The sequence below is a fragment of the Schistocerca americana genome, chromosome 5 (genome assembly GCF_021461395.2).
Source record: "Schistocerca americana isolate TAMUIC-IGC-003095 chromosome 5, iqSchAmer2.1, whole genome shotgun sequence".
Lineage (NCBI taxonomy): Eukaryota > Metazoa > Arthropoda > Insecta > Orthoptera > Acrididae > Schistocerca > Schistocerca americana.
The window spans coordinates 375012836-375256628 of record NC_060123.1 but is presented as its reverse complement, the minus strand read 5'-3'; the positions used below and the strand labels follow the sequence as shown (position 1 = coordinate 375256628).

Genomic DNA, 243793 nt, shown 5'->3' with positions numbered 1-243793 from the left:
TTTAGCTTATCTCAAATATATGTGAGATATACGATACCCATCACAGTTGTAGAGCTGTGCTGCATTACAACTTACACCGACAATATACAGCGCGTGAACCATTCACTGCCCTGCAACTACAACAGTGTTTATTGTATAAACTGTTTTATTTGTTGTGTGTGTTTCAGAGATCAGTTAGCAAATTTAGCATGTCTCATTTATTTTATCAGATCTTAAGACTTTTTTTGAAAGAATGAAATGGGTTATCCATTGCAAAAATAAGTGTGAAAATAGACTGCATTAAAACAATGTTACAATTTTATTGTGTATTATGTAAGAGAATTTGTTGCTATATATCCTGTCCTGGCCCCTAATTCTAGGCAATATACAGAAATTTGTTTCAAAGCAACCAAATGTGAATATTAGGAAGTGCAATCAAAAGGTATGTTTCTTTTGGTTTGTTTAAAACAAATTTTCATTTTCTTTTATGGGTTCATATTTTTGATGAAAAATAAATATAACATGGGTTGTTATCATACACTGCACAGTAACTTCTTTCAAAGTATACAATATATTTAAAACATTTTTACATTTTTCTGAAATGAATCATAACTACAATATATACTTTTTTATAAATACACCAGAACAAACATAAATTAGGCAGACACAGTTTCCACCATAGATTTCTTAATAATTTCACCAAAATTCTCATCACAGTCATCTGTCCCACCACTGGAACCTGTGTTATTAGTAACAAGTTGAGCTTTGCTCACATTGCACGATGACTCCGTGCCAGAAGTCATGCTGTTTTGCGGCAACTGTTCTGCTGTCACGTTACTATTAAAAGTTGCAGATGGACCCTGCACAGAGTTACTAGACTCCTCAAAGGGAACACCATTTGATGGAGTATTCCCACCATTAATATAAGAATATCGTCCTTGCAGCAACTCTGAGAAAGGTTCCAACTTATTGCTAAGTGAACACACTGTATGTAGATTGGTATAATGATTGTTCTGTACAATGTCTGGTGATACTATGTTTTTACCATTCACATCTCTTGAAGAGATGTGGTCTTGAGAATAGCTTTCCCTTGCACTCGGTACAGAGGAAAATCCATGGTAAACACTGTTGTTTGAAGGGTGTGTTGGATGTTGCTCACTATATTGTGCATTAGATGCATTTAAGTCCACTCTCCCTTTGTAACTTTCACTGTCCAGCACTTGAACATCATTTTTTGGACTAAATTCTGAATTGTAAAGTGAACTGTAGTGACCAAAGGAGCCTGTCTGAAGATGGTGGTGTGAAGTGAAAGTGGGAAATGAAGATGAATACGGATGGTACTTTGCTGCCTGGTCATTAGCATAAAGTCCAATAACATCAGATGCTGCAGTCTGTGACTGAGTGTAATTTGTTTGAACAGTTTCGCAAAACCCACTGCCTTGCAAAACTGCAGAACCATTAAATCCTCGATTCACATTTGTACTTTGAGTGATATGAAAATTATTATCAGCTCCATACTCATGATGCACAGGACTCTGCAGTTTTCGTTGCTGGTGGAGAGGAATGTTTGAATGGTGGGAGTTGAACTTACTATGATTAACACCATTGCTCTCCAGTTGATCCACTGATAGTTCTGTACTGTTCTCTTCAGAATAGCATTCATCTCTGAACACATACAGATCTAAAGAATCTTCTCTTGCAGGTAAATCCCCTACTATACCTGAATAACTTGAATTTGTTCCCTGAATGTCTGAACTGCTCGATACACGAGGTTCTGCTTGTGTTCTGTACTGCACATTGTTGAAGCTTCCAGAATGGACACAAGAGTCTGACTCAATATGTGAACCTACTGCAGCTTCACGTAGCAAATTGCCATTGAACTTACGTGGTGACGCACTGTTTGCAGTACTGACATGCACAGATTTCCCAGAACTTTCATATCTGCTTGAGTTGCACCGTACATGGGTATCTTCACTCCAAGTGACTCTTGGTGACAGATGCCTATGCTTGCTCCCAACGCTTTCTTCATCTTCCAATTTCTGTTTTTTCTCCAACTCCAATCTCATCAGAGTGTGAATGAAGTGTGTGCGTACCCTCACTGGATTAAACTCTATACGTCCACTTGAGTTAGCACAGCCATCTCTTGTACAGCCACATGGAAAATTTAATCGATCAACCTGGAAAATCCAACAGCAAATGTAAGCAGGATGTAAATGTATAATTTTCTAAATGAAAGCAATTCCACATGAAAGTTAAGAGTTTACCAGCAGTGGTGGTGGTGGTGGTGGTGGTGGTGGTGGTGATGGTGGTGGTGGTAGTAGTAGTAGTAGTAGTAGTAGTAGTATAAATATACATTCATTTTTACAGCCATAGCATGCATTAATACAATTTTCAATGAATTATTATCTCATGTAAAAAGCAGCCTGAAAATAGTCATGTTTTGGTACTGCACCATACCGCAAAATAGTGGTTAGTATTTACACATGCTCAGACATTTTCAAGGAAATAATTCTATCACATAACCACTGCAACCACTGGCAGCCTAGTTAAGGGGGTGCATAATTGACTCCTGGTAGTGCAACTATTGTATGAAGATTACAAAATTGTGAGTTACAGCAAAGGAGAAACAAAAGGTTGGCAAAAGAACCATTGGTTGCTCTGGTACTACACATAAAGCAGTTTCTTGACAAAATTATAATTCTGATTGAAACATTACCTCTTGTGTGGCAGTTGAAAAAACACTGGTTATAAACAGGTGTTGCATTATCATCTTAAATTATAATAGTGATTAATATTTTGAAGTGAGTGCACACACACTACCACTAATCATATTGCCTTGCAACAACAATGTATTTCTGAAAATGCAAATGATCCCAACAGCTGCTGGTCCCAAACAGTGCTGGGGTTTTGCATCCAAGCATTGACTTAAGCCAACATGACAACTGTATATCAGTCAATATTTTTCTGTAATTCCACAATTTCCAGTAATAAATGTAGAAAGCCATCTACATCACTGTCATTTGGGGCAACAAGTTGTGTTACAAACAGATTTAATGTTTTATTACTGAAAACAAAGTAAAAGTAGAGAGTTGTTCTGATAGAAAATTCCTAGCATTCATATACGTTTTATAACTGCTCCATATAACAGAAGTAAATCTTTAACTTGATGGAAGCTTAAAATGTTCAACACAGACAAGGAACAACACACAGGGAGTTGTCACTGTCTTCAAAATTGTATCTCAATTTTTCCATGCCTTTTTCTTTCAGCTCACTTAATGCACATGGTTATTTATCTTGGAATTACTTGTTAGGATTAGTTTCTCTGTCAGCAGATAGAAAAAGTTATAGTAAATTCTAACCAACAAGCTACCTAGGATTGTTGCTTTATGGCTGACAACATACTGTGATTGAAATGACAGATGCCTACAACTGCATTTCTTTAACAGGACAAATGCAATTGACAATTCATGTTCTTTCAGGTCAAAAATATTCTCTCTTAATGTTTCTGCTCTTCTTTCGTGTAAAGTGCTGTTCTGTTTTATCTTTTCTGACCACTATATTAACTCCAAGACCTGTCTTCTGCATACCACTTTCACTCTAGCACTCTAAAAATACACGTCTTAATCTTATTTCCTTCAAACTTACTTCAAATTTCTAACACTTTCCCCACCAGAATGCAATGATTACCACTCTTTCAGCTTACTATTCTGAGAGTATGGAAGCGTGCTTCCTTTCGATGGCTGCATGTATCAATTCCAAGAGCTACAAATGACATAACACATCAAATGTTATGATAGATTTGCCCAATACCCAAGAAACTGACTAAATGTGGCAAATGTGAATTAACTCATACAAACAATTTCTACATAAAGCCAGGTACAAAAACACTCATTACCAAAATGTATAATTTACAGGTCATGGGAATATTTGGACATGGTGGTACATAATTTTTATTTTAGATTAAATTGTTAAAACTAAATAAACAAGTTCATAGAACTGACAGTTTTCAACATAAGCATTACAGAAGGAAATACAAGATCAGGTTATTTTCATTTATCATAATATTTAAGTATTCTCCTACAAAACATACTTTTTTATGTACCCCTCTTAGAATGATTTATACTGTATCTTCTGTCATGTTCAATGCTACAGCTTCAGTAATAATACTTTTTTCTGAGTGACAGGAGTAGTCTTTACACGATGAAACCTGCCTTCTGTTTTATTTGTTTGTTTTTGTCAGACGTGCCCATATCAAAACTGTAGAACACAAAGACAAAGAGTGGAGTTAGAACACCTACATGTCAATCCAAATCGATGGAAGAGAAGACAGCTAAAAACAGGGATGTGGAGAAAGGTCTATAAAATACGCCATAGAGAAACAGAGGTCCAGAACTAAAAATTAAATGGTCTTTGTCATATTGCTACGATGGATAAAAAGTAAAACGCAGTCGACAGCTCAGCAAACACAAATGGAAATGTAACCTATTAAAAAAGGGCATTATGTCAGGAAATGGCGGACAGTTAAAAGTTGGGCTCAATGTGCACAAAGAGGTGCACATTACACTTAACAAATGACAATGGCTAAAAAGACAGTGCCCAATAAGCACACCCAGTTAAAATGATCTCGCAGTGGGAGGGTCGAGAGGTAGTCGTCCAAGCCGCTGGGATACGCTTAATAACCTGACGCTCAGGACAGAACCCCCGAGGCACACCGCTTTCCTGGATAAAGGTGTCTGACAAGGCAGAGCCCACACAACCTTAAAAACTCAGCCTTTTAAAAATTCCTGAACAAAATGGGGCAGATGGCCACAGAAGCCCCACATGTAGAGAGTACGAAGGATATCAGTCCTCCAGCAGGTGTCTTAGGCTTTCCCCAAATCGAAAAACATGGTCAGTCTGGAATTTCCGCAGAAAACTATTCATGACATAGGTGGACAAAGTGATGAGAAGGTCAACTGCAGAACAGTGCACTCAAAATCCACACTGTGCAATGGTAGTAGACGGCAAGACTCAAGCCACCGTACCAGCCAGGCAAGAATCAGGAGTTCCATCACCTTGCAAACGCAGCTGTTGAGAGAAATGGGGCCAGCAGTTAGAAGGAAGGTGATTGTCCGTACCGGGCTTAGGTTGGGGTATGACAGTGGCTTCATGCTAGCGTCTGGCAAACATGCCCTCTGCCCAGATGCGGTTGTATGTATTAAGCTGAAAGTGCTTGCCCACAGGAGAAAGGTGCTGCAACATCTGAATGTTAACAGCATCTGGCTCTGGAGTGGAGGATCAGGATGAAGTGAGAGCATGATCTAGCTCCCTCGTAGTAAAGGCAGCATTGTAGCACTCACGAGTCTGAGAAGAGAAGGATATTGTCCAAACCACCTCCGCTCATTTCCGAAGTAGGAAGGCAGGGTGACAGTGGGAGGAGCTCAAAATCTCCTCAAAATGGTGGCCCAACATGTTGGAGATAGTAATAGGGTCCACGATGACATTGTCTGCTACCGTCAGGCTGGAAATAGGGGAATTGATCTTGGTGCCAGAGAGAAAAGATGTCAGAGGTTGGCCCACATGACAGAAAAGGGAATGGAACTGTTAAAAGAACTAGTGAACAAAATCCAGCTAGCTTTTTTGCTATCCTGAAGAACACGATGACACTGTGCATGCATCTGTATATAATGAATGCGGTTTTCCATCGTAGGATGACTGTTAAAAACGTGGAGAGCATGTCTCCGCATGTGAACTACGTCACGCCATGCCTCAGTCCACCAAGTGACTGGGACATGGCATGGTAATGAGGATACATGGGAAATGGTCGCAGGAGTATGAGTCAGAGAGAATGGACCACTCAAGATGACGGGCAAGCTGGGCAGTGCTGGACAGGTCCAAATGGAAATAGGTGTGCAAGGAGTCTGAAAGGAACGTGGGTGCTCCTGTGTTAGGTCAGAAGAGGTTAAGTTGATTAAGAGGGTCAGCCAAGAGGGCACCTCTTGGACAGGTTCTGTGAGAACCCCAAAAGGGGATGGTGTGCATTAAAGATACCAAGCAGTTGCCCAATAAGATGGAGGACGTCTGCCCTTGTTACATCAAAAAGACAGAGGAATGTAAACGGTAAAAAGGGAAAAGGTTAAGTGAAGAAGTGAAAGGCAAATTGCAACAGCTTGAAGACGGGTAGTAAGAGAGATGTGTTGACTATGAACATCATTCCATATGAGCAGCACGACTCCCCCATGGAATGGAATACTGACGTCAGGGGGGTGGTCAAAACGAACCAGGAAGAAATGCGAAAGTTCAAACCGATGATGAGGACGCAATTTTGTTTCCTGAAGGCAGAGAACAAGTGGACACTGTGATTCTAAGAGCAGTCGTAAATCCTCTTTGTTGGATTGAAGGCAGAGCTGTAAACATTCAGTTGGAAGAGACTCACGATGAGGAAAAAATGAAAGGGTGTCACATCAGCAGCTGCCGAGTGCCAGCCTGTGAAGACTTGCTGCTACAGGGCACAGAGGCAGGAGTGTCCTGCTCCCTGAGGTCCACAGAAGCGTCGGCTTTCTTCTGCTGTCGGCTGCAGAATCAAACGCACAAACATGGTTGATGGTGCGCACTGGTGACATGGAGGTCGGCTGGGCGAGGGTATCACGTGATGACACTAAGAGGATCTTCGAATCGGCAAAGGAGAAGACCGTTTGCCTTTTTTGGACTTATTCGAGCCTTTCTGGTTACTGGAGGGAGATTCAGGCATTGGTTGGCTAGAGGGGACATAGGAAGTCTTCACAGGAGTGTTCCTTCTGTCCTTTCCAGCCTGCCAGTTGTATAGCTTGTGACTTCACCCCACAAGGTGACAGTCTGATGGCTTGTTGCACAGCCGGACGAGGAGACAGTGATGCTAACATGACATGGGCGATTTCAAAACCTCAGAGCTGAATATGACGTCACATGTCTGTGTGACCATGCCCTTTAAGGAGCTAGGTGTAGCAAGAACAGTACTGTAAGTGCCAGGCTGTCGAACGCAAAGTTTGTGACTAGCCAATAACGAGCAACTGCGTAAGATATTTTTTCCTTTACCCAGATTTCCTGGACATCCCCACTCATCGAGATACAAAGGACAATCTCGAAAGGTGGCGGCGTGGTCATCACTGCAGTTGACAGAGAGGGATGAAGGAGGCGGACAATTGACCTCGTGCGCATCCCTACCGCAAGTTGCGCATATGGCTGGGTGTCGACAAGACAGTTGAGTGTGGTTGAAATGATGACACTGGTACAGTGCATTGGGCTCGGAATGTACAGTTGGACTGTGATAGCTTCATAACCTGAGTGATCTTGGAAAGAAGCACCACTATCAATGGTAAGAAAAAGAGTATATGTGGGCACTAAGGAGGCATCTAACTTTTTCGTCACGCGATGGATGGCAATGACACCCTGATCCGAGACATAAGTTTGGATTTCGGCCTCGGTCAGACTGTTGAGGAGCCTAGTGTAAATAACTCCACGGGAAGAATTCAGAGTTCTATAGCTTGCGGCAAACAGGATAGGTGTGGAGAAGCAATGTGGCAAGTAGTGGTTGTGCTTGAGAATCAGAAGTAGTCTCCAAAAAGCAAAGTGCCATTGCATAAATGAGAGCAGGATTTCATGGGGCTGGTAATTGCATCAACACCTTTCTGAATTAGAAACGAATTTACCATTGCAAAGGACTGACCATCTTCACTTCATGAAACCACGTGCGGTGCAGCTAGGAGGGCATTTGAATTGATAGCTTTGTTGCATTTACATTTGGTGGACATGGACTGCAAAGATGATGACTGGCTCATTGCAAGAAAATCCTCCACGATTGCCCACGTCTCCGATGGCACGCTCCTTCCAACTGGGGATCCCCTTCACAATGAGGCACACCCACCTTTGGTGATTGTTCACACCTCAGGTAACAACTCCCGAACACCTGACAGATGGACGAATCGGCAGTTTGGGAAGGTAGCATCTCAGGCAATAGCCCATCCCTAGGCCTCGCCTATAGCATGGAATACAAGCTAACCCTACCTGTCGACCCGGGGCTGGGAATTACGCATTACCCAGTCACTTGTTACGTGTCAGACACGTGATGGCCTGCAGGATGCACAGGGAGGTAGAAGAAAAGAGAGGAACCTCAAACATCAATGTAGAGAGAGGATAGGAGAAGGTGAATGAAGAAAGGAAAAGGGAACAAAACATGGTGAGACTGTTCTTATGTCAGCTATGGACAGTGCAGAACACTTCCAAAAACACCTGACATGTTCCCCAAGGGAGGTGAAAAAGAATAGCAAGATGATAGACATGCAGCACAGAAGGGAAAAGATGCTGCAAAGGCTGGGGACCCATGGGAGCTAAGCACAAACCAGCTAAAGAGCAGCGAGCCCCCTGGGGGGACATCTGTTTTAGTTTTCTACTGGATGACTAGCATCTTATTCCTATGAATGCTTGAAGAAAGTTTCCTCTAAAAGAAAATATGTTACACCTTCCAGTTATCTGAATGTAAAACAGATCTGTGTTGTTCAGTTACATTTCCACAGTATGTAAAGCAATCTTTTCTGGCCATCTAATAAGATTTAGCACAGCAGAATAATATGAAAGTTTTTGATTGTACTGATCAATGCCCGACTTATCACCTATTTTAGTTTCTGACAATCTTAAATTTCGAAGAAACTTTAACCATTTCAGCATGGTGCATATTAGAAATGGCAAGAACTTCATTTTGACACTACTTGCAAATAAGTACACCGTCATTCAAAAATTATTCTTGGTATACTTATCGCATCAAGTTAGAATGAAAATTCATGCCTTCAGTGATAACCTCCACCTTTCTCAGGAACAACTTTTTACAAGAGATTGTGTTATTTAAATGCAATGTCAGGGGCGCTCATTGAAACATAAATGAGTTGGTGAAGTTCCTTGTAGTCTCCTTATGTCAAGAATCCAGTCCCCTGCAGCACTAAGATTATAGGCAATGTCCCTGACAAAATTGTTGTTGCACCTAAAGAATATTACAGTCTTTTTGGCGACAGCATCCCATGCTGATGTGTGGAACAAGATTGTTGTTACATCAAATATAACTCTATGTTTATTCATGAAGCAGTTTTTTCTTCTTCTTCCTCCTCCTCCTCCGCCTCAATCACAATTATTTAATATGCCACTGATGTTCCACCCAAGGTTTGGAAACTGTATGGATTGACTGATATATTGCTTCCACAAGAGCATCTGTCATTAGGTAATGTTTCACACATAGGTTTTATAAGTAGACACCACTTTTGTCAAGAGCTACAGAATTATAAAGATAATCTAAATAAAATGCATGTCCTTTGTCAAGGTGGTTTCCATCATCAGGTGTACAACTCCAGATGCATGACTTATTTCTGTCTTGTCTGCCGACTTGCTGCAATAGATCTTTTCTTTATTTTGAGAACCAAAGAATTGGATTCATAGAGCTTAATGTTCTACGATGTTTCTAAATTATCCACAAATGGTCTACCATTGTAGAATTAGTAATTGTAGCAATGAGTTTTCTGAAGTGCAGATATCTCAATAACCAGCAAAATCTATTTCGTTCATAACAAATCATCACTATGTGACAGTGTAAAAATGATTTTTATTCTATTAACAAATGAATAAGTCCATCAATTACAAAATTTTGCAATCTGTTTCTAAGGGTACGTTTCTTTTAGAACTGTGATAATAAGAGTGTCAAAGAGAGCAGCAAGTGAAGTGAAGCACGGCTCTTAGCTTTAATAACATGTTTGTGGCAGAGCTTTGATAACAGCAGGGTGCTGAGCAATTAATTAATTAATTAATTAATTAATTTACTTACTTAGGTTTGGTATGGAAGCCAAGGTAGCTCTAAATTCATCACCCAAGTTTTTTCCATTTATATTATACTGAAGTTGCTAAAAAGCTAAATACGCCACTATTGAAAAGCACAATGCATAAACATAAATACACAATAATTTGAAAAAAGAAAACAAAGTATGTTTTACTGAATGCCAATCCCACCCAATGTATGTCTACTGGTCAGGCTTTTATGAGAACAAACTTCTGTAGATGTGGCTAACAATATTATTAAATGAATTTGCTTTCAAACATGGCTCAGACAAATGCCACAATAAAAGAATTGCTATGGGAATGCCATTTATAGTTTTTGCCGCTACACTAGTATCACCACAGCTCCCACAAAATCATATCCTCAACTCACCTTCTCACTGAACACAGATAAAGGTGGCTCTGAGAAATTTCATTCCACACATTACACATCACTGTTTGTAGCACCTACAATGTCATTATCTTCCTTGCATTCACAGACATCTGTGTTTGAATCTTCAGTAGACTGCTAAGCTTAAAACGAATTTTAGACACACTGTTTAGAGTCTGACTATAAATGATCTCATACCAATCTGATTTCTCTACTTTAGATAGCTATTCAAGTTCTGTATCACTCAGCTTCTTATTGTTAGCTGTTTTACATGGTGCAACAACAACAGGTAATGAGAAACATCAGTGAACAACCTAAAATGACGCTTCAATTGGATAGATAAAATCTCTACTCACCTAGTGGTGGTGGGAGAAAATGCACACAATAGATATGGAGATACACAAGCCTTTGGAGCCAGTGGCTCCTCCTCCTGACAGAAGGGTTGAAGGGAAAGGAAGAGGAAGAGGGATGGAGGAAAAGGGCTGGCGAGGTTTAGGAAATGGGGGTAGTTGCAGAAAAGTCACCCAGGATCAGAGGAGACTTACCAAACAGGATGAGAAGGAAAGATTGACTATCAGTGCCTGCACCGTACAAGATCTGAAACCCTGATAACTTAAAGGTGGAAGATATGGTAATATACAAGCCAGAGATTACTGGGGAGAAAATAATTGTCCAAGGGTCAATATGGTGTTATGCACAGTGGACAGGGAGGGGGGAATTAGACAGGTGGAAATTTAGGCCAGGTGAGGAACTAGAATTGAGCTTATGTTGTAGCACCAGTTCCCACCTAGGGAGTTTTGAGAAACTGGATCAGGAAGGATAATCTAGATGGCACGTGTGAAGAAATGCAATGAGGTCATGACAATCCACAGAACTTCTTATCCCACCCAAACCATGCACTCCCACCTTTTTACCTTCTTGCTAAGAAACACAAACCAATTCTTCTTGACCACCATTGATGCCACCTCCTCTATACAAACATTGCCCGTGTAGATGGCTGGTTTGCTGCTGAACATTACCTCAAATAGTGCCCACCTACTTCCAAACCTATGACATGCTTCCTGCTCACCTTAACCAACTTAATACTTATGAAACATTATCTTTGAGGGGCAGACATACATACAGATCAGGTTTATAGTCATGGCTCCTTCCTATGGCAACCTTTTCATGGGTCACTTGGACGGGGCTTTCCTGGGATTCATAAGCCTTCAAACCATTGTTTGGTTTAGATACACTGATGACATCTTTGCCATTATATTATATTTTAAAAGTCATATTTAATTGTAATTACATATTATTAATTTAAATTTCAAAGAGCACTCATAACTATTCATTATGAATGTAACTTTTTATAAATTATGCCCTCCATGTGAGCATCACTCTTGGCAATGCAACATTCAGCATTAGTGTATGCACTCACTATAACATTATGAGGAATGCCACTGTTTATGACCTCCACTTTTGTGCTAATAACTTTGGACAAAACAGCGAAACCAAAAGCATGGAAACAAGTTGCTTTGGAAACACTCTGCACAAGGTTGTCATGGATGTTCATGCTATGTATGGTTGCACCATCCTGTAGGAACCACAGCTCCTGCATACGGCTATTCATATGGTTCATTTTCTCTGCTACAGTTTGATGCAACATAACCATCTGGAATGGGTGTGCAAGTGTCACCTTTCTCATATATACACGATGTAATATGGCCGGTCTTAACAATGGTAAGAATTAGCAGGCGTCCAGTACCCATTTTCTGCCCAATAAATGATAAAGAGCTTTGTCAGACAATGAAACTGTTAAGTAACCATCACCCGAATCTGCATACAAAGATTTCAACGTTTGTCTCCAGGCAATTATTAATGCACTTAACAGGAATGGAACTTGTGAAGATCCTATATCCTTCCATGTCAGAATATTTGTTATATTTTGTTTTAAGCTTATTGATTTGTGTCACTGCAGCTACTACTGGTTCAGCTGTACCCAGCATTAAAAATAATCTGTGCCTGCTTACAACACTTTCTAAAGTAGTGGTTGTTGCTCTGTATGTACAAACAGCATAGCGCTGGGGTAGACAGTAAATAGTATCTCTTGCAGTTGTTTGGCAGCTGTGCTTGCTGATGTGTTCAAGCCAACCATCTATGCAACATTCAGACAAACTTAATGTTCCACTCTGAAGTGATTAATGTTTTATTGTGGTATTCGGTAAGTTACTAAAACTAAGTATATTAAAATTGGTTTCAAATGAGTAATAACTTCAGCAACAAGTTGTATAATCAGTGATGCCCCAGGATCTGTTCTCCATCAAACCACTTCAGTGCCTACTTCCCAAAAATGACTAGTAATAGGAGGTATATAATTAGCTCCTCGAGCTGGAGAGGAGAGATGCAGCATCAATTATTATAGCACCCAAGTAAGTCATTTTATAAAAACTTAATACCCAAATGCAACATATGTTGCACATTTCTGACAGATATATTGAGACTTTAAGAATGCCTGAAAACATTCTTACTGCTGCACGGTTGTCCAGGATGTGAACTATAAATGGCCGATCAGTTGACTTGTTTGAAGCTGCTGTGCTGTTCTGAGCTATCTGATGAACCTTTTGCAAAGTGGCTAGGCCATTGCCCAATGTTGAAGTTTTGTTGAAACAAATAATGTATTTTTGCATTCAACTGACCAGCATTCTATGCTGACTGTCACGTACACTGCTGTGTACCATAAACCAATTCAACCGCCAAGATGGCAATGGTTTCAACTGCTGCTATCAGCAACAAAAATTCAAAGTGTTTCATGCATAAATTTATAGTTTAAAATACTCCAAAGTTTCTGCTGCACACCTCAGTACAGCAGATATCTTCATATCACTACAGAACACAATGGAATCAGTCATTTTATTAATTGCCTATACTTTCACTGACCAATGATTAATGTTACAATGACCATTGATAAACTAAAGTTTTTCTGTAGATAATGTGCATTGGTGTTCTGAATCTTGTTGACTGGAATCTATGTCCTCCTCTCTACAGATGTTCAGTACAATATTATGGCAGGAGACACTGTACTGTACCTGGCATTTTATTCCAGCTTGTGAACAGCTACAAGTATCAGGATCACAGTATCCTTTGCAACTACATCCACAGAACTCACGAGATGAACGAATATCCCTGCATTCATCTTTTTCTAGGGAGTCAATTTTTCTCACTCCAGCAGCACGGAGAAGAGCTCGGCGCTGACGTGTAGGTACGGGCTGCAAAGAAATACTACACTGTACTGAATACAACATTTCGTACATGATGAAATCATAAAAAGCAATTTCAATTCAATAAGACAAAGTTTCACTCTGAGTAGAAATAAGGAAAGCACTTGCTTCAACAAGGAATGACTTCAATCTTTAAATTAAATACATGGGAAATGAAAGGGAAACTTACTTACTAATCAGTTCGCAAGAGAATACAAGTAACTTACAAGTTCTCATTTAACCAATCTTCTTACACAGAAATTGAACAGAAGTGAGAACAAATTCAATCTTTCCACAAGAAAAGCTAACAGCACTTTAATTGATTTTGAATGGGTTATGGATACTTGTGACAAAAGTGTGTCATTCTATGTTCTGCTGAAACATAAATCGGGAACCAACACTCTATTTAAGCTAAAGCATTTGTAATTTTCTCAATGTTCCTTAATTTAAAAAAAAGAAAAAGTTGAACAGGGGAGAGAAGGAGCATAATCATACATTCTGAAGGTCAGGAATATTATGGCAAACACTAGATCAGGGGGGACAACCAAGAATTAAAAATTGACTTGAAAATTGCAAAATCTTAAAAATTCATTCATGTTGTTTGTGTATCTGTTAGTTCTACTGCAGTGTGTGTATATAAATATATATTCCCCACCTCCTCCCTCCTTTAGGGTCCCATGCCTCACTCTGTAAAACTGGAACCCATATAGGATCGCTCTGTGTTCAGACTGTCTAAGAAACTTTTTCCTCAGGTATGAGTAGACCAATCAAGTTAAAATTTATGCTGCATACTGAGGCCAATGGTCCCTTGGCAGTGAAAATGTTTTAAACTTCTAAGCCAGTTCAACCATAAGATATGGCCATTTATGTCACATACTTTCATACTCATGGTACACAAAACACGTCAGAACTGTTGCAGAAGCAACGAAAAAAGCATGCCAAATTCAGAAGAATGCAAAATCCCACGACTGGTTAAGTTTCACGGAAGCTCTAAACTTAGTGCAGACGTCAATGCAAGATGTTTTTAATAGTTTCCACAATGAAACATTGTCTCCAAATATGGTAGAAAACCCAAAGAGATTCTGGTTGCATGTAAAGTACACCAGTGGCAAAAAACAGTCAATACCATCACTGTACGATAGCGATGGAAATGTTACCAATGATGGTGCCACTAATGCGGAGTTACTAAATATAGTTTTCCGTAATTCCTTCACGAAAGAAGAAGAAGTACATATAGGAGAATTCGAAACCAGAACAGCTGTTAGCATGAGTGACATAAAAGAAGATATGTTAGGTGCTGCGAAACAACTCAAATCACTTAAGAAAGGCAAGTCTTTTGGTCCAGATGGTATACCAATCAGGTTCCTTTCAGAGTATGCAGACACAACAGCGCCTTTCTTAGCAATCTTATACAACCTCTCACTTAACGAAAGGTCTATTCCTAGACTGGAAAGTAGCAAAGGTCACACCAATATTCAAGAAAGGAAATAAGAGTAACCCACTGAATTACAGACCCATATCACTGATCTCAATTTGCAGTAGGATTTTGTCAACATGGATTCAGATGATATCGTTCTTGTGCAACACACCTATCTCATTATTCCCATGAAGTAATGAATGCGGTCGACAAGGGATCTCAGATCGATTCCATATTCCTAGATTTCCAGAAGGTTATTGATACCATTCCTCGCAAGCGATTGTTAATCAAATTGCATGCATATGGAGTATCGTCTCAGTTGTGTGACTGGATTCGGATTTCCTCTCAGAGAGGTCACAGTTCGTAGTGATACACATTAAATCATCAAGTAGAACAGAAGTGATATCTCGCATTCCGCAAGGTAGTGTCATAGGCCCTCTGCTGTTCCTGATTTACATAAATGATCTAGGTGATAATCTGAGCAGCCCCCTTAGATTGTTTGCAGATGATGCTGTAATTTACCATCTAGTAAAACCATCAGACAATCAATTCCAATTACGAAAAGATCTATAGAGAATCACTGTATGGTGCGAAAAGTGGCAATTAGCACTAAACAAAGAAAAGTGGGAGGTCATCCACATGGGTACTAAAAGAAATCCGATAAATTTTGGGTATACGATAAATCGCACAAATCTAAAGGATGTAAATTTGACTAAATACCTAGGAATTACAATTACAAGCAACTTAAATTGGAAAGACCACAGAGATAATATTGTGGGGAAGGCAAAACAAAGACTGCGCTTTGTTGGCAGAACACTTAGAAGATGCGACAAATCCACTAAAGAGACAGCCTACATTACACTTGTCCGTCCTCTGCTGGAATATTGCTGCGAGGTGTGGGATCCTTACCAGGTACGACTGATCGAGGACATCGAAAAAATGCAAAGAAGGGCAGCTCATTTCGTGTTATCGCGCAACAGGGGTGAGTGTGTCACTGATATGATACACAAGTTGGGGTGGCAGTAACTGAAACAAAGGTGGTTTTCTTTGCAGCGAGATCTATTTACTAAATTTCAATCACCAACTTTCTCTTCCAAATGCGAGAATATTTTGTTGACACCCACCTACGTCGGGAGAAATGATCATCATAAGAAAATAAGAGAAATCAGAACTCTAACAAAGATTAGGATGTTCCTTTTTCCCATTTGCCATTCGAGAGTGGAATGGTAGAGAAGTAGTATGAAAATGGTTTGAGGAACCCTCTGCCAGGCACTTAAGTGTGAACTGCAGAGTAATGATGTAGCTGTAGACTCAAATACACATTCATCACAACCTATAGGGCACTTTTGTTGACCTAGGGTCACGAAATATGGCAAGAAGCAAGGTCAAGCACAAGTAAAGGGAAAAATATGAAATTGTTAATTTTTGATTACATCACACAAAAAACATTTCTTTTGTAATATGTTACCTAACTTCAAACTTGAAATTAAAACATTCTCAAAAGTCTTGGAATACATAGGACCAGCATCTTGCTAGTATCAATGACGATAACAGGCAAAAATAAACAACATTCAGATTACTGAAATGGATAAACTGTCTACATATATAATTTTGTACAGAATCCTAAGTGTGCGGGTCCTACTCGTACCTGTTTTTTTTTTTTTTTTTTTTTTTTTTTAAGCAGCTTCTTAAAGGACACAATCAGTCAAATACACAATTAACAACATTTAAAGATTTCATTCCTATTGCAGTTAGCTGTTGGTTAGCCTGTCTTGAATGTTAGAATCTGAAACTTATATTAACTACTGTTCTTTTTCACACCACCATCTCACAATCCCGTTTATTTTAATTTTATTCACATTTTCAATTGTGAAGATTGTAACCACACTTTAAGTGGTTGGACATTACTGTGCAGTTTTTACAAACATTTTCTTCGCCATTTTTTTATAATTTTGTACATCTTTAGCAACATTTCAATAATAAGAATAGAGCAATTACCAACTATGATAAAATTCAAAGCAACCGGATATTGAATGTAAAACTCTTTGGTGGACTGTATAAGCCTATGTTAGCGTACTGTTAAGCTACTACCATTACTGTTTCAACTAGGACAAATTACATGCTCGTGTGAGCCATTTATGTCTTATGAAGTGAATTTTGTGAATATATATTACAGGAAAGTATTTCACGGTGTTTTCGTGTTCTGAGTAATTGAAAACTGAAGACAGTGTTTCTGTCAAAGCATTACTTAATTACACAAAAGAAAACTCAATAAAATCCCAGGCTAAGGGACGAAAGCAAACAAAAATGATAGTTTCAAATCAGGAAGGTTTTTTTTTTCCCTAAATAATAATTTGCAATGAAAAGTTAGAGATGTGCAACTTGGTAGTCAACATATAGTTGATTGGAGAGAGCACTGTAGAAAAGTTTGTAGTTCTATGTGTTTACAGAAAAATGGAGAACTTGGTAGGAAAGATGTAATAGTGGAAATTAATGAATCTTTATTTGGGAGAGGCAATAATGCAAAAGAGAGAAGGGTATCTGGCATTACTGAAAGAGGCCATTTTTTCATGTTGTCCAAGATATATCTCAGGTGGCACTTCTAGAGGTAATAAAAGAAATTATGTTACCAGTGGCAACAATAACATCTGATTGTCTCTGTTTGTATAACTGCCTAAGGAATTAAGGATTCAAGCTTTCTGATAAGCTGAATGATTTCCAGTTTCCCTTACAAATTAATAAATGTGCAAGATAAACTGGGAAATGTTGTTTAATATGATAGAAAAAATTGCATTTGTTGACGTGTCAACATGGGCTTGGACAAAAGGAGCAGGGCACTATTGGTGAAGCTCTGTTATCAAAAAAACAATAATGCTGCAGCTGCACTCCAAGAATATCGCCGGCTGAAAGGACTACAGAAGGGTCCTCTTCCTCCACCTGCTGTGCGGAGCGTGATGAAATTGGAGAACTAGGTGACGCTCCAGGAAGAGGCGGACGACCATTTGCACCACACATGGTTGCTGAAATCACGGTTGCTATGGCAGGCAGCGCTGTGCACAATTCCCGACCATCAGACAGAGTGTGTGGTGTATCGCAACAGTTAAACACCCAATAGCCCACTATATGGAAGATGCTTCTAATCATTGTCAAATGGTATCTGTACAAGATCCATATCATACAGCAGCTTGCACCACAGGACGCACAATAGCGCGTTGACTCCACTCTCCACTTTCTTGCAAGGATTGAAGTTGATGAGGTCTGGCTGTGGACCATCCTATGGACAGATGAAGCTCATTTTTCTCAGACGGGCGAGGTGAACACCAGAACTGCCAAGTGAAGTGATCTTCACAGCTACATTCATCGTTGGCCCATTCTTTTTCGAACAGGTTGGCTCTCAAGGAGCAAAGATGTGCAGTGTGACTGGCCAGTGTTACTGTGATATGCTTCACCAGCCTGTCATACTCTCCCAACAGGAGAGACACGCATTGAACTCAACAGTTTTCATGGAAGATGGGATCTCACTGCACACCGCTCGTGAAATTAACCTGTTTCTCCGAAACACATTTGGAAACAACCGAATTATCAGCCAATCATTTCCAAATGCTTGGCCGACACTATCACCTGATCTCACACCCTGTCATTTACGGTTGAGGGGCTACCTGAGGGACAAGATTTGCCAGGAGAAGATTCACTTATGTGCTTCTCTGAAGTGCAACATATCAAGAGAGGTAGCCAGCATACCTATGGACATGCTTCGTTCTGTTGTGCAGAATCCAATTCTGCACTTTCAGACTCTTGTGGACACTGATGGGTGCCATACTGAGCCCCTTTTGTAGCAGTAAGTGGTTCTGGTATGATGTACCATAGCAGCACATTTAAAGTGTTTCAACTGAATTGATTCTGCATTATTTCTCTTTCCCATCTCGTTGACATTAATGCTACCAAGTTTGGTATTTGTACGGTAATTATTTTCTGTGTTAAATAGAGAAAGTTTAATTATAACCATCTGGTACCTACATCTGGATCAGATAATAAAGTAGAGAGTGCCAGGGACGCAGGGATGAATATTAAAAGTGATATAGAACATGTAAAATTTACTGAAAAATGTAATGTTGATTTTTTTTCACAAACACATTAAATAACTTCTCCCATTTATTTATGAAACATTATATCCTCCATGTGACCACCCAAGGCCATGCGGCAACGAGCAATACGTTCACTGATGTTCTCGATGACGCATTCACAAATGTCTGGTGGGCTATCATTAAAAACCATTTTAATTTCACCCTTTAACTGGTGTATTGTTTTTAGTTTGTTCAAGTATGTTTTTGATTTCACAAATCCCTACAAAAAGAAGTCACAAGGCATAAGATCACATTGTCTGGCATGCCATTCCTTGTTGCCACACAAACAGATAATTTTTTTAGAAAACTTTTCATTCAGCACAGCAATCATTTCACCGGATGTGTGACATGTCGCATCATATTGTTGAAACCAAAAATCATTTTCATTAATAAGAGGGAAAAACCAATCACAAAGCATGTTTCGGTAATGGTTGCCGTTCACAGTGACAGCAGCTCCCTTATTTTGAAAAGTATGGGCTGATCACTCCTCCTGCTCAGGACCCACACAGTTGTGCATTGTGGATGCATCTCAACTTCCACAGTCACTCACAGATTTAAATTAACCCAAATTCTGCAGTTCTGCTTACTGATGTACGCACTAAGGTGGAAGTTGCCTCTTCTGAAAAAATTATTTGAGTGAAGTTCTCATTCTCCGTTTGTTGAGCCAAGACCCATTGAGCAAATCAATGTCTTTTTCCATGATCTACAGGCTTCAACTCTTGTGCAAGTTGAATTTTGTATGCAAGCACTTTCATATCTTTTAAAAGGATTTCATGCAGTGAACTTTGTGACAGATTCAATTGCTGAGGTTGGTGAACTGATTTTCTGAGGCCTACAGTCACGTTGCCCTACACGACAGCAATGGTTTCTTGTGTTTGAACAGAACGTTTGAAACAGAACCCGTGGTCTCAAACTTCCAGATCAACTCCCCAACTGAGGATTCAGGTGGAGCAGAATTATGTCCCAGTGTCGCATGCAGTTCACAAATGGTTGCCGTGGGACTTTCACTGTTTCTGTAATAACTTTTTATCACTTGGATAAATTGTTCAGTTATCTGCTCCATGACAAAAATAAATATCAAACAATGATACTTACCACAGAAAAGCTATCAGGCTAATAACAGGAAGGATCACAGATAATAAACATGAAAAAACCATGGCTGTCAACCATCTTCTGACAAAATGGCACAAAATTTTCAAATTTGTCCATACTTCTTTTTGACATTTGAGCATAGAAAAGGGAAATATCGGTTTGCTGTTTTGTGAAAGGGAAATATGGCTTTCGTTCCAAAACAATCAAGTTAAAGACAGCAATTGTCATTCACAGTTGATTGGGAGCTAGCAGCTGAGGTAGCAGAGCTATTTCACAACTGTGGAGATGACAGAAGATGTGACCAAACTCGAGCTTGGATCGGGTGTTATCGTAGCTGTCCTGTAAACAACTAGCTGCCACTCACTTTGTTATTTTAATCAAAGTACAAATTACCAAAAATGGGAGGGGGTCCAATATGTAACATTTACCTACTAGGTCAGCCATTCTATCTCCCTGTAATTCAACTCCTTGTATTTGAAGGAGAAAGAAAACTGCAAAAAGAAGGCAACAGTGGAAAAAAGTAAAGTTTCTGATGAGAATTCATTAACACAGGCAAAGTCTATGTGAAGAGAGGAGTTAACGAAATGGACAGATGATGTTGCAATGCTCCCCTACCAAACTACTGTAACGATGGTATACTAACAAACAACAATGTTTCTTGCTGAGTGAAATGATCTGTTGCCTACAATGAATTTATGAACAATGATCTTGATAGTATAAAAATGTTTCCACAGCTGTAGCCTTACATGAGTGATGATAAAGTTTTGGTGACGTTGTACCCTAATAAAAATAACAATCTCACCTGCAAGAAATAGTAACTGTCGAGATCAAGCTCTGACTCAGAAATATCACTGGGTTCATCATCAGTATCGGAGTCATCACTGGATGAACCATGAGGACGAGAGCTAGGAATGCCCCCTGCTGCTGTACCAGATGCTAGCCTCTCATTGCGAAGCTGTATTAGCATCTGACGATGATGTCTTCGTTGCTCAACAGCATGCTCCAACAGTGAGAACTGTTGCACATGGGCATGCTGTGGTGCCATACCCAAAGTGGATCCTCCCTGTAATGAGTAACCATCAATAATGTTTATGTGCCATAATATGTCATTTTGTAGGGCTACAAATTTGTAAGTCGTACCTTCACAAGCTTAGAACTACACACAAGAATGCAAGAGAAATGCCACACAACAGTATAAACAACATTTTCAGAAAAAATTTTAGTTATTTTAAATGGCATACATGGTTTCTCCAATCACTAAAGACACAACTGCAATTAATTAAGGATAGCAGTCTCAGCAGAAGTAAAACATACCTGCAATAAGCAAATTAATTAGTTATATGTAAGAAACTGTCCAATTGCTGGTGCATATATTGACAACTGTATCATTGCAGACCCTACACATATGGCAAGAATTTATAACAACACTCCATATTAATTTCACCAGCATTCTCTTATGCAATGTACCAGAGATAAGCCTTGTGGCATTCAATGGCAATCACTTAAAGAATGGGAAATTATCTCACAGTTTTAACAGTAGGAAACTACAGTACCTCAATGCAAGCTGCAAAATGAACAGAAAAGTCAGAAGCACAGACATATAGACTAAAGCGCACTTGAGATGTATCAGGCTCTTCTGCTATGTGCTACTGTTGGCAATTTTTTTCAAAAATATGAATTGGGTTATAGTATTCAGTAGTCAATGTGAAACTGAGTCCACTTTCTTTTGGCAGAATATGTGAACTGATTTGTTTGTGATAGAGAGAGAGGAAAGAAAATTGTATGTGCTAACTGACCGTCTGACATGTAGTTTAGATCAAAGCCGAGGTTGAATCAGAATGCCTGAATTTGATTATAAGTTGGAAAAGCCAACAAACTTAAATGGACAAAAAATAACTTGTGCTGACTGACTGACTCGTAGCAAAGCCCCCAGGCCTAGGTTTGGACGGAACGCAATACTTTGGCTGAGAGTTGGTGAATACAATAAAACAACACGAAAGCCATCATAATGTGTTGTGCTGTACAGTCTGATACACACATTCATCACTGCAATCACCTGTTGATATGCCTTAATTCCAATTTTTTTCCAAAAATTCCAACAATGTTGGTAAATTCTGATCTAGCATAACAAAATACCAACTAAATTTATTTACAGACCATAGGAAAATACAAACAGGTATTCAGATTAACTAACTACTATTGACTCACTATTTGTTGCATTTACTTCCCATCACTCGCAGCACCACCCAACAGAAAAGCTGTAATATACTGTTTGACATGTTAGGTTAAAGTTGTGAATGGAGAACAGGCATAGGGAATAGATAATGAGCAGCACAAAGTTTATTAATCTCGACTTCCAAAACCAGATCAATGGCCACATCTTTATACTTAAAACAAGCTAGACCTGGCCATCCATAGGATATCTACGCAGTATCTCAACAATTCACATTTCTCTGTATGTCACTGTATACATTTCTTGCCAAATAAAAATACAGAAGCACTTAAAACCCTACTTCTTACACTAGACAGCAATATTTATAAGGAAACGTCTGAAGGCATTTACCTGTGATGGAACACATGTGAAGCCCTGTGCACGTGGAAAGTAGTAGACTGTAACTTTATCAAAGCTGATTGACTTTCTTTTCTTTGGTGCTGGGCCTTCCGAGTCATCAAAGTCATGGCGGCGTTTCAGGTTGCTTCTTCTCTGTATACAATTACTTGAACTTTCTGCAGCATCAAGAATAAGACCAATGTCTGTCTCTACAGAAGACTGACTTGAAGCACTTTCTGTGGAGCATTTGCCACCCATCTCTGTTTCTGATGCAGATGAAGTAAAATCAAAATAACTGGATGATGCACAACTTGAAGACTGTGGCTCAGTTTTTGAAGAATCAACTGATGTTTCACCACCAGACTGCTGTACAGAATATGAAGCTTCACTTTCAACAGAACAGTTTGCCGAATCTTCAGTGAGCACATCTGGCTCTTGACTGCTTGCAACTGTTTTTATGTCACCAGCCTGTTTTTCAAGATTATTAGAAGATATTTCAAGCTCATCTGGAAGCCTACCTAAAAAGGAAGCAACAGAAATCCTGTCTTTTTCTCCATGCAAGACAGAAGTCTCTTGGCTGTCTACGTTTCCAGCTACTAGAGTGGAATGATCACTGCACTGAACTCTCTCTTCTGTAAGTTCTGACCCCAACCCAGAGTCATTTGAACGATCGGACCTATCATTTGTCTCCAGAAGGGTTTCTTCTTGCCTGACTAAATAACTTACACTAAGTGGTTCCTCAAGTGTCCTATCTGTCTCACATTCCACTTTCAAACATTTATTCGAATCATTACAACTTAAGGTTACAACTGTTTCAGTACTATTCATTTTACTGTCACTATGCTGCTCATCAGCAACTGTTACAATGCTCTCTCTTGCCACTGCACTATCGCAAAACATATCATCACCAAAAATTTCCTTTGAAATATCATCAGATTTTAATTTCAATCGTGTTAACTTGACAGTTGGATTCATTTTACTGTTAGTCTTCTCTTGAGAAGCCAGGTTATTACTTCCCTCCACTAAGTTTTCATCACAGTTCAAGTCACACAACACACTCTCACAAATTCTTTGGGTCACATCATCATTATCGACCACATTAGGATGTTTGCATTCAAATTCTTTAGCAATTTTTTTGAAAAAACAGTTCAGATTCTTTACTGGCACTTTATTGCCGCATTCTCCTTTAAGAGTTTCATCCTCTTTTAGAAATAATATTGCGGTATTCCTTGAAATTTCACACAATGTAGCACATGCATGCAGCCTGCTTGCTGATGTTATCTTGTTGCTTAATAAACTTCTCTGGCTGACACCATCATCACTGGCATTCATCATGCATGCCAGCCACAGTCAGTGCTGTCCATCATGAAGTGCAGCATGGTGAGGCCACAGCTGTAAATAAAATCATCTTGTTAGTTGTTTGTTGGTTCACAAAATTCAAATGTGGGCATTTATATACAATTTTATTTCTACTGGAGATATAGTGCTTTTGAGCAATGAATATGATATAATACAAGACACGTTGGCATTTTACCTCTATCAGACCAATGTGAATAGTTTTAAAAGGGGACACAAAGGCAACTTTTTAAATGCACAGGTAATGTAGTAGACTCCAGTTTTAGTGAAACTTATTTGTCTATGATATAAGCCACTTTAAGAACGACCTACACGAGGCGGAATGGGATCTTCAGATCACCGCTTCAGAAAAGAGATTCCTTCGCTACAAAGGTAATGAATAAAAGAACCAGGGAAGATAAAAAAAACTGAATTAAGAGATCCATAGCTCTATAAATGATATCTATTTCCTTCAAATCTTCTTTTGCAGCTGTGTTTATGGTCATAAAAACCTGCAAATGTTTTGTAAAGTGTGAAGTACACTACTTTCATACAACAAAGCACTCCGGATGTCTAAAACATGATAAACTTTATCTACGTGATTAACATTCAACAACAATGTTTTGATATCTCATAAGTTACATCATCATAAAGCCAGCAAACATTATGCAACATAAGAAGAGTTACTAAAGTGAATTCTGGGATGGTTCCATTAGTAAGGCCATGGCCCTATTCTCAGCTAATCCTACCCTACTTCATATATGTCTATATATGTAGATATATAACACTGCAGTTTGTCTGGCGTGTGCGACAGTACTGTGCTGAATGGTCTAAGGATGCGTAAATAAATAAAACAAACGTTCTTATATCTCCGTAATGACAAGTCTTTGTTTAATAGATCTTCATCAGTCAAGCACATGTTGCATAACTGCATCAACAATGGAAAATAAATGAAACTTTAGAGAATCAATGCCAAGTGTGTGTGTGTGTGTGTGTGTGTGTGTGTGTGTGTGTGTGTACATACTGTTTTGAAAGTGAAAATAATTAGCTAATTAGCATACCATTTTCAGTATATGTTATCACTTTTCAAGGCCAACTACACAGTTATTGATGCAACTTATATTTTTAACTATATCTGTTAGTTCTGTATGCCACAAAAAAATTCTGACAGTGTTCACTGCAGTACAGCAGTTTTGTGTGTTTTCAACTGTGATGTACATCATCTGCATCAATGGTGTGACAGTGAAACATGCTAGATATTCCAGTAAATACACATAATTTATACTTTAAAACCTGAGTTCAGTTTTTAAAACATAAACGATACCAGAATCAATGTACAAGATAAATCAAAATTACACCAAAAGATACGTTGACTAAATTATACTGCAAAAAATATGCTGACACTAGATACATAATGATATACGTCTTAATACTTTAAATCATTTAGTCTAACAAGGATTAGTATCTGGTGTATGCTATACAATTATTATTATTATTAATTGTAAGCAAGGTGTCAGATACAGAAGAAATGGCACTAAATAACTTTCAAAACACAATCACCATATGATGCATTAATTGTTCCATCACACTTGAATTAATTTAAAAGAAAGGAAGAAAGAACTACCTAGTACACCCCTTTTACGATTTTCGAAACTTACTTCCTCCCTTTATACTCGCCCTTTTTAATATACAATGACTATTCGTAAAAGGAACGAATATGAGGAAAATATAACCCACTATAAACTACAAACTGTTGGATCAATTCATCTCGAGAATACAGGAGGGGAGGGCCGGAAGCATGCTAGCTACAATATACGTTTAAGACAGATTACTTGCCGAAAATTTATATGTGAATGCTTTATTGGCCTACTATCATTATTCCACACGTTTACCATGCTTACCTCTGATACTAATAATGACCTGTATTTTCTGAACTTCTCCATTCTGCTTCAAAACATCTCCTTCGACAGCGCGAAATCAAAGCAACCGCCACTTACATCGAGACCAATAACTTTTAGTTTTGGTAAGACTCGTACGTAGCACCAGTGACAGCACTGCAAACGTAATGACAACTAGCCAACCTAAGTTACGCCTTCAAACCATATAAACAACTTCCCACCTCTGCTTGACATTGTACTAACGCTGAACATCGCTGTCACTGAATTGCAGTATTATCTATGGTATCAACCCTGGGCAGCGAAATCGATACAGCATGGGTTTCTCATCTCTGACTGCTGTGTGAAAGGAAATGGATGTGTATCTCCACCAATATTATTAGAAAAAGGCAATAAAGACGTAAAATAAGCGGGAACATATTCGAAAAATCTGCTCTCCCGACCATATCATAACTCATCGCAAGGCGAAGTACTTTATTCGTCTCGGTGCGTAAAAATTCATGTCCGTATATATTATAGAAACAAATATTTCATATCTGTTACTTCCTTGCACGAGTACAGCAATTTCTGTTAGAGTTCAATTTATAAGGTATGGTGTTAGTGCTGTTCAAGCACTGAATATTACACTACATAGGGTCGTGTATCACGTCTATCAGCATTAGATCCGATTCACACTTTACGTCAACGGACCGCCACGCCAAGTCACTGTCACGACAGAATGTATTGATGCTGGACGTCACGTTTGTTCGCCCATTTCCAAACGGTGAAAGTGGGGATAAGAGATAGCCTACCATACGTGATGCAAAAAGTTGGGGTATAATATCGGAAATAAGGAACTAACAATGATAACATTTATTAATGGTCAATTAAAACTTCCTAACGTCTGTTCTTCATCAGTTTTTTGTGGTTAAGTACTGAGAAGTGAAACATTATTTAGAAATATCGACATTTAACAGCGGAAATGTATATTGTACATAAAAATAAATAGAGACTGTTTACCTTATCCATTATGTTTTCCCCCTTATGTAGCTAATAACATAGGTGCTATGCACGATAATGCCGACTTCACAGCAGTTTCTAATCGAATGAAGAAAGTGTTGGTGAAATTAATTGAAGATTATGTTGCAGAGGGTTCTGTCTTATGTAGCTAATAACATCATAAAAACTATTTTTCTCTTTCATTAAGATGATGTTTTTGCTTAAAATATTATTTAATGAAGGTTGTTTTATCAACTAATGTTACTTATACACAGAATGTGTGTCTAATCTGTTCTGTTCTTGTAGAATTAAATCATTTTTCGCTTTCAGACATCTAACCTACCTAAGGAAGAATATTCACTGGAGTAAATATCGAAGTCATCGTTAAACATCTGGAACTTCCCACAAAAGCAAGCCAAATAATAAAATGAAGACTATAAAGAAACAAAGGCTGAAAACCACTACTAACAGGAATGAGCACAGCTAAAGAGGTTAACTTCTGACATCACAAGAAGATGACACAATCAAATCATTCTTCTTGAGAAACCTTGATGGTGATGTGATTTGACGTGACGTGACGGTCTGCTGACAGCTTGTGAGAATGCCACCATTTGAAATGCAATGTGATATATTATTACACGGCGTGACATGGTGTGGCAAGTATGAATTTGACTTTAGTTGTCAATAAGAAGTAGCAAAGCAAGTTCAGCTATAATCTAATATCAGTAACACTGTAATTTTAATGATAATTAGTGTGACAGCAAACACACCTTGGTAGCATAGCAGTTGACCTTTTATGTCACTCTGGTGTCCAGAAAAAATAATCCTACAGTAAAAGAGAGATAAAAGGGTAATAATTTTTGCTTCGATGCACATGAAGTTTTTCTATTAATGAGGTTCTCCAAGTCGTTATATGGTTGAGAATGCGGATCAAGTTATTCCTTCTTGAACCAAATATGGCTTCATTAAGATACATTTCGTGCAATTTTTTACTGTCTAAATATTAGCATTTTCTTCTGACTTTGTATAATGCATAGGACAAGATGTACAGACAGTAGTTTTATTAGAGTATCAGAAAGCCACTTGAGACAACTGAGAGAGCTGCATCATAGAAACCAAGAAAGTAATAGCGACAAACAAATGCTAAATGCAATTACTTGGACTAGAAACACAGGGAAGAGAGAAGTATTACATGTCTATGTCTACATCTATACTCTGCAAATCACCGTTAAGTGCATGGCATTGGGCTCAAAAGTAAAAGACAAAGCCAACTGGCATTAACTATGCTACATGATGTCCGTAATTTTTTTCAGCAGAAAATCATGAAGTGAAATATTTTCAGAGTTAAATAAGACAAATGGTTTTTATTATAAATCAGACATGATATAATAAGAATGATAACCAAAAAATCAAAGACACACGTTTCTTATTTTATTTATTTGGTACATGGCAAAAAAGTACCACACAGCCAATTTGTATTATAAATACACATTACAAATATGATCTTAAACATTCATTTTCAGTGCACAGAAAATCTTACAGTAGATCTATGATGGCTTTTCTTAGGATAAACATACATAAGTACATTCTGACATACATTATGAACAAATATTAAGAACAACGTTATTAACAATAATAACACTCACTACAAGATCATTTTTGACAATACTCACATTCTTGTTTTTTTCATTACAAGATCATTTTTGACAATACTCACATTCTTGTTTTTTTTTTTACTTAACTATTGAGATCATTGAGATTTTTTTCTCTATTTGATACGGATTAATGTCTAGTTAAAGGCTTTGTAAACAAATCTGCCAACTGTATATCAAAAAAGCGATAACTTCGATCTTTTGTTTTCAATATGTAGGTAATGGTATTTAATGTCTATGTCTTTGACATATTTGAGATAGTTTATATTTTTAATCAACTAAACAGCATTCTGATTATCAACTCCATTGAGTCATTACTTTTTATAACTGAAAATCAAGTTCATTGAGAAAATTAAATAACCAAACAGTGTCAGTAGCACCATATGATGCTCCTATCTATTTGGGCTCTCGTTACGCATTTCTGCCGACTTGAACACCATGAGACAGATCCAGCTGCTAAAAAGCTCACATAGCCTGCTGCCGACCAACAAGTCTCGCAGTCACCAGCAGAGTCGCCATCAGAGTAGACCGCATATGTCCATTAGCTTTGTACCTTATGGTCATGTTATTGGTCCCCTGCAGATACTTCATAAGCCGTTTAATAGTATGCTAATGTTCAAGATCTACTCACCATCCTCATGGTGAACATTGTGTTTGGCCACATGACAGTTGATGCAGACATTAAGCTACCAACAGCATGGCAAAAGGGACTGTTGTCCACCCTCCTTTACTATGTGCTGGTTTTCAAGAGATTGTCCACTGCATAATATGGTTCCATGTTCCAAAGGAGTGGAATTTGAATAATCTGTGCTGAACTTCTGAAGTAGACAAATGATGTATTCTTTCCAGCTTCTGTAAATCTTTTCTGCAGAATGGTTATCTTCCATTTCCATCCCACAGAAGTATTTGTCATTGAGCACAGTAATTTCAAATGTTGATGCCAGTGTTATCATAATGTTTTCCAATATTTTTGGAGACTTGCAAATGAACAAGCCATTATCTACATAATGTGTCAGGTATACGTTCAGGTCATATGTTAAATCTTAGAAAACATACTTGCCCATGTCCAGTTTCTCAGATCCAAACACCATCAAATTTTGATTCCAAGAGGGTAGTGATCCTATTAGTCTGTACAGAATCATATTCAGCTTGCAAACTATATTTGAATCCTCTAAAAAAAACAACTTTTCACTGCTCCATAGAAACTACTTCTTTCAAGTCTCAACTGAGGAATGCAGTCTTCACATCAAACAGCCTGATTTCTGCATCACATGAAGTGGCTATGGCTATTAGAAATCTGAATTGTATCGAACCACAGGAGACAAAGTCTCTTCATAATCAATGCCTTCTCACTGTGAGTAGCCTTCTGCATATAATTTAAGTATACGGCAGTCAGATTTTTCCCCTCAGAGCTACACATCACATGATGGACACATTTATAGACAACTGCCTTGCGATTGCATTGTAATACTACCAGGTTCCAAAGCTAGTTCTTCTTCAGAGAGCCATTTCCTTTCCCAACGCTTACTTCCACTTTCATGACTCTCACACCATAGCTTTATCAAAAGTTTGAGGTTCAAAGATAATGGCAGAACAGGCTATATCTTTATTCCAAAACTGAGCAGGTGCTGAAATTAGACTGACCATCAGATTCATTCTTTAATTTTCTTTGACTGGTTCACCATCATCATCCTCTCCAGATACCTCTTCAATGCCTTCTGTAGCACAGTCCCCTAGCATATTTTTATTCCATAACCACCAATTTCCTTTCATTAAAATAGACATTGCAGGAGATTGTTATTTTCTTAGATTCAGGATTGTAGAGGCGATAATTTGTACTCTATCCATCGTAACCAATGATGACCAGTTTACTACCCCCCTATGATATAAGCTGATCAGGAACATGTACATATGCTGCTGATCCGAACTTCCTCATGTGTTTTCCAAACTGTTTTTCATTTTGTTGTTGTTGTGGTCTTCAGTCCTGAGACTGGTTTGATGCAGCTCTCCATGCTACTCTATCCTGTGCAAGCTTCTTCATCTCCCAGTACCTACTGCAACCTACATCCTTCTGAATCTGCTTAGTGTATTCATCTCTTGGTCTCCCCCTATGATTTTTACCCTCCACGCTGCCCTCCAATACTAAATTGGTGATCCCTTGATGCCTCAGAACATGTCCTACCAACCAATCCCTTCTTCTGGTCAAGTTGTGCCACAAACTTCTCTTCTCCCCAATCCTATTCAATACTTCCTCATTAGTTATGTGATCTACCCATCTAATCTTCAGCATTCTTCTGTAGCACCACATTTCAAAAGCTTCTATTCTCTTCTTGTCCAAGCTTTCATACAATGTGATATTATCGTTATTTTTACTTGATTTATGATAGATTCAGCACAATTTACTGCCTATACCACAATTTGTGAGGCAAATCGGTACTGAATAACATAGCACATATATACTCAATAACAGAAACATTTTCTCTCTCAATTCGGCCACTTTGTTGGAGTGTATAAGGACTTTTTTCCTCATGTTTTATTCCATTTTGTTTGAAATAATCTTAAAATTGTTTATTTATGAATTTAGTCTCATTGCCACTTCTCAGAACTCTGATTTTGTTTCCAGTTTGTCTATAAACCAATCTCTGAAATTTCAAAAACACAGGGAAAATATCACATTTAATTTTAAGAAAAAACACAAATCTGTGTAAAAGTTGATCATCGTTGATAATTCTGTACAAATTTCCCAAGAGACTGTTTTCTCATCCATCCACTCACATCTGAGTGAATAAATCGCCAGAAACTTATTATCTTGTTTCCAAATTCGAATTAAACGATTTTCTCTTAATTTTGCCAAACCGACATGATTCACAATGAACATCATCATCTTTCTTCATTTTCAAACCAGAAACGAACTGAATTCACATCAGCCATATTCTTCAGGTATTTGAAGTGACCAAGTCTCCCCAAGAGAGATTACTGTGGAAGTCAACAAAGCAGGGTTTAACTGTACCAGATCTGGACAATTAAACATCATTTGATAACACTGACTGTTCATCTTAATTCCCACTGCAGCTAGACCTGAATTGTGAATTTTCATTATCTTCATACAATGAAGGCTTTCATGACTGGATATCATAGTTTTTGATGAGTCCTCTGGGCTGTATGGCTATGGACAAAGAAACTTTTCAGTTCCTAACATTAAGTTTTCTGAAACCAAAATTTTATCTAATATAACAAAGCGTTAACCACATGAAACTGAATGATATATGGATAGTGGGTCTGCAGTCACGATGGATAAGTTTTCATCCTTGATAGGCGACAGTCTATAGTTAAGTTTCATCTCTGACGAAGATAATCTCTGCTGTTCACTTGTAAACCCGACGTTGCTCACATGACACATTATTTATGTCGCCCTTCAACGTCTTCCCCGTCAGTTGGCAGGACCCAGCATCACCAAAAGCATTTCCAAATATGTCCAGCATGGCTCTGGATGAAACACCATGAACCGAAAAGTTTATTCCACCATGGCCATACAATCCAGAAGACTCATCAGCAACTATTCCATTCTCTTCTTGTCAAAAATGATTTATATATCTCTTTTGTGACTGCTCCCACCAACAATAAATTTTTCCATGGCTTACAAATGTGTAGCATGTTTTCCACAATGTAAGGCTGCGACAGTATGTCAGCGGATCCAACATCTTCTGTTTTCACAATCTAGCTTTCTCCAATTTAAACATAGGAGTCATCAGATTAACTTGGTTTAAAAGTATTAAAATGATATTTGTGTGACATATGTTATCAACTAACCAAATATTTTCGCCACCTGGAGCAGAAACATTCGCTTGTTCTTCATTCAAATACTGGTGCTCAGAATAATCCTTGTGTTGAGCCCTCGCTAAAAGTTTTCTGCACTCAGATTTAAAATGTTCCCTTTTGTGAGAATAATAAACTTCAACATCTTTTCTACTGACATGTTAGACAAGCGGTTATTCTTTGAATTAACAATGTTTGTCTTGTTAACGCTAAAATAAGTTGCTGCAATAGCTATTATCTTCATCACATTCAAAAGTATTTGTTCCTCTTTAAATAATCTTAGAGTCAAATTATCGAACATTTGTGATTGTAAGCAAGCAGTCCAAAAAAATTTAAATTTCGCCGGCAGACTTCTCAAAATTTTAACCATTTTGTCAACTTCCTTAACAGGTTTACCAATGTCAGTTAATGCTTGAACCAAAGACTCAACTTGTTTGACGTGTTGTGCGATTGCGTAAGTTGGCGACATTCTATAATTAAAAAAAAAACGTCTGCTTCAAGTGCATCTCATTAATTGCATATTGTACACTTCATAACACACTCCAACTGCTCAAACTCCATCGCAGTAGATAGAATCAGTGTCGCATTGCACTTAAGTCGTCCCAAGTTATTTGACAACCACCAACCTCATTTGCCTTGGTTGCATGCTCTCCATGATACCAAGAATTTTTTCGGCATGAAAAAAATTTGTAACTGACATTTCCATAACCGAAAATTCCTTTCGTCAATTTTTTGGATACTGCAACTATTCAGTTTATCACCTTCAACGTTTTCCCTTATGGCGAAAAGCAGCAGCACTTAATACACCCAGGAACGTTATCGAACATGATTGTTTTTGTGGTCTGGGTGTAATGGCGTAGGGCGGATCGAACTCCAGATTTTTGAACTCAGTTCTCTCACCAGTCAACATTATAGTGACAGTGTACTCCGTCCCCATATGCATCTTTTCAGGGCGCATTGGGCCCTGACTTCATTTTTATGGATGACAGCATCGAACAGAGCAGATTGAAGATCTTTTGGAATGAGAGGATATTTGGCAAATTGACTGATCTGCCCGTTTCCCTGAATTATACCCCACCACGCACATGTGGGATGCGTTGGAGAGATGTACTGCAGCAAGTCCACATGCTGCAACGATCATCCAGCAATTCTCAGCCGTGTTGTTGGAGGAATGGAATGCACCGCAAGAACTCTTATCAACCTTGCTTCCAGCGCGGGAGCACGCTTCACGGCGTGCATTGCCATCCATGGTGATTACATATCCTATTAAGAACAATGTTCCGTCGTTCATAGTGTCCACGAGACCATCATGAATCACAATGACTTCAGTGCGATTAATGCCTTATTTAAAGTGACATTTCTGCTTGTCTCATCGTGTGTTTCTTTCAGTTACCTTCTGTTCTATACTGTAGCAGTTCTTTTAAGTGTTGTCCAAGTTGCAGAGAGCTATATTAATTCCACTGACTCTTCAAGTATAAGTTATTTTCGTCTTTAATTTTTGCACTCCAGTGTATATATGTACGCGATTGTCTATAATTTCGTTTAGTACGATTTGAAAGATTGAAATAAGATCTTAACTGATTAACACAACTGCCCTTTACTAGAAACCAAGCATGTCACAGTAACAACGATGACACAAAAAAAACAAAGAGACATGTTTTACAACGTCTCAGAATGAACATACACAATGACTATGCTGAACGAATATTAAAAACAAGTTTATTGGCAATAATAACATTCAATATAACACGTTCATTTTTGACAGTACTATGTATCAGAGTCTTCTACAAAGTAGCGTGCTCTTTAAGCAACAGTGCAGCTGCAGCGGTGGGTTCCATGTGATATATGAAGGGCAGACAGTGTGGTTCAAATTCGACGAATGTACTACGACTGGTGCGCAGTCAGTTAGATCAACCTGTTTGGAACACGTTCTATGCTTGTGCATGACAATTTTTCTGCAGACTGAGAAACTCTTTTGTAGGGATCGACACTGATCGTATTAGATTCCATTGAGCGCATTTCAGTTTGCCCTATTCGTTTAGGAGATACCAAAATCTTATTGATGGCAGTGCTCAAGTTGACACGTAAAGAGTTTGCTACAGCGGTACACTGTTGTGTGCTAAAAGAAAAAAAAGTACACAGTCAACGAGTTCAGACATGAAACTGCGCTGAAGTACTCTTACATAATGTTACATTTTGTCCTATATGAAGAGACAATGCGTCGGGTGTACCTCTAAAAAGAGCAAAATGACCTTCGCTATCCGTGATGCATATAGATGATTTATTAAGTAACTTCAGTAGCTGCAAGGAATCGTTCACAATCGACGCTGTTACCTAATTCCCTCATTAGGGAAAGTATTGAGCGAACAGTACAATATAATTAGAATTGTGTGTGGCATACGCACATTATACACTGCCTGACAAAAAAAGTGAAGCATCCGGAAGACATGGTCGAGTGTCATTGTATCGATTAAACCTCGGTTACATGATAAATCGCACAAATCTGAAACCTACAAGCAGAACTCTTGCAGGTGCAACAAATCCACTAAGAGACAACCTCCACTATCCTTCCCTGTCACCTGCTACAACATTTCTGTGCAGTACGGGATCCTTACCAGTATTGACAGAGGCCACGGAAACGTTCAAAGAAAGGCAGCTCGTTTTGTATTAGCGCGACATATAGGAATGTGTGTCATGGGTATGATATGCGAGTTCTGGCGGCAGTCATTAACACAAAGACGTTCTTCGTTGAGGCGAGTTGTTTTCACGTAATTTACGTATCCAACTTTCTCCCCCAAATGCGAAAATATTTTGTTGATGCCCAATCACATAGGGAGCGTAATAAAGTAAGAGAAATCATAGGTCGCACGGAAAGATTTAAGTGTTCATTTTTTTCTCACTCGCTGTTCGAGAGTGGAGCGGTAGAGAAACAGTGTGACGGTGGATCAATTAACGTTCCTTCAGGCACTGTGTGAACTGAGGAGTAGTGATGTAGATGCAGATCCAGATGTCACTTTAACTTCCCACACATGCACACCATTGGCTTGCAAATCTCTGTGACAGGTAGAACAGCCATGAGATTGCATTAAAGTTGTTCTTTTTTAGTGTTCTCACCAAATCTAGTAGAGTGAATAAGGGGGCGTGAACAGCGACAGATGTTGAATGATCTCTGTCAAGAATGCGGACATGTGAGACAGTTATCAGCATCCGACAGAATTTAGAAGGCAGGTCGAACCGCGCTACATCCAGATTTGTGGGGCATTCAGATGTGACAGTGGCCCGATGTTGGAGTGCATGAGAACGCGAGGGCAGCACTTCATTCAGATTTTGTTTGTCAGTTAGGCTTTGACTTCGCTTACATCTCTGATGATGGTGTTGCTTTTATAGCATCTTTGTAAAACGACTATTAAATCAAGGCGCACCTTTCACCGTCCCTGAAAACCTTGCTTGGCTCATAAATGTCTAAGGAGTATTGAACAATTCTTTTGAATTTTATGTATTTGTGCTCCACATCATCATCCTCCAAACTGAATATGTGATGTTGACTACTCAGATACTCTGAAATTCGGATCACGTCATGCCTGTTAAGGAAAAATGTCTTCCTACCTTCCTTACTGTTTCTTGAACACCCGAAGTCAATTATGCTAACACAGCCTTAAGATCACTATTGCCCTCCTGTAGTTAACTGATTCGAAAAGTTAATTGCCTAAGACAAGACTTTAGAATAATTCGACACGAGTACCTGTCCCTGACACAAGGCTTGACCAGATGACTCTTCCACTCTATAGCTGCAAATAGGAATAATCCCGTAACGTAATAGCACGATTTGGAAACGTGATGTTCTAAGTTCTCAGCCACTACAGCTTCAGATGCAAGTGATCTAGGAAAGTATTCAATCACCATGTCTGACCCAACTTTGAAGCCAACTTCACCCAAATTACTCAACATTCGTAGCCTATAATAACGTCACTAGATATTAGTGAATTCTTTACGGCAGTAAGTACGTGCCACTACATTTACAATATAAACTGATGAAGCAAAACATTATGACTACCTGCTTCGAACTGCAATACAGCAGAGATCTAACAAGTCCTTAGTAGGTTTCTGCAGATAAGTGACACCAAATGTCACCGCACATGCAGTTCCGTAAATTATGGGACAGCGGTTTGTAGGTGCAGAGCTGACAGCATCCCAGGTGTGTTCCACCGAGATCAGGTCAGGCGAATTTGGTGGCCAATACACCAACATGAGATTACTATCAACACTGCTCAAATCACTGCCGCATGAGTCTGGACTTGTAACAAAGGATCGTTATCCTGCTGGAATATGCTATTGCTGTTGGAGAAGACATCGAGCCTGAACGGATACAGGTGGCACGCAGACCGTAGTGCCTTCGACTACTACCACAGGTCGAATGGGAGGTGACGTGAATGTTCCCCGTAGTATAATGCTTTCACCATTGGCCTGCGTCCGTGGCGCGCAGCACGCTTAGAGCGCTCGCCTGGATGACGGCATATCCGGAGACAACCACCGACCTAGGGCAGGCCTGGCCAAAATGCGCTCCGCGAGCGTGAGCACTGCGGCCGTGCTCCGAGTGCAGCGGCGCGTTGGAGGAGCAGGAAAAGGCTGCAGCCTATCAGAGCAGGGCAGTCGGCTTGGCACAGTTTGCTAACAGTACCAGCTGTGGTACATTAGATTTATGTCTTGCATTAGGAATACCACGGGGTCTAAGCATTTCTCCCAAACAAGAAAAAGTGGAGAAGCCACATCAGTCAATGCTGAATAGGAATTGCTTTGCTTTTCGTACGGTTTGAGGGCCATGCATGTGCTTAACGGGTCATCGCACTATCATGAGATGGAAAACCATCCACTGGAACATCATTACAACACCAGCCACAAAGATGATATGATGCATTTGTCTTCTGACGAACGAGAGTGAGTGCTGGCTGAGCTTAAGTTGTCCATTAGGGAAAAAATGGACTTAAGGATATATAGAACAGTGACGAAATCTTTCGTGGCCGACATCGCCAATTATTCGAATTCATTAAGACTTTTTTATTTGGGGGGGGGGGGGGGGGTTAGGGTGCGAGCGTAAAAAACCGTTTCGAGATCTAATACAGAAAGGAAGAAAAAACTAATCAAAAACGTCAAGACGTTACGGAAGAGTGTCTAAAAGACGTCGACAAGACACCGGAGTCACCAAGTAGAAATCAAATCTCTTGTCATATTACTGCTTTTTAAAAAACTTAAAATGCGAGCCACGGCTCGCAATTCACCCGCTAAAATGTCCGCCAAGGAGGGCGGCAGCCCAACCCTGAGACGTAAGTGGCTAAAATAGGGGCAGAGGACCAGGAAATGTCGACTGTTACTGGCTGGCTACAGAAAGGACAGCTGGGTGCAGGGTCGCCACTCAACAAGTGGCGGTGACTAAGGCGGCAGTGCCCTATTCGCAACCGAGCTAACATTACTTCCTCACGGCGAGACGGCCGGGAGGAAGTCGACCAGGCTGTTGGGAGAAGTCCGACTTCTCTGAGTTTGTTCCCATGAAGGGAGTACCAATGGTCATGCCAAAGTGACGTGATACGCCAATAGGGAAAAGTACATATATCTTGCGAGGGAACAGTAAGAGGCGGACCGACCGAGATGGACTGCGGCCTTCGCTGCTGCATCGGCAGCGTCATTCCCAGGCACACCAACGTGGTCAGGAACCCACATCAACATCACTTGGGCTCCCCACCCAGGAACACATGGAGGCAGTCATGGATCCGTCGATCGATGGGGTGGACTGAATCTTGATCATCTAGACTCTGAAGGGTACCGAGGGAGTCAGAGCAGAGCAGATCACACAGCGAGTGAGCTGGTGCCTCCGGACGTAGTGAACATCCTAATAGAGGGCAAAATGCTCTGCGGTAAAAACTGTGCACTGGTCGAGAAGCCGGTATCGAAACTTATCATACCCGACGACAAAAGCACAGCCAACACCGTGGGCGAACTTGGAACCATCAGTGTACAAAAATATGCTGTCAGCAAGTTGTGAGCGAAGTTCGAGAAATTTGCAGCGACAGATCAGCTCGGGAAATGAATCCTTCGGGAACGAGCTGAGGTCAAAATGAACACAAACCTGTGCCTGAAGCCAAGGTGGTGTTTTTTTTTTTTTTTTTTTTTTTTTTGTGGTTTTAGGGCGCACAACTTCAATGGTCATTAGCGCCCTGACTACTCTAAGAATGCACCTCGAGCCAGCCAAGGTGGTGAAGGGCTCTCGCCCATTCGGAAGGTGGCAGGAAGTGTGTGAACTGCAGCTGCTGAAGCAGGTGACGCAAGCAGACGCCGGGAGGCCGCAGAGAAGAAACGTACATCTCGTACTGGCGGTCAATAATCATTAACTCTTTTAATGCGAGGGGAGAATCATTTGGTAACGGATACGGTGGACAAGGCTGATGCTATCAAACAAAAATTAATCCTATGGAAACATCAGCTTCAAGTCCATTACATGGAATATTTACTAAAACTCAGGGCAATCTTTTGTGGACCAGACAATAATTCAATCATTTCGTCATGAGTTACGTGCGAGATTCCGAGACTTTGCACTCTGATGACTGATTTCGATTTATTTGTCAGACGATTCTCGAGTTTAGCTGCTGGCGTACCTCATCAGTACCTCGAGCTGATAAACGTACAATGTAGCATCTGACTGAATGAGCTATTTGTCCAATACAGGTATTTACAAGACTCTCATGAAAAGTTACCCCAAGAACAAAATCCTCGACTGCGCAGACAATCCGTTAAAACGGTTCCCGCGTAGACCGTATGGCCAGCTTGCCGGCAAGTTCATTGCCTGGGTTACTGACGTGTCCTGTGGTCCACACAAGCACCACTGAACGACGGGACCGGGCCAGGGCATAGACGGACACCTGGATGGACGCTGCCAAAGGATGGCGAGGGTAGCACTGGTCGATAGCTTGTAGGCTGCTCAAGGAGTCAGTACACGGAAGAAACGATTCCCCAGGGCATGAACGGATATACTGAAGTGCACGAGAGATGGCCACCAGCTCTGCAGTGAATACAGTGCAGCCATCGGGCAAGGAATGCTGTTCATAATGGTCTCTGTGGACGTAGGCGAAGCCAACATGACAATCAGCGATCGAGCCGTTGGTGTAAACCACTTCAGAGCTCGGAACGCGTCAAGAATCGAGAGTTTTCCAAGGAATTCCAACGGCACACAAGGTATCGCAGCTTTCGCCACCGGTGCCCCAATGTCGTTGCTGTTTAGAGCAGTTACCTGAGAACTGTCAACAGTGACTAACGCATATTCTAGTCGTTTGCTGACAGCGGGCAATTCTGCGTGCGTCCGCACACAACAAGCACGCTGCTTATCCATTTCGTACAACGTAAAACCGCATCAAATCGCAACAATGCAGTAAGGAATAACTGAAAAAGAAAAAAAACAAAAAAAAGCAGACAGACCTCTGCAACAGATAAAATTACCCATCTGTGGTGCTACTCAAGTTGCGATGTACACCTAAATATAAACAAGAAAAACAACAAAATATCTAGAGCAAAAGTCTGCTCTACAAAGCAAACCCAAAATAAATAGCACTACTCAAACGGCTAAATAAATCGTTGCTGTTAACTCTAAAGTCTAGTATGGTGTGATCTGTCGATGTCGCAATCAGAGGCCTCTAATCGTCGTGATAGGAAGCAAAGAGGGCCTCCACATGTTCCTGTACCTACACAGCTAGTTTGTTTGTTCAAACAGCATCAACTAACATTGATGGAGGGCCGTGTCGAACATGTTACCGATCAGCCATATGATGTTGTTGTGGCCTTCAGTCCAGAGACTGGTTTGATGCAGCTCCCCATGCTACTCTATCCTGTGCATGCCTCTTCATCTCAGAATAACTACTGTAACCTAATGTCTTCTGAATCTGCTTAGTATATTCATCTCTTGGTCTCCCTCTACGATTTTTACACTACACGCTTACCTCCAATACTAAATTGGTTATCCCTTGACGCCTCAGAATGTGTCCTACCAACCTATCTCTTCTTCTAGTCAAGTTCTCCCCAATTCTACTCAGTGCCGCCTCATTAGTTAAGTGATCTACCCACGTAATCTTCATCATTCTTCTGTAGCACCACATTTCGACAGTTTGTATTCTCTTCCTGTCTAAACTATTTATCGTCCATGATTCATTTCCATACACGGCTACATTCCATACAAATACTTTGAGAAAAGACTCCCTGACACTTAAATCTATACGTGCTGTTTACAAATTTCTCTTCTTCAGGAAAGCTTTCCTTGCCATAGCCAGTCTACATTTTACATCCTCTCTACTTCTACCATCATCAGTTACTTTGCTTCCCAAATAGCAAAACTCATCTCTTACTTTAAGGGTCTCACTTCCTAATCAAATTCCTGCAGCATTATCACCTGATCTAATTCCACTACTCTCGTTTTGCTTTTGTTGATGTTCATCTTATATCCTCCTTTCAAGACATTGTCCATTCCGTTCAGCTGCTCTTCCAGGACCTTTGCTGTTTCTGGCTGAATTACAGTGTCATCGGCAAACCTGGTAGTTTTTATTTCTTTTCCATGAATTGTAATTCCCACTCCAAATTTTTCTTTTGTTCACTTTACTGCTTGCTCGGTATACAGTTTGAATGACATCGGTGATGTCTACAGCCCTGTCTCATTCCCTTCTCTATGCTGCTTCCCTTTCATGCTCTTAGACTCTAATAACTACCATTTAGTTTCCGTACAAATTGTAAATAGCCTTTCCCTCCCTGTATTTTACCCTTCCCACTTTTAGAATTTGAAAGAGAGTATTCCAGTCAACATTGTCAAAAGCTTTCTGTAAGTCTACAAATGCTAGAGAGGTAGGTTTGCCTTTCCTTAACCTATCTTCTAACGTAAGTCGTAAGGTCAGTACTGCCTCGCGTGTTCCTAAATTTCTACGGAATACAAACTGATCTTCCTCGTGGTCGGCTTCTACCAGTTTTTCCATTCGTCTGGAAAGAATTCGTGTTAGTATTTTGCAGCCGTGAGTTATTAAGCTTATAGTTCGATAATTTTCACGCCTGGAATTGGAATTATTATATTCTTCTTGAAGTCTGAGGGTATTTCGCCTGTCTCCTACACGTTGCACACCAGATGACAGAGTTTTGTCAGGACTGGCTCTCCCAAGGCTGTCGGTAGTTCTAATGGAATGTTGTTTACTACCGGGGCTTTGTTTCGACTTAGGTCTTTCAGTGCTCTTTCAAATTCTTCACGCAATATTATATCGCCCATTTCATCTTCATCTACGCCCTCTCCCATTTTCATTATACTGCGCTCAAGTACATCGCCCTTGTTGATATATTATTCCACCTTTCTGCTTTCCCTTCTTTGCTTGGGGCTGGTTTGCCATCTGAGTTCTTGATATTCGTACCGGTGGTTCTCTTTACTCCAATGGTCTTTTTAATATTCCTGTAGGTAGTATCTATCTTACCTCTTCTACCACGTGCCTTCCTCTTTTATTCCTTATCCCCAGTTCATATTCACCTACTACTTTTCCTTCTTTTCCTTTTCGTACTATCTTCCTGTAGATAGTATCTATCTTCCTGTAGATAGTATCTATCTTACCTCTTCTACCACGCGGCTTCCTCTTTTGTTCCTTATCCCCAGTTCATATTCACCTACTACTTTTCCTTCTTTTCCTTTTCGTACTATCTAATTCCAGTCCTCCATGACTATTAAATCTTCGTCTCCCTTAACTATCTGAATAATTTCTTTTATCGCAACATACATTTCTTCAATCTCTTCATCATCTGCGGAGCAAGTTGGCATACGAACTTGTACTACTGTGGTAGGCGTGGACTCCGTGTCTATCTTGGCTACAATAATGCGTTCACTACGCTGGTCGTAGTAGCTTATACGAATTCCTATCTTTTTAGTCATTATTAAACCTACGCATGCATTACCCTTATTTGATTCTGTATTTATAATCCTGTATTCTCCTGACCAGAAGTCTTGTTCCTCCTGCCATCGAACTTCACTAATTCCCACTATATCTAACTTTAACCAATCCATTTCCCTTTTTAAATCTTCTAACTTATCGGCCCGATTAAGGGATCTGAAATTCCACGCTCCTATCCGTAGAACGCCAGTTTTGTTTCTGCTGATAATGACGTCCTCCCGAGTAGTCCCTGCCTGGAGATCCCAATGGGGGACTATTTTACCTCCGGGATATTTTACCCAAGAGGACGTCATCATCATTTAACGATACAGTAAAGCTGCATGCCATCGGGAAAAATTACGGCTGTAGTTCCCCCTTCCTTTCAGCCGTTGGCAGTAGCAGCACAGCAAGGCAGCTTTGGTCGATGTTACAAGGCCAGATCAGTCATTCATCCCGACTGTTGCCCCTGCAACTACTGAAAAGGCTGCTGCCCCTCTTCAGGAACCACATGTTTGTCTGTCCTCCGTTGTGGTTGCACCTACGGGACGGCTATCCGTATCGCTGAGGCATGCAAGCCTCCCCACCAGTGGCAAGGTCCATCGTTCAGAGCATATACACTCCTGGAAATTGAAATAAGAACACCGTGAATTCATTGTCCCAGGAAGGGGAAACTTTATTGACACATTCCTGGGGTCAGATACATCACATGATCACACTGACAGAACCACAGGCACATAGACACAGGCAACAGAGCATGCACAATGTCGGCACTAGTACAGTGTATATCCACCTTTCGCAGCAATGCAGGCTGCTATTCTCCCATGGAGACGATCGTAGAGATGCTGGATGTAGTCCTGTGGAACGGCTTGCCATGCCATTTCCACCTGGCGCCTCAGTTGGACCAGCGTTCGTGCTGGACGTGCAGACCGCGTGAGACGACGCTTCATCCAGTCCCAAACATGCTCAATGGGGGACAGATCCGGAGATCTTGCTGGCCACGGTAGTTGACTTACACCTTCTAGAGCACGTTGGGTGGCACGGGATACATGCGGACGTGCATTGTCCTGTTGGAACAGCAAGTTCCCTTGCCGGTCTAGGAATGGTAGAACGATGGGTTCGATGACGGTTTGGATGTACCGTGCACTATTCAGTGTCCCCTCGACGATCACCAGTGGTGTACGGTCAGTGTAGGAGATCGCTCCCCACACCATGATGCCGGGTGTTGGCCCTGTGTGCCTCGGTCGTATGCAGTCCTGATTGTGGCGCTCACCTGCACGGCGCCAAACACGCATACGACCATCATTGGCACCAAGGCAGAAGCGACTCTCATCGCTGAAGACGACACGTCTCCATTCGTCCCTCCATTCACGCCTGTCGCGACACCACTGGAGGCGGGCTGCACGATGTTGGGGCGTGAGCGGAAGACGGCCTAACGGTGTGCGGGACCGTAGCCCAGCTTCATGGAGACGGTTGCGAATGGTCCTCGCCGATACCCCAGGAGCAACAGTGTCCCTAATTTGCTGGGAAGTGGCGGTGCGGTCCCCTACGGCACTGCGTAGCATCGATGTACTGTGGAGACCTCACGCCCCACGTGTTGAGCAATTCGGCGGTACGTCCACCCGGCCTCCCGCATGCCCACTATACGCCCTCGCTCAAAGTCCGTCAACTGCACATACGGTTCACGTCCACGCTGTCGCGGCATGCTACCAGTGTTAAAGACTGCGATGGAGCTCCGTATGCCACGGCAAACTGGCTGACACTGACGGCGGCGGTGCACAAATGCTGCGCAGCTAGCGCCATTCGACGGCCAACACCGCGGTTCCTGGTGTGTCCGCTGTGCCGTGCGTGTGATCATTGCTTGTACAGCCCTCTCGCAGTGTCCGGAGCAAGTATGGTGGGTCTGACACACCGGTGTCAATGTGTTCTTTTTTCCATTTCCAGGAGTGTATTTTCCATGGACGACTGACAGGCGAACGTGCGGGACAGAGAAAAAAATAATATCCACTGTTCTTCGAAGGCGGTTTGCATGTTCCTCAAAATATGTGGCCCAAGATTGTCCTTCTGAAATATGACGTAAGGACAGAAACCTCGTAGATGCAGCGGTTCCTCTACATCCACATCAATCACTGAAGTGCATGGTAAACGGCACTTTCTATTCTATCATGTATTATGGTTACTTCCTGTTTCATGGGCAAGAAGAATGATTAATTATATGCGTCTGTGTCTGATGTAATTAGTTTAATCTGGAAGGAAAACGTAGGAAGATAAAAGTTTCTTGTGTTTTACTACATTCCTCACTTAACATTGGTTCTTGGAACTTTGTACGTAGGCTTTCACAGGATAGCTAGCGTCTATTTTCATACGTCTTCCAGATCAAGATGTTTAGCAGTTCCGTGGCGGTCTCCCATTGGTCAAACAAACCTGCTTACCATTCGTGCTGACCTTCTTAGCATATATTCAATGCCCTCTGTTTTTCCAGTGTGAGTCTGATACTCTTGAGCAATATTCTAGGTTGGATCACACGAGTGTGTCGTAAGCAATTCCCTTGTAAACTGACCGTATTTTCTCAGTATCCTGTCACTGAACGAACGTCTGCTTTCGCTACTGCTCAGCTTATGACCTCGTCCCATTTCATATTCTCGCAAATTGTTGCACACAGGTTTTGTACGAGTTGTCTGTTTCCAACTGTGACATATTGTGATCACAGGATACTCACTACTTTCTGCGTTTTGTGTCGTGCGCAATTTCACATTTCTGTACATATGAAGAAAAAGTTGCCAACTTTTGCATCAATTTGCAATCTTATCAAGATCTGACTGAATATCTGTATTGTGTTGCTTTGTTTGGGTAGTAGTTCATTAGAGGTAACAGCACCACGTGCAACAATTCTAAGTTTATTACTAATACACGCTATGAACAGCAAAGGTCCCTATAGACTTCCTGAGGCCCGCCTCAAGTTGCTTACATACCTATCGATGACTCTGTAATCTGATTACCAAGAAATTCTTAAGCCAGACACAAATTTCGTTTGATACCCCTTATTACTAGCCTTTCATTAAGAAGCTTTGGTATGTATCTCAGTAAAATGAGTTTTGCAATACAAGAAATTCAACGGCTACCTGACTGCTTTAATTTATGACTTTTAGGATATTGTGTGAGGAAAGCGCAAATTCTGTTTGGCATGACCGATGTTTTTGGAAGCCGTGCAGATTAGCTCGTTACGTTTGAGCTCAGAGTATGGTTCAAATGGCTCTGAGCACTATGGGACTTAACTTCTGAGGTCATCAGTCCCCTAGAACTTAGAACTACTTAAACCTAACTAACCTAAGAACATCACACACATCCATGCCCACGGCAGGATTCGAACCAGCGACCGTAGCGGTCGCGTGGTTGCAGACTGTAGCGCCTAGAACCGCTCGGCCACTCCGGCCGGCAGCTCAGAGTATGTTCCGAAATGTTACAATAGATGGACTTAGAACATTTGGAACGGTTGTTTTTTGGCTCAGTGACGTTGCCTTCTGTTGTATTCTACAAGACAGAAGTAGTGGGAGCTAGTGACAGCTGGACATGCAGAAAAACAGCCGTAACACATGGAAGCTGGTGACATGCTTCAATAATTATATAAGTGCACGTCAGGAGGCATTCCAAACCACAACAGACCAGACAGCATCGGTCATTGTTGAACGGGAAAATGAACATCAGTTCTGATAACGTAACGCTCTGAAGACACACAGAAGAGGCTGACTACCTGGCAGCTCATTTTAACTAGAAGCTAATGGAAATATCCATCTTTTCAATGAACGTCAACAAAACCTGCCGGCTTCGATAATCCGCGCACGGAGAAAATGTTTTGGCGAGAAACAAAAGAGTGGATCCTGAACTTAAGCAACGGCTGCGTCTCACACGGGAAAATGGCGAAGATGTGGGGGAAAGCTAGGGTTGCAGCTTTACTAATAAAGAACCCGTCAAACCCCAAAAAAAGGTTTGAACACTTTCACTCATGAGTAATCTCCGCAAATTATTTCAAAGAATGATATCCCGTCGAACTTCCTTCATCACTGATCATACTCTTATAAAGGAAAATACAGGAGATGGACAAAAATATTGAAACACCACGGGATTGCATGCTTCAACATGGATGCATATGGTAACCAAGCCTGCAGGTCCCGTTGTTGTATCTGACTGCGAACGACACCTGTCCAATGTCCTCAATACGTTGCAAGCTTCAGTCCTGATGAGAATAGTGTTCTGTCTAGTAGTGAGCGCACTATGTCGGAGCGAAGTGCCTTTGAAAATGGGTCGTATAAGGGGTGCCAATGTAGTTGCAGTGTTCGGTGTTTCAAGAGGCGCCATATGGAGCACTCGTATACCACATACAGGTAAGGGGAAAAACATCATTCGCTACGTCAGAATGCGGACAGAGTGCTGGCCACTGTGGCCGAGCGGTTCTAGGCGCTTCAGTCCGGAACCGCACTGCTGCTGCGGTCGCAGGTTCGAATCCTACCTCGGGCATTGATGTGTGTGCTGTCCTTAGGTTAGTTAGGTTTAAGTAGTTCTAAGTCTAGGGGACTGATGACCCCAGATGTTAAGTCTCATAGTGCTTAGAGCCATTTTTGAGCGGACAGACCTGTCCGAAACTTCGACGCACTTTCAGCCTCGCGGATGCTCTGTGGCTCCTGAAGGCAGGAAAACCTCATCTAAGGAGTGTTTCAGGGGCTGTCTAAACCTCAGCGCTAGAGCAGCCGCGATGCTGATGTGTGTCGAAGTTTCTGAAAGGTACACTTGTAACGTGCTCAGTAATGGTTCGCAGTTGGCACCAACTGTTTTGCAAAACTGGGGGGGGGGGGGGGGGGGGGGGGGGAAGGTCTTAGACTCTTTACTGTTTTATTCACGCACATGTTAATGTCTCTCTCTCTCTCTCTCTCTCTCTCTCTGTGTCTATCTGCCCCCTCCCCCCCCCCCCCCTACCTCCCACTCTGATCCGCCACAGGAAGAAGCGAAACAGACTGCTTCGGATCACGTTCAGACCTCGTCGAACAGTTTTCAACAGTCCCCAGTAGTTCCATCCTGTATACCGGAGCAATAAGACGGGTCAGATCACGTTCAAGGGGTTGCAGCCCACGTTGTACTTTTAGTAGGGTTGAAACGCCCAGGGGTTGACAGCACTGTCGTTTTTGACCGTGCGGGAATCAACGCCCCATAGGAAGGGGGTGGTTTCATTGACTCTTTTATGCCACTCTCTGAGGCCTTTTCGTGTAGACTCTGAGCGGCGGTGTGTCCGAAATGTTTTCCTCGCAATCCATAAGAAAACCACGTGACTTCAACGCTGTGTGTCGCGGTTCTGATTTCCATCGCAGAGACGTCAAAAGAAGGGGCGAAATATGGGTAAGAGGAGGCGTAACAGCCTTCTCGTCGTGTGACCCGTCCACGGTGGCGTTGGACAGAATTGTGACGAAATTTGGTGTCGATGTGACGTCATTAACCCAGCTTACAGCTCACATGAACTTCTGAGCTGAAGCCTTCTTTCAGCATCTGTCGACACCTTGCTGTCTGAAGCGTTGCCGAACCAGATGATGACGTTGCAGGGCGCCACGCTTTTGCACTATTACAGAGGAAGACTGTAGGGGCACCTTCGAGACAAATCAAAGTTATGCGTCGGAATGGAGGATAAATATGGGGTTCCGAAAAAGCGATACTTTAATTTTGTTGCGCAATGTACTTTCAAGCGAAGGACTTTCATATCTAAATTCCAAGATGTGAAGACATCGAGCCACAGAAACCGCAACACACTACTGATTCCAGAGGTGGACACCAGATTTTATAATTAGTGATGTGCGTACAGTGTTAATCTCTTGCTCGATTAGTCATTTATGTCCACTGATTCACCCCATAAAATTTACTCGAGTAAAATAGGATTGCCAATTTTTAACATCTCAGCATCTGAGTAAGAAACTTTATCCTTTTGTGCTATTTGGAGTGATAATATGTGATTAAGAAATAGTGAAATCTATCGACAGGTCACAGTTGACATAATAAATGAATATGAAACGGTAAGTACGTCCATGTCAATGTAATTATCTGAATATCTGGATAGGCAGAAGCCAAAAACTAGAATAGAAAAAGGTTGTGACGTCATCTGAGCACTGCTCACGGCTGACTTCGCTGGCATAGGGAATTTTTCCAGACAGATTGAAACATGCAATTGTCAAACCTCTTCATAACAAAGGGGACAGGAGTGACTTAAATAATTATACACCAATCTCATTGCTGACTTCATTTTTTAAAATATTCTAAAAAGTTACGTGTTCAAGACTAGTCTCACATTTAAGTGAAAATAATTTACTCAGCATGTCACAGTTTGGATTCCGGAAGGGTTACTCGACTGAGAATGCTATCTACACATTTACTCATAAAATAGTACAAGCCCCAAATAACAAATTATCGCCAGTTGGTATTTTTTGTGATCTCTCCAAGGTATTTGACTGTGTGGAACATGTCGCACTCTTAGAAAAACTCAGGTTTTATGGAATTTATGGCTATACACACAGCTGGTTTGAATCATACTTAATGAACAGAAAGCAAAAAGTTGTGCTGAATAGCACAAATAATGTTGGGAAGGTGGTAAATTCTAGTGAATGGGGAGTTATCACAAACGGAGTCCCACAGGGTTCAATTTTAGGTCCTCTGCTGTTCCTTATTCACGTTAATGACTTCCCACTTCACGTTCAGCAAGCGGAACTAGTACTTTTTGCAGATGACATGACTGTTATAATAAAAACCATTCCAGAAAAAGCAGCTGAAGATATTTTTAAGGATGACCGCGCGACTGCTACGGTCGCAGGTTCGAATCCTGCCTCGGGCATGGATGTGTGTGATGTCCTTAGGTTAGTTAGGTTTACGTAGTTCTAAGTTCTAGGGGACTGATGACCACAGATGTTTAGCCCCATAGTGCTCAGAGCCATTTGAACCATTTTTTATTGTTAAGGATGTCTTTCAAAGAATTATTAAGTGGTTGTCAGAAAATGGACTGTCCCTTAATTTTGAAAAAGCTCACTATTTCCAGTTATGTACATCGAATAGAGGCCGGCCTGAGTGGCCGTGCGGTTCTAGGTGCTACAGTCTGGAACCGAGCGACAGCTACGGTCGCAGGTTCGAATCCTGCCGCGGGCATGGATGTATGTGATGTCCTTAGGTTAGTTAGGTTTAAGTAGTTCCAAGTGCTAGGGGACTGATGACCTCAGAAGTTAAGTCGCATAGTGCTCAGAGCCAAATAGAGTCATACCGACAATTGATGTAGCATATGAACAGGGCTCAGTTAACAGGGTAGGTTTCTACAAATTTTTGGGTGTTCACATTGATGAGAACTTGAACTGGAAGAAGCATATTACTGAGCTTCTCAAACAACTAAGTTCAGATTCTTTCGCTCTTCGTGTAATCGCTAGTCTTAGTAATAACCAGATCAGCCTCCTAACGCACTTCTCATATTTTCAGTCAATAATGTCTTTTGGAATAGTTTTCTGGGGTAACTCACCGCTTAGACGTAAAGTATTGATTGCACAAAAGAGAGCAGTGAGAATAATTAGTGGTGTTCACCTAAGGACGTCATGTAGGCATATTTTCAATGAGTTAGGTATTTTAACTGCACCATCAGAGTACATATATTCGCTAATGAAATTCGTTACAAATAACCCAACTCAATTCGCGAAGAACAGTGATGTTCATACGTACAACACTAGAGGGAAAAGTGACCTTTCCTATCCGTTATTGAAGCTGTCAGTTGCTTAGAAAGGAGTACATTATTCAGCAACAAAAATCTTTGATCATTTGCCCAAAAACAAAGTGTCTGGCAGCTAGCAAATCAAGTTTTAAACCTAGCTTAAAATCATTTCTTTTGGACAACTCCTCCTACTCCATGGGCGAGTTTCTGTTTGAGAAATGGATAAAAAAAATGTACCTCTAAATGTAGATGCATGTGTAGAACTAAAAATTTCAGTAATATTAATATTAACACTATTCATATATATATATATATATATATATATATATATATATATAACCTTGTAATTTGACTTGCTCCACATCATGTCGATGAAATAATCGGGAAAATGATCTACGGAAGATGGCATAACTAAAACTAAACTAAAACTATCTCTAGTCGGCCGTGCGCACTGCCACAAATCACCTAAACAGACCGACGTTTGCTATGGAGCTTGTACTGCAAAAGAGTTGGTGCTGTTTGCATTTAGCATTACGGCCCACAACTGATCTAATTTCAGTCCTCAAAATTTACCTTTAAAGCTGTTTCTTTATTTTTGAATTTCTACATTAATGTACATCCTCGTATAGTAATGATTGCACCCTGATAAAATTACAGTACAAAAGAATCGAATTTGGCGGTTTCCTGGCCCGTTGCATAATCCGCTACTGCCAATTGATCCGTGTACAAAGGAACTGCTTAAGACAGCATCATCACCCGTATTAAGGAATACAGAAGCTGTCGCGCCTGGGCAACGCGAATATATCCTTTCAGAGCACCAAGTAAGAGATGACGTCATGAATGTGGTACCGACAACAAATAGTCTTCCGAATGTGGAAGTACTCAGAGGTATTCTGGAACAAATTAAGATGTTTTAATAAGTGCATGGCCTTTCCGCGTCAGGATGTCTGTGCCTTCTAAACCACACAATAGAGATAGTGGCACAGTTGCAAGCTTGTCTTACGGTTAGCGTTACGCAGCTCGCTGTTGGCAGGCATCACGGCACATCACACAGACAGCGTACGTACAGTGCTCCAATACGCGACCCTTCGGTAGCCGTCTAATCGACTTAACGTAGACACCTAAAGACACTGGCAACCGTATAGTTCGTAGTGTCTTAAAATACCTTGTTAGCAGCGATGTACGAAGTCTACGGTCTTGCCAGGCTTTTATTAGGCATGAATGGCTCAATTCACTGTCAATTACGCCGATGATGCTGGCAGACGCGAATAACTGTTGACCAGGAAGGTCAGAGTTTAGCGTTTCGCCGTTCACCGACGTAGTAGAACCACTGGGGAGCTCTCTGCCGTGTTCTTATACAATAGCACCTGCTCAGCTATCGCACGAAAGAGGATCGGAAAAACCATGTAACATTTAACATGCAACCCAGGATAGACGCAAGACGATCTAATCCTCGTTAACTTCAGTCTGAGAGTTCTGTGCCCTAAACGCTGCAACACATAGTCCGTGACTGTTTACGAATACTGCCACTGTAACTGTTTCATTTCCATCCTATTTCCATTAAGCCAGTGGTTACCAATCTTCTGAAACCATTGATCGCGAACGAGACCACATATCAGCCAATACTCCCACCGAAGTTCGGCATAACATTAAACTTTGCAAGGAATAAGAACACCAGTTTTCTTCAAAGTGCGAAAGATAAATAAAATTTAAATTTAAATATTTTGTGTGCTGGACAGCTTTGGCAAACCTTAAAAAATATTTATCGCATAATATACAGCTGCATTTCTTATTTTTATTAAAGAAAATCATTTTGATCATGAATCTGACCATCCTCGGGTCACAAAAAAATATTCAGCTCTACATTGCACAATTGCTATACCCAATGAAACTCTTACAACGTATCATTCTTATTAGAGCTGTCCATGTAGGTCACGGGTGCACTACACGAAGGAAGCAGCTGCTCGGGTAACACAGTGCACATGAGGGATTTTTCTTAGGCAAGGCTGTAGTTCAACGTACTCTGATGAACACTCGCCAGTCGATAGGCAGCAAGGGAAAACAGACCGCTTTAAGAGTAAAGACACTTCGACTGTCAAAATTTAATGAATAAACAGTCGAAGTATTCGTAACGAAGTTCCCGAATTTACTGCCCTCCAGGAAAGCACACGTGCTCAGATTATTCTTGGGACCGAGAGTTGGCTGAAACCCGAAGTGGAAAGTTCTGAAACATTTAGCGAGTCGTGGAACATATACCGGAAAGAGAGATAAAAGCGATAGGAGGGGGAGTGTTCATTGCAGTTGACAAATTATTGTCTCTATTTAGGTCGAAGTGGAGAGCGACAGTGAAGTTATCTGGTCGCGTATAGCAGGTTAATTGTTGGATGTTTTTACCTGCCACCTCATTCTGCTGTGGCAGTTCTGGAGTCATTCAAAGAATGCCTACGGTCAGCAGCGCGTGAATCCCCAGATCATGCAATACTAGTTGGAAGCGATATTAACATACCGATTATAGACTGGCGTGTCTATGGATTCATTGCGGGGGTACAGACAGACAGCCGTGTTAAATACTTATGAACAGGTTTTCTGAAAAGTGTCTCGAGCAGCTAGCTCGGCAGCCCACATGCAATTGATATATCTTAGACTTTGTAGTTACAAATATGGACAGTGTCAGTGTAGAAACGGGGATTAACGATCATGATGTCTACGGCAACTAAGGTTACGAAAGTTAATAAATCAGTCAAGAAGGCTAGGAGAGTGTTTCTCCTAGTTACAGCATATAAACAGTTGTTAGCATCTCACTTAGAGAGTGAACTGACGTCACTTAGTTCCAGTAAGATGGACGTAGAGAGATTATGGGCAAAGTTCAAGAAGATTGTAAATCGTGGTGTGGAGAGTTGTGTGTCTAGTAAACGGATAAAGAATGGAAAAGACCCACCATGGCTTAATAACGAAGTTCGGAAGATGCTGAGGAAGCAGTGGCTGTAGCATTCTCGGTTCAAATCTTGGTTCAAAAGAGAACGTACAAATAATGACAACCAAAGGTTAGCAGAGATTCTTGCGTCTGTGAAAATATCTTTGCGCGAAGCATACAACTACCACCGTCATACCTTAGCAAAAGATCTGGCTAACAACCCGAGAAAATTCCGGTTCTACGTAAAAACGCTAAGCGGGTCCAAGGCTTCCGCTCAGTCCCTGTTAACCAGTCTAGTGTGGCAGCTGAAGATTGTAGTAGTTGTTGCTGTGGTCTTCAGTCCTGAGACTGGTTTGACGCAGCTCTCCAAGGTACTCTATCCTGTGCAAGCTTCTTCATCTCCCAGTACTTACTGCAGCCTACATCCTTCTGAATATGCTTAGTGTATTCATCTCTTGGTCTCCCTCTACGATTTTTACCCTCCACGCTGCCCTGCAATACTAAATTGGCCATCCCTTGATGCCTAAAACATGTCCTACCAACCGATCCCTTCTTCTAGTCAAGTTGTGCCACAAACTCCTCTTCTCACCAATTCTATTCAATACCTCCTCATTAGTTATGTGATCTACCCATCTAATCATCAGCATTCTTCTGTAGCACCACATTTCCAAAGCATCTATTCTCTTCTTGTCTAAACTATTTATCGTCCACGTTTCACTTCCATACATGACTACACTCCATACAAATACTTTCAGAAACGACTTCCAGACACTTAAATCAATACTCGATGTTAACAAATTTCTCTTCTTCAAAAACGCTTTCCTTGCCATAGCCAGTCTACATTTTATATCCTCTCTACTTCAACCAGCTGAAGATAGCGAAACGAAAGTCCAAGTTTTGAATTTCGCGTCCAAGAAACTGTTCACGCAGGAGAATCGTGCAAACATACCGTCATTTGACCATCGGATAGACTCCCATATGGACGGCACAGTAATAAGCATCTCTGGCGCAGAGAAAAAACTGAAAAATTCGAAAGCAAATAAGTCACCAGGTCCGGATGGAATCCCAATTCTGTTTTACAAAGAGTACTTAAGGCATTGGCCCTTTATCTAGCTTGCATTTGTCGTTAATCTTTCGCCCAGCACAGAGTCCCAAGTAACTGGAAAAAAGCGGTGACTGTTGTAGACAAGAAGGGTGAAAGAACGGACCCGCAAAACTATAGACCAATATCCCTAACTTCCGTTTGCTGCAGAACCATTGAACATATTCTCAGTTCGAATACATTTTCCTGAGACTGAGAAGCTTATGTCCATGAATCAGCATGGATTTAGACCGCATCGCATCGTGTGAAACTCCAGTTTGCCCTTTTCTCACGTGATATACTGCGAACTAAGGATGAAGGGCAACAGGCAGATTCCATATTACTGGATTTCCGGAAGGCATTTGACACGGTGCCCCATTGCAAGCCGTTAACGAAGGTACGAACATACGGAATAAGTTCACAGATACGTCAGCTGCTCGAAGACTTCTTAAGTGTGATAGTACCGCTGTCGTTCTCTGTATAAATGAATGATTTGGCAGACGGGATGGGCAGCAATCTACGGTTGTTTGCTGATGACGCTGTGGTGTACGTAAGGTGTCGAAGTTGAGTGCCTGTAGGAGGATACAAGTGACTTGGACCAAATTTCTAGTTGGTGTGATGAATGGCAGCTAGTTCTAAATGTGGGAAAATGTAAGTTAATGCGGATGAGTAGGAAAAACAAACCTGTAATGTTCGGCTACAGTATTAGTAGTGTACTTCTTGACAGTCACGTCGCTTAAATATCTGGGCGTAGCGTTGCAAAGCGATATGAAATGGAACCAGCATGTGTCGACCGTGGTAGGGAAGGTGAACGGTCGACTTCGGTTTATTGGGAGAATTTTTAGAAAAGTATGGTTCATCTGTAAAGGAGACCGCATATAGGATGCTTGAGCGTCCTATCCTTGAATGCTGCTCGAGTGTTTGGGATCCGTATTAGATCGGATTGGAGGAGGACATCGAAGCATTTCAGAGGCACACTGCTACATTTGTTACCGTTAGTTGAACACATACGGAAATCCCTGGAGGAAAGGCGACGTTCTTTTCGGAGAACACTATTGAGAAAAATTAGAGAGCCAGCACCTGAAGCTGATTGCCGAATCATTCTACTGCCAACAAATTTTGCGCGTAAGGACCAAGAAGATGAGATGCGAGAAATTAGGGCTCATCCAGAGACATATAGACAGTCTTTTCTCCATTGGTCTATTTGCGAGTGGAACGTAGGTGGCTTGCTAATTATCTATGTAGACGTACATGTTGCTGATGTAATTTGTTTATGTAATATTTCTTATCCTGTACGATTTATTTAATGTAAGAAATAAGTCTTATATTAGGTTTAGAATTGCACTGCATGTCTAATTCACACAGTTATTTAAAGACTTAGTCGAGTAATTCCAATACGTAATGTGACGCACTGATTTGTTCAATACTGCGGCAGACAGTGCTACCGTAGATATGAAATGAGTGAAGTTCCATGCTTCTTGACAGAGCGTAGGGGAAGGTCCTAGGCAAGTCCTAATGGAGGTGGTTTGTCGGTGCCTTCCTCCAACCGTAATGTGGATAAATTACGATGATGATGAAGACGACACAGCTCTAGGCGCTCAGTCCGGAACCGCACGACTGCTACGGTCGCAGGTTAGAATCCTGCCTCGGGCATGGATGTGTGTGATTTCCTTAGGTTGGTTAGGTTTAAGTAGTTCTAAGTTCTAGGGGACTGATTACCACAGATGTTAAGTCCCATAGTGCTCAGAGCCATTTGAACCATTTGAAGACGACACAACACCACCGAGTCATCTCGGGGCAGGTGAAAATCTCTGACCCCGCCGGGAATCGAACCCGGGACCCCGTGCTCGTGATGCGAGAACGCTACCGCGAGACCACGAGCTGCGGACACCGTAGATATAAAGAGCCAAAAATGTTGAACGAGCAATACAGTGAAAGTGTTGTGACGAATGCAAATTTGTGCCAAATTAATATCCTAGCTTGGACCAGCATTTTTTGTCAAAAGAAACATTTTGTTGTGCCACAGTCGAGTCCGGCGTAATGAACTGCCCAGCGTCGATTCAGCAGAACGAGGCCACTGAGGGAGAAGTGCCCGTCAGCCTGAAGGCCAGGCACTACGGAGCAAGAAAGAATATTTAAAGTGCAAGCACACTTATTCAGCACGCTGACGCTGCAGAATATGCCAGCCACCGCCTCTGAAACGGGAGCTGGGGCACCTTACAGCAGTGGCAGGGCATCCAGAAAAGCTGACGTGACGAGACAATAAGGATGAGTGAAGTCACCACTGACTAATGGTCACAGCCGAGCGCTCCACCCTGTTATGATTTCTGGGTTGAAGTACTGCCGTGGGAAAAACATTAGCGAACCTGGCTCACATATATACCACGTAACTTAGATCGTCACTCTCAGATGTGGTGCACTCAGCAGTAATCAGGTGTATAAGGTACGCTGGGCGACGCAGTCTATGCAAGCTCGTGATTTTGAGACTTGCAGTACAAGATGAAGCAGCCGGCCGCCATCCCCGGACATAGCCACCAGTGGGTGCAGGTTCCTCCTCGGCTAAAGTCTGCAAACTTGGGGCCTTCGCACCGCTGGGTCATCGACTGGGTGACTACCTTCTGCTGACGGGTACCTCCGTGGCGCGTAATGAGTTCGATCTTGGGGCAGCTAGATGCCCAGCTACAAGCTGTGGCTGTTTCCGGCCTGTGCGGGCCTACACTGCTGCTCACCATCGCTCCGGGAGGGCGAACCTCATCGTTTCCGGCCATGCCGGACACCACAGCTTAAACTCTATGTATCCCGGCGTGTGTACGCTGCGGCCACGAAGCAGCGAGGGGTTGCCTCTGTCATCTGTCGCTGACGGCACACTGCATGACGTCAGGACTGCATGGCTGCGTTGACGCCAACAATCGCCGCCGTTACCACGCGCTGCCGGTCTGGTAGTAGTAGGGATGGGAAGAGCCGACCGGTTAAAACTGATACAGGTATTTTAATTCCGAATTACTGGTATTTTTCGGTATTTATTTGGCCTCGGTTATAAGAGCTGTTTTTTTATTATTGACTAATAACCTAGAAAGAAAACCGAAATATCAGTTAGCCACAGCAGAAGTACTACAATTTTTCGCTTCTAAATAAAGCTTATTTTAAAAAAGGACTACTTTTAATCGTAAAATGTGCATTGTTTTGAAATATCGAGTTGTTATTTCTCAAGGAGTCAGTGTAATTTTGGCAACAATGCCCACAGAAAATAGCAACAAACACATGGGAAACGAATGGGTACAGCACCTGCTGTGACAATAATGTGTGTGCTGCCATAGCGTCACGGCTTTCGGTATGCAGTGTGCGGGAGTTGGTCTAGACGGCAGTTTCGCGCCGTCGTCGCCGGACATCCGTTGTATTGCAGGTTGGTGCCGACCTGAGTCTGGAAATATTTTTACGAAGTGACGCAGTAATGCAGTACAACAACAACGGTAGCTGGTCTGCTTGTAGCCCTCGAAAACAGACAGTTAACAGACTCTCTTTTCACTCTTTGTCACTGACTACTATTCGTATTGACCAAATGGTGGTATGGTCGCCGATTATAACATCACTTTTGAGCAGAATTTTAAAAACGTAGAATTATTTGGAGAACACTGGCGATTTTTTTTCTAGTATTCCATCACTTATCACTATTCGAGAAAAGCACTTATTCTAAGTATCTCGAAAGTGAGTTAGATTTCTGCATTTATGACAGGAAATAATAGGAATAATAAATCGAAATCGGTTGTTTCAGAAACCGGTTATTTTGAGCGGTTTTAACAGACAGGTTAAATTGGCGTGAAAAAAACCATATATTCTAAAACCGATTGTTTCAGCGAGAAACGCCGCATCTACCCGGCAGGCAAACCGCTGACGCCGGCATGCCGTTCGCCTGTCTCCAGTCAGAGGACAACAACCTTACCTCCAGCTACGATTCCATCCCTATAACTGACATGAATAAAAGACTTTCTTAAGCATGAATTTTTTACCGACTGTCCACCATACGATTCGTCACCACCACCTCCACAGCCCACGCCCCGGTGGGGAAACGGTTTTCCATCCTCGTTTGCCAGCAGCCGATTCACTCGATACCGCAGGGATCAAGTCCCGAGCCCTACAAATTAGCACAATGAGTATTTAAATAATTTGTTTAATCTGGACATAATAACTAGCATTTCATGTTACTTGTAACTGCTCCTTCCAGTCGTCGGTATTCCCCATCGCTGACTGTCATGTTCTTAATCGTGCTGTATTTCCGAAGCAGAAAGTCGGCCAGCGTGGCCGTGCGGTTCTGGGCGCTTCAGTCTGGAACCGCGTGACCGCTACGGTCGCAGGTTCGAATCCTGCCTCGGGCATGGATGTGTGTGATGTCCTTAGGTTAGTTAGGTTTAAGTAGTTCTAAGTGCTAGGGGACCGATGACGACAGATGTTAAGTCCCATAGTGCTCAGAGCCATTTGATTTTCTAAGCAGAAAAAAAGTCTCATCACAACCAAGTGAATACTGTTACCATATCTGCAATAGAAAATTCAAACATATAAACATTAGTGTTTGTGTGCTCCATAGCACTGTGTTGGAGTCAGAAACAAGGTGAAGGTTCTTTCTTTACATAATCCAGTTTGTTTCCTGACTCCAGTGACAGTCGGTAACAATTGTATTGACGGTAGCTGCTCCTGAGTGTTGAAGGTAATCTTCACGGCAACCTCCACGTCAGCGAGGTCCTAGAGCACGAGATACTTTCACTCCTTCAGAGGACTCTGCCGCCACGCGATGTTAACACTGCTTCTGTGTTCCGGAAAAACACCCGACATGTAGCCTATCGAACACAGTGTCACACCTCGAGAAATTCTGTAATTTTACCCATTTGTCACGCACCTAGTCTGTCACATTCCTTCTCCATTTGCGCTGTTATGACGAAAGTTAGTGTACGTCAGAAAGTGGTGTGCACTGTGGAGCACAGTGGAAGAGTCATGCTGAGCGTGAAACGCTGTATGTCTTTAGTGCCTGATCCAATATCGTAACAAACACCACGGCGGGAGTACAATATCATCCGCGGAAATGGATTGCAGTATGCATCCTATATGGTCTGATGCCCCAAAATTCTTCTTATACCGCTGTAGCTGGTAGCCAGCTATCTGGTTGACGCGACCGTGGATGGCTGCAACTGTGGGATGTGATGACAAAATGCACTCGCACTTAACAGACAGAACGGAGAGCAGGCAGCGGCTTGCTAAGCGGCTAGCTCGTAGTGATTTTTATGTACTAACCGTGACTCGACAGTCAAATCGTTGACATGGAATTATTTGAATCAACTGGTATGACCACTGGAAGCAATCAACATACATCAGACAGAATTCGAAACGGATCTTCTGCTTACCTTGAGCTGTCACTCTAACCAATAAGATTTTCTGTGCCAACCGAAACTGTGTTCAAAAATGGTGCAAATGGCTCTGAGCACTATGGGACGCAACGTCTGAGGTCATCAGTCCCCTAGCTTAGAACTACTCAAACCTAACTAACCTAAGGACATCACAAACATCCATGCCCGAAGCAGGATTCGAACCTGCGACCGTAGCGGTCGCGCGGTTCCAGACTGTAGCGCCTAGAACCGCCCGGCCACTCCGGCCGGCCAGAAATTGTGTCAAGCAACTTTTCCTAAAAACCTAAAATTCAGTAAAAGTTTTCTTTTTCATTTCAGTGTGAAAGTCACATTTCCGAATGCTGTTAATATTTTCTTCGTTTCATAATGAAAAATGGAAACCTTATTAAAATGTTCTCAAAAACAGCTCTGAACACCGGCTGTAGACTTGATAGACTAAGAAAAAAATGAACGACGCACCACGAAGCAATTATCCGAAAGGGACAGAAATCAGTAGATGTGACATACGTGGACGGACAAACAAATTATTACAATTTCAGAAAAAATGGATGGTTTCTTCAAGAAAAATGAAAATGAGCGTTTGGCGTCATTGGCCGGGAGGCCCTTTACGGGACAGGTCCGGTGGCCTTGGTGCAGGTCTTAATTACATTCGATGCCACATTGGGCGACCTGCACGCCGGATGGGAATGAAATGATGATGAAGACAACACCCAGTCCCTGAGCGGAGGAAATCCCCGATCCAGCCGGGAATCGAACCCGTGCCTCTTAGGACGGCAGTCCGTCACGCTGACCATTCAGCTATCGGAGCGGCATTTCTTCAAGAGAAAGAGCTTCACAAATTGAGCAAAACAATAACGCAATGGTCCATCTGTGGGGCCTTATGCAAGCAGTTATTCGGCTTGACATTGATTAATAGAGTTGTTGGATACCCTCCTGAGCTGCCCAACTGACGCATTAGAGCGTAAAAATCCCCATATGGTGGAGAGTCTTGACCATAATGCTACAACGTTTGCAATTGGGGAGAGATTCTGCGGCCTTGCTGGGCAACGTAGGGTTTGGCAAGCGCGAAAACAAGCAGTAGAAACCCACGCGTGTGCGGGCGGACATTATCTTGCTGAACCGTAAGCCCAGAATGGCTTCCCGTGAAGGCCAACAAAATATTGTGGACATACCGGCGTGGTGTTAGAGTGCCGCTGATAAAAACCAAAGGGGTCCTTCTATGATAAGAAATGGCCCCCCAGACCATCATTTCTAGCTGTCGGGTTTTATGGTGGGCGACAATCACTTTGGTATCCCAACGCTGTTTGGGGCATTTCCAGGCACATTTTCCGCCTAGAATATCATTGACTGGAATAGAATTTTCTTACGTGATGAGTCTCGCTTCGAACTGGCCAGTGAAGACATGTCTGCAGATGCCCCAGAAAGCGGTAGGACAATGAACTGACTGTCTCCCGCCAACCAGGAGAGGTGTTCTAGGATGCCAATTATTTTCACAGCAGGACCGATTTGTTGGTCGTCATACGCGGCATACTTACAGCACAGCGGTACGTGGACGATATTCTGCGCCCCGTATTGTTACCTTCATGGCAAGCCATCCTGGGCTTACATCTCAGCAAGATAATGCCCGCTAGCAAAAGGCGAGAGTTTCTACTGCTTGTTTTCGTGCTTGCAAAATCCTGCCTTGGCCAACAAGGCCGCCGGATATCTTCCCAATTAATTGAGAACGTTTGAGGCATTATGGTTGGTTGGTTTGTGGGATTGAAGGGACCAGACTACTAGGGCCATCGGTCCCTTTTTCCACGAACTCGAAACACCCACAAAGAATAAGAACAAACAATAGAGATGGCAAGAGATGGCACAGGACGGGAAGGGCACTGGACGGGAAGGGCACTGGACGGGAAGGGCACAGACAGAGACCAGAAGAATGGCCGGCCGTTGTGGCCCAGCGGTTCTAGGCGCTTCAGTCTGGAACCCCACTGCTGCTACGGTCGCAGGTTCGAATTCTGCCTCGGGCATGGATGTGTGCGCTGTCCTTAGGTTAGTCAGGTTTAAGTACTTCTAAGTATACGGGACTGATGCCCTCAGATGTTAAGTCCCTTAGTGCTCAGAGCCATTTGAACCATTTTTGAACCAGAATAAAGGAAATAAAATCACACCGAGTGTGACAGTAGTTGGCCGACCATAGAAACAAAAAAGGAAAAGCCATGAGGCATTATGAGCAGAACTCTCCAAACGGCTCCGAGTTTTGCTGATCTAACGCGTCAATTGGACAGAATATGGCACGATATCTGTCAGCCGGCCAGGGTGGCCGAGCGGTTCTAGTCCCTACAGTGTGGAACCGCACGACCGCTACGATGACCTCAGAAGTTAAGTCCCATAGTGCTCAGAGCCATTTGAACCATTTGATATCCGTCAGAAAAACATCCAACAACCCTGTCCATCAGTGCAAGGTCGAATAACTGCTCGCATAAGTGCCAGATGTCTACCAACGCGTTATTGACTTGCGCAATTTATGAAGCTCTTTCGTTTGAAGAAATCGCGCAGCTTTTCTGAAATTGTAGTCATTTGTTTGTGCACGTACATCACGTCTACCGATTTCCGTCACAGTCGGGTAAGTCCTTCGGAGTGCATCGTTTTTTTGTCTTAGCGTTTATATGAAATCGGCAAGATTTCCCAGCACCGACCGCTGACTGGATGTTTACTTGCGTAACGACGGACCCTGTAGTAGCCTGCACGTTGTCAAACTGTTCTACGAACTTCCAGCATGCTGGAATAACTGCAGGTGAGCGACTTTCGCTAATCAGTACAACGAAAAAAAAAGCCAGAATTGCAAATTTCACTTCTGCACGATTCCGCGCCATCAGAGCCACACTGCGTCCCAACTTTCCTGTTATGCACCGATAGGCGCCGTTATCTCTCTAATGTCGTCGAGGAACAATTCAGAGAAACAATATTTACTTCCTGTTGTGCACCGCAAGATATATTGCTTGCACTGTGCTAATTCGCAGAGTGGTAAATGCAGCCGCCCAGTACCTTGCAGAACTGGGTTTGAACGTCACATAGAACATCCTCACTCGTGTTTCCCCCAAATAAATTAAAAAATCATCAACACAAAAAGACAAACAGTGGAAAATCCGTTCTAGGTTCGAGTCTTCCCTCTGGTATGGGTGTGTTTGTTGTTCTTTCCTTAAGTTAGTTTGCATAGTGTGTAAGTCTAGGGACAGAGGACCTCAGCAGTTCGGTACCTTAGGAATTCACGCACATTTGCGCTGTTGTATCTGTCCAGTGCCCTCAATAGGTTTCAAGTGCTAGGCGTGGTCAGAACGGTGTTAAAAAAAATGCTCAAATGTGTGTGAAATCTTATGGGACTTAACTGCTAAGGTCATCAGTCCCTAAGCTTACACACTACTTAACCTAAATTATCCTAAGGACAAACACACACACCCACGCCCGAGGGAGGACTCGAACCTCCGCCGGGACCAGCCGCAAAGCCCATGACTGCAGCGCCTGAGACCGCTCGGCTAATCCCGCGCGGCTCAGAACTGTGTTCTATGTAGGTGTGAGTGCATTATGTCTGAGCCAAATGACTTAGAACGTGGGGAAATTGTTGGTACTCCTATGGTGGGTGCTTCCACAATCAAGGTACCAGATGTGTCTGGTGTTTCAACAGGCATCGTATCGAATATTTACACCGCATATAAGGAAACCGGGAAAACATCAACCGCTAAGTCACAACGCGGACGAAACTGTGTGCGTCGAGTGATCATGACAGAAACTGATGGTTGTGGCGAAAAACAGGAGACAGCTGCAAAAGTCGCTGAAGAACTGAATGTCGCACTCGCTAACCCTGTCAGCACGAAAGCAACACGAAGGGAGCTCCATAAGGTGGGAGTTAAAGGGCGAGATGGGATTCTAAAGCCCTTAGCAGAAAACGCGGTGCCGAAAGTGCAAAAGCTGGACCACGGAACAAAGGAAGGATGTTATTTGTTCGGATGAGTCTTGTTTCACACGGTTTCCAACTTCTGGCCGAGTTTACGGACCAAGAGCGAAACATGGCGGGGGTTCGGCGATGGTTTGCACATCCATATCGTGGTATTCCATGGGTCCCATGGTTAACCAGCGAGGTCGCTTTATTGTCAAGGATTTTGTGACTAGTTTGGCTTTTTCCCCAGTGGCGATTCTGTGTTCCAAGGCGTCAGGGCCCCTGTTCACTTGGTTCGCATCGTCCAGGACTGCGTTTGTGTCCGCGGCTCGTGGTCTAGAGGCAAGCGTTGAGACTTTGTACAGGCGCTGATGTCCGCGCAGTTGAGCGCACCACAAACCAAACATCACCAAACAAAACGCGTTTGTGAGACGATGATGAACTGTTGCGTCTCCTCTGGCCACCTCAATCATCGAACCTCAATATTATTGAGCCTTTGTGATCCACTTTGGAAAGAAGGGTGCGTGATAGATATCCACTTGCACCGTCGTTACATGACCTTTCCACTATTTTGCAGGAAGGAGAGTATAAGTTTCCACTGAAAATGAAACGCTGCCTGTATTTATCCATTCCCAGACGACTGGGAGCTGTTTTTAATGCCAACGGTTTTTCTACATCGTATTAGGCAAGGTAATGCGTCGTGTCTACATGTTTCTGTCCACCCCCATATATTACATGCATGATAATCCAGATATCACTACCGAAATGTAAACTTTTATTCAATATTCATCTCGTAGACGAATTGACGTAACAGCGAGAGTATCACGGATAGTTAAACATAATTGGTAATAGTGCTTTACGTGAAAAGTCGAGCTAACATAAAAACCACGGCGTCCTGTGTGTTTTATAGGGTGTCTGATAAGTCAGTCCCTATTTTTGACAGTTAGAAAATTGGCTCATAAATAAAGAAATTATGAGAACTACTTTTGTTTGAAACAGCACTTCTTCAGGTAGTGTTTAACATCGAACGGGCCAAAATAGCAGCTCGTTATGAGGTCTATGGATCTGTGGTGTGAGTACAAAGGCTGTGGAGGGCTGAACGAGGGCTCCATGCAACATTGGATGCAAAAACGGTTGGAAATTGCCATTTCAAGTTACTAACAATGGTGAGTGCCGCCGATGCAAAATATCATCAACTTCGAGGACAGCAGAGAACGTTGACGGAGGTCGTGAAACGTTCACGAGGAGCCCTAAGAAATCACTGCGTCAAGGATCTCGTGAAAGTGGTCTTCCAAGTTATGCAGTTGCAACGATTCTTAAGAAAGATCTCACTTTTACGCCGTGGAAGACACATGATGTGCAGCAATTGTTTCCTGAAGACTGTGAAAGAAGAGGGGAGTTTGGAGAAATTTTCTTGGGTTGGAATGATGAATGGCTTGGACTTTTTGAGAACATTCTATGGACTGATCAGGTAGTTTTCCACACTGGAGTATTTGTAAACAGGCATAATTACAACTACTTGGCAGTCGAAAACCCTCACGGAAGTGTTGAAAAAGCAGAGGGGCGTCCGAAAAAGATGTTCAAATGTGTGTGAAATGGGACTTAACTGCTAAGGTCATCAGTACCGAAGCTTACACACTACTTAACCCAAATTATCCTAAGGACAAACACACACACCCATGCCCGAGGGAGGACTCTAACCTCCGCCGGGACAAGCCGCAAAGTCCATGACTGCAGCGCCTCAGACCGCTCGGCTATTCCCGCGCGGCGGAGCGTCTGAAGGTGACAGTACGGTGTGGTATCGTGTCATCCGAAGTTGTTGGTCCTTTTTCTATGCGGAACACAATGAATGGCGAAAGATATCTGGAAGTGCTTCAAGATCGTGTATGACCAGTAATTTCACAATGGAACAACCGCACGTACCAATTCGTTTAAAAAAAATGCGAAGAGAATGCTGTAGCTTATGTGTAAGTCTAAAGTAATTTTAAACACAGCAGCAAGGGGTGCTGTTTCTAACAAAAGGAGTTCCAAGAAAACTGGTTCACAAATAAAGAAATTGTAACTGTTTAAAAATAGGGAGTGACTTATCAGACGCCCTGTAGATCAAGAATAATGTACTGTCGAAGTGCGGCATAAAAATGCTACCAATTTACAGAATGCTGGAGTAACAGCTGGGCAGCAACTAGTGTTAATCAATACAACGAAAAAACAGCGAAAATTGCAATTTTCACTTTTATTTATTTGACGACTAGTTTCGGGTCGGGTCCCATTTTCAAAGCATCTGGGTAGTCAAAATGGTATTGTTCAAAATACACTTAGAGCCAAAGAAGCTGCTCCACCTGCCAGATATCGTGTAGGGCCCCCGCGATCACGCAGAAGTGCCGCAACACGACATGGCATAGACTCGACTAACGTCTGAAGTAGTGCTGGAGAGAACTGACACCGTGAATCTTGCAGGGCTGTCCACAAATCCGAGGGAATGGAGATCTCTTCTGAACAGCACGTTGCAAGGCATTCCATATATGATCAATAATGTTTATGCCTGGAGAGTTTGGTGGCCAGCGGAAGTGTTTAAACTCAGAAGGATGTTCCTAGAGCCACTCTGCACGTGTGGGGTATCGCTTTGTCCTGCTGGGATCGCTGAAGTCCGTCGGAATACACAATGGACATGAACGGATGCAGGTGATCAGACAGGATGCTTAAGGACGTGTCACTTGTCAGAGATGCATCTAGACGCATCTGGGGTCAACATCACTTTTTCGGGCCCCAGCGATGTCTGAGATTTGATGTGTTGCCGGATACCTGATATTCACTGTACACTCGTGAAATGGTAGTACGTGAAAATCCCCACTTCATCGCTAGGTCGGAGATGCTGTGTTCCATCGCTCGTGCGGTGACTATAACACCACGTAGAAACTTACTCAAATCTTGACAACCTGCCACTGTAGCAGCAGTAACCGATCTAACAAGTGCGCCAAACACTTGTTGTCTTATATAAGCGTTGCCGACCGCGGCACCGTATTCCGCCTGTTTGCATGTCTCTGCCCTTAACATAGACAAATGTAATGTATTGCGAATACATAGAAAGAAGGATCCTTTATTGTATGATTATATGATAGCGGAACAAACATTGGTAGCAGTTACTTCTGTAAAATATCTGGGAGTATGCGTGCGTAAGGATTTGAAGTGGAATGATCATATAAAATTAATTGTTGGTAAGGCGGGTCCAGGTTGAGATTCATTGGGAGAGTCCTTAGAAAATGCAGTCCATCAACAAAGGAGGTGGCTTACAAAACACTCGTTCGACCTATACTTGAGTATTGTTCATCAGTGTGGGATCCGTACCAGATCGGGTTGACAGAGGAGATAGAGAAGATCCAAAGAAGAGCGGCGCGTTTCGTCACAGGGTTATTTGGTAAGCGCGATAGCGTTACGGAGATGTTCAGCAAACTCAAGTGGCAGACTCTGCAAGAGAGGCTCTCTGCATCGCGGTGTAGCTTGCTGTCCAGGTTTCGAGAGGGTGCGTTTCTGGATGAGGTATCGAATATATTGCTTCCCCCTACTTATATCTCCAGAGGAGATCACGAATGTAAAATTAGGGAGATTCGAGCGCGCGGAGTCTTTCCGGCAGTCGTTCATCCCGCGAACCATACGCGACTGGAACAGGTCTGGGAGGTAATGACAGTGGTACGTAAAGTGCCCTCCGCCACACACCGTTGGGTGGCTTGCGGAGTATAAATGTAGATGTAGATGTATTTGAATACGCATGCCTATACCAGTTTCTTTGGCGCTTCAGTTTCTAAGAACCTTGCCAAGATAAACATACACGCATTTATTAATAACAAATCATTCTGGTAACTCACAGAGTAGAAAGACAACTCATTTGCAGTTTGTTATATGTTTGTTACAAATAAAAGCGAAATTTCCAGTTCTGGCCGTGTATCCCCTGTATTCTAAATGCTGCGTGGAGGTGCCGCCGGCTCGGGCCAGCAGAAAGGCGGTGATGAGTGGCTGAGTGATGGGGCGTGGAGAGGGCCAGCCGGGCTGGCGACGGAACGCACGTCAGAGCACGGAGCGCCGGGCTGCGCCGCTACGCCGCCCACCTGCACGCCGCCGCAGCCGCCGTGGGCGCCGCATCGACCGGTGACGCGGGCCCGGCCCCAGCCCCAGCCCCAGCCGCGGGCGGCCGCGCGGGGGGCGGTGGGGGCGGCGCGGCCGCCAGGGGCGGCGCATCGACCCGTCGGCCCCACCCCCGCGCCGCCGCCGCCGCCGCCGCCGCCGCCGCCGCCGCCGCGGTATCGGCGCGGACGCGCTCGCGTACGAACAAGTGGCTCGTCTCCGGCGCGGCGCTCGTCCACCGCTGCATTGCACCAAACGTCGCGGAATGCTACACTACTGGCCACTAAAATTCCTACACCACGAAGATGACGTGCAACAGACGCGAAATTTAACCGACAGGAGGAAGGAGTTGTGATATGCAAACGATCAGCTTTTCAGAGCATTCACACAAGGTAGGCGCCGGTAGAGACATCTACAACGTGGAAAGTTTCCAACCGATTTCTCATAAACAAACAGCAGTTGCCGGCGTTGCCTGGTGAAACGTTGTTGTAATGCCTCGTGTAAGGAGGAGAAATGCGTACCATCACGTTTCCGACTGTGACAAAGGTCGGATTGTAACCTATCGCGGTTGTGGTTAATCGTATCGCGAATTTGCTGCTGTTGTTGGTCGGGATCCAATAACTGTTAGCGGAATATGAAATCGGTGGGTTCAGGAGGGTAATACGGAACACCGTGCTGCATCCCAACGGCCTCGTATCACTAGCAGTCGAGATGACAGGCATCTTATCCGCATGGCTGTAACGGATCGTGCAGCCACGTCTCGATCCCTGAGTCAACAGATGGGGACGTTTGCAAGACGACAATCATCTGCACCAACAGTTCGACGACGTTTGCAGCAGCATAGACTAACAGCTCGGAGACCATGGCTGCGGTTACCACTGACGCTGCATCACAGACAGGAGCGCCTGCGATGGTGTACTCAACGACGAACCTGGGTGCACAAATGGCAAAATGTCATTTTTTCGGATGAATCCAGGTTTTGTCTACAGCATCATGATGGTCGAATCCGTGTTTGGCGACATCGCGGTGAACGCACATTGGAAGCGTGTATTCGTCATCGCCATACTGGTGTATCACCCGGCGTGATGGTATGGGGTGCCATTGGATACACGTCTCGGTCACCTCTTGTTCGTATTGACGGTACTTTGAACAGAGGACGTTACATTTCAGATGTGTTACGATCCGTGGCCCTACCCTTCTTTCGATCCCGGCAAAACCCTACATTTCAGCAGGATAATGCACGACCGCATGTTGCGGGTCCGGTACAGGCTTTTCTGGATACAGAAAATGTTGGACTGCTGCCCTGGCCAGCACATTCTCCAGATCTCTCACCAATTGAAAACGTCTGGTCAATGGTGGCCTAGCAACTGGCTCGTCACAATACGCCAGTCACTACTCTTGATGAACTGTGGTATCGTGTTGAAGCTGCATGGGCAGCTGTACCAGTACACCCCATCCAACCTCTGTTTGACTCAATGCCCAGGCGTATCAGGGCCGTTATTACGGCCCGAGGTGGCTGTTCTGGGTACTGATTTCTCAGGATCTATGCCCTCAAATTGCTTGAAAATGTAATCATATGTCAGTTCTAGTATAATATATTTGTTCAATGAATACCCTTTTATCATCTGCATTTCTTCTTCGTGCAGCAGTTTTAATGGCCAGTTGTGTACTAAATCACATACAACTTGGCCGCAAGTGCTGTCCGCCGCCACGCTATGTCTGAGCTTATACGGGGGGGCATTCAATGAGTCATGCAACACTTTCTTACCTGAAAGCAGATTGCTTTTATTCAGCATTTCATTACACCGTGCCATTCTCCACTGTTTTGGGTACAAAACCCCATTTGTCATCTTAATCTCCGTTCAAGTTGCGGGTCGCGAACTCTAGTGTGGCTAAGGAAGAACAGTACGACGAAGTTTTGTGAGCTCCTATAGGGAGTGGTTGGGAAGGGAGTGAGACAGGGTTGCGGCCTCTCCCCGATGCTATTCAATCTGTATATTGAGCAAGCAGTAAAGGAAACAAAAGAAAAGTTCGGAGTAGGCATTAAAATTCATGGAGAAGAAATAAAATCTTTGAGGTTCGCCGATGACATTGTAATTCTGTCAGAGACAGCAAAGGACTTGGAAGAGCAGTTGAACGGAATGCACAATGTCTTGAAAGGAGGGTATAAGATGAAGATCAACAAAAGCAAAACGAGGATAATGGAATGTAGTCGAATTAAGTCGGGTGATGCTGAGGGAATTAGATTAGGAAATGAGACACTTAAAGTAGTAAAGGGGTTTTGCTATTTGGGGAGCAAAATAACTGATAATGGTCGAAGTAGAGAGGATATAAAATGTAGACTGGCTATTGAAAGGAAAGCGTTCCTGAAGAAGAGAAATTTGTTAACATCGAGTATTGATTTAAGTGTCAGGAAGTCGTTTCTGAAAGTATTTGTATGGAGTGTGGCCATATATGGAAGTGAAACATGGACGATAAATAGTTTAGACAAGAAGAGAATAGAAGCTTTCGAAATGTGGTGCTACAGAAGAATGCTGAAGATTAGATGGGTAGATCACGTAAATAATGAGAAAGTGTTGAATAGGATTGGGGAGAAGAGGAGTTTGTGGCACAACTTGACTAGAAGAAGGGATCGGTTGGTAGGGCATATTCTGAGGCATCAAGAGATCACCAATTTAGCATTGGAGTGCAGCGTGGAGGGTAAAAATCGTAGAGGGAGACCAAGAAATGAATACACTAAGCAGATTCAGGAGGATGTAGGCTGCAGTAGGTACTGGGAGATGAAGAAGCTTGCACAGGATAGAGTAGCATGGAGAGCTGCATCAAACCAGTCTCAGGACTGAAGACCACAACAACAACATCGGGAGCGCAGACTTGTGTGAGGCCTTGCGTTGCCATAGAGGAGAATGCCGTTTGCATTTTTGTGGAGACGAACACGCTGAAGCCATGTCTTCAATTTCCTGAATGTAGCACAATACACTTCAGAGTTGATCGTTGCATCAGGAGGGAGGACATCAAACATAATAACCCCTTCAGAGTCCCAGAAGACCGTCGTCACGACCTTACCGGCTGAGGGTGCGGCTTTGAACTTTTCCTTCGGAGGAGAGGTGGTGCGACGCCACCCCATGGATTGCAGTTTTGTCTCCGTTTCGGAGTGATGAACCCATTTTCCATCGCCTGTGACTCGACAGAAAGTTGTCACCATCACCCTAGTAACGATAGCTGGGCACAACACCTTTAATCGGTAGACTCTCTAACTTCGGTTAATTTTTTTGAGTCCGTTAATCGTTAATTAGGTTCCTACTATTTATTACAACAATGATGCCGCGTCGCCTGCGGTAATCATGTTCCGACAAGTTCGGGTCGTGTAGATGCTTGGCTACGCCGGGGTGTGCGCGGTTGATGTATACATTCGAGTACGAAAAGAGAATAACTAGGTGTTGGCTGTTGAAAATGCACGTTAGCAGTCTAGTGGCAGTAGCAGGAAAATGAATGGATGACGATGTAGAAGAGGCTTTGATGGAAGAAGCCACCGAAAGTGCAGCCAGAGATAAGGAAATATGCACCTTTGATGTCGGATACTGATTCTCCTATGTACTTTGACTACCCCCTGATTTAACACTGGTAAGTAAATAGTAGTAAAAGTACATGATTAAATGGATAAACCGGTTTTTTGTTTATCTTCGATGTCATACCCACCCCATCCAAAACATTTTCATTCAAGCAACGGTAATACGTTTGATTCACTTCCTCATTTCACTACACCCACAACGTAACATGTACTATTACGAGTTAAGGATTAACTTCCAATGGATGTCCTGTAAAGCAGTGAAATGAAATGGCTCGGAGCACTATGGGACTTAACTTCTAAGGTCATCAGTCCCCTAGAACTTAGAACTACTTGCACCTAACTAACCTAAGGACATCACACACATCCATACCCGAGGCAGTATTCGAACCTGCGACCGTAGCGGTCGTGCGGTTCCGGACTGTAGCGCCTAGAACCGCATGGCCACACCGGCCGGCTTTTGGGGGTGTCCGAATACTTTTGATCACATAGTGTATCTTCATGGAGTGTACTGAAATGACCGTCGTGAAGTGTTAGCTAAGGGTTACCATGCTGTGCCAGAAAATAAAAACCGCCACAAATCCGTAGCGCGCGCGCGCAGTGTCGGTTCCTGTAGTGGCATCTTCTACACTGTCACTCTGTCATGTTAGCGTGCTATACTAGATGCATTGTGGTTCAAATATAACTGATTAAGGAATTCAGTTAAGAGGTCGGAGCAAGGCAACGGCATGTCACCTCCAACAGGATCACGTGTAGTAAAGCACTATGGTCTGATAAAACTTCACCTTTTAGAATATTGACAACTCGACCTCTCTGCCTTCATCTTACTCTCTTGGTGTAAGGAGCGTGAAAATTGGACGATTGAACAGTTGAAAAATATTTTGTGGGGTGACGAATCACGGTACACAATGTGGCGATCCGATAGCAGGGTGTGGGTATGTGCGAATGCCCGGTGAACGTCATCTGCCAGCGTGTATAGTGCCAACACTAAAATTCGAAGGCGGTGGTATTATAGTGTGGTTGTGTTTTTCATGGAGGGGGCGTTGTTTAGCGTGGCACTATCGCAGCACAGACCTATATTGATGTTTAAAGCACCTTCTTGCTTCCCACTGTTGAGGAGCATTTCGGGGATGGCGACTGCATCTTTCAACACGATCGAGCACCTGTTCATAATGCACGGCATGTGTGGGAGTGGTTACACGACAATAACATCCCTTTAATGGAATGGTCTGCACAGAGTCCAGACCTGAATCCTACAGAACATCCTTGGGATGTTTTTGAACGCCGACTTCGTGCCAGGCGTCACCGACCGACATCGATACCTCTCCTCAGTGCAGCACTCCGTGAAGAATGGGCTGCCATTACCCAAGAAACGTTCCAGCGCCTGATTGAACGTGTGCTTGCGAGAGTTGAAGCTGTGATCAAGGCTAAGGGTGGGCCAACACCATATTGAATTCCAGCATTGGAGGGCGCCACGAACTTTTAAGTCATTTTCAGCCTGGTGTCCTGATACTTTTGATCACATAGTGCACATGCTTCAAATAGGATTCCCCAAAGCAAACCGATAGGTAAAAGACATTCTGCTTCACACTAACGTTAATTTCTGCCAAAGCCCAATCACAACACTGAGGAAGGAGTTTCACGACCAAACATGGCCTGATATTTAGAATCATAATTTTGTTAGATAGTCACCTCACTCCCTAAAAATCGTACCTCGAACTATTTTTCTGTAAGGTAAGCGGTACTTCGGGAACACTGAACAAAGAGTACCTGCGCTCTATTGACCTGTGAGAGATACAGCGTGCAAGCACGCTGTCGTTCCGACGTAGCCTTATCTCTGGACATTTCACAGGGCTGCGTGCGGCTGGGCGTTGTCGCCGCGCTCCTAGCTTCTGAACAATTACGTGCCGGTAGTCGGAGTGAGTTCACGTTTATGTCCTGCGGATGGACGGCCGAGGCGTTATGATTTTGATTTGCTTTAAATTACGTAGAAGCGTGTATCTTGTTTTCGAAAAGTGCTTTCTAATAATAATCAGTGAACAGAAATTGACTGATTATAGGAGCAACTTATACACACTCCGTCAATCCGAAAAGTTTAGAGACTGGATCCGATTTTTTTTTTCTAATTAACTACTCACCCGAAATCGATGAAACTGGCGTTACTTCTCGACGTAATCGCCCTGCAGACGTACACATTTTTCACAACGCTGACGCCATGATTCCATAGCAGCGGCGAAGGCTTCTTTAGGAGTCTGTTTTGACCACTGGAAAATCGCTGAGGCAATAGCAGCACGACTGGTGAATGTGCGGCCACGGAGAGTGTCTTTCATCGTTGGAAAAAGCTAAAAGTCACTAGGAGCCAGGTCAGGTGAGTAGGGAGCATGAGGAATCACTTCAAAGTTGTTATCACGAATAAACTGTTGCGTAACGTTAGCTCGATGTGCGGGTGCGTTGTCTTGGTGAAACAGCACATGCGCAGCTCTTCCCGGACGTTTTTGTTGCAGTGCAGGAAGGAATTTGTTCTTCAAAACATTTTCGTAGGATGCACCTGTTACCGTAGTGCCCTTTGGAACGCAATGGGTAAGGATTACGCCCTCGCTGTCCCAGAACATGGACACCATCATTTTTTCAGCACTGGCGGTTACCCGAAATTTTTTTGGTGGCGGTGAATCTGTGAGCTTCCATTGAGCTGACTGGCGCTTAGTTTCTGGGTTGAAAAATGGCATCCACGTCTCATCCATTGTCACAACCGACGAAAAGAAAGTTCCATTCACGCTGTCGTTGCGCGTCAACATTGCTTGGCAACATGCCACACAGGCAGCCATGTGGTCGTCTGTCAGCATTCGTGGCACCCACCTGGATGACACTTTTCGCATTTTCAGGTCGTCATGTAGGATTGTGTGCACAGAACCCACAGAAATGCCAACTCTGGAGGCGATCTGTTCAACAGTCATTCGGCGATCCCCCAAAACAATTCTCTCCACTTTCTCGATCATGTCGTCAGACCAGCTTGTGCGAGCCCGAGGTTGTTTTGGTTTGTTGTCACAGGATGTTCTGCCTTCATTAAACTGTCGCATCCACGAACGCACTTTCGACACATCCCTAACTCCATCACCACATGTCTCCAACTGTCAATGAATTTCAATTGGTTTCACACCACGCAACTTCAGAAAACGAATGATTGCACGCTGGTCAAGTAAGGAAAACATCGCCATTTTAAGTATTTAAAACAGTTCTCATTCTCGCCGCTGGCGGTAAAATTCCATCTGCCGTACGGTGCTGCCATCTCTGGGACGTATTGACAATGAACGCGGCCTCATTTAAAACAATGCGCATGTTTCTATCTCTTTCCAGTCTGGAGAAAAAAAAATCGGAGGCCTTAGAACTTGAATGCACCTCGTACTTCGCACAGAACGTCCACACAACCATGTTAAACTGTCAGAAAAGTCCTCCTTGGAATGTTATATGAGAACCTGGGCATTCTGGGTGAATCTTGATGGTAAAATCTTCTCGGGTTGACAGCCAAGAAGATTTTACCATCTCCTTGGAATGTTTTTGAGCTTGCGCGTCACATTGACTTGAATGTCTGTTACGTCGTCAGTTTCATGTGAGTTTCTGCTCGCTTTTGTCGTAGATTCGTATTGATAACACTGAGTCTCGTCACCCTTGATGATTTTATTTATTTATGTTCAGAAAAGAACTGTCTGTGTTTTACAATTCGATCAGGTCGCGGCAGGTGCCCACACGTCGTCGTCTTCCTTTGGGAGTCAAAACATTCTAGAGAATGTCTTGAACACTTGTTTTAGTAGTAGAGCAGTGTGTATAGATCTACTAAGATGAAACTGTAACTCAGTACTTCGGATAAGCACTTTCAAGAGTTACGCAAGTGTGTTCGTAACTTGCGGAACGTTATTTGGCACGACCACCAGAGGTGAAGTGTAATGAAATTGCAGGAGCTGCACGAAAGCGGCTTGCTGTCTAGTAAACGTGAGTAATTTTAAAGAACTGTGTTCGAGTGACACTCACGCTCTCCAAATTGTGCAGGCTGACGCAGTGCGTTCCATATGAGACTTAGGCCCACTGTCCACCTATAAGTAAAGATTTTTCTAATTTAGCTCTGAAGAGGGGCGAAGCCTAGTATTGTTTATGGAAGTCATTAAACCACATCAATTCTAATCGAACATTCACCACAAATTTCACGAGAGAAAGTATGTACTACGATGATATAGTTAAATATCTAACTTCTCGAACAGTTATCATAAGACGACTGAGGGCGAGCACAACATATTATTCTTATGCCACGCTGTTGTGAAATTAAGACTTTCTTTCTTACAGAGGAATTACCTCAGAATACAATTCCATATGGCATAACCGAATGAAAATAATCAAACTATGTTAAATTAATTACTTGTTTCTCTTCAAGGCTTGAATAACACGAAATGCAGAAATGGCTGAGGTGGGTTGATCAAGAAGCTATAAAATCTAATTATATTCTCATCAATCAGTACATCGAAAAATCTGAAGATTCTGCCGTTCTTACTAACACCTATTAATGCTTTAAATTTATCACTGGTGTGCCCTTTGGTAGACAGAATTGAATATAGGACCTAATGAGTTTTCTTAAAATTTAAGAATGAGAACGTTCACAGAAAACCAGTCTATAATATGAACATACTATTTATATTTTCCTCTGTTGCTGTATGTATATTGGCGGCTGATTGTAAAGTTTGTGTCTTCTGTAAAAAGAACCGTTTCTGTTTGATCTTTGTTAAGTGGATTAAGTGGAAGATCAGGAATATATATATAACAAACAACAGAAGGCCTAATATTGAATTTCGTGGAACTTTTTTAAAGATCAGCCGCTACCTCTCCTCCCTCCTCCCACCTCCCCCCCCCCCCCCCCCCCCCCCCCCCCCCCGCTTCGCTTCCCGCAAAAATTGACGGAATCAGAAAAAATTCTCCTGTCTAAAGTTGATAAATTATGAACTACAATGTTCTGTATTCTTTTACATACATATAATGCCAGTCTTATGTTAGCTATACCAGCAACTCCATAAAATCTTCCTTTTGTAGCAATACCAACTGATGGTTTCTTTTTTAAAGTAATCCTCGTCAAAAATGTTAAGACGTGAGAGTAGCATTGCTAGGTGAGTAATTCTTCTGAAATCCAAATTGTATTAGTATTAGCAAGACGGAAAACTAGTCGACAGTACATTATTTTCTCAAAAATGTTAGAAAATTGTGTCAAACGAAATATACGGTAATTATTCACAATACACCTGTCACCTTTTTCATTAGGAGTTTAATATTTGTATATATTACACTCCCTGGAAAAATAAAGCTTAGTGATTTCAGAGACAACAGTACTTATTGTATGATAACTACTCCTGAATATTATTGATAACGCTACCAACTCTGTATAAGCTTTTTTTTCACGAGAGTTTATTATTACGGTTCTTTTGTTCAGTAAAATTAACAGAAGAATATAAGTGAACACTCCGAGATGGGAAAGTAAACTGCGTGGAGATTTCTCGAGGTGTATTTGCCATGGATGCTAATGTCGGAATTAAGGCAACAGAATTAAAACGAGTTGTATACGTTATTTTTGTCAAATCTGCAGCCAAACTTAACATTCACGTACATGTGAGACGTGTACATTTCTTGACGTCTCTTTCCTTATTGTGAATTCTAATTCCTGACGAAGCTGAATAAGTTGGCCCCTACGAATGTTTGACACTGTCTTGTGCTTGCAGATAGATTCATTCCGTAAGGCTCGCTTGCATGTCATCGCGTGTATTCATTTCGTGACGACACTGACTCGTCGAGTATTCTGGTGGGATTTCCACAACTACAATCAATAGGCGACATTATTGACCAAGAGTCCTTCATTTGGAGAGGGTGCGGTGATCAAAGGCCTTATTCTATCGGAGAAGTGGCCACTTACATGCGCATTCCCCCTAAATCAATACCTCTACGCCAAGGACATTACCTCACTGCGACAAAACCTCACCCTTTTTCGAACAGTCGACACCGATACCACTATACATAAAAAGAGACAGACTGTGTGAGAAACTGACAACAAACAATCCTATAATTTGCCGTGTCTATCTACAGCTACATTCATACTCTGGAAACCACAGCACAGCGTACTTGCCATTTAGCCAGTTATTAGCGCTTCTTCCCGTTCCATTCACGTATGCTCCGTAAGGATGAGGGTTTAAACGCCTCTGTGTGCGCTGTAATCAATCTAATCTTGTTCTTGCGATACCTACGGCAGCAGTATTTAGGGGATAGTAGTATGTGCCTAGATTCATCATTTAAAGCTGATTCTTTCTCAGGGTAGTTTGCGACTGCCAGTTCAGTTTCTTCGGCATCTCCGTGATACTTCCGCACGGGTCAGACAAAACTGTGATCATTCGCACTGTCATTTTTGTAGACGTTCCAATGTCCCCAGTTAATCACTCATTATAGGATCCCACATACTTGACCAGTATTCTAGGATGTGTCGCACTGTAAACAATCTCCTATGTGGACTGCCTGAATTTCCCTAGTATTGTACCAGTGGACCGAGGTCTCCTACTTACCTTGCCAACGACTCAGCCGATGTGATGGTCTATAACTGTTTTATTGACCTATACATGCCCTATTGAGTTGCTGCTGGCTACTTAATATGTTTAATTCACAATCTATCTAATGTATAGGTAATGTCGCTGTCATTTTTCCTTGATATGAGCTAAATCATTGATTTCATTTGTCCACATTCTGCGTTGCAGCAGCGTTCATGTAGGCTGATCGGAAGTACGACCTGTTGTTCGTTTCTAAATGGTAATGGTCTGACTCAAGAGGACTTTGCTGCTGTTTTTGTCTAAAAAATGTCCAAATGTTTGTGAAGTCTTATGGGACTTAACTGCTAAAGTCATGAGTCCTTAAGCTTACACACTACTTAACCTAAATTATCCCAAGGACAAACACACACACCCATGCCCGAGGGAGGACTCTAACCTCCGCCGGGACCAACCTCACAGTCCATGACTGCAGCGCCCAAGACCGCTCGGCTAATCCCGCGCGGCTGTTTTTGTATCAGCACAGCTAATTTATATACGTGAAATGAATTAAATGAAATGACTGGATCGATCTGGAGCTACTTATACACGATTACTTTGTAATTCACACTTATGTATTTGACATAAGTCATAGGGTCACATTCAGACTATTTCCAGACTGTTCCATCCTCAAATAGCATGTGGGGGAAAATGAACACCTAAGTCTTTCCCCGCAACCTCCAATATCTCTTATTTTATTTCGATGGTGATTTCTCCCTATGCAGGTCGAAGTCAATAAAATATTTAGAAAGAAACCAATGCATAAGCAATAACATTAAATATTATTTCTGCAAACCGTTCATATATGGTGAAATAGCAAAGAAATAAATATCACGACAACTGAAAATTTCTGCCAGACCAGCATTCGAATATGCATTTCCTCCTTTTTTCACACTGTCACCTTAACCACCAGGGTATCTGACCATGTTTCATGAGTGCAAAAAAATCGACTCTTGCTAATTCCAGCCTCGATAAATCGATTTTCTCGACAAACCAAATTGATACTCCTGTTTTGTTGAAAAAACTTCGATAAACCGAAAAATCCTATTTGTTTTGGTTCACTAGATGATTTCAGGATGATATATACCACCAATGAACAGACGATAATTCGAAGTCATCGACTATCTACCACTCGTTAATTCGAATTATTTCGTCAATTGTTTCGACATTTAACTCTTTACGACATTCAGTGAAGTACAAGGGATCTACTTTCGCCGGGCCTTCATCTTGATGTAGAAGAAAGGTGACATTCGATAATTTCGTACATTTTAACGAGTATGTGCAAAGCAAAAGAAGAAGCAGAGCCGATTCTATGTGTGACTCAAAGAGGCAAAGTCGTCATTAGTGGCGTTGCGCATATGCACTTCAAATGGCTCTGAGCACTATGGAACCTAACATCTGAGGTCATCAGTACCCTAGACTTAGAACTACTTAAACCTAACTAACCTAAGGACTTCTTCCAATCCATATGTGGCACACAGCAAACTATTGGTTAAAAACAGTTTTTGTTGCAGTTTCAGTTTTTTACTTTTTAACGACGCGTTTCGCCTTATTTAGGCATCTTCAGGTTATCTTTTGATCTTCCAACTGAAAAATAAAAAGCTAAAATTGCAACCAAGACTGTTTTTAACCTAAGGACATCACACACAACCATGTCCGAGGCAGGATTCGAAACTGCGACCGTAGCAACAGCGCGGTACCAGACTGAAGTGTCTGGAACCGCTCGTCCACAGCGGCCGGCGCATACGCATTATACGATCAAAAGCGGAAGTGGCTATCAGATGGCACGATAGGCCTGACCCGCCAGTAGAAAGAAGACAGTGAGTAATGTGTTGCCACTAGACAAGCAGTAGCAGCAGGCAGCGTCCGTCAGGCGGACACAGTGACTCTGAACGTGTCTTTCAGGGACATTTAAACCCCTCTAAAGCTGCTCAGTTCGATTGTAGGTGATGCGATTGTGAAATGGAAATGCGAAACAACGACCACAGCTAAAGCAAGACCAAGCAGACCCACATGTACTGAAGGACAGGGACCGTCGGGCATTGCGCACAGTAGGTGTACGAAATCGCACAAAATCACCGTAAAAACACACTCGTGTGTTCCCAAGTGCTACCAGCAGTCTAGCTAGTGCATTGACTGTGCGTAGGGAGTCAAAGATAATGGGGTAAAATGACCTACCGGCAAGCCACAGATTTCTGCAGTCAACGTTACGCGGCGCTTGAGGAGATATAAAAAGTGACCCAACTGCACGGTGGACGACTGGAAACGTGTGGTTTGGAGTGACAGATAAATCACGCTACATCCTGTGGCAATTCGATGGAAGGATTTGGCAAATGCTTGGAGAATGTTACCTACCATCACAGCAGTGAGATAAGGAAAAGATGGCGTTAGGTACGGAGATGTTCTTCGTGGTTACGACGTAGTGCCCTCATTGCACTTATGAAAACTGTAAAAGCGGTTGGATATCAACACATTTTACAGCAATGTGAACATTTCGGAGACGACTATTGTATCAGCATGACAATGTGCACTGTCAAAATCAGCATCTGTGAGGGAATGGTTCTGTGGGTAATCACATACCTGATATAGACTGAGCTACTCAGAATAGCGACCTGGACCCAATGGAACACTTTTGGGATGAGTTAAAACGTCGACTTCGCTCCAGATCCCAGCGTGCAACATCTCTACTTTCCTTAATTTCGGCTCCTGAGGAGGAATACGGAGCAACTTCTCTACAGACATCCAGATACCTAGTTGGAAGTGTCTCCCGCTGAGTTAAAGCCGCCATAAAGGAGAAGGGTGGACCTACTTTGTATGAATGTCCACTACTAGGTGTCCGTATACTTTTGATCAGAATGTATGAATCAGTACATCCGTAGAACGCAAGCAGAAGATGATGTATTTCAGATTTTGGACACAACAGAGAATGCGCTTGCTCAATCACACTGGATGTCACTGAAGCAGATACTGAAATATAGCTATCATTTCTGAACCATTCTTGTACCGTATGCCGTTATTTCGACTATTTTTTGAGTCCATCTTCATTAGTCAAACTTTCTTTAATTCTTTAACTGTTAATTATCAAGATACGACGGTAGCGTAATGGTTAAGACGGCTGCTTGCGTAAGGCAAGAAATCTGGGTTCGAGTCCCTCTCTGGTACAAAATTTCAATCGTCGCAAAATGTTCTCTAATTTATACCTTAGCATAACATTATTGATACTTCAAAATATTCAGTTAGCTTATTTTACGGACATGTCCAAATGCAGACTCCTGTTTCACAATTAAGTTTGAGACATCTCACGTCGACCTACAAAACTTGGGAGTCTGAGAGTAGAAGCACAGCACCTGTACATATGATAAGGCGACAGACCTGTTCATATAGCGGTACTGTAGGAGACAGGAAGATGGGCCCGATTCTAAACGGATCCGCGCGTCGAGTTTACCAGTCATTGATGTAGAGCACCGCCAATCTTTTATGTTGTTTTTAGTAGGCTTTCTGTCGCTCCTTTGGCTGGTTCTCCATTTCTGACTTGGAAACATTGTCTGCAAACTATTAGAAACGAAAAAACCCTGAACAAACCCATGAAACTGCGGGAAATCGTCCGTAACCAAACTTTGCCTGCTAGTAATATTTCGGCTCTAAAATCAGTCAGTCATCTTCAGGATTTTTTTTATTATAAGTTATTTACATTCCTAGCCGGAGAGGAGACAGGGTAGCAGCAGTCATGTTGCTGGTCGTATGTCACTTTTTTTTAATTTATAGATTAAAATACAATTTATGAAGCTAAACTACAGATGATTATGTTTATGATAAGATGATGTGATGAACATGTAAAATTCACAATGGGAACAATGTGGTCTGGGCTGCTACTACCCTACTTACTGATAGGGAGAGCCAAGTGCTTAGGAGTAAACGGCAAATCACAGTGGATGAAATACCGCACGGACCGCAGAGATATTTGCTGCCACGCGGTTTTCTAGGGGGATCAACAAGATAACTCTACAGTATTCCTGTCGACCAGAATTTGTGAAACAACATAATTCACAGATGGTAACATAAATCTCTCTCTGGATATTTAATCCACTATGATTTACCATATATTCTTATGCACCTCACTAGCACCACCGGTACAGGGGTGGACGGAAGCACTTTACCGCCAGTCTTTCCGACTCGCCCTGAAGATGGTGAACACTTTACAGGAGAAATATTAGCAAGAGAAAGTTCTGTTATGCCAGAATCCCGGTAATTTGATGGATTAATTAATGCGCTGTACGAACATGAAGGTTAACGCCCAGAACAGAGTTTACGCGAAAGACGCAGTGACATATCTCTGAAAATCAGGGTGACGTGTTTTCCATAGGGCACAATGGCGCAACAACAGAAGTCTCAACGGCTGCCATACGTGCTTTGGGAGTTAATGCCAGGCTAGAAAACCTAAACCTGCCGTGGAAGTGAGCAGCAGGGTAGAAAACCTAAACCTACCTATGAAATTAGGCTGGGAACTGTCAGTAGCTGACTGTGGAATGAGGTAGTACTAAAATGAAGCACAGGCTAGGTTACTACGAATGAACGTCGGAGTGCAGCGTTATGCAAGAAATGTAGAAGACAAACTGTTGTGCATGTCGACAAAAAGCGTTCTTCGAAAACTGCTCGTCTGAGGGCTGTAAATTTCCTGTGGCGATAGCGATTTTTTAGTTGTCTGCCCTTCACGCACCGGCCAATGAAAGACTCGTCTGTTTTCTGCCAGTTCAAACGATAACTGGACGCTCATTTAGAGTCACGTCCCTTTCGCAACCAAGAACAGGATACGATAGCAGCAGCGCGCGGCGTTCGTCACCTGTCATCGCCCCTGCTCAGCACAACAAAAAAAGTCCACATCTCGCCCGCTACTCGAGCCCATTCGACGCGCTGGCAGTGGGTGCGTTAACTGCACCGTGGAAATGTTGGAACTGAGCTGCGCTCTTACGGAATTTTCAATCGATAAAGAAAAAAGCATTCCTGTATCTTCTTTTCACGTGACAGCTGTATCTGGTTAAACTCTTTTTATGAAAATTTGCCCCTACGACTTGTCTAGAGGATGGAATTAAAAAAGGTGAACCTACATTTTTACATTTACAGAAAGCTATTGACAAAGTTCATGGAATATATTCTTTGAAATTCTGAGTGGGCAAAATACAGGGAGCGAAAGATAATATCCAACCTCACCGGAGGTCCGCCCCCGGTAGCTGAGTGGTCAGCGTGACAGACTGTCAATCCTAAAGGCCCGGGGTTCGATTCCCGGCTGGGTCGGAGATTTTCTCCGCTCGGGGACTGGGTGTTGTGTTGTGTTGTCCTAATCATCATCATTTCATCCCCATCGACGCGCAGGTCGCCGAAGTAGCGTCAAATCGAAAGACCTGCACCAGGCGAACGGTCTACCCGGCGGGAGGCCCTAGCCACACGACATTTCATTTCATACCTCAACGGAAGTCAAACTGTAATTGTGAGAGTGGAAGCATATGAAAGAGAAGCAATAATTGAGAAGGGAGTGAGACAGGGTTGCAGCCTTTCCTCAGTGTTACTCGATCAGTAGACTGAGCACACAGTAAGAAAAACCGAGGAGAAATTTAGAAAAATAATTAAAGATCTCAAAGAAGCAAGAGACACTTAACGGTTTTCAATGAAACTGTAATAGTGTCAGACTTGGCAAAGGATTTGGAAGATCAAATGGAATGAGTAGTGTCTTCAAAAGAGATTATATGATAAACATCAACAAAGTAAAACAAGGGTGACTGAATGTAGTCGAATTAAATTAGGTGATTTTAAGGAAAATAGATTAGGAAAGGAGACACTAAACGTAAGAGGGGAAATAAAAGGGATAAAAAATGTAGACCTACAATAGTGGGGAAAAGAGTTTCAGAAACTAGAAATATTTAACATAGACTATAAATTTAAGTGTTATGAAGTCTTTTCTGAGAGTATTAGATACGAGAGTAACTTTGCATGTAAGTAAGATGTGAACGATAAGCAGTACAGAGAAAAACAGAAAAGAAGTTTTTTAAGCTACCAGAAGAATGCTGCAGATTAGACGGATAGACCGAATTCATTCATTAATGAAGCTGTACTGAATCGAATAGCAGAGTAAAGGAATTGTTGGCACAACTTGACAATAGACGATAATAGGTTGACATGACATATCCTAAAGCAACAGGGACTTTTGAATTTGGTAATGGGAAGGAGGGGGAGGGGAAGAGAGATAGAGAGATAGATAGATAGATAGATAGACACACACAGAGAGAGATAGATAGATACACACACACACACACACACACACACCGAGAGAGAGAGAGAGAGAGAGAGAGAGAGAGAGAGAGAGAGAGAGAGAGAGAGAGAGAGAGAGAGAGAAGGGTGGGGGGTGGGGGGGTTGGAGAAGAGGAGATGCAACTGTAGATGAACCCAAGGCTTGCGTACAGTAAGTTTGTTGAGACAGATGTAGACTGTACTAGTTCCGCAGAGACGAAAAGATATGCACAAGACAAACTAGCGTATGAATCCAGTCTTCTAAACGAAGACGACAACAACAACAACCACTATCAGTCAGTGAGAAATAACTAGTTTATTACTGAACTACTACTTTTGGTCTTGCACCGACTACTAAGAGGTACCGTACATACAAGGATTACAATTCATCGAACTTTTAAGTAGGTAAACCACTTTCTGCAAAGCTGTGTGATTTCTCTTGCTCTTTTTTCTTTATTTTTACTAGCTATATGTAGCCCTGTCCCTACCGATTTATTTCCTTTGTAACCGAAGTCTGGGTTCTTTACAAGTTGTAGAGTCAGTCGCTCCATGCTAATTTCAGAATTTCAAAGATCATTTTATAGTCATTACTGTCAAAATTGTACTAGACCTAAAAATGTTGTTAATGTCTAGCTTCTAATATAATTCGTAGGTCAGTAACGCCTCGCCAGTTACTACATTTCTCCCGAAATCTCCGAGGTCGGGTTCTTCAGTGTTATCTTCTGTAAATAATTTGTCTTAGTATTTTCCAAATATGACTCATTAAGACGAGTTTTTGGCAATATTCACTCCTGTCAACATCTGCATTCTTTGCAGCTGAGCACGTTCCAATATGAGTTGGGTCCAAAATACATTCTGCGTGCTAAGGACCACAACTGAAAGATCGAACGCATTCGCGTTAAAAAGGGCGGAGGGTGACAATATTTTTTTTCTGTGGAGTATGAACGAAAGGTTCGTCACACAGTACCGGTGTAAATATCAAAACAATGTGTGTTACTGCGCTGTGTGGAATTATTCTCAAGGCGACTAACTCACACCATATATTCGTCCTTTCAACTGTAGCCGTTCTTTCGTATCTCAGTTGACTGAGCTGTACATTATTTCTTCTGAGTGAAACCCGTCTACAGTTCTTTCATTTTTTGAACAAAAGCAGCGGTGTACAGCTGGAGTACACGTTAACCACGGAGAGTAGCCCTAACCCGGGAGGTAGCTGAAGACATCTCAGGGGGTAGGCCAAAGTTAAGATAAGGATTATACATGCACCTTTAGTCTTACACTTCTTTTCACCATTTAAATCTGTTTAATATATAGCTGGGGATTAACACACAACTAATTAAGCTAATGTATCGTTGGTGGTACAATGTTTAGCATGTTAAGTACCCTTAGGGGTACGTGAAGAAGAAACATTTCCAAATTTTGGCGACTGTTTGCATTTCTTGTTCTGAAAAGGTATATGATTTCCATTAATTAAACATCGTTTGACTGTAGCCCTTAAACAATTATTCAGCCATATATTTGAGTGGTAGATAAATACAGGGCGTATCAAAATGAAACATCCGATTTGGCATGTCTATATTTCTGAAACCAATAAACATATACAATGAATTTTGTTTTTTGATTAAACAGAAACTCAATTTTTTTCCATGCCTTTTCATAGGTGTTCAATATGGGCCCCTAGAGATGCTCGGCATATGTAAATGCGGTATTCAAATTGTTCCCACACTCCAGCGAGTATGTCTAGAGTTACAGTTTCCACAGCTGCTGTTATGCGATGTCTCAGTTCATTCATTGTTGTTGGGAACAGCGCCGCATAAACAGTCTTTTATAGACCCGTACAAGAAATAATCACATACAGTCAGGTCCGGTGACCCTGGAGGCCAGTAATGTAAGGTTGAATCATTTGGTCCAGTGCGACCGATCCATGGTGCAGCAGTCTTCTGATTTAAAAATTCCCGCACTTCCAGGTGCCAATGTGACGGTACCCCACCCTGTTTGAAAATGAAGTCGTTCGAATCACTCTCCAACTGTGGGAAAACAAAGTCCTCAAGCATATCGAGATACGTGCTTCCTGTAACAGTGTTCTCAGCAAAGACAAATGGACCATCCACCTTTTCCCGTAAAACTGCGCAAAACACCTTAAATTTTGGTGAGTCCCCTCATATTGTACAACTTAATGCGGTTATTCAGTACCCCATATTCTCACATTATGACGGTTCACCTTTCCATTTAAATGGGATGTTGCCTCGTCACTACACACTAAGCGTGGAAGAAAACCGTCATCCTCCATCTTGTCAAGAACGAAATTACAGAACTCCACACGTTGTTGTTTGTCACCTTAACGAAGAGCTTGCAGTAGCTGCATTTTGTATGATTTCATGTGTAAAGCCGACGCAATACAAGCCAGACGGCCGTCGGAGGCATGTTGAGCTGTCGAGTGCACGGCGAGCGGGTTTCTGCGGACTCCTTGTAAAACTATGGCGGATGCGTTCGACGCCTGTGTCTAGACATTCGGGGACGGTCCGGTGATTTGCCTTTACACAAACAACCTGTTTCTCGGGAATTGTTCATGCCATCGTCTAATGCTCTGTGCTGTAGGATGATCACGCCATACGTAGTACGAAAAGTAACGCTGAACAGTTATTGACACGCTCTACGCAAAACGTAGATCACAAAACGCTTTCTGTCGTCCCGGCACCATCTCTACTAAAACTGAAGTGAGCGGACACTGCTGCTACCTAGCGGGAACCACGTAAAACTCGAGAGTACGTTGTTTACGCACATATCTCTAATAACATAATAGGTCGGATGATACTTTTGATCACATAGTGTATCTGTTAACTTTTACAGCCTCTGAAAAGTAGAAGGTACAGTATTTCAAGGGTATTTACGCACTGATACTTTGGTTTCACAGTTAAGCCTACCCCTAGCAAGTATTGTAAACAGTCTGTAACCACGTTCCTCTCTCTCTCTGGGCCGTTGGGGGCTACAACTGGAGTCGCCTCATCCGTGCAGCATTTAGTTTTCAGCGGAAAAATCGATCGTTTTGGACTTCAGGCATTGTTAAATCACTATTGTTGACTGACTGTTATCGCTTTATGTCACTGTTTTGTTGTTCCGATGTTTCCTTTTTCCTTTATGCCAATTTAGTAGCTTTTTGTTCAGTTTTTCGTACACATTTACGAATAGGAATTTTACTTAATAATGAACTTCTGTCTGGATAAAATGCTCAGTGGCGTGGCTTTGGGAAAAATTGTATGATTGGACAAAAAGTGATTTTCAAGATAAATTTAATGCGATATACAGTATCTGCAAGGAAGATTCATATTCTGAAACTATATTAAAGAAAGTCAAAGGAAATCAATGAGAGAAGAAATATTTCAAGCGAAAAAAATATTTCCGACAAGTGATAGTATGTGTTTAAACGCAAGCGATTACGTCATTAAGTCACCTACCAACTAAAAACATTGTATCATTTATATTTTCTGCTCATGTCGTCTCAACTTTTACTGAAAGGAAATCGTCGGTAATGCGTGCAAACCAGAGGAAAGAGAAAGACAGAGCTTCGAAAAATTCAAATAAAAAAGTAATTATTTATTTGAATATAAATTTATTATGTAGCACACCTTTTAAAAACAACCAAAAATCCATATTTAATGAAGAAGTATGAAAAATTCTTATTGAAGTAAAGAAATACATAAATACTGAAAATATTTCGTTTTTAGAAATTTAGTCTTTTCACGACTCCGTGAAATAAGATGCTTTATTTGCCCGTAAGTAGTTGTCAACCCTAGCCATGGTTCGTATATAACTGAGAAAGTAAGTAAGAGAAATTATTCAGATTCGGAGAGTGAGTGAGAAATATATATACACTACTAGCCATCAAAATTGCTACTCCAAGAAGAAATGCAGATGATAAACGAGTACTCATTGGACAAATATATTATACTAGAACTGACATGTGATTACATTTTCAAGCAATTTGAGGGCATAGATCCTGAGAAATAAGTACCCAGAACAGCCACCTCGGGCCCTAATAACGGCCCTGATACGCCTGGGCATTGAGTCAAACAGAGCTTGGATGGCTTGTACTGGTACAGCTGCCCATGCAGCTTCAACACGATACCACAGTTCATCAAGAGTAGTGACTGGCGTATTGTGACGAGCCAGTTGCTCGGCCACCATTGACCAGACGTTTTCTATTGGTGAGAGATCTGGAGAATGTGCTGGCCAGGGCAGCAGTCCAACATTTTCTGTATCCAGAAAGGCAACATGCGGTCGTGCATTATCCTTCTGAAATGTAGGGTTTTGCCGGGATCGAATGAAGGGTAGAGCCACGGATCGTAACACATCTGAAATGTAACGTCCACTGTTCAAAGTGCCGTCAATACGAACAAGAGGTTACCGAGACGTGTATCCAATGGCACCCCATACCATCACGCCGGGTATGGCGATGACGAATACACGCTTCCAATGTGCGTTCACCGCGATGTCGCCAAACACGGATTCGACCATCATGATGCTGTAGACAAAACCTGGATTCATCCGAAAAAATGACATTTTGCCATTTGTGCACCCAGGTTCGTCGTTGAGTGCACCATCGCAGGCGCTCCTGTCTGTGATGCAGCGTCAATGGTAACCGCAGCCATGGTCTCCGAGCTGATAGTCCATGCTGCTGCAAACGTCGTCGAACTGTTAGTGCAGATGATTGTCGTCTTGCAAACGTCCCCATCTGTTGACTCAGGGATCGAGACGTGGAGCATGATCCGATATAGTCTCGTCTCGACTGCTAGTGATACGAGGCCGTTGGGATGCAGCACGGTTTTCCGTATTACCCTCCTGAACCCACCGATTTCATATTCCGCTAACAGTTATTGGATCCCGACCAACAAGAGCAGCAATGTCGCGATACGATTAACCACAACCGCGATAGGTTACAATCCGACCTTTGTCAAAGTCGGAAACGTGATGATACGCATTTCTCCGCCGTACACGAGGTATCACAACAACGTTTCACCAGGCAACGCCGGTCAACTGCTGTTTGTGTATGAGAAATCGGTTGGAAACTTTCCTCATGACAGCACGTTGTAGGTGTCGCCACCGGCGCCAACCTTGTGTAAATGCTCTGAAAAGCTGATCGTTTGCATATCACAGCATCTTCTTCCTGTCGGTTAAATTTCGCGGATGTACCACGTCATCTTCGTGGTGCAGCAATTTTAATGGCCAGTAGTGTATATATATAGCTCACATGGTCGCATAGGCGAAGAAAACCGGTTTCGGTAGCCAGCGTGGATTCGTCAGAGCCACGTGCACTGTTACAGATCTTCGGTCGGGGCAAATGAAGTCGATTGTCGAATCACTACCTCTCTGCAAGTTGGATTGTTAAACCGACTCTCGGTTACGACCACAGCTGTAGCGGCTAAGCAGCTCAGTGGCAGCCAGCCCCACCTGCATTAACCGGGAGTAATATTCCGTAAGCGTGTCCGCCTCGGCAGTGGGGTGTGAATGCAGTGCTGATGGCCGGCAGTTATGAGGCCCGCGTTGCTGGGGCGCCGAGCCACAGGTGTGCCATTTCTATGCTGGCCCCTCGCGTGTGCCACGGCCACAGCCTTTCCTAGTTGCGTGAATTTGGGGGGCGCGGAGGGGGGTGGGGAGACGGGTCAGCAAGCCAGCAGCAGCCTTCGGGGTCCGATTAGGTCGCGCTGTTCCCCTCTCCAAGGCTCCACTTCTTCTCTCTCTTTTCCCATTCTCCGCGTCTTTCTTAGGCGGCGTACATCCAAGGTGGCACAGAAAGATACTGCGCAGCGCTGAGGCCTTGAACTTAATTCAACAGGACGTGGATCTGCCCGCCACCACAGTCACTACAATGCTTGCTTTCTCGTACTGTCCAGTTCCCTCTGCGGAAACGCTAATGCTGATTTTTAACACAATTGACAGCCTTTCATTAATTTTTGAGGATATACATTCGCTGATGCATTCACTGGAAAACTGTTCAGGGAATGTTAACGGAAGGAGTTAAGCGCCTCGTCGATGTTTGTGTCATTTGAGAGGGAGCACTAACTTCGTCTGACCGAAAAAAATGGTAGAAGCGACCTGCCGGGACTTTATTAATTAAACATTTAACATTTTTATTTCGTCTATGATGGTGCTTGCATGGAGTCCAATGAATAAAAAAGCTTTTGACTTCGAAATATGCGTTTGGTTCACACTTACAATTCGAAATGCAATGCGCACAATACGCAATTTAAGAAAGTGACTGAAATCGGATTTTTGACCCCCAATAATACATTCCGTGTTTCCCATGTAGTGAGGGAAACCACCGAAATTCTAAAATAGGATAGTTGTACGAGTATTTGAACTCGTTCCCCAATAAATTTCAGTGTCTGTCACTACGTCAGTGAATGTACCTGCCTCTTATCATCATTATACGAATCCATACACTCTAAATTTCGACTTGGAAGGAACTTTGTAAGAATTTTATCACTAACTGTGTCAGGCCACGCGCTACTGCGCCTCAGTCTGACTAAGCGAATAAGAAAACAAGACACCACACGTTTCTAACATGTATGAGAACTCAATATACGTCCTAATCTCCATCACCCGCTCGGACTGTGTCCATCGCCTCCTTTCTGCTCTCTCTGCCCGTCACCTCGTCCCCCTTTCTGTCCACCTTCTCATCCGTCCTCTCTCAACGTCATCTTCTGCCCCGTCAGTCCATCGCCTCCCCCCTTTCCATGTCCATCTTCTCCTTCCACTCTCTCTCCATCTCCTCCTGCTACCTCTCGCTGCCCATCTTCTTCTTTCTGCATTGTATCTCCATTTCCTTTCATCCCTCCGTGGATTTCCTCTCCCCCCCCCCCGACCTCGAGCATTGTTTATTGTTATTGCATATTCATATTCTGTAGTAGTATTCTAATCATAAGTCGGTATGTCATTGATAAAAGTTTCCTGTTTGCTAACAACGCTTAACTATGTGTAAAGCCCGGTATAGTAAATCGATTATGAACATTTCGAGATTTTCGGTGATAATTTTTCCCTTTTACATACCTCATTCACTATGTGATCAAAAGTATCCGGACACCGGGCTGAAAACGACTTACTCGTTCGTGGCGCCCTCCATCGGTAATGCTGGAATTCAATATGGTGTGGACCACTCCCACACATGCCGTGCATTATGAACAGGTGCTCGATCGTGTTGAAAGATGCAATCGCCATCCCCGAATTGCTCTTCAACAGTGGGGAGCAAGAAGGTGCTTAAAACATCAATGTAAGCCTGTGCTGTGATAGTGCCACGCAAAACAAGGGGTGCAAGCCCCCTCCATGAAAAACACGACCACACCATAATACCACCCTCTGACTTTTACTGTGGCACTACACACGCTGGCAGATGACGTTCACCGGGCATCCGCCATGCTCACACCCTGCCATCGGATTGCCACATGGTGTACCGTGATTCGTCACTCCACACAACGCTTTTCCACTTTTCAATCGTCCAATGTTTTCGCTCCTTACGCCAAGCGAAGCGTCGTTTGTCATTTACCGGCGAGATGTGTGGCTTATGAACAGCCGCTCGACCATTAAATCCAAGTTTTCTCACCTCCCGCCTACCTGTTGGTTCAGATGGCTCTGATCACTATGGGACTTAACTTCTGAGGTTATCAGTCCACTAGGACTTAAAACTATTTAAACCTAACTAACCTAAGGACATCACACACATCCATGCCCGAGGCAGGATTCGAACCTGCGACCGTAGCGGTCGCGCGGTTCCAGACTGTAGCGCCTATAACCGCTCGGCCACTCTGGCCGGCGCCTACCTGTCATAGTACTTGCAGTGGATCTTGATGCAGTGTGGAATTCCTGTGTGATGGTCTGGATAGATGTCTGCCATTACACATTACGACCCTTTTCAACTGTCGGCGGTCTCTGTCAGCCAACAGTCGAGGTCGGCCCGTGGATCGAGGCGCCATGTTACGGATTGCGCGGTCCCTCCTGCCGAAGATTCGAGTCATTCCTCGGGGATGAGTGTGTGTGTTGTTCTTAGCCTAAGTTTGTTTAAGTATTGTGTAAGTCTAGGGACCGAAGACCTCAGCAGTTTCGTCCCTTGCCACACATTTGAACATTAGACGAGGTCGGCCTGTACTCTTTTGTGGTGTATGTATCCCTTCACGTTTCCACTTCACTATCACATCGGAAACAGTGGACCTAGGTATGTTTAGGAGTGTGGAAATCTCGCGTACAGACGTATGACAAGTGACACCCAATCACCTGACCAAGTTCGAAGTCCGTCAGTTCCGCGGAGCGCCCCATTCTGCTCTCTCACGATGTCTAATGATCACAGAGGTCGCTGATATGGAGAACCTGGCAGTAGGCGACAGCACAATGCACCTAATATGAAAAACGTGTGTTTTTTTTTGGGGGGGGGGGGGGGGGTGGGGGGGTCCGGATACTTTTCATTGCATAGTGTATTTACTTACATATTATACATATTAAAAGTAGGTATATAAAAACACGCGCGTATCTGAATTTAACGTTGTGTCAAAATTTCAAAGGAATCGGTGACGAGCTTTCGGAGATTTACCATTTTGTACAAACGAACTTTTACACTTTTATTTATTTAGATAATGAGGAGGTTAGCAAGTGGCTCGGAAAGTATGTCAACCAACTGAGCAGTTAAAACCAGATACGCCAAATGCGTTTCAACGAATAATTTAATAAGGCACACTCGCGGAAATATCAGACTTACAGCTACGAGATTAAGTAACGAAAAATTTCATAACTCTTACTACCAATCACTGGAATTAAATAATAATAACACAGATTAAGGTCACGAACTGACTTTACAAACAGTCGTGCGCTTACGAAACGAAAGACAACAGCGCTGAAGGCACAGCAAAATAATACACTACGCAACGAGATCACGACTGAATAGCTATGCCTTAGTCACAACGAAATCCTGTATTGTTTGTAGAATATCTACAGCAAATGATCACTGTAACTGCCACGCCTTACCGGATAACGACTCCACACCGATACGGACAGCGACATACTCGTAAATAAAGAAAAATATAGACAAGTACATAAATTTTACGAAATATGGTAACAGTCTTAGTAGTGCCCTCCACATCATCGCTCAGTGGTTACTAATTTAGCTAGAAGTAATGGCGCTTTCCTTTCGTACGGAAACTTTTAATCACACTGCACTCATGTACGAGGACTGTCTTGCTTCCTGTCTGAAATTTTTGCGGGTCATCACTCCCAAGAGGGCTTTTTAGTGTGTTCAGGTGCACAGCTCCCGGTTTATAAACTGATGAAAACATACAGAACGAAAAGGGGGACACCTGCTGTCGCTATCAAGGTCATCATAGACAAATTCTTGACTTAGCAAACGAATCGTTACGGCATTTTCCTTGAGCGATTAAGGGCAATCACGGAAAATAATTTGGATGGCCGGACGGAGATCTGAACCGACGCCCTTCCGAGTGCGAGTTCGTGCTTCATTTTTCACGACCGAATAACAGTGCACGTGGCTCTGACGAATGCGGTCTGGCTACCGAAACCAGTTTTCTTAACTCGTGCATCAGATACTTGAGGTTTCCAAAGGCAATCGATCCACGACTTTCTCTTTTTTTTTTGTGGCGCCCTTCTAAAATTCTGAGAGGTGAAGGAGCGCGTTGGTTGAACAGGTGCGCAGCCAGACAGCTTGTCACCGGTCTTCTAAAGACAACCGCTTCTTCTCAATCTTTCCACGGGAGTCTCTCTGTCATATACACTTGAGGTGACGACTGAACTGCTGTATAAACAGGCAGAACGGTAGTTTAGCGTTTAACGTTCCGTCGGCGCCGCGGCTTACATCAGTGAATTTACTCTCCAACCTGCTACATAGCCCACAGCGAAGGGGTAGCTATCTTAGTCCCAGAGGGAGAATTACAGCGTGTATGCCCCCAAACACATTTTGAAATCTCTCATTCTGGCATCCACTATGCGATATAATATACGAAGGATGCTGAAGAAATGTTACACACTCTCCATCGAATTTTTTTATTTACTCGTCTTGTTTTCGAAAGGACAGCGTTACCTTTCACCTAGTGACTTCGATTTATGTTGCCTGTCCATCACTGTACGGTCTTATATGGGGTACCAACCTTTTCCATGCAGCTTCGCCCGCATACGCGTGTGTTACGTACAGTAAAGAGCCAAAGAAACTGGTACACCTGCCTAATACCGTGCACGAGCCCCGCGAGCAGGCAGAAGTGCCGCAACGCGACGTGGTATGGACTCCAGTAATGTCTGAAGTAGTGCTGGGGGAAACTGACACCATGAATCCTGCAGAGCTGTCCACAAATCCGTAAGAGAACGAGGGGGGAGGTCTGTTCTTAACAGTACGTTGCAAGGCATTCCAGATAGGCCCAATAATCTTTATGCCTGGCGAGTTTGGTGGCCAGCAGTAGTGTTTGAACTCAGAAGAGCGTTCCTGGAGCCACTCTGTAGCAATTCTGGACGTGTGGTGTGTCGTATAGTCCTGCTGGAATTGCCCAAGTCCGTCGGTCGGAATGCACAATGGACATGAATGGATGCAGGTAACCACACAGAATGCTTACGTACGTGTCACCTGCCAGAGTCGTATCTAGACCTATCAGGGGTCCCATTTCACTCCAACTGCGCACGCCCCACACCACTGCAGAGCCTCCAACAGCTTCAAAAGTTCTCTCTTCACATGCAGGGTCCATGAATTCGTGAGGTTGTCTCCATACCCGTACACGCCCACTTGCTCAATACAATTTGAAACGAGACTCGTCCGACCAGGTAACATGTTTCCAGTCATCAACAGTCCAATGTCGGTTCTGACGGGCCCTGGCGAGGCGTACAGCTTTGTGTCGTCCAATCATCAAGGGTACACGAGTGGGCCTTCGGCTCCGAAAGCCCATATCGATGATTTTTCGTTGAATGGTTCGCACGCTGACACTTTTTGATGGCCCAGCACTAAAATGTGCAGCAATGTGCGGAACGGCTGCACTTCAGTCATCGTTGGTCCCGTTCTTGTAGGATCTTTTTCTGGCCGCAGCGATGTCGGAGATTTGATGTTTTACCAGATTCCTGATATTCACGATACATTCGTGAAATGGTCGTACGGGAAAATCCCCACTTCATCGCTACGTCGGATGCTGTGTCCCATCGCTCGTGCGCCGAGTATATCACCACGTTCAAACTCACTTAAGTCTTAATAACCTGCCATTGTAGCAGCAGTAACCGATCTAACGACAGCGCAAGACACTTTTTGTCTTATACAAGCGTTGCCGACCGCAGCGCCGTATTCTGCCTGCTTACAGGTCTCTACATTGGAATACGCATGCTGCAGTTTCTTTGGCGCTTCAGTGTATATTGTTCACATGTGTACATGTGTGTTTGTATGATTCTCTGCTGTTTTACATAATAGGACTCTCGAGAGGATGTTAAATAGTCTGTGGTATCCATACGCGTGGCATGATATTTGGTGCCGAAACACGTTGACAAAATTACTATCGCTTGGTGCTCATTCTTGCAACCAGTTTGACAAACTGAACAGCTCAAATAATAGAGAAACTGCACTTCAGAATACAATACTCTGACATGTAGTTCCGCAGCTACCTAGATCTGAAGGTGATCCAGGGAGGTCGAAATTAGTCACATTGTCAAAATTATGCAACTGGGATTGACAAATGAATGATAATATACAAAATTTTTAAAATTAAATTTGGGTTTTTTAATTCCACCTTCTGTAAAACACAATGTATACGCACCACAGCAAGCTGCATCAAAAGTTCAAAATTTGCGCCACACTAGAAAAAAACAAAACAAGAAATAAGAGAGCAGTGACAATACCGCAGCGTCTCTCAATGAATATTGCGACGTAAGTTAACTCCCAAATCTCGTTCTGTGTCTGAAAAGTGTGAAAATAAAAATGGCTCTTAAGCACTATGGGACTTAACATATGAGGTCATCAGTCCTCTAGACTTAGAACTACTTAAACCTGACTAATCTAAGGACATCACACACATCCTTGTCCGAGGCAGGATTCGAACCTGCGACCGTAGCAGCAGCGCTGTTCCGGACTGAAGTGCCTACAACCGCTCGGCCACAGAGGCCGGAAGTGTGATAGTAGGTGATGGGGAAGTGTAGAAGGTGTGAGAAACGTGTATGTAATTATAATCAAACAACAAAACACTTTAGTGATGCACAACAGGACGGTAAACGTTAAGTACAGAAGATAGACCCCTAAAAATTACTAACTTTCTAAGCAAATTCTTGTGGCTACTTTGCAGCTGACATGCTGTAAAATCATAAAAAGCCATAAATCCAAGCCATTCCGCACAAATCCACTTTCACAGTAATTGGAGGCAACCAATCAAAACAAAACATAAAATGTATATCTTATAGTTTTTAGCCTAAAAACAGACAAGCAACCGTGAACCCTGTATAATATTTTTACAGAAATACATCGAGGCACACAGAAGACGACACAAAATTTTCCAAACATGTTTGGTTAAACAGAAAAAAGAAATACATTGTGTTTTATAGGAGGTGTTTCACAACATAAATTTAATTTACAGACACAGAAAAAACTTCAGCAGGAGCTGCCAATCGCAGTAAGATGATTGGCGAATTAACTACGAGGAAGTTTTGTGCAAGATACGCCTCGCGTTTGTTCAACTCTGGAAAAAACAATATTCGATACGAATTGTCAGACATGTTTGGACGCCAACTGATTTTTCTGCTTCGCTTTTTTTACGCTGGATGACAGGTGGTTCCACTACTTCCCGACAGAAATTAAACAGAAAATCGAAGTCATGGCTAGACGTTTGTGACTCCACGCCGAAAAAGGCGAAGTCGATTTCATGTGCCCGAAACGCTATGGCCTGTGTTTTCTGGGGTGCAAAAAATATTCTTCTCAGTGAGAACGCTGAAAAGATTGATGGAAGTAATGCGTGAGAAGAGGCTTGTACTATAAAGGAAACTTATCTTTCACCAGGACAATGCACCTGCCAACAAAGGTGTTTTGACAGTTGGGAAACTCGGATAAAGTGGATGTTCCAATACACCGCGCGTCAAATGCCAGATCTGACACCATCCACTTCCGCATCTTGTCGTATCTTATTGAATTCGTGACTGGGAATTACTTGAGTCCAACGCAGATGTTGAGGCAGCAGTAGAACGGTACGTTGCAGATCTTCCAGACACGCACAGAATATACGTGAAAACGTTACACAAAGTGCTCTGCCATAATAGCAGACAATATTTTACCGATTTTCCAACAGTCTTTCGCTATTAGGTCGACAAATTTCTTTTACTCCTCGTGTGCGGATTGTTTCAGTGAGAGTTCGGGACCTCTACACTGCTTTGTGTCACATCCTCTTGTCTCCATCTCTTTCGGTCTAGTTACGTGCAACCAACAAAACAACTTGTGAATGGCACTTTGGATTCTCAAACATGAGTGCACGTGGCTTTAAGATAAGTCCTCGGGGCCTAAATTAGCCTTGGGCGAGTGGCGGCTGTCTATTAATATGCGGTGGACACGGACGGGCTTCCGCCGTCGCACAACCCCGCTTGGCCGTCGCCCTACGCCCACTACAAGCCTCCACACAGTACACACTGCCAACTTCAGCATTTTCTGCGGGAGCGCAGCTGCATCAACACCGGGCGTTTCTTTACTCCATTTTCGAAGCTAATGGCCACTAATACGTACAGTGACATCATGCCGGTTATTGTACTGGGTTGGGGCATACGTCCGTAGTGTTTTTCCGTAAGTTTAATAAACATATATACATATAGTAGAGACTGCATTCATCAATAATATATTCTCCTTAACTATTTACAGCAGTCTGCACAATGCTGGAGTAAACTTTCCGTCCCAAGACTGTAGAAATCACGGGGTTTTGAGGCGAAGGACTCTGTGAGCCACGTTCGGAGCGCTCATTTTCGTTCGGGAAGGAAGCTCTTTGAAGGCTGTTCGATAGTCAGCGGCAACTGTGAAAATCTGAAGGCGCCTGATTAGGTGAATAAGGTGGATGCCGAATGGTTTCCCAACCCAACTCCTGTGTAGTATTTTTTGTCAGTTTAGCAGAATGCGGGCAAACACCATTGTGGAGTAGCACCCCTTGACACTGTCTTCTAGGGAGTTGTACTCTTGAGTGCGTCTGCAAGAAGCCTCAGTTGTTGACAAAAAAAGTCAACATTGATGGTTACACTCCGGGGAAGCAATTCGTAGTACACCACACCGACGGTGTTCCACCAGGTGCGTAATATTATCTTTTGTGGATGCGCGCAGGTGTTTGCACGAGCAGTTGCTGTTTTGATTGGGCTTAATCATTCCTTTCCTTTCGTTATCCTAAAGACACCATATCTCGTCACCAGTAACTATACAGAATACGAATGGTCGGTGATCTCGAGACAACTGTTGAGCAAACAGAGACGCACATCTGGTCACCTGCTGATTGTTGTAATTTTGGCTTAGAGCACGCGGTACCCATAACCCGATTTTTGAACCTTCTCCACCGCGTGCAAATGCCACACGATTCTGGAATGATGACGGTTCGTCACGTTTGCCATTTCTCGAGTACACTGATGTGGATCATTGTCGATTAATGCGTTTAACGGTCTTCGTCAAACCTCGAAGGTCTTACTGAAAGTAGGAAGTTACTAATCTCAAAACGATTCCACATAAAACGAGAAAACCATTTTCTTGCCGTGTGCTGTCCAATAGCATTATCCTCATACACGGCACAAATGTTTCTGGCTGACTCCGCGGCTTTCACCCGTCTACTGAACTCAACAGAAGACTATGTCGGAAATGTTCCGATTTATCTGCTTGGCACTCCATTTTCTAGCGTCCACAGCTCCACTCACCATCTCCAAATGACAAAATGATAAAATTACAATACGTAAACTAAAATAGCAGTAGTGAACTACAAACAAAAATGGCAGTCGATAAATAAATACACAGCAACAGGAATACCAACACGCAAAACAAAAACGCTACGAACTTTTGTACCAACCTAATATATCCTAGTGACGAAGTGGTATAACACTATAGCCAAATACCCAAAAATAACGTATTCATATCTCTGGTTGCATTAATGTTTTATCAAAAATTAAACCACCAAGGAACCACAGAAAGCTGTGTATTGCCCCATACTGCTACAATAACTGCATGTCTAAAGGCACATGCTAAATCGCAACTCATTCTCCTCCCCGTTACTGTCTAAGAAACATTTATTTTTCATCTGTTTTACAGTCTGTTCGACAAGGGTTTTCACGTACGTGAAGTTCCGGCATTACAGTATGGTAACATTCTGTAACATCCGACAGCACAATGCTAACATCAGTTTAGCAGAGGATATTTGGTGTTAAGCAAGTGATCTCTTCAAAAATTTACTGTGCTGTATATGACGGTCACATATCTGAAACATTCGTACGCCCAAGTGAACAGAGAGCTTCTCCAGTGCCAAAACTAGATCGTAACTGGCATGAATAGTAAAATTATATACGAATGGTTCCAAAATCTATGTCTTTGTTCGATAACCAAACAGTGCGTGGACAGTCTTTCCTGTTGCGTATTGAAGCGCCAATATTAACCGCAGAGTTGTACGCCATTCATCAAGCTGTTTTTCACATATTCGAATTACAAGTCGACAAAGTCCTAGTGTAGATTGAGTCGTTGAGTGCCCTACAGACTCTTACCAAGGCAGCCGAAGGAAGAACTGTTAATCCTTTGGTAAACGATGTACTGTGAAGTCTTAATCGAGCGAAGGAGCTACATTAACGGATTCGTCTTCAATACTGGGGCATGTTGGCATTAGAGGCAACTTATGATCAAATCAAGTGGTGAAAATGGCGCAGCATCTACTTCTCATCGACATATCCCAACGAGACAGACATTTTCGTAGTATTAGCTAAATAAAAACGGAATGGACAAAGTTAGCGGACACAGGCCGTAACATCGAAGGAACACGGTATTGGGTGATTCATCAAAAGATTACACGCCACATTTGGTTTCTCAGCTTGGCGTTCATGAGAAGAGAATGTGTTACTCTTAACAGACCACGACGCAATTCACATGAATACCAATAAAAGGAGACATTTCTTAAAGTTAAGTCATTCTGCACAATGTGATTTCTGCTTCACTGACGAGGACATTGTACATATATTCACTGAATGTGATTAGTACCACCAGTCTGGAACAATTACGCTGTACTATATTTTAAAAATTAAGGACTAGTTGTCTCTTCGAGTAGCTCTTAGTTCCACGAATAGGTCCGTTGCCAAATGGGTTAGTATGTTCCATTACTAATGTGTACAATACGACTTTATATTGAAACGTCTTGGCTCTAATCGTAATGATGTAGTGATACTAATGTACTTTGCGACTCCTTCCCTCGTTTAATTATGTTTTATACTTTGTAATGAAATCAGTCCAATGTCGTGTTTACAAGTGACCCTAAAGGTAAATAAACAAAATGTATCGAGCGTAAAAGGGTGAACAATACTATTACTGTTTGATTACCCTATTTGCGATAAATAAGATCAAGCATCTAGAGCAGTGGTAGTCAACCAGGTCTCCATTGTCCACTGGTGAGCGTTCCAGATTTCATGGCAGGCAGTAGGGGTTTTAAGGGCATTTTTATTAAGTTTTCATAAAATTTTGACAAAGTGTTCGATAAGAAGTTGTTATATGCTGTAACTTGTTATAAATTTGCTTTATAAAGTTGCTTCTGTACTTTAAGTCATCACTACTGTGGAACCGGTGGGCGGTTACAGCATTTTACTACTTATAGTGATACGAAAGTTGGCGGGAGGTAGAAAAGGTTGACTACCCCTGATCTACAGCGACCTGTACTGAAAAGTCCACAGACAACTAAGTGAGATTCACTGGAAAATTTAAGTCGTCGACGAAAGTAGTGGCTTACAAAATATTTGTTTGACCGATTCTGTATTGATTAACGGAAGAAGTCGGATTAATCTAAGAGGGAGTCTGGGAGCCTTACCAGGTAGGTTTAATGGGATGGAGGGAGGGAGAGAGAGTTCGGACGAAGTACGTCACGTTCCGTGACTGTACGTGATCATTTAGCAAACGCGAAAACATGACGGTGATGCTGTTCAGCAATCTCCAGACGCAGACTCTACAAAGAGGCGCTTTTGTATAACGGACAGGTTTACTGTTGAAATTCAGAGAGCGTATCGGCACGTTCGAAGAGGCGTCTGGCAACATGTATTGTGCATTGTGTATCGAACCGGGGACCTAGAAACGACGGAGAGGCTTCTTCCCCGCCATAGCCCTCAGTGGTTCATAAACCTACAACAGACTACAGCAGTCCACTCACCCCACCGCCGCCCACACCGAACCCAGGGTTATTGTGCGGTTTGGTCCGACATAGTTTAACTGAGGCGGGATAAGGGGAACCAGCCCGCATTCGCCGAGGCAGATGGAAAACCGCCTTAAAAACCATCCACAGGCTGGCCGGCACACCGCACCTCGACACAAATCCGCCAGGCGGATTTGCGCAGAGGACCGGCACGCCTTCCCGCTCGGTAAGCAACGCGATAGACCGCGCGGCTAACCGGGCGGGCGGCAGCATGTAACTCCATCGCACATACATCTCGCTAAATGACCATGACGAAAACCTCAGAGAAGAGAAAGCTCATATGGGTGCAGGTTATATTGGTACCAGAAATATCCTCACACACACACCGTAAAAAGGCTTGCATAGTAGAGACACAGATAGCCCACAGCTCTGGCTTTTCACTATTGGGTAGTTTTTTTTTATTATTGCGGTTCTCGGAATGAGGTGCAACTCCCCGGAAACACAGCTATTCGGCTTCTCTCACTCCATGCGTTACATCGTGATTCTCGCTCTCGCGAGAAAAACTGTTTCAGATGTACGACTTAATGTACCATTTAGCGTCAAACTGCTTGAGCGTTACAACATCTTGGTAGCCTGGCCCGAAAGAATTAAAAAACGGATGACGTGTTGAAAACAGCATCAGTGATATGAAACCGAGATTGCAGAAAGATTGTGTACACATGAACCCAGCACCTGACTGGAAATTCAGTGAGTACGCTACTTTTATGATGACTGTCATCTAAAGTGGAACCGTGGAAGTAAGTGTCAGTATGCTTGAAGGGGGTTCGAAGGACCCAACGTCCGGAAGGGGCAGAATGATCAGTCTCCTCGAAATGGCTGGGTCATCTCCTGATATTTCGGCTAGCACAGGTCATGCTGCTACAGTAGACCAGAAATTAACGTCCTTTCAACATTTGAGAGATAGCGAGCTGGGGTGAGACAGGAAAGGGGAGCGTGGGTCATTTCGAAAAATCAGTCACGACAAATGCCTGGAGTGTTTTCGGGCAGCCACGGTAAACATAAATCCAGTAGACCGGATCGAAATTTGAACCTCATTCCTCAACGATACAAGTAAAGTCGTATTGCACTGTTTGCTAGGGTACCCCGAAGGGCAGCTTCTGCCGCGTAATTGGAAAGGTTTTTCTGTTCTTCACGCACATCGGCACCTTTCCTCCGTGAAGTGTGCGAGTTGTGTGCGTAAGTGTCTTTGATAAGTGTAAGTGACTGTAATGGATATGAGCAGTATGATGCCATGTTTGAGTTGGATGATGAGGGTGAAACCCAGTCCCAGCTCAGAGCCTGTTCCTCTTGAATAGCACCGACTTTGTCCCCATCCGACGAACAGGTTACCATCAGCAGAGTCATGTGCTCTGAGTTCATGAGGCATTGCGGACAGGTTTGGAATTTAATACAGGACTTCGGCGCACAGATTGGTGTCAGGAACTTCACGCCACCACCCCTTCTCCCCTTTGCTATAAAGGTGAAGGGAAGGCAGCCACCGGCACGTAACGTACCCAGGCGGTTACTCATCCAAGCACTGGCCACACCCGACGTAGCTTAACTTCGGTGACCTGACGAGAACCGGTGTAATCAACGAGTCAAAGTCGTTGGCGAGAATACGAGTGGAATGCCTTAGCTGCAGCGCCTTCTCGGCCCGTCTAACAGAACGGAGGCTCTGAAGCGAACACCAAGAATTGTCGACATGTACCTCAACGTTTCATTTCTGCGACGCTGTCTGATAAAAGATCTAATGAATGATGTGGATATCCTTAGCCATGAGGTAACTGTGTAACAGTATTTGGCCTTATTTCGGGTGTGTCTCCTTAATGGTGTCAGACGCATTTTCTACCGAGTTTCGGCAGATTTTTGTAATTTTGTTTCTGCACAGAGTAGCTGGAGTCTGCCCAAACAATAACAGCTCGTCACGTCTTTCATTCGACGTCCAGTGTCAACAGAAGATGTCGATTTGCTCCCCGTCACAAAGGAAATGATTCTTAAAAGCGGGTGCCCATTCAACACAGCACTCCCAGCTTAGTCTAGTGCGATATTTATTTTATGGGCATGTACTAACGGAAAAAGTTAAACAAGAAGAATAACCAATACTCTAGTAGCGAATGAGCAGCGCTGCATACTTGGCAGCAGCATTCTGCTCGGGGCAGGGCAGTGCAGTCGCTGCTGGAATACTGTTTATTCTTCATGTTTTACAGTTCCTGCTAACACATATTGATAAAACAAATATCGCATGAGATTAATCTGGGACCACTCTACCAAATGGGCACGTAAAATTCCGCTTCGAGAAAATACGCCTGACGACTCTTAGGAGCGACACCCTCTATATTTCTTAGATATATACAACAATATTTATAAAATATTAAGCAAAATATTTATTTGATATTTTAATAATCTTTCCAACCTGTACTTGCAAAATACAAATCTTGTGTCTCACTGACTTCTTATGGCACTTACCTCTTACGATCTTTTTTTACACATATCACAGATAAATGCAAAGGGTCCGAAAACTCTTTTCTTTGTTACAATCTTTATCTTCCTATCTGCTACTATCTAACACGCAAAGGTGAAACTTGTGTCAAAAACGTTGGAAGAATTATTTTTATTTTGATTTAATCAGCGTGGCTGTACTTTTACCGCTACTGTAACCCGCAAATGATTGATTCTTGAGTTTCTCCCGGCGTATTTGATAATGAAAATATCCACGGGTGTACTGCCGGTCTACAGTGTCCAACGGGCACAATATTTCGGCGATCATACACGTCGCCATCATCAGGTGAACTGACAGACTGAGCTCCTGTGAACGTGCCGGCACGTTCACAGGAGCTCAGTCTGTCAGTTCACCTGATGATGGCGACGTGTATGATCGCCGAAATATTTTGCCCGTTGGACACTGTAGACCGGCAGTACACCCGTGGATATTTTCATTAGGAAATGATTGAATTAGCTAGTATAAGTGGAGGGAGTCATGGATATCTTTTCGTTTATGGGCCGGTGTCCACGTACTTACGAAGGTCCATGCAGATTGCATCGTGTGTTTAGACAAAATTAAAACGCAATAGTTAGTAAATGCTTGATATTCTGAAGCCTGTTAATAAGGAAATTTCATTTTATTACGCGAAGAATTCATCAAAAGAATTTTGCGACGGAAGTTTTGTGCTGATAAGATAACTAGTTCCAAGTTTCCCTTTAACTCACTTTTCTGAAATTACTTTTCTGCTTAACTCCAAGAAGAAAGATGCATTTGGATATTTGTTAAACGGTTGCAATTTGTTCAAGTACAATACACAACGGTTTTCCGTAACAAAATGAGACAAGATAATTCCTACTTATTTACTGTACAACAAAGAGAAATTAAATCTGCAAATAGTATTTCCTTTTCTCTGTAATAACGATATCTTTCTGTTGCTTTATCCTGCGTTGCTAAATACGTAAAAAAATTCTATAATTATTTTAAAAAATTACAAATCCAAACCTGTTTATTGGCCTCTTGCTCAATAGCTGCAATTCATGAAATGCATCAGTGATACACCTTCGCATCATATGGATGTCAGTAGATTTTAGAGAACTTATCTGCGAACCGGAAACGTTCTGAACTTGCTGTAACGTAAGGTGAAATAACAAACAATACTGATGAAGGAACTCATTTGTTTCATCAACACACCGTATAAAATGACTTGTTGAGTGAAATAATTTTATACTCACCTTATTGTACCCATTCTGCCTTGTAGTGTCTGGAACCCCACTGATTTTGAAACTGGTTCATCGGCTCATCTCCTACAAAATGGAAAGAAAAGAAATCGTTAGTGTTAATTCTTCAATATTACACAGGAAGATACTTTCGGAGCAGGTCGAGAAGAGTCGTGAATATTTATGAAACTATGGAAGGTATTTACGGAAAAATTGTGGTAAAGTCTTTCGAGTGATTAGCGGGCGACATCCAGCTCCCACTGTCTCGTGCTAAACATTTTGCACTGGTGAGTCAAAACAAGACACCTACTTAAAAGCGTGTTGACGCAGCATCAGAACGTAATACAGTCGCGATTCGGCGTGGTATGGTTTCCACAAGTCTTTGGAAGGTTTCCAGAGGTATGTAGAATTAGATGTCTACGAACAGGTAGCGCAATTACCGTAAATCACATGCCAGTGGGTTTCGGCTGCAGAGGTGGCATTCCAGTAACGTCCCAGGTGTGTTCCATCGGGTTCAAATCGGGCGAATCTGGTGGCCAAGACGTCGACGTAAGTTCACTAGCATGCTCCTTAAACCACTAACACGATTTTGGCCTTTTGAGACAGATTTATCCTGCTGCAAGAGGCCATCGCCGTAGGAGAAGAGATAAAGGATGAAGGAATGCAGATGGTCCGCAGTTATGTTGAGATAGTCCGCAGCTGTCATCTTGCTTTCGATTACTATCTCAGGTTCCATGGAAGTTTAGGTGAATGTCCCCCTTAGCAAAATACAGTCCTCGCTGGCATGCGTCTCTGGCGCAGTGTTTCGAGCGGTGGTTGGGCGTATCCGGACACGTCCATCGTCCCAGTGTACCAAGAAATGCAATTCATCCAATCGGACGACGCGCTTTCATTGATTCAGGGTCCGCTTTACTTGATCCCGCGTCCACTGCAATCATAATTGAAGATGTCGCTGGGTCAATATGGGAACATGTAGGACACCTGCTGAAGAGCCCCTTGTTCAGCACTGCGCGCTGAATGCCGTGCTTTGAAATACTTGTGCCTGCTCCACCATTGTCACAGCTGTCACCTGTACTGATTTACAGAGTACGCAAGCTCTGTGGTGAGGCGCAGATGTCCAACACCTTGTCGCCTACTCGTGGTTCCACCATCCACCAACCACTTTCCATAGACACTAAGACAACAGCACGCGAAAAACCGACCATCTTCGCAGTTTCCGAGATCTTCTTTCCCACTTGCCAGATTATAATAATCTGCCCTTTTCCAAAGTTAATTTTGTTTACGGTTTCCCCACTTGCGGCCCGTATCGTCGCTAGAATGATTTCCCAGCCGTTCCGCAGGGTGTTTAAAAATCTTTGCATCAAACTTATAGCAGTGATAGATCAAGTCATGGGGGAACAACTTTTGTGAGAGGCAAAATGTTCGTTGACGCTTCCCAGCGACGTTAGGCGTCACTTTGTATTGCTTATGCCTGTGAGGCGGCAGGGCATATACACTCTGTGACGTGTGTATGCAACGTGTTTCCTATAATCATCTGCTCTGCATGAAAGTGTGGAGGCCGAATCAAAGTTTCTGAATCGCTTCTAAAATATCTTTATATGCTCACAGATATACATTCTTAAGGTATCCTTGTTGAAAATCACTATCAGTTTACTGGGGTAGATAGTATGCAGCACACCTCGTTAGTAAACCCTGGTAGTTTAGTGAAATGTCGTCGTCCCAGGACCTGCGAGTATTAAAGGACACCTAACGTCACTGGAAATGTCAGTGAAGATATTATCTCTAACTAAAGTAAGTTGTTCCCCACAGGTTTGACGAAAAGACTTTGAAACACACTGTACACTTCCCATGCCATGTCACGCACCTGCAACGGCACCAGGATGCACTCAGTCTCGCCGTAGGCAGTGGTCACAATGTTCTGGTTGAACAATCAAATGCGTATTGCTTACTTCTTAAACTCATTACCCTAAATCATCTGTTCTACGTATTGTCCCGCCAGGTTAGCCGAGAGCGCTAATGCGCTGCTTCCTGGACTCTGGTAAGCGCGCCGGCCCCGTATCGAATCCGCCCGACGGTTTAACGACGACGGCCCGTGTGCCGGCCAGCCTGGATGTGGTTTTTACTAGGTGAATACCGGGCTTGGCCCCACGTCCCGCCTCAGTTACACGACTCGCAGACATCTGAACACGTTCACACTCTTCATGGATTACACTAGACGCAGGCAGCTGCTGTATACTAATTCCGTCCCGGGGGGTACGGGGTGGTGGCGGGACGGCATCCAGCCACTCATTAACATTCACGTTGCCAAATCCGATACTAACAATGCCGACCCTGCGAAACCGCGGGATAAAGGCACAAAAGACAGATCATCTTCTACGTATTCTTTGCCTGACGTTTACGAACTTGCTTTCCCATCGCAAGATAGAAAGCTGTTGTATGAGGTGTGTGCAAAAAGAAGCATAAGTTCTGATCAGACGCGAAATGAAAACCACAGTAAAAATCCGATGAATCTTTGCACAGATGTGTTGTGCAGTGTCTCTAGGCTGCCCGTCGATCGTGTCACATTGCACTCTGCAGTTCTGGGCGCACAGTGAGCTCGTAAAGGTACCTAGAAAATGTCTCCCGCCAAGTATGGATGCCTGTCGAGAGATTTCGTCTGATTTCATGCAACCCCATAAAGTAACTATCACGCAGTTTCTTCTTCACGGCAATCCTCGCTCGAACACTGCAGGGGTAATGAGGATGCTTCTGTAGAGTGTGTCGATGGGAAGTGTTTCATCACCCATCACACAACCCGGAAATGGCTACATACTATTTTCCACCTGTACTCACTTGAACAGCTGACTATGAAGACAGCTTTTTGCCACGGACAACGAGCTACAGGCAAACATAGAGAATGGATAGAAAGGATAGGCGACTACCTTCTATGATAAGGGTGTTGGGAAGTTGGTATAAAGCTGCGACATATGTCTAAGTCGGAGCGGCTAATACGTAGAGAAGTAGCTAGATGGCGTAGCTAATTGTTACAAATGAAATATTTTTCATTTTCACTTTGGTTTCCATTTCACGACCGATAGGAAGATAATTTACGGGCAACCCTCGCACATGTTCCACTAACTTGCCTGTTCCTTTAGAAAGGATTTGCCACAGACTTCTTTACTCGCTTATTCAGTAACGCCTCACAGCGCATTTCACACGTTTTCAGTCCTACTTTTCCGTTTTTCCTATTGTTCGCCTTTCATACAGCGCTGTGCTCTAGACGTTTGATATTTTTCCCTTGCACGCTTGTTCCTATGTTAAATTTCCCTTATCATTCTTTGAGATGCCGAAGTGAAATGAATTGGTCATGCTCTCGTCCTTTGAGAGCGTACGGCAATAACTTAGGGCAGGACTATGAACCAGCTCATATCGTTAGAGGTCTGGAGCATTTAGGTATCCGCGGTAGTAAATACTTTGCAGGTAAAAGCCTGTCCTCTATTTACAAATACCCACAATTATAATTGCTTTGCCGTTTCAAGTTGACAGAGGAAAAGCATGCCCACGTCCTTACCGTTTAGTTTCAACACCTTTACCTGCACCCATTAACTGTTTTGGTATGAAATCTTTAGTGCAATTATCAAAAGCTGCCAAAAACAATGTAGATCATTTCATGACGCTTCATCTTACAGACCTACACTTTAACATGGACTCCGAAACGTATCACATTTCGGAATTTTTCACGTAGCAATTCATTGTCGGAGTCAAGAAAGCGATGCTGAAAAAAAATCTACGAATAATCATGCAAACTAAAATAATTCAGACCTGGCGTAGCCTCCCGTCAGAGTTTTGACGTATCGAACAAATCAAATGATCTAAAAAATTGTAAAATCCACGTACGCGGATGAGGAACTTGCAGACGCGATGAGGATACTATATCAGTTGTTTGTGCATACTGATATCTGTGGTGCACTGGGACTCAAGCATTCACTGTGTTTGTTCCTTGCATACAGCTCCCATAAAACAGGGCCGGAATACGTGTCGAAGCGAATATATCTTTGAGATCTCTTCGAGAGCGTCATCTAGGACATGGAACATGAAAGAAAAACGACTAGGGGCGGATGGCGACCCTATGCTTCGCATAAGTGGAGGTCGCTACCAAACCGCACATTAGGGACCGTCTACACATGTAGTGATAAAACTGAGGCCCTTTTTGCATGCCACTATCTACGTTATGACAGAGCTATTCGTGATTTTCGGAACGTGCCCAGAAGACTCAACTTATATAAACTTACTGTCTGTTAATGTTAGTTGTGCCAGCCTGTGTGGCCGAGCGGTTCTAGGCGCTTCGGTCTGGAACCGCGCGACCGCTACGGCCGCAGGTTCGAATCCTGTTTCGGGCATGGATGTGTGTGTGATATCCTTAGGTTAGTTAGGTTTAAGTAGTTCTAAATTCTAGGGGACTGATGACCTCAGAAGTTAAGTGCTCAGAGCCATTTGAACCATTTTTTGAATGTAGAAGCCGACCTCGGGGAAGATCAGTTTGCATTTCGTAGAAATATCGGAACACGTGAGGCAATACTGACCCTACGACTTATCTTAGAAGCTAGATTAAGGAAAGGCAAACCTACGTTTCTAGCATTTGTAGACTTAGAGAAAGCTTTTGACAATGTTGACTGGAATACTCTCTTTCAAATTCTGATGGTGGCAGGGGTAAAATATAGGGAGCGAAAAGCTATTTACAATTTGTACAGAAACCAGATGGCAGTTAGAAGAGTCGAGGGACATGAAAGGGAAGCAGTGGTTGGAAAGGGAGTGAGACAGGGTTGTAGCCTCTCCCCTATGTTATTCAATTTGTATATTGAGCAAGCAGTGAAGGAAACAAAAGAAAAATTCGGAGTAGGTATTAAAATCCATGGAGAAGAAATAAAAACTTTGAGGTTCGCCGATGACATTGTAATTCTGTCAGAGACAGCAAAGGACTTGGAAGACAAGTTGAATGGAATGGGCAGTGTCTTGAAAGGAGTATATAAGATGAACATCAACAAAAGCAAAACGAAGATAATGGAATGTAGTCGAATTAAGTCGGGTGATGTTGAGGGTATTAGATTCGGAAATGAGACACTTAAAGTAGTAAAGGAGTTTTGCTATTTGGGGAGCAAAATAACTGATGATGGTCGAAGTAGAGAGGATATAAAATGTAGACTGGCAATGGCAAGGAAAGCATTTCTGAAGAAGAGAAATTTGTTAACATCGAGTATAGATTTAAGTGTCAGGAAGTCGTTTCTGAAAGTATTTGTATGGAGTGTAGCCATGTATGGAAGTGAAACATGGACGATAAATATTTTGGACAAGAAGAGAATAGAAGCTTTCGAAATGTGGTGCTACAGAAGAATGCTGAAGATTAGATGGGTAGATCACGTAACTAATGAGGAAGTGTTGAATAGGATTGGGGAGAAGAGAAGTTTGTGGCACAACTTGACTAGAAGAAGGGATCGGTTGGTAGGACACATTCTGAGGCATCAAGGGATCACAAATTTAGTATTGGAGGCAGTGTGGAGGGTAAAAATCGTAGAGGGAGACCAAGAGACGAATACACTAAGCAGATTCAGAAGGATGTAGGTTGCAGTAGGTGCTGGGAGATGAAGAAGCTTGCACAGGATAGAGTAGCATGGAGAGCTGCATCAAACCAGTCTCAGGACTGAAGACCTCAACAACAACAACAGTTGTGAGAACAACAATAACAGTAACTAGTGATCCTAATACATTGTTATTATTAAAACTGTGTTTCATTACCAAAGAAGTTTCGCCTTATCTGTATTTGTATGAGTCACATCCAGAAGTCATTTGTTATTTAGTTGCAGTCCCATTTCCCACTACCCAGGACAAGCGGAGTCGGTGAAGAATTTTCGAAATTCTCCTCCGGCTACCAGGAAAATAAGACTCAGACAAAGAGAACCCCAACTGGGAAGATGTGGCGGGGAATTTTCCATTTCTACCGTCTGCCTTACTACCACAGCCACGCCTCGGATTCTGAGAAGTATATTTTCATTTCAAGTACATCCGAACTTCACTGTACATGTCTACTGGCAACGTATGAACTTAAGTGTAGGGCAAGGACTGATTAGACATTACCGCAGCAGACCAATCTGACTTTTAGTTCTAAGGTTAACAATAATACGCTGAGGTGACTAGAGTCATGGGACAGCGGTATGCACAAATATAGGTGGCCGTAACATCGCGTATACAAGGCGTAAAAGAGCAGTGGATTGGCGGAGCTGTCATTTGTACTCAGGTTTCCGACGTGATTTTGGTTGCACGACGGGAATCAATGAAATCTGAACGCAGAATGGTAGATGAAGCTAGACGCATGGTACACTCAATTTCGGAAACCACTATTATGAGATGGACCGTGTCAAGAATGTGCCGAAAGTACAGAATTTCAGGCATTACCTCTCACCACGGACAACGCAGGGCCGACTGCATTCACTTATTGACTGAGAGCAGCAGCGTTTTCGTAGTAGCCGGCCGCGGTGGCCGAGCGGTTCTAGGCGCTCAGTCCGGAACCGCGTGACTGCTACGGTCGCAGGTTCGAATCCTGCCTCGGGCATGGATGTGTGTGATGTCCTTAGGTTAGTTAGGTTTAAGTAGTTCTAAGTTCTAGGGGACTGATGACCACAGATGTTAAGTCCCATAGTGCTCAGAGCCATTTTTTATTTTGTTGTCGTAGTCAGTGCGAACAGAAAGGCAACAGTGCGTAAAATAACCGCAGAAATCAATATGGGACATACAATGAACGTATCAGTTAGGAAAGTACGATGAAATTTGACATTAATAGGTTATGACAGCAGACGACCGACGCGAGTGCCTTTGCACGACATCGCCGACAACGCCTCTCCTGGGCTCGTGACCACATCGATTGGACGCTAGACCACTGGAAGGCCGTGGCCTCCTCAGATGAGTCCCGACTGCAGTGGGCAGGGCTGATGGTTCGAGTGTGGGGGCAGACTTCACGAAGCCTCTCACCCAAACTGTCAACAAGGGACTGTGAAGGTTCGTGGTGGCTCCATAATGTTGTGGGCTGTATCTACATAAGCCGATCATTTACTGGAAATTGTTATGTCCGGGCCATTCATGGACATCATGTTCCCAAACAACGAAGAAATTTTTATAGAGGACAATGCGACTGGTTTGAAGAACATTCTGAACAATTCGAGCGAATGATTTGGCGACCCAGATCGCCCGACATGAATCCTTTCGACCATTTATGGATAGCAATCGAGAGGTGAGTTCGTGCACAAAATCTTACACCGGCAACACTCCCGCAATTATGGACGGCTATAAGTACAACATGGCTTAATATTTCCCCAAGGGACTTCTAACGACTCGGGTTGCTGCACTACGCCGGGCAAAGGAAGGTCCGACACAATATTAGGAGGCATCCCATGATATTTGTCACCTGACTGCAGTTTTAATATGTACGGTCATTTCGTTTTTTATTATTTCATTCGCAACACAAGGTTTGTATGTTTACAGTTGCAAATGACAATGTTCTCGTCTTGTATGTGTTGGGAACACATTCAAATACACGTGATCTCAAAATTTGTGCCTTCCGAATCTATGTACACGTCTTGTCAGTTCTTAAGTAACAATAGCATATTATAGACGTTTTTAATAAGTCTACTGAAGAATCGAAACACCATATTGTCAGCTAGAAGAAGGTGTAATTAAATGAATGACGAACACCAACTTCACTTAACGAAGGTTTATTCAGCACTTGCACATACAAGAGCGCGGAGCGAACTGCCTCCGGCCAGAACACATACGGTATATATACGGCTACAGGACATTCCAGTACAATGATTCTTTACATCTGTGGATACTTCTACAATGTACTCGAACTGAATACAGAAATGAAAATCATGCAGTCCAGGTGAGTTTTGAACTCACGACCTTCCATGCAACAGTTTAGTATTATAACCACTACACCAAAGTGCTGTTCTGGTTTTGCTGCGACAATATAAACGTGTAAACAATATGACTACTTCAGTGATATGACACATCAGGAATTGACCACAACGGAAAACATCAACTACAAAAAGAAGAAAGGCATCTCCACTCAGTGCAATATATGTGATGACGGTGCTGGCTCAAGTGGTTCAAATGGCTCTGAGCACTATGGGACTTAACATCTGTGGTCATCAGTCTCCTAGAACTTAGAACTACTTAAGCCTAACTAACCTAAGGACATCGCACACATCCATGCCCGAGGCAGGATTCGAACCTGCGACCGTAGCGGTCACGCGGTTCCAGACTGAAGCGCCTAGAACCGCACGGCCACAACGGGCCGGGGGCGATGGTGGTGGTGGTGGTGGTGGTGTCGTCATTAACCCGCGGAAGCGAGCAGATGAATAAGGAATAGGCCTTCAGAGGCGCATCATCTGCATTTGTTACACCTGAATAAAGCCGTACAGTAATTCTGAACAAGTCTCAAAAAAAAAAATTCAGGCCGTCGTGACCACTTGTTGACGTATAATCGGTTGGCTTCTGTCTCACTATCTTCGGTCGACATTTGTTCAACGATTTTCCGGACGTTTCGCCAGCACTAGCGGTTGGCATTGTCAAAGGTTTACTCTTCATTGCTGGTAGAGGACAAAACCTTTGACAATGCCGGCCACTCGTGCTGACGAAACGTCTGGAAAATCGGTGAACAAACGTCGGCCGAAGATCCCAAGAGAGAAGCCTACCGGCAATACATCAGCGTTCTCATATCTCCTTCAATGAATTATCAAAGTCCCAAGGGAGATTCATGTAGTGTCTTCATAAAGAATTCTACGCATCCACAGGTCCGGAGAACATAGGGGGCCACTATTTGCGAGATGGTGTCTGTCTGTAGTATCTAGTTTTTCGAGAATGTGCGTTTGAGGATGATATTAAAAGAGCCAACCGTCCCAAGGAACAGATTTCCCTCAAATATACTGTTAGAATACCATTATGCTGCTACCACAGTCGCTGCACAGTAGCAAAACAGTTGCATTTATAATGTAGCGGCACGGACCGTAATTTTTAATAGAGCTTACGATACTTTTTGGACAGATAAACCACTTCCTCTTTGTCTCTAGACCAGTTGGTAACAGGAACGGCTCGCTACAATGAAGAGAGGATTCACCTGGGAACTCTGTCGTGGTCTACTGCGTTCAACAAAATCACCCCACTAAGTCGACAGCACCGAGATAATGTCGACCCGTACACTGAAGTAATTTGGCAGTGCCCTTTCCGGGAGTCAGCAGAATCCACCGAGTGACATTCCGAGCGTACGTGGCACTGGGGAGTCCTCATAAAACAGCTGTTGTGGAACTAGGGTGCCTGAAATAGAGGACTAACGGAATTTTGCAGGAATTTAGGACTTCTGCTATAAAGGCTGTTTACGATCTCTACAATAGACGGACATAGCTATTGTTCTAGTTAACAGCACAGATCTTCAGTCGCAACGTCACACCTTCTTGTCACTGACATCATAGGCACACTGATGCTGACACTTTGACCGCCTGGAGTCAAACTGCTGCCTTTCCACGATCATTAGCCTTCTCGTACAGGATTATTCACTGTATGCCGCAATACTGAGCTACACTAGATCGAAACTTCCTGAGAGGTAACAACTGTATGCCAGGCCCGGACTCGAATCTGAGACCTTTGATTTTCGCGCGTAAGTGCTCAACTGACTGAGCTATGTAGGCAAGACCACGACCTGCCGTCGTAGCTTTACTTCCGCCAGTACCTCGTCTCCTAGCTTTCAGACTTCTTTTCTTCCATGAGTGGTAGTCGCGCACGAAATGCAAGAAAATTACTGCAACTGTGGAAGGTACGAGAAAAATTACATGCGGAAGTAAAGGATGTGGGGGTATAGTGTTGTCCTTGGCCAGCTCAGTCGGTAGAGCACTTGCCCGCGTAACACAAAGGTACCAGAGTCGAGTCCCGGTACAGCACACAGTTTTAATTTACCAGGAAGACGTAAATCAGCTCACACTCTGCTGCAAAGTGAAAATCCATTTTTCATACAAACGATTGCTTCAGATTTCAATATTGACTACAACAGATTTTCCTTAATTGGTCACTTCAGATAGCGCTTATGCGTGGTATACTGAAATGCGTCGTTTGCAGTAACCCCTACGAGGAGCTACATATAGATAGCATCCAGGATATCTAATGTATTATATTGCTGAAACGCAGCTACGATTGTGGAAATTTGGTTTACCTTGACAGTTCTCAAGAAATGTAGATACTAATTTAAGTTTTCCATTTTTCACTTCCAGTCTGGTTTGACACCTGTAGGATCACATCTAGAGTAGGTATAAGCTGAAGCTCTATAATGACATGCACTTCCTGTGGAGGAAGGTGCATCCGGTAATTGACTAGTTGCAGTCCAGGGAACGCTCGATTGCTGTTAGCTCCTGTTATCTGATGCAGCGATCTGCTGATATCGGTAGCTAATACTGTACTCTACAGTGGAGCACAGTACGATACCTGTTTCCTATAATGCAATTGATCAACAAATCTGAAATTTGTGAGAGTGAAGAACTCCAAACAATTTACGCATGATCGAAAGATACGACCCCCATAATCCATTAACCACTGTTAATAGTAAGAATTAAGTAGTAACTGCAAAGAGCTCTCTGACAAAATTAAGCGTTAAGTAGCAACACTTGACAGATTGAACTTTCTGCTGGTGGCTGCTAAATATCTCCCCGACAAAACATTTTTTTAGCTAATGGTACCTTAATTTATAATGGCGTGTAGAATCCCTGAGGTTATCAGCTACTGTTCTGCTCTTTACGTATTGGTGTTATACAGAGTGCCCCTTAAAATGCGTGGCCCTTTATCGGCTGCAAATATGACACATCTAAACAAATACAAAAATATACTTCAAAGTGGGATTTAATCTGCCTGGTTTCCGTATGTGTGCTCTTACGATAGTGATACAGTCGGATACTGTTGTCGAGGATGTTCAAAATGAGCACCTGGTGTTTTAGTGTCAACATTCAGCCTTCAAGAAACAGTATTAATATTACGCTGATAAAGAATTTCACAAACGTTTTCATCTTACCCATGAATTCGGGATCTTGTCTTCATCGTTCAGTGGCAAAATGCTGTTTCGGCCTACAATAAATGTTTTGGAACTTGCTTTCTGTTTTAGGAAACATAGCTAAGGTAAATTACAGTATTACTTCCTTGTAGCCCATTCTTATCGGGTGCGTCCAAGTGAATCGGTGAAAACAAGAGTATCGGATGAGATAGCACTCATTATGTAATGATAAGCATTTCTTTCAGCCTCATATCACGCTTACAGGTATATACTTTCAGATATGGAATAATACAGAGGAATATAATGTGGCAGGTGATTTGTAATACTTATCTCTACGACGCGAGGCATGATACGACATTTCTGCGCCAATAAAATAGCGTAGAAATACGGCACGGTATCACCGCAAACAGACGTTCCTTCGTACTTATTTGACGCGGCACACACCCAGCGAAATTCTCGATGGGCTACGGACAAATTGGCCACTTGGCGTGATGAGCAATAAGGTCAGCAACAGTCGTGGTCGCAGCTCCACTGTCTGCAATACGTCATTCACTGGACTCTCAGATAAAACAAACACCATTCGATTTCGGAAGACACATTGACACAGCAGGTGAGTATATTTTAGCAAGGCGATCAATAACTTAATGTTGACGAGCACTGTCGTCAAAAAAACTGGAAAGCGCATCAGCATACTACAGGAGATACCAAAAGCTCCCTCTGCCACATATCGTAAGATGTCTAGCTGATTAGAGATGTAGGTGTATATCTTGTCCCTAAGTCATCGATCCGTCAGAGAATCGTTTCAGATAATGTGGAAACCCGTCCCTCGTCTGATGCCGATTGCTGTCCTCGGTTCATCAATATACTGGGATGTTTCACACTGACGTGCACACATGGACATCTAATCGGACAGAGTTTATGGATAAGGGAGACCGCGTTCGTCGCCACGGCGAATGGAACAGTTCGTTATGTCACGTGACTGGAAATGCCGTCAGACCTTCCGGTGCCAGTCGGCACGACTGAAGAGCAGAATGAACAAGGTAGATGTTGCTGTTGTTGTCTTCAGTCCAAAGACTCTCTACGCTAGTCTAACCTGAGGAGGCCTCATCAGCTCTGCAAAGCAATTAAAACCAACACTCATTTGAACCTGCTTACTATAGTCGGCCGTGCTCCCCTCGTCCATACACACTCAGTGCCGTTACCATACCGACGATTCCTTGATGCTTTATGGTATGTACACACATCAAAAAAAGGTTTTGCATCACCCCGGTCCCCCAAACTCCTGAAGATAGACGTTGACTGTGGATATCACAGACACAGTCCCTTTGACTGTTCAGAGATGTTAATAAACGCGCCCAATGACGTAAACAACCATGCATTAGCAGCGTCTATTAGACGGAGGGAGTCCGACAGCCGATCAGTTCCAGTCATTCCACCAGGGAGGAGGCACACGGCTTGTGTTGTCTGTAGTTCAACCATGCCCAGTCGGTCAATGGTTCAAATGGTTAAAATGGCTCTGAGCACTATGGGACTTAACATCTGTGGTCATCAGACCCCTAGAACTCAGAACTACTTAAACCTAACTAACCTAATGACATCACACACATCCATGCCCGAGGCAGGATTCGAACCTGCGACCGTAGCAGTCGCGCGGTTCCGGACTGCGCGCCTAGAACCGCTAGACCACCGCGGCCGGCAGTCGGTCAATACCGCGGTTCGCTCGCATCCGCATTGTTACTTTTTGCCAGGAAGGGCTCTCACCAAAGGAAGTGTCCAGGCGTCTCGGATTGAACCAAAGTCATGCTGTTCCGACGTGGAGGAGATACAGAGAGATAGGAACTGTCGATGACATGCGTCGCTCAGGTCGCACAAGATCTACTACTGCAGTGGATAACCGCTACCTACGGACTGTAGCTCGGAGGAACCTTGACAGCAACGCCACCATGTTGAATAATGTTTTTCGTACAGCCACAGGACGTCGTGTTGCGACTCAAACTGTGCGCAATAGGCTGCATGATGCATAACTTCACTCCCGGCATACATGGCGAGGTCCATCTTTGCAACCACGACACCATGCAGCGCGGTACAGGCGGGACCTACAACATGCCGAATGGACCGCTCAGGATTGGCATCACGTTCCCTTCATTGATGTGTGTCGCGTGTTTGGCGACAACCTGGTCAGGCTCAACGAATTACACACACTGTCCAGCGACTGCAGCAAGGTGGAGGTTCCCTACTATTTTGGGGTGGCATTATGTGGGGGCCGACGTACGCCGCTGGTGGCCATGGAAGGCGCCGTAACGGCTGTATGATACGTAAATGCCATCCTCCGACCGATAGTGCAACCATATCGGCAGCATATTGGCGAGGCATTCGTCTTCATGGACGACAGTTCGCACCCCAATCGTGCACATCTTGTGAATGACTTCTTTCAGGATAACGACACTGCTCAACTAGAGTGGCCAGCATGTTCTCCAGACATGAACTTTATCCAACATGCCTTGGATCGATTGAAAAGGGCTGTTTATGGACGACGTGACCCACCAACCACTCTAAGGGATCTACGCCGAATCGCCGCTGAGGAAAGGGACAATCTGGACCAACACTGCCTTGATGAACTTGTGGATAGTATGCCATGACGAATACAGCCATTCATCAATGAAAGAGGATGTGCTACTGGGTAATAGAGGTACTGGTGTGTACAGCGATATGGACCACCACCTCTGAATGTCCTTCTGAATGGTGGTACAACATGCAATGTGTGGTTTTCATGAGCAATAAAAAGGGCGGAAATGATGTTTATGTTTATCTCTATTCCAATTTTCTGCAGAAGGTCTGGCCCTCTCGGAACCGAGGCGATATGAAACTTTTTTTGATGCGTGTACTGCTAATCGATTCATCTTTTAGTGAAGCTGTGCCATAAATTTGCCCCCCCCCCCCCTCCCCAATTCTGTGCAGTACCACACCATTAGTTATTCGATCTATCCATTTATTCTTCAGCATCCTTCTGTAACACCATATTTGAAAACCTTCTACTCTGTTCTGGTCGTATCTGACTATCGTGTGGGTTTCATTTCCGCACAAGGCTACGCTCCATACAAATAACTACGGAAAAGGCTCCTAGCAATTAAATTTATATTCGATATTAGCTAATTTCTATTTCAGACCATTATTTTGTTATGTCTTACAGGCTGAGAGCAAAATTAACTATCGATAGATATTACCTACAGAATCGAGTTGTTAAATTTTTTGTATCGATTAGTGTTACTGGATAGGAATAATTATATTGAAGCCACTCCTGAACTACCATTTAGTCTCTACAAACATGTAACGCGGCAGTTATTATTCAATTCCTAAATTCCTTGACAATATATCTTCGCTCCTTGGTCAAGTAGTCATTCGACAATCTCTAGGGCGACGCCCTCATTGTTAGAGAATCACTAGATGGTTCACCACGATCTGGACTTGCCCATTAGCATCACGCACGTCCTTACGGTCTCGTTCAAATAATTAGTGCCATTTCACGACCGCTGGACGCGACACTGCATTTGGCCCATATGCCGCCAGAAGTCGACGGGGAATTTGTGTGTAGTTTAGACGATTTGCTCCCAAGAATCTTATGTCCCGCCTTTTTCAGCACTATCCTATGTTTCCATTTGCCGCGCCATTCCAATCTCACATTCTCATACACCTGTTTTCTGTACCGCCGCAGAGCTGTTCCTGCAGGAAAGCCGGAACATTTACTCTCTTCTGACAATGCGTCACTCTTGTTGCGTCACGGTCTTAGCCTTGGACGACATGTGTAACCTACATTCTGAAGTCTCTGCGTATTTCATGATTCATATATGGATACAGAAGTAACTCATAATTTGTCACGATTGTGTTCGACATGCAACTTCGGTGGATGAAGCGTCGATAAATATTAGGAGAAGTAAACACTAAAGATAAGCCCAGAAGTTTACCCTGCAATAATTTCATATAAATGACTCTTTCTCTTCCTCATGTCACATTCTTAACTTATTCTACGTATTTCAAAAGTAGAGAAAGCAACAAAAAACTGCAGATTTTCCACGAGCGAAAAGCTGCTTACATTTATTTACTACATTTTGGAAATTTAAGCACAATCATATCGTGCGTCTTGTAACGGGACATACTCCTCTAGCATTACTTTTCCTCAACAGTAGTTGTCGATACCAGCATTAATCTTTTTTCGAATTTTGGACAGGTCAGTATTATCTCAATTGCTTTTCTGAAAACTTTCATATAATTTTATACACAGTATGTTATAATTCAAGCTAAAATTTATGAACAGGAATTACTTTATAAAATAATTTAGTTTCGATGTTACAATTGACAAGTATTAGTTCTGAATGTACATTTAATTTTTTTTTTTTTTAGAAACATGTGAAATTATGAATTATTTGCACACTTAAAATTTCTATTATTAATTACGCAATCCTGTACCGTTTACTATTTTTATTTCTGGATTCATTTATGAAATAATAATCGAAATTTATAATGTAACGAAAACTAGTATGAATGCATTTGCTAAGAAAAATTGTAAACCCTTTGGAATGTTGGTATTTCCGCAGAGTGTGGGAGTCGTAAGCTTGCCTCTGATGTGATCGGTCGTATTTTTGTATAAGAGGTGCGAACAATGTAATTTCGGCTTTGATAATGTGAAAAATCGAAATACTGTATGACGCACCAAAATCAGTGGAAAATATATTTACCTTAAACGAATTCTGCAACAACAATCTTCCAATTTTATTAGTTCAAAGCAACCGTGAGGACCTGACGTTAGATTTTCAGCTTCCAGAATCAGACCCTTAGACAAGAAGAGCTGGAGTCATCTTAACATGACAAACTAACTAAACTTTAAAGTTTATTGTAATCCCCGCTCGTCTCAAATCTTCATAAAAGACTTTTCTTATAAATTACTTGGACTGAGCATTGTTTAATGTGCACAATAGATGGCAGAAGGAAGGAGGGGGAGGGGGGTGGGGGAGATTACAATCTACTCTGGAATACGCCATTGGCTTTCATTTTGTAAATTACAGACGTTAATCTTTCTCTGTCTCCAAGAGTAAAGCATTTTTCTGTACTATTAACTAAACCTAAAGTTTCTAGGCACTGCGTCTCCGGATACTGTTTGTAACCTTTGATGTATATTTCTATATCAAAAGGTTCCAGATAACAAGCAAATCAAATAGCGTGGTGAGCAGTTCTGGTGAAAACTGCTTTGGGGTAAAACTGAATAGCAGCGAAACTATGTGGCTTATGAGTACATTCAGTCACAGATCAGTAACTTCCCACAGCTTCAATTATCTTTCTTTTTTATATTAGTCTACTTGAGTGTTTGGAGTACATAGTGTCAGAAATCGTACAGGTAAGGCGACAACCAGTTTTCACCGGTGTTCAGAGCGGTGAAGCAAACAAGCAGCGCTTGGAGATAAAGCATACGGGGCAGAGTGCTTCGATGTATCGTACCACAGCCAACAGTCGGGAGATGAACTGTGTTATCCCACTAGCGGCGTAGGCACGATGCCTAGGCGGTAGAAAGTAATTCAGTTCATAATCAGGTAAATAGAATATCTAAGTCGACAATGAGAAAGTACATTAAATGAGAAAGTAATTGGAGCTGTTTGCGCACTTTCACATAGGAGTAAATTTACTGTTCATGGCAAAACCAGAAAAAAAGAGATTAAGCATTATTTAGGGGTTCTATTGCTATAAGAGGCATCAAATGAAAACGAGACAGATGGAAAAAAGTAAGTACACCGTTTTTTACTTCAAAAGTAATCTCCATAACGGTTAATGCATTTATCCCACTGTGAGATAAGACGGTCAAACGCTATCATCGGAAAATGCTTGCGGTTGCCTCTGGAACCATGATTGTACCCCGGCGTGTACCTCTTCCTCCGAAGAAAATCGACTCCATGAAGGCACTGACAGTCTCGTCTCCCAGTGGAATAAAAGTTTTAACATTTTTGGCGATTACTTTCGATCTGTCTTGATTTCATCTGATTGCCCCTTATACAGGGCTATTACAAATGATTGAAGCGATTTCATAAATTCACTGTAGCTCCATTCATTGACATATGGTCACGACACACTACAGATACGTAGAAAAACTCAAAGTTTTATTCGGCTGAAGCCGCACTTCAGGTTTCTGCTGTCAGGGCGCTCGAGAGCGCAGTGAGACAAAATGGCGACAGGAGCCGAGAAAGCGTATGTCGTGCTTGAAATGCACTCACATCAGTCAGTCAAAACAGTGCAACGACACTTCAGGACGAAGTTCAACGAAGATCCACCAACTGCTAACTCCATTCGGCGATGGTATGCGCAGTTTAAAGCTTCTGGATGCCTCTGTAAGGGGAAATCAACGGGTCGGCCTGCAGTGAGCGAAGAAACGGTTGAACGCGTGCGGGCAAGTTTCACGCTTAGCCCGCGGAAAATTGGCTCATGCCACAACTGGAGACCGACAGCGCCGACTTCATCTTTCAACAGGATGGTGCTCCACCGCACTTCCATAATGATGTTCGGCATTTCTTAAACAGGAGATTGGAAAACCGATGGATCGGTCGTGGTGGAGATCATGATCAGCAATTCATGTCATGGCCTCCACGCTCTCCCGACTTAACCCCATGTGATTTCTTTCTGTGGGGTTATGTGAAAGATTCAGTGCTTAAACCTCCTCTACCAAGAAACGTGCTAGAACTGCGAGATCGCATCAACGGTGCTTTCGAACTCATTGATGGGGACATGCTGCGCCGAGTGTGGGAGGAACTTTATTATCGGCTTGATGTCTGCCGAATCACTAAATGGGCACATATCGAACATTTGTGAATACCTAAAAAAACTTTTTGAGTTTTTGTATGTGTGTGCAAAGCATTGTGAAAATATCTCAAATAATAAAGTTATTGTAGAGCTGTGAAATCGCTTCAATCATTTGTAATAACCCTGTATAGATACTTCCAACTTCTCCACAACAAATATATACGTGGAACAGCGTGAGATGACTTACTCGAAACAGAATGGAATTACGAAGATTATTGTTCGTTTTCTCGCAGAATGTAGTTTATTTTATTCTCAACCTCTTAATCGCATCAACAATGTAACTCAACAAGAAAGACATACGAACGTTGTCAGAGCGCACGATGCAAACTGAGTTAACTACTGTTCTAGGTGGGAAGTAAATAGAGCATATCCAAGCGCGAAGTCCCCAGATAATAATTTAGAAACCAAGTGTAGAGGGTTATTCTTGTCTGGAAATCATCTTCGCTTAATACACGATGAACAGGTATGTAATATGGATGTAAATAACTGCCGGTTTTAGAATCCTCCAGACGATAATTCTGATAATCGTGCATTCCCACGCTATTCTTCGTGTAGAAAGATGAGGCTCGACATTTATGACAGTCGTCTCTTACACGTCTTCCGACTCGTTTGTTACGATTGCGGGTCGCTTGCATATGGATACTATTTCTAACCCGTGTTTACATTCTATGAAAAAAAAAAAAAACATGTCGTGGCTTCCATGGACGATTTTGTTATCTTGCACGCTTGCAGGTAATTTCGGCGATGTTCCCCGGGTGACTTTAAGCATATGAAGTGCCTCTTCTCCGTTAGAATATGCGGTTACGGAAGGAATAACAAGCTCAAGACCACCACATAAACCTTTCACAATGGCTGCTGGTAGACGCGAGTGGCGAAGCTAGCGGCGAGGAAATTTAAGTAACGCTGCCTAGCGTCAACAGTTTCCACTTGTTTCGATTGGCCGACGTGGAATGCCACGTGGCCTGGAAGAGATTTTTGGAATTTCACCGAAACGCGGGGAATATTATACTTTCTAGACAAACAGTATCCAGTTTTGTGAGGTATTTTCAATGGTTTTAATTTTTCCTTTGTCTCCATTCTAAATTCTGAAATTGAGTTCGCTTTCTCCATTTTACAGCAGTTTACACGAGATGTAAGGTTCGCCGTTCTATTCGCCGTTATCGGTTTGCCTAAAACGCATACTACCCTAAGAAGGGAAGACGGAATGTTTTCGGAGCAAAAGTGTCATTATTTTATATCTAAAGCACCTCGATTAACAGATATGATCTCAGGCCGAGGAACGGACGACAGTTTCACGGCGATCTTCGCCCTTAAAGTGAGACTAAGGTGATATACGGCGGAAGAAAAGGCAGCAATGAAACCTCGTTGTCGTGCCTGGCTCCTGCGTGGGAATCTTTGTTGGACACAGCACCAGTGTAGACACAAAGTAGAACGTCACATGGAGGCGACGTTAGTCTGCAACGCAAAGTGCCGCGATAGGTACAGGCGTTCTCAGGCAAAAGTATCTCCGGCAGCAACTCACTACAAGCATCACACCCAGTCACACTAATTTAGGAATGTTTTATAGAGCAGCGAATTCGTGCCAAACGGTGCTAGTAGTTCAAAGAAAACCCTGCAAAAATTTACATTTGGATCTTATTACGAGCCCAAAATGCAAAGACAGTCCCTTTTCCACATGCCAAATCGAAATTGTTACTACACAAGCACTGAAACAGAACATCTAGTCTCATGTATCCTAACAAGAAGTAAGACGGTAATGTTCTAGCTAGCACAAGCCCATTAGATACTATGTGTGTTTTTTTTTAACAAATGCAGTTCAAAATTTCAGATATATTGTACAGCTCTGGATATTTACAACTAACAAGCCCTATGTGGCGTCACTTTCATTCTTTATGTTTTGCAATTAATGGGTTATCCGACATTATTTATCGCACAAAAATTTGTTGTCTGCGAAGTTAGAAAGCTTTTTGAAATCAGCGCCTTTCCAGTGTCATTAAAGAGACGTATTCCAAATTAACCCTTTTCCATTACTGCGCATTATTAACCAACAATGATCTTTCCACGTACCTCGTCGTCCATATGCTTTATTTGCGACAGGTCGTGCATTGACCAATTCTGTTTCGTTATGAATTAATAGGTTATCGACACCGTGACCATTAAGAGATTGAGAATTGTCTGATTTGGATATGCACAGGGGAATAAAAACCGTGGCTTTGAAGAAACCATCGAAACGTTCCTCTGTAGCAGAGATTTATATCTACAGACTGAAATGGTGGAATACGATCTGAACCTCAGTTTTGTTCAAACATGCGCCAGGGTATTCCCCTCCTACACCCATCAGCTCCGCAACGCTTAGATATTGTGAGAAGATTCCGCAGCAACCAAAAACGCCTTTGTTTTAATGATGTCCCTCCCAAATCCTGTATCATGTCTGTGACACTCGTTTCCGTATTTACCGATACCACGAAACGTGCTGCTCTTCTCTGGACTTTCTCGATATACTCCGTTAATCCTATCTGATAAGGATCCCACACCGCGCAGCAGTACTCCAAAAGAGGACGGACAAGCGAAAAGTAGGCAGTCTCTTTAGTAAATCTCCTAAGTGTTCTGTCAACAAATCGCAGTTTTTGGTTCGGTTTCCCCCACAAGATTCGCAGTGTGTTCTTTCCTATTTAAGTTGTTCGGGATTGTAATTCCTAGGTATTTAGCTGAATTCACGGTCTTTAGATTTGACTGATTTATCATGTAACCGAAGTTTAACGGATTCCTTTTAGCACTCTTGTGGATGACCTCACACTTCATTTTTTAGCGTCACTTGCCAATTTTCGCACCATACAGATATCTTTTCTGAATCGTTTTGCAATTTGTTCTGATCTTCTGATGACTTCACTAGACGATAAACGACAGCATCATCTGCAAACAACCTAAGACGGCAGCTCAGATTGTCTCCTACAGCGTTTATATAGATATGGAAGCAGCAGAGGGCCTATAACACTACCTTGGGAAACACCAGAAATCACTTCTCATTTACTCGATGACTTTCCGTCAATTACTACGAACTGTGACCTCTCTGACAGGATATCACGAATCCAGTCGCATAACTGAAACGATATTCCACAAACAGGCAATTTCATTACAAGCTGCTTGTGAGAGGTACAAGGTCAAAAGCCATCTGGAAACCTAGAAACACAGAATCAGTTTGAAATCTCTTGCCAATAGCACTCAAAACTGCATGTGAGTAAAGAGGTAGTTGTTTCACAAGAACGATATTTTCTACAGCAGGGTTGACTATGTCTGTAGACCGTTCTCTTCAAGATTACTCGAAATCTTCGAACGCAATCCTGCTGCATATCGACGTTAATGTGATGGGCTTGTAATTTAGTGGTTTACGCCTAGTGCCTTTCTTGAATATTGGTGTGACCTGTGCAGCTTTCCAGTCTTTGGGTACGATCTTTCGTCGAGCGAGCGGTCGTATATGATTGTTAAGTATGGAGCTGTTGCATCAGCACACTTTGAAAGGAACCTGATTTGTATACAATCTGGATCGGAAGACTTTCTTTTATTAAGTGATTTAAGTTGCTTTGTTACTCCGAGGATACCTAGTTCCGAGTTACTCATGTTGACAGCTGTACTTGAATCGAATGCTCTGTTTAGTAACTCTGCTTTAGGGCACCGTCATCGATAGTATTTCCATTGTTGTCGCGCAGAAAAGGCATTGATTGTGTGTTGCAGCTAGCATTCTTTACATACGGCCAGAATCTCTTTGTATTTTCTGCCAGGTTTCGAGACAAAGTTTCGTTGTGGAAACTGTTGTAAGGATCACGCACTGAAGTCGGCGCTAAATTTCGAGCTTCTGTAAAAGATAGCCAATTTGGGAGATTTTGAGTTTGTTTGAATGTGGCATGCTTTTTTTGTTGTTCTGCAACAGTGTTCTGACCCGTTTCGTGTACCAAGGGGGATCAGATCCGTCATTTGTTAATTTATTTGGTATAAGTCAATTGCTATTTGTACTATTTCTTTGAATTCAAGCCATATCTAGCCTACACTTACCGCTACATTATTGATTTGGAAGGAGTGAAGATTGTCCCTCAGGAAGACGTAAAGTGAATTTTTATCTGCTTTTTTGAGTAGATGTATTTTTCGTTTATTTTTGGAAGATTTGAGAGTTGCAGTATTCAGCCTCGGTACGACAACCCTGTGTTCACTAATCCCTGTTCTCCCTTAATCGTTCGCAGTCCTATGTTGGTCACACTGAGGCCTGAAAAGTTAAAGAACACGAGGACAAAACATATTCCAATGAAGGCATCGCAGTCACGGCAGCTCAGAGTTTTAAAACATAGCGACCTTTAGAAAAGATCCGTCCACTATACACGCTCAACCAATGCTTTGCAGTCCGTTTTCTGTTTGCTGCAACAGAGCCGAGGCAGCACGTCCTTGCTAGGAGAATAGTAATGCGAGTTTTGCGTTAGCTTGCTGGTTGATCATTCGCAAAGCAGGCAGCCCGCAGCGCACGCTAGCTGTTGTCGCTGCCGCGCCCGGACCCTCGCCTTGCACGGCTGTGTCGTGGGTGGGACGGGTAGGATGCGACTGGTGTGTGTGTGTGTGTGTGTGTGTGTGTGTGTGTGTTGGAGGGGACCGGCGGCGGCTCGAGCGGGGAAGCCGTTGGTATCTCCCCACAGTGGCGCTGCGCGCTAGCTCGCTCGCTCGCTGCGCCTTAAGCGGTCGGCCTTGGTCCTGACGTCAGGCTTAATCTAGCACAGCACGCAATTGGTGACGTCACCGAGTCGCAGCAATGCCAGCCATGTCGAGCTGGGTTCGGTCCCCGCCTTTATTTCCCATCACTGAAACCTACATTATAATACAGTAGGTGCGTCTTGAAAGTAGGAGTCGGACGGATAGAAAACATGACGGTCTACAGTTGTCACCTTGCGCATGCGAATTGTATCTAGGGATCTGTGAACGGCTAGTGAAAGTTCTTCATAGTTTATTGCTATCTACGAGTGTAACGAGACAGTGTTATTACTTTCTTCACATGCAGCACGTCTTTTAAAAGAGTTGTAAAAACAACTTGCGTCAATGATCGAAGTACATCCAATATTTCGATTTCTCATTCCAAAGAGATAACTGACATAGGTGTGAACCTTTATTTGTGTACGCCAATAACGACTACTATAAATCTGCTATACAACAGGTGATAATTACGCTGTATTTGGCCACTTAGCCTCGACGAGCAAATTACATGAAGCTACTGACCCCAGCTTGAGCAAGTGTGCCTCTTCTAAAAGCCATTAATCGTGGATATTTTACTCTCCAACGGTTCCAGTGCCATTTTCTCTACGTAAGCCATAAAATTCCACTGGCCGTCAGATGAATTTCAAGGCAACTAAACTCACTGCAACTCTGAATTCGTGCTTCTGTGACAATTACTGTGTGGTCTAGTAAACACATAACAGAAATACACAGTTATTTTCTTGGCAAAAAAGGAAGCCCGAGACAGGAAATAGGAAACGACCCCTAGGGAAATGTATTCAGATTAGAGCGTAAGAAGCCGACGAAATGGAAGAGTTGTCAGTTGCGAGAGTGAAAAAATTAACACGGCCATCAACAGTTTAGTTTCGATCTGGCCTAAATTGCATCAGGTAGAATTCTAGGCAGTGTGTCAAAAAAATCTTGATTCAAAGGTAGAAAAATGCGCGGAGAGCAATACTGAATGTAGTAAAACAAGGAAAAGAATATGTGTTTCTCATACTTTGTAACCTGTTTCTTTATGAGCTTTTCCGTATAACATCCCTCTCACTGAAATGCGGCTCCAAATTTAAGGATCACCTCAGAGAACTACTCACAATATACACTGATGAGGCAAAACATTGTTACCACTGCCCACCGCGATACTGAATGCCACTTGGTGGCGTTGCTGGCACCTAAAGCGGTAATGAAAGTGTATAACCGGAACAGGGATGAATGGGGACTCATTCAAGCGGCGATCCGAGCCGTGAGTGGGGAAATCTACTGACATAAGCGACTCTGAAAAACAGCACATTGTTCGGTCCCGGAACCTAGGACGAGCATCTGGCAATCGGCGAAGAAGATCGGCTGCTCCGGTGCGGGTGAGCATCTGCGGAAAGTGGTTGAACGACGGTGAAGCCAAGAATAGGCGACAGAGTGCTGGATGTCCACACCTCATCACAGAACCCGAAAGTCGAAGGCCTTCTCAGTCTTTAAAGCCGTATCGGCGGCGGTCTGTGACAGATCTGACGACAGAATACAACTGTTTCGGAGCAACCGTTCAGCGCACATTGTTGAACATAGGGCCCCGCAGTAGATGACCCCCGTGTGTTCCCCTGTTGTCCCAAAGACATCGTCAGTTGCTATGGCAATGGGCACGGGACCGTCGAGACCGGGCCGTGAATTAGTCACGTTTCGTATTACACCAGGTCGACGATCATGCCCAATTACGCCGTTATTCAGCCGAATTTCTGCTCGAAACCCACATCGCTCCACGGACGCAGGCCAGTGGGACCAGTATTATGTTATGGAGGCATTCACTTCCCTCCATGCCTGATGATTCCCTGACGGCGGTGGCATTTTCCAGCAGGATAACTGCTCCTGTCACAAAGCCAGAATAGTGTTAATGTAGTTTCAAGAGCATAACAGCAACGCAAAGTGATGTCTTGGCTACCAAATCGGATTGATCTGAATTCGATGAAACACATCTGGGACGCTACAGATGTCAATTCTGCGCTGACAAACCAAGGGCTCTCTCTCTCTCTCTCTCTCTCTCTCTCTCTCTCTCTCTCTCTCTCTCTCTCTCTCTCTCACACACACACACACACACACACACACATATATATATATATATATATATATATATATAGGAGCGTGTGGTTTTACGTTGCATGTAGCACGTGGTCATGTCGTTTGTTGAAAGAGCCTTTGCCCTACCATCAATGAACTCACTAATGCTTCATATATATTACATACGAAACATTTCTGTTAGTATTTTCCTACCTGTCGCTACCACTTGTTCGTACATACGCGGAATATTTTATCCTGGCCATTGACCATCACCATGACATTCTATCGAGGACCTCGCGGCCCGTGCAAATAAATCGTGCATGAGTAATGTCCTGTAATTAATTGTACAAGGGCTTAAGAATGGACACATTTAAACGCATTTCTATACTGACGTTGAATTTAACTCATCTTTAGGGTATGTGATATTTCAATGATTACAAAATCGATTCAGATTTACAAAGAACTCCCGGGTTCCCGGGTTCGATTCCCGGCGGGGTCAGGGATTTTCTCTGCCTCGTGATGGCTGGGTGTTGTGTGATGTCCTTAGGTTAGTTAGGTTTAAGTAGTTCTAAGTTCTAGGGGACTGATGACCATAGATGTTAAGTCCCATAGTGCTCAGAGCCATTTTTACAAAGAACTGGCAGTATAAGTCCATTTTATTTTTCCGATACACCTTTTCTGGCCTGAATGCATGCACTGGATTGGTTGTGTGTCCTCTACTGGGGCAAGCTGCTACCCGACAACTGTTTTATCTGGTCCTCGATATTCTGGATACTTGTGCCGGGACGGAGTTGACATCAGAACTGGACGCTCGCATGTCCTATAGGGGAGAGATCTGGGGATCTTGCTGACCACGGGGGTACCTTAACATTAGGTAGACAGTTCAGAGAGACACGTGCCCTGTGTGGGCCAGCATTAGCCTGTTGAAAAATCTCACCACGATACTGTCGCATGAGAGGTAACACTTGAGGATGCAGGATGTCTATGACGGCAGAGTTCTCTGAGCCACTGCTAGCCATGACTTGAAATCATCCCCGATGGTTCCCCACACCGTGAAGCCTGCATTAACGTCTCTGTGCCTTTACAGAACACTGGAAGAATCGGGACCTGTCCCCAGGTCACCACCATTCTCTACGATAATCATCCAACGCAGTACATAAAACAAGATTCATTACTGGACACAATACGTCGCCATTCATCAGCAGTTCATGCTCCCCAGTCATGGCACCACTCCAAACACAGCTGTTTATGTTTTAGATTTAACGACAGCCTACGTGTGGGCTGCCAATTCCCTAGTCCGCTGTTGCTAATCTCAGACGAATGACGCAGATTGTTGTAGGGAATCCATAACTTGTTCCGGGGTGACGTGCGCGGGTGTAAAGGGGCTGTGACGTGCTCGGTGCTCGATACGGCGATCCTCCCTCGTGGTGGTCAGACGCGATCGACAGGAGCCTTGACGAGTGTGCCTGACCTCGCGTTCCACCATCGCGCCCCGCAAATCTGGGTGTTGCACGATTCGCCCGGCCAGCAAAATGGACACCCACGACGAGATCCCTTTCAAACTCTTTCAGGTGCTGATAACGCTGTCTCACACAAATACGTGGCATCTCCGTGCCTTTCGCATTGACCGCTCAACATCTGACGCTGTTCGTCCCGCCGGCCGGTGTGGCTGAGCGGTTCTAGGCGCTTCAGTCTGGAACGGCGATACCGCTACGGTTGCAGGTTCGAATCCTGCCGCGGGCATGAATGTGTGCGATGTCGTTAGGTTAGTTAGGTTTAAGTAGTTCTGAGTTCTAGGGTACTGATGACCTCGGACGTTAAGTCCCGTAGTGCTCAGAGCCATTTGAACCATTTGAGCTGTTCGTTCGTGCTCCTCATCACCCCACCAGACCTTGTAACAACCTTAAACACCGACACTCTGGTGTCCGTTCTACCTGTCACAGAGAATTGCATCTCATCATTAACATACCCACCGACAGTGCGTACATGTACGAAGTTACACTGACTTCTGGCCATATCTTCCGGGAGCTAGACTTTTTTTGTCAGGCAGTATACTTAAAACGAGAATGAGAATTTCACTCTGCAGCGGAGTGTGCGCTGATATGAAACTTCGTGGCAGATTAAAAATGTGTGCCGGACCGAGACTCGAACTCGGGATCTTTGCCTTTCGCGGGCAAGTGCTCTACCATCTGGGCTACCCAAGTTCTGCAAGGTTCACAGGAGAGCTTCTGTAAAGTTTGCAAGGTAGGAGACGAGGTACTGGCAGAAGTAAAGCTGTGAGGACGGGGTGTGAGTCGTGCTTGGGTAGCTCAGACGGTAGAGCACTTGCCCGCGAAAGGCAAAGGTCCCGAGTTCGAGTCTCGGTCCGGCACACAGTTTTAATCTACCACGAAGTTTCATATTTAAAACGAACTTTATAATTTTAAGTTTACACCTGAATCTTCCCCTTTAGTTCACATTAACAGTTTGAAATTTCTCCTCTTTATCTACATCTACCTGATACTCCGCAAGCCACCTAATGGTGTATGGCGGAGGGGACTTTCGGTACTACTATGTGATCCCTCCAACCTTGTTCCACTCGCGAATAGTGCGTGGGAAGAATGACTATCGGTAAGCCTCTGTACTGGCTCTAATTTCTCGAATTTTCTCCTAGTGGTCAATACGCGAGATGTATGTGGGGGGAAGTAATATGTTGTCAGACTCCTTCTAAAAAGTGCTGTACCGAAATTTCAATAGTAAATGTCTGCGCGATGCACAAGTCCTCTCTTGTAACGTCCGCCAGTGGAGTTTGTTAAGCATCTCCGTAAAGCTCTCTCGCCAGCTGAATGATCCCGTGACGAAACGCCCCGTTCTTCGTTGGATCTTCTCTATCTCCTTCTCAGGATCCCACATAGATGAACAATACTCAAGAATCAAGTCCGTAGTAATTTGTAAGTTGTTTTGGTATTACGAAATCTTTTTCTTCAGTACTAAAGACGAGCGGGAGATCTCTCGTGGCAATTAAGCTAAACGCTCCTGTTGCTTTTCTGTATTATCTTGCTTCGAACACCTGTTAGTTATGACAGGTCGAACGAACCGCAGTACGTACTTTTTCGTGACATTTCTATTTTACCTACCACCTAGTGGCTAAAGTAGGTCATAATTTCACAGTAGTAAGTTGTACATGTACTTAAAATGAAAGTAATTTGGTTTTTCGGCGTTTTAACAAAACTGCAGATTTATATGCTTAGGAACTTAAAACTAATTAGGAAATGGAAATATCACAAATCAATAATTTATTAAGAAGGTAGCGGAGAATTTAGATCTGTATACTGCGACCATCGATGCTGCCCCGGAGGGGTGCCACATTAAAACATTAATCCTCTCGCTCCCGGACAGTCACCGCCCGATCTTCCACTAAGCGTCATTCCAAGGCGAGGATCTCAGCAATACTTTGAGCCTCTCGCCCTCAGATGGCGTAGAGGCCGCGTCAGGTTAGGTTCTACATTGTCTACTGGGAAGCGTGTGCTGTCCTCTGTTTCCACAGCTGACTTACTGTTTAATATTTAGTCTAATGTACTCTTTTTCGGATGTAATGCACATATTACGTGCTAAACGTCTGGCTCTGGCTATTACTAATCGGGGACTCGCAGGGAGATCGTGCGCTACCAAATTAAGATCACTAGACCGAGCGGGAAACCTGTCAGCGTCTTGGCAGTCGCAGTAGCTTTCTCTGCCCTGCGTTTGAAACAGGCCTCATTGTCAGCCCTGCAGTCTTTACAGGGGTCACGACTCCTTCCTGGCCTGCAGTGTGTCGCAGTGGCGCTGCTACCCGCCGCTCCGACGGCGGCCTCGGACAGCTGCACACGTGTTTCCCGGCAAGGCCGCAAAACATGTCGCGGCGCTGGCGTCAGCGAGCCAGCCGCTGGCCGGCAAACAGGGCGATAGATTCAGCCGTGTCGAAAGAACTGCCACGAGAAACGTCCCTTTGTAATCACTGTTTCTAGCTCCAACCAGCGTGCACTACAGTACGTGTGCTATGGCAAGATACCTCGGCATTTAAGTTAACAAAGCGACGAAACTCATGATTAAACTTGCAAGACTCAACATTATAAGATACAGACTGTCACTACAGACAATGAGGACATATTACACAAAACTCTTTGAGTGAATAGCTTGCTTTGCACGTAGTGTTTGAGCACAGGCATTACGCAAAGGTACACATAAAACCAGTGCGATCAGAAGAGCATTCTACTCGGTTCTCGGGGGCTTTCGGCACGACCTTGATTGAGACAATGTGTGTAGTACAAGGAGTTTTCCCTACAGGTATTACAATTCGCCACACAGCAGCTTCCTACTGGCAGAAGAGGGGAAGACGGGACAAAATAATAACTGGACAAGGCACAGTCGACAAACGAAAATTAAACAAGTGGAGAATTGACAAGCGGTTCTAGGCGCTTCAGTCTGGAACCGCGTGACCGCTACGGTCGCAGGTTCGAATCCTGCCTCGGGCATGGATGTGTGTGATGTCCTTAGGTTAGTTAGGTTTAAGTAGTTCTAAGTTCTAGGGGACTGATGACCTAAGATGTTAAGTCCTATAGTGCTCAGAGCCATTTGAACCATTTTTTCTTCTTCTTTCGCTACATCAAGTTCGAAGTTTTACCGAGCTCTCGCACCTGATGCAGCTTCCGATGACATTTTAAATCAACTCCCAATCTCCACTGTTATCCTAAGTTCGGAAACACATTGTAACCTAATTAATCAACACTTTGTTAATTAAGTATTACCACAGTGATGGCAGCATATGTAACAGATGTAACCATACACATACAAGGTATAAAGGGAATAGCAGTCACATCACATCTAAGTAAAATTGCTGTCTCCTGTTTCTTCCATTAAATACACTTTTAATTTTACTTTAAAATACATCCACAACCTATTGTTTATATCATTTATTATCATTATCTAAGTTAGCAAAACGCTTAAACAAAATTGTTTATATGCGTTACACATATTTAAGTAATTTTTTATTTTACCCACTTGTAAAATTCTCAAAAACAAAATGTGCTAGTACTGAACGTAAATTTGTATGATACAACATATAAAATCACGCAATGTACAACCTGCTATATAACAAAAGGCAGCAGATCTTTACTTAAGAAATAAATAAATACGTTTTTCGCATTTGTATCCTTCAAAAGCATCTACTCCGTAATGTAAAAATGCACAGCCACCAATGGGTTTTGTTACTAGCCTGGCATTTCTCTCTGTTTGGGTTAAAGCTGCAGCTACTATTACATCTTTCTTTATATCCCTTTTCTCTTTGTTACTCGTCTGGCATTTCTCTCTGTTTGGGTTAGAGAAATCCACCACTATCTCTGTAGCTACTATTACATCCTTCTTTACAACCCCCTTCTCTTTAATGGCCAGTGTAGTTACTACTTACAGTTCTACAGAACGCATCGAGGTCTTGCCAGATATGAAATTACATTCTTTTCTGGAAATTTCACTAACAGTTTTTCGTCGTGCTATGTATTCAAACACGAAATGCGGGATATTTCTCTCTCTGTCTGTGTGTGTGTGTGTGTGTGTGTGAAACAAATGCCGCTTTGACAAAGCCGTACTCTGTACCTAGCTTCGGATATCCGTCACGGAAGTTTAAAGCAACTTTGTGTTCACGATCTTCATTCATTATATGCTAAATGTTTGGTAGAACAAAAAAAAAAAAGTTTTTGTAGAATATGCAGTTATAGATGACAGCCTTACTGGAAGGAAACCTTACGAATGTCCATCATTTCGTGTTTGCATAACAGGTGGACTTTATATGCGGTAACTGTGTAAATATCGTCTGTTGAGAAATTTTCAACCAAGTATAGCGCCTGACATCACCCACAAAACTCTGAAAAATGCGAAATCTGTTCTCCGGCAACCACAAAGACGCAACTTCATACTATAGTAACGAGCTGTAAACGCAATATCATCTCATATGCACTATCGCAACACATGAAAATAAAATGTGTGCGAATATGGAACGAAATAGCTAGGCAGGTTTGTAAGAAGTTAAGGAGGTGGCCAAATTTAGTAGGATATCGGGAATTTGAAGTGACTGTATAAATACTGCTTGCAGAAGCCTTGTACGACGTACCGTTGCATATTGTTGAAATCGAGTTAGAAATTGAGATATTTAATAGATAAGGATGGATTGTAAAGAGATTGTTCAACATCCTTGAGTGCTATGCAAGCACTGAACGGTCTTAATTAGCAGCCATTCTCGAAAATATGGAAAATATATTGCGGAAAACTATAAAGAAAAGCTCTGAAAGTGGTTTCACTTGTTCAAATGCTCGTTACCAGTTAACATGTGCATTTTTCGGAAGTAATAAATTTTAGTTAGGTGAGCAAAAGCTACGTTTGTACGGTTTGAGGAAACCAAACGAAGAACCCGTTTGACGACACCGCCTCTGGGAGGCCGCCTTCATTTGCGCGCGCGACGAACTGATTGGCTAACTTCAACGCTAGATAACTCGTAAACGGCAGCGCAAAGTATTGAATTTTTTTCTTAACAATTATTTCTCAGCGCAACCTCCCCTGCACACCATTACGGACTTTAAACACTGTTTCTGACCATCTTGTGTGGTAAAGGCAGATAACATTCAATTATTTTGTTGTAAGCGTTTCTAAAGTTGTTTCGTGCTTGGGAGGCGCGTACTAACATTGCTGCGCTCAGCATTTGGGTGTACGTGTATAATACTCTGAACAATACTATTATTTATATGAACGTGTGATTTACAGTATTTGCTGTTTGCTGTGTTCCTCATGTCTGCTGCCATTTGATAAATAGCTTCCTGTACCACACATCCCCATCTTCTCCTCTTTGTTCTTCTTCGTTGAGGCTGGAAGCACATTATTAATAGCCGCCTCACCTCTTCCCTTCTTCTCAGATGTCCGTAACAGATGAACCTGTCTCTTTCTATCCATGCTATGATTCGTCCATCATCTCTATTTTGTTGCTTTACTATATTGTGAACGCGCCAGTCTGGTACTAGTTCGTTTCCATTTACAGGGATTTAGCTTATTTTTCAATTTTTTACCAACTTACAACCTTGCTGCATTTAATAAAGCTATCGCATCAAAAAGTATTTTACACATTCTTTTTTACTTTGGGTCTTCCCGAACGGATATGTTCAACCTTGGGCAACTGCATTTTATATATATATATATATATATCTTTTTGCCGTTTTTAAGTCAATATTGTATGTCAGTCTCACAATTTGATTGTTTATGAAATAAAGATTCACACTACTTAAATTCCTTGCAGTTCTTAACCATGTTTTTCCTACGTAAAATGGTTCAAATGGCTCTAAGCACTATGGGACTTAACACCTGAGGTCATCAGTCCCCTAGACTTAGAACTGCTTAAACCTAACTGCCCGAGGCAGGATCCGAACCTGCGACCGTAGCAGCAGCGCTGTTCCGGACTGAAGCGCCTAGAACCGCTCGGCCACAACGGCCGGCCAGAAAATAAGGCACCGCATTTTTTTCCCTTCAACAATTCTTTATTGAACGTAGTGAGAATTACACATACGAAAGAATAGTGTTTTATCTACACACCCTATTTTTCCGCGTAATCTCCATCCCTTTCTATGGCCTTCCTCCAGCGCGAAACAAGGGCGCGTACGTCCTGAAGGTACCAATCCCGGTCCTGGTGGCGGAGTCAGTGCTTCACTCTGTGCATAACCTCCTCATCGTCCTCAAAACGTCTTTCACGAATGGCATTCTTTAATGGCCCACGCAAATGGAAGTCCGAGGGGGCTAGGTCAGGGCTGTCAGGTGTGACAGCCGTGGATGGTCTCCCCGAGCGCTGCAAATCGCGGAGCTCCGTCGAACCGCCTTCTGAAGACCTCACCCTCCGTGCCCAGCGACTAACTGTACTTCTGTCGACAGCATATGTTCCATAGACTTTGCACAAGCGTTTGTGAATATTCCCCACAGTTTCTTTCTTTCCAGAGAGAAATTCAATGTTGCCACATTGCTTGTAACATACATCACATACAGACGCCGTTTTGAAACTGCCCTGCAGCTACACTATCTGTTGGAAGTGACGGAAACTTTGCGCGCTCGCTCAGGAGACTTCAAATTATACACACGTAACATTTCGCATTCGTAGCATTGTTTTCGGATGAGAAAAAAAATCCGGTGCATTGCTCTCTGGGCAGCCCTCGTACAATGAGAGCCGTCTAACTTAACGCGGACCATAATCTAGAATGGTAAATACGTTTATTCCACGAAACTATCGAGCTTCTGTATTCAGTTCTGGGTGCTTTCACACGGTCAGACTAAAAAATTAACGCTGGTTCCTCTCCTCCCCATACTGACCGAAAACTAGTGTTGAACGTTTATTCCATTACCGGCTGTTTGATGGCCACGCGCCGTCACACTAACGTGCATTACGGAGACTGGTTTTGTACATGTACGGGGCTAGTTACCAAATTTACATAAATCATGTCGGATTTGTCCAATACTTCAATACTTTTTATTTTTTATTTTTATTTTGTCGCTCGTTTCACTCGGGACTATGAAACCGTGACAAGTTACCAGAATTGTTGCGTTCCACTTCCGTGTATTGTATTTCTTAAGCCCAAATGTTAGTGTAAAACGTACTAGCTTGAAAATAACAATAGAGGTATTTCTCTCGTCGAAACACTCACTACGATTCAGCGTGCAAGCATAGTAAATATTTTAGGAGGTGGTAGTACAAACTGTTTCGTACAAAACTTTCCATGTAACGTGTGTCAATCTCTGATAAGTTTTCATTTCGCGTGTTGATACTTCAGTTGTTATGGACTATTTAGTGTTGTTATTTCTGTTTTGAAGGTCAAGTTGTGAAGCTGCGCTTGAATGTGTGTACTTCCATTTTCCAAAAGTTATTGTGATTGTAATCTGTTGGCAAATTTTAATGTATTCTTTAAGCACACAACGCGTATTTAAAGTGCTGAATATGTTGATACAAAATCTGTGTACGGTTTTGTAACGGAATCACTGACGCTGCTTGTAGAGGATAGGGTAGACGGTTTCCTAACAGCAGTGTAAAAGATTCCAGAGTGCTTACTCGTGTTTTCAGTAAATTCCATGAGACTGGTGTAGTGCCCAGCAGTCATACCTCATCTGAACGTGCAGAGGAACAGTGTGTGAATGAAGTAAAGCCTTCATTCACTTCATAGAAGGCAGCACTTTCTACACGTACCGCTGCTCTAAATACAAAAATGGTTCAAATGGCTCTCAGCACTATGCGAATTAACTTCAGAAGTCATCAGTCGCCTAGAACTTAGAACTAATTAAACCTAACTAACCTAAGGACATCACACACATCCATGGCCGAGGCAGGATTCGAACCTGCGGCCGTAGCGGTCGCTCGGTTCCAGACTGTAGCGCCTAGAACCGCACGGCCACTCCGGCCGGCTCTAAATACACCCCCGAATATGGGCGACATTATGTATCCACAGCCTCTATTCTCATTTACAGCGGATTCAGCACCTCCGAGCAGAGGAAAGTAGACGACTAGAGTTTTGTCGTTGGCTAACTGCAAATAGCCGAGTGATCCAGTCACTGAGTGTGCTGGAGCACGCTTTCGCCAGCACACCGATCGGCACTAGGAAACATTGTATAGAAGGCGCTGAATTAGGTGTGCCTATGACAAGAGGCCAAGACATGTCCCCAGGCTACGTGGCGATAGCACCCCCTGGGCAGGGCGCATACGGGCCGCCGCCGCTGACCGAGCTATCTCAACTTCTCAATCTCAGTGCCTCAGTACGTCACATCCGGACTCAGTTGGCATTGCATCTCAGTACGTCGCAGTGTGCTCTAGTCTTCCACAGTGATAGTCGTCGCCTTGCACCTTTAGCTAGTTGTGAGGGAACATTTAGTCATTGTATATAGTTATGATATGGACACGTACAAGACTGAAGAATTAGTACATGTTATTTGCTTGCTGTTAACCACAGAACTTCAGACTGGATGTCATTGAAGTTAAGTACTCAATTGGTTCCTGTAATAAAATGTATTTTAACGACGTGTACATTGTGTGTTGTGGTGAGAGGAAACCGGCCACCCACCTATTATACCACCCTCTCCTCATCGAGCCAGGAACCCCAAACCACGATAAGAGGGCACAGCCACAACACTGATAAACCACTTATATTCTTGACGGTATCAATAACGCTTGTAACACAACATTGGTGGTCCGAGAGAAACGACATTTTCCGGAATGCTTCTCTGTAAATGTTTGGTGTGGTACACAATCAGTTCATTGGGCACATTGTCTTACCGCGTCGTCTTACAGGGCATCGTTATCATCCAACACTATTCGGCGACGGCTACAAGGATGGGTATGTTTTTCTGACGTAGTGCCCCTGCACATTTCAGCCATCAAGTGAAATCATCTGAACCTAATATTTCCTGAAAGATGATTTGGCAGAAATGGTTACATTTGTTGGCCACTTGTCCCGTTAGAGTTTTTCCCGGGGGTTGTTGAAAGGTGAAGTCTACAAAGAGAAAGTAAACACGAGAACCGAATGTTCAAATGTGTGTGAATTGCTAAGGGACCAAACTGCGTTGGTCATCGGTCCCTAGACTCACACATTACTTAAACTAACGTATGCTAAGAACACACACACACACACACACACACACACACACACACACACACACACACACACACGACAAAAGGAGGACTCGAATCTCCGGCCAGTCATGGACTGTGGGGCTGGTCCCGGCGGAGGTTCGAGTCCTCCCTCGGGCATGGGTGTGTGTGTTTGTCCTTAGGGTAATTTAGGTTAAGTAGTGTGTAAGCTTAGGGTGTGATGACCTTAGCAGTTAAGTCCCATAAGATTTCACATACATTTGATTTTTTTGAATCTCCGGCGGGAAGGGCCGCGCAGTCCGTGACATTACGCCTCAAACCACGCGGCCACTCCGCGCGGCTCACAATTACCGAGCTGACCGTTCGGATTAGAATTGTGCTGGCCTTATTAAAGAATTCCAAGCTCAGAAAAGCTACACATGGTGAAGGAGATAGCCTTTACCGTTCCGTCGACAACCAGGCCATTACAGACGGAGCACAAGCTCGGACTACGGAAGGATGAAGGAAATCGGCTGAGGCCTTTCAAAGGAACCATCCCGGCAGAAGCGATTTGGGAACTCACGGAGCTACACGTGAAGTCGTCAAGTATCTTCAAAAGCTACTCAGATGGAATTCATGAAAATCAGCTTTGTTCTCCTGTGGGCGTTTGTTTAGTTTACATTCTAACAGCTGTGTCTTTCTAACCAATAAAAATGGACAAACGCTACGTGCAATGTTTTATTTGAAACAGTCTATTCTAGCACCTCATAAAGCACTCTATATTGTTACGGCACCGTCCTGAATGCAGCTGTTGCCGACTCTTACATTTTGCTGCTAAACCGAGTGTGGTGACAGACGACACACAGGCTAGTGTCGGCACAAGGGCAGTGTGATCACGGATGTGCCTGTGTTGTTACACGCGCGCAGAGCTCCCCACCGCAACCTATCGCAACGTTGAGTTCCGATCAAGGTTACGCGCGCTGCAAGGCCACCAGTCGTCGCACCGGCGTACCCAGTCACCTGGACACGGCGGGCCGGGCCGGCTGGCGCCCTTGGTATTTGGTCCGCCCCTCCCCCAACTGGGTCATAACTGCCTCGACAAGTTGCGTAAAGTCTGGGGAACTCTCACCACAACCGCTGGAAACCAAAGCGGTAACCGAATCATTATGTATGGCAGTTACATACAAACACGAGGGTAATCCCAAAAGTAAGGTCTCCTATTTTTTTTGTAAGTACCTAGTCCTGTTTATTTCTACAATGGTTTACATCAGTTTACAGCATGAACATTTAGCTATTTTTCGACATAATCGCCATTTCTGTCGATGCATTTTTGTACACGCTGTGGCAGTTTTTGTACGCCCATGTCATACCAACTCGCCGCCATGCTATTCAGAAAGATATGAACCTCTTCTTTCACCTCGTCGTCGGAGCTGAATCGCTTTCCGGCCAAATGTTCTTTTAACCTAGGGAACAGGTGATAGTCACTGGGCGCCAAGTCAGGACTACAGGGTCTGTGGGTGATTACGTTCCACTGAAACTCTTGCAGGAGAGCAACGGTTTGCCGAGTGATGTGTGGGCGAGCGTTGTCATGGAGTATGTGTACGCCCTTGCTCAACATTCCTCTTCTCCGGTTCTGAATTGCCCGTTTGAGTTTTTTCAGTCTCTCAGTACCTGTCAGCGTTAATTGTGGTCCCAGCGATTTAGCTCCTACGACGAGGTAAAAGAAGAGGTTCATAACTTCCTGAACAGCATGGCAGCGAGCTGGTATGACATGGGCATACGAAAACTGCCACAACGTCTACAAAAATGCATCGACAGAAATGATGATTATATCGAAAAATAGCTAAATGTTCAATCTGTGAACTTATGTAAACCATTGTAGAAATAAACAGGTCTACGTACTTATAAAAAAAATAGGAGACCTTACTTTTGGGATTACCCTCGAACTAACCGCAAATCTCTTACCTGTGGATAGCAATCCCAGTTTGTTACCTTATAATACGCAAATGAATATAGTAATCACACTAAAGGCTTTCAGAAAATGAATGGCAACATTTTCAGGAATTATACCGGGTGGCTACAACTAAGGTCCCCGTAAACGATCAAACTTGTTTGACGAAATTGCTCTTATCTTGCCACGGATTTGCCAAGCAAGCCCGCACACGTTGAAACAACGTTTGTCAATTTAGTCTCACTTTGAATCAGACGCTGTTAGTCTTCGTAAATATTTTGACAGTAGTGAGAACGGCCACAAATGCAAACAAACCAGTCCTGGCGTTGACTTTGGCACTGTGTTTAAGGAAGAGGGAGAGGGAAACAAGACTCAGGTCCAAAGAATGGCTTAAAATGAGAGATTCGCCTATGAATACCTGCTAAAAGAAATATTACCCTCAGAACCCGATGATTACATCAACTTTCCTCGAATGTGTCTGTCAAGTTCGCTCTTATCTAGCCACGGATATGTCAAACAAGTCCGTACACGAATCACGAAAGCTTGTCGATTTAACCTTAACATTGAAGCAGAAGGTTTTCATGTATGGTGTGTTTTGACACTAGAGGAAATGGCTACAAATGCACATAAAGCGTTTTTAGTAGCATAGAGATATGCACCAAAACACTCTTCGCACTGAAGACCACAAAAACAACGACACTAACTCTGGCACTGTGTTCAAAGAATAAGAAAACAAGACGCTGGTCCAGGGAATGGTTTAAAATGAAAGAGATATATGCAACTGAAAACTGGTTAATGGAAATGTTACATTCGGAACCTGATGATTACATCAGCTTTCTGCGGATGGACAGTGAAACATACCTTTTTTAGCGTTACTTCGCCCTCACACTGACAAAGAAGACACAAGGATGCGAAAATTTATTCTCTTCTACTTATTGCTCTAATGAGAGCTCATTAAGTTACCAAAACGTAGGAACATATAGCCTACATCGTCCGTGAAAGAACCAAAGAAGTTCAATTTCTTTTATTTCACTCCACTTCTGCTTGTATGCGACGGTGTTCGGAGTGCTGCAGGGCGGGCTGTATACACCACAGGACGTTGAAACATTGTAGGTCTGCTCATTAATCTGTGCGCTCGCGGACTATGCTGAAAAAAAAAGTGTTTCTTTTTCTGGCACTAGGTGAAAATATGGCGCTGTAAGCAGTCAGAATTTGGTGTGGCTGCAGGAAAAGGAGAGAGACAATCAAACACGTGATAACGGTGGTTTTGGCACTTTTGTCAGTATAGGGTCACAAGTTGCGGCATGTGTTCAATATGGTCTCCCGATCCAGGAATATGCTGCATCCTGAACACGCTATGGTCGACAGTTACTCGCACCATATACGATGCAATCAGAGGGATATGTCGTCGTATGCTATCCTCCAGATCAGGAAGAGTGCGAATGCAGCCCTAACAGACGTGATCTTACGGATATCCCCACAACAAAAATTCACATGGATTTAGGTCGGGGAATCTGGAAGGCTGCGTATTTTGTAATTGAGTACAGATGATGCGGTCGTTACCGTAAGTTTCTCGAAGGATATCTTTCACCTGGTAAGTAATGTGTGGGGTCGTCCCATCTTGCATAAAAATTATTGTGTGGACACAGTTGCGTTCTTATAAAGCTGGAATCACGTGTTGGACAAGGAGGTCCTTATAAGGTGCAGATGTCACTGTACACCTAATGGGCCAGTGAGATGTCATCTGTAAGAAAAACGGCCGGAGAACGATAGAGCTTGTGAAATTACAGCACACAGTCACGTAAGGTGAGTGCAGTGGGTGTTCCTACACAACGTATGGTGAAGTAGAGCCTCATATGCGACAGTTCTGTGCATTCATGGCGTAGTGCGGAGTAAAATGTGCTTCGCCCATCCAAAGAATGTTCCCCAGCCACAGGTCATCCATTTCAATGCGTGCCAAAAGTCGAAGGGCAAAAACACGGCGTTGTGGCCTATCTTGGGGCTTCATTTGGTGCGCATTCTAAATGTTGTAGGGATACCAGTGTAAAATACACCGCAAGATCTTTCGAACTATTGACCAAGGGAGAGAATTCCTGACACAGCTCGAGCACTGGCTGCAGTATTTGAGGCATGTGGTGCACGATCGGCTATAGCTTCATCAACTTCATCAACAACTGCTATGGGAATGGGCCACTCCCTCTCCCTGCCGCACAACCTAGTTCACCCGTTTTTTCAGATTTCTTGATCGTATTCCTTAGTCCATTTATTGACAAGGGGCCTCTTCAGAGCTGTTTCTGTCGGCGATATTCCCTCAAAGCGGCGCTGCTATTGCTGTCGTTCTGATAAAACAACTCTAACAGTAAACATTTCACATTCTGACGGCTTCCAGTCCCATATTTTCATCTGGTAGTGGAAAGTGGAACTATAATTCTTTTCAGAATACGCGGCGAGGGCACCAATTAATGAGTATACTCCGCAGGTGCACCAGTTAATGAATATACCTACGAGGTGTCACAGTCCTGCGATATATATGGCCCGCACTACAGCACTCTGAACACGGTTAGTTCCATTATAACCACCCTGTATTTATTTGTGATGTTACATATTTCTAGAGGCGTCTGTGGGATTGTCAACTTGGCTGTGTTCTCTCCAACTGATGATTGTGATAAGGATGGTGATAAGAATGATAAGGTTGATGACGAGGACGACGAATTCGGGTTTCCAAGGGACTCAACAATGTGATTAGTAGTCCCTTTATACTAATAATCAAGGAGCCCATAGAAAAATTTTGCGAGTGGTGTAGACTGATTCGGATCACGAATTGTGACACAGTCACAGAAAATGACAGACACAACAGCGAACTGAAAGTACCGGTAAAAGAAGCTGTAGCACGCACAAAAATGAAGCTGGAGTACCGAGAGGAAGAGCGCGGCCAAAGTTTCCCCAAAACAAGAGCTATAGGGTTAATGTACTTGGTGGCTCTCTCTTCCTTACCTCTGTACTGACACTGGGAGCAAATACCATAACAAAAAATAGAAAAAAAACAGTTAAATGTTTTGTGAAACAATTTACCTAAAAGTAACAAAACAGTAGAGAGATACTAGCCGCGACTGTGAATAATGCTGGAGGTCGGACTCCACAATCTACATAACCCACCAGATCAGTATCCTCAATTACCAACGTTAGAGCAAAGTCTACAAAGAAGCCATGGATTACTCGAGGAATAGGGGTATCTTGTAAAACAAAAAGAAAACTGTATCTGTCAATCCGAAAAATTTCCAATGTTGATGCTACAGCACATTATAAGAAATACTGCAAAATATTAAAGACTGTAATATGGATGTCAAAGCAAATATATTACAAGGAAAAGATAGTCATATCAGATAACAAAATAAAGACAATATGGGATATAGTGAAGGAGGAGACCAGTAGAACCAGACATGAAGAAGAACAAATAGCATTAAGAGTAAATGATACATTGGTGACAGATGTGTATAGTGTTTCATAACTTTTTAACAAACATTTTATAGCTGCTACTGAAAAGATGGGGTTGTCAGGTTCGGTAGATGCTGCTATGGATTACCTTAGACAAGACATTTCAAGTAACTTCCATAATATGAATTTGACCCTCACTACCCCAACAGAAATAATGTCCATCATAAAATCTTTAAAATCAAAAACATCTAGTGGGTATGATGAAATATCAACAAAGTTAATTAAAGAATATGATTCTGAGCTAAGTAACATATTAAGCTATCTGTGTAACCAGTCGTTTATCAGTGGAATATTTCCTGAATGGCCGAAATATGCTGAAGTTAAGCCACTGTTTAAGAAGGGACATAAAGAAATAGCATCAAATTTCTGTCCAATTTCACTGTTGCCAGCATTCTCAAAAAATTTCGAAAAAGTAATGTACAGTCGTCTTTATAACCATCTTATCTCAAATAACATACTGTCAAAGTCACAGTTTGGATTTCTAAAAGGTTCTGATATTGAGAAGGCTTTCTACACTTACAGTGAAAATGTGCTTAATTCATTAGACAAAAAATTGCAGGCAACTGGTATATTTTGTGATCTGTCAAAGGCATTTGACTGTATAAATCACAATATCCTTTTAAGTAAACTATTATAGTGTAACAGGAAATGCTGCAAAATGGTTCAAATCTTATATCTCTGGCAGGAAACAAAGGGTGTTATTAGTAAAGAGACATCATCCAACTGGGAACTAATTACATGTGGGGTCCCACAAGGTTCCGTTTTGGGGCCCTTACTTTTTCTTGTGTATATCAATGACCTTTCATCAGTAACATTACCAGATGCCAAGTTTGTTTTGTTTGCCAATGATACAAACATTGCAATAAATAGCACATCAAGTGTAGTCTTAGAAATATCAGCCAATAAAATATTTGTGGACATTAATCACTGGTTTCTAGCCAATTCTTTGTCACTAAACTTTGAAAAAACACACTACATGCAGTTCAGAACTTTTAAGGGGTGTCCCAAGAGTATATGTCTAACATACGATGACAAGAAGATAGAAGAAGTGGACAGTGTTAAATTCTTGGGATTACAGCTTGATAATAAATTCAACTGGGAGGAGCACAACACAGAACTGCTGAAGCGTCTTAACAAATCTCTGTTTGCAATGCGAATTTTGTCAGACATAGGGGATATAAAAATGAAAAAGCTGGCATACTATGCTCACTTTCATTCCATAATGTCATATGGGATTATTTTTTGGGGTAATTCATCAAGCCAAGCTAAAGTTTTCCGGGCACAAAAACGTGCAGTAAGAGTTATATGTGGTGTGAACTCAAGAACTTCCTGCAGAAGCCTGTTTAGGGAACTAGGGATACTAACTACTGCTTCCCAATATATTTATTCCTTAAAGAAATTTGTCATTAAAAATATGTCACTTTTTCAAACCAACAGCTAGCTCAATTCATGGAATCAATACTAGAAATAAGTATAATCTTCACAAGGATTTAAAGTCACTTAGTCTTGTACAAAAAGGTGTGCATTATTCAGGAAAACACATTTTCAATAACTTGCCAGCAGCCATAAAAAGCTTAACAACCAATGAAATTCAGTTTAAGAGAAGCCTAAAGGATTTATTGGTGGTCAACTCCTACTCCATTGATGAATTTCTTAGTAAAACCAACTGATTCGTATATAAGTACAATATAACTTCTGCACAATTTCAGTGCAGTAATGTGTTCATTGAAAATTTGTGTGTGTGTGTGTGTGTGTGTGTGTGTGTGTGTGTGTGTGTGTAAGTATAATTTAACTTCTGCACCATTTCAGTGCAGTAATGTGTTCATTTTAAATAAGTATTACAGTAGTTGTATTACATGTTTATTACCTTATAAATAAATAAAAAACTTTTTATTTTAAATTCAGTGCATTAGTATTTGTAAAATGACTCTTTCATATAGTGTTAATTAAAAAATGATGATCATTCCACTTGGGACCTGTGGAATGGTATATTAGCTTATTTGTTTTAGTTGAAATATTTGTCATGTATTGTTGTGTTTCTGACACGTTCCACATCCTGGAGGACCTTCTCACTACAGATCAATTGGAATGAAAGTAAATCTAATCTAAGTAAATCTAATCTAAGTAAATCTAATCTAAGTAAATCTAATCTAAGTAAATCTAATCTAAGTAAATCTAATCTAAGTAAATCTAATCCAAGTAAATCTAATCCAAGTAAATCTAATCCAAGTAAATCTAATCCAAGTAAATCTAATCCAAGTAAATCTAATCCAAGTAAATCTAATCTAAGTAAATCTAATCTAAGTAAATCTAATCTAAGTAAATCTAATCTAAGTAAATCTAATCTAAGTAAATCTAATCTAAGTAAATCTAATCTAAGTAAATCTAATCTAAGTAAATCTAATCTAAGTAAATCTAATCTAATACTTTTTAAAATTCAGTGTTAAACGTCGAACTTTAAATTCTCAACGGGCACCCTGTCGGTTTTAAGACGATTTCGAGCATCATCCAATGCCATGTCAAATGTTTATCTAATCTATTTTATTTTGTGCTCCATCGTTAAACTTAATTTTTCTTCTTTCTTTCCTTCACTATGAAATATAATGTATGTGCAAGATCTGCCGTCTTAACAGTCATATTCTTACAATTTTTATTTTTATTTTCAAATTTTTTTCACTATAACTGTGCATTTTCCCCGAAGTACTAATAATTTTTGTCTCACTCACCTCTACTACTTTCAAGAAATTGAATATCAGTTTTGCAAAAAATTTGATATCCCATCTGTCCATTTTCCACTCTATGAAAATTCGGACAAAAACTGAATGTGTAGCTTCTGGAGGGGTCTTGTTTCCGCTCCACTCAAACATATGCCCCCCAAAAGAAAAAAACCATAGACTCGCATTCGAAAGGGCGGTGTATTCTGGCGCAGTCATTATGGGTTTTGGTTTTCTGAGATTTTCCTAACTCGCTTGAGGCGAATTCAGGGATGATTCCTTTGCACTGGAACGACTGATTTTCTTCCCTAATCTGAGCTTGTGTTTCATCTCTAAAGACCTCGACATCGATGGGACGTTAAATCCTCATTATCCTTCCTTCCATTCTCCCTCCCAATATGTAGGTATCAAATGTGAAATCATTCGCTGATTTTTTGGTCAATTTACTTCTTTCGCCACAACAGTTCGTTTTTTTTTATTTTTGAAAAGCACACTCATTACGTCATACTTTATTAACTTCTCCCCACATTTGTCTACGCTTCATAAATTCTAAAACACACTTAAATTCGAAAAAACAACCAACGAAATTTTTTCTGTTTTGATGCCATGATTATGTCTCGTCTTGTAACACACAACAGCAGACCATAAACGTCAAAAATATACGGGAAAGGAATCAAAATGGCTATGCATCTGAACAGAGTAACAATGGTAGAGAACATCACTGCTGATTATGTTATTTTGTACAACGCTCTCAGATATCGGCAAAGCGATCGTCGCATTCATGAAGATAACGACAGGACGGGGCGAAGAGAAAGTACACAAGATCCCGTGCTATGCCATTCATTATTTGACGAGACGATTAGATCTACTTCTGCGGAACCATCTAATCAATTTGTAAATAAGCATCGTACAGTACTTTGCCCTGTGGAGATATTATGCACTTTCCTCGTGCATATATGGTTATCTATGTCTACTGATTGTAGTGGCGGCGAGATAAAAGAATCATGCATCTCTCCCTCCCACATGCAGAAGATCACCCGCGAGACTGTATTAGTGCAAATCACAAAATCATTTCTCATCTTGGCTGCACTGTGTCTTAATTTATAGTTCTTTTACTCGATGATCAGTTTCGGACATTGGCCGCTTGCAAGTGGTACATATAACGAAATCACCAAATTAACCAGCTCCGTCAACTTACGGGCATTATCTTGCTGAAATGTAAGTCCATGATGATTTGCCATGAACGGGAACAAAATGGGGCGTAGAATATCGTCATCCAGCGTTTTGAGTAAGGGTGCCGCGGACGACGACGAAAGTGGTCTTGCTATGAAAAGATATGGCACCCCAAACCATCCTTCCTGGTTGTTGGATCCTACTGCGAACGACAGTCCGGTTAGTAGCCCGTCCGGTGTGTGTCCAGACATGTCTTCGGTCTGCATTCTTGTTGACTGCAGTATAACTGTGATCGGTCCCGCTTCAAATTGGGCCCTGATGACCAGCCCATCCTGGCCTTACATTTCAGCAAGATAATGCCCGATCACATAGGGCGATGTTTTTTACTGCTTGTGTTCGTGCAGCCGACCGCGGTGGCCGTGCGGTTCTAGGCACTTCAGTCCGGAACCGCGTGACTGCTGCGGTTGCAGGTTCGAATCCTGCCTCGGGCATGGGTGTGTGTGATGTCCTTAGGTTAGTTAGGTTTAAGTAGTTCTAAGTTCTAGGGGACTGATGACCTCAGATGTTAAGTACCATAGTGCTCAGAGCCATTTGAACCATTTTGTGTTCGTGCTTGCAAATGGAATACCAAGATTTCCGATGTGAAGCAATAGCACACCAGTTGCGTTAAAAAACAATTTCTTGATATCTGCATTCTTCAAAAACAATTGCTGAAAATGATGAACAAAAATCTAAATGACAACATTGGTCCTTGCGAGGGGCAGAGACATGTGAGGCGAAATGCTGACGTAAGCGGCGCTCGGCGTTTCCAACAGAAACTGCAACGTATAACTTCACACCGCAATTTTGACACCGGCGTTTGCAGAAATGGAAAAAACAGGGAAGTCGACTTGAAGTGTTCCGGACAAATCCGATATGTGACGAAACAGAACAACTCACCCATCGGACACATTTTATTGTGCCACTTACATGCAGTTACCACTGTTAGGAAAGTGCTTCTCGCCAAGCATGAACGTGCATCGTTTTTCTTTCAGTTCATGCTCTAAGGGAGATAAGCAGGCTGCTAGCTCGTTGATGTACAGAATAACTAATAATAAATCGATGGTTAAATATACAACTCTAAAACCGGCAGCATATTTCTGATGATCAGCTAATATTTTTACAGGCCGGTTCGTCAAAAATCTATTCGTCGATATATCGACATTCTTTTCGACGTATCGGACGCCCACGACGATACCTTTCTAAATATCGATATATCGGACTCCTATATTTTTAAAAAATATCAACAGTGCTACTTCACTGCCATCTATCATCCTCCAAACAGTCCCGACTAGGCCCCATCCAGTTTTCGTTTGTTTCCAAAACTTAAAGAACACCTTCGTGAATTTCACTTTGATAGTGATGAAACGGCGAACTGGTCTCTTATTGGGAGAAATGTGTTCGTTGCCAGGATGACTAAGTTGAGAAAGAAATAGGTAGACAAGATAAATAAATATATATAATATTCTTAACGTTTGTTTCAATAAAAAAACTTTAAGCGTTTTCACATAAATACGGAGGTATTAGTTTGCAGCAGGCCCTCTTACATCCTGTACGAAGGCTTACAAGCTGGCAGTGTTTGCACATTCCGTTCGTGAACATAATACACTGCCTGACAAAAAAGTGTACTTCCAGGAGAAGAGAACGAAACGAAAATAAATTTCACGAGTAGGGAGGCTACGCGATGTTATTTCAGCGATTACAAAATCGAGTAACCTTTAAGTAGAATTTGGCAATATAAGGCCACTTATCAGTATGAAGTTGCATCCCTTCTGGGCTGGCTGCATGTACTGAGTCATGAGGCCGTTGTATCTTTCTCATGAGGCAAGATGGCCCAGACTGTTTTAAGTGGTCATTGGTTCAAAAAATGGTTCAAATGGCTCTGAGCACTATGGGACTTAACATCTGTGGTCATCAGTCACCTAGAACTTAGAACTACTTAAACCTAACTAACCTAAGGACATCACACACATCCTTGCCCGAGGCAGGATTCGAACCTGCGACGTAGCAGTCGCGCGGTTCCGGACTGAGCGCCTAGAACCGCTAGACCACCGCGGCCGGCTGGTCATTGGTGTCCCGGATACTGGCACTGGGATGGAGTCTACGTCCGAACTGCCCCCCACCCCCCGCCCATATTCGTCGGGGACAGATATGGGGAGTACCTCGTCAACAAGCAGATAGTTCACAGAGACACGTGCCATTTGTGCACGAGTACTGTACGGTTGTAAAACAGCACCGTCATATGAGATGTAACACATAAGCATGCAGAATGTCCGTGATACGTGTATACCATTGTACATCAGAGTTCCCTCAATCATGACTAGCCGTGACCTGTAATAATACTCGATGGTTCCCCACGTTATGACACCAGGAGAAGCACCGCCTTGCCTCTCCAAAACATTGGAACAATGGGACTTCTCCCCAGGTCTCCACCTTACTCGCCGACAATGGTTATCTGGGGCAGCGCAGAACCACGATTCATCGCCGATCACAGTACGACGCCACTCTTCAGCCGTCCATGCATCACTCAACACTCCAAACGCATCTGTTTATGTTGTGTTGACGGCAGCCTACACATGGGACAGAAATTTCTAAGAGTGTCTGGTGCTAGTCTGTGATCAATAGTGGCGGATTACTCCAATCGTTGCAGCTAGCTCGTACTCGTTCTCGTACGGTAATTGCAGATGCGAAGGTGTTACGATGTGCTTGAGGTGGTCAGAAGTTAGCAATCGGTGTGCTGACAGCGAGTACGTGTGCCCTCACGATACCACGCAGTCCAACATCAGACAGGTGTCACATCTGAATGCCCCACGAATACGGATATCGCACGATTCGGCCACCCGGCCAAATTCTGTCACGTGCTTTTAACGCCGTCTCACAGGAGTACGACCCTTCTCCGTGAACTTTACAGTGATCACTCAATATCTGGCGCCGTTCACGCCCCCCTTATATAACCTACCACAATATTGAACACGAACAACACTAATGCACACTGATCGCCGTTCTACCTGTCGCGGAAAATTGCAGTTCTCATAGCATTGCAGTTCTCATCATTTACATACCCGCCAGTGGTGCGTACGTATGCGAAGCTACACTGACTTCCGACCGTGTCTTATGGATCCTCACTTTTTTGTTGGGCAATGTACGTGGTTCACTGTCCGCATGCTTAGCTGGGTGGTAAAGTGCTCGCCTCCCATGCAAGCGGGCCCGGGTTCGATTCCCGACCAGGTTGGAGATTTTCTCCGCTCGGGGACTGGGTGCTGTTTTGTTCTCATCATCATTTCATCCTCATCACAGGCGTGCAAGTCGCCCAATGTGGCGTCGTTTGAAATAGGACTCCCACTTGGCGGCCGAAGTTCCCCGGATGGGGCCTCCCGACCAACGATGCCACGCGCTCATTTCATTTCCATTGTGGTACACTAAAAGGTATCTCCTGGCTCGCACTTTATCATACGCATACAGACGTAGATGTGGGCGCCGTAATTATCACTGCTGCTGTTACTGTCAGATGTAATACTTAAACAGTAATGGAAGGCTAGAGTTCAAAGTGTAGTCCGCACCAAACGTATACTCGTAGCTCAGCAGTAGAGGCCCCGTGAATGAAATGGTTAGGAGCTTGTCGTAAGTACCTCAGGTGGTCTACAAGAACCAAGAAAATTCTAACAGGCCTCATATTACCGAGATCAGGTGGCCAGTCACTGGAATCGTCTACCTGAGGAGCGTTTACACCTCACTCCTCTCGAACATGACTCCGGTGTCAGACCATTCCGTCTCGGTAGTATAAGGACTGAAGTGTTATTATACGATTACTTCTCAAAGAGTCGGCACGGATTCACAAAAGAGGCACACGTGTGAAACAGAGCTTGCTTTGTTCTTCCACGATATCTTGCAAACAGTAGTTGTAGGTAAAGAGATGGATACGGTTTTGGCTTGATTTATGAAGGCGTTCGACACCGCACCACACTGGCGACCAATGACAAAGATAAGATCCTAGCAGTTATGCGAATTCTCCCGTGAATTTTTGTTCAACCGATTCCAACACGTTATGCATGAAGGCGAATTCCAGCTGAAACGAACATTAAGTCGAGTTTTCCCCAAGGAGAGGTATTAGAACCTCCAATGTTCTCAACATACATAAACAATATATCAGGTTGATCAGAAGCGCTATCGGATTGTTCGCTGATGAACCTGTTGTATGTATGGAAGTATGATCGTTGGACGGTCATAGGGAAATGCAGAAAGACTTGGACGAAATATCCGCTAGGTGTACTGAACGGCAGCTCTCTTTAAATGCGGGTAAATATAAGATAATTTTTGTGACGAAGAGTAGATACCCGACAATATCTGTTTCGAAGATGAGCGTCGAGCATCTGGGGCACGTCACGTCGTTTGAATATTTACGGGGAATACTGGAAGCTATGCGAAATGGGACGAACACGTAAACCAATAGTAGGTTGTTGGTTGGCTGGTTTGGGGAAGGAGACCAGACAGCGTGGTCATCGGTCTCATCGGATTAGGGAAGGATGGGGAAGGAAGTCGGCCGTGCCCTTTCAGAGGAACCATCCCGGCATTTGCCTGGACTGATTTAGGGAAATCACGGAAAACCTAAATCAGGATGGCCGGACGCGGGATTGAAGCGTCGTCCTCCCGAATGCGAGCCAATAGTAGGGAAAGCGGATGGAAGGCTTAGGTTAGTTGGAAGAGATCTGGGCAAGCGCTGAGCGTCTGCAAGGGAAATCTCTTACAATACACTAGCGCGTCTAATTCTAGAGTATCGCTCCAGGGTTCATCTCAAGCAGCAGTGAAAACAGACGTAAAAGGTATTCAGAGACGATGGAATCCTAAGAGGCCGATGTAGCTTGTACGAAGGTGTAACAGATATGCTATGAGAAGTTAAATGGGAATCTTTTGAGGGAACGTGGCGCTCACGAAATCTTGTTGGATAGATTTACAGAAACTTTATTCGAGGAAGTCTGTGGGGCCATTCTGCTACCACCATATATCTTGCGCAGCGGTCATGACAATAAGATAAGAGATTGGGTAACGTACAGTGGCATATAGGCAGTGATTTTTCCCTAGTTCAGTGTGTAAGTAGAAAATGAACGAAAACCGTTAATACTGGTAAGAAGTATGTACCCTCCGACACACATTGTACAGTGGCTTCTGAAGTATAAATGTAGAAGTAAAATGACTGAATCAGCTACAGTTTTATGATTACCGATACTCGTGAATCTCAAAGTTTCATCTGCGGACTTCGTTTTACTGCTGGCATATAACAGAAGCTTGATCGCTGTCAACCGGGACCCAAGTCTTTCACGGAAACCCGCAGATGCCTGCACGAGCTACTGCCGTGTTCGAGAACAGACGACAACAGATCTTCTCAGCTAGTATTATGGGGTGCTTCCTAATGTTGGTTCTGCTGAGCGAGTGCTTGTCTCCTGTCAGCTATCGAATAGCTTTTTATTGGGATATCTCCCGACGATGCGGTCAGATGTAGCTGAGGTAGCTCACAACGAATGCGTTGCGGACTTTAACCTTAAATGCAGTGCACCGTGAAGGAGCAGATCTTCATGATAATTAGTAGGCTTCCGTTTCCAGCGGCTGCCTCATTCAAATCTTTCAGTGTGCACTGCCGCCACAACTTGTAAAATACTTAAAAATGCTACGTCCTGAGAAAGCCCGTCGCAACACGGCCAAAACGTCGGATATTTTAGTTTTTTAAGTATTTTATAAGATGATGCGGCATCCTACGCAAAACGATTTTACTGAGGCAGGTCTCTATAGTTGTGGACACTAAACATTCGGGATTTCTCGAACTTTGTCAGTAACTGTTCACGAACTCCAGTTCTTTTAGCAAAGGATGCGTTTTCATCCTCCGCTGCTAACTGGTCACTTTTTCAATTTCTTTAGCACAAATCACAACAGCGTCGACATGCTGGAAAGCGACAAATACCGACACGTACAAAATTTACTATTACATTCTTGTTAGTTTTCAGCTTTCGACTGAAATCCAAGCCAGTAGTGTGCGGGCAGTTGAATTTCGATAAGGATTGGGGAACGGTAAGATGAACATCAACAGAAGCAAAACGAGGATAATGGAATGTAATCGAAATAAATCGGGTGATGCTGCGGGAATTAGATTAGGAAATGAGAGACAAAGTAGTAAATGAGTTTTGCTATTAGGGGAGTAAAATAACTGATGATGGTCGAAGTAGAGAGGATATATAATGTAGACTGGCAATGGCAAAGAAAGCGTTTCTGAAGAAGAGAAATTTGTTAACATCGAGTATAGATTTAAGTGTCAGGAAGTCGTTTCTGAAAGTATTTGTATCGAGTGTAGCCATGTATGGAAGTGAAACGTAGACGATAAATAGTTTAGACAAGAAGAGAATAGAAGCTTTCGAAATGTGGTGCTACAGAAGAATGCTGAAGATTAGGTGGGTAGATCACATAACTAATAAGGAGGTATTGAATAGAATCGGAGAGAATTTGTGGCACAACTTGACTAGGAGAAGGGATCGGTTGGTGGGGCATATTCTGAGGCATCAAGGGATCAGCAATTTAGTACTGGAGGGCAGCTTGGAGGGTAAAAATCGTAGAGGGAGACCAAGAGATGAATACAGTAAGCAGATTCAGAAGGATGTAGGTTGCAGTAGGTACTGGGAGATGAAGAAACTTGCACAGGATAGAGTAGCATGGAGAGCTGCATCAAACCAGTCTCAGGACTGAAGACAACAACAACAACTGGAAATTACAGAAAAATTCCAGCATTTACCTGAAGGCTTAACAAGTTGTAAATCATTGAGACGACTGAAGTTCACATCACTCTGCTTCTCCTGGATACAGATTCGTCGTTGTAACGACTGTTGTCATTTCACTAGATGTCGAGAACGATAATCCGTAGCAATACGGACCTACTGATTAGTAGTAGTTTGTAATGAAGGCAGGCAGCCGCTGACCGACCGAAGAGAGACACCCCTCCTCCTTAGGTAGCCACTATCCTGTGCCAAAAAGCTGGCGAGGAGAGTAGAAACGAGCCTTTAACAGATGGAGCAACAGAAACAATTGGATGCCTCTGCGGCTTGTGAGACAGCAAAGTGCAATAGACGCTAAGTAGTTCGCCAAAGGAAAGAACGCTTACTGTGAGTACCTTTAGTGTCTGCATGTGCTCTGCTGCAGAGAGAGGTGTGGGAAAGATCGCACTGAAGTGGATGTTCATTTTAGCAGAGGAGGAAGAAAAGGAGACAAATGGATGGGACACAAGATATCTATTCCTAACTGGCGACATGGAGTTTGCCCTGTGACGTCGTCTAGTCGTGGGAATTGCGGGGGAGCACAGAAGATTTAACGAGGGTGGTAAGCAATCATTTGATTGGCTGGAAAAGAAAATGAGCCAGCCAATCGAATGTATTGCTCCGAGCAGGGACAAAGCTCTGGATAGCGCAAAGAGATTGCCTCGGAGGGACACTTGTTGGCAAGACGAGAACGAAGACACTTGTGATCGAGACGGCATGCCCGCCGCATCCGCCTGCAACACGCCTGCCCGCCGCTCTCGCGGTGCCACGAGACGATACCAGCTCCCTGCAGTGTGTCTTCCGATAGCAGCCTGATAACCGCCAGGTGAAAAGTACATCTGTCATTACAGTCCGCCTGTCACTTACGTTTGTCTCCTAGCAACCACGACTTAAACATACTGGTAACGATTTTGAGGTTCGTGTAATTTATAATGGGGAAATTAGGTACTACTTCCTTTTTCGTGAGCAAAAGTAATTTGTAAATTGCATTTCAATACCCGTGGCTCAAGGCGCTTTCTTCGTATCAACAAATGTTTGCGATAAATCTATTTACGTCCTCGAGGCTGGCGCTTTTAATCCTTTCATTTACGAGGGGCGCTCAGATGAAAATATACGAAACATCACTGTGGTTATAACTGAAGTCTTTATTCAAAAGTAGTCACCAGAGGCCTGAGCACAACTGTCCCAACGTTTCACGACCCAAGAATTCCTGTGGCTGAGACAGGAACCAGTCCTTCACTGTGTTCTTCAGTTCGTCGTCCGAGTTGAAGCTCTTCTCTTTGAGATGCCTCTTTTAGCGAACGAAACACAAACCTGGAAGATGCAGGACGATATTTCCGGACTGTAGGACGGATACTCAAGCACCTCCAGCCATTATACTCTGTGTGACCTTGCAGACGTGTGGACGCACGTTACCGGGGAGCAGAATCACTCCCTCCGTGAGCGGGCCAGGCCATTTGCTCTTGATGGCCGTTCTTAGGCTGCGGAGTGTCTCAGGGTACACGCCACTGTTAACGATTTTCCTTTGCTCGAGGAATTCGGTTGAGTATTGGACCTCGGACATCGATAAAGACTGTGATTGTCACTTTTCCTGTTGAGGGTACAGTTATGAATTACTTTGGGGGAAAGTGATGACGCTACATGCTCGTCCCCAGGTGTCTCATTACGTTATCCCAAAGCGGCATATCCAAATTTCAAAAAATTTCAACGGGTTTAGTTGGGACGGCGTTTCATACCTCTTCGTTTGAACACTCCCTAGTTTGCAAATTCGGTACAAGGTAGTAACATACATAAAAAAACAACGCACCACGAAGGAATTATCCGAATGGGATGGAAATCGGTAGATGTGATGTACATGTACAGACAAACAAATGATTACAATTTTAGAAAAATTGGGTGATTTATTCAAGAGAAAAAGTGCCACAAACGAAGCAAATCTATGACGCGTTGATCCATCTCTGGCCTTTTTCCGGCTTGGAATTGATTGACAGTTGTTCGATGTTGTTCTGAGGGACACGTCTTCGGCCTGGAACCTGACTGGAGTAGAACCGTCTCCAGTGATGAGTCCTGCTTCGAACTCAGCTCCGATGACAGGCGAAGCCGTATCTGGAGACGCCCCGGACAGCAGTGGGATACCAAACTGACCATCGCCCACCATACGGTTCAATAATCAGAAGTGAAAATCGGGGGTGAGGGGTGCCACTTCTTTTCACAGCAAGACCGCTTCGGTTATCAACCACGATACCCTTACAGCACACTGGTATGTCGACGAGATTTTACACTCCTTTATTTTGCTCTTCGTCCCTGCCATCCTGGATTTACATTTCAGCAAGATAATGACTGCTCGCATACTGTTGATTGTTTACACGCTCGTCAAACCATACCTTGACTTGCGTGGTCTTCGGATCTCTCCCCAATTGAGAGCTTTTGGAACATTATGGGGAGGAACCTCCAACCGGTTTGGGATTTTAACGGTCCAACGCGACAACTGGACAGAATTTGGCACGATAACCCTCAAGAGAACATCCAAGATCTGTGTCAATCAATGCGAAGCCGAATAAGTGCTTGCATAAGGACCAGAGGTAGACCAACGCATACCTGACTTGCTTAATTTTTGAAGGTCTGTCTCTTGAAGAAATCAGCCAGTTTTTCTGAAATTGTTATCATGGTTGTCTACCCATGTTCATCACATCTATAGGTTTCTGCCCCATTCGAGTAATTCCTTCGTGGTGCTATTTTATTTTTCTCTTATAGTGTATATTGTATGAGTTCAGCCGCTACCTAAGAAGTTCTAAGCCGAAAATTTTGAAGCATTTACACGAGTTTTGAAGTGAAACAAATGTTTAGGTAGATACCCCTTCGCCGTGGGTCAAATGTGTGTGTATAGCTTGCTGATGATAGTGTTAAGCACTTCCGCATTTGAAAGCTTGCTATATGTTAAAAATTTCGTGAAACGGTCTAGAGTTCGCGAAATCTAAGCGTCGGTCGGCAGCACTCGTAGGGTTGAGGCGGCAAGTCGTGGACCTTCAGCGGCTGAGTTTGTGTGTTAAAGTGGTTATCATTTCGGATGTCTGCAGTCGGTGATCCTCGGTAATCAGTTAGAATACTTTCCCGGCGAGCGGGCGTGGAATTATGGTTGGACATTTTCCTGCTTTTTTCAGCGGGTTTTGTGGATTAGTGAGTGTGAACTTGTTCTATCGAAAGAGCGCACAGCTGAGCATGTAGCTTGGTGGTGGCGTCACTTTTATTCAAGTGACTTGGCTAGAATTAATTCGTGCCAATGAATTTCATTTGTTGCCGTGCAAATTTTAGTGTGTTGTTTTTGTGAGACTTTCTACTTTATAGACACTGAACTGGACTGCTGTTCTGTTGTGTGCAGGGTATCGACAGGAGTCGTTAGGGGCCGTTTAGGACTGTGCATGAGTTGTTAGCGGTGAACTATTCCAATCCAGTAGCCGCATCTCTGAATCTCTATGGAAGGCTTTGGTATTGATATTGTAGTAGCGAGAAGCTAAACACTGTTAAAGTGAGGCTTGCGGCCTTAGTTTATACTGATATGGTAGCGTAGCAGTAGAGGCAAATGATCCGGGTCCCCCAATGAACGTTTTCAATTAAATACGCGGGGCAGTGTGTCGCGTAATTCGTCCCGCGCGCCGCACGTCGCCATGGCTGCGTGGTTTCAGACCGCAGCCTCTAGTGTGACTTCGCGCGACGACAGGAAAGCTCCGAAGGACAAAAGAAATGACCAGTGTGAATTGCAGAGTCGATGTAAATTCACGATCGCGATTTCGACCTATTATCCAATGTGTAAGCGTTCTTTTTAAGACGACACTGTTCTCGTGTCATATTCCACATGCGTACTAAGACAGGAATCTTGCATCATTTACATAAAATAACTTAGCACTTCATATAACTTTATCTTTTAGAAATGACACTTAAAACTACACAAATATCCTTTGTACAACGGCATTTCTGATTTAAAACGGTAGACTCAAATACGCTATTGTTAAGCCAATGCATAAAAAAGGGGATAGGTCTGACGCTAACAATTACCACCCAATTTCACTTCTGACAGCTTCACCCAAAATTCTTGAAAAAGTGAAATATTCAAGAGTAGCATCACATAATTGTAAAAAATGAAGTACTAACAAAATGTCAGTTTCGTTTTCAGAAAATGCTATATATGCTTTCAGTGATCAAATATTAAATGCATTGAATAACCGGACACCATCCAATGGGATATTTTGTGATCTCTCAAAGGCTTTTGATTGTGTGGATCATGAAAGTCTTCTACAGAACCCTAAGTATTGTGGTATGAGGGAACAAAAAGTTTAGTTTATATTCAACTGGAAGAATTCAGAAGGTTGAAATTACCACCACAGATAGTCTGCAAAAATCAGCAGAAAACTAACTGGGGAGGTATCAAGAATAGTGTCTCACAGGGTTCAGTTTTGGGTCCCTTGCTGTTCTTAATATATATTAATGACTTGCCACTCTATATTCATGAAGATGCAAACCTAGTTCTTTTTGCAGATGCTACAAGTATAGTAATCACACCAAATAAACAAGAATCATCTGAGGAGATTATAAATAATGTCTTTCGGAAAATTATTAAGTGGTTCTCTGCAAACACAATCTCACAAAATGTTGAGAAAACACAGTATATACAATTCTGTACTGTAAATGGCATAACACCTGTGATAAATAAGGTCTATGAACAGAATTCTGTTGCTAAGGCAGAATATTCAACATTTCTGGGTGTGTGCATTGACGAGAACTTGAGTTGGAAGAAACATCGATGATCTGCTGAAACGGTGAGGTTCAGCAACTTACGCTATTAGGGCTATAGCAAATTTTGGTGATAAAAATATCAGTAAATTATCCTACTATGCCTATTTTCATTCACTGCTTTCATAGGGCATCATATTTTGTGGTAATTCATCATTAAGACAAAAAGTTTTGATTGCACAAAAGCGTGTGATCAGAATAATAGCTGGAGCCCACCCAAGATCACCCTGCAGGCACGTATTTAAGGTACTCGGGATATTCACGGTACCTTCGCAATACATACATTCACTTATGAAATTTGTTATTAATAACCCATCCCAATCCACAAATAACAGCTAGGTGCGTAGCTACAACACTAGAAGAAAGGATAATCTTCACTATTCTGGGTTAAATCTGACTTTGGCACAGAAAGGGGTGAATTATGCTGCCACAAAAATCTTTGGTCATTTAGCAAAGAGCAATAAAGTCTTGACAGATAGCCAACCAACATTTAAAAGCAAATTAAAAGAATTTCTGAATGACAACTCCTCCTACTTAATAGATGACTGTGGTTCATGGTGTGGGTCCCTGTTGTCATGTCCTAGTTCATGAACCACGGGCAACGTATGAGTGGCCAAGTAAGTGGTCCTGACAGTCGGGATACCAGTTACTTTGGAATAAGGCTTGGCATCTCTGACATATTCTGAGTCGTGGTCACCTTTGTGCTCAGACGGCAAAGACTACCAAATCAACCGATTAGTCCCTCAACCGTTAGGGGTAAAACTCAATGGGACCCGGGGCAAGTAAGGCTAGCAACCTGCTTCCCTGGTACTTTCAATATGATGCTGGCAACAATCAGAGCAAAATGCCTCGGACCGTTGGAGGTGACGGAGTCCCACCTATAATTGACAAACCAGGTACTCCTAAGATACGACTCGGCAAACGAATGGTAACGAGATGGGGAGCTATTAATATCAGTGGGGGCTACTTTGGGAAGAAGGCAGAGCTAGCAGAGGCTGCAAGTAAGATGGGGTTGGACGTTTTAGCTGTTAGTGACATTTGGGTAAGGGGTGAGAAGGAAGAGGAAGTGGGAGAATATAAGGTCTACCTGTCAGTAGTCAAAGCAGGAATAGCACGATGGGGTGTAGGGCTTTACATGCAATAAGGTATGTAAACGAACGACTGTGTGGATAGATTTGACAGTGTCCAGCAAGAAAATTAGGATTGTGTCAGTATATTCGCATTGTGAAGGGACAGATCAAGATAAGATGGATAGTTTTTATGACGCACTCAGTGATGTAGTTGTTAGAGTAAAGCAGTCCTCGAAAGTGAGGTAAGAAGGAAATGACAAGTATTTTGGACAGGTCAGGAAAACTGCTGGTGAATCCTGTTGATGCCTTTGGCAGATGGAAGGAATAGTTTGAAGAGTTGCTCAATGTAGGTGAAAATACGATCAGTAATGTTTCAGATTTCGATGTACAATGGGATAGGAATGATGGTGGAAATAGGATCACATTTGGGGAAGTGGAGAAAATGGTCAATAGATTGCAGTGCAATAAAGCAGCTGGGGTGGATGAAATTAAGTCGGAACTCATCAAATACAGTGGAATGTCAGGTCTTAAATGGCTACACAGAATATTTGAAATGGCGTGGGAGTCGGGACAGGTTTCATCAGACTGGACCAAAGCGGTAATCACACCAATCTTTAAACATGGAAACAGAAAAGATTGTAACAACTACAGAGGTATCTCTTTAATCAGCGTTGTGGGTAAAATCTTCTCAGGTATTGTTGAAAGGAAAGTGCGAGTATCAGTTGAGGACCAATTGGATGAAAATCAGTGTGGGTTTAGGCCTCTTAGAGGTTGTCAGGACCAGATCTTTAGCTTACGGCAAATAATGGAGAAGTGTTACGAGTGGAACAGGGAATTGTGTCTATGCTTTATAGATCTAGAAAAGGCATATGACCGGGTTCCTAGGAGGAAGTTATTGTCTGTTCTACGAGATTATGGAGTAGGAGGCAAACTTTTGCAAGCAATTAAAGGTCTTTACGTGGATAGTCAGGCAGCAGTTAGAGTTGACGGTAAATTGAGTTCATGGTTCAGAGTAGTTTCAGGAGTGAGACAAGGCTGCAACCTGTCTCCACTGTTGTTTATATTATTTATGGATCATATGTTGAAAACAACTGGCTGGGTGAGATTAAGATATGTGAACACAAAATAAGCAGTCTCGCATATGTGGATGACTTAGTTGTGATGGCAGATTCGATTGAAAGTTTGGAAAGTAATATTTCAGAGCTTGATCAGAAATGTAAGGACTATGGTATGAAGATTAGCATCTCGAAAACGAAAGTAGTATCAGTGGGAAAGAGATATAAGCGGACTGATTGCCAAATAGGAGGAACAAAGTTAGAACAGGTGGACGGTTTCAAGTACTTAGGATGCATATTCTCGCACGATGGCAACATAGTGAAAGAACTGGAAGCGAGGTGTAGCAAAGCTAATGCAGTGAGCGCTCAGCTAAGATCTACTCTCTTCTGCAAGAAGGAAGTCAGTACCAAGACTAAGTTATCTGTGCACCGTTCAATCTTTCGACCAACTTTGTTGTATAGGAGCGAAAGCTGGGTGGATTCTGGTTACCTTATCAACAAGGTTGAGGTTACAGATATGAAAGTAACTCGATGATTGCAGGTACTAGTAGATGGGAACAATGGCAGGAGGGTGTCCACAATGAGGAAATCAAAGAAAAACTGGGAATGAACTCTATAGATGTAGCAGTCAGGGCGAACAGGCTTAGATGGTGGGGTCATGTTACACGCATGGGAGAAGCAAGGTTACCCAAGAGACTCATGGGTTCAGCAGTAGAGGGTAGGAGGAGTCGGGGAAGACCAAGGAGAGGGTACCTGGATTCGGTTAAGAATGATTTTGAATTAATAGGCTTAACATCAGGAGAAGCACCAATGTTAGCACTGAATAGGGGATCATGGAGGAATTTTATAAGGGGGACTATGCTCCAGACTGAACGCTGAAAGGCATAATCAGTCTTAAATGATGATGATATATATTGTGCAAAGAAAACTTATGTTAAATTGACACGTTCCAAGTCATTACGAAATGTATTCACGATCTATTGGAACAAGTATTAATGTATGTATGTGTGTAATGGGACACAGTGTGATAATCAAGAAATGTACGTCAGCAGCTGTCCTCCTCTTGCTGCGGTAAATACTGATACCGTAAATCTATTCCATCATCCGGATCCTATCGGCCTGTTTCCGGGCGGAGCGACACTGCGCTATGGTTAAGTTAGCGACCTGGGTGGAATAGCGTCGGGGGGCCAGTACAAAAAGCGACAAGAGAAGACGGCGCGAAACAGAACGCAGAGCTATGGCGTGCTTCGCGCCGACCGAGAAGGAAGTGTGGGGACGCGATAGGCGGACCAGGAGGGGGCAAGTGTGCGCGGAGTGGAGACGGGCGAGGAAGGGGGAGCGGGCCTGTGTTTCCGTGTCGGCGCGGCGTCCACCAGGTGCGGCCGCTGTCGCCGTCGCCAGCTAACGGTCCCACAACGCCGAGCTGCAGCCCCGAGCGCACAATACCACGGCTTTTCTTCCCTACCCTAGGTGCGCTGCACTCATTGTCACCATCACAAATTGTACGTACGATACAACTTGCACAAGACGAAAATCGAGGTATGGAAACCGATTGCCTCTGTTCTGGGTAGGGTATGCATCGAATTTACTATCTCGATCAAATATCGGTTTTCCGAGCTCAGCTGTCTTTCCACGAATTGTGTCTGAATTGGTTCTTACGATTTAGTCATCACGGTGAATGAGGCGGTTTCTTCGTATTCTTAACAAATCGAAAGAACATAACAGAAATGAAGGAAATCTGCAACCTGAAATACGAGAACATTTGCAGATATTTAAAAAAAACATACACTATGTCATCAAAAGTATGCGGACACCCCCAAAAACATACCTTTTTCATATTAGGTGCATTGTGCTGCCACCTACTGCCAGATACTCCATATCAGCGACTTCTGTAGCCTTTAGACATCGTGAGAGCAGAATGGGGCGCTCCGCGGAACTCACGGACTTCGAACGTGGTCAGGTGATTGAGTATCACTTGTATCGTACGTCTGTACGCGAGAATTCCACACTCCTAAACATCCCTAGGTCCACTGTTTCCGATGTGATAGTGAAGTGGAAACGTGAAGGGACACGTACAGCACAAAAGCGTACAGGGCGACCTCGTCTACTGACTGACAGAGACCGCCGATGGTTGAAGAAGGTCGAAATGTGTAATAGGCAGACAGAAAATGGTTCAAATGGCTCTGAGCACTATGGGACTTAACTTCTGTGGTCATCAGTCCCCTGGAACTTAGAACTGCTTAAACCTAACTAACCTAAGGACATCGCAAACATCCATGCCCGAGGCAGGATTCGAACCTGCCACCGTAGCGGTCATGCAGCTCCAGACAGTAGCGCCTAGAACCGCTCGGCCACTCCGGCCGGCAATAGGCAGACATCTATCCAGACCATCACACAGGAGATTCCAGACTGGATCAGGATCCGCAGCAAATACTATGACAGTTAGTCGGGAGGTGAGAAAACTTTGATTTCATGGTTGTTCGTGATCCACACATCACGCCGGTAAATGCCAAACGACACCTCGCTTGGTGTAAGGAGCGTGAACATTGTACGGTTGAACAGTTGAAAAACGTTGTGTGGAGTGACGAATCACGGTACACAATGTGGCGATCCGATGGCAGGGTGTGGTTATGTGCGAACGCCCGGTGGCCGGCCGCGGTGGTCTCGCGGTTCTAGGCGCTCGGTCCGGAGCCGGGCGACTGCTACGGTCGCAGGTTTGAATCCTGCCTCGGGCATGGATTTGTGTGATGTCCTTAGGTTAGTTAGGTTTAAGTAGTTCTAAGTTCTAGGGGACTGATGACCACAGATGTTAAGTCCCATAGTGCTCAGAGCCATTTTTGAAAAGATAGCCATAGAAAATAGAGTACATAAAATGGAAATGGCATTCCAAATGACAAAAAACTCTATAGCAAAAAGACTGTCCTGGTACACAAAACTAAGACACTATGAAACAGTGGTAAGGCCTGAAACACTGTATGCAGGAGAAACACTAACAAGATTAGGGGATCTCGAAAAACTGGAGAAAGTTCAAAGGAAAATACTTGGACCCAGAAATAATACTAATGTTGATTACAAATTAAGATCAAACAGAGAGCTCTATTTGATAATGGAAAGGCTGACTGATGTAATGAGGAAACTAAGGGCACAGTTCTACGGCCACATGTACCGAATGGATAGTAAAAGACTAGCCAAGCAGATCTTCGATTTACTAAACAGCTACAAATTCGAACCCACATGGCTCACCGAAATTGACAATGATATGAAAAACACAGGAATTAGAATGGACATAATAGATAACAATTTTTTTTCGAGAAGCAACACAAAAGGCAGGATTTCAGGAAAGAAAGAGGTCTGCAAAAGGAAGAAAGTGAACCCAGGAAGAAGAAAAAAAAAACCCCGACTCACTCTAAGGATGAAGGAAGTCAGGGAGCAACGAAAATTATATACAAAGAAGGAAAACCAAAGTTGATTTATCGTACCCTCCAAAAATGTTATTCGAATAAATAAATAAAGCAAGGTCTCCTTATAGATGTCAGAGAACTCGTTGGGAGGATGAGGCGTTTGTTTAACAAGAGATGTATACACCTTCAAGTAATAGGTGAGAAACTACTTTATTGTACCTGGTTAGATAACGCACGTTGTGGAAAAAAACGTGCGAGATTAAAAATGACTAAAGACACATGAATATTCCTGTGCACAGAATTAGCGAATGTTGTAACACTGCCATTTACTGTGTATGAGCTTTTATCACTGAAACACAGTAGTTACACAGTACACAGAGTTGTTGTAAAGCCACAAGATTTTGCTAGTTCAGCAAATATATTATCAGATCAAAAGTATCTGGACATCTCTAGGTAATGCAGAACTGACCACTAGATGTCACCAGAGGCGGACCCGCCAGTAGAAAACGAGTCGGGTAGTGTTGTGTTATCAGTATGGAAGCAGTAACAGCAGGAGAGAGCTCAGTCACTTACAACGTGGACTAATCATCTGTAATAAACTGAGTAGAAAATCCACCAGGGACAATTAATCTCTTCTAAAGCCACCCATGTCGACAGCTGGTGCCGTGATTGAAGTGGCAACGCGAAAAAACAACCACATCTAACCAAGACACATTGATAAAGTACACATAATTACGATTCCAGTAATAGTAATCATAGGCCTATTATATACATAACAGATAAGTCGATAAACTTAATCGGCAGAATTACACGTTAATATCAATTTTCCTCAGCCACCTGGACACACCGATGCGTCGCCAAGCTGCAGGACTATCGGATGGTGGGGGCGGATCACTTAATATATTCTGGTCAGATAAATTAATAAAACTACAATATTGCGCAGGTGAGTAAGGTTCGGACCACAATCTTAACTTCATAGACATCTTTTTGTTACACACTGCGACTGCAGCGCGCCAAGGGACCGGGAAGTTAAACTGTCGAGTTTGGTGGAATCTTGTGAAAGCGACAGCGAATCGTATTTATTTACTAAGATGGTATCTGTTCTTTCGGACATGTCCGAAAGAACAGACACCATCGGTGACCAAGCAGCTCGTTAGAATGAAATTACTATGAAATGAACACCCGGGTTCGAGTCCCGGTCGGGGCACACATTTTCATCGGTCCCCGTTGACGTATGTCAACGCCTGGAAGCAGCTAAGGGTGTTCATTTAATAGTAATTTCGAATCGTATTTGTTTGTATTGGTCTACCGAATGATTTTTACAAACGGGAGCGCCTGTAGCGCCATAGCCTACAGCAACAACAAGAACAAGACAACACATTTGTCTTTTTTTAGGTTTCCAAACGACCCGCGGAGGTGTGAATCGCTACATTACTCAACACTATTTCCGATTTTCTTGTAACCTACAGTTATTTACTGAAGAATGTCATGTTCTTTAAAAACAAAAAAAGACCTGATCTTTTGGAGAAAGCCATTGCGTATCTACTCAAAAAACGAAGTTTTCTTCACTACACTTCCAGACAAATCAGTGAGTGAGGAACATAGGAAATTTGTATGAAATGCAATACCTACATTATTTAATGTAACAGATAAGATACCACAACTGTCGAAGAAGGAAAAACCAGACAGACGTGGTAATAAAAGAACAAATGCAATAAAACTGCTTAATAACACAGAAGAAACCAATACCACAACTGTTGCTGCATCTGAGCCACAAACGGCAAGAATCTTCACAACACATTCTCATTTGAAGCAAAAGTAATTACATCTACAAAGTTATTTATGTATAAGAAAGTCGAGTGAAGTGGAAGACTGCGCCTCACTACAAAGTTGTTACGTGTCAAGGGATGCAAGGGATGTCACTATCATAATAAGAACAGACAACAAAAGAAATACATTCTTCTCTCGCATGAACAGTCTGTTTATGTTCTCTTACTTTCAGAGAAGTAAGCTACACTTATACACACATTCGAAAGTATTTCTTCATCAGGAAGTCTTAGCTTATGTCATTGAATCAGGGAGATTCGGTTGTTTTTACACGTGTTTCATGGTCATTCATGTCTCTTGATATTCCACTAATGCTTGGAACCCAAAAGTATAATAGCTATTTCGCTAATTAACTTGCAAAATAGTTAGAAACAAACTTTAATTTTACGGCTGCTTTCCCGCCGCTTGGCGCTAGTGTCGCGCCAACTATCAAACGGTAATAATTTTCACAGCAGTCAATATCGCGACTTATATGTTAGGCTACGGTTCGCACCTTTGCGCTCAACTTCGGGCCGCAGACATGTCAACGCCATGTAGACGCTTTTTCTGGCGCGATCGCTACACAACCTTAACGCCAGGAGGTCTCGCCGCCCCGACAGCTAAAAGGCGCAGGAACCGCTGTCTCTGTCCCCCATCCTCTTTAAAGTTGGCTATAGCGGCTAGATTCTCTAGGAATAGGCACACTACCGTGCTGTCACCGAGTTCACAAACACCACGGAGAGTGCTCTCCGGGCCGCATTTCACTGCAGACTAAGACGGTATCACTTCGCTACAGATATTACGTCGATAGTGCGGAAGTTGCCGCCATCTGTATTCGGCCTGAACTGGCTTCCACCACCTTCAAATCAGTCTTCTATAAATTCAGATTAGTAGCTGCTAGTCGTGTCCCGGTAGTATGCTCATATCCTCGTTCTTCGACCTCCTGTATTATGCGAGTACGCAGCTGTCGCTGCGAGCTGCCGGTACCACGCATTCAACGATGCTCAGGAGGTAAGAATTGTCTCGCATGGTTACCTCGTACTTCTCATGGCCACATCGATCAATCTTTTTAGGGACTGAACGATCTACTATTCTTTGTTTGGTAGCGTTTCTATGTTATTAACTTTTCATACAGAACAATGGTGTACCTAGCCGGGGGCAACGGGAAGGGGGAGAGGAAGGGGGGAGGGGGAGGGGGAGGGGGCGGGGGCGAAGGCAACCCGTCCCCACCTCTTAGGGAAAGGAAAAAAATAATGTAGTCAGGTGTTTTCTTTCAAGAAAATGACTAAAAAGTTGGTATTAAGTAGGTATCTAACAGGGTCGAAACAGAACTGTTTTAAATGGATACTTAAAGTCGTCATACGTCTTCGAAAATATTAAAAATACTCCATAGTCCATGTCTTGGCGACCCAAACCTCCCTACAAGCTACCGTAAGGAAGCTCTTGCTACAGAAGAATGGCTTAACCGACGAGTAATTCTGAGTTGATGTGATTCCACAGTGTAACATCACATTTAACTTGCTCCTGATAATCAATATACATTGATTCCATTAACTGCTTACGTGTTACTGGTTTATAGCTTTCCCCCTAACCCCTCTTGCTATAACTTTTTATAGAAGAGATTCCGGTCTCTCCACGGTCAGCGAACAGAAGATTTGCCTGCTAACAGGAAAACTTGGCAATAAGGACAGCTGATTCATTTACATGATTTGCATCTCTTCATAATAATACGCGCTACAGCCCATTTTAAGGCGTCCAAGGATACACAGCGAGAAAGGGAGAAAACGGAGTCTTTGAAGAATACGTTATAAGTCTCATAAGGATACTGCAAGTTGTGCACACTGAAAATGCAAACATGACAAACATTATGAGTCCAGTACACTGATTCTTGTGGTCTGTAAATCATATATCTACCAAGTAAGAGAATCTGTTTCCATATTGCATTATCTGAATTCTGTATACGTCTTTGTAAGTGACTTGTCCATAAGATTGTACAAAATGATGAAAGCATTAATAATAATAGAAACAATAACAACAATTATTATTGTGCAAATAGCACGATTCCTGTTTATGATGAAATATTGTCGGTCATTTACTGTGGGCTCTTCCCACCTCACTTTCCATGTTTTAGTTTTTCTGGTCATGCTTAATTCTTGGATGATAGAGCAATTACTTTGAGCATACATTCTTGGTACATAAGACGAGCCCATTCATAACATTTATTCTAGATGTTCAAGGACGATAACTGCTCTCATCGAAATTGCGGCGCTCAGCTTCCATAAGCAACCAACCGTCACTGTTACCATCTTAAGTCCTAACCAGGCGAATTCAACGTTTCTGTATTTTTGCACCTTACTCTTCTTCCTTGTTGCGAGTCCGGCTGACACAATATACCTGTGGTAGGAATCGAGCAATTGTTTATTACGAGAGGCCACCACTATCTGCTATGGCTGAAATTGGTTACACTGCCGCTAACTCTGCCTTCTGTTACTGAGCGCTCAGAATAGTTTTTGTGGGTGAAATTTTCATCACGAGCTACCGATAAAGTGTGAGATAAGCGGAAGAGCCTAGGTATTCTTCATATACAAAAATCAGACCGGAGACTTCCGACTTTCTACCAGTCGACGCGACGGAGCGAGGTTAGGGCAGCAATAATTACAGATAGTTTTTACAGAGATAGTTTTTTTGCCGGATTCAAAGCTCGCGAAAGAACTATAAAGTAATACGCCATATACATCAAGAATACATTCTTACATGACAGACTAGACATAGCCGCTAGCTGCAGTCTCCACGTAGCAGCGGTTTCGTATGGGGCTAGTGCTGCCGTTTATGTTGACATTGCTATTGTTTACTCAAAACTGAATTGCTGGTGAAATAAATAACAGCAGGCACGTTTGTGCTGTGCCTCATTGTACCAACATAGCCCAGAAAACATGGGGTGTTAAATTTCATCGTTTTCCGAGAATACTGAATCTATTTCCAACTCATTGCGGGGATGGTTGAGCAGGCAGTAATATACGATGAAGACTGTTTGTTTCTTCACACCGACACTATTTCAGATTCAACCACGTTAGTAACGACAGATTATATGAAGACCTCAGGTGACAGCTAGTAACAATATAGTGAAGGATAATGACCATATCACGTCTTACAAAAGTGTAAAATGAATCAAAATACTATTAGTAAACCCATACAGAGTATTTTGTCACCGCGTTTCACATCAACACAGATTCTCTGTTCACCACGAAAGGGAAAGCGTGTTATTTCGTGCACAGCCTTCTGACTTTGTGTAAACGTCAGTGAAAGCAAAGATCAATGTTTGAATTCTCGTCCGCAAATATAACACCACAAAAAGGAACAGCGATCGTATTTGCGGTGAGTGCTGTAAGGGGAGGTTTTGTCGTGGAATGCACCAAGGTCGCAAATTCTGGAAAAATAATTTCACAGCCCGTCTTGGTTCAACCTAGCGGTCAATATGTAACATGTTCCCATGTTTTCTTTAATATCGATAAGGATATCAACGACAGGTCGAGAATGTCAAGGCTCCTTTTCAGAATGCTTGGAGACCACTACTTCTTATAATCATTGCCGAATGAACTTAATAAAGTCTTCTTAAAATATTAGCCCGGTTTTTAAGGTTGAGGCCGTATCAGCTTTTGAGACAAAATCACCTCCTCTTTGGTGTATCTCGAGTTTGACACATACCGTTTACTAGCTCAGTAAAATTACCTCTACGTTTTCTTCGCCATATATTTCACAGCTGGCGTGGAGTGGTGTGATAACTGTGCAGCTATCCTCAAACTTTGGCGTACAAGTACATTAAATTCAGGTGCGCCTCAAATATGAAACGCAATTGAAACATCGTCCTTCGACTGATCCAGTAGATCTTGCATGAACTTGCAAAATTTCTCCAAGAGTTTCTTCAACATCTAAACTCCCTTGCATGAAAACATAAAATTTACCTTGGAGATAGAGAAAGAATGTTGTTAGCTGTTTTTAGACGTCTTAGGCAAAAATCACACGGAAAAGGCGCGGACTCCTGGCAGCGGTGAGTCAAGGGCGTGGTGTGGGCGGGACGTGAGCAGAATGAGATTTTCACTCTGCAGCGGAGTGTGCGCTGATATGAAACTTCCTGGCAGATTAAAACTGTGTGACGGACCAAGACTCGAACTCGGGACCTTTGCCTTTCGCGGGCAAGTGCTCTACCAACTGAGCTACGCAAGCACGACTCACGCCCCGTCCTCACAGCTTTACTTCTGCGAGTACCTCGTCTCCTACCTTCCAAACTTTACAGAAGCTCTCCTGCGAACATTGCAGAACTAGCACTCCTGAAAGAAAGGATATTGCGGAGACATGGCTTAGCCACAGCCTGGGGGATGTTTGCAGAATGAGATTTTCACTCCGCAGCGGAGTGTGCGCTGATATGAAACTTCCTGGCAGATTAAAACTGTGTGCCGGACGGAGACTCGAACTCGGGACCTTTGCCTTTCGCGGGCAAGTGCTCAACCAACCGATCTGTTTCATATCAGCAAACACTCAGCGGCAGAGTGAAAATCTCATTCTGCAAACATCCCCCATGCTGTGGCAAAGCCATGTCTCCACAGAATCCTTTCTTTCAGGAGTGCTAGTTCTGCAGGGTTCGCACAGAGAGCTTCTGTAAAGTTTGGAAGGTAGGAGACGAGGTACTGGCAAAAGTACAGCTGTGAGGACGGGGCGTGAGTCGTGCTTGGGTAGCTCAGTTGGTAGAGCACTTGCCTGCGAAAGGCAAAGGTCCCGAGTTCGTGTCTCGGTCCGGCACACAGTTTTAATCTGCCAGGAAGGGACGTGAGCAGTTCACATTGGAGTGGCGCTCTCAGAGACACGCGGGACTGTCTTAGTATGAATGAATCAGAATATGTCGCTTTCATCAGACAGAGAAATTTATGCACTGGATCTTTCGCAACTCGTAAATGTGAGTAGTGAAAAAGATACTCCGCACATTCACTATGATTGAAAAACGGCAAGAAATACAGCACATTCGACGCAATGAAAGAAAATATGTCTCGACCGTTTCTAGCGTTTTTGCAAACTGTCCCAAAAATGTTTCTACATTTCGTTTGACTTAACGAAGGACATCATTCAGAGAAAAGTAAGGAAACTGGAATGTTCTGACCACGTTCCTGTTTTTCATATGACTCATTTGAACGTAAGCGTAAATATTGCTGATTTTGTGGGAGATGTTCAAAATACTACGACACTTTTTCAAAATCCGGTCATCCGTAAATATTTCGCTGCTATAGACCAGAAATTCCTCTTTACAGGGCACTGTTTCCTACCGTGTGACAAAAATTTTGCGCTTATGAAGAGGAACACAACATTCTTTCACCCAGACAACTGCATTACAATAATTGTCACGCGAAGGACAACGGATTCCTTCTGCGTAAGACGGAACCAGAGGATTTCAGGGATTTTGGGGCACTAGACCACGGGTTGCACAGAGGTTCATTCAAAATAACTGGGTGTGCCTGGCTACACATTTTATCTGAGAATCGTACTAGCTAACGGGAACGAAAAGCCATAACATCCAGCACCGTGGGTTTGTCAAAGCACTACAGAGAAGCTAAGACGTACTGGGAAAAGAAATTTGTCGCTATTTTTCCCTTTCTTGTGTGATAAAATTCTGCCAGTACAAGGTGCCAAGAAGAAAGACTGACTTGATATGTGACAGTGTACACCAAATGCAAACGCCATTCTATGAGCAAGTACCAAGTGAATAGTGGATTTGCACCTATGCCTGGCAAAACCCATTGACTGAGAACAGAAAAGGTAATGATGCCTGAACAAGTTTAGCGTAATTCCCGCAAAAATAGAGTTAAATTTTTCCATGTCTTCTGTTGCTTCTTGTGCAGATTTGTACTGCAGTAAACATTATATGTTTTCACATGTGTAGTACGTTCTCAAAATGAGGTCTCTATTTCTGTAATGAATAACACAGAAAAAACAGTGTTTTGGCAGGACAACGTTGTAACTGCAATAGAGGAGATAATGGGATGGTCAGTCGGGCTCTTCTGTGGAACTCTAGGTTATGCCAGAGAGACCGGAAGATCGAGGATCAGGAGGCGAAGATTTGTGCCTTTCAGGCAGAGTTGGAAAACTTGGAATTTGAAGTACGATTCCTGAAAAAATGGGGGGGGGGGGAGGAGGAAGAGGTGCTGGAAATAGGTGGGAGGCAACGGGCAAACAGGGCAAAATCATGTTAGGAAATTCGAAATTCAGGTAACCAATAAATTTCCAATTTCCCTTGCTAGCAGATTAGAGAAGGAAGAACCAACCTCATATAGATGTACACTACTGGCCATTAAAATTGCTACACCAAGAAGAAATGATGATGATTAACGGATATTGATTGGACAAATATATTATACCACAACTGACATGTGATTACATTTTCACGCAATTTGGGTGCATAGATCCTGAGAAATCAGTATTCAGAACAACCACTTCTGGCCGTAATAACGCCCTTGATATGCCTGGGCATTGAGTCAAACAGAGCTTGAATGGCGTGTACAGGTACAGCTGCCCATGCAGCTTCAACACGATACCACAGTTCATCAAGAGTAGTGACTGGCGTATTGTGACGAGTCAGTTGCTCGGCCACCATTGACCAGATGTTTTCGATTGGTGAGAGATCTGGAGAATGTGCTGGCCAGGACAGCAGTCCAACATTTTCTGTATCCAGAAAGGCCCGTACAGGACCTGCAACATGCGGTCGTCCATTATCGTGCTCAAATGAAGGGTTTTGCCAGGATCGAATGAAGGGTAGAGCCACGGGTCGTAACACATCTGAAATGTAACGTCCACTGTTCAAAGTGCCGTCAATGCGAACAAGAGGTGACCGAGACGTGTAACCAAGGGCACCCCATACCAACACGCCGGGTGATACGCCAGTATGACGATGACGAATACACGCTTCCAATGTGCGTTCACCACGATGTCGCCAAACACGGATGCGACCATCATGATGCTGTAAACAGAACCTGGATTCATTCGAAAAAAATGTCGTTTTGCCATTCGTGCACCCAGGTTCGTCGTTGAGTACACCATCGCAAGCGCTCCTGTCCGCGATGCAGCGTCAAGGGTAACCACAGCCATGGTCTCCGAGCTGATAGTCTATGCTGCTGCAAACGTCGTCGAACTGTTCGTGTAAATGGTTGTTGTCTTGCAAACGTCCCCATCTGTTGACTCAGGGATCGAGACGTGGCTGCACGATCCGTTACAGCCATGCGGATAAGATGCCTGTCATCTCGACTGCTAGTGATACGAGGCCGTTGGGATGGAGCACGGAGGTCCGTATTACCCTCCTGAATCCACCGATTCCATATTCTGCTAACAGTCATTGGATCTCGACCAATGCGAGCAGCAATGTCGCGATACGATAAACCGTAATCGCGATAGGCTACAATCCGACCTTTATCAAAGTCGGAAACGTGATGGTACGCATTTCTCCTCCTTACACGAGGCATGACAACAACGTTTCACCAGGCAACGCCGGTCAACTGCTGTTTGTGTATGAGAAATCGGTTGGAAACTTTCCTCATGTCAACACGCTGTAGGTGTCGCCACCGGCGCCAACTTTGTGTGAATGCTCTGAAAAGCTAATCATTTGCATATCAGAGCATCTTCTTCCTGTCGGTCAAATTTCGCCTCTGTAGATCACCATAATCATCGTGTAGCAATGTTAATGGCCAGTAGTGTAGATAAATGTAGGGTGCAGCAGAAACTTACTGCTCAGTCAGGTGAAAAGCAGAACAGGAAAAGAAGAGTTCTGCTGTTAGGTAGCACACGTGGGAGGGGTGTAGGCCAGAAGCTACAGGAAAAATTAGGTAAAGTGAAACAGATCAAAAGATTTGTGAAATCAAGTGCTAGTCTTAAGAAACAGAAAACTTAGAACAAATGTGTAGGTATTTCAACAATGAAAATCAGATGATAGAGGAGCTGGAAACAGCCTTGCTAAAAACGAAAAATATAGTGCTACAGATGACCTGGAGAAAATAGGAGCAACTAAGCACGGAAGTGTGGGTTTTGAGTATTGAGCGGATGTACGTTTACGAGTATAGAGACAACCTAACGAATCCACGGACCCCGCATGTCAGCAGGGGACTGTTCAAGCTGGTGGGGGCTCTGTAATGGTGTGGGACGTGTGCAGGTGGAGTGATGTGGGACCCCTGATACGTCTAGATACGACTCTGACACGTGACACATAGGGAAGCATCCTGTCTAGTCAACTGCATTCTTTCATGTCCATTATCATTCTGACGGACTTGGGCAATTCCAGCAGGACAATGCGACATCCCACACGTCCAGAATTGCTTCAGAGTAGCTCCAGGAACACTCTTCCGAGTTTAAACACTTCTGCTGGCCACCAAACTCCCGAGGCATGAGTATTATTGAGCACATCTGGGATGACTTGCAACGTGCTGTTCAGACTGTGTGTTGTTAGTACTTTCTGTACCTAAGGGATCAGACCGACAGAGAGAAAGAGTAGTCTATTTTAAAAAAATATTTCAGCATGAAGAATTATCACTATATATTGTTAGTGTGCATTATCTGAGAGAATACTTCACATCACTATTATTCATGGCTTCCTAGAGGTGGCATCCAAACAGTGCAGTTAAAAGCAGTGTTTCTGCCTTGACAGTTGTACTGGTTTATCTTCAGAACAGAGCATACTTGGCAATCAGTAAAAAGCGCTGGGAGAATATATATAGCGCGTTTGAACTTTAAACTTTTTTACATGCTCTGACTATGTCGTCAGAAGACTTCGACATTGACCAGTGTGGTCAAGTTTCATCGCTGAAAGCAGTTATGACGTTAAGAAACACAGCATCATCTTCAAACAACAAACCACCACATAGCCCACGTACGGTTAGCATATCAGACAACATTACAAAAGAAGAGTCAACATTGAGTCGATCCCTATGCAGTCAGTTCGTCGGCATTTGTACGCGTTTAACATGGCTGAGAGAATAGTGCAGCAGGTGATACCCCTACAAGATGCGAACAGCGCAACAATTATTGGCCACAGATTTCGAGAGACGCTGAAATGTCTGCACAAAACTTATGAAGATGATAAAACACTCATCCTAATTTTCTCAGCAATTTTATTCGGTCTGATAAGGTCCATTTATATTTATCCACAGTCACAACAGATCGTTGTGTTATGATACAGAAATTCGTAACGCGGCAAAAGGAGACGTATGAATATTCGCCTGCAGTCGAGGTTCCAAAAGGACGATCCCGCCGCCACGCAGCCAGACACTCCGTGACAAACTTACGAAGAATGTTTCCACAGTGCCTTGTTTCCCGATTCACCTTGTTTATAGATGTGTGATTGTCTGTTCACCCTGAGGATTTCTGAAATTCAAAGTGTATGCTAAAAGACCAGTAATACCCGTTTTCACACGGGAGGTAGTGCATGTGAATGCAATGAGCCGCTTCCTGCAGCAGGTCTTCGGCGCACAGAGCCCAGTTCCCGCCCACTTTGTTCAGGTGTTACTTTGTGACTGGACTGCCAAATGTCGGCATATTATTGTAAGAGTACTCACAAGCTGTTTCCCGTACAGGAAGCAGTTGCAATTGCAGCAAGTGCTCTTATGATGAAACACAAAATACGGGAAATAGAGAATTACTGGCATCCGACTAGTAGTTCTCCATTATTCGTAGGAGCTTTTGATTGCCTTCACGAGACACTTCGAGCAATTGCTGAGAAATTTTTCACTTTATATCGTACGTCAGTGACGTCGTCTGAACAATACTGAAACCATTACTTAAGTTTAGTATACACAGCAACATGAGGAAACGAGAGGGTGCCAGAGATTGAGATGAGTACAAGAAACAGTTGTTTGTTGCAAAAACTGGGGAAATATTGTAGTAATTAGCCGTATTACAAATGCTTGCATGGGCAAAAGTTAGGTAATGCTACCCTCTGCATTTTTCCGGTTTCTTACGACATATGAACATAAGCCTACATGCATAAAAATACTCGTCAGTGTCTTGTTTACTTTATAACATCGGTTTTCTGAATCTAAGTTCTAGCTTTTATAATTAAAGCTACGTTAAATATGATAAAGTATGTTAAATATCGTGCACGAACATAGACATCAGTATATTACCACAGCGATTTATTTCGCAATCACATTCGCTGGTTTCGACAGTTCACAATCAGACTGTCACCTACTCTGTCGTGTGCTAATGATATATTATTGACAGCGCTTTAATATTACTAGATAATTATGCAGCCACGAATTAGAGTTTTATTTTAATTTCGAAACTTCTGGCAGCTAATTATCCAATATATTTTGTGAAGGTGATAGTCCACAGGACGTAAGTAATTAAAAAACCACCAAGAACTGATGATAAATACTTGTTTATTACGACCACGACCAGGTGTCTTAGCACGTTTATATTGCAATGTAAGCTGTTCCAAGAGTCTTACGATACATGACGGTGATCTCATCTGGTCGTAATTAACAAGTGTTCATCATCAGCTATTTGCAATAAATAATTAATTTTTCTCCGAAAAGCAGCGACTGCTAGACTTCTAGCCTGTACTGCATGCATAAAACAACTCTGGTTACAGAGGGCTGTAAGCAGTCGACCTCCTTATACCCCATCAACGAATAAAACTGGAGGAAACCTTAAAAAATGCTACCATAAACAGTATTCTCTGCCATTAGTTTTGTACTGTTTCGCTTAGTGCAGACGCAGTGAAATGACTGGTTCAGAATAAATTTTCACTCCGCAGCGGAGTGTGCACTGATCCTAAACTTCCTGGCAGACTAAAACTGTGTATCGTCCTGGGGCACGGGGCTCTGTATATTACGGGCAAGTGCTCTGACGGCTGAACTATCCAAGGACGACTCCCGATCTGCCCTCACAGCTATACATTCTACCAGTACCTTGCCTCCTACCTGGTAAACTTCACAGTACCCCTCCATACCTTGGGGGATTGGCACTCCTGAAATAAGGGATAGCCCGTGACTGAGCTATTGGCCTGAGTGCACGTCGAGTACAGTCTTTGTTTACCACAGCACCAGGAAGGAGGATGGTGGGACCATTTCTTCACCTCCGGCGAAGATCCCCGTTACTCGTCTGGTAGACTGAGTGGATCTGGGATCGTCCTGGAGGGATGGGAATGATGAAAAATCCCCATCGGTACCTGGGGGCTCTAGCGTCCTACCTACAAATCCACGGCACTATAAAAAAATACACTGTAGGGAAATGGCTTTGCCACAGTTTAAGGGATTGTTTCCAGAACGAATTTCCACTATGCAGCACAGTGTGTGCTATACTGCCTGGGACACAATTTTAGCGTACCAGGAAGTTTCGACTGATTCAGGTTCGTGTCACAATGATGCCTTTCACTCAGCAGCAGAGTGTGTGCCTGCCAAGAAGTTTTAGGATGTGCAATGATTTGAATCTGTAAGACGACTTCTATGAAGAATTTATTTATTTTACGAGATACCACAACTATACGGAACACTGTTTCCGCGGCGCTTTAATTTACTTGCCTTCGAGCGTCGTTACGGTTTCCAAGACACTGACTTGGACAGCAGTCGTGATTCGCGCGCTGCCAAGCAACAGAAGAAAGCCTAGAGTACGACAGAGACGCATTACGCGCAGAGCGCAGTGGACTGGAGGATGGCAGGCCGGGTGGTCCCCCGGCAAGCAGAGGCGCGCCTCAGCGACCGACTGACCGCCCGCTGACCTTGTCGCGACCCTCCAGAGGCCGCTGGAAGAGGATACGGCGGCGGGCGGTGCCGCGCCGGTATGGAACGCGGTCTGCCGCGGGCACTGCTGTGTCTGGCGGCCGCTACGTCTCTCACTGTGCGTCAGACACTTGCCTCCGTAACCGACGTCTGTAATGTACACTTCTGCCATGCTCGGATCCCGGTGATGCTACAAATTGACAGTGACAGCATGGAGACAAATGGCACTCACAAGGGGAGGCCACGACTTTTGGAACGCGGATTTACTGTAAACTTCGTACATTCGTAGTAATCCATGAGGACAGCAAAATGTGTAAGCAGTAGCCGGCACTTCTCAAGCGTTACTGAGAAAATCGCAAGATAATTTCGGTCGTGAAATATACGAGGGCTATCCACAAAGTACATTACGTTTTGGAATTAAAAATAAATAAAGTATTGGAAAAAATTTTATTATATACAGATGAAAGCCACACTTAAATACTACTTTTCTACATAGTTGCCATTTAAATTAAGGCACTTATCGTAGCGATGGACGAGCTTGGAAATTCCTTCGTCGTAAAATTCGGCCGCCTGCGCCTTCGACCACGTGGTTACCTCTTCTTGAAGCTGTGGGTCGTCATCAAAACGCTGCATAGCCAACCACTTCTTCATTGCTGGGAATAAGTGGAAGTCGCTCGGTGCCAGGTCGGGACTGTGCGGCGGATGAGGAAACAACTCCCACTTAAAAGATTCGAGAACTTCACGAGTGGCATTTGCCGTGTGGGCCCGGGCGTTGTCGTGAATCAGCAAGATCTTTGAGCCCAACTTTCCCCTCGCTTGTTTTGTATTGCTCTTCTGAGGTTGTGCAGAGTTTGGCAATACCTTTGAGAGTTTATTGTAGTGCCTCTTTCCAGGAAATCCACAAAAATCACACCTTTTCTGTCCCAAAAGAGGTAACCACGTGGTTGAAGGCGCAGGCGGCCGAATTTTACGACGAAGGAATTTCCAAGCTCGTCCATCGCTACGATAAGTGCCTTAATTTAAATGGCAACTATGTAGAAAAGTAGTATTTAAGTGTGGCTTTCATCTGTATATAATAAAAAAATTTCCAATACTTTATTTATTTTTAATTCCAAAACGTAATGTACTTTGTGGATAGTCCTCGTATATCTGTGCGTGGCCATTTTAACCATAAAGCGGCTGCACCCAAGTGGTGCCGGCACGGTAGCTCAGCGTGTTCGGTCAGAGCGTCAGCTCTCCTTTTTAATAAAAAAAACTGAACGGGTGTCATCGGACGTCAGTCCTGAACAAATTCAGCGAACAATTTAAAACAAAAATTTAAAAAAAAAGTGGTTGGCGTCAAGCCGCTCGATCGCTGGATCGAGTTCCGTTCGTCAGTTTCTTTTTATTTTCCACACAGTCATTTTCTTTACTGTTTATATTACAATTGATATAATGGGAAAAATACGTGTAATCGGATGGACTTTTATTAAATTATCAATGGTATATGGCAGTCTACTAATTTTTATTATCACAAATAATATAATATTCATAACTATCCCCTGGTGGCCGTGAGGTTCTAGGCGCTCCAGTCCGGAGCCGCGCTGCTGCTACGGTCGCAGGTTCGAATCCTGCCTCGGGCATGGGTGTGTGTGATGCCCTTAGGTTAGTTAGGTTTAAGTAGTTCTAAGTTCTAGGGGACTGATGACCACAGCAGTTGAGTCCCATAGTGCTCAGAGCCATTTGAACCATTTGAAACATAACTATCGACTAGTAAACGACCAAACGCATAAAGTGATACTGAAAATGTTTGCTTGTCCGTGTCTTCAAAACTGTTCGTATTTAATCGAAAGAGAACGAGAAATTGCTTCTTGGAAGACGCTATTAAAATACACTCGATACTGCATAACCAATTATCAGCGCCGATTTTTAAGGAAATACTGCGTTATGCATGGTTTGCTTCCAAACTATCGTCTCAAAGAGAGGTTTTTGAAAATCTTAACGAGGTTTGTTTTTCCATGGAAAACGTCAAAAGACCTTCGTATGCGGAAACATAGCATTTATTTAATGCAGCTGGTGCCGTTTGACATTTTGTTTTCCATGTATTTACGAAAAATACCATCCTGCAACTTGTACTTGTAAAGTCGAAAGCGACGATTAATTGTACATCTTTCGAAAGCAGTCTGTGCCGGTCAAAACTTGGAGGTAACAAGTCGTTTCGGGCTCCTTCCAGGTATAAGGGATTTCTCAAATCACGGACAAGCATACATTTTCAATATCACTTTATGCGTTTGGCCGTTTACTAGTCGATAGTTATGAATATTACATTATTTGTGATAATAAAAATTAGTAGACTGCCAAATAACATTGTAAATTTAATAAAAGTTCATCCGATTACCCCTTTTTTCCCCATTATATCAATTGTAATATAAATAATAAAGAAAATGACTGTGTTGAAAATAAAAAAAACCGACGAACGGAACTCGATCCAGCGATTCAGTGGCTTGAACGCCAACCACTTAAAAAAAAAGTTCTATACTATTCGTTGAATACGAATGCATCGCTTCTCAGTGACATATACAGATAAAATTCTCGAGCCGTGTCAAGTGGTTTAAAAATCCAAGAGCTTTCGAACTAGTACTCCACGGCCTTTATCAAGTGGTGACTGTCGTGTGCTTACTACGTGCCGTCCTAAGCGGCGCTACCGCCTCTGACGTCACTGGTGTCCAGTCCAGTGCCATATAAAGCTGCTCCTATTATTGAGCCATCTAGGGAGAACGTCAATAATATCACACAATATCACTGTGCAGTATTATTGACGTTCTCTCTAGGTCACTCAGTAACATTGGTTCAAATGGCTCTGAGCACTATGCAACTTAACTTCTGAGGTCATCAGTCGCCTAGAACTTAGAACTACTTAAACCTAACTAACCTAAGGACATCACACACATCCATGCCCGAGGCAGGATTCGAACCTGCGACCGTAGCGGTCACGCGGTTCCAGACTGAAGCGCCTTTAACCGCACGGCCACTCCGGCCGGCCACTCAGTAACATTGGCAATTATATGTTAAACAATACTGTGGTTCGGAGTGTTGGACGATAAAGACGCTGCTGCTGTGAAATGATCACTCATGGAAACTTTGAGAAAACTGAGGCTGAAGGGGAAAAAAAAAAGATTATCAAAACTTCTTGAAACAGCACTGGGACTGGTTCTCACCATGTATTGGAGTCCTCATACGTAGCCCTCCACATCCCTACGATAAATTTCTGTGGACGTTTATATCCCCATAATCAAAAAATAAAATACAATGAGAGAGACAGTTACACCACGTAAGCGCTTATCTCTTACGCCATGATATCTTGCTATTGGCAATTCTTTGGAAGACTTGACATCTACAAGTGCAGTTTCACCTGACACTACTCATTGCCGTTTAGTGAAAAAAAAAAATACGAGCTTACGGAGTATCGGAGCAGACTTTTGATTGGATTCAAGACTTTCTTGCAGATAGAACTCAACACGTCGCTCTTAACGGAACAAAATCGACAGATGTAAAGGTAATACCCGTAGTACCACAGGGAAGGGTGATAGGAACGTTGCTATCTACAACATATACAAACGATCTAGTAGAAAGCGTCGGATTCTCTTTAAGGATATTCGCAGATGATGTAGTTGTCTATACCAAAGTGGCAACGCCAGAAGATAGTAATAATTTGCGGAACGACCTGCAGAGAATTGATGAATGGCGCAGGCTCTGGCAGTCGGCCCTGAACGTAAATAAATTTAACATATTGCTCGTACATAGGAAAAGAAATCTACTACTGTACAGCCACACTATTCGTGACAAACAGCTGGAGACAGCGTTTGTCGTAAAACATCTAGGCGTAACTATCCAGAACAATCTTAAGTGGAATGACCACATAAAACAGATAGTGGGAAAAGCAGATATGGTTCAAATGGCTCTGAGCACTATGAGACTTAACATCTTAGGTCATCAGTCCCATAGAACTTACAACTAATTAAACCTAACTAACCTAAGGACATCGCACACATACATGCCCGAGGCAGGATTCGAACCTGCGACCGTAGTGGTCACGCGGTTCCAGACTGAAGCGCCTAGAACCGCAAGGCCACACTGGCCGGCAAAAGCAGATACCAGACTCAGATTCATCGGAAGAATTTTAAGGAAATGTAACTCATCCACGAAACATGTGGCTTATAAGGGACTTGTTCGCCCGATTCTTGAGTACTGTTCATCTATCTTGGATCCCTATCAGGTAGGACTAATACAGGAGATAGAGAAGATCCAACGAAGAGCAGCGCGTTTCGTCACTGGATCGTTTAGCTGGCGAGAGAGCGTTACGGACATGCTGAAGAAACCCCACTGGTAGACGTTACGATATGACCAAAACCAGAAAATTCGAGAAAGTAGAGCTAATGCTGAGGTTCACCGACAATCATTGTTGCCACATGCCATTCACGAAAGGAACAGGGAGAGGGAATCGGATAATAGCCTCCGCATAACCGTTAGGTGGCTTGGTGAGTATTATGTAAACGTAGACGTAGATGCTCTCTACCGCAGATTTCTCAGGATAGCGTAGGCGGAAAAATCATCTCCTATACGACGCTGTTAAATAATGCGCACAGTTTCTCCCATATAAAACTAGAGGCAAATCCTCCCGATGGGAAGCCCATTTACTCAACTTATACCCGCGCTGTTTATCGAGTACTTTGAGGACATCATCCTGCCCACAGCTCCAGCAAAGCCCAGTCGATTTTGTCGTTTTGTTGAAGCCACACTTATTGTTTGGCCTCGTGGACGTCATCAACATTATCCATGACCGCATCAAGTTCACGATGGACGTAAAGATGGACGCTGCCTTCAGCACAACGAAAAACCAGCCAAGGTTGCAAATTTCACTTTTTTTATTGATTCGATGACTAGCTTCGGGCTGTGACCCATTTTCAAATCATCCTAACATACCATTTGTTGCTATTTCCTAGAAGTCAAAATCCATATAAAAAAAATGTGCAAACGAAATTACTGGCAGTTATCTGCATGCGCTGTAATTGTTCGTTTCCACATTTTTACATGTTTTTTGCCTTTTCGGAAATAACATTTGTTGCTATGTTAGGATGATTTGGAAATGAGTCCCGGTCCGAAACTAGTCATCATGTGAACAGAAAAAGTGAAATTTGGAACTTTGACTGGTTGTTCGTTGTACTGATTAACAAAAGTTGCTGATCCGCAGCTGTTCCAGCATACTGTAAGTTCACGGACGGTGCCTTGCTATTCCTTGGCGTCCTTACCGCCCAAGATCAAATGGGTACCTCAGTCACAGTGTTTACAGAAACTCCACCCACACGGACAGGTATATGCACGTTACCAGCTACCACCGCCCAGAACAGAAGCGTTCTGCCACGAAAACCTTGCTGCATTGAGCGGAAGCCGTTTCAGACGCTGCAAAACCTGCCGAAAGAACTGAGCCACTCGCGGCAACAGCAAACTACAAATTTCGCAAGCTATCTCACCAAAGACTAGTAAACACAAGACCCCGGAGGAGGAGACGAAGAAACTTGCGGTTTTGCTGCTCTGTAGCTCAGTAACAGGATAGATTACTCGACTCCTGAGGAGGCATAAAATCGTTCAATATTCAGGCCTACAGGAAAATTCGAGAGCACATGAGGCCAGTGAAAGACGATATAGGTCTCAGTCTTCAGAGTATACAGAATACTGTAAATGCGAACAGTTTTATGTTGGACGACTGTGCCTGCTACTGAACAGGGCCGTACAGGAGATTAAAGGTGTTTCCGCCTACGGTATCCTGAGAAATCAGAAGTAACACAGCAAGCTCTGGGAAATGGATACTGAACTGCATTCGACGAAACATCTATTACGCACCTAAGGACATCACACACATCCATGCCCGAGGCAGGATTCGAACCTGCGACCGTAGCGGTCACCCGGTTCCAGACTGAAGCGCCTAGAACCTCTCGGCCACACAGGCCGGCAGTACTCCTGCTGTCACACGAAATTGCATTCTAGAACATAACTTCTGGTGTAGGTCCAGTGTGTCTAGCAACAGACATTCAGACGCGTTTTCTGAATGATATACCGCTGCATAATCTCTCATTACATACAAAATGAGTATGTTTGCACTAAAACATTAATAATTTGCATATCCAAGCACATAGTAAATTCCATGCCAGCCTGATATCTGTGGCATGCTGCCTCCATGGTATTGGAATATTAATGGCCAGAGTTATATAGGGTACAATCGGTATAACTACATATATCTTTGTATGTGGTACCTTAATATACACACACACATCAATGTTTTATAAATTATAGAGCGCAGTAATCAGTCGTCTTTTTTTCAGGTTTCATTTGACAAATCCAGATTTCGGCTAGTGCCTAGCCATTACCAATGCAATATTTTCTAGTCTCGATGCATGTCAGTTCCCTGTTGTTCGGGCGTCAGTCACAGTTCTTTGAGCAGTATTTAAAGGACTGTGACTGACACCCGAACAGGGAACTGAATGCGTCAAATGTTCAATGTAGGGGATATGCTCCACTGCAGTATATACAGCCCTGAGAAAACTTCAAAACCGATTATCTCCGGAAATTTATGAAAAACATTAAGAACAGCCTGTTTTTCGGCACTTTTTAACCGTGTTCCGCGCGTGTTTCACTACGGAACAGAAACCAGCCTCAGCCATTTTCATACTGCGCATTAACAGCGCCACAACCAGAGCACAACGCTGCACAGGCATATTACGAAACACAGCTTGTGCTGATGATGTTACTTGGTGATCTTCGACAATTTTTAGCACACGGCTCACGGATTGATCAGATGGCTCTTAAGTCTTCACCCACTAAGTTCTCTGTCAGGAGCTACACACGTAATTTCAGTTTAATAATTCCGCACACGATGTACCACACTCCTTACAGGACAAAATCACACTTGGGCACCAAGCCTTGCAAGCCAACGGCCCATGCTGCATACATCTGCTTTCGCTGCTTAATACGTTGATTAAATTTGAGCCTCGTTCCAAACTACGTGGGTTTGGTAACTGTATTCGTCAGGAAAACACAAACAGTGGAGAAGCTTAAACTACTCTGGTCCAAGAGTTGGTATGATTTTTGAAATAAAAACTACGTAGTTAAAGCGTGATTAAGAAAAGAATATCTTAAATTTCATTTAAATTAACTTAGAAATAAGACATCTAATACATAAGTAGGACTACTTCCAAAAGTGTAACAACACCAATGTACGTGCGCTTACGGCTTCTGACCAATCATCGCGTTTGTGTTTGTTTACATCAGGTTTATTCTTATGACGAACGGATAATAGACTGCTCTCTGTCTCTTGTGAATACGCAATGTTTGGCTTGCTGGAAAGTTGAACAATGACAAGCCAAGCTGCAATGAGTTACTGATGCTGGCATCTAATCACACAAGGTGAACGAGCACACTGAAGCCATTTATCATTAGCTGGCGTTAAGAGACTTGAGTTATCTTCTGTTGCCTGTTGGAAGACCGTCACTGCGCGCTAATTGCAGAACACTCAGCAGTGTTAGTTGCTTTTCAGTTCCATTTTGATCGTTGTATATTTTGCTTGCCGCTTTTATTTAAACTGAGATTCTATCACATGTAAAAGGGTGGAGGACGATTTGAAGTGACTGGTGTAACTTAACTTGTTATTCAAACGTATGAGAGTATTATGTCCTGTTGTTTTTAGGAAGTGTGGGCATCAGGATCTTTCTTTAATTTGGTTCTTGTCTTGATCGTATTTAATAAATTATGAAAGAGTTGCACAACTTCCTAAGTAATGATATTTGGTATTGTTTCAATTATTGTACGTTTTGGGAGTAGTCAGAAAATTTCTGAGGTATGTTATTTGTATTGATTTAAATGACTGTACAGTTGGGATCGCTGTATACAGGGTGTACATAAAGTTCGGGAACACTCAATTATTTCAAATATGGTTCAAATGGCTCTGAGCACTATGGTACTATAATATCTGAGGTCATCAGTCCCCTAGAACTTAGAACTACTTAAACGTAACTATCCTAAGGACATCACACACATTCATGCCCCAGGCAGAATACGAACCTGCGACCGTAGCGGTGGCGCGGTTCCAGACTGAAGCGCCTAGAACCGCTCGTCCACAGCGGCCGGCCTCAATTATTTATTGCACAAGAACCCAACATTGTACAGATATTATACATGTCATTTTGCAGAGAAACCCTGAAAGTTTTTTTTCGTGTACACCGCCACAGCGTAATTCGCCGATAGTCAACGCTAGTCGCAAACTGGCGAGGTCAGGTGCGGAGCGATCTTACTGTGTGTTTGAGTTCGCCAAAACCAATGTGCTACAGCTGTTCAACGAATGTTTACAACCAAGTACGGTAAAAAGCCGCCAACAAGGAAGGCCATTTACCACTGGCACAACAAAAGCATCCCGACAGGTTGCTTGTGCCTGGCAAAGAAAAGCGGACGTCCCAGTGTGAGTGAAGTGAATGTGGAGCGCGTACGGGAAATATTCACAAAGAGTCCACAGAAATCGGTGCGCCATGCATCACGTGAACTCGAAATGGCTCCCATGACAGTCTGGAAAGTCTTGCGACAGAAGCTGTCTATGAAACCATTCAAATTGGAACTAGTGCAGAAGCTCAATGACGACGACAAAGACAAGCGTTTTGAGTTTTGTCCGCAGTTGCAACAATTGAATGAGGATGTGGATGGCATTGTAGATCGCTTAATTTTTAGCGACGAAGCCACTTTTCACACTAATGGGAAAGTGAACAGGCATAATTGTCGAATCTGAGGTACAAAACATCCACACGAATGCACTGAATTGGAGCGTGATTCCCCAAAGATAAATGTTTTTTGTGCCTTGTCACTGTACGGGCCATTCTTCTTCGCCGAGAATGTCACTTGATATTCCTACTTGGTCTTGTTGCAGTAATGGCTGATGCCTCAAATGCAGACAGACTCTCCGTTCGCCGGCCGGAGTGGCCGTGCGGTTCTGGGCGCTACAGTCTGGAGCCGAGCGACCGCTACAGTCGCAGGTTCGAATCCTGCCTTGGGCATGGATGTGTGTGATGTCCTTAGGTTAGTTGGGTTTAATTAGTTCTAAGTTCTAGGCGACTGATGACCTCAGAAATTAAGTCGCATAGTGCTCAGAGCCATTTTGAACTCTCCGTTCATCTTTCAGCAGGATGGGTCTCCGCCCTATTTTCATCGTGAAGTTCGTCGGTCTCTGAAAACTGAGCTGCCGCATCGATGGATCGGCCGTTCTACACAGAAGGGGACAGCTGTTTCATGAAATGGCCTCCCCGATCACCAGATCTGTCTCCGTGTGACTTTTTTCTGTGGGGACACATTAAAGATCTGGTGTATGTGCCGCCTCTGCCACGTGATGTAGCTCTGGGAGAGAATACGGGAAGCGACTGCCACAGTCGACGATGCCATGCTGGGACGGGTATGGCAAGAATTCAACAACCTTGTTGACGTCTGCTGTGTCACTCAAAAAAAACTTTCAGAGTTTCTCTTCAAAATGCAATATGAGATGTGCACTATGCTTAGTTCTTGTGCAATAAATAATTAAAAGTGTTCCCGGACTTTATGTACACCCTGACACTTATTGTAAAATTGTAATTCGATGGCTCAACTTTCGATTGCGCATCATTTTAATGCTATGGTTCTTGTGTTTAACAAAAGCTGGTTATTGCCGAATGCTGTTACGCACACTTCTCGAACCCAATATCACTACTCTGTCTATGTCACAAAGCCTCTTCGTTTGCAGCCATAGGCCTATTTGCCTACTCTTTGATCCAACTAGAAAGTCACACGAAATAGTGACTCTGATCGTAGAACAAACGGCGAATAGTACTAAGAGTGTCAGCACCAGAGATATTACGAAACACAGCTTGTGCTGATGATGTTACTTGGTGATCTTCGACAATTTTTAGCACACGGCTCACGGATTGATCAGATGGCTCTTAAGTCTTCACCCACTAAGTTCTCTGTCAGGAGCTACACATGTAATTTCAGTTTAATAATTCCGCATACGATGTACCACACTCCTTACAGGACAAAATCACACTTGCGCACTAAGCCTTGCAAGCCAACGGCCCATGCTGCATACATCTGCTCACGTTGCCTAATACATTGATCAAATTTGAGCCTCGTTGCAACTACGTGGGTTTGGTAACTGTATTCGTCAGGAAAACACAAACAGTGGAGAAGCTTAAACTACTCTGGTCCAATAGTTGGTATAGTTTGCATCACTTCGTACAATTTATTACTGGAAAACAATAAGAGTGCACTCTGACATCCAGAGTCAGGTATTTGACTCGTCTTGCAGTGCAGAACAAAACGACACAAACAGACCTCCCAGCTCTCGATTGTCGAAGAAAGCAAATGATGGAGGGGGAGGCAATGTTGTCGCAGCTGCAGAACATTGTTGGTTTGGCAGCAGTGGTATCATCAGTTTCTGCTGCTGTTTAAATTCCCATAGCTATTCTTGCTGTCGCTGCTGCCACAAGTTTAGAAAGACAGGATCCGTGCCTCACATTGAATAGCTACACGGTGAGAAAGTCCTCGTCGCCCCCCTTTTTTTTATCGTAGGTAAAACACGACCCGTCGCACTGGGTGTTATGCAGGGGCCTGTGAAAGAAACAGGCAGTTCCTGTGTTCGATGATGGCGGAGTTTACCAAGTGAATGGTTACCCCTAAGCGAAGCCCAGAGCATAACGAAAGTCGTCGTATGCGAGTGCAAACAGTCGAGAGAGCGGTTCGAATAGAAAAACGTAAACAGAGGCAAGGGCAGTCACTCTACTATTAACGGCGCGTATCTAAGGCTTCATGGAACAGCGAGAACTGCCGGACAGGTGCGGGGCCATAGTATTTACAGGCACTCTCGCGTCAATGTACGGCCAGACGTGGCATGCGCGGAGCTGCAGTGGCTCCCTCAGCGAGATGATGTTTCATTCTTGGGGCGCTCAACGGCGCCGTCATCAGCGCCCGCAAGCTGCGGTCATTGTTATGTAGTCACGAGTATCCCTGACTTTTCCTCTGTATCGATACGCGGGCTGCGCGGAGAATGCGAATAACTGTCGGATATTAAAAGGTAATGCATTGTTGTGTTTTTAATTACTATTGTTTTCAGTATCAGTGTAAATGTGCAACTCCAAATAACAGCCCATCACGCTCAAGACTCGGTGTTTACCGGACATTATCTATGTTACCTCTCAGAAGTACACATATAAAGAGAAGTACAAATTTCAGGACATGGTCCTGTTTTTCTTGACAGATCTTTGTCTTCCCTACAAGAAGCAGTGCATAGCTCAAAACTAACAAAGTTAGACATGATCCACTATTTCACTAAAACGTTTAATGTCACGCTGACAGCTAGTACACTGTCCAGTCAAACGTGACCACCCGTCAAAAGCCTGCATAGCCACCTTTCGCAGCGCAAGATGTGCAGGAAGGGAGTCAACGGAATGCTGGAAGGTACCGCCAGGGATGTGGAGCCATGCTGACTCCAAAACCGGGGCGTGCTGCGCTACGTTTATCGTTTAAGCATCCATGGTACTCACAGCCCGAACGAGGTGATACCACATATTACCGACTGGGTTTAAATCCGGAGACATTTGGTGACCAGACGGGTACGGTAAACTCATCCTGATGCTTTTCGATCCAGGCACGTGGACTGCGTGCTGTGTAATACGTTGCATTGTCTTGCTGGTGGATTCCATTCTGCCGAGGAGAAACAAACTGCATGTAGGGGTGGACATGGTCATCAACGATAGATGCATACTTGTGTTGATCCATTGTGTCTTCCGGAATGATGAGATCCCCTGAGAATGCCACGGAAACATTCCACAAACCATGAAGCTCCCTCCTGGTTGCAGGGTGTTTGCTTTCAGACGTTTCACACCCTACACGCCAACAGCCATCTGTTTGATGGAGCATAAAACATGATTCATCTGGAAAGGCTAGTAGTCGCCACGCAGTGCACGTACAGTTGCGGTATTGGCTTGCAAGTTTCAACCTTCGTCGCCAATGGACAGCAGTCAGCATGAACCAGAGGCTCGTTGCGGTGGCCCCTACACACCAATGTTCACTGAACGGTAGTTGAAGAGACGTTCTTGGTAGCCCCTTGGTTCACCTGGGCAGCCACTTGTAGAACAGTCGCGAGTCCATTTGCCCGTACGCATCTCAGCACCCGTCATTCACGCTGTCATCTGTGGCCTGTGGTGTGCTACATCGCCTCCGTGCCAGTTTTGCATAGCACCACTTTGTCATGCATAATGTACACTACTGGCCCATTAAAATTGCTACACCAGGAGGAAATGATGATGATAAACGGGTATTCATTGGACAAATATATTATACTAGAACTGACATGTGATTACATTTTCACGCAATTTGGGTGCATAGATCCTGAGAAATCAGTACCCAGAAAAACCACCTCTGGCCCTAATAACAGCCTTGATACGCCTGGGCATTGAGTCAAACAGAGCTTGGATGGCGTGTACAGGTACAGCTGCCCATGCAGCTTCAACACGATACCACAGTTCATCAAGAGTAGTGACTGGCGTATTGTGACGAGTCAGTTGCTCGGCCACCACTGACCAGCCGTTTTCAAGAGCAGAGAGATCTGGAAATGTGCTGGCCAGGGCAGCAGTCCAACATTTTCTGTATCCAGAAAGGCCCGTACAGGACCTGCAACATGCGGTCGTGCATTATGCTGCTCAAATGTAGGGTTTCGCAGGGACCGAATGAAGGGTAGAGCCACCGGTCGTAACACATCTAAAATGTAACGCCCACTGTTCAAAGTGCCGTCAATGCGAACAAGAGGTGACCAAGACGTGTAACCAATGGCACCCCATACCATCACGGCGTGTGATACGCCAGTATGGCGATGACGAATACACTCTTCCAATGTGCGTTCACCGCGATGTCGCCAAACACGGATGCGACTATCATGATGCTATAAACTGAACCTGGATTCATCCGAAAAAATGACGTTTTGCCATTCGTGCACCCAGGTTCGTGGTTGAGTACACCATCGCAGGCGCTCCTGTCTGTGATGCAGCGTCAAGGGCAACCGCAGCCATGGTCTCCGAGCTGATAGTCCATGCTGCTGCAAACGTCGTCGAACTGTTCGTGTAAATGGTTGTTGTCTTGCAAACGTCCCCATCTGTTGACTCAGGGATCGAGACGTGGCTGCACTATCCGCGGATAAGGTGCCTGTCATCTCGACTGCAAGTGATACGAGGCCGTTGGGATGCAGCACGGCGTTCCGTATTACCCTCCTGAACCCACCGATTCCATATTCTGCTAACAGTCACTGGATCTCGACCAACGGGAGCAGCAATGTCGCGATACGATAAACCGTAATCGCGATAGGCTACAATCCGACCTTTATCAAAGTCGCGAACGTGATGGTACGCATTTCTCCTCCTTACACGAGGCATCACAGCAACGTTTCACCAGGCAACGCCGGTCAGCTGCTGTTTGTGTATGAGAAATCGGTTGGAAACTTTCCTCGCGACAGCACGATATAGGTGTCGCCACCCGCGCCAAGCTTGTGTGAATGCTCTGAAAAGCTAATCATTTGCATATCACAGCATCTTCCTCCTGTTGGTTAAATTTCGCGTCTGTTGCACGTTATCTTCGTGGTGTAGCAATTTTAATGGCCAGTAGTGTACTTTAACCACGTCGTCACGCAAACAGTTTACAAACTTGGTCGTTTCGGTGATGCTTCCGCCCTTGGCCCAAAAGTCAGTGATCACGCTCTGTTGAATATCAAACCGCTCCGTTTCTGCATTAGGACAACGACTGCACTGTTTCTCGCGCCCCCCGACATGGTTTATATGCGCTCCATGGCTAGTAGTGCCACCTGCCGTCTGGGAGTGGATACGGCAGGTTGACGTCGATCGCAGGTGGTGGCCACAGTAATGTGACTGGACCGTGTATGCTCCAGTAACGCGACACGCCCGTTAATTCAAATGGCTCTAAGCACTATGGGACTTAACATCGGAGGTCATCAGTCCCCTAGAACTTAGAACTACCTAAACCTAACTAACCTAAAGACGACACACACATCCATGCCCGAGGCAGGATTCGAACCTGCGACAGTAGCAGCAGCTTCGGTTCCGGACTGAAGCGCCTAGAACCGTTCGACCACAGCGGCCGGCCCCGTTAATTCCATTCGCCGTGATTGACAGGAGCGTCTTCAGTACACCAGCATCTCTGATTCAATTATACATGAGTATGTATAGCGTGATGGCGTTTTCGATATACGTGTGTAGCTTTCTATTGGGTGTGCACTGGCCAAAGATGATTAATCCGCATTAATGAAGCGAAGTTTGATGATGGCACCAGTTTTATTGAAGGTCAATCAGGCATTGAAATTCAGAAGTTATGCGCTGATTCTCACTGAAGGATGATCTCCACCCATAATTTTTACACACATAGGTAAGAAACCATTTGGCTGGAAATGAGACGTAGATGTGGCTAGGGCCTCCCGTCGGCTAGACTGGTCGCCACTTCGGCGACTTGCGAGTCGATGGGGATGAAATGATTGTAAAGACAGCAACCACATCCGAGTGGAGAAAATCTGCGACCTGACCGGGAATCAAACCCACACCCTTTGCATGGAATTCTGCCGCGCTGACCACCTAGTTATGGAGGCGGACATGTGAATGGAAAAAATGGCAATGATCGGGAGAAGAAATGGTGATTTTCGTAAGTGCGACTTCCTAGACACTCTATAGATAATATTCACAAACTTTGACGCACAATCTGAGATTCATTGTCGATGCTGACTCTGCCAAAGCCACTAGATTGATCGAGTTATCACTCAGTATCGTTTCTCCCTCTAATCCAGCGTACTTTGGTGAGTTCTAGGAATTTTATTCAACAAAGTAATGATAGATTCACTCTTCTATCCTTGCAAAACTGGGCTAGTGTCTCAGATTTAAACAATACGATGTTGACATGACATTTAACTCAGGGTCTGCCTCAAGGATTTCCTCTTGTGTACTACCAATAACTTAAATCTTCCAACAGCCTAAACCTTCAAAAAGTGCAGCGGTTTTGATACATCAAATTATGAACTTTCTTTTTTACAAAACACATCAGGAAATGACAAAAACATATGTTCACCACACCTTCTCATTTCAGGGATGAGCAATGTTTGGCTTGCGACCTACTCTGCTGCGCTGCCATACAAGAACTCTGTCCGTGAATCCGCTACCACTACCAAACAATGCTACATTTACATTTCGCGAACATATCGAATTTCCTCCTTTAGCTCTCGAATGTTTCAGGGGTTTTTGACGTACACCAATGATTTACTATAGCCCCAAAGAAAAAAATCGCGAAGGATTAAGTCATATGACATTGGTGGCAACTGTTTTATCACCATTATGGGAAATAAAGCGATCTGGAAATTCCTCACGGAGCAATTAATTTGTTTCGCAGGAAGCGTGATCGGTGGCACAACTCTTGAACCTCCATTCTACTGAAATGGGGCCAAAAAAAATCTCTCATCATTGCACGGTAACGATTTCCGGGTGCATTTCCCACTCTTGAATTATGGAAGGATTGTATGACCGCAGATACATTAACTCTTTATTCGTGTATCAGTTTAGGAGGAAATGCGTCTCATCCCTGAAGGTGATACTCCTAGCAAAACTGTCGATCTCCTGTCGCTTCTCCTCATGATCAAGCTTCTTTCAGCTTAAGCGTTAACCGAATTCTGTAAGAATGGTAATGTAGATCATACCGGAGAATTCGACGTACTGAAGTATATCCTAGGCCCAATTGTTGGAAATGGCGAAGAATCCATTCCACTCGGTTAACAGCCACACTGTCAAAACCACCGCAATGGTTTGCACAGACCGCCCAAAATGAGGGCGCCTTGAACTCTTTATGAAGTTCACTGCTGAACCCATTTCATTGAACTGTAAAATACCTCTGAGAGCTTCCGATTCATTCGGTGCTCTATTGCTCACTAAAATCGAGCGAAGATGCCTCACAGTTGCCACACAACTTTCTCCGTTCTGATAAAATGTTTTCACAATCAGCACACGTCGCGCAATAGTAAACTCTCCATGGTTAGACATACAGTGAATAAATGCGAGAAATTCCGACTGAAGCGACAATCGGAATGTTTATGGAAACCCAAATATGAGGCAACAATGAAGTTCAAAATGGCTCTGAGCACTATGGGACTTAACTTCTGAGGTCATCAGTCCCCTAGAACTTAGAACTACTTAAACCTAACTAACCTAAAGACATCACACACAACCATGCCCGAGGTAAGATTCGAACCTGCGACCGTAGCGGTCGCGCGGCTCCAAACTGTAGCGCCTAGAACCGGTCGGCCACCCCGGCCGGCAACAATGAAGTCAACCGACAAATAAAAATATACCATGCGAGTCAAAACCAGCTCGCTTTTTAAAGGATCTATTACATACAGGTCAATGTGCCTATGAATCATGTATCTGTCTTGCCATATGGATCCAAGTTTATCGTTAGTTATTAAATCAAACTCTAGGATCGTTCATCAAAGGAAGTCACGTAACGATGAATATCTTCATTCTGTATTTGTAAATATAACTAACGCAATTACTATTATTGCTTAGTATTTGACCGCTAGACCTCGCATATCTCCGACAAGTAACATTTTTCTACTTCACATTCTGCACAAGCACATGTACAGGTGCACGCACACACATTGTTCATTACTTAAAAGACCTCCAATCTATACAGTGAGGTGACAAAAAGTCATGGGATAGCGATTGCACATAGCCAGACTGTGGTCGTATCGCTTACACAAGCCATAAAAGTGCATTGGCGGAGCTGTCATTCGTATTCAGGTGAATCATGTGAAAAGGTTTCCGAAGTGATTATAGCCGTATGACAGGAATTAATAGTCTTTGACGCGGAAGTTGGAGTTACACATATCGGACATTCAGTTTCGTAAATCGTTAGGGATTTCAGTATCCTGGGATTCACAGCTTCAAGGCTATTCCGAGAATACCAAATTACAGGCATTACCTCTCACCACGGACAACGCAGTGGCCTACGGCCTTCATTTAACGACCGAGAGCAGCGGCGTTAACGAAGAATTGTCAATGGCAACAGAGAAGCAACACCGCGTAAAATAACCGCAGAAATCAATGTGGGACGTACGACGAACGTGTCCCTTACGACAGTGCGGCGAAATTGGGCGTTAATGGGCTATGGCGGCAGACAACCGACGCGAGTGCCTTTGCTAACAGCACCACATCGCCTGCAGCGCCTCTCCTGGGCTCGTGACCATATCGGTTGGGCGCTAGACCACTGGAAAACTGTGTCAGATGAGTCCCGATTTCAGTTGACCAGAGCTGATGGTGGGATTCAAGTGTGGCGCGGACCCCACGAAGCCATGGCCCCAGGTTGTCAACAATGCACTGTGTAAGCTGGCGGTGGCTCCATCATGGTGCGGGCTGTGTTTACATGGAATAGACTGGTTACGTTCGGTTACTTGGAGATCATTTGCAGCCATTCGTGGACTGCATGCTGCCGAACAACGATGGAATTTTTTATGGTTGACAGTGCACCATGTCACCGGGCCACAGTTCTACTTGACTGGTTTGAAGAACATTTTGGAAATTCGAGAAAATGATTTTGCAACCCAGATCGCCCGACATGAATCCCGTGGAATATTTTTGGGACATAATCGAGAGATGATGTCCGTGCACAAAATCTTGCACCGGCAACACTTTCGCATTAGGACAGCTGTAGAGACAGCATGGTACCTGCACCGACTTGTTGAGTCCATGCCACGTCGAATTGCTGCACTATTCTGGGTAAAGGAGGTCCGGCACGATGTTAGGAGGTATCCCATGACTTGTCACCTCAGTGTAATCAACCTTAAAGGGCCAAGTCTTTCTTCACTACAAAAATGTATAAACGATCGCTAACCAGCGAAATTCTAAAAGAAAGTAAGTAGGCGAGTTTGCAAGAAACCGATCAATTCCGCAAACACATGTATTAAGCACTAATTATACCGAAACGTTTAAACTACGCAACAAGGATGTGACTGATATTCTCCTCTTTTCGGTAGGCATACAAGGAGGATGTAGCCAGATCAATACGGTCGAGCAGCTACTTGAAATGTCCACGTTAAAATGAAACTGTGATCGTCATGAACAGAGATTATCGCTAGACCAACGATGCGTCGCCCGTGATATGTATGTTGCTCTCCTCATCGGTGCTGAGAAGATGCTTACATTTTCCTAGTCCAGCCGGAACTGGGCGTTGTATCGCAGAATTCCCTCTGTTGCGGAAAGGCCTCCGTGGAATCGCCTCCTTTGCCAGTTTACCTGCTGTTTCGTTGCCTTTCGTGACTTGTGCCTTGATTGAAAGGAGTTTCCTTATGTTTCTTATGGTATGTCATAGGAGATTTGTTAACTAACGCTTCTCCCCAAATAAAAAAAGAAAAAAGTGACACTCAGGTTAACGGGCAGCTGAATCAGAGAAAAGTGGAATGTTCTCTTCACCCTTGTTGGCTGAATACTGAAACGCATCGAGAACGCTAGTTAAGTTCTGCAGTAGTAATAGTTGTGTCGGATGAGAGCTTAAATTTCAACTTGCATGTCTACCTCGTTCTACAAATGAAGCTTGCACTAAGAATTTTTTATTTCATGTAAATCCGGTGCGTCTAAGGTCACCTCCCACGCCAAGGGCACCAGTGAGTGATCAACTAGTCGGCCTCGACAAAGACATGAAAACAGAAGACAGTGAGACTAACAGGATGAGCGATGAGACTGGGTAAAACGGCCGATCGCGTCGGCACTTGGCAAGAGAATGAAAAAAAAGGCAATAAAGTGGAGCGGGATAAAGAATTTTAAATGAAATGAGAACTTATGTGTTGGCACCGAAGCTCAGAGATGGCATCAGAAAGTTTTGCCAGCACATACAACACGATAACATCATTTCTCCGTGAAACAATGAATCTGTGCTACGTTTCGTAGACGATAATGAACAGATTTTTCGTTGTAAATCATTCAAACACCTACCTAGAGGGAGACGTTACAGCCCTTGGAAAACACGATGGTCAAGTGAGTACTTCTTCTGCTCTTAAGTCAAGATCGAAGGTATTCCAGTTAGGAATGATAATTATGAACTATTGTTCCGCACTGGGGGTGGGTAAGCAAGGCAACACAGTTATTTGGGGCGATATTTTTCTTTTCCATCGGTAGCCATTTTGACTCTAGACAATAGGAAGATATAAATTTTCAATATTTGACTCCAAAATCTAACATCTTTGCCCCGTTAATAGCCTATGGAAAAAGTCGACGGAGATGCGGCAGTGAACCCTGCGCTTTCGTACTGTCTACATCGTCACAACCGAGCATTATTTTTAGAATCTACTCTCCCAAGGCCGCGAGCACTCGCGCATCCAACAGCTGCCAGTCCTTCGCGTTACAAACCCTGGGCATTTTCGTCGTCGTGGCGGGCACGCCCACCCTTGCGGAAGCGCGTGTTGATCCGCATCTCACTTCCAAGTTGACATCAGTTCCACACTTATTCAGGCAGGGAAGAGGACGCCACGACTTACTGCAGGTTACTTGCCTGAATTCTGTAAACTGAAGTCACCGAGGCCAATTGCTCCCCCTCCACCTACAGCAAAAGAGCTACTTCCGCTCGCGTCAACAAAAGAAGACGCGGAATAATGCACATAACGCCCAGTTCTCCGGCGCAGAAGGTGCGAGAATGTTCTTGCTTCCTGAACGGAAACCAGATATTAGCGCACGTATCGACTCTCGTTCGTACGGAATCGGCAGACCTCGCTCCCACCCGTACAGGTATATTGATCCACTCAAAGCCCGCCACGAAAAAAAGAAAAAAAAAGCGACGAAGGAGAGAAACCACGCAGCCGGTATATTCATTCGGGGAGAAACTTCATGTAAAACGAATATTGTGTTTCGTCAATAAACATGCGACAATGGTGCAGTAAGCTGTATTCACTTAATATCCTACCTACGAAATAGGTATGTAAAATGTGCTGTGCCGTTCGTTTACTTTTTCTCGCATTTTTTAAAATCTCTCATATAAATGGCGCGCAGTAGTCGATTTTTCAGTGCGGATCTCTCTCGTAAGAGACATATTATGACTAACATAGCAGGTATCAACTGTTGTCATAGCAACAATTTACCGAAGGATACTGAATGAGATAACGCGTTTATTTAGATAACAGTGGGGAAGAAATGGCTTTAAACCTACTCACATTCATCAGTGACAGCTAAGCGCGTCAACACAGGCTTTTGAAAACAAAAGGAACACAGAACAACCAAAAAATAATGAAGCTTCGTGCTCGCATTATGAACACTTGAATTACCTCTCTACCGTCCTTATCTTTTCTCAAGACTAAACGCAAAAATTTAACAAAAACTGAAATGTACCATAATTCGTCTGTCACGGAATAAACAGCGCCAAGTAATGAATTATCGCTGTAACTACACTGTGACAGATTTCAGGCGACTGAACATCTATAGTGTTTTCTGCAAACACAACTCACTGTTACCGAAGACGGGACCTTCAGTTCTCTTTGCGCGCCATAATGACCTCAAATGTACTGGAATGACGTCAAAAATGCGACATAGCAGAACCTGTGATCCACTTTCTTCAATCATCACGAACTATAGCGCATATGTCAGCCAGCAGGCGATCGGTCACGTCATATTTGAAAAGAAATGTAACCGTTTTTTAATAGTTACCTACTGAAAACTATTGCAATTACGTACATTAACAAACTTACCTACCTTTCTCTACATGCCACCTCCCTGCCCTCTTGTTTCACATACACTCTGGGAATAAGCCCGCAGACCGAAGGCAGCTGGTTCTAAACATTGCAGTAACCGTGAGGTAGTTACGAAATATACCGCGGGCGCTGTAGCCAGATTCGTCTGTGCTGCCACCTTGTAGTCAGCGAGCTTAGCTCGCTGAGTTTCGTGACTTACCTTAGGCAGCGTAGTGTCAGCTACAGATTTATAGTATAATTACGAGGCGTTTACATGTGACGGCCTCTGGTGCAAATTTTCAGCTTAGTACTGCCTGTCACTAGTTAATCACACACACACACTTACGGAAAAAATGAATAATAGCGATCGCCGCTCACCGCAACTGAAAATACGTAGTGAAGGCCGTCCAATAGGACAGCACTTGAAAGAAATACGTATAAAAAGTGGGTGAATTAGGAAACAAAATTAAGATAACATCCATTAATAGAACATGCAACTAACTAACTAACTGTTTTCCGTCCATCTGATGTACTCTCTAATGATTAGTGTTGTTAATAATTCATTAATCCCTGAGGAACTTGTCTCCATCGGAATTATTGCCCCCGAATCTACCAAACTGTGTCTGTACAATGTTAAAACATTGCAACAAATGAACTTAAAACTAAATTTGAAGAAGTTGAGTTTTCGATTTTCCTTGGATTTTAATAATTAAGTTGTGAATTCCAATAAGCGATCTTTCTAAATTTATGTGAACCATTGTAACTTGAGAAAACTTAATCCTTAAACAGAAACTGATACTGTCACCTCCCGCATAGGTCATACGATGCTCGGCCGTGTGCAAGCCCTACGCCGGACAACAGGAACTAGATGCGTCTCCCGCGAGACTTAGAAGCTGCACGCATCTTCGTGTAAATGACAGCTGGCCATCGAGCAGCTGTGGCGGCTTGTTGGTCACAAATTTTTAAATTCAGATAAATATGAGAGTTTGAAATTAATAGTATCTGCTTTATAAGAATTATGTGTATCAATATATTTATACAACTTCAGTAGTGTCTATAATACCACTACTACTAATAATAATAATAATATGCAAAATTGTCTGAAAAAAAGGAAGAATTGTTTTTTGTGGAATTTTGTTGTTTTGTTCATAATTAAGTACAGTTTATGGCAAGAACGAAATAATGTTGCTTTCGCTACTCTCCGTTTCTCATTTTCGCTAAGTGGGAGTTCTTGTGCTTTTTTTATTTTTTCGGACAAATATACAAGATCCCTAATTCATGTACTGTACTAGTTCACGAATTAACTTCTGCGCAGAAAATCAAGTTGCCTTACGTTGCAGGCACACAACGACTTACGTTTACTGTACACTTTTTACCAGGTGTTCGCTTGTAGTCACGCTTGTTTAATTTCGTCACTTTCTCAGACAATGCATCTGGTCTAGAATGTCCAGGTTTCTTTGGTGCTAACTCTTCCTCGTAATTTTCTTTTCTGTTAGTGCTTAATGCAGGTTCAGCAGAGCGCATGTTGACACTCCATAGGAAAGCCGATTCGTGCACAGCAGACAATCGACTCCAAACACAAAACTGCCGTTTGCGGAAATTACTAAATTCAAGTAGTACTAGCTACCAACAAAGACACTTGAGTAGAATGCAAAGGAGGCGCTGAGAGCCACAAGGGCCAAGAGGACACTGTCTTCGACCCTCCATATTCAAATGAATGCTCACATCTACGTTCAATGTGGGCCTACACTACAGATAAACCTAACCACCTATAAGACCAACAAATGTCAGAAGCATGAATAAATGTTGCAGTCTCACAATCGACGATATGTGCTTTATGGTTCTCAGCGCCTCAAAATGGATTACTCAAGTACAAAATCCAAATGTACCATATCTCACTAAAAATCCTCTAAAATAGTTTTTTCTATCAGTATAGCTACAATATAAACTGATGTCCGATCTAATTTTACTATATACTGGCTGAATTCGCATATCTGAGGAGTGTGCTACTGCCTGACGGTATTTATGCAAGCGAATATAGGTAAGTCTGCTGCAGTGTGCTACCACCAGGTGGCATTCACGCAAACTTGGGTGGTAAGGGCTAGCAGAGCACACAGTGAACATTGCACATTGTTTAAAAAATCCGTATGTATTTGGACCGTAAGGCAATTATGTCAGGCCAGTTGCGCATGTGTAGAAGCTCCTTAAAGCGTGCACAAGTGAAGGTGTGCTTGCGACCCTGATGCCAAGTTTCACCAGGATTAGAAGGAGCAATATGTACCACAGCGCGGTAGATTTAGTGCCGTGTACTTCAGATCGCAGCGTCTACATTAGTCTGACAGCATTCAAAGAAAAATAACTAATAAATCATGGAGGTTCAAAAGTTAGAGTGTTCGCTTGCTGTTGTCCTTTTTCACAGCAGCCGCCACTGACAGAAAATATATACCTATAGGTCGACAGTACATAATTAGAAACACCGAGTGTTTTTTCCTCCTCCATGTTTTTATACATATATCTTTTTAAAAAATTTCATGTGTTTAGGACAATATTTTTGTTCTTTTCGTATGAGACATGAAACTGAGTGTTATTTAAGTTTTATTTAAGCAAAAAATTAACTAAGGTTATTACACAAATATTGTGCTTCATTTTCACTCAAGACTAACATAGTAAGTAGAATGAGATTTTCGCTCTGCAGCGGATTGTGCATTGATATGAGACTTCCTGGCAGATCAAAACTGCGTGCTACTGCCTAGCGGGCAAGTGCTGTACTGTCCAAGCTACCCAAGCACGACTTACGCCATCTTCTCACAACTTTACTTCTGCTAGTACCTTGTCTCCTGCCTCCCAAACTTCACAGAAACTCTCGTGCAAACCTTGCAGAACTAGCACTCCTGGTATAATGTATATTGTGGATACATGGCTTAGCCACAGCCTGACGGAGGTTTCCAGAATGAGATTTTCACTCTGCAGCAGAGTGTGCACTGATATGAAACTTCCTGGCAGATTAAAACTGTGTGCCAGAACGAGACTCGAACTTGGGACTTTGCCTTTCGCGGGCAAGTGCTCTACCTGTAACTGTTTGTGAAATCCAGCATTTATTCATTTCTGACTGCACAGGTGGTGTACATATTCCTGCTACACGCCAGACATATTTGCTTATTGTCTTGGGGCAGTTTCACCAGGGGACACTTTTTATGAAAATAGAGCTCTATAGTGGCAACTCTACAAACTATGCAAACAAGTTAGCAGACCTTTTTCCAGAGAGCATAGGAAACCATATTGTATTTAGATGATGTTTGAGGCCAGAGGAGTAATTCTACAGATTTTCATATATGAGAGTACAATTTAGCTATCATCCTTAGAAGATATAAATAAAAGGTGATGATGATGATGAAGTTTCATGCTTCTTTACAGAGCGTAGGGGAACGATGCGGGAGACCCGTGCCGCCTTACTAGGCAAGGTCCTAGTGGAGGTGGTTTGCCGCTGCCTTCCTCCGACCGTAATGGGGATGAATGATGATGATGAAGAAGACGACACAACAACACCCAGTCATCTCGAAAGGTAAGCTCATTATTTATATTTCTTAAAAATAGTTTTGTATGGCATTGTTTCAGTAAGCTATTGAAGCCATAAGTGATAAACATATAAGAGCATATGTAGGTCTGGATACTGTTTTCTTTTATTGAGTACTTTGTTTTACCTTGGGACACTATTCTGGTCTCATGTTGGGACATGTCCCAAGGTACAACCAAATGTTTCATCTACAGTTTCACTAATGTTCATTTTTTTCTTTTCAGATGGGCAGGAGTAAGATGGAAAGGAAAAGAGAAGAACCAGATGCAGAATGTGTGGATGCGGCTGCCAATGGGGTTATTACACAGAAACAGTCTGTCCGAGAAGCAGCTGAAGCATATGGAGAGTTGAAAAGCACCCTTGCTAGGCACATTCAAAAACACAAATTGTCTGGTGGAAATCATTTCAAATATGTAGTCACTAAGCTACACAAAAAGTCTTCACCATTGAGCAAGAGGAAGAACTTCCTTCTTATATAGTAAGGGCTGCACAATGGAACTTTGACATGACTGTGAATGATTTGAGGAAATTAGCCTTCCATTATGCTAAAGCTAACATTAAATGTCCAGTGACATGGGAGGAACAGGAACTGACCATAAGACAATGGTATAGAATCTTTTGTAAGTCTTACAAGAACAGAATTTCCCTAAGAAAACCAGAGTCAACTAGTCTAGGCCAAATAGCATCTTTCAACTTATAAAATAAATAAAAAAAAAAAAAATAAATGTTATTTTGAATATGTTAATTATTCTATCTGTATGATGGTGATTGTGATTGCAATTGTATTTGCTTATCTGGAACGTGGACGTTTAATTATTCGATATCAGACGCTTGACAATGGCTTTTTCGTAAAGGCAATGTTACTCGTAGTTGACCGTGAAATAAAACTGAAATAATCGGACTTCGTAATTAAATCGTTTCCAAAGACTGCTGCGGTAGGTGCGGACCCATAATCTAAATCTCAATATTACAATAATTTGCCAGCCATGCCAATACGTCGTACAGAGGTGATTGTCTACTAAACATAAAAAAGTTACACAGTTAGTTAAATCAGATATATTCAATGAATAAGCCTACAGTTCATAATCCTACTTACTTTTATAAATATAATTCTTTACGGAATCGAGTGCCTAGTGTGGTTGCAACTCGCAGTATTCTTGTATAACATGAAATATGGCGGTGTGCCAGACAATAAAATAAAATACGTGCTTCTCGCACCACTTCTACCAGAGCTCTCCCTTTCTAATCAAACATAAGAGTAACGTAATTGTGCTTTTGTTTTATCAGCGACACAGCGCTGCAGTTGTGTGCCATAGGCTTTATTTGTTTGTCACTGATTATTTATTTAATTAGTATTTCGCGTTTCCGCGGAAACTCACGCTCGGCATGCAAATGTGCCTTTATAAACTTGCCCAATATTGAAATTTTTTAAAGAAGCTCCAAGAAGTTTATTCCAGGTATTGCCCACAACTTCAAAAAGTGTGGAACCTTGATGAAAAAGGGTTTTCTACAGTACACAAACCACTGCTCGTAATTGGTGCTATAACAGCCAAACAAACTGGAGCATCTACTTCAGGGGAACAAGGAAGTAACATTGCAATGATAGTTTGTGTCCGTGCTGCAGAAACATTTATTTCATCAGCCATTACATTTCCAACAGTTCATTACAAGGATCACATGTTAAATAATGCACCACCTGGCACTCTTGGTATTGCTGCTTCTAGTGGTTGGTCCAAAGCTGAACTTTTTGTGAAATATCTGAAACTTTCATTTTCATGGTGAATTCCTTTCCTGGCAGTGATATATACTGCTAATTATGGAAAACCATGAAAGTCACCTGTCACTGGAAGCAATACATCTGGCAAAGGAAAACAGCATCATCATTATGACTTTCCCTCTCTGTACTAGCCACAAATTACAGCCATTGGACAGAACCATCTTTGGCCTCTGAAGACACACTATAATAACGCATGCAAGGATGAGATGCTCAGCAACCATGGAAAGGCAATTTCTATTCACGATATTTCTGCACTAGTGGACAGGGCATTTCGCTTGGCTTTCACTCCGGACAATATAACAGCTGGTTTCAGGGTTACTGTCATGTAGCCATTCAATGAAGAAGTGTTCGGAGGTGATTAATTCTTACCTGCAGAAATCATAAACAGGCCATATCTTGGAGGGCCTGGTGAAATCCATACACCAAATACTCCACCCGAGAATGAAAATAACAGAGAAGAAATGCCTTTGGCAAGCAGTCCTTCATTACAACCATCTGTCTCTGTTACTCCAGAACACATCCGTTCATTGCCAAGAGCACCTCCCAGGAAGACTCCTGGTAGAGGAGGAAAACATGGAAGGTGTATGATTGTCACTGATACAGCAGAAAAACAAAGAATTGAAGAGGAGAAAAATAAGAAAAAGAAGTCTTTCTTAGAGAAAGAAGCCACTACATGGGCAAAGGAGTTTTATCTTCTTCTTCTTCCAATGATGATGAAGAAATTACTGAGCTTGGCAGTAGCTCTGGAGGTAGTACACTTGTTTCCCCTTTTGAAGAGGAGAATTTCTCATCCTTCTGTCCATCTGAAAAAGGAACACTTTCTTGTTCTCAAAGTAGTTAGGTCTTAGTCAAATTTGATATCAGTGGCAGATCTCACATTTACTATACTGGAATAGTTTTAGAAAATACAGAACAAGATTTAACTGCAGAGTTCTTAAGGAAGCAAAGGACCCAGTTTGTATTCCACAATCTTGAGGACATCAGCACTGTTAATCACAGTAACATAGCGAAGGAAACATGTACTAATTTCAGTATGATTTTTTCTTTCATGTTATTGTTGTGGTCTTCAGTTCTGAGACTGGTTTGATGCGGCTCTCCCTGCTACTCTATCCTGTGCAAGCTTCTTCATCTCCCAGTACTAGACTTGGCCACTGTTTCTATGTTTCGATACAGTGTATCGATACGTGGAACTGTTTCAGTGTTTCGGAACGGTTGTGGTTCACTGTTTCGAAACAGTGGTGTTTCATTCCGCCCCTGTCTCGGACCAGATTCGATCTCAAGCCAGACACAGAAACTGTATCGTTGTTTCAAAATAAGTCTGTTTCAGTACACCTGTGCCTGGAACGGACTAATTGTATCGAAACAGTGATGTTTCATTCCACTCTGTGTCGGACGAAATTCGGGCTCGGCACAGGTACTGAAACACAACATACCACTTCATGAAACTCTTTCAAGAGTGTCGAAATCTTTTTGACAAGCAATAGCATGATGCTTAAGATATCCGAAAACAAAGCTTCGTTTCTAGCTGACTGTCCTGTTTCGAAATGGCGTAACATCTGCTTTATAAACACTAACCAAACAATAAAACAACGCATACTATTCACATTCAAAATAATAAATATGTGAAAATCATTCAGTTAAATTACACTTTTTTTATAACATACGCTTCCCTGTTCATGTACAGTAATCATATTAAGAAACGCAAGTAAGCCTACAACATTTTGAATTAAAAAAGGCGTGGAGTGACAGTTATTAGACATATACATAAATTTGATGTAGGTATAATTGCAAGCAATCTGTTTGACAAATCACTGATAGTGTAATGGTGTACGGGAAGGGCTGGGAAGCATGGTGAATTTATAGTAACGGTTCGAAACACCTTGAAAAACAAAAAAATTTTCTGTTATATTTTGTTATTTATTCGAATTATTTTGCGTTATTTGTGAGTCTATAGTCACTGTGCCTATTATCGACAATGATTCCCTTTGTGTAGATGGAAATTAGCAGGATGGGTATATTACCCATACTAACGGAATGTGGGACTCCCATTAGAATATCCGTTGTTTCTGCAGTTTGCTCCCACCTCCAGTTCCGTTCGTGGTGGTTCTTCTGTCTTCAGCTATGGCTGTCCTCAGCCAATTGAAAAGTATGAAAGTCACGCGACACGAAAGCAGCGCATTTGCTGCAGGAAATACGAAACTGCCAAGACGCCTAAGTGATAGTTTCATACTTTCTGCGGCATGATTAGCGCTCTCACACCTCATTTGTGTTTATATGGACATACTTATCCAGTAGACATTCAAGATGATAAAACGTGTAAGTTTATTAGATTACAAAACACAAACTGTTTCACTGTTTCGAAACAGCGTATCGGAACATTACATTGCACTGTTTCATTTGTTTCGAAACAGTTACGTGTTTCAGTTTGCCCATCTCTACCCAGTACCTACTACAGCCTACATCCTTCTGAATCTGCTCAGTGTATTCATCTCGTGGTCTCCCTCTACAATTTTTACCCTCCACGCTGCCCTCCAATATTAAATTGGTGATCCCATGATGCCTCAGAATATGCCCTACCAACCGATCCCTTATTCTAGTCAAGTTGTGCCACAAACTCCTCTTCTCTCCAATTTATTCAATACCTCCTCATTAGTTATGTGATCTACCCATCTAATCTTCAGCATTCTTCTGTAGCACCACATTTCGAAAGCTTCTATTCTCTTCTTGTCTAAACTATTTATCGTCCATGTTTCATTCCCATACATGACTACACTCAATACAAATACTTTCAGAAACGACTTCCTGACACTTAAATCAATACTCGATGTTAACAAATTTCTCTTCTTCAGAAACTCTTTCCTTGCCACTGCCAGTCTACATTTAATATCCTCTCTACTTCGACCATCATCAGTTATTTTGCTCCCCAAATAGCAAAACTCCTTTACTACTTTAAGTGTCTCATTTCCTAGTCTAATTCCCTCAGCATCACCCGACTTAATTCAACTACATTCCATTATCTTCATTTTGCTTTTGTTGATGTTCATCTTATACCCTCCTTTCAAGACACTGTACATTCCGTTCAACTGCTCTTCCAAGTCTTTTGCTGTCTCTGACAGAATTACAATGTCATCGGCGAACCTTAAAGTTTTTATTTCTTCTCCATGGATTTTAAGGCCTACTCCGAACTTATCTTTTGTTTCCTTTACTGCTTGCTCAATATACAAATTGAATAGCATTGGGGAGAGGCTACAACCCTGTCTCACTCCCTTCCCAACCACTGCTTCCCTTTCATGTCCCTCGACTATTATAACTGCCAACTGCTTTCTGTACAAATTATAAATAGCCATTTGCTCCCTATATTTTAGCCCTGCCACCTTCAGAATTTGAAAGAGAGTATTCCAGTCAACATTGTCAAAAGCTTTCACTAAGTCTACAAATGTGGAAATGTAGGTTTGCCTTTCCTTAATCTTTCTTCTAAGATAAGTCGTAGGGTCAGTATTGCCTCACGTGTTCCAACATTTCTACGGAATCCACACTGATTTTCCCCGAGGTCGGCTTCTACCACTTTTTCCATTCGTCTGCAAAGAATTCGCATTAGTATTTTGCAGCTGCGACTTATTAAACTGCTAGGTCAGTAATTTTCACATCTGTCAACACCTGCTTTCTTTGGGATTGGAATTATTATATTCTTCTTTCAGTCTGAGGGAATTTCGCCTGTCTCTATATTTTGCTCACCAGATGGTAAAGTTTTGTCAGGACTGGCTCTCCCAAGGCTGCCAGTAGTTCTAATGGAATGTTGTCTACTTCCAGGGCCTTGTTTCGACGTAGGTCTTTCAGTGTTCTGTCAAACTCTTCACGCAGTATCATATCTCCCATTTCATCTTCATCTACATCCTCTTCCATTTCCCTAATATTGTCCTCGAGAACATCACCCCTGTATAGACCCTCTATATACTTCTTCCACCTTTCTGCTTTCCCTTCTTTGCTTAGAACTGGGTTTCCATCTGAGCTCTTGATATTCAAGCTGGTGGTTCTCTTTTCTCCAAAGGTCTCTCTAATTTTCCTGTATGCAGTATCTATCTTACCTCTCGTGAGATAAGCCTCTACATCCTTACATTTGTCCTCTAGCCATCCCTGCTTAGCCAGTTTGCACTTCCTGTCGAACTCATTTTTGAGACGTTTGTATTCCTTTTTGCCTGTTTCATTTGCTGCATTTTTATATTCTCTCCTTTCATCAATTAAATTCAGTATCTCTTCTGTTACCCAAGGATTTCTACTAGCCCTTGTCTTTTTACCTACTTGATCTTCTGCTGCCTTCACTATTTCATCCCTCAAAGCTACCCATTCTTCTTCTACTGTATTTCTTTCCCCCCCATTCGTGTCAATTGTTCCCTTATGCTCTCCCTGAAACTCCGTACAACCTGTGGTGCTTTCAGTTTATCCAGGTCCCAACTCCTTAAATTCCCACCTTTTTGCAGTTTCATAAAACTAAGAAAATAGAAAATATTATTGCATCCCAATGTAGACCCACCATTGTCCCAAAGTGACACCATAGGTTGTACCTAGGAACAAGTAGCACAGAAGTCTTTAGTGTCGAGTAATGATGTAACGATTGGACTAGCCTAAATGCTGTTTGGTCAATATTACCTACAATTTCTGCCTGTGATGGGGTAAATTTCTTTTAAAAATATATGGTATAAAAAATAAAAATATAAAAACTATCCCAAGGTACAACCCTTTCACCTACACTTGTAGGAAGTCTTACTGTCTTTGGAAGATGGATACTTAGAGAGCAGGTCTTCCTCTTCTCAAGTTTATTGCTTGATACTTGACCATCTCCTCCAGCAATAGATTTCTCTTCATGATGTCTTGCAGTATGAGGTCCTTGATATCACAGGGCAGACTGGGAATGGTGTGCCACAGTCTAATGCATGGTTCTGTCAGAGAGTGGGCCAATGTTTTTATGAACATCACCCTTTTGACAATAGAGTTAGATTGGATTAGATTAATTTTTCATAAAAGAGGAAATCCTCCTGGGGTTTGGTCAATAGCATGAGTAGAGTATGAAACTGTTTACACAACTTACATTTATAAGTGTGTAAAAAAGAGCTAATGGCCATTTCTTATATCCCCTGTTGAAAGACTACAGGGCACATTTTTGGTCCAGAAGGTCTACCCCACCTTTTGTCTTGCTTTAATAACAAATAATTTCTGGCTTCATCTTGTGAGGATATGTTGCGATACTGTGGTGCATAGAGGTTATCAGAATAACTACTCTCTTCTTCTTGAGAATAACTGAGAACAAAGTAACAGGTACATCATTTGCAAAACCATAGAAAACTGATCCAACTGGTCTAGATTTGTCAGACTCTGGCAGAATGACAGTTTCTTGTTATTTTTTGTTTTGTTTGTTTTTTATGGTTCCAACAAATGTCAGAGATCTATTTCTCAGTTCTTCGACCAGCTCCATGGATGAAAACCAGTTATCTGCAGTGATGTTTCTGTTTGACCCTTCAATATATTTGTACAAGTGCACTGTTGCTTGAGTAGGTTTTGAAAATTTCTTTTTGTCTTAATTTAGTCCAGTGCCAAACTTGGCAAGTTTCTTTGGAAGACACATGTGAAATCCTATTGCTCTCTGAAAGGAACAAGCATTTTGTCAACTGTCACATTCTCACTAAGGTAATACATCTGCTGGGAATAATATATGAACCTGTTGAATATTTCACATAGGCAGCATCACAGTCACATTGTTTCCTCATCTCATGTATGGTAGAATCATCAAACTGTAGGCAGTTGATCATTGTTTCGAACCGTTTGATGGACATCTTGTTCTAAATATTGATCTTCCAGTCAGGTTCTTGGCAAACAGAGAGAGATCACATCTTCATGTCCAGATTTGGATATGGATGTGTACATTGGCACACTAATGAGGGCATGAATTTCTACAGAATCAGTGTTGTGATAGTTAGATTGGTTTGTTGTGTCATCCAGGTTAGTTCTCACTGACAAAAGTTTACTATTTATATGTAAAACAATACTGTCAACCACAGTTTGGTCAAACAAACACTCCTAAATTGCACAAATATTTGGAATATCTAACTTAGTAACTTTCCTAGTCAGTCAAGGTAATTGTCTCACATGTTCTGACATGGTGTTCTTGTTGGTTCCAGTGTTTTCCACACAAAATCTACTCCTTCTTCCTTTTTTTTTTTTTTTTTTTTAAATCTGGCGAGCCACCTTATCTTCTGTGTGTATTGTCAGTAATTATTTCTTGTTCATCTCCCAATATATTGTAACAATTGTCATCATCATCACTACTGTCACTTGCTGTCAGTCTGTTACCATTCTTTTCTCTTCTCTGATGATCTTCTCTTGCATCAGTAATTATAAAGTCAGAATCAGCATCTGAGTAATCACTTTCCAACTCGAATTCACCACTGCTCTCTTGCAACCACTGAGAAAGTTTCTTCTCAAAATTGGCATCACTGCATCACATTCTCTCATTTCTTTGTTCTCTTGTAGATTTACAAGCACACTGAAACATTACCCATCATGATGTCTTCTAAAATGTACAAAAAAATCACAAAAGAAAATGAGTAATAGAAAAAATAAATAACATATAATACAGATCATCTGGTATAACAGACCGAGCCATTTCGTATGTAATATGAAACACCCAATTGAATAGACCTGTACTTTTTATAAAATTAATACATAACTGACAACAAGAAGCCACAAACTGAACTGCAATGCTTCTGCTACATATATGATTTGACAATGAAAAGGGACTGTGGAGGGGACAGCGACAAATAGAACAGTGTTCCCACACGACACATTTTAAAAACCTTAAAGGTATATCAGACTGATGTTTTGGTTTAAGTGTTGAACATCAAACAACTGATAATTTCATACATTACCTGTTGTGATACACAAACTGCGTGTCATTGTATGATACAATATCCTTGTTAATTGTTATCAGAATTACATTTGTTGCTAGCTACAAATATGTTTAGAAAAATTTTTGTTTCAGACTTCGCTCTTATGTTCTCTGATCAAGTACATTCTTACTTAATCCATAATGCTAGGAGAACTTGGTGAATGTTTAATTCAAGGTAACAAAAAGTCAGGAAATATCATGTCAGTGGAAACAGTTATGGTACATGTTCCGTTAATCGTGTAAGATTGATTGGGTAATGTGGATCAAGTCACTTTATATTCATATTACACATTCATATGTCAGTATGATTATATGCTGACCATGTACAATTCTTTAAATACATATGTGAGTTGGTAATTCCTATCTACCACCTTTTACACATTACAAAAATATAAGTTCTTCTATTTAATGTGAAGAGCTGACAAGGAGAAACTTTTTCAGTTCATTTTCAAATTTAACTTTGCTTTCTGTCAGACATTTTATATTATTGGGTGATTAAAAATTTTTATAGCGGCATTATGCACCCCTTTTTGTTCTAAAGATGACCTTAATGTGGGGTAATGAATGTCATTTCTTATTCTGGTATTGTAATCACTTACATCATTGTTCCTTTTTTGAAGTACAGTTGATTACTTACAGTACAAAAAATGTAAGTCTGTAAACAGATGTCCACAAGATGAGAGTGCGTGAGCACCTTATATCATTCCTACAGCTTGTGTTTGAGCAATGAAAACTTCTTTCCTTAAAGATAAGTTACAGTACCCCAGAATATTATTCCATATTACATTAATGAACAAAAATACACAAAATACATCAACTGATTTGTCTCTGCCCAAGGTCGGCATTGTTTTGAAGTGCAAATGTGGCTGAACTAAGTTGTTTTAGGAGTTCCAGAATGTGTTTCTTCCAGTTTAAATTCTCATCAATATGTATATCTAAATTTTTTGAAGTTTTCACCCTAGTTATTATTTTCCCACCATGTGTTACACTTATCACTGGGTAGTATCTTTAGATGTGCAGAACTGAATATGTTGTGTCTTTTTAAAATTGATATTGAGACCATTCATAGAAAACCAATCAATAATAATTTTAAGAATATTACAATATTTTGTATGTTTGGACTGATTACAACATTAGTGTCATCCACAAAATAAATGAATTCTGCTTGTTGTAATAGACAGAAGGAAGTTTACATACTATGTATACAAAACAATAGGGGATCTAGACTGAACTTTGGGGAACCCCATAAATGATTTCTCCCTAGTCAGAAGAATCTTCTGTGCTTATGTTGGCTGGATTGTTGAATCAAACTTCCATCATTCTTCATTCTTCTGGTTAGATATGACTTTATCCATTAGTTGGCTATACCATCTATTCCATAAAACCTTTGTTTACCAAGGAGAATATTATGATTCACACAGTCAAATGCCTTAGATAGGTCACAGAAAATGCCAACTGAAGCTATTTTGTTATTTAGTGCTTGTAAAATTAAGTGAGTGAATGTGTAAACGGCATTGTTACAAAATAGAAATGAGCGAAGAAACTATAGTACCGATGTGACTGTTTTTTATTTCTTTATTCTTGGATTTTTCTATTATAGTAGCTATATGAGACATAAATAGTCTGCATAAAATAATTTTGTGCATTGGGCCGTAGCACTGTAAACTACTACAACTAAACTGCTGACGTTTTGACCGACTTGCTGTAGTCCTCTTCGGGCCTTGAAGAGTACCACAGTAAGTTGGTCAAAATGTCAACAATTTATTTCTTTTAGTAGTTTACAATGACACAAACAAATACTTAAAATTATTTTAGCCAAAATGGCACGATCTGTGGAAGCCTGTCAACTTGTATGAATAGCCTGTTCCAAAAACATTTTCTTTCTCTTTTAAATTATTCTGTTATTTTCCCATGTTGTATACCATTTCATTAAACATTGTTTTCAATATCTAATAATGCAACTACTCTAATGTTACATCTATGACTGGATCAGCTAATCAGTAATTGGAACACAATGATAAAAAAATAATTTTTTGTAAGTTCACTAAGTTTGATCAATGTATAGTGGGAAAAAATTAAAATGTTTATAAAAGTGCAGAGGATATAAATAACAAAGATAATGCATTAGCTGAGCAACACTAGAGAATGTGCTTAATCTGAATTGCATGAGCCAATATAACTGAATGACTGAATGGTATCATTCACATTGAAATATGGAGGATACATAATGCACCTCAGCTAAAGTATTGATACCAAATCAGTCATCAGCATCCTAGTTAACTTTAGAACTATTAATAAAATATTATGAACTGAATCAATAAATAATATACATGTTTTCCTAATGAATAAACAGTCTCCAATCCCAGATGCCAATAAAAACCAAAGTCCAAGAACTGACAGTGGAGTGGCCAAATAGATGACAAATACGCTTTTGTCACAATGAAAGCATCATTGCAGCTTTTGCAATGATCCTACTCCTTGAAGAACTAAGAAAAAGTCTTCCAGAGTGAATCTTAATAATGAGTAGGTGCAGAAAGACTACCAGCTGCAATGCAGAGAATACTGATTTGTTAGGCTTACAAATCTTCAGACGGTAATAATTTATTTTAAAATCTTTTCAGGCTTATGGTGTTATACACAGTTTCCTCTCATGGCACACTGAAGAGAAAACAAACGTGTCAGGAAATGGAATTATTCTTAGTAGAGCAGCTGTGAAAACACTTACACTGTGGTTCAAGCAGAAATTCCGTTATTAAATGATTGTTAAACTACAGTTCTTCTCTTAATGTGAATTTATTATGGAATTTAAAAATGTTCCAGTTATGAAGGTACACTAAACAATGTGCATATGATGTAATTAGTACAAGGGTGTCTTTCAGTAATTTCAAATGGTAGTTACAGCATCTAAAAGATTTTGTTCTTAGTTTAGGTTTCTGTGTTCACATGTGATGCTGTCTACTTGTTACATAATAATAATAATTTGAATTAAAAACTACTCATTATACACTGATGAGCTAACATATTATGACCAGCACCCTTCATGAGACTGAATGTTGCCTGGTGGCTTTGCAAACATGTGACACAATATGGAAAGTATGTAAAAGAGCAGAGACAAATGGGGAATAATTACAGTCACAAATCAAGCTTGTGATGCCTAGAAGATATGAAAAATTCTGAAGTGATATATGCTAGGTGCCTCTCTGAACGCCATGTAACCACAGGGATGGAAAACTTAAATATCAGGGACTATAGACTAGCATCATTTTTGTGTATATGTAACATGTGAAAAGGAGGAGTTGCAACATAATGTAAAAGTTGGATGCAAAGTAAAAAATATTGAAACAGTTTTTACATGGATCAGATGGTAGAAGCATGTGCTTGTGAGTTGTCACTGCAGAATACTTGTCTGGTAATTGTAAAAGTCAATAGAGCCCCTTCGCTACCTACAAGAAACTTAGATGCATTATTGACCTATCTGTGATGCAAGAAGAAACAGCTGTTTGTGGAGATTTCAGTGTGAATTTCTTGAAAGATATGGATGCAAAAAATGTACTGGAATCATTATTTGGGTGTTTCAATCTAATTTCAGTTGTCAGTTTCCCATCTTGTGTGCCACAAGATAGTTGGTCCCTGGTTGATAACATATTTATTGACAGTGCTCAGGGTGAAACAATTAATATGCACCCAATTGTTAATGGACTATCTGATTATGATGCACTGTTAATGAAAATAAACAATATAGCACCTTGGACCCTTGAAGCATGGTAATAAAAATCACTGAGAATTATTAATGAGAACAGGACACAGTGGCTTAAGATAAAGTTAAAAGAGGTGATATTAGGTGAGCTATATAAAGAAAGAGAGGCTAATGTCAAACTGAATTTATTTCATAGTAAATTTGCATCGATATTTGAAAAAATCTTTACTATAAATTTATCCAGCCAGTGTATAAGATACTGTATCAATTAAACCAAATGATGATGTTGTGACTGATAATTCACAAGTTGTGTGTATTTTTTTCTTTTATGTCGTCATTGACACTATAGAGTTTTGTACCATGGGAAACAAGGAGACATTGTTGTTTGGCGGCCTGTATTCTCTTTCTACAACACAAACTGCACACATGTATTAACAGGGTTCTTTATTCATAAGAACAAGAAGCTATTTATCTTTAAGCAAGTTGTTGTGATACAAGCTCTTCCGTAATAGTCCACATTAGCCTCACTGCTGGTGAATTACAAGTCCCACCATGTACACTGCTCTGGTCACTAGGTGCTGACTGACTATGAGCTTGAGACTGCGACTCTGACTGACTGCAACTGCAACTCTGACTGCGACTTACTGGGTGACTGTCTGTGACTGACTGATGACTCGACTGACTGGGCCCTCCAGTCTGTGGCAACAATCTAAATACTGGTGGTTGAGAGGGGGTTGGCAGCGCGTTGCTTGTGAGTCTGTCTTTGGCAGCTCTCCTGATAGGTGCACGTGATTCAGTGCCTATTAACAATCTTCTTGTGACCTCTTTGCTGACCAGTGTGCTGACGACAACTTACACCAGTACATTTCTCCTCCCCAAAATGCTGCCCCATTATTGTGTAGTGAGGCTGCAAACAACAATGGGGAGGAGGCAGTACGCTGGATGTAGAGATGAATCGGGAGTTGTAGCTGTGGAAGACAATGTACTCCCGACCGTCTGGCTTGCAAGGCAACAGGAACATCCTCCGTAAAACTGCTGCCAGGGCACACATCCAGGTCTGAGGGTGTGTCCTGGGGCGATGATGATGACGCCAACGATGATGATGGGGCCAGGTCCACCAGGTTGGTGAGCAGGGATGGCGAGGGCAAGGGTGCATCTGCCCTTCCTGGGGTGCCCTGGTGGCATCAGTGGGCAGCTGTGAGGGCTTCTTAGTCCCATGATGCAGTGAATCTGTGGAAAGAAAAGTAGCAGAATCACAGGGCAAAAGAAATGCATGAATTTGGTCCTGGTGGTGGCACTGCAAACTATTGGGACCTGCAATCAAATACATATAAGATCCAATGCATTCCTGGATCATGCCTCTTCCCCATCGCCCATGGTTGCCACAAACCCTGAAAAGAACAAGATCGCATGGCAGAAAGCAATATTTGCAGACCATTTGTGGTGCCAGGTGCTGCAGTGGATGTAGCAAGTGTAGCAGCAACTGATGGTGGCAGCATGCAGAAGTTCTGCTGGTGATGATCCAATTCATGGGTGGGAGCGGTAGGAAGTGAGAAAGAGTTGCAGTGCCTGTTCCCATGTGTGGGTGGTGTGAAGCTTGGCCATCTATTGTTTCAAAGTGTGGGCCAAGCGTTCTGCCTCTCCGTTGGACTAGGGGTGAAACAGAGTACTTGTGAGATGACAAATGCCATTTTGTTCACAATACTTTTCAAAATCATGTGAAGTGAACTGTGGTCCATCGTTCACCACAAGCACTACTGGCAAACCTTCCTTGCAAAATATGGAGGACAATGCTTGAATGGTGCTAAGTGATGTGGTAGAAGCCAAAGGCACTGCAAATGGAAATTTGCTAAAGAGAGTCTACCACTATGAGCCAACAAGTGTTCCAGAATGGTCCTACAGAGTCAATGTACACTTGTCGCCATGGAAGTTGAGTCTTAGGCCAAGCTGAGAATGTCTGTGGTGGAGCAGATTGGTTTTCCACGAATGCACAACACTGTGATGACATCTGTTCAGTGTGGGCATCCATGCAGTGCCAAGTACAGCGCTGGCTTACTAAGTATTTAGTGCAAACAAATGCCCAATGTCCTTGTTGGAGCAATCACAACACATCCTTTTGCAACACTTTGGGACTAAGCACACACAATTGTCCACTGTCATTCTGAACAAGTATCACACTGAAAGGTTATGCTGACAAGCAAAATATCACCACACAATTTAGTTCTGGATATTGTTCAATGAACAAGGCCAAGACATTTGAATGTAATGCAACAAAATCTGCTTCTATGGCCTGAGCAATTTTTTTGTAATGCAAGGGAAAAGATTCCAGCAATTTAGAGTCCTGCACATCAACTTTGCAACAAGATGTGGCAGGTGCATCAAAATCAGAGTCTGAGTCAGTTGGAAGACAAGATAGAGTGTCTGCATTGCCATGCTTTGCTGTAGGTCTGTACACAATTTCTTACTGATACTGTGAAAGCAACAAAGGCCACCATTACAGTTCTTGACTCATGCATGTAAGAACTGGCTTTGACTGATGAAACAAGGACTGCAAAGGCTTGTGATCTGTCACTAAAAAGAACTTATGACCATACAAATAGTGATGGAATTGGGTCACATCACACACAATAGCAAGAGTCTCTTTTTCAATTTGTGAATAATTGCACTGAGTTTCAGTTAACAACTTTGAGGTAAGAGCAACAGGTCTACAATTCTATGTGAAAGCACAGTGCCAATTCAGTAGGAATAAGTGTCGACTTGCAAAACTACTGGCTTGGCAGGGTCAAAATGCACTAAACATCTGTCATTAAACAAAGCATTTTTCAATTTCTGAAACGTGTCTTGACAGTCTTTAGTACACTCAAAAGGTACATTTCTGTGAAGCAAGCAATGCAATGGAGCCGTGATCTGAGCGGCATTCAATATGAACTGAATGTAGTATGCCATGTTGCCTAGTACTGACTGCAGTTCAGACACATTGCGAGGAACAGGCAGGTCACAGATTGCAAGCAAATGAGATTGGATGGGGTGCACACCCTGACTGTTTATTACATGGCGTAAGTACTGTAGTTCAGTTTTAAAAAAGTCACAATTTTCGAGATGACACTTGAGTCCTGCTTCTGACAACACTTGAAAAAGAATATGCAAATTGGCAATGTATTTCTCTGGTGTATGACCTGAGATGACAATATTGTCAAGATAGTTTGAACAGAATGGCACTTTTGCAGTCAGCTGTTCCAAGTAACGTTGAAAAATGGCGGGTGTGGAAGCACTGGCGAAGGGCAAATGCTAATACTTGAACAGTCCTAAGTGTGTATTTACAACAAACACTTTCTGTGATTCTTTATCCAATGGAATTTGTAACTAGGTGTCACACAAATCTATCTTATAAAAGCAACATCGTGCTCCAAACCTGTCCGTGAGGGCAAGATAAAAGGTAAGTGTCAACCATTGTCTGTAGGTTGACTGTAGACTTGAAGACAACACGAATGCTGATGCGACCAGAAGGCTTATGCAACAAAATGAGAGGACTTGCCCATTGACTAGCTTGAATGGGAGCAATTACACCATTATCTTGCAATTCTTTCCATTTACTTGCTGCTTTGTCTCTTAAAGCAATGGGAACAGAGCAGGCCCAGAAAAACTTAGGCTGTGTATTGTCTTTCAATGTATCATGCACTACAAAGTTATTAGCTTTTCCCATTCCTTCTGAAAATAATTCAAGAAGCTATTTAAACAAACTAGTGACACTGTATTTTAGTGCAAAAGCTGATATGGGAAGTATGTTCTCGTGGATGCTAAGTCCAAACATATCAAAGGCATTTACACCAAAAATGTTATCACTGTCTCTGGATTTCAACACAGTAAAATTCACAGTCCTAGAGTGGGATTTGTAAGTGGCAAGCAAATTACACTGTCCAAATGTTGGAATTTCCTGTCCGTTGTAAGCAGTGAGGTGCTTGTTAGATTTAGAAAGGCATGGTGAGCCTAACTGCTCGTATGTGGCATGGTCAACCAAAGTTACTGAGGCACTTGTGTCTAACTGAAAGTTCACATGATGGCCAGCAAGTTTTAATGAGACAAATAGTTTGTTAGAACATTGTTGTGTGAGAAGGAGGCATGACCTTAATCTTACTTTTGTCAGGACCTGTTGTAGGTTTAGAAAACAGAGCATTGACAGCATGTGCACAAGCCTGTTTCTTCTGGGAGCAGGTATAATTGGCATTTTTGTGCTGTTGCAAACAAACTGCTTGAACATGGCTTTTTTTCACACATCTAACACTTAGCGTTATGTGATGGGCAATCCTGTCTTTTATGGCGAGCAAAACATCTAGGGCAAAACTTCACTAAATTCAGAGGCTGGTTTACAAGTCTTCATGGCTGTTCACACAGACTACATATGCATTCATTGTTGTGATTGCTTGCTTGGGGCAGTTGTGAACAAGGGGTGACTTGAGCTGACAAATTGGGGTATTGTCAAATTTATCGGCCGCTATGGCACCCCAATCATATTTCTCTAGGATTTGCAATACTTGAGGTAGTGATGGATCAGAGTACTTTAAGATCTATTCGTGTGTTCTACTATATGGGACATTGAATGTTATAGCATCCCTTATCATTAAATCACTGTAAAAGTTGCCGCAACTACACTTAAATTTATGCTTCCTAGTCATGCCCATTAATTCTGTGTACCACTGGTGCTACATCTATTCCAGATTTTTATGCAAGCAAAAAAACTGATATCTGGCTGCAGCTACTTGGACTTCCTGGTCATAGTACTTGACTAATGCAGTGATTACTTCATCATAACGGAGTTCATTGGGATATGCAGTTGGGAATAGTTTTTGTATTAACCTGAACACTGGGAACGCTGAAATTGAAATAAATATTGTAGTTTTACAGTACCTTCAGCTCGACGAACTTGACAATGTGCTTGGAACTGTGTCAGGTATTCAAGCCATTCTTCTTCTGTGTCGTTAAATTGTTAGAAGAGTGGTATGCTGGTCAGGAGCAGCACTTGTTGGGCTGATTTGTTTGTCTGTTGTGCAGGCAATGCATTTTGTGCAGCCAGTACTAGTTGTACAGTCGCCGGTAAGGTAGCAATTTGTTGGTTCTGAAACTGAAAAGCTTGTGTCAGATCCATCATCACGTTGGTCATCTGTGGCTGATGCGCAGGGCGGGGGGGGGGGGGGGGGGGGTAGCCATGGTTTACAAAAAAGCGTTATTGCAAAAAAGCAAGCAAAGCCTCTGAGAAGGGAAATTTGATTAGTTCTGAGGCTCCCCTCATGGAATACTTACAAAAACACAACAACAATTGAGCAAAATGATCACCCCTGCAAGCTAAAACACAAGAGAACCAAGAAAAATCTTCTTCTGCACTGAATTATCCCATCCTCATCACCACTTTGTTGTCATTGTCGACACTGTAGAGTCTTGCACCAGGGGAAGCAAGGAGAGGATATTTTTTGGTGGCCAGTATCCTCTTTCTACAACAAAAACTGCACACATGTATTAACAGGGTTCTTTATTCATAAGAACAAGAAGCTACTTATCTTTAGACATAAAAGTTTTCTGGGTTTGGTACCGCGTTATAATGTAAAAACTACTGCTGCTATAGAAAAGCCAATGTTTCGGCCACAATTGCAGCGGCCTTCTTCTGGGTCTAATGGTGTGTTCTAGCTATGCAATGTCCTTTATATTTTGTTGTTGTTAGTGTTCACTGCGCATGCCATTACGTCATAATTTTAAAAAGGTAGTTAGTTTCATTGGTCACCTAAGGAAGAAGGAAAGGGAACTTTATTTTAACAGGTTATTGCGGTGGAGGGAGAACGTGACCTCTGTTGTCTTGGTTGCCAGAAATCAGAGCCCAACAGACCGCACTGTCAACACGAGGCACGAGCACTACCGGCGAGTAACTGCCGCCGCGCGGCCGACGTCCAGCAGTTGGTAAACAGCAGCAAACTTCTCATTTGATGGTGGCCAGTCATGGTACATAACATAAGAGCCGATGGACAACAGAGGTCACGTTCTCCCTCCACCGCAATAACCTATTAAAATAAAGTTCCCTCTCCTTCTTCCTTAAGTGACCAATGAAACTAACTACCTTTTTAAAATTATGACGTAATGGCATGCGTAGTGAACACTAACAACAAAAAATATAAAGGACACTGCATAGCTAGAACGCACCATTAGACCCAGAAGAAGGCCACTGCAATTGTGGCCGAAACGTTGGCTTTTCTATAGCAGCAGTAGTTTTTACATTATGACGCGGTACCAAACCAAGAAAACTTTTATGTTGATGCAATTATACTTATCTTTAAGCAAGTTTTGGTACAAGCTCTTCCATAATAGTCCACGTTAGCCTCACTGCTGGTGAAGTACAAGCCCTGCTATGTATATTAATCTGGTTGCTGGGTATTGACTGACTCTGAGCTTGAGACAGTGCTCTGACTGACTACAACTGCAACTCTGACTGTGACTTACTGGGTGACTGTCTGTGACTGGCTGATAACTTGACTGACTGGGCCCTCTGGTCCGTGGCGGTGATGTAAATACTGGTGGTTGAGAGGGCGATGGCGGCATGTTACTTGCGAGTCTGTCTTTGTCCTTTCTCCTGATAGGCACGCTTTATTCAGCGCCTATTATCGATATTCTTGCAACCTCTTTGCTGAAAAATGTCCTGGCGACAACTTACACCAGCAGATTTTTAATAATCGCTTTCTAAATATAGCAGCAAAAACAGGATTAAATGGTTCAGTTGAGGAAACAAGAGAATATTTTAAAAATGTTTTTTCACAAAATTTTAATCAAACAAAGGTACCACCAACATCCTTCATTGAAATTAACAGACTTCAAAAATTTCTAAAAATGAAGCTCCTGTGTTGTTAATAGAATTTCAAACAGAATTCTGCAAAGTCATTCTAACTTAATTAGTAATGTCCTTAGGGATACATGTAATAATTTGCAGGCACTGTGAATTTTTCCAGGAACATTAATGTATGGAGATGTCATCTTTCAGTTTGTTTTCTGAAATTTTTTCCAGAATATTGCAAAAAGTAATGTACTCAAGAGTAGTCTCACATTTACGTGGAAACAATTTACTTGGCATGTCACAGTTTGAATTCTAGAAGTTATTTGCCTGAGAATGCTATTTATACATTCACTCACCAAGTATTACAAGCCTTAAATAATGAAATATTGCCAATTGGTATTTTGTGTGCTCTTTCGAAAGCCTTTGACTGTGTAGAATGTAGATTATGTTACACTCTTAGAAAAACTCAAGTTTTATAGAAGTGATGGCTTTACACAAAACTGGTTTGAATCTTACTTAACAAACACAACACAAAAAAATTGTTCAGAATAATTCAAACAATTCAGGAAGGGCAGAAAATTTTAGTAGCTAGGGAGAAATCACAAAGGAAGTCCATTGAGGTTCAGTTTTGGTTCCACTCATATTTTTTATGTAAGTGAATGAACCTCCACTTAACATTCAACAGGCAGAATTGGTGCTTTTTGGAGACAATACTAGTGTTAAAATAAATCCCATTAGAGAGAAAGAAATTGTTAGTGATGCTTTTCAAAGAATTATTGAATGGTTCTCTGAAATGGGACTCTCCCTAAACTTTAAGAAAATGTACTATGTTTGGTTCTGTACAATAAATAGAGTCAAACCAATAAATAATGTGCAGGAGTCAGTAAATAGGATAGAATTCTCAAAGTTTTTGGATATACCGGGTGATCAAAAAGTCAGTATAAATTTGAAAACTGAATAAATCACGGAATAATGTGGATGGAGAGGTACAAATTAATACACATGCTTGGAATGACATGGGGTTTTATTAGTACCAAAATAATACAAACGTTCAAAAAATGTCCGACAGATGGCGCTTCATCTGATCAGAATAGCAATAATTAGCATAACAAAGTAAGACGAAGCAAAGATGTTGTTCTTTACAGGAAATGCTCAATATGGCCACCATCATTCCTCAACAATAGCTTTAGTCGAAGAATAATGTTGTGAACAGCACTGTAAAGCATGTCCGGAGTTATGGTGAGGCATTGGCGTCAGATGTTGTCTTTCAGCATCCCTACGATACACTTGCGACTTCAGGTAACCCCAAAGCCAATAATCGCACGGACTGAGGTCTGGGGACCTGGGAGGCCAAGCATGACAAAAGTGGCGGCTGAGCACACGATCATCACCAAACGACGCGCCATCCTGCATCAACATCGTACGTTCCAGCAGGTGTTTATCAGCCAGGCTGGGGATGATGCGATTCTGTAACATATCGGCGTACCTCTCACCCGCCACAGTAGCAGTTTTGCTGTCCAGCGCCATCTGTTGGACATTTTGTGAATTTTGTTATTTTTGGTTCTAATAAAACCCCATGTCATTCCAAGCATGCGTGTCAATTTTTACCTCTCTATCTACATTATTCGGTGGTTTATTACATTTTCAAATTTATACTGACTTTTTGATCACCCTGTACATATTGATGGGAATTTAAACTGGAAGAAACATATTACTGAGCTTCTCAAACAATTAAGTTCAGCCGATTTTTCTCTTCATATATGTGGCTAGTCATGGAAACAAACAAATCAACCTCCTTACATATTTTGCATGTTCCCACTCAACAATGTCTTAAGGAATAATTTTCTGTGGTATCTCAGCACTTGGAAAGAAACTATAGATTACACTAAAGCAAGCAATAAGAATAATATGTAGTGTTCACCCATGTTTGTCATGTGGACACCTCTTCAAGGAGAGTGACTTTTCTTTTTCTTCTGGTCACAAATAATCCCACCCAGTATTAATTGTAGGTTTTTTTAAAGAGGGGTTAAATGTCAGACTGGCTGACTGGGAGCAGGAGAGGTGCCAGAAGACATTTTATTTTCCATTGTCCTGAATATAGGTTTTATGGCTTCCATTATAAAATATACATGTCTGGATTCCACAGAATGAAATACAATGACATGTGATAAAAGAATGCTGTGTAAAGAAGTGTGGCACTGCTTCTTGGCACACTTATGACTAACAAACATATCTGACATATCCTTGAACATATATTTCTTATATATATACCAACTCTGCTACAAAATGAACATATTTTTGAAAAATCATTTTTTTATTTTTTTATTTTTATATATGTCCTATCCCAAACGCTAGAGGGGGAGTGGGCAGGGCACCAATATCAAGTTTCTGCATCATTATATTCTGGTGCAAATGTGTTTTCCAAATACAAAGAAAAATTGAAATGTTAGACTTTCCTGCTATAATTTATCAGAATATCTGGAGTTCTCTGTACAAATTCTGACTAACACTTTTTTCATATTATACAAGCTATTATCTTTACCATTACGTAGACAGCTGATAGTGTTCTCTGAAAGTAGTTAAGTTACATAAATTCATAGTACTTAGTACTAGGTCTAGTTAGAAGCTGCATTCTCCTCATACTATGTATTAGGTGTGTGTTTTAAGTACAATTTTTAAATATGATAACTATAGCACTGCTTTTGTCAATACCATAATTGCTGACTGAGATGCAAAAAACTAAGTGAGTAGCCAGTGTTTTGAATTTTCTTATGTAGGACAGCAGTTGAAATACAGGTGGCTCATAACACAGCAGGGTTGAGACTTAGGAATGGAGGCACCCAACATCATCAAAGAAAGTGAAATTCAAGCAAACAACTTCAGCCCGAAGTATCATGTGCACTGTATTGTGGGATAGGCTGGGGTTGTTGCCTGAATGTAAACACTCAACTGTGATATAAATTGTGAGACTGTTACCAAAACAAAAGATACGATAAGGCCAGTAAAATTTTTTTTTTTTTAAATTTCTGACATTTTCTGTCCACATGCAGCTCAATGAAGGCAATATTTATGTTTTTCAAATATGTTGAGTGTTCCATAAGTGCCAACCACATAAATGAGACTTTGCAGTTTAACAGCTGATTATTGTTGTTATTCTTATTTATTATGTCTTTACAGTTTAAAAAAAACTGTAGCTTTATTCTCCTCCCAAGACTTTACATGAACAGTTAATGGCATAATTGAGTTAACTCATAAAGATTATGAAACATGTGCAGATGATTGAATTAATTCATTATAGATTTTCCAGTTTTCTAATCTTATCTAATGGAAATTAAACTCAGTACACATACTGTTAACTTTCAGTACTTCAAAATCTTTCCTGGATTTTATTTTAATGGGCAACCTTAATAATAGAACAGACTTTCACTGTGCAGTGAAATGTAATGAATTATTGGTAACAGTGTGAAAGGAAGGATTTGTGGAACAAATAGCAGTTAAAAACAATAATGGAAAATCACAAATGGAATATAAACAGCAGTATGAGGAAATATTACCACTCATATTGAGATGTTGAGTAATAGATACATGAACTACATGATGTCTTCTGTAGTTTTGAACTTTATCAACAAATTACAATAGTAACTTGGATGCCTACATGCAAATTTTTCAATTAAAGGAAAATAAATTTGTATTTTACTTCAGATGAAATGCATAAGATTTAACATCAAATTGTCCAAAGATTTTGCTGAAATAGTATTAGCTCTACAATCTTGTTTCCTCCATTTGGCGAAAGATGGCACTAGCAGCAAGTGGTGGTGCAGGTGGCAGGTCATAAATGTCATACAGTGGGCATAGGCATTTGTACATACAATACCACCAAAATATTACTCAAAAGTTATTCTTGATCGAATATGTCAACTTATGAGACCAGTTCTCATCATCTGCAGGAAGTTTTAATTTTCTGCTTTAACATGAAGAACTCTGCTGCTGAAGATTATAAAATACTGGGTAAGAGATATGTTGAGGCAGCTATTAGTGAAAGCACAGGCAGAGAATAGTTTCAATGCTTTAAGAAAGGTGATTTTCATGTCAAAGACCAGCATGGTGGTGGATGAGAGAAGGTTTTTGAAGCTACTGAAACTGACAAAAAGAATTTCAGGAGATCATTATTGAAAGCAATTAGTATATTTGAGCCAAGCACTGAAAGACAAATGGCCACAATCCAATGAAAAGCTGATTTTACACCTTGACAATGCTCAATCTCATGTCACAAAACCCATCAAAAAATACTTGGGTAACATTGAATTGGGATGTCCTACCTCACCTGCCATATTCTTCAGGCATTGCTTCCTCTGTCTGACTACCAGCTTTTTTGCACAGTGGCACATGGCCTGGCTGACCAGTATTTATGGTCATATGAACAAGTGCAAAATTGGATTGATTTATGGATCTCCTCAAAAGACACCTGATTCTTCTCCTACAGGATTCATTTGCTGACCGACAGATGGGAGAAGGTGCCAGCAATGGCCAATACCATTGATGGCCAATACTTTGAATAGTAAAGCCTTGAACTTTGAGAAAAAATGGCAGAAGGAAAGTTGTACATCTAGCATATTTATTTATTTATCAGTTTTCATGTGACCATATGAGCCAAAGCTGTTTGGTCATGGAACAATTCACTGCTCAGTTTAAGAATGCTGATTGGAATTTTAGTAAACAAAAGAAATTAAAATGGTTGACTTCACTGAATGTTTGGTAACATTGGGCCAATAAAATTTTGCTTTACAAGAGTTCTGTGTCAGGGACTGTATGCTCTATGTTTAATTGCAGTTAAATGTTAATTTGTTCTCTGAAAGCCACCATCTGATGTTACTGACTACCCTAATAGCTACATCAAAAGGAATGAACTCAGAACAGAATCCAGCGGCACTTTCCCACTTTATACGACACCAGACACATTCAAACTTCAGCTCTGTTTTTGATACTGGAGGGCAACTTTCTGCTTCTTACTTTCCACATACAGAGTGAACTATTGTTCCGCTTCTTCCCTAATCCCTTAATGTACAATTGATGCTGGGCCACAGAGTCATATGCTTTTGTTAAATCACAGAAAATATCTACTGTAATCAACGTACTGTTTAGCCCTGCTTTCAACTCACACATAAAAGAGAAACTGCATTTCTGTGAGTATTCCTTTCCTGCATGTGTGACTTCAACTTATGTGTACTGTGTTGTTCTACTATTCTCTTATAAACTGTTTTAAAAACCTTTTGAAGACTCTGGTAGCAGTGAAACTTGATGGTAATTCCAAAATACTTTTAATTGTCTACATTATCTCTTTCCCTCTTTTCACAAAGTGTTTTCAATATGTATTTCAGTGTACCAGGAACCTCATCGCACCTGAAATATCCATTGCACAGGTGACTAAGTATGTAATGCATGGTGCAATGATCAAAATCCTACTTCACATTTCATCACACCCATGGGAGGCCTAACTCTTTAGTGGTTTACTAACATATTCAGTTCCAGCTTTACTTATTTGCTATAGATGCACTGGCTATACCCGGCGAACTTTGTTCCATCTCTGAAAATCTTTATATGTTATACTGACCCGGCAAACATTGTTTTGCCATATAAATTATCTCTAGTCTATAAGAATAATGTATATGTGTAACACAATGTATACGCGTAACACAATAGCTGTTGTTGGTGGGAGCTCGTGACACAAACAATAATAACGGCCGAAAACTGTGTAGGGCGTGAGAAAAGGCTTAGGGGGAAGTCTGGCAGTATTGGCCACTATTAGTTCTAGCGTTTCTACGATGGATCACGCGGATTTAACAATTGCAGCTGATACACGGCTCGTTCATGAGCATACAAATATAGCGGCAATTTTGTGTCGAAACGTGTTTGCCAGCATTATGAATAAGGCCAAGTGCAAACGCATTGATTTTTATCATATGTAAAAATATTGTATGATTAAATTCTTTTAGAGGAACAAAGGAGAGCATAGGAACGTCTTTGTTCCACTAAAAGAATTTGATCGTACGATATATTTCCATACGATAAAAATCGATGCATGTGTGCTAGGCCTAAATGTCAGTGTGGAGAATGATGTGTGCTACCTAGTTAAACTTCTCAGTCTAGTTAGTTGATTCAAAGAGGGATATTCGAGTCGTTGCTTTTGATACGTTTTCTTCAATTACCTATCTATTGAATAGTGAAAGACTATCTCCGGTATCCTGGCGGGGATAACTGATCAAGTGACAATTGATCAGTTATGGATAGGGGTTGAAAATTATTAAATTACTAAAATTGCTATTAAAAATAGGGGTTGGTGGTAGAAGGGTGGAAATTTAGGGTTGTGCGTATTTTTAATGCCACATCATTAAAAAATAAAAATAAAAAGTTCTGTCCAAAAAATAAGAAAAAAGTTTTGAGGTGGACCACTCTTATCACTCAGGGGTATGAAAAACAGCTTACGACTGATTCTCAGACCTACCAAAAATACATGTAAAATTTCATCAGAATTGATCAAGCCATTTCAGAGGAGTATGGCAACTAACACTGTGACATGAGAATTTTATATATAAAAGAATATGATATAATTATCTCAGAGCACCAGCTTTTAAGAGTTCTGCATATTTACCCACACCAATATAATATCAATTTAATTTGCTGTCTATTGAAAGGAAGTGATCATTAAATATTTTTCAAAATTCTGGTAGATCACTAACTGCTTAATCTTGCAAAGAGAAGTATAATATATTGAGCCCTCACATTATGCACTGATACCATTTTCACAATTAGTCATATAGTTTTAATTTTGTTCTGAGTGCTTTCTATTCTCTTGGTGTAATGCATTGATTCAGCCCTTCTGATGACGCTCTTCAGGACTGCAGCATTGTCTGTAGTGAAATTCTGTAACCAGGCTCTTACTGTCCACCATTTTATGATACAGTTCCCATTTCCTCCTACATTATATTCTAATGCCAATTTCAGTGGCGTTAACATTGGTACATGTATGGGTCATTGGCTATGGAGGCCCATTGTTAGGAGTGTTTAATGCACTGTGTGTTCAGACACACTTTTACTCTTCCCAGTATTAACGTCTAATGTTAATTCCACCACAGTCTGCTGCCTGCCCTGTTTTACCATTCTGCTCAATCTACGATGTCCGACATCTGTAATGAAGTTTGGCTGCCCATTCTCATGACATCTTGACGTGGTTTCAACTTGGTTTCTCCCTTTGTTAAAGACAATCACCATGGCACTCTCAAACACCCAGCAAGTCATGCAGTGTATGAAATGCTGATGCTGAGTCTCCGGACCATCACAGTCTGCCTTGTTAAAAACTCAAATAGAGCACACACCTTCCCCATTCCACACATGGACATCACACTCATTGATACTATGTGCATGGTGTGTGTGACTGACTACCACTCATTCCTCACCAGGTGATGCTACTATCACCTAGATGGGTTTGTATTGATAGTAGGTCAGTGGTCATAATGTTCTGGCTGATGACTGTACTACCAACAGTGGGTGGGAAGGGGGGAAGTTACTTCATGACCACCACAAAAAATAAAATAATATAAATGTCATTAATTGTTGTTGACTGTTATTAACAATATATTTTTATGCTATTATTTGTTGAATAAGATATTCATTGTTAAAAAATCACATCTACTACTAGTAGGGGAGACTTATGTCTACACCAATTAGCTTTAACTATACGAGAGAAGGAAAGTTGCTACTCACCATATAGTGGAGATGCACAGTGATTGCAGCATTCCATGACAACCAACAAGCTGTCTGTCCGCATGAATGGCCACCGACAAATTGTGGCCAAAAAACAAGTGAACCACCCTGTAGCTGAACATGCTGCCAAACATGATACCCCTCATCTCAATGACTGCTTCACAGCCTGTGACATATGGATCCTTCCCACCAACACCAATTTTTCTGAATTGCGCAGGTGGGAACTTTCCCTGCAATACATCCTACATTCCCGTAACCGTCCTGGTCTCAACCTTCATTAGTCACTGTCCTCACCCATCCAGCCCCCTCCATGTTCCCATTCCAGCACTACACAGCCGTCATTTCACTGCCGCACCCAGTCTTTTAATTTCTTTATTTTTATTTTTATTTCTCTCCTTTCCACTACTTACCCCCTCCCCCCTTTGCACCTTCTCTCCTGCCCTCCGTCTGAACTGCAACACTTCACTGTCCACCACTCCAACCATGCTATACCTCCCCCTCATCACCCCAGCCTCCTCCTTACCCCCACCCAGCCACCACTCCCATCATGCACTGGTGCTGCTGCTCGCAGTGTAGTGTCAGCTCTCTGAGACTGCAGACATGTGCAAGTTGCACTCGCATGAGTGTGTGTGTGTGTGTATGTATGTGCATCTACTGCTGACAAAGGCCTTAATGGCTGAAAGCTATGATTGTGTGAATTTTTTTATTGTGCCTATCGTGACTCAGCATCTCTGCTATATGGTGAGTAGCAACTTTCCTTCTCTCGTATTGTTACATTCCGTCCTGGATTTTCCATCATCATCATCATCATTTAAGACTGATTATGCCTTTCAGCGTTCAGTCTGGAGCATAGCCCCCTTATAAAATTCTTCCATGATCCCCTATTCAGTGCTAACATTGGTGCCTCTTCTGATGTTAAACCTATTACTTCAAAATCATTCTTAACCGAATCCAGGTACCTTCTCCTTGGTCTGCCCCGACTCCTCCTACCCTCTACTGCTGAACCCATGAGTCTCTTGGGTAACCTTGCTTCTCCCATGCGTGTAACATGACCCCACCATCTAAGCCTGTTCGCCCTGACTGCTACATCAATAGAGTTCATTCCCAGTTTTTCTTTGATTTCCTCATTGTGGACACCCTCCTGCCATTGTTCCCATCTACTAGTACCTGCAATCATCGAGTTACTTCCATATCTGTAACCTCAACCTTGTTGATAAGGTAACCAGAATCCACCCAGCTTTCGCTCCCATACAACAAAGTTGGTCGAAAGATTGAATGGTGCACAGATAACTCAGTCTTGGTACTGACTTCCTTCTTGCAGAAGAGAGTAGATCATAGCTGAGCACTCACTGCATTAGCTTTGCTACACCTCACTTCCAGTTCTTTCACTATGTTGCGACCTGTGAGAATATGCATCCTAAGTACCTGAAACCGTCCACCTGTTTTAACTTTGTTCCTCCTATTTGGCACTCAATCCGTTTATATTTCTTTCCCACTGACATTACTATCGTTTTGGAGATGCTAATCTTCATCCCATAGTCATTACATTTCTGATCTAGCTCTGAAATATTACTTTTCAAACTTTCAATCGAATCTGCCATCACAACTAAGTCATCCGCATATGCAAGACTGCTTATTTTGTGCTCACATATCTTAATCTCACCCAGCCAGTCTATTGTTTTCAACATGTGATCCATAAATAATATGAACAACAGTGGAGACAGGTTGCAGCCTTGTCTTACCCCTTAAACTACTCTGAACCATGAACTCAATTTACCGTCAACTCTAACTGCTGCCTGACTATCCACGTGAAGACCTTTAATTGCTTGCAAAAGTTTGCCTCCTATTCCATAATCTCATAGAACAGACAATAACTTCCTCCTAGGAACCCAGTCATATGCCTTTTCTAGATCTATAAAGCATAGACACAATTCCCTGTTCCACTCATAACACTTCTCCATTATTTGCGGTAAGCTAAAAATCTGGTCCTGACAACCTCTAAGAGGCCTAAACCCACACTGATTTTCATCCAATTGGTCCTCAACTGATACTCGCACTTTCCTTTCAACAATACCTAAGAAGATTTTACCCACAACGCTGATTAAAGAGATACCTCTGTAGTTGTTACAATCTTTTCTGTTTCCATGTTTAAAGATTGGTGTGATTACTGCTTTTGTCCAGTCTGATGGAACCTGTCCCGACTCCCAGGCCATTTCAATTATCCTGTGTAGCCATTTAAGACCTGACATTCCACTGTACTTGATGAGTTACGACTTAATTTCATCCACCCCAGCTGCTTTATTGCACTGCAATCTATTGACCATTTTCTCCACTTCCTCAAATGTGATCCTATTTCCATCATCATTCCTATCCCATTCTACCTCGAAATCTGAAACATTACTGATCGTATTTTCACCTACATTGAGCAACTCTTCAAATTATTCCCTCCATCTGCCCAAGGCATCCACAGGATTCACCAGCAGTTTTCCTGACCTGTCCAAAATACTTGTCATTTCCTTCTTACCTCCCTTTCGAAGACTGCTAATTACACTCCAGAATGGTTTTCCAGCAGCTTGACCCATAGTCTCCAACCTGTTTCCAAAGTCTTCCCAAGATTTCTTCTTGGATGCTGCAATTATCTGTTTGGCTTTGTTTCTTTCTTCAACATAACTTTCTCTGTCTACCTGAGTTCCAGTATGTAGCCATTTTTGATACGCCTTCTTTTTCCTTTTACAGGCTGCCTTGACTGTGTCATTCCCCCAAGCTGTTTGCTTCATCCTACTTTTACACACCACTGTTCCAAGATATTCTTTAGCCACTTCTAGTACTGTGTCCCTGTACCTTGTCCATTACTTATCCAATGACTGTAATTGACTACATTCAACTACCTGGTACCTTTCTGAGATCGCTGTTATGTACTTGTGCCTGATTTCCTTATCCTGAAGTTTCTCCACTCTTATCCTCCTACATGTGGACCTGACCTCCTGCACTTTCGGCCTCACAATCCCAATTTCACTGCAGATTAAATAATGATCAGTGTCATCAAAGAATCCCCTGAATACACGTGAGTCCCTCACAGCCTTCCTGTTATGTACTTGTGCCTGATTTCCTTATCCTGAAGTTTCTCCACTCTTATCCTCCTACATGTGGACCTGACCTCCTGCACTTTCGGCCTCACAATCCCAATTTCACTGCAGATTAAATAATGATCAGTGTCATCAAAGAATCCCCTGAATACACGTGTGTCCCTTACAGCCTTCCTGAATTCCTGATCTGTTATTATATTGTCAATGACAGATCTGGTTCCCCTGCCTTCCCAAGTATACCGCTGAATATTCTTATGTTTAAAAAAGGAGTTTGTGATTACTAAGCCCATACTGGCACAGAAATCCAAGAGTTGTTTCCCGTTCCTGTTGGCCTCCATATCCTCTCCAAATTTACCCATAACCTTTTCATACCCTTCTGTTCGATTTCCAATCCTGGCGTTAGAATCACCCATGAGCAGAACACTATCCTTGTCCTTTACTCTAACAAATACATCACTGCGTGCCTCATAAAAACTATCCATCTTATCTTGATCCGTCCCTTCACAATGCGAATATACTGACACAATCCTAATTTTCTTGCGAGACACTGTAAAATCTATCCATATCAGTCATTCGTTTACATACCTTATTGCAACTACGCTGGGTTCCATTTCTATCCTGATGTAAAGCCCTACACCCCATTGTGCTATTCCTGCTTTGACTACTGACAGGTAGACCTTGTATTCTCCCACTTCCTCTTCTTTCTCACCCCTTACCCGAATGTCAATAACAGCTAAAATGTCCAGCCCCATCTTACTTGCAGCCTCTGCTAGCTCTACCTTCTTCCCAGAGTAGCCCCCATTGATATGAAAAGCTCCCCATCTCATTACCATTTGTTTGCCAAGTCATATCTTAGGAGTCCCTGGTTTGTCAGTTAGAGGTGGGACTCCGTCACCTCCAAAGGTCCGAGGCATTTTGCTCTGATTGTTTTTCCAATTAGATTTAAATTGTTTGATTAAGTTTAACTAAAAAATTTAAAACAATTTAGAATTTGGGAGAATAATTTTTGAAAACAATAAATAGTTTTCCAAAATTTTATAATATAAAGTATAAAACTAGATTACAGTAGTTCCAACTTATGCAAGGTTCATGCAATAAAATGCTTTTATAAAGAAAATACCATTACTTCTCATCCTACTGTTTAGCTGTACTAACAAATCACACACAAGGGAATAATTACATATCTGTGGGTATTACTGTCCCAAAGCCAAACCATGAATCTGACACCAAATTATGTGTACTATGTTGTGCCACTAACCTCTTATACATTGCTTTCTCAAAAACTTTTGAAGACGCTGTTAGTAATGAAACTTGATGGTAATTCGGAAATAGTTTTAATTGTATGCCCCCTGTTGGTACTGCTAGGGTTAAATATCTCTGTTGCAAATGGACTCATACCTCCACTTCTTTTGGTTACTGCTTAGGGCAGGATTTCCAGACTGTGTTGTGTGGAACACTAGTGTTCCATGGGAAGTGAATAAGTGCTCCATGAAAAACTATTTTCGACATTTTGATAGAACCAATAATTTTTTAAAAAATTTATTATGATCTCTCTGTTATTAGTTATGATTTAAAATTGAAGTAATCTCTGGGCAATACGAGTTTTTCTGAGTTTTTAAACATTTTATTGACCTTCAAAATAAACAAGGTATTCTACCGAAGTATCCCGATTCTCATTGTCCCATCAGAGGAAATGTTTGGGAATCCCTGGCTTAGGGCTATGACTCTGCCTTCATTCCCTTCAGTATTATTAACAGCTGTTATTTAATGTAACTGAGGAAGCAGAAGAGTTTTCAAAGTAACTCTTCTTTGAAATTTACTAAGTTTCTTAACTGTGATATAGTTTGATGATTGGTGCTGTGCTCAGTTATTACTGTATTATCACATATAAGCAAATCTGTTCAGCAGTGGTGTATAGTTTGTGGCTTAAAATTTTTATCAAGTATCATAAGGTGAAGTTTTGTTTTAAAAATTTTAAGTTTGTCCAATATCCTTGCATATCTTGTACATGTAGAATCTGATGGACTAATAAATAAATAAATTTCGATGGCATAAGCACAAACAGTATTAAGCAGTATAACCATAGTTTATTGTTAATGGAGTGCACATATTAAGTTCCTATGACATCTGTGTTTAGTTAATATAATCTTGACAACTTGCATATCCCTGAAGATGTTCCTTCTTGACAGCATCTATTAGAGCACAATGAATGAATGAATGAATGAATGTTAGCAACATATGGTAGTCTTGATGAACAACTACATCTAAAACTAAACTCTGTGACCAGACCCAGAAATCTGTGCTATGCCAGCTGATTGCCATTTCATTCTATATCAGATGGTATCATTTGGATGCAGTATGGGAAAGTATGAGGTCAGCGCATCCCTCTCGCAGCCATTGCTGGCTTTACAGACTTTTGAGCTGCTAGTTCTCATTCAAGTAGCTCCTCAATTGCCATCACGAAGTTGAGTGGACTCTATTCTAATTCTCCCACTAAGGAAAAATCCCTGACTGTATCAGGAATTGAACCTGCATCTGGGTGTTGTGTGATGTCCTTAGGTTAGTTAGGTTTAAGTAGTTCTAAGTTCTAGGGGACTGATGACCATAGATGTTAAGTCCCATAGTGCTCAGAGCCATTTGAACCATTTGAACCTGCATCCCCCACATGGCAGTCAGACATGCTGACCACTTCCAGATGAATCACAAGATCAGAAATAGTAAAAACAGTTTTCCTGTATGAATGATAATTTGTGTTTGTTTGTTTTCCAATTTTTTCTGTGTGCTAAGCTTTCTTTCAGTGTTACAGTACTCATTTATTCCCTATTTAATGGTCACAGGTTGATATCAATTCTTTAAGGCATAATTTCTGCGGTAGTGTCATTCGTGAATAAAATTGAGTAAAAAAATTACCTCTAATTACAGATCCATTTCAGCCCTCATATCTCTTGTTTTATTGAATATAACTTGCTCACTGCATCTCAATTTTCCTTTTATGAATTACACTCTACAGTAAAACTCATATATAATCTTACCAATGAAATTATGAAGCAGCTAAACAAAAAATAAAAATTCTGGTGCTTTATTCTGTGACCTGTAGAAGTCAACACAAAGTCAACACATGTCGATTAGTTAATTCAACACTACCCTAAGCTGAACAGGACAGATGAACATACGTGAAGAAAGAGACCGCATTGGACCTTACTAAAAAATTAGTCATTCAAATGCAGTCCCTCTAACTGATGTAAAAAATCCACAAAGTTATTAATGTGATGTACGAACCATTCTACAAGTGGGCTCAACAGAGACGTGCAGTGTTTCTCTACATGGCCTTGTGCATTTCTTATGTTGCTGACAGTAGGCCTAAGAGGAATCCCTTCCTTGTGGATCTTTGGAAGGCCATATAACCTAGGAGTGACAGCACAGTAAGAGTTAAGACTCTCGACAGTCTCTTTTGGCAAGGAGGCTGTCTCAACCCTATTTACCAGGTCAGCAGTCTGTGATATGCTGAATGAGATAATAAACACTGTATCTTTTGAATATAATCCTTCTTGTCCAGTACAACTGTAGCATACCCCTTGTCTGTGTGTAAGTTAGCAATGTCAGAATCCAGCCTGACTGAGTTCAAAGCACCTCCCTCAGCTGTTGTAACATTGCTCTTGGGTAAACATGCCCCAGTCAACGTACAACATGTGTCTCTCATAACCTTCTCAGTAGCACCTGGAGGTAGTTTAAAAACAATCTGTTTGACAGAACTTAGGAAATCAACAACCAGACAATGCTTGGGCATCAATGCAAAGTTCAAAGAGAAAAGAAATATGAAGTGTGTGAGACAAGTAATGAGACTGATAACACTGCAAGCAGTCTGGCACTATTGTGTTGTCCTATTTATGTAGACCAGTGTGTTCATCCATTCCAGATGCTCAGTCCAAGTTTCAGATCCAAACAGTGATGACGTGATTTTTGAGAGTGCTGTCAGTGAAGTTGTGTTTTTGTTGTGTGTTATGAAAATGGGTCATTGGAATTTAGAGCAACTTTATGCCATGAAGTTTTGTGTTAAACTTGGGGAATCTGCAAGTGTGACCTTTGAAAAGTTGAAACAGGCCTATGGGGAACATACCTCATCAAGAGCACAAGTTTTTCACAGCTGCTAATCATTTTTGGAAGGCCAAGAACATGTTGAAGATGAAATTTGCTCAGGGAGACCTTCAACTTAAAAAACCATTGAAAATGTTGAACATGTGCTTGCTATTGTGATATCAGACCAACATTTAACAATAAGGATGATGAGAGACCTGTTAAACTTAACACTTTCATCGTACATCAAATTTTTACCAAAGTTTTGCACATGCGAAAGGCTTGTGCCAAAATGGTGCCAAAAAACCTCACAGCTGAGCAGGTGAGCAATTGAAGAAACATGTGCATTGATCTCCTTCAGAGGATTGACAATGACCATGAATGGTTCAATCATATCATGCTGGCAAAGAGAGGAGTGACACACTGAGACATCTCAGATGTAAAAAGCTTGGATGAGTAAATCAAAGATCAAGACAATGCTGATTTGCTTTTTTGTCAGCAGGGGTATTGTGCATAAAGAATTTGTCCCTCTACGACAAACTGTCAACCAAGTGTCTTACAAAGATGTCCCTGAAAGGCTTAGGAAAAGGGTGAATTGTGTAAGACTGGATGTTGCAAACAAGCGGATGCTACATTGTGACAATGGCCCATGACACATAGCCATTTCCATCATGCAATTTTTAACCTCAAGATACATTTCTGTTATCCCACAGCCTCCAACCCCTGTTCATCTGATCTGAGTCCTTGTTACTTTTTTCTTTTCCTGAAATTGAAATATGTCTTAAAAGGATGTCATTTTTGGACTCCAGAGAACCTTCAAAAGAGTCTGACGAACATGTTAAAGGCTCTACCAGTTGAAGCCTTTCAGTGCTGCTACCAAGACTGGGAACAACAACACTGCCAGTGTGTAGCTGCTGAAGGGAACTACTTTGAAGGGGACACTGTTGTTGTTTGAAAAAAAAATAAAAACTTATGGTGGATACAAAAAATCTGTCTCTTTACTTTTCTCACACACCTTCTATATGGCAAAACTTAACTGAAAGAATGATACATATATAAAATGTATACTGCGGCAGCAAGGAATTATCAATCTGCTTTTAGAAGGAAGTGTGTGTCTGTATGGAGGGGAGAGCTAAATATTATAGAGAGAGACTAAGGCTGGAATACAGTAGCAAGTTGAAGAGGATGTCAGTTGCAATAGTTATCCAGAACTGTAAGAGACTTATACAGAATAGACTGGCATAGAAAGTTGCATCAAGATAGTCCTCAGGCTGAAGACCACAACAATAACAACAACAACGACAACAACAATCAGTTGGTTTTTATCTAGCATTTTCTATATTAACACATATTGATGATTAACTGTGCTTTATGTACTGTAAGAATGTGATTGTATTTTACTATTTACAATGGATATCCAGGTATTAACTTCCTTTTTATGTGGTGTAGGAATTAAGTGGCAGAAGAGAACAGTTGCGATACTGGCTTATGCAGCAGATCAGTTCATTTAGAGCTCTGATAGTAAGAAAGCAACATTGCTTCTTGTTTGCATACAGCAGCTGTCAAAATGAATGTTGGAATAAAAAAATCTTGCCAAATGTAAGATCCATTCTGGAATGCAGTGTTCAGTGGCAAAAAATCTGAAAGCAGTTGGCAGTCATCATGAAATTTACATTGTATAAGGAGCATTGGTTTAAGAACAGAAGCATGAATGTAGATGTGACTGTCCATCAATAATCAGAAACAAATTGATACAGTACACAGATAAAAAAACTGAAAATGGTGTTTCAAGACATCTCAAGTGTCAGATTTCTTGGTGTGGTTTCCATGAGATTGTGACTAAACACTCAGGAAAGCATATGTTCTGTGCTTGTTATGTTCCAAAACTCTTGGACAGCAGGATTCTATGCAGAGGGAGTTTGTCATCTTGTTAAGAGAGATGATGAATGCCTAAATCTCAATAGTAATTATTTGGAGAAGTAATACAAAGGTGTGGTTTTAAGATTTTTCTGATAAATTTGCTTTAACTATTCAGATATTTTGTTTGTAATCTACTAGAGGTTATTTTCTAGATATTTCTTGCACAGTATCCTTTAGAGTGTCATAACATATAGAATGCAGAAGCTTTAACCCTGAAAGGTTGCACAGCCCAGGATCAGTCCATGCACTGGATTAACAATTGTTCATCCAATACGACAGCCAAACTGAGTGATTTACAAAGCTGTTTATGTGAATTCAATCTAATATATCAAAATAAAATAAAATACGTTAAAATGAAGGTTCACAGATTTTATGAAGAGCAGATGGGTTGTATACATGACATTACACCACTTACATGAAGATGGAGCCAATAAAGACATTAAGCTACAACGTGCTAATGGAGACCTGTGGTCTGAGATTCTCATGCTCCAGTAATTTACAGGAGTGTCTGCTAAATTAATATTTATGGCACTAGGGACACACACAGTTAAAAGTTTTCTGGTGAATGACTGGAGAAAATCTATTTATGTATAAAAGACAAGAAATGTTGCTACACTAATACAAAATTGTATAGGAGAAAAGTAAGCTGTATCAGTTTGGGCAGCAGGAAAGTGGACAGATTTTTATTTTCCTGAAAATGCTTTGCACAGTAGAACTATGAGATAGTGAAAAATATTTAACTTCATTTGACAAATGCAGTTCAGACAGAAATTGACAGAGTGATGAGTACATATGAGAGGAGCAACTGGTAAATATTATACTGTGATAAAACATCAGCTGCAGTTTCATATGGACCTAATTCCATATGCCTATTTGAAAAGCATTTACAGTCACATCACAAAATAAATTTCTATGAATGGCAAGAGGTTCCTATGTAAAATCACAGCTGCCCCCTACTGGAACCAACATAGAATTTCATTTCATGTGATTTAACTGATGACAAAAGGAAGAAAAAAACTTTGTAACACTTTATTTTCACAAAGCAAAATGTGCTTGAAATTTATTGCTGTCACATTACTGCAATATCAGTCACTGGCAAAGACATGTAAATTATGAACTTATTAAATAATTTAATTGCTGTTTAGTATTGTAAATATTAACTCTACAGTGTAATGTAGTCCCTTTTAGTGCGGAAGAGCCAATTCAGTAAACAACTAATGAATTTGTTATTATAGTTTTAATGTAAATAAATGACAATGTATTCTAAAAATGAATTTATGAAGTGCGAGAAGTTATCACTGAATGTAAAGCTCTACATAACTGATAATATTACTGAGTTTTCTCCATAAAAACTTTTCACTTTTAAGAGCTGTTGTAAAGTCGAGTCAATGAGTCTGTCTACTACCACAATTTGTATCTGTAATGTGGATTGTGTAACCCTCTTCATAAACAACAAATCTGGGATGAATCCAGTAGAAAAATTTTACTAGTTGACTTATAGAGCTTATTTGTTACTGAAAAGCCTTATTCAGAATTCCATTATTTATCTATGTATTTCAAGTATAACAGTTTATAAAGTAAAGCTCCATCAATCCTAGGCCATAGTTCTAGTGGAGGTGTGATCTAGCTCTCCTCTAGGCTGAGAGAGTATGGCCACTCACACAGTTACAGAGTGAACTGTATTTCAATAAAAAAATCCAACTTTATTTTTTTCACACTCTTAAAAGAATGACACACATAAAATCATGTTACATACCATAAAAAAATATGCTAAACTCAGAATCACACTGCGTAAATTTGTTTTCTTGTTTAACACTTAACTGCACAGCCAGCATGGTTATCCCTTTCACAATTTAATATTTTGTGTATTTTGCATTATTAGGAGTAATGTATGCTGAAATATTGGGTGCACTATCCTGCCAAATTTATGACTCATGTAAATGTATGGTGAAATAAGATTATCCTCCTTTCTCCCACATTATCTCTCTAGACAGTTTAATTTTATCTCCCATTCTCATTCCCTTATCTTTATATTTTTGTTCACTTCATTTGGCTCATTTTAGATGATATTGTATGTATGTACATCTTTCATGTTTATACTGTTAGTATTTTATTCTTTCTCTCTCTCTCTCTCTCTCTCTTTCCCCCCCCCCCCCCTGCCCCCTCTCCCCCCCACCCCCCAAATCTCCTGTGTTTTTACACGACTGTTCATTTTTTAAATTATCGTTTGCATACTAATATTTCTTAGTTCTTCAATTGACTTGTTGACTGTTCATGTTTGATTTGTCCTACTTCTGAATTTCGTGTCAAATGTTCTTTTACCTGAATCTTCCCTACATTATTTTCCTTCTTTTCTTGTATTGACTTTTCTTTTGAAAGCTAGAATTATATCTGATTGCTTTTTGAATGTCTATTGTAACTCTTATAACAGTACCAGTAACAGTTAAGTGCACACCCAAATTGTGTTTAGAAAATGAGGTACGTGGCATCCGTCAATCAGCAGAATGTGAATGATTGCTTTCTTCAGTTTTGCTCCTTGTGTTCGTACTGGAATTCCAGTAATATTGTAGGTATTAAAATACTGCAGTAATGAAGATGTGTCTGCAGAAAAAGCCCTGAGGACTAGTATTATATAAATGGATATGTCAATTAATGCTGTTAATTCTGTCCAAATGGACATTCTATCATAACACTGTCACCAGATTGTTAGAGTGTCATATTGCTTGTAGTGGAGTTTTTAGATCACATGACTGCTTTCACAGGTAGCCCTGCATTTGATGGGATAGGAGATGCTTGTGACCACACTAAGTAGGTGGTGGTGGGGAGATGCATGAGACAGCTAATGACTAACAAGCTGACTTTCCATTGTTTGATTAGTTAATATCACATTTTAAATATAATTATTGATACATCCCCACTATTACTTTCATCATAGTTACTGTGCACAGCAGGATTCTGACTGAGGAGCTACTGTAGTAAATTGCTTGTTACTTTGCCAAGAAAACAACTGCCACTAATTAAAATGTGCTGCAAAGTTTTTGATAACAAGTTCATTAAATAATGAGATGCTGTGTTTTTGTTATATTGGTTATGTCAGTATTGTTCTCTCTTTATCTTACACAATAGCAGTCTTATTTCTGGGAAAAGTGGTTAAT

General features: G+C 42.3%; 2 protein-coding genes across 6 annotated transcripts; both read right to left on the bottom strand.

Moving 5' to 3' along the window:
- Positions 1-534: 534 nt before the first annotated feature.
- LOC124615364 lies at positions 535-201094 on the bottom strand. 5 transcript variants are annotated; one of them, XM_047143180.1, is made up of 7 exons: positions 201021-201094; positions 104899-104970; positions 104669-104793; positions 22616-23995; positions 20855-21115; positions 13249-13428; positions 535-2156 (listed from the first exon to the last, which is right to left on the bottom strand). In XM_047143180.1, exons 4-7 carry the CDS (start codon positions 23936-23938, stop codon positions 636-638), a joined length of 3285 nt encoding a protein of 1094 aa, XP_046999136.1. In that variant the 5' UTR covers positions 23939-23995; positions 104669-104793; positions 104899-104970; positions 201021-201094; the 3' UTR covers positions 535-635. The 5 variants fall into 5 exon arrangements, with proteins under 5 accessions (XP_046999136.1, XP_046999137.1, XP_046999138.1 ...); XM_047143181.1 differs by having other exon boundaries at positions 201017-201059; XM_047143182.1 differs by having other exon boundaries at positions 104669-104823; positions 201021-201037.
- LOC124616393 (cuticle collagen 2-like) lies at positions 67195-180379 on the bottom strand. Its single transcript, XM_047144699.1, has 2 exons — positions 180196-180379; positions 67195-67652 (listed from the first exon to the last, which is right to left on the bottom strand). Exons 1-2 carry the CDS (start codon positions 180377-180379, stop codon positions 67195-67197), a joined length of 642 nt encoding a protein of 213 aa, XP_047000655.1.
- Positions 201095-243793: the final 42699 nt, after the last annotated feature.

Coding starts and splice junctions, on each gene's coding strand:
- LOC124615364 (XM_047143180.1), bottom strand. CDS start 23,938: ATGATGAATGCCAGTGATGATGGTGTCAGCCAGAGAAGTTTATTAAGC. Junction 21,116..22,615: donor TCACATGTGTTCCATCACAG/GTAAATGCCTTC, acceptor TACTCATTACAG/GGAGGATCCACTTTGGGTAT. Junction 13,429..20,854: donor ACAGTTACTATTTCTTGCAG/GTGAGATTGTTA, acceptor ATTTCTTTGCAG/CCCGTACCTACACGTCAGCG.
- LOC124616393 (XM_047144699.1), bottom strand. CDS start 180,379: ATGGCAGAAGTGTACATTACAGACGTCGGTTACGGAGGCAAGTGTCTG. Junction 67,653..180,195: donor CGCGACAAGGTCAGCGGGCG/GTCAGTCGGTCG, acceptor TTCGTGGTGTAG/GAATTTTAGTGGCCAGTAGT.